The 288358-nt window shown below is 45.2% G+C and overlaps 1 non-coding gene across 1 annotated transcript; it reads right to left on the reverse strand.

Moving 5' to 3' along the window:
- Positions 1-1841: 1841 nt before the first annotated feature.
- On the reverse strand, positions 1842-2005 carry LOC138490632 (U1 spliceosomal RNA). The gene has a single exon (XR_011275568.1). It is a non-coding gene; the product is annotated as a U1 spliceosomal RNA (small nuclear RNA).
- Positions 2006-288358: the final 286353 nt, after the last annotated feature.

Below are 288358 nucleotides of genomic sequence, written 5' to 3' on the forward strand. Positions count from 1 at the left end.
CTCTTGGATTTCCTAAGCCCACAGCACAAATGTTGTAGCCTAATAACTTGAACGTGGGTCAAGACACCCAACACCACGCAATCAAACGAGAAACAGAAGTTAACAAAAGCCAAAATAGTGGCCACAGTGGGTTTTATAAAACATCTGGGCTAATTGACTCCATAATATGATACATTATGCCTGTTGAGGAGAACAACATGTTTTATTTTTTATGACATGCGTGTGGCCAGAGTCTTCCAGCTATGCAGTTCTGCAAATTAAAGGCAAGACTATTAACCAGTACACATGTCCTTATATGTTGACTCGCATAAGTGGGGAAGGCACCATTTCTTTCATGCTGCTTCTTTTCCAAACTATATATCAATTCCACTTTAAACCACTTGCATGGCAACGGTGATGAGTTACTTCACTATGCAGATAGTAGTGTTGACCAGTGTTGCAGAGTAAATATTCTTTAAAATACACAATCGGCATCCCATTTTACTAAAGAAAACTCCCCCTTGGGTACTATTCAAACTGGGTGATTTCTGTTTGCCACACGCAACGTTTTCTTTTGAACCAAACCCAGCACAGCTCATGCAGCTCCCATCTGAAAGCAGTTGGGTGGCTGCATGTGTGTGATCTTAGGGGAATTTATTTATTCATGCAATGTTTGTCGGCTACCTGTACATATAGTTATTTCTGCAATGTTTGTGGGATACAGGAATCTGACAAACATTGCATAAGTAAATAAACAAGTAACTGTATCCGACAAACATAGCACACGTAAATATTAATTAGGTCATGGCTGAGGCCCGGGTAGTGGCAGAGGACTATATCTTCCTCTGTTGACCCCTTGCATGGGGTCACCAGAGGAAGTTACAGTTTGCTATTACCGGCTGCAGGGAAGCCACTGGTGCAGCACAGATGAAGATAAACTGCACGAAAGCTACTCGGCAAGCTGTAGTGTTCTTCAGTAACCAGTGTGGAGTCCTGTTTGCATGCCTCCTCTTTCAGAACAATGCAAGATGGTGGACCCTCACTGAATGACCTTTCCAGGAGAAGGGTGCATTGGAGTGTAAAACCTGACACAGGAAAAGCAGATGTGCAGGAGTTTCGAGAATGAGCAGAAGTGATAGTTGAAGAAAGGAGAGGCTGGTAGAGGAGATGAGCATGGAAGCTGTGAAGTGGAGCAGATAGGAAGAGAAGAAGAGGAGAAAGTGGAGGCAAAATGTGCAGTGAAAAGAGCCGTTGAGGAACAGAAGGAGGAGAAGGCCAGAGGAGCGGAGGAACAGGAGGTCTGGAAGTATGAGCTGAAGTAGAGGAACAGAAAGGAGAGATCAAAGGAGGATTTGGAGTAATAGCAAGGGTAAAAAAGGAGTAGAGTAGCAGATACATGAAGAGGTGAAAGGAGGATCACAGAGGGCAGAGATGGGAGTAAGATATGATGCAGCAGGAGGAGCAGGGAATCAACACCATGTTGATAACATATTCTACTATTAAGTTGCATTGGCCCCACAACAGTTTTGCATTTTTCCTTTCCAACAAGCTGAATATCGGCATCGCTTTTGGGAATTCTCATGGGCCCACCAGCGAACCCCTGCGAAAGATTCAGCATGTGGGCATGCTTTGGCAGTGAATTGCGTGAGCATGCATTGGCAGTGCAGCGCGTGGGCATGCATTGGCAGTGCAGCGTGTGGGCATGCATTGGCAGTGCACCACGTGGGTATGCATTGGTAGGGCAGCGCGTGGCAAGCACTGGCAGTGCACTCAGAATCTCTGCCACACGACCCAGGGCTCTGTGTTCAACCAACCTGCAGGCCTTGTGCACACTTTACCTTTTCTTTCTTTCATCAATAAATCGAGGGAAAGCACAAACGCAGTCTGCCACTAACAAAAATAATGCAGTTGAGTATCCTGCATTTGGGGACATAGCAGGGGTCAGCAAATCCGATGTGCAATGGGTGAGCCTTACACTGGGAGATCTGCTTTTGTGATCACAGATTCTCCCCTGCCAGGTAAGTATGAGTTGCAAGCAAGAGGGAGGGCAGGGGTTGGGCCTGTTCTGTTCTGGAAGCCCCACTAAGCAAGGATGAGAAGGCAGGCCCTGACCCAGCCCCACACCCCCAGAAGCTCTGAGCATCTGCAGAGCTGCCTGTCCCACGTGTAGGGGGAAGCTCCGGCAAGTAGAGCCCAGCAGAAGAGCACAGTTCCTTTCTCCCATCAGGCCTTGCTCGGCCTGAGATTTGTATAAATCCAGGCCTGGCCACCAGCCAGCAGGCATAGATGGATAGCAGGATGGATTGAGCAGGCCTGTTGCAGTCTGCCCACGGGCCTGTTGGCTCCACATGGGCCCATGCCCCTCCTGAGTGGACTGGTCACCCCACTTAACAGGAGCATCTCAGGCGGGGTGCCTCATAGCCGGACACAGCAACGCTGTGAAGGCAAGGCCCGATGGGTGCACGGACGGGACCAGCGGCAGGCAGCTGGCATGCAGCCCCCCACCCTCAGGAGCTTCCTGGGGCTTCTTAAGGTTGGAGGGCTTGGAGACGAAAACAGAACCTGGCCAGGGCAGCTTCAAGAACAACATGAGCAGCTGATATCATATTTTTTACTTGGGTGTGGTTCTGGGGAACTTCTTACCTGGAACTACTTTGGAGGCTATTTAAACCACGCTCGAACAGCAGCACACGCTTAGCGTTATTCTGCATCCTGCAGCGTTACGCTCACCGTGCCTGCAAGTCAGCATCCAGTCTTCTGCCACGCCCGCCTCGAATCCAGAGCTCCTAGAAAAAGGGGAAAAAGGAAGAAAAGGTTAGATCACAGACATTATTTTAATTCCTTACCTGATTCGAGATCCAGCACGTCTCCGAGCCTGGAAAGGACATTATTCCAGCACGCGTTGCATCGCCAGCAGCAGCGCCGCATTATACTCACCAGTCCACAGCATCTTCCGACTCGGTGCTGCCTCCATCATTGTCTTCGTCGAACTCCAGCACGTAGGGGAAAACAAAAGAAACAACAAGGTGAGCCAAGAGAGTTGACAAATACAATCTATTACCACCATAGGCTTACCTCATTTACCACCGGAGGCATTACCCTTTAATACGCCTCATCTTCATATGCTGCACCTATAAAGGGAGAGAAAACAACAAGTTAAACTCATGCAACTTTTACCGGAGAGTGTTGGGTAATACAGACTCTTACCTGAACGCCATCAGCTGCCTCCAGGCAACATTCTTTTGAACCAGCTGCAATTCAGCAAGGGAATGGAACAAGAGTGAACATCGGACATATTGAACTCTTTGAACTTTATAAACCCCGGAGTCAATATTCCTCCAGAACTCCTCCAATACCTTCAAACCAGAGAAGTAACTGGTATCTACGCGCCCCTGCATGCCATGCAGGATGGAGAGCTCATCATTTAAAAACATAAGGTGAGGTTACTAAAAGGGGATATCGGAGGTGACAAGTGGGGAGAACGAGAACAGTGGGAGGGGGCCATCACTAAAATCCACGGGTGGCTAAATCCTTTTCTCCACTTGCAGGAGAATACTTCTACGGATCAGGCAGATGAGATTAGGCGGGCCAGTCCAGACAGTCATCTCACCACTACGCATCACGTTGGTGGAGACCGCAGCTGTCCGGGTCCGATCGACGCCCCTGTGGCAACCAGGTGAGCGTAACACAACCCTGCTATATACGTTTTAAAGCGTTGTTCTGCATATCATTATCCCGTTGCGCTCAATGACGGTAAAGCCGAGTTGTTCATTGTCAGAACTTCCCAATATCTGAACAAGCTACAAGAGAGATATAGTGTGTTTAAGATCTCCGACTGTATCATACCTGCTGTGTCGTCAGTTAAGACCCTTAGGGTTTAATTTGACTCCAACCTGTCCATGAAAAAACATATAGCACACCTAAGTTCAACCTGTATGTATACCATCAATCTGATAAAGCAGATTAGACCATATCTTTCTACTAATACTCTGGCTTTTCTGTCAGAAGACCGGGTCAACTCGAAAAATGACTACTGTAACAGCTTGTTGGCAGGCACTTCAAAAGCTAATCTTAACACCTTGGAGTTAATGCAAAATGGTGCAAGAATAGCGGTCTGTTAAAAGGCAGGATGGATCATGTCACGGAAACCAGAAAAACACTTCACTGGCTGTCGGTTCATCAAAGGATCTCACATAACATTTGAAAGTGAGCGTCCCCCCAAAACTTCAATAATAACTCCCCAATGAGAGTCAGTAATGGACATACCCCCAGAAGGGAATGAGACCAGGACCAAGTGCGGGTGAAGTTAGAAAGTTAAGTTTATCCAAAATCAGATAGGGCAAGCAGAGAACTCTGCAAACTCCAAGAGTGCTCTGTCAAACAATAGAAAGACATTCATATTTATTACAAAATAACGTCATCAATGAGGTATTCTATATGGGGCACATAAGTCGTTGGGATTGGGTGGCAAAAACTAGGCAGTATACAATGTATAAGGTTGCTGCTTTAGGAGTGGAGGAAGTCCACGTGGTGCCAGTGCAGGGTGTACAGATCAGCTGGGCTCTTTGGGTTGGAGCGCAGGGTCGTATGATGTCTTTAACTGCTACATTTTACCCTACTTGACATTTGCCCTTGTGGCCACACATGCTTCAACCGTCATCTATCTACTTTTAACACATAAGAGATACATTATTAGCCATCTGACCTGAACAATAAAAGTGAGACTACATAGGTCCAGATGGCAAACGTATTCATGAGATTATGTTTCACATTCCTCAGTCATTCCCTTACATTTCTTGAGACACTTATTTATGTCCTTGTTATCATGAGAGGAATATGTTGCTACACAGGGAGACATGGGTCTGGGGTGAGCTGGGGTGATACACTGCACAGGGGCCTGTGATGTTACTTCAAAAGGCATTGAGGTGAGGGTCTTGTTGCCCATATTTCTTTAGCTAGAGTCTGGGGTGCGCGGTAAATTCATATTTACATAATGAGTCAGGGGGCTGCGGGGAGGGTGCAGACTCAGCGGAAGGGTGAAAGGTTACATTTGTAGCATCAGAGGCATCAGTGAGAACAAGGGCCTTTAGCCATCAGACTGGCAAGAGGGGGGAGGATGGTGGGGGCTGGGTGCACGGCGCTTCAGGAGATGTGAGAGAAGGCCCTGGGGCTTGCTGCCGGGCTGCTTTGTGGGGTTGTAAATGAAACATTAGGATACGAGGAAGAACTAGGCCAGTGAGATTGCAGGTACATAGAATAATATGCGGGCTCTGAGTGTACCATGGGACATACATTTGCGTTTATCATGAGCATCATGTTACAAGATGAATTCTATCTACAATAGCCTTGTGGCATTATCATTTGCATTATAACAGTTAGGACCGTATGCTAGTTGAACATGTTTGTGAACATGCATATAATTGGAAACCAGTGAGTATCTGGATTGTGTACTTTGCATCATATCGAACAAGCAAATTAACATATCAAACATCAGTGCGAGTGTTTGGCAGAGTATCAGATTTGCCCAACAGTATGGGGTTTAGGCATATAACTAATAGCTTTTTGCACAGTAAAATAGTTATAGAACTTCTTGTTTCATTTCATAGAATCAGACCCTTCATACACAACTACAGGAGTGGATTTATAACCTTCACAGAGGGATTAGCGTTATGGGTGATCCAGAGTGGAACACAGGCGTGGGGTATGTATCTGTTACTTCAAAAGGAGAGCAAGGTTGTGGGGGGGGGTTATCCACAGTGTATGTCATACATGAGGGCTCTTCAAGGGGATGGGACATATTTGTGGAGATGAATTGTTTTCCACAACCCCAACTTTTGCCCAGTCATACACAGGTCAGCAATGAACTGCGGAGGAGAAAGATACAGTGTTTGTCTTGTAGCTTGTTCGCACCTAGTCTCACTAGGGAACAGGACTACTACAGGGACGCAGACGGGAGGAGGGTGAGGTAGACGACTGGCTCCCTGTGCGCGATCTCAAAGGGAGAGCTGCAGCTCTCTAGGCAACCTTTATCCATGAGGCTTGTGGCACCATGTACAAAATGGTATCTGGTTGTGGTACAAAATGGAGTCTGGAATCAGCTTTCTGGCAAATGTGTGCATACATATGAGTCGTCCCACAGCCGTCCCGCATCCCTAGCCACATGCGCATGCGTGGCCGGTGGACGAATCATAATCTGCTAATGGGTTGGAATGGAGAGGAGGGTGTCACAAGGACCCTTCCTCCCATACACATTCATAAACTTACTTATAAGTGTAGAGCTGCGAAAGCCCCAAGCTATTTCACTGACCGCCTGCACAATGCTCTTGTACCCAGATCATTAAGATCTGACGGAGAGAACAAGCTCCACCATCCCCACTTTAAACTTCAAAACTTTGGTGGAACAAGTTTTAACATGTCTCCAGACCATGCCTAATGTGCTCAGCTTTAAAAAGGCAATAAAAACATACATTTTTAACTCCAATGATTGATTGGTACCCGAAGTACTATTATGACTTCCTGGATTTTTAACACTGGTTTGCCGCCAGACTTTTCTTTGTTCACACTGTCTATTTGTTCTTGTTTGTGTCCACTGAGGCCCATGGGTGAGTTGCGCACAATAAGAAATAAATCATAATAATAATATCTATTTTCTCTGAAACTTTGTTATGTGTATTTTGTTCAACAATTCCAATCATGTGAGCATCCAGCTGGTACATCTTCTCTCTTTGAGCTTGCTTACCCATCCTGTGATGTCTGCTTTTAACACCTCTGTCTCCTCTAAACAGTCACTATTGATGCCTGCCGGACAATCTAACTTGGTAAAACAGGTTATGTGTGGAGAGGTTGAATTCCATGATGTCTAAACACAGATGATCCTCAATGCTTGAGAAACATACAGCCAAGTATTAGTTCTGAGAGCCTTACACTGAGAAAATGCCTCTACATATCAATCTGGTCCCACCCGCAAGTATAGACCAGCAACAAAATGCTGTGTAATCTCTTCTGACAAGAATATAACCAGCACTCCCAGACATGCAGCTGTGCCTTTTGGGGTCTTCAGCGAGATGCAACTGACTTTCTAGATAAGTGAAAACAGAGGATATGTATCTGGATTATCCCACCATATCTAACGTGAAATCTCTGGTGTGACACCCAAATACAATCTGCGAATCTCACAATTGAAAACAAATCCAATCTATAATATCGCGTTCTTTGTTTTGTTTTGTTGTGTTTCAATCATGATTTAGCTCCCAGAACCTTTCACTGATGAAAATATCCTTTACCAACAAGCTATGTTCAACCGTGGTTTTGCATGCAGCCCCACTGGGTCCTCCATGCTGTTGCTGCAATCTCAATCAGCAGTTTCTGCAGTTAACTGTTTTCATTTTCCAGGTTCTCTTATTTAAACAAATAGTTCCATTCAACATGTTTGTTTGTAATATAAATAAAACATGCCATTTTTGCAGAGGTTTTCAAAATTAGTTTTCTTGCATGTTGACTTGTGTTTTGGAAAGGTGTGTCTGACACATGCTTTTAAATTAATGGATGGACTTCGTTCACTCGATTGGTTTTCTGCTGTCATTATTCAACGCTCTGCTCCAATGCTCTGTGACAAAGTATCATGCAAGAGTATTGGAGGTGGGGAGAGTCGGTACCAGCTATCAAGACGAGGAAAGCAACTACCTGATGTCCGCCATGAAGGTCATAGAGGGGGGATTTCCCGATAGCCTCCCACCCAATCTCAGTCTGTATTTGGGACTCCTACTGCCCCATGTTGACATACAAAAGTTGAATATGAGCTGTTGGAATGTGGAGGCATGTGAACCTAAATCATGACCATAGTCCATAAGTCTGAAATAGAAATGTAGAAAACTTCCCTGCACTTGTGAACAGCTCACAAATTGGATCATGACCTACTGTTTACTGCAACAAGCTCAATACACTGAAGGTAGCGAGGGATAAGAAGATGTGTGTGGTTTGGGTACATGACACACAGGAGGAATAGGCCAGCCATTAGAGAATCCGGCAACCACCATGATAGGGTCCCCTGATTTTAAGATGTCAGTCCAAGTGTTTATGTCTTCAACCACTGGATCGCAAAATGGCAAGAACGACTACACAGGCTTAGGGCAGGAATAAGCACCACAGACCAAGCTGGGAACCTGACTAGTGAACCCCCAAAGGTGTCCCAAAATAACCGATTATCTGATTCATTATCCTGTGGCAGAGAAAATAAAAGGAGCACAAGTCTTGTGGAGGGGGTTTTGCGACAGTCAGAGAGGGGCAGTGGAGAGAAGGAGAACAGAAGAGAAGATAGCTGAGGGCCAGTTAGTAGGGTCAGATCAGCAGGAAGCAGAGTGAATGCAAACGTGAGAAAGGAAGGCAAGTGGAGGAGAACATAACGATGGATGAGGAAGGAAAGAAAGGATCAGAAGGGAGGAGGAAGTACAGAGAAAAGAAGACAGGAGGACGCAGGGAAGGGAGCAGGAGTGAAGGCATTGGATGCAAAGGGAGTTTTACCATCTTGAGGGCAGTCAAAAAAAATAACAGAGTTAAGGTTCTCAGAAACAACACAACATTGGCTACGAATGTTTAGTTAGTCCATGCAGCATGTTTCCTGATTTCTGTTAATGAAGGACATTCTTGCTCCATCCATTAAATTGTAAAAATCTTCTCACTCTCTCCCCCTCTAATTGCGAGTGGACACCACACATTATATCCAGACAGAAATGTCACTTCCAAAGGGTAACTTTTAAGGAATCAAATCTGTAGCAAAGTGAGGGCAATTGCTTTTCCAATTCTGTCACATATGGCAGAAGGAGGCCCCGACCACGGTCTTGATCTTCCAACATCTTTCACACATTTTATTTTTCAATTATCTATTAAATGTCATGTTATGGAATGTTATGTTGTTGGGATTTATACAGTGAACTGCACATCCTCAAGGTTACATTAGTGGGGAAAGAGGGGACATGTAAAATAGCTTTGCTGTTGTGTTGATGTGTACAGACCGCAGGTAACCATGTGTGAATGCCGGTTTCATGTTGTTATTTATCAAGAGCATTGGCACATTTGTGTGTGGGGGTAGTCTGTCTTGTCCATGATTCTAAGATTCATTGGCCAGGGCCGTGGTGTATAAGTTACTTGTAAAGGTGTACACTTTTGGTGTTTGAGGTTGGTTGTCAGGGTTACCTTGACATCTCAAAGTGAATGATTCACAGGTGGTGACTTATAAATCTCCTACAAGCAAATAATATTCAATTGCTACATGCAAGTGGCATAGCTGGTATGGATATAGTGTAGAGTGGAGAGGTTGAAAATGTTAATTAGGGGAGGTTAGTAAGAAGGCCTGTTGCACAACTTGGAGAATCCATCTGATGGCCATGGCACTGTCATGGAAGAGGTGCCTGTAGGCAATGTCACCTTACTGATGCCTTTGGATAAGGAACATTTGAGATGTCCAGTGGGAACCTTGAGTCAACTCATATCTCTTTGTTAACAGTGAGTGCAGCTGGTATTCAATTTGGGTTTGGGAACAGGGAACACAGGGTGTGGTGGAAGATAGAGAGGATGTAGTAATGGGGACTAAATAGACAGTGGGGTAGAACAGTTCTAGAGAGGAGATAAACATGGGGATTCTGTAGAGTGCAAAATATGGGTGGTGCACCTTAGAATACTAGGGGGACAAGGTAAAATGTAAGGTGATTTACATTGGGCATCAGACAGTAGAACATACAGTTGAGCACTGATTGTATTGGACATCACAGGGTTAAAGTCACAGTTGGACTCCAGGAAGCAAAGCCTCATTTTGGCAACATTACAGTGGGACACAGGAAGATCAATACCATGGGAAGTATGGGAGAAAATGCCTGAAGGCAGAATCCCAGTGGGACACCTGGCAGCAATATATTATACGGTAGAAAGTAGTATGATGACATGGTTAGAGAGGTGTTCAGGCAGCCAAGGCACAAATAGCAAGGCATAACATGTCCTATCAGGCCATGATAAATCATAGCAAATTAATACAAGTAATAGTAAAGCATGCACATTTCTAACATGGTATACTTGCCTGTCTGTATTGCTCTCTCGCTCTCCCTATCTGTTTGTTTCTCTATTTCTCTCTCTTTCTCTCTCTCTCTCTCTCTCTCTCTCTCTCTCTTTCTTTCTCTCTGGTGACTAAACTCGCCATGATAAGTGTAGTTCTGAAGGCTATGGGAGATATATACTTAAGGTTAAGAGAAAGAGGTGCTTGAGATGTGAAAAATCGAGGCTCTAACTTATCCTTGCTTAGTATCTTGTTTGTCACGTTGAGCACTGTGTGACATCTCACTGTAACAAGCTCAGGTGTGATGCTCACTGTGACGTTTGTCCAACAGTTAACACCCTTACATGAATGCATGGCGTATGCCAAGTGTTCAGGACAATAACAAGAATCCCTCTGGGGTTCTTTTACGAGTAAAATCCATTGTCTACAAAAGGGCTCAAATCCTTCTCCACACACCCATTCCCCCCACTCACCTAGTTTTAAAGATGCTCAATAACTTCAGTTTCCGAATGATGAACCCTAAAGGCGAATGAATGGCAGAGCACTTCATTCTGTGGCCGGCAGGAAATTGTTCAGTTTTAGATTTTGGCACATTTCCTTGTTTTGGGTGGACACAAAGTGAGGACCATAATCAATAGAATAGCCTAGGGAATTCCAGAGTGGGAAAACGCTTCAGAGATGAGGAATGTACAAGTTAATAAAGCAAAACAGTTTGTAGTTCCAAAGGCCTAGGAGGATGGGAAAGGAGTTTATGACCATCAACATATACCTTTTACCTCTATATTTCTGGGTGCAGGGACTGAAAACATCAGCATATATTCCTTTCGAGTGGCCATTGGACGTGTCTTTGAAATGAATGAGCCCTTTTTTGTGTAATAAGCTTGGTCACCTTAAAGGCAGGTCATCAATGGACCACCAGAGGTAATAATCCAGAATAAAACAACTGACAAAATTTGGTTAGTAAATTTGATAACTGACTAAATTTGGCCTAACCAGAATTCTCAAAAAATGTATCTCCACCCAGTTCCAAAAACCCATTGAAGTAAACTCAATCCATCCGGCTCAGACAACCACTAACCAAGGTACTGTTGCTCCACAATGTCTCGTGGACCTTTATCCCTTCTCAGTTCATAACAGCGGCCTCTGGCTACATGCACTGTCATGCTCGGGCTACTGTCTATACTACCTCCTAGTTCTCTGAACGTCCATTACTTCCAGCTCCGCCTTGCCCTCCAATTACACCTTGTAAGCGATATTCAATCAACACTACAGCTAAGTCAATGCCTAGTCTGGGATGCTGAGGAAAACCCTTATTGATGTATTTTTATGTCCAGTTCCGTACTCTGGATGACAACTCTTGTATAACATCCCCCTTTTAGAATCCCCCTGACCCTCCTGAGCCAAGAAGTAGGTTTGTTTTGCAAATTTAAAAGGTTTATTTGGACAATTCAACAATATATATCTATCACACTTTATAAATAAATTGATAACTGACATCACACTTCAGAATATGACCGTGATCAACAATGGATAATGTTACAGGGGTACACTGATTTGGTTACTTAGGAGTAGTGTAGAGGATGAGGTAGCTGAAAATGCTTGATGGTTTCAAGGAAATGCAAGGTGGAATAAAATGCAGTACAGAAATAACTTGTTATGATTTTAGCAAAAGGTAATATGATCACTTTTTCTTTTGACAATTCACTCCCCCCCTATGCAATACAAGAAATGGAAGGAGAGCACACAGTCTTCAAGAATCCCAACAAATCACACTTTATAATGCAATACACAGTTCCAGTTCCCCCAGCAAGCTTAGAGAAAACAGGGATGAGTTTTAAACACAGGCGAATTACTTTAATGTGGTTTGCAAGGAAGTGAAAAGGTGCTAAAATTGCTTTTAATTCCCTCTAGAGGTTCAGGGTGAGTGAGAGATGCTTGTTGGTATTAGTTCAGGCTCACTTTAGCAATGCTCTGTGAGTTATCACCAGGTTGCAAACGGATTTTTAACAAAGGAAAGAATGGAGCTGCTATTTTGACAAGTGGAGAAATTGAGCCAAAATCACAAATCGCGGTAAATTTCGCGAGTGCGTAAATCGCGATTGCGGAAAAAGTATAGGGAAAGTTAAACCACGTTCCTAGGACAAACTGTTCCGGAGATACAGGCGATTTAATAAAGGTAGATTTTCGGATTTAAAGTAAAACTCAAAATGACAGGTGACAGCTTGCAGCTTCAGAATTGACAGGTGACAGTTGTGCAGCTTTACAAATGACAGATGACACGATTTCTAGGAGGCTGTTCTGATTAGGTTAAAATAGTTTGGATTAGATTATTTTAACTAAGAGATTGGTTCTGCACAGTTCTGCTAGGTACTCACAATATAAATTTGAAATAGGCCTCGTCACGGATCTGGTCAACACTTCCGGCGGCGGTTCTCTCTGCTCGGCGGGTCAATCAGGCACCGGTTCTGCTCACAGCGATCCGGATCTCTGGTTCTGCTCACAGTGGTCTGGGTCTGGTCTGCGGTTCCGGCAAAAGTTCTTGGCACAGAATTCAAACAGCTCGCCCGGCTGTGGAATAGTTTGCAGATGATTTTAAGGATGCTGAGGCCTGCTGAGAAGAGTTCTCAGTTTGTGGGTTTAGGCCCTTGCTTTAAGTTCTGAAGTAAAGTTCTGGTCTTTGGAGATTGATGGATGTGAAGTCTGGAGTCTCCCGGCAGAGCGTCCCGCAGAAAATGGAATTGAATGTCTCTACCTGTCCCAGCAGTCTCTTTTTATGTGTTTTGGAAGTGGGTGTGTGCGTGGCATAACTGAGCCTGCCCCTCTCTACTTGTCATTGGCCCAATTCTCCCCTCTCCCATGATTGGGGAAAGGAAATGTCTTGTCATCATGATGAGGTCTGTTTATGGGTCAGAGGATCCTCCGATGGTCAATTTGCCCACAAATCTATATTTGATTCAAATACATATTTCCCAGGTACACAAGTGGTTGACATTACATGTACATATTACACCTTGCTTAAGGTAGTCTCTGTTCCGCCTCTGGCGTTTCTAGGAGCTTGCATTCAAAAATGGCTTATTTTCGATTTTAGTGGGTTGTGCAATATGGGATTTTCATCAAAAATTATACAAAGGTACATTTCCCTTCCACATATATCCCAGTAACTTTCCATGTCTCTAGCTTACATACATTGTCTACAATATTCATAATTAGCGGGGTTTTGCCCCAGAACATGGTACAAATTGGAGTTTGGACTCAAAGCGTGAGGGCATTTTTCAAACTAAGACTCTCAAAGTTGTACATTCCTGTCATTTGGTTACAATAAGTTATCACTGTTTCTATAAAATATATATTTGTTGCAATTCAACTCCCCAAAGTGTTTGGGTCTGCCTCCAGAAGTCTGGGTGGGTCAGTGATCACATGTCTCTCCTTGCTGGCAGAGGGCTGTTGACAGGAAACACTCAAAATTAACACACCCCATTCAACAGAAAGGGGCTATTGTCTCTCTCCTCCAGGCTGAAGGGGAAACCCCCTCCCTCTCACTCAGAAGGGTCATGTGATATCCTGCCTCCTGTCGTGAGTCTCTGGGGTGTTAAGAGTTATCAGCCTCTTGGCCTCTGGGAACAGCAGGTGGCTAAGATTCTCAATTAACCAACAAGCTTTGAAGTCCCTGCCCCTCTTGCAACTCCTAAATACAGTTTCCCTGTCAGAGTTTAGACCGCTAGCGCCGCCTTGGGGAACTTGTCGGTACTGCATCCATTTTTGAGTTGTCTTGAATTACTGCATTTCAATAGAGTGGTATTTTGCTTGATAGTATAGGACCCTTGCTTATCATTGTTTTGATGGCATCCTTACAGTAGAGTGGTGATATGGAACCCCCCACAAGAAGGTTGTATCTTTGGAGTGGTCTTGTGCCAACTGCGCAGTTCTCCTATTCTGGCGTGAATGTGGGCGGCGATAGCTCATCCCCACATCCACCCAGTCTATTGATTTAGTTTGCTCTGGGATAGAATAATGGGCGGCGACAGCTCATCCCCACATCTACCCAGTCTATTGATTCAACATGGGTCAAAACCCTTGACAGCCTATGTCTATGATTTGATTTGATTTGATTTGATTTGATTTGATTTATAAAGCGCAATAAACCAGGCCCAGGGTCAACCGGGCGCATACTCCTAAACATGTTACAAAGAAAACAGTAGTTACAGTGAGTTACGAAAATATACAGGATACATACATGTACCGGAGGGTACCATTGACAGCGTATAATACAGGAGCAGAGCAAAGAGAAAAAGTGTATACAGTCCTGAACCCCAAAGGAATCTGGACTGTGTCAAGGTCTCATGAGTCTTGGGAGAGCAGCCAAGTTTTAGCATTGTTCTTGAAGGAGTGGAATGATGGTTCAATTCTGATAGGTGTGGGCAGGGTGTTCCAGAGTTTGGAGGCAAGGACAGGGAAACTCACCCCACCGGCTTTTTGGAGTTTGCATCTAGGCACGATGAGGCTGTGAGTTTGGGCTGCTCTAGTGGGTCGAGTGGAAGTTTGGCGTGTGAAGCGAGCGGACAAGTAAGGTGGAGCGTTGTTGCTCAGACATTTGTGAGTCAGAGCTAGGGTTTTCAGGGCAATTCTATGTTTTACCGAGAGCCAACGTAAGTCCCATCTGACAGAGGAAATATGAGAGCGTCTCGGGATGTTTAAGGCTGCCCTTAAAGCATTATTTTGTACAGTTTGCAATTTATTAAGGTTAGACTGACTGGTTTCTAGGTAGAGAGCACTACAGTAGTCGATTTTGGCCATGACAAGAGTTCTGGCGAGTATACCCACCATATACTACTTTGCTTACAACTTACGACGGTACAACCGAACTGCTCAAACCTTTTCTGTCAATCTAGCCATTTCTGATTGCATACACAATTGTTCTTCATGCCCAGTCTCCTTAGTCCAGATTCCTCATCCGTACACTGCATACAGTCTAGAGCCTTGTTCTGTACCTGCTCATATTAGACCTACATTACATATGCCGAACGCTCCTCTCGGCACACAGCCCCCAGCATCGCAACCATCCACTAGGTAGAATACCCCCCATTGTTGGTTGCAAGTCATTGTTGCATTGCTGCATTATGCCGATTACTACTTCGCCATTCCTGATAGTGAACTGCATCCTGTCTTCAGCATTGGCCGGCGTGCATATTGCCATTTGAAAGCTGCATCTCGCCTGTGTGCATATTGCCATTTGGAGGTTGTATCTTGCCTGTTTGCATATTGCCATTTGAAAGTTGCATCTCACCTGTGTGTATATTGACATTTGGAGGTTGTATCTTGCCTGTTTGCATATTGCCATTTGAAAGTTGCATCTCACCTGTCTGTATATTGACATTTGGAGGTTGTAACTTGCCTGTGTGCATATCGCCATTTGGAAGTTGTGTCTTGCTCGTTTGCACATTGCCACGTGAAAGTTGCATCATGCCTGTGTGCATATTGCCATTTGAAAGTTGCATCTCGCCTGCTTGCACATTAACCTGCCCTTGGTATGCTCTACGTTGATTCTTTGTGGGTATTATCACGCTGTCATCTAACTAGATCTCCCGCACTTTGACAATCACCACACTTGACCTGCACCTTTCTGTTGCGCCCCTATGTGACTTGTGCGACCTTCCTGATGTTGTGTATTTGTAACCTAGCCCATGATTGTAGTCCTGCCTATGTTATATGAATGCCCGTTGACAGTGCCTGACACGCTGCACTAACTTCCATAGTTGCCTCACCCCTATCTGAGTTTTCACAACAGTGGGACTTACTTGGGCAGGCTAGCCCATGCTCATCGTCCATTCCTGGCAATATTAACGCACCATCTGCTTGTGCCCTACTTGCTACATCACCTGATAGATAGTTTCCCCTTGCGCATTGGAGTTACTCTTAACAACGTGGACATGCTGCCTCAGCTATCGGCAAGTACTATCCTACTCATCCTAGCCATCACGTGGACTTTAGCGAAGGCATATTGTGCAACACTCACCTGTACCTTCTGCATTCCTCGCAACATCCCCGGTGCATAGTCCACTATAATGCACCACAGCACATATCCATCACCCAATTCCTTCACATATACACATTCCTCCAACCCTTACATCAATTAACCTGCCCTGTGGCTCAAACACTTTGCAACCAAACCCACTCCTAACCAACCTTGCTCACTACCACTTAGGAATGCTAGACTCAGATCTAGACTGCCTCGCATTTCCTGTGCCCGAAGCCAACACACTAACACCCCCTGTGTCTCTACTCAGACCGCACCTAAACCATCCTCACCCACACCTAAAGAATTTAAAGGAGCCCTTATCAATGCCAGATCCCTCACTTCTCATGCCCTTGATATCTCTGACCTCATTACCACCCAGAACATTGATTTCATCGCTATCACAGAAACATGGCTACAAGCTGCTTATGGCCCGCTCTTGTCCCTCGCTATTCCTGATGGATACACTATCTTCAGAAATTACCGCCTATCCAACCTTTTCAAAGGTGGCGGCGTTGCCTTCATACATAAGGACAACATCAACATGAGACTGATCCCCAACATGCATTGTCGCTCAGCTGAATCACTATCAGTGAAACTTTCACTCTCACCTACCAATACAGCGTCACTACACCTCATTTAGAGGCCACCCGGTCCCCTCTCCTCCTTCGCAGAAGATATCATGTCTATCCTATCCAACAATACTAAGCCCAATTCACAAGTTTTGCTGCTAGGAGACCTGAATCTGGGATTGTCTGACCCTAAGGATTTCATGGCCACAGAAGTTGCAAGTATTGTGTCAAACCTAGGCTTTCAACAACGCAACCTTGAACCCTCACATAACAAAGGCAGAATGCTTGACGGGATCGCAGACTTGAACTGCAATACTACGATAAGTTCCAACTCAGCCTGTGCTTGGTCCGACCACCACATCATTATCTTACATCTACCAGCAACCATTCCTAGCACCAAACATACAACAGCCCCCTCCATTCCCACTAGGAATAAAAAGGATATCACTAGGGACAAGCTACTCCCCCTTATCCTACCCATTCTGAACAATTGTGCCACAACCCACAATGACCCTATGGTCTTAGTGGACACCTTCAACCGAACACTGTTCAAAGCCATTGACACCATAGCCCTGCTTAAACTTAGGAAAGCTAAACAATGATCTCACCTCAATTTGTGGTTCACTTCACAATTTAGAGCTCTGCGTAAAGAAAAACGCAAGGCAGAATCACACTGGAATAGTCTCCCTTGTGCTTCTAACAAAGATAACCTCTTCATCGCATCCCTTAACTACAAGGAAGCGATCATACAGGCTAAAAAAGAAACCTATAACCTGCGCATCTCGCAAGCTGAATCCAACACTTAGGAGTTATTCAAAATTCTCAAATGATTAGAATCCCCTTTGCCCATACTAGATACCTGTAACAAAGACAGCTCCTGGTGCAATAGCATCCAAAATGTTTTCCTTTCCAAAATAACCACCTTACAAGCCAAAATCAATGCCAAACAAAACTCCCTCCTATCTGAACCTCTTGCACCCAAAACTTCCACCACTTTCACCCAGCCTCCATTTAGCTTCCTCCCTCTCACTATCCCTGAGGTTGAAAATATGATCAGGAACCTCAAACCTTCCAACTGCCAAGGGGACTCCTGCCCGGCACCCATCATTAAGGAATCTGCCCATGACCTTACTCCCTTCATCACCACCTTCATCAATTCCTCCTTTCACTCTGGAATTGTTCCTAACAATCTGAAGGACACCTGGGTCATCCCTCTGCTGAAAAAGCCTACACTTGATCCGTCCATACCTACCAATTTCAGACCGATCACCAGGGTCCTGTTCCTCCTAAAAATATTAGATAGAGCGGCCTACCTCCAGATAAAGAAGTATTAAGACTAACAACTTACTTGGCACAAGACAATTTGGCTTCAGAGCCAGGCATGGGACAGAAACAGCCTTATTAGATCTGAAGACCGAAATAGAGGACTTAAACGATAATGGCGAACTAGCCCTACTACTACTCCTGGACCTCTCTGCAGCATTCGATCTGGTCAATCACCAAATCCTATGCCAACATTTGAAATCTGCTGCCCACTTTTCGGAAAATGCCACTAACTGGATCAGATCCTTCCTGGACAATAAACTCATAAGAGTATTCTCTCCCACTGCATCCGCAGACCCATCTCCGGTCCCTTGCGGCGTGCCTCAAGGGTCGTGCATATCCCCTACGCTCTACAATGTCTTTACCAAACCATTGTTCGATGTGCTTGACTATCTGGGTGTTACCTACACCAACTACGCGGATGACTCCCAGATACTCATCCCCATCACTGGTGATTACATTGCAGACGCCAAAGCATTGAACAACATAAACCAAATCGTCCAATCTTGGATGGCACATCACAAGCTCTGTCTCAATGATGACAAGACTGAGCTCCTCATCCTTGGCACCCAAGAAATACTCAGCAAGCTTGACCCATCCTTCAGTACTTTCAACATTGATGGTAACTCGATCAAAGTGTCCAAAGAGACCACAACTCTAGGCATCTACCTTGATTCCACACTGTCCCTAACTCGACAAACGAATGCAGTCGCCGCTGCTTCGGCCTACACTTGTAAGCTGATTACAGCCTGCCGCCCATTCCTCTCCACCCAGAACTGCATTACTCTCGCTGGGACGTTGGTTATGTCTAAACTTGATTACTGCAACGCACTTTATCAAGGAACCAACCAACGCAACCTCAACAAACTGCAGATCTCCCAAAATAATGTTATCAGAGCAGCCCTCAATATTCCTAGATCGGCGCACATCTCTAGCACTAGGAAGGGCTTACACTGGCTCTCTGTTGCCCAAAGAATTTCGCTCAAATCACTGACTCTACCCATAAATGTGTCAACAACCAGGCCCCTATCTACTTAACTTCCCGCTTCTCACAGTACATTCCCTCACGGACTCTAAGATCTGCCCAAGCTCAATCACTTACTATCCCCAAATACAACCTGCAGACTGCCGGAGGTGTCTGCTTCCCAGTCCTTCGTCCAAACTCTGGAACTCCGTACCATTGTCCATCAGAACTCTCCCATCTGCCACACTTTTCAAACACAAAGCCAAGCCCTGGCTATCCTCTACACCCCACCTACTACCAGCTTAAGCCATCTGCTCCACTACTACCGTACGACTGGCACTTTTATGCTTGAGATCTTATAATGTTGTGCCTATACCTGCATATCTGCCACTTTTTGTACCCCCTGCATATGATTTGCACCTGTGAACTTATCCTTTCCCTGTAACTGTATCAATGCCATTTTTGTACCCTGTGCCTTAAAATATGCGCCTGGTTGCCTTTGGGCCTAGCGCGCTATGCAAATAAATAAAATACAAATACAAATTGCCATGGTTTGCCACACGACTACGCACTCGTTTAAGTCCTCCTATTTCTATGCTAATGATAGGCAGATCTTACTAAATGTGTCAGGGGAAAAAGACCAGTTTTCTGATATCTTCAAAGTTCTTGCAAACATTAGATACTAGATAATCAGCAATTTCTGGACGCTCAGAGGATTCAAACCTGGTCATCTACCAAACCAAACTGAAAACATGTTTCCACCTCACACCTTCTTTGGTCCATCATTCCTCATCGTACCCTATGTACAAAATGTTGGCTTCCTGTGGGACACCAACATGAGCATGAACTTAAAGATCAGGGCTGTGGTAAATAAATCTTCCTTGAGCTGAACCTACCGCACATGATGCTCTCTTACTTTCAACAGGGAAAAGATACCATGGTAGTTTGAATCCTTGTAAACTGGAGGCTGGATTGTAGCAACAGACTTTATACAGGCCTTTCCTGTGACCATCTATTTCATTTTCAGTCTACAGAAGCAATACTCAATTTCAAACAACCTAAACGTGTTCAATGGCTCAATGTGGTGGTCACCATCAAGTTCAAGATGTTGTGCCTCACCTTTCAATGCATTCATGGTCTGAACCCCACTGTCTGCAACAACAGAACCACCACTACCAACCTTTAAGTATCCACTGGTTGTCAGTTGCTAACCTTCAAGTTTCTAAAGCAAAGGAGATACATGCTTCTTCATTGGTCTCCCTTAGTTATAGAACTCCTGATGCCACATCTTGGAGCCAGATCTGATATCTGCTTGCTTGTTCACCTCTGACAGAGTATTTATATTTTGACATATGTGACATATGTTGCCAATCATCTGCCCCCTGACCTGTCCTCCTTTCTTTTTGCTTTTCTATTCCCCTCCACTCATTTTACTTGCCCCTCATCCCCCACTTTAGGGGACCCCTATGTGTGTCATTATCTTGCCAGCTGGTGATGAAATAGACTTACACACAAAGAGAACATATAATGTAAAGGAGCAGACACCGTCCTTGCAATTGAAGCATATAGACAGTGACAGGGCCATTCTGCTGGACCTCTTGCACTCGAGATATGTCTGTCTTAGAGGTCTTTGCCTTTGGTTGGTAACTACAGCCTGGATGGGCACCTTATCACCCATTTGAGGAAGACGCCAGGGGTGCGTTTTTGCCTTGAAATGCACGGTTTCATTTTACAAAGGAACACAGTCCCAAGTTTGATCAGAACATGTAGGATTGTCAGGTAGTGTTTGGACTTGTTGATATAGGTTAGAGTTTGTTATGGGACTGCCATTTGTCATTCAGAATTAGTTCTCATAACACCAACCCAAATACAGGACACATGACCTGAACACGAAGTCAAAATCCACAACTACATAATATTGACAAACCTTGTTCTACACAGCCCATTGCAGGGTCAGTTGTAGTCGTTTTACTGATTCAGTTATTGATGCTGCCTTTGTTCACCTTTTTGCTGCTGTTTATCTGCACTCATTAGTTACTCTAGACTGGTATTTACACTTGACAACGTATGTGCTGCCATTTGAATAATGGGTATATGTGGCATGTTTCCTAGGTGGTATTCATGGGCTGGCGCAGGCACTGGTGTTCTGAGCAGAGGGTTACTGCTATGTTTAATGTGCCCAAACCGTTTGGTAATGCATGCACTACTAAAGCTTTGAGCACTTATGTAGCTATTCAGCAACACTTTCAGGAGTGTATGGTGATGTTTTACTATGATTTTGTGAACCCTGTTAGAAACTTAATTTTGCTGATTGCCTAAGAAAGGTCCAGCACTCATTTCTCCCAAGCTGAGTAGTTTAGTTCCTTCGTCTGCTTCACACGAGGAGCACATTAAATCATAATTTATTTTTCCCATGCTGCTGAGCTAATACACATGCAACAGAAGTGTCCGTTACTAGCAGCCACAGGAAAAGGTAAGTGCCCAATTAGTTCTTGCGCAAAGTGCAATCTTTCGTCCACATCGATAGTTTCGACAGCTGCGCTACCTCAGTGAAAATTGAATAAAACATTGAGGGAAGCCTTGTAGCCCCAGGGGAGACGGTAATGAAGTGACTTTTGGGGACCAGGACCTTTAATGGGCTGTTGTTTAATGTATTTTCCATGCCTATCTTCGGTGACGCCCAAAATCTGTACTGATGTTTGCGTTATGTGTTGTTTCTGTGAGTTGACCATGCTCGAGTGCACCTGGGGCCACATTACAGAAACTTTGCACTGATACAAGTACACATTCACACGGTATTAGCCACTAGGGCAACGTTATGCCCTAGTGAATAAAAGAATGGTTCCACATTAGAAAACCTTTGCACAATGAATATTTTGCAAGGCATTAGCACTAGGCCACAGTTTACCCATAGGCAAAACGACTATTCTTTCAATGCTTGTTAGCATCATGGAAAGGTTTGGCCTAGTGCTAACACAGAATGCTATTGGCACTAACACATTGGATGCCCTTGTGCAAAAATGCATTGAACGTATATGTTATTTTGAAATAGTGCAATATTTGCTCTAGTGCGAATACCATGCAAAATGTCACTAGTTATGGTGCAAAGGATTTCTAATATGGCCCATTGTTTTTGCACTCTGGCATACTTTGCCCTAGTGCTAATACTGTGCCAAATTACATTTTCACCAGTGGAAGGTTTTGGTGTTCTGGCCACTGCTATCTCATCTAAGAAGTGTGCATATAATTCCATGTCATGGGAAATAACCAGAATGTCAACCACATATTGAATAAATGGACACTGACAGGAGAGGCATGATATTGCTTGTGGAAAAACTCGTTGGAATACGGTGGGGGCATCCCAGAGTCCCTGCATTAGAATTTGGCAGAACAAATATTGCACTTTGCACCAGAAGGAGCTTATATTCATATTGTAGAGGATTACACCTTAATACTGCTACAACGCAGGTACAAGGTGTTAGCACTATGGCAATCACATGGTAATACATTGTGAGATGGCATAATTGCTTGGGAGCACTGAATCCAGGGACCAGATTACAGAAATGTTGCACTGGCACAAGTGCAATGTTTGCACAATATTAGCACTAGGGCAAAGTTTGCTCTATTTTGAAAAACACTGGCACACATTAAAAAAAAACATTGCACCTCAACAAGTGCAGTTTGGCATATTAAAAGCGCCGTGGAAAAATTGTCCTAGTGCAAAAAAGATGTATTTTCACTACAATTTTGCACCACAGCAATGTTTACACTAGTGCTAATAGGGAATGGTTTTAGCACTAGGGCAGTTTTTTCCATGGTACTTTTAATATGCCAAACTGCACTTGTCGAGGTGCAATGGTTTTTTAATGTGTCATAGTGTTTTTAAAAATAGGGCAATCATTGCCCTAGTGCTAATACAGTGCAACCTTTGCACTTGCACCATTGCAATGTTTCTGTAATCTGGCCCCAGGTCTATTCCTTTTTCACAGGCCATACTGGGACACTGAAGGGCACCTACAATCTGCCTCTTCCATGAGCCAGCTGCCAGTGCAAATGTACCACTACAGTAACGGCCTGAAAACTGTCTGGTGTGATGGGGAATAGTATATTTTGCTGAGTGGCCCCAGTATTAAAAACGTTCTCATGTCCCTGCCCAGAAATCTATTTGTGAGTGGTTAATGTTAATGTTAACATTGCACCGCGCACTGTTGCCACTTGTGTGGTCTCTTGATGCTCTGGCGGATCTGTAAAGGCAGGAGGGCTGGGTGTGTTAGTGGGATTGAGAGAGAGAAGAGCAAGAGAGGTTTGTTGTGCTGTTTTGGCAGCTTCATTTCGGAGTAACTGGTCACTGAGGTTTGGTGCGTTTTCATTTGATAGCCGTCATATGAAGTTGAGGTATGGATGTGCATGATTTGGTTTCATGTTGGGTGTTGTGAAGTGTGTGCTGTAGAGGTATGGTTGTGTTTAGTTCAGAGTTTTAGGGTGAGCATGCAGAATGGTGAGTTTTCCATATGGTTAGTTAGGAGCAACACATGTCCCACCCCAACAATCCACCTAAATTCGATACATTCCCCAGACCTAACAATCCACTTAAGTGCAATAACTGTCCTGCCCTAACAATCAACCTAAGTGCAATAAACGTCCTACCCTCAACAATCCACCTACGTGTACATTTCCTCCCCCCAAAAATCCACCTAAGTGCAATACATTTCCCAACTTCAACAATCCACCTAAATGCGATACATTTCCTATCCCCACTAATCAACCAACGTGTAATACATTTCCCAGCCTCAACAAACCACGTAAGTGCGATGTATTTCCTACCCCCAACAATCCGCCTAAGTGTGATACATTTCAAGCTAGATACAAAATATGGCTAACTTACACAATTAGGCTGGATGCATGTGGTTTAAGATATCAGGTAATAACAGTAGTGGGGTTTTACGAGAGTCAACGGAAATCATTTACAACCAAGTCTGGAGAATGTGTCAATAGTGAATGAAACCATTAGACAGCCTTCCTCCCAAAACTACTCACAGGAGGTTTGGAACATGGATGAAGTTGCAGACGTGGCTCAAGTATAGCCGGTCTCAAATTACTTGAACAGTCAACCATTCGCCATTCCTTGGATATGGATGAAACAAAAACAGAAAAGGACACTAAGTCCTAAAATCATAGTGCTATCTTGTCAACCTTAAAGAAAATTCCTGTTCTGTACCTCTTTTCAACTAATGATTTAGAGTATGTTTGCTACCTGCATGGGAACTGTACATATATAGCAGAAATGAACTTAAAAACAAGGCTAGGCACAAACGCTAATGCTGAGCTAAGAAATGTAGAGTTCGAGATTTCATCTGAACTTACCAGCAATAATGTCCAGGATCACAATCATAGGAAAGAGTCGAAAAGGAGAGGGGCAGAACAACAACCAGGCTGGCATTTCCCCAACATCAAGAACATCAAATACAAGGGCAACAATGGTAGCCCCAGGAGTGTCAAACTCGTTGAATGAGACAAAGACAAAGGGTTAATCTCTGTTACCGGACATTCTGAGTCAAGTTTTTCAGACGTTAGGGGTGACTGAGAATAATCTCTTGTGAATAGATATTTACGATTGTTAGGTTGGAACATGCGGGGTTCAAGTTCTTTTAAGACCAAAGCAACTAAAGAGGCATATTTGGCAGCTGCAACCTAATATTAATTCAAGAAACCTGGTTAATCCATTGTTTCAAGATGGATGGTTACTCTATAGTGGAGCAGTTAGCGATCCAGGGCAAGGGAGGGCGACATGCAGGAGGCCTCCTGATCACAATGCAGAATTCAATAGGTAACACATTTGAATTCATTCCACTTCTAACTCAAAGCGTGTTAGCTGTCAATGTAAGTATGAGAGGAGGTTTGTTAGTGGTGACCAATATTTACTGGAAACCCGCCTGCTCGAATGTAATACCTTTTTTTGGAGTCATGATCAGACTTGCTGTTGCGAGTAAAGATTACATATGGATCCGCAGGTGTAATACTGGCAGGAGATTTAAATTCACAATGTATAACTTTGCGATTGATGGGGTTGAAAACATCATACCAAAAGCCTGCAGTGGATGTTAGGAAATCGTTGACTTTTTTCTCAGACTGGAATCTTGAAATTGAGCAGAGTGAGTCGGCAGAGTGTTGTGGCTGACAGTGGATGCTCTGCTATGTTGCTCCTGAAAGCCGCAGGGAAATGTACCCAGAGAAATTCCATATGAAGCACGTCATGCGGAGTGAGTCAGCAGAGTGTTGTGGTGTTGAGGTGTTGAAGGGTAGAAGGGTGCACCCTACCGAGGAATCTATGACTCTTGGAGCGAGCCTGTGCAGCACCGGAGATGCCCGGCAAAGCCGAGACAAAAACTTGAATCCAAAACTCCATTAAGGGTAAGCCCTATGGAAAAACAGTTATACAAGCAGTCTCGCATTTGAGAAATAGCTCTGAAAACGAAGTGAGTTCACCGTGAGGGGGGCCGGGGGGAATGGAAAGTAAAGTAGCAGCGATCAATGCAAATAAATCACTCACTATTACCAACCAGGTAAAGGGGGAATGATGCATGATATGCCTCTGACAAATAAAGTGACTGGAGTCACTTTTAATAGCTCAAATCCCGACCTCGGCGAGATTGACAATAATTCCCTACTGGTCATGTATTACCTGCTACATGCCTGCAACAGGGGTGCGTGTGGAAGACATGCCAAATACTGCTGATGGGGGAGGATAATATCATTGATTACCAGATCCCGATCTCAGAGCATTCACCCCCGCCTGCAAGCATCTGGCCCCTGCAAAAAGAAAGCCAGTGTCTGTACATATCACCTGATCTATATCAAGCATCACAGCAAGAAGAATCAGATGCCACCATAACTAGTGGCTGCGACAATCTTGGTCAAACATGTAAAAAAGAAAAAGAAATATAGGTAGGTGTTGTGCACTTTGCAGTAAAACTATCACTGAAGTTGCGTGGCGCAATTCTTGAGGTTGTGCAAAACCAGGGCAATACCCTGATCTCTCTCGATGAAAGGCTGAAAGAGCTGACGAAAGCCAGTCCTCATGGTGAGTGTCGGAAACTGGAGTAAATGCCATCAAGCCTGGTCCAACGCACAGAATACAAGAAAACAGTGCAAGATGGTCCCATCAGAAGCCTCGATCTTAGCTTTAGCTGAAACCTCAATACACATAACAAAAAAAGAGAGAAGGCTAGAAAAGCAGGAAAACGCCCGCAATATAGCGGGCCAAAACGCTGACTCTGTATCTGTAGAAATCAAAGCCTTGTCACCAGAGCCACTGAATTCGACAGCTATCTCTCATGAAGTGTGTTACAAAAGGAAAGTAAATAGAAATACGGTAATAAAACAGAAGAGGCTTTTGAAAACAGCTGGCTCTCTGACTAGCTGGTTAGTGGATGACAGAAGACAGACAGGAGAGCCCGTGGTGAGCAGAGAAAACATTACCATAACAGTGGATCATGCAGTATGTGAATCCACACTGATGAAGCCCAGATACAGGGGTTGCTGTGGCAGAAAATAAGCCCCAGAGCCTAGAGGAAAATATCTTTACACTGGGGTGCAGACCATTGACTTTTACCGATAAAAGAACTAACAGATCGGACCTATTGACAGTTTGTAATAAGGCATTGGAATTGCAGGCGTTGTCTTCACTGGCTTTAGTTTCATGGAACCAGTGGTTTACAAAGGTGGAAGTTATGTACAGGTCCACTGTGTCACCACTGATGTGTCGACCTTAGTCAGATCTCATCGGGAATCAATCCCGAAGGCGGGTTACCTGGTAGATTGTCCATCACCCACCCCATCATGAAAAAAAGAATCCATAAAGGGATTGCCATTTCCTTGCAAAAAATGGGTCATTGCCCTTACTGTGTGAACATGACATCTTATCTTTGCAAGAGACTTGGTTATTAAAACCGATGCAGTTAGAGGGTTATATTGTGTTTCAGCGGTTGTCTAGCAAGGGCATTCAGGGCCGTCCGTTCGGCGGGCTGATTGTGGCCATAAGACAAAGTTTGGATTTGGAGAGTGTTAGGCTACTTGCTGAATCAGATCATGTGTTGGCCATTGAGGCGAGGATTGGAAGGGGGACCATGTGCTGTCCCATGCTTTTGGTAAACTTATATGTGCCCCCGTTAATACTAAATCTGGAGGAGTATGAGATACTCGATTCGGTGTGTGCTGAGTGGTTCCCAAAAAATTGAAATGAAACTGTAATACTAGGGGCGACTTAAAACTATGTTGTAGAGATCTCGACAAGTGTGGAGTATATAAGTTTGTGTACCAAGTTATTGAGATAAAACAGAGAGGAAATGCAAATGGGGTAAGCTGGGTAGTCTTTCTTGAGGAATGGGGGCTGATCATGGTAAATGGCAGAAAAAGGGTGACAGCCTTGGCAAAATTACCTGGGTCATGAGCAATAAAACATCTACCCTAGATCACCTGTTTGCCGGTAATGAGTGTGCAGTGAGGGTAGAATAACTACAGGTGCAAGGGACAACCTATAGTGATCACTCTCTATTTGTCCTAACCTTTAATATGGGTACTACCGGTTTAAAGTAAATCGGTGTTGGTGGGGTAAATTTAAACAAGGCTGGAAACCGGATAAGTCGGATGCAAAGAAATATTAGTAAGGCCGCGAGGGCCACAAAGTTTCTTTTATAAGTAGGAGCTACGCCAGTTCTCTATGTGTAGTGTATCTGTCATGGGTGATCGCTTGAGTTTGCTGGCATTCGAGAACGGGTCCCTGCCCCAAAGACAGCTCTTGGTACTTCCATAAAGGCATAAGAATGCATTTGTCAAGGAAGTACAGGAGGCAAACCGTAACCTAAGTAGTAACTTTAGAAAAGTACATAAGGCCGGCAGACCCCTAAGTGGCCGGCAGACCTCTAAGTAATATGGATGTTCTCATAAAAAGCACATGGCTGTCAAGAAGGAGAGAAACAAAAACCAAGCCCAGTGGCAGCAAATGATAGCAGTTATGTGCAGAAAAAGCACCAGAGAAATTTGGCAACAAATGACTGAAGCCAGGGGAGATGGTCAATGGGACTTGGTAAATCCTGTCCCGGCAGCTAAATGGATGTACATATCATCTAAATAGTAAATCCTAGTGTCAGTGGCCATCGAACATACTGAATTAGACCAATGGCCCTTGCAGGTTACATCTGAAGAAATATATACAGTAATTGTATCCCTTAAGGGATCACACGTGGCTGGGACAAATGGCCTGTCAAATGCTGTTCTCAAAGCAAACCCTGGCGAATGGTCCAAAATTCTGAACATCCTATTTAATAAGATCTGTAGAGAAGGGGTGACACCGGAAACCTGGCAACGAGCCATACTATTGTCAGTTTATAAAAAAGAAGAAAGTGAATCACCGGAAAACTCCAGACTACTCTCCCTACTGGATGCAGCCGGGAAGCTTTTTGCATCATTAGTTTTGGTCGAAATTGCAGAAGTGGGCCAAAAAATCAAATGTTCAATATATTACCCAAACAGGTTTTAGGCCGGGTCAAGCGCCACACACAATATTAGAATACTGGATTCTGTGATCCAAGAGGCTGCCGGGAAGGACAAACCAGTGTTATATTTAATATTTGTTGACTTCTCCGCCGCCTTTGACTCTGTGCATCGATTGAAGTTGTGGGAACAGTTGCATAGGGTGGGTTGCCCAAACTGGCTGTTGAACATTAATATTCATTTTCACACCAACACAAGGGTGTAGGTGAGGCTTGATGATTCGGGTACACTGACGGATGAGATGACAAACGGGGGGGGGGGTCACCACCCTGTGCTTGCCACCCTGTTGTTTAAGCTGTGTCTATCAGCTGTGTCTATCAGATCTTCCTAAATCGATTTAATCCGAGATGGGCTGTTCCGTGAAGGTCAGCTCTAATTTGTGAGGTGCGCCTGCGACACAGATGATCTGGTCCTTATGGATTGTACCATAAATGGCACAAAGGCCACGTTCGGGGTGTTGATGGCATATGTAGATAAAAATGATCTTGCTATAAACATGCAAAAAACTGAAATGATGGTTACAGAGGGTGGAAAAATCCATCGGATAAATTTAGGTTTTGAAGTATGAAAATTGGAACGAGTGAGCAGCTATATCTATCTAGGACTCGAGCTGTCAGCCAGTAGTAGTTATAATCCAGTTGTTGAAAGGGACACACAAAAAGACGGTCAATTAACTTATGCCATAAATAGATTTGCCAGGAAATCTGAAGGTTATACCTTGGAAGGGATCATCCAGTTGCATAAGCAGAGCTTCATGCCAGTCATTCTTTATGGATTTGAGGTGCTAGCCATGAGTAATCTCTCTTGGTTGGATGTTTTAGAAGGACTCTTTTGGAGAAAGATGTTAAGCCTTCCACCGGCGACCACTATGGCATACTTAAGGCTGGAATTGGGCATGCTATCTCTTAAGGTCCAAGCGATGATCCGCGGAGGTCTGTTGTATTTGAAGTCAGGGAGTGGCCCAACGTGTCCATTGTTGAGTATTTTGATCCAAAGTTGTGTTATGAACAAAAGGAGGGCTACAAGTAAATGTCATCGGAGGCTAAATGAGGAATGCTTTTGGTGAATTGACTGGATGCCCAACTTCCTAAAGGGCACCCAGTTCGAGACATTGAGAGGTATCTTCAAAGAAAAGATGGAAAAATGGGATTGGGTAAAATATATTGCTTTCCTTGAGCATTTAAAAAATGATACAAACCCCAACTAACCTGCAGACCTGTCAAATGTGCAAAAGTAGGGATATGCCAGAGAGAGCCAGGCATGTTTTGACCCAATGTCCAGAAGTGAGCACTTGATATATGTGTCTATTGGATGATTTTGTGAACCAATATTACACAATTAAAATGGATGCATTTTGAAGCTATTGCTTGAACACAGACATCGACTATGGTGTCAGGCAAAAACACGGCTCTTATAGCTGAGTTAGTGGAAAAGTTATCAGTGGAAAGTTATTTTATTGGTGCCAAATTTGGGTAGTACAAAACACAATATACATTGCACTCTCCTGTCTAAAAGCATTACGATGGATCATATTGTATACCTTAAAGTTGTAAAAGTGCATTTAAGCGAGTGAGTTTTTAAATATTGACATTTTAATATTTTTAATGTTTAAATGACAAATGATCAGTTATTGATGTGAAATGGTAAAACTGTGATGAAGTGAAGATCAAGCTATTTAACTATAAAGTACTGATTAGAGCTGATACATTTGTATGATGTTAAGTGTAGCAATGATAAATGAATAATTTTGCAAAAGTTCATAATTTGAACTAAAAACAAATACATTATTATTATTAGTAATTGCTAATGGGAATGTTCAGGGGGATATTTCACCAGTGTTAACTTTGAATAGGGGCTCAGCGGGCTCAATCATAGACACTCCCAAGAGTTATTTGCTAGGTGTAAAGCTTTTGGTTCATAGCTGGTGGTAACAGTCACCCTGATATGCTGTTTTTCCCGTAGAACATCAAGGGTGGAAATAGGACATTGCTTTGAACTGAGAGGGAATAATGGTAAAAACAGAATAGTAAAATTCAGAAAGGGAGGTGTCTCTTTGATTAACAACCTACCAAGAGCTGGTAATGATTTGACAGAGCTGGAGCTGAATAGAGCAAGCAACCCAAGCAATTTGTTTGATTTTCTGTGGGATCTTGACCCACCTGGTACTCATGGCTCCACAAAGGGTCAAACCCAGAAACATTCTTTTGAAGAGGAAACATGCTTCAGTAAAAGAGTCCTTAGTAAATACATTTTGGGTTTAAAATATGCAGCTGAAACACAGCAAGCATATCAATCTGAATTGAAGATCTTACGTAACAACTTTAAGCAGTGGTTTCTGTCACACAGATACGTCATGAACAGGATGGGGAATTAATGCTGAGAGCCCTGGTGAATAAAAACGCATGGAATTTTTGGTCACTAGTGAAACACTTGTGTATGAGCGCGATATAAATAAAATATATCATATCATAGTTAATCACCCCCAGGATTAACAGTGCTGCCTCCAAAGCAAAGTTATTACAGAGACAACTTGGTGTAATTATTTTGGTGCCATTTATAAGAGCCCTTCAACATCTGTATTTGAAAGTAGACTGCACATAGCTCAGAGGCTGGACCTGAGTAAAGGCATCATATCAGATCTAATTACAAGATATTTATCTTCCAGGGCAGCCGAATTGATTGGTTTGACCAACTCCATACTTAAATCAAACGTAGATATTTGGTCCCAAACCTTGCTGGCCCTGTTTAGTGAGGTCTTGAAGAGAGGATTTCTCCCAGAATCATGGAAATCTACTGGTATTATCTCTATCTACAAGAGAGGCAATCAGGCGGATCCGCCAACGACTGCCCGATCGCCCTCCTGCACGCAGATGGTAACATTTTTGCAGGAGTGGTTTTAGAAGCATTGTCTATAGATACAGATATTCTATCAAAGCAGCAAATAGGTTTTAGAAGGGGACTCTCTAACTCACCCAATGGTCTAGTAATGTCTATTGACTCAAATAATATATCTGCAAGGCCTTTGACACGATTAACATTGGACAAAGTTGGAGGTATGGGGTATGCCAGAATCCCTGCTAGCACTAATAGTGAGCTTGCATGAAGATTGTAACCTACGAGTAAGATTAAATGTCTTCCAAACAGAGGAAGGGTGAGGCAGGGGTGTATCAACGCCCACTTTACCTTGCTGACTTTTCAGAAGCATTAGGTCGACAATCATTTGTTAGCCCTAAGATTGGTCTCCAGCCCATACATTGTATTGCCTATGCAGACTATATAGTCCTTCTCGATTATACACCGATAAACCTACAGCAACCTTTGAACGCTCTTTGCGATTTGGCTATAAAAAATAATCTCCAAATAAATCCAGCTAAATCCAATATAACAACTTTCAAGAAGCCTCTGAAGTCCACCTCAAATTTCATATTGACTTTGTTAGATAAATTGGTGCCCCTAGCAAAAGAAGTCACTTATTTAGGTTTCAAGCTGAGTTCTTTTCCAACATTGGCTCAGTGTGAACTTGAAGTAGAGTATACATTGGTACAGTTTGTATGCCAAATGAAAATACTCCATAACACCTACTGTAAATGCTCAATATCTCCCTTGGTAAGACTGTAAACAATTAAGGTGGTTCCATTGTGACAATGGATATAAAATCCCAATCCCAAGTGATGAACTGGACTAGAATTGAAGGGAATATATGAGGAAAGCTCTGAGTCTCCCTCAGAGCCTCTCAACAGTGAGTCTGATGTATGAGTTATAATCTCTACAGAATTATATTGATTGGAAATGTATCTTGCTAAACAGATGTATAGTGGTGCCTCAGACAAACTCCCTGTACAAAGATATAGCTTTCCAGCTAAAAATGTGGTCTAGTCCAATCCTAGTTCATTTAGAGAAATATGTAATTAAAATCTTGCTACAGAGTGATTGAGTAGTGACTGACTTAGTTATGAACCTTTGGGTGTTAAGGTTGCTTTGGCTCGGTCGTTTTTTAAAGTTTCATTTTATGTTGCAGTAGAGATATTTTATCTGCGAGGGCATTTTTTACATTAGTGCACCATTGTTAATTTTTGATAGAATGGTCTGCTGTGGGGGCTGGTGATTCCAGCTTGCGGAGAATGGCAATCAGTCTCTAGAGTTTGATTGGGAATTCTGGATTCTTTGGTTATATACTTCACTTTTTGGCTTTAATGATTGCTTTCTTGTAGTTATTTGCTATTGTCTGAAAGAGGACTTTGTCAGCGGGTGTTGGTGACTTTAACCAACTACTTTCAGAAGACCTTTTGGTTGCTCGCAAGGTTTTGAGGTCCATGATGAGAACCATGGGTTGACGTGTGCTTTTGGTTTAGCTTTTTTGGATTTCAGCGGTGCTACTTTATGAATGTCCACTAGCATGACTTTATTATATTGGCTAACTAGAAATGACGGGTCGTCCTCAGGATAAGTAGTATTCAATATAGGTGATAAGAGGGGTAGCATGTTGTCGTGATTAATGTTTTTGGAGCTTCTGGATGGTATAGCATGTGAGGGTAGGGTATGTTTTCTAGCTTTAGATGTTAAAGTGGTACATTATGGTGTTACGGTCTGACCAAGGAGAAGGGGTGTTAGAAAGGATGTCCGTGGCACAATTGGTGTCAACAATCCAGTCTAAGGTGCGTCCTTTTTTATGAGTTGGGGAGCAGATACGATGTGTGATCCCTTGGGCTTTCATGGAATTGGCCAAGAGGCCTGCATGGGTATCAAGAGGATCGTTCAGGCCAAGGTTGAAGTCACCTAGGACAATGGATTTGGAGTGGGGTTTCATATTGTAGTCCAGGCGAGAGGTGATGTCATCTTTGAATGTGGGTGTAGGACCTGGAGGTCTGTAGACAATATGGAGGGTGAGGGTACAAGTATGCGTGAGTTAAATGTTCAGAGTGATCACTTCACCAGAGGTAAAGGGGAGTTTTCCTGATATTCTTATGTCAAGGGCATTTTTGGCTAGGAGAGCTATTCCACCTCCTTTGGCTGTTATTCTGTCCTTCCTATGAATTGACTATCCCTCTGGGATAGCTAGAGATAAGGAGGGGCCTGAGGCCGTATGGAGCCAGGTTTCTTTGACTGTGATAATTTCTAGGTCATTGGCTTTGATGAGGTCTGCTATGTTGAGAGAGTAATCTGGCGTTAATAAGGGCACCTTTCAAGTGTAAGGCCATGTCGATGTGGTCTGATTTCTTAATATAAGGATTAGAGTTCTCTGGACTTTTTGATCTGTCACCAAATGTAGGTGACATTTGGGGTGTTAGAGTAGAAGGAGTCAGCCTTGTAGGGGCTAGTGATCTGTGGATTTGCTGATGTAGTGTTGACTCAGAGACTGGGGTGTCACATGTCACAGGTTTCTGTGTACTATGGATAGCAGGTGAAGGGGCGTGGTATGCCATTGGGTGTGGTGTGTGCTGGTCCGAGATGAAAGACTAAATCTCCTTGTGGGTCCATCAATAGGATATGTGGAGGGAGTTGATACAGTAATTGGTATGTTGTGTGTCAGTGGTTTCTGTAGGCTATCGTTATCATCTTACTTCTACAGTAATCAATATCTGGCCCCAGAAAAAGTGAGGATTTTTAAAGTGAAGTTAAAAACAAGACCTGGTTCAACAGCAAAATCATCCTGTAGAGGAAGGTGAAAAGGTCCTGCGAACAATCATGGTGTATGGATCCGTTCCCTGAGATGGAAATTGCATACCAGCTGCCCACTTCAGTTTACAAAAAAGAGATCCTATAGGAAAAGAAGGATCATTACAATAACAGCATTGCAGGTGGCAAATCAGGAATTAGGGAACTGTTCTCCTTATTTGAAGAGCTGAAGGGTAGTAAATACTCTGATAGCAAGCATCAAAGGAGTGATGGCTGGTGTGACAATATTCAGCTTGAATTTTTCAGAAAAACTGAGTTGCGAAAACAGAACATTAGAACCCTTCAGTTAGTAATCCAGGATGCCCCCTTAATGCTATATGTGGAGGCTGGTAGTCCAGGTAATATGTATACTATCCCCCCAGGTTTGAACTTCAACACGTTACAGAAGATGATATTCAAAGGATCATTGCATATTTCACTCCTACATCATGAAAAGGAAATGCCTGCCCAGCAAGGATAATTATGGGGGCTATTTATTGTTGTGTTCCTATAAAAACGTGCACGTTCAATTCATCCTTTTCCTCCTCCAATGACCCTATGAACCTTAACGAGGTCTGTGTGACCCTCTTGCTTAAGAAGGTGACTCTTGACCCTGAGGTTGTGGGTAATTACTGTCCAATAACCAACGTCCCAGGATGGCTTACCTGCATTCAGTAACACATTGAAAACAATTGTTTGCTGGGACAACGTCAGTCGGGATTCTGGAAATTTCATTGAACCGACACTGCATTGATTTACCTAAGAGCAAATCTCACTGAAATCAAAGACAAACGTTGAACTGCTTTGCTATACTGTTAAAGAAGCTGTCTGAGCTTACAAGCTGCCCAGTCAGCCTGAAATCGGTCTGTTCTTGGTCCAAGACTCAGTAGGGTATCAACTGCAGAATTTAAGGCATCACCTGTCCCTGTGTCATGCAGTGTTCTGCAGGGCTCTTGTTTGTCCCTCATGCTTTTCAATCTAGGACACAGATAATATCCTGCAACACATTTATGCGGCAGATACCATATAAAAGGGGATAAATAGCAAAAGCATACTATTTGTTCATACATTTGCCCTTCATGCTTTATACCAGCCCCTATACCCATTATCACCCAGTAACTACTAGCTCCCATTCAAAATTCATCTTCACAATACGTTTTTCCACTAAATGCTCCTTTCATGTGCTTTCTACACCCACTCAATATATATTTTTCTAAGTACGATGTAAAAACCAGATTATAGAATTAAATGGTTTGGATTGCAAGGCATGCAATTGTGCCAGATTTTTCCTAAATTTTTGCATCTGAAAATTAGAGATCAGCCAGATGTCATAGTCATTCATTGTGGAGGTAATGATTTGGGAAATGTTAGAAGCATATCTCTGTCTTTGATCATAAAATTATAAAATTATAAACATTTAGAAAAACTCATGGAACTCTTCCCTCAGACCACTTTCATTTTTTCCAACATATCTCAGGGGAAGAAATGGAAGTGGATCATAACATTTAATTCCAAAAATTAGAAGTCACTGAGACATGTCCATGAAGTAGTTTCTGATTTCATTAGATGTCACAAACATATCTGGATATATCAAGGAAATGTACTCTTCCTTGAGAACATTAAATCAGCAATCCAACTTTGCTGAAAAACTACAATGTACCCAAAAACAGTCATTTTAAGGACTACCTGTTACACACATATAATAATATATAAATGTACAAAGAACATTTGTTTTTACTATTACTGTATAAACGTGATTATCCCGTGGCTACCAGCCCCAATCTTGAAAGCTATCCAGATTTTGTAAATCTAGTAATGCAACTGTCAGGAGGCATACCATAGATGGTTGGCCAACACTCAGACAGGGATGTGTTTTAGTCCCTAATTTGTTCTGCCTATTCATCAATGGAGTTATTGGTAAAATATTGATGAGGCCAACTGATGCACCCATTTTGGCGGTTGAAAAAGTTGTAATTCTTTTATTTACTGATGATGCTGCCTTACTCTCCATGACACTGATGGGTTTCTGCACACAGTTGAAGATTTTCAAAATATTCTGTAATGAAAATGGCCTAGCTATTAACACCTCAAGAAAACGAAATCCCTGAATGTTCAGGAAGCATAGGACCAAGAAATCTTTCAGACTTGGACTCAAGCTGAGAGATGGGCCGATAGAACAATTATGTTGGTACAATTAGCTGGGGATTAGAGCAAAAGATGATTGTACCTGAGGGGGACCAAATTGACTGTGCCACACTAACACTAGCCAGGTATAGTGGGGCAATATCAAGATTTACAATGGAGCATGGGGATGGTGCACTGAGTGTCACCCGGGAAATGTACAAAGGTCAAATTAGGCCAGCAGCCTTATACGGGTTTGAGCTATGGGGAATGAACAACACCGGACAACTCCAGATTGTAGAGCAGACATTCTTTAAATCTGCTTTGGGACTACCAGTTAATGCGCCAAACCTCCCAACCTTTTACAGAAATGAATTTGTACAACATTGGCTTCATATGTAGAGCAATGCCGGTATATTTTTGTGCCCGGTGTGGGCCAACCCCAACCTAGGTAAATACAGGGAGGCTTTTAGGGACCTATTGACCCAAGAGGGCAGTCAAAGCCTACCCTGGTATGTGGCAATTAAAGGTAAACTTCTAATTATGGGAAGGAGCAATTTCTGTCTCAATCCAGAATTAATTTCAGTGGCCTTTAAAGCTAAATTAAAATCTGCATATGTGGCAAGATGGGAAAGAGAAACCTCACTCAAAATGGTGCAGTCTGGTAGTTTAACCAGTTACTGGCGCCTAAAGGAATCTTATGGGTTTGAGCGGTATCTGGATGCAATGCAACCTATGCAAATGAAGGCACTTTATACGAAACTGCGAATGGGGATTCTCCCACTCGTGACCCTGAGAAATAAATGAAAAGAGAGCAACTAGCCAAACTGCCTTCATTGATCACATTTAATAGAAAGTGTGGCCCTTTTTATGCTCCTGTGACTGAGGGTTGTTATTATAAGGAAAACGTACATCTGTGTTTGACTGCTAAGGATCCATTGACCACACATTGCTTAGAGAACTTTGTGCTACGGACATGGAGGAGAAGACTGAAGGCCACTACACTCTAGGCCAACAGCATGTGTGAATTATGATCTGCTCAGTACCCAGTGTATGTACTTTTAAGATGACTAATGTGTATCAGTGCATTAATGTGATGCCAAAATGTGGTGGTGGATCATGTTCCAATTTTTAAAATCCTGCGTTTTCATGTTTTATAGCAGCTGTGTGTCTAAAAAGCATGCTAGGGGGCCACCACATGCTTATTGGGTCTTAATTAAAAAACATTGAATGGCAAAATATGAGGTTTTATGAAAAATGTATTCATGGTAGTATTGTCAAAATGTACACGCACATCCCTATGTTAAAGACACACATTTGTGGAAATTCGCATACAATTTGGAAACTGTGTTCATAGAGAAAAGGACAACATTCTGTAGAAAGCTAAGACAAAAGCCCACCACTGCAGCTGAGACAAGGTCCCACCGCTGCAGGGTTTTGAGGAATAGCTGCTACATAAAATATGGCATCTTTGTGTGTGGTTTGTATAAAGGTGGCCAATGTAGAAATGTACATTTAGTATGAAATCTGATTTTGAGACCAGTGGCTAAAGGGAGGTTTCTGAGGATTGTAAAGCAAACTATAAAATGTGACATCATCCGGCCTTGATCCAATCACTCAAATTGCAAGGCGGAGATGAAGTGTGGTCCTATGCCAGCTCACAGGGGCAAGCTTAGCTAAGCCGGCCCATACACCCCATTTGTGATGTCATTTTAAAGGATAAATAGAGACAGTTGACAACACATAGGGACTCACAGATTCACTCACTTTCCTGATTCCGGCAAAGCACTCTGATCCAGCATTCTACATCCAGCTTTAATATTATTCCAGATCCAGAGGCCAAGACTCTTGCCAGCAATAGATAACTATTGACTTCCAGCATGGCCCAAATCCTCAAATGTATTCTCTCCAACCAGTAAAGTGCAGTGTAGTGGGAGAAGTCCTTTTGAACCAATATCCTGACATTCTCGGGCTTGCCACCACTAGGCTTCCCTGAGGAACTCGCTATCCAGCGGAATAAAATACCCGAAGAATAGGAGGGCAGAAAAGTGCAGTGTAGTGGGAGAAGTCCTTTTGAACCAATATCCTGACATTCTCGGGCTTGCCACCACTAGGCTTCCCTGAGGAACTCGCTATCCAGCGGAATAAAATACCCGAAGAATAGGAGGGCAGATCTTGTGCAAATCCGGTAACCAGCCTAGCCGATCCAGTACCATGCCTGATGTGCTGTCTCTCCTAGACCAGACCCAATCCAATGACCAGAGCTGACGGTCCCATTAAAAAACGTATCCTGTGAGTATTAATAGGAAGAAGTGTGGCCCATAGTATATTTACTTTGTTTTATCCCTATGTCAAGCCCATCCTATCTTTCGTTCAGAACCAATATTGTTAGGAGTATCTTTGCATTGTTTTATCCCTATCTCAAACCCATCCTATCTTTCATACAGAACCAGTATTGTTAGAACTATCTTTGCGCTGACTCTTTTCTCATCTGAAGAAGTTGAGTTTCCTCAGTAGGCTGGTTACACTGATCACTTAACTGTAAGATTCTTCTGTGGTATTCGCTTTTTCATTGTCATCCTCTAGCGTAAGCAAACCCATTTGTCATTTTCAAAATTGCATTTCTGTTTTCCAGTCTCTCACCTATTTTACAAAAACAACCTTTACTAAAACCTCTATAACTCCCTCAGTTTTTATGATAGAAATGAAATTTCAACTCCTACTTGTACCTAACATCCATAGCTAGCCAAAGCACCCTGAGAAAACAGTAAGATGCTCTTGTTATAGCAAAAATCGTACAAGGAAATGTTTGGCACGATTTTAAAAATCTGAAAGGTTTACACTTATGAAATAGATCTAAACTGCTTCCAACTTGGACTTTAAGATTTCAGTTGTTTTCTGTTGACCAAATCATTGCTTGTGCTTGTGTGCAACTATTCAAAGCGGCTCCCATAGGAATTTATAACAATAAATGTTTTGACCATATTTGGTTTTTTTGCCCAGTCAATTCTAAAGACAATTTTAAAGCCATCCTGACAGCTGAAAAGTCAATTCTGTTTTTTTCTTGTGTTTATGGGGGAAGGTGTGACTGATATTCTGTTTGATTTGTGATATTCCTGAATACCTGCTCTCTCCTCCTATCTTTTTACATTGCCTATTGGGGGGTTGAGGGGTATTGCAGAGGGAACCTCTAACCATAGTGCTATCTGATCTGAACCAACAAAAAAGTATTATTTTCTGTGCTGCATCTGTTTTGCTCCTTACATATTCCTAGTGCATTAAAGATGTTCTTCAGTGTTCTGTCACCCCATTGGTGATTGTTGTTTACCCATTAAAACATATTGTGATTACATTTTAAATACATAAATAAATATTTACCTTTGCAAACTAGCCTGATTCCTGGTTCAGTGTGACCGTGGGGGTTCCAGGAGAAGGGTGTGATATGAGTGGTATATCATTCAGAATATTGAATTAATAGACAAAATTAAATAAGTGTTTCAGTTGTGCACTACATGCTGGGCTTTGACTTGGGTGTGTGCCAGATTGAAATCACTTACAGCTATGGTTGATGTACTAAAAAATGCTATTTTATGTTTTGCCACAAAATAGCCGAGTAGCCGCAGGAAAACCACACTTTAAACCACATTTACATGCATAATCTCACCCAGATAGATGCGGATATCGCACTTGCGGCTGTTTAGGCATGGTTATTACTGTGGTTAAGACATCAGTCAATGGGCATTGTGTGTTTTTGATGCATTCTGGTAACCACTGCTATAATGGGTTCTTTCTAGCTGTGGTTAACTTGCTGTGGTAGCAGAAAAAAATACAAATTAAAACAAGAAAATCTTTTTTATTGATTTCAATTAGTTGGAAATGTTTGATTGTGGTGTGAGCAGGGTTGATTGCTTGGGATATGTCATTTGAAACTTTGTTTCAGGTCAGCAGATTAGCTGTCCAGAACATGTCACACAGTTCTACCACCTCTTCACATGTGCAGCCAAAAATTAAATTAACAACTCTGTCCTGTTAATATTTTTCACCCTTTTGGATGGCGAGTTATGAGTCTTTTAAGAATTGTTCTTTTTTCATGGCAAGCAACAGATGGTCCGCCCCTTTTTGTCTCCCTGCAGTCCAGGGGCATCCCCGCCTTGTTTGTTCCTTCCAGGAGGCATTTACAACCACCTTCACACGTTCAAATTCCTGGGCTGAAGCTCTGTCATTGTTCCTTCTCTTTCCATAGACAAAAATCTAGGCTAAACAGCATTTAACACCTCTCTGTAAGTTTCTGCTGAGAGGAAGGTCCTCCTTCTGGGAGAAACCTGCTTTTCCAGTTCTTGTAGCTGAGCCATTAACTTTTTTAAAATTCAGCCAAAACCACATTTGTTGCATCAATCATAAATGCATTACTTTCTTAGCCTTATCTGTGGGATCAAAAACACAACTAAAATCTGTATTCCTTTTTGGCAACAATCCTTTTTATGTCTGCTAATCCAGAAGACTTTTAGTTTTAGGTCCCTTTAAAGTTTCATCAGTAACTCACCTGAAAGTTGTCATTCAGGTAGCCCCAGGTACTGCACCCAGATTTTGGCAGAGGCTGTCAGTTTTCAGACTTTGTATGTTTCACAATGCTTCATTAGATACATGAATTTTAGCACCAGGAAAGAGTTTGAATGTTGAGGAGGGTTGTGTGATAGGCATTTTGGTGTTTTTAGCAACAAAGCAGATGTCATTTGTAGGCACATTTTGGGGTTTCACTTGCAAAGTGCTGCTTCTCTCTCTGCACTCTGTTTGCTGGTCATGGAGCCCACTGGCATATTTTCTGCAGGGCGTGCTCTATTCCACCGCACATGGGTGGCCGGTTGTGCATCCCTCTCTTTGTGTGCTGAAGCACACCGTTTTTGTATGTTTTTGTAGGTTTTTGGTGAGCACAAGGGTTTTGCCACCATTGTTGTAGTTTCTTTCCCCATAACTGGCAGGGTGATGCCGCATAGCATAGCGGAGTGGGTCAATACATCCCACATAAGGCAAACCACAATCGATGTAAATGATGTCACCCCATTAACATTGTGAAAACCATCAAAATCATGCATTTTCAGGTCCTTTTTTTAATAAGCTCCTGCGTCCCACAACTATGGTTACGAAACCACCCCATCTGCAACTCAGCTCCTGATTGGTTTTGTCATAACCGTGCATAATCTACCACACCCACAGGAAACGTGCATGATGCTCTCATTGCCTTTTTGTCTTGCTTGTAGACATTTTTCTCTCCTATTAGCAAGAGCTTTTTGGGAAACAAAACCCCATTGTTCCTATCCCTTTTTACCTTCCCTTACTCCTTAATTATCTCCCTTTTCTTGTCAGGCGTAAGAACTTTGTAGTCTTTATTTTAGCTTTTCGGTTTCTTTTTTTAAACTTTGTCTTTTAGATGGCATTATGTTTTTGTCCAGTCTTCTTTCTTTACTGTATACATTTGCATCCTTGTCCTACATATACCATCATGTCAGGACACAGCAGTGACAGCAGCAATGACATACAGCAGGTCATCATTCCTCCATAATGTTGTGTGGTTCACCGCCACCTCACAGCCCCTGCAAGAAGTCATGCAGCATAATGATAGCCTCCGACACATGGAGGTACTTCCTGGTGCCGGGGCGCCAGAGCATAAAGGAGGTGCAATAGGTCTGTTGCACCTTCTGCCATAAGGTCCTGCAATGGGCACTGTCCAAATTGACATCCCAGAGCCTGGGCACCTCAACGCTCATCCAACATTGGGTGAGGGTCCACTGGGGTGAGTTGGATAAGCCCTACGAGCAGGCCCACTACATGCAGAAGGTGAAGGCCCATGAACTCCAGGCAGCATGATGTTTCACCAGTGCTGCATCCACCTCCTCCCCTGCCTCACCATCAACTTTGGCAACATCAACCTCCAGCGACATCCGGCAGGGCCACAGCTGCAGCATCTTCAACCAACGGGGCCATTGCAGCTGTACCACCTGCAACCCAACCTGCTGTCAATCGACTGACAGTAAACCTGAGCGAGCAGTTGATCTTGTGCCTCATATACCACAACAGGATTACTGCATGAGGTGCCACCCTAGATGAATGAGCAGTTGCTCTTTCAAACAACCAGCAACACTGCCACAGCTAGACATTTTTCTTTTTAACTGGCAATGTTTTCCCCCTTCTTTTAACACAAAAACCAAAAAATAACAAAATAAGAACAATCTCCAAAAATATATGTGCCCTAATTTAACCGCACGTTACATGTTCCAACCCTAACGTTCGCCCAATCCCAGTTCCACCCCTCCTCCTTCCACCCCAAAGGTTCTTGCCAGAACCACCCTTCAAGTAATAAAAAATAGAAAAAATACACACAAACTGTATAAAGGGATTAATAAACCATATATGATCCATTTCATACAGTATATAAAAGAAGAACTCTATGTATGCACTTCTTTACCGATAACCGTGGTTAAACAAGATGCACCAAAATACACCAATTTTTTAACCGTGGTTATTTTATCCAAACAGCACATGTGCATTTTTCAGCTTTTGAACACCTTAAATGTCTCCAGGTACACCCAGCTACCCTCTCTACACCCGAACACACCTTCCTCCCCTCCTCATAATGCCTCAACACTGCCTGTGAACATAACTCAATCTTTTGTATGATTTACTTACATTTCAAATATTTAATGCTGTACCTGTGCTTATATGGCCGTGGTTATAGACAAGATTATAGCAGCACATAACATACATTTCATTTTTGGGATTTTCATTATCTCTTGCATACAAGACTACAACATTTCACATGGTGTCCTCTTCTCCCTCCCAAACTCTAGCCTGATGTCATTTCATCCTTTTTCCTCCACCAAATGTCCTTTTTAAACTTTCTCTCGTTGGCTAGCCCTGACTATAGCTTCGTATAGTTACAGTTATAAGCGTGGCCATAGCAGTGAGTATTTTTAATTCTTTCGTGGTAATCTCATGATCTCCAGAATCCTAGGCTCCACAATTTCACATGGTGTCTCTTTTCCTCTCCCCACCTCTAGTCTGATATCATGTAATCCTTTTTTCTCCTTCAAATGGCATGTTGTGCACTTTTCGTTTTTGGCTTACCCCTCTTACTAACTGCCTATCTCTTGCATCAAAAAATGACTGAAAAGCCTTGCTGATGCATTGTGTAATACCTATAAAGCGATAATCTTGGAAGAAAGGGGCAACCCCTTTTCCGTCCAATATTTCAACAATTACTGGATGAAATTACCCGAGACTCGTCCCGAAATCGAAACAACACTTTGCGCCCAAGTAGTTTCGTACCTGGTCCAATACTGTGAAGACAGGATCATTTGATATTGCATGAGTGTTCAACACATTTTGCATTACTGAGATGATAAGGGAGACAATGTGCGTATCATTTTTACTCCCTAGACACTAATGCATCAATTTGGGTATAATAAGAAGAGCATAATTTGCCAATCATACAGATGTGTGTGAGGTGACCATTTCAGCAATAGCTGTCTCCAATATTCTTAAGCAGCATCATAAAACAATTTTTTTCTGATAAATATAATAAATGTATTATCAATTATCAACGGATACTGATTAAATGTCAGGGTATGTAGTCTTTGTTTTCTCTACACATTCCATGACTAAATAAAGAGAAAAGGAAGAAGCATTGTTAACTTCCTTTGCAAAATATCTTGCACAATATTTTTTTTCCGAGGCTTTATAACTAACTTTTGTTTTGCCTCTTATTGTTTATGGATTAATGTGGATTCTTGGTGTTTCACAGTTATAGTCTGGTTGGCTAATTCAGTTTCTATATTAGGATGTGGCCATCGCGTCTGCCTGTAAAAAGTAATAGTAAATAGGATGGCTTGTAATACATTTTCCAATTTCATATTTGATGAATACATATTCACCGATGGCAATATTACTTTACCGGGAAATTCTAGATCTAGATTTTGTATAATGTCTGGTATTTTGGACTTTTTTTGCTCTATGCAGGTTAAAGTCTAGCATATTTTGTCTTATGTACATTACGACAGTTACATGCATGTAGCTTTAATTGCTCATTTGAGTTGTGCAAATGTGATATATATTTATTTATCGAAATAAATAGTTTGACTTTTTGGAAATAATGCTTTGTTTCAAGCAGGTAATATAATTTGTTTCATATATGGTTCTTCTGATTCAACACAATAGGCCTCATTACGAATTTGCCGTTATAAATACAAAATTACTGGCATGTCAGTGCTGCCGTGTCCATGTAGCACTGCTGCCGAAGTCAACGGTAGATTCCGAGTCAGCATGCACGCATATTCCGGCATGCCGACCTCTAACGGCCCCAAAACCCCCTATACCGGCATCCTTGCTGATGCTGACTCCGACTCCGGCTCCGAGGACATCGTTGTTTCCAGTACCAGTATTACCATTACCAGAAATAACGTAATCGCCGGAACAGGAAATGTCCTGGGGCCCATTACAAAAACACAATCCATTGCAATCCTCAGTGCACAGGAGTGTGAGTGAAAAACTGAGCAGCTATCAACACCCAGAGACATGGCTGCAAGGCAACCTGCAGTCCGTCACCGCAAGCCAAGGTTCAGTGATCGTGAACTCAACATGCTTGCCGACACCCTGGTTGAGCACTCAGATTAAGTGTTTTGCACCGATCTGCGGCGGTAACATGCAAATTCATAAGAAGGCATTATGGGAGGAGGGCGCCCGTAAAGTTTTGCCGGTGGCAACAACACCCCGGACAGTGCGAGACTACAAGACGAGGTTTGTGCAGTTGCTGTCCCATGGGCCATTCACTATCAACCTGCCTTCTGGCAAATCCCATACAGCTGACACCAATATATTTAAATGTCATTAACTTGTTACCAATGAAAGTGGACTGTGCCTATACAGTGGGACTTTAGAAATTCACCTCATTAACATTTGTTATTTAGTGGTATTCACGGTATGCAGTATACATCTACAGGACTTAATGTAAACATCCATCTACATCGTACCACAGATGACGAGGTCACTCGTCGATTGGTAGTATGTGTGAGGGGTAAAGGGTTACCTAACAACATTACGGCTGGGTGGGTGTTTGCATGGATGATTGAAGCTTAATTGGGTGAGGCCGGCAGGTCTCAATCATCTATTGGTGGTAGTCAAGAATTGTTGCATTTTGCAAATTTGGAATTAACGCATTCTACTTGAAGGTGTCCCTTAAGGAGACATGACAAGCGTACTGACCTGCGGTGTACCTGTGGAATGTGAGTGCAGTCACAATTCATTTCAGTGTGGCAGATCTCTGGCTGACCATCAGGACTTGTGAATTTATTTTGCTGTGTTTTTGAATGTCATTCATTGTCACTTATATGTGGTTCATTCTGGTAAATGTGGTTTGTGTTTTCTAAAGGCCCAAATACATGTACTGATGTATGCACTGTATGTATTACATGCATGGCGGCATGGCTGGGAAGGCCTTGCACTTCAGCATGCTATTACTGTGTAGCACATTCCGTTACTTCTACACACTAGCAAGTTCAATGCACTCAGAATGCTGTGTATGGTCTTGTTCTGTTCTATGTCTAAGGTTTGTTATTGTGCAGGTTGCGGATGATGAGGTTCCTTGGTCTTATTCCTCATCTACCTTTGCCTTTTGTTGGCCTATCCAGCCTCTGTGCACTTCAATAGATGCTTGGTATTGGTTACAGGATATTGCAGATGGAGTGATGCTGGATTAATGCATGCAGTGTGCACATTCACTCTTCATGCATCTCATACTATGCCACATGGCCTTGTAGTCATTACTGCCCCCCAATTCAAAACTCCACATGGCCTTGTAGTCATTACTGCCCCCTGCCCCCCATTCAACACTCCACATTGCTGTGTAGTCATTGCTGCCCACCCCCAATTCAACACTCCACATGGCCTTGTAGTCATTTCTGGACCCCCAATTTAACACTCCATATGGCCTTCTAATCATTATTGCCCCCCATTCAACACTCCACAAGACCTTGTAGTTATTACTGCCCCCCCAATTCAACACTCCACATGGCATTGTAGTCATTACTGCCCCCCCAATTCAATCCTCTGCATGGCCTTGTAGTTATTACTGACCCCTCAACACTCCACATGGCCTTGTGGTTAGACTCACCCAGCAGCCAGGTACGATGTCCACCATGTTGTGCCATGTAGCGGGACAGCGTGGAGTTCTGCAGCACCATGGAGTCATGTGTGGAGCCAGGGAATCTTGCGCAGCAATGTGTGATTATTTTGCAGGCACCGCACACCATCTGTACATTGAGGGAATGGTACAGCTTCCTGCTGCGGAACACTACCTCCACAGCATGCTGGACAACCAGCTCCACATGTGTGCAGTCAACCACACCTAATACATTAGGCATGTCTGCAAGTGCATGCAATGCTATTCTGGTTTCATTCACCTCCTCCACAGTCTGTGGTAAGCTGATGTGGTTGCATACGTGGGACAGGAGTGCATCTAGCACCTGGGAGAGCACACAGGGGAAACACGGTTAGGAGATTACATGCAGCTGACCTACTGTGTGCTGATGAGTGCCTGTGGTAAGAAAGTGTAGCACTGACACTACCTTCAGCAAGGGGGTTGGCTGTCCAGATATTTATTAGGCTCACTTTGTCATCATGTATCAGGTCCACTATAGTGGTGATGGTGTCCCTGTCCAGCCCATACAGGGTGTGGATCTGAGCGGGGGTGAGATTGAATGGGGTGGCCCTTAGGCGAGGGATTGGTGGCTGCCTACAGAGTACAACTGGCTGCACATTGGGTATCTGCTGGGCCATCATGGCCCTTCTTCTCCTCCAGTGCCTCCGCTACATCCTCTGCCTCAATGCCTCCTCAATGAGTAGCTCTGCAGGCATGCCCTCCAGCTCCAGTACTGCTAGTGCTAATGGTAGCATTGTGGATTTGGAAGGGGTGTGGGGTGTGGGAGTGGCCCTTTTCTGCTGGGCCACAGGCCATTGCCTCCACCTGTGCTGATTGTGTGCACCTGTGGCAGGTTTCTACACACCAGAATCCTCTTAATGCCTGGTCTGCGATGCCGGTGTTTCCGGCATCATTGTACCCCTTATTAACGGCATGTACATGCTGGTGGTTGCGTGGTCATCCGCCTCTTAACGTGGACTTACTCACGCCATGCTGGTATCACTGACACGGCTGCCACGTGTCACCGCTGATACCAGCAATAGTGTGGCCAGGCACGGCGGGTCCCTGGCTATGCCTGTAATACCGGCATCGCGACTCGAAGTACACCAGTCCGGAAAAGGGTGCCGGTACATAATGAGGCCCAATGTCAGGTTTACTTGGAATATGCTAAAAAAAATCTCAATTGTTTTGTAAATATTCCATGCATACATTATTATAGATGCGGAAGGGCATTGATGGGGTCTGGGCTGATGCAGGTGGGCTAGTAATATTATAATAATGAGCTATAGTCCTCTACGGGTCTTTGTGACATGTTTACATTGCTCAATATAGATATCAAGGTTAGAAGCTTTCTGTTTAAAATTCCATGTATTAATACCTTCGCCTCAAAGGCTCTTAATACCTGAATATTCCGCTAATTATAGGCAAAGGCTCTGATTCTGCATAGTATGTGCAATGTATTGATTGTTTAAACGTGTCTCCCTGTATTGCTCATGGGAAATGGGGCACAATCTTCCCCAATCACAATGTTTGTTTTATTTTCAAAAGCAGTTGTTCATTCTCACTGATGTCCTGCTTCCCTACGTTGCATCAATGCTACCGTTATACGGCACTTATGTGCTATACTCCTAGCGCCATCACGTTTCAAGAGCTTTTTTAGAGTGCACATTGGGCAAACAGGTAGCTGATAACTTACTCTTTTATGAATGTTCCTTTTTAGTTTGGGGTATGACACCTATAAGCCAAAATGTGAGATAACATTCAATGTACAGTTAATTATACATTTCTGATTTAAACCAGTCTAAATTTGGTTACATAGATTTATAATGTTGTTTTATGTCCATGAGATTCATTTCTCTAGCCTACCTCATATTCCAATATGGCCACCATGGTGCACGTACGTGGGACAACGGCATAAGCCTTCGTCATGATGCATAACCTTGCATTACACTCTAGATGCCTGGCATTGTGCAAGGCGTCAGGCTGTTTAGAGAGGAAGAGCTGTGGAATTGTATGATAATGAAATGCAGACATGAAGCCTGCAAATGGACCCATCTGTCTTTATTCAAGGCCCCTTACAGCCCCCATGTTGCCCTTTATTTCAGGGTAATTTCGGACAGTGTTTGGTCCAATATCAACCTCTAAGAAGAATAATAGCAGTTTGCATAATAAGCTCCTCCGAACACTCACCGCCATTAGACCGAGTATTTTGATGTGACAAAATAGCTGCACATTATAAGAACTATTCAATCTATTCTGAACAGGGATGTAATGAATTTGTGGTTGATTGATATCATATGATATGATATGTCATGTATAACACGTGCCTGTACACTCGTGTTTCTAGGTGCGACAAGACAAGGGAGGGAAGACAAGACAAATGATCTTACTAGGCCTTGTGTCATTCAGATCATGCAAGTGGGAGGAAGGGGAAAGGGGAATGTGCCAGGGTGAAGGAAAGGGATTGGTTAGGATAGCAGAGGCAAGTCGATTTGGTTTGGTTGGTGCAGGTGAATGTGAAGGTGAAGATTCTTATTTATCAGAATTGGTAACGCCGAGCATCGAGGGAATCAGCGCGGTTCCTCGTTGCACGGATGGAATGTTGCTATTGATGAGCAACAACAGTGTATTATTATGTTAAGACAAGAAAATATAATGTGTTAAGGACAAAAGAACATAAATGAAATATATTTTAGATATTTTTCCAAATACGTATATCAGAACTGCAACAGTGGAGGGCAACATATCATTTTTGGTGTATGCATGTATTTTTGAGTGTGGGAAGGGGAAGTGTTTACCCAATACATTTTATTCCCTGGGTTCCTCCAATTTGTTGCTATTTATTCAAGCGTTACCATCAAACTTTGCACTCAAAGTGTCTGCCAGTGTTTTGTCATAGCAGTCTTCTGAGAGTTAATGACTTAATTTGAGTTATAAACCCATTATACATGCATTATGCCATCATATCATTACTGATGTAATAAAACATTCTTAACCAGGTCTGCCTTCAGCCACTCTATTTGTAAGCACTTAGCGTTTCCTTCACTGAAGTCCTGTTAAAAACAAGCATTGGACAAGCCAACAGTTTTGGCGTGTGTATACATATTAGGCTTTTTCTAGGCACTGCTGTTAGATGCCCTGGTACTCACACCATGTTCCACCTGCTACCATCAATAGCCAGTTAACACCACTACAGCAGTACCTGGTAAGTGCCTTACCGATCCTTAAATAAAAGACCAAACTGTTGGTGTTGCCAATGCTTGCTACATGTATGTATGAGTGAGTTGGAATTTGTCCCTGATAACTTGTGTGCTATTTACATTATTTTATGTGGATCAAAGGCTGCTGCCTTCCCTATCCAGGCAACTGGATGAAGAAATGGTAGAGGAATATGTGCTGGCGGAATCTGTTTTTTGCCATTGGCAATGGCAGATCATTTAAGGAAATCTGTGTCCAGTTTGACGATTATTTGCTGTGAAGTTATGAAAGTAGTGATAGTTTTACTTTGATCAATTTACATGAATTGTTGTGATACATTCGGCCGAGTCTCTAGGAATAAATGATAACGAATTATTTATTTTCTACCATTCATTATGCAAATGTAAACCATTTTCATAATAAACCATATCTGATTGATGTCCAAGTGTGTAAAACCCAGTGAAGGGAATATTTCAGCATTATAGGTAATGGCGTTACTATTACCGGGTATACATTTTGTTCCATTAGAAGAATATGTACAAATGAACCTTGGCAGGAAGTACTGATAATAGTGATCACTACCGTGCAGTATCTCTGTAGTCCCATTGGTGAGTTTTGGCAGTAGTCAGTTAATCACGTGGCACCTGTAGTGTGGGGACAGCCAGAACCATATCAAAAGCTTCTTCCTGCAGGTGGTGGCTTTCGCACAACCTCCGAGCACATCCTACCTGGACCAACCATGGTAGGGATGTGTTGTATTAATGTTCTACATTAGTACACTACAGCATGGACTCTGCCAGAAAGGTGGAAGGTCACAGATCTGGGGCTTGCAGGAGCAGAAATATGTTCTGCTGTGTTCCCTGCCCCTGACCTGCAGTATAGTGTCAACATTCCACTCTATAATGATGGGCAATGGGGGGTCACTTGAGATCTGCGCCTGCAGGATCCAGCGCATGGCTTCAGAGTTTACTTATCTTGTCTTAAACAGCTGTGTACCAAGGCACAGAAGCAAATTGGCACTGTTTTATACATACAATGCCAACAAAAACCACAAATGTCATTAATGATGCTTGTATGGTACTTAGTGGCATTCCTTACAAACCACCACTCATCTCACAAAACAATATTCCACAGGCTTCTGTCAGTAATACACCTTCTATGTATGGTTAAACAGCAGTTCTGTTACTTGGTGTCCATCTTTGGTAAAAGCATAGTTTTGCTTTGTACACCAAACAATTAAACAGTTCATGAAACTAACAAGATCTCTGTGAGAACGCAGACTCCTTGCATATCACACACTAACACATTAAGATAATGCCTTATGCTTACTATGCTAACTTGATAAAGTAAGTCCATGCCATACATGAGGCTTGTGTAATGCTGGCTTGCATTTCCCACCTAGCGATACTCACAGAGCAATACACTTTGCATTTCAAAGACGTATGTCAGCTATTCACATTCTCTGCATGGTTAGAAAATATAGACGAGAGAGATAAAACTCTCTATAGACAAGCTTGAAAAACATTGGCAGACACCACGTATTAATTTGCAAAGATCTACCCATAGCGAGTATGCACAACCAAATCTCAAAGGGAAACACATACATGGGTTGTTTTATACCACTAAAGGATAATAACATCCTGCAGTGAGTGAGGATTAAGCATTATTGACTACATTTTCCGTCAATAACGGTTAAATAACCATTATTAATTGACTTGTTTCAATAATGATTTAAATGTGCCAATTTAAAATATTTAAGCAATAATGCCATTCCATATAGGGCCTCATTTACAAAATGTTTAGTTCGGTGCAAAGTGACTTTCTGATTCACAGATCTGACTTTGAGCTCGCACTTCCCGCTTACCGCTCTGCATGAGCACGTTGCGTGGGAGGCACGGGAGGGCAAGCGCAAAGAATGGAAAGGGGATGGAACATGCTAAATTCTCATTAAACAAGGAACATGAAGAACAACAAACATGCCCCATCATGTGTAAGTTAACCCCATTCACAGAAGTGTAGCTTCTAGAACAGAAGTATATCGCAATTGTGTTGACTCCTAAGGAGAACGATCATCTCATGATCTTATTGCCACCCTGTTGCAAAGTAAAAAGCACAATGAAAGCTCACGCATAAAAGTGCAATGGAACCCCAATGAACATATGATTGCTACTATGATGTATGCTGCATTGCTAGCACTGATATTACTACATGGAAAGAGGAGGAGGAGGAGGGCCAGGATATTCCATCCACAAACAACATTATTTGGGATGACCCCTGAGGAGTTGCATGGAAGATATTGCGTCCCTCCCCATTTCATCCTATAGCTGGTCAGGGAATGGGAGAAGGGCATGGTGTAACCCACCATGTGCTCAAAGGCGGTGCCACCTCTTGTCAAAGTACTTACACCCTTACACTTTCTGACCACAGAATCATTAGAGCATACCACATCATTGTAGGTGGTATATCACAGCCCAAAAAATGAAGGTGGCTCCACCAAGTCTTGCGCTGCATCCTAGTACCTGTGCATAGGCATATTCGCATGCCATGCACACTGCAGGCAAGGCAGAGGTTCATAGTGGAGTACACATTCGGAGTACTCAAGGCATGCTTCCTCTGCCTTGACCACTCAGGTGGCCTATTTCTACATGCAACCCCCTTTAGTATGCAAAATCATTGTGGCATGTTGTGGGGTGCATGATATTCCTGCATGTTGTGGCATGGCAGTAGAGGTGCAGGAGTGCTTCCGCCCTCATCCAGAGGCACCACGCATTCCCTTAGCAGGCCCAAGTGCACAGACACAGTACACATGCAACCAGGTAGCAGAAGCTTACTTCACATGAACAACAACCCCTGCGGAATGCACACATTACAGCCACATCCCTGATGGCCTGCAATGATGCAATTGGGCTAATTCAGCTTGCCTGTAACAAGACCCTGAGACCGTGCCTCTTGGATTTTCAAACTGTGTGCTCCATGACATTAAAAGACACTGCCACCTCATTGTATCCTTGACATGAAGTGCACAAACCATGTACACATGCATGTCAAGTTGGAAGAAAATCGTCCATGTAGCATGCCCTGAAAACCTGATACTGCAAAGCTAGCACCCCTCCACAGGTGTTCCCCTGAGTCCCATGCATCAAGTGGAAACAAAATGTCTCACCTGGCTGCATCTTAAAGCAAAGTGCCTCAGCATCATTGCCGCGGATCACCACCACTCACTACTGGCATTTACGTGCACCATCAATAGTGAAAATCAACAGCTGCCTACCCACACCCTCCTCATGCATGTCTCTGATCCCCTAAACATGTCCCTTGTCCAATCATAAAGATGCACACCAAATCTCTCAGAAATCTGTCTAGCCACTCACAGGATACACACACAGAACAAATGGTGCAAGCTCACATACCCCTCACTATCAACAGTGCTTGATCATATAAAGTGGAACACAGAAGCAACATTGCAACATCACACATGAGACATGAGAAATACATTTAGACCTCTGACACTCACACATCACCAGCAATGCACTGCATACATCACACATCACCCACATGCATACTTGTCATCTGGATCATCCACCTACATTGATTGTGAGAGACAGGTGTTTTGCATCCCAATGCATCCTGGACAGGGTTAAACTGGGAACCAAAGGAGGCCCTGGAAATAATTCTCAAGGTGGCCCCATATCACAATTCTACAACAAGCCCAAGCCTTTCCCTATCAAAAAATGTGTAATAGCACACAAAAGAGGCCCATTGTGTAGAGGCCTACCAGGAAATGAACAGCCTTCCCCATAGGACAGTCCCCCGCTGATCATGGAGTTGCTACTTGACATGACACATGTACAGAGATGCATGCAAGGCTGACATGATAGGAGTGCAAATGTAATGCCACACAAAAAAGAAGCTACTGCATCAGCCCTCACCAAATACATGTGCACAGGAAACTCCCGGGGAGACTGATTTCAAGCAGCAAGTCATAGGGGTGGAACCAGAGACACAAAGCAAAGGCATAGTTTATCAAGTAGACAAGCGTACAAACAATTATGTAGAACTACTTACATTTTCAGAGAAAGTGATCATCAACCAATCAGCATATCACATTGATCATGCAAACCCTTTGTGTCCCAAATCGTGCCACTATCGGTATTCACATGTCACCAGCAATGAACAAGATTGAAATTTCACAAACTTACCTGGTGGTACAGCTGTTGTGCTGTGAATCCCTCACCACCTCCATCTAACACTGGGCCACCACATTGGTACTATGAGTGTCAGTTTAAAGAAGAGAAAATGTTGACTTGTGTGGAAAAGGGTGCTGGGGGGTCATCTCAGGGAGTAGATAACTAAAATTACATTGGACATTTGTTTGGACGAGGTAAAGGAGCCTGTCTAACAATGTTGAATGGAATGATCACCTGTATATGGGAGGCTGTAGCAGTCCAAAAGACCACACGAGTTGGCTCCATGGTGTATGGTCACATGTCCAGTCTCCCAGCTAGAACATGTGCCCAGTCCCATGAGCAGTTCACTCAGTGTCCTCAAGAACACAACGGTCTTGACATGAGTACCAGAAAATATAATAATACAGTCCACCTTAGAAGGGGGTACACAAAATAATACAGTCCAAGTTGGACAGGCTAAAAAAAAGAAAATAAATGGAAATCGGTCCACCCTTGTGGATGAGGGGGGGTGGGAGGATGAATAAAGGTAAACATCCCTGCCCCCTCCACAGGCTCATGGACAACAGGGTGCATGAAGAAGGGGTAGTGGTAGCAAGAAGATAAGGGCTTGTGGGGACATGGCCAATGGCATCACCTACATGGTTCAGTTGGCTATGGCCACTCTTGAGAAGGATGCATGCATGAGGGTCCCAATTGCTACAAGGTCCTGGTGATGGATGTCACGAATGGCCAAAGAGTCATTATGCATGCTGACCCTTGACTTCACCAACTGCATATTGAGAGATTGTCTCAAGGAATCCATCTTGTAGCGGTGGATGTCCCTTGTGGCAAACATTTCATTATGCAGAGATTGCATCAAGGAATCTGTGTCTTGATGGTGATATTCCCTTAAGGCAAACTGCATGCAGTCATTTAATCAGGGACTCCATGTCTTGACATTGGGATACAATTGAGGCCAAAATCAAAACATGCAGGGTTTCCCTCAAGTTGTTCATCTCCTGATGCTAGTAGTCCCTCCAGGCCAACCACTCATCATGCAGGCAATGTGTCAAAGCTGAACCATCATTACGAATCACTTGCCTCAGTTGGTGGATGTCCTCTCTCCTCTACTGCCTCAATAGGTGGAGTTCGGCAGTATGTGCAACATTTGAGGAGATGACATTTTCTGCCAGGTGATGAATGTCCCTGGCCATCTCCGGCAGGATCTTGTCCCGTTGGGCACTTACATGCAGCAACTCCTCCCACTCTGAGTGTCCGGGAGGCACATGTCCACCAAGTGTGTGGGGCCTACCAAACCGGGATGCCGAAGCACGGGCCCGTCATAGTGAGTCATTGGCTGGCAGTCTAAAACCCTCCGACTGACACGTGCCTCTGCTGCTGCCTCCATTATGGGCAAAGGCAATCTTGCAGACACTGAAACCACCATTGAAGCGTGCTTCCCACTGCCTGGCCCAATGTTTCCTGACTCACCTCTTCCGACTCTACAGCCTCAAGGAACTCAATGAGCTCCATGGCATTTGGATTACTCACTGGTGTACCCACCACCATGTCCCTCAGTATGCCCTCCACATCAGATTCAGCAGCATCAGTGAAGAGTTTGCAGGCCTGCTGATGATGGCCTACAACAGGAGGGGCTCATCACCAGGCACAGCACCCCGGGTTACACTGGTGGATGCTTGTGCCTCCTCCTCCTCATCAACTGCATCCTCACCTGCACATGGTCACACAACAATATTTATCCGTTTTCATACAGAATCAACAATCAGGGCCAAAATGCAAACACATTAAATATATTATGTTATAACAACTATAAGATCATGTCATTTCGAGTCATATTAAAAGCAACCTCTAAAACAGAAAATACTCAACAATAGAAATCAAACATATCATATTAAAGCAACCAATAGACACAGAACTACAACAAGAAACAAAAATTACAAAACACACAACCATCCCACACCCCGGCAATACAAAGCCACCCCTCAATCATCATCCACAATGTACCTCAGTGCCCATAACTCAAGATAAAGATCCTTGCAACCCTTATTTAACATCATCACCTTCTCATAACTGGACAGACCTTCATCTCCACCATCCAATCCTTCACATGTGGGTTCACATCTCCCCTTTTGTGACAACAAAACTACTTGAGCGGTTGACCTGGGGAACTCAATATTTAGCACATCCACACTATCCAAAACCTTTCTCCAGAAACCATGCACCCTTGAGTAGTTCCAAAAAATGTGCAACAAGGGACCCCTGTCTCCACCACAACTCCAACAAATATCATTATCCAACAGTCCCAAACCATTTATCCATACAGATGTCCAATAAAGTCACTCTAAAATCCTCTGCTGGATTAATCCAGTTTGGCCTGAATCTCATAATTTAGGTCATCTGACCAAACCTTCCACAGTTTATCCCAGGAATTCAAATGTGATTGTTCATAGGCATCATAGTAAGGAAAGTAGACATCATGCTCTGTGACGCATCAAAGATTTTGCAGAACTCCGGCTTAGCCTCCAGTTTAGCAGACTGCATCTCCCTATAATGCCCTAGCTCCCTTTTCCCCAATTGAAAACATCTGTCTAGGTTCCCAAAAACTCACCATTCTCCCTTCCCTTAGAATATCACCCACCCACAACACACCCCTTATGACCCAAGCATGCCAATTTTAGGTTTTATTCCTGATCTGGAGTGCCAGATTTTCCAAGCAACACATCATAACTCAGCCATAGACTCTGGTCATTTTCCACCAACCAGGCAACCAGAGTTGCTGAATAGCAGTAACATGAGGTAAATTCTTTGTTACATTTGGCAAGTTCCCCATTGAGTGCAAGTTACTCAAGGCATATAGCCTGCATGCGTCCCTTTCCATTCATATGTGAATTCGAATGCATACAGACTCAAAAGGGCCAGCCACACAGACATCACGCATTGAAATTGGGCATTCTGAAATGTGAAAGCCACAGGTGACTAACATTCAATGCTTTGTGCAATCATGTTGGTGCATTTTAGGCCCTGCATCAAGCCACAGATGTGAGGAATAGGCGACCATACATACAAACATGCATATATGAGAGTGGATGGTCTAACAGTAGTTGGATGGAGGGCAATGCTTAACTACCTCAACTATGCCTACCTGCAAAATGTGGAAGTATCAATGTTTCTCCCGCTGATCAAACCTGCATGCAGGCATTTGTGTTGCCAACATACCAATCACCCCCTTTGCCACATTGGCCAAAGCCAGATTTGTGGCTACCTATGATCCCATGCATCCTCAGTATGTGTGAGCGGAGTACAACAAGGCTATGACTAGTGTGCACTTGCATGACCACTCTAATTGACACTCCAAATGTGGAATGAACATCACTTAAACAGCTTTTAGCCAACCAATGCAACTTCTGTCTGGAACACACCCTCATGTGTCTTCTCAATGACATTGTCACTCTTCCATGTCCACTGGCCACCATGGATTTCTCTTTCATCATCCACTGCTTATTGTTATTCCATGTGATTCAAAATGTGTGTTGACAAAGCACTATCCACAAGAATGACACAGTGAGAGTTGCCAATGACGTGTCTTGCAGGCCATTGCCAAATATAGGTGCATTGGAATTGGTAAAGAATTCTGTATACCGTCATGTGTGCTGTAAGATCAATGTCAACCACAGAGGTCAATCATACACCTTCTAGGATGCACAACATATAATGGAAGTGACCATGGATGCATTACTGTAGTACTCATGGATGGGTGAGAAAGAATCCCAACCAACTGTACCAGACCATATGATAGCATATGATGTGTAGATGTAAGCATATATAACATGCACACATGGCACTCACCTGATGAGGTTGCATATGTCTCCATGCCTTCCATGCCAACCACCTGCTCACTGCTGTCGAGGCCACTGGTGACCTCTGTCCAGTAGCTTGGGCAGAGGCCATATTGATGCCGAGCTTCTCCTTGGTCTGTCCCATGAGGTGCCTCATTTTCTTGTGACCTCTTCCGCAGTGTACCTCTCCACCCCACAGGCATTGATGTGTTCTGTTACCTCCTGCCACATCTTCCACCGCTGAGTCACAAGAAGGGTACTGTCAGCCAAGGTTACATGTCGACCTGGTGTTCTTTGAGGTAATGAGTGAGGAATGTTAGCTCCTCATCCATAAAGCACCTCTCCTTTGCGGCCCCTTCTCCTTCACATGTGCCTCTTTGTGGGGTGTTGCCTGTTCCTGTTCTGCAGGCTGGTCCCTCCTGGCCCTGCTGGGCTTTGGTGGTACAGAGGCACCTCTAGGCTCACCACCTTTAGCAGGCGGACCCTTCTTCTGCCCTCTTCCCCATCCTCGTCCTTTCCCTCTCCATGGAGCCCTCCCACTCATGGTGCAAGCGGTGTTCACAGCAAGGTAACAGAGAATTCTGGTCCAAAATCCTTGTGTACCCCCTAAATATTGCTGCCTCTGTGCACATCAAGTAATCTGGGTTGTATCCCTTAAATATCAACTCCACCATGCACGCCACAAATATACATTATACCCCCTAAATGTCTCCACATACATAAGGGAGGGCATGTGTTGTACAGTGTTATGCACATAAGAGGGTTGCGTGCAGCATTGACATTTCTCACATAGGGCCCTTCCTCTGATTTTGTCACTCCTTGTGCGTGTAGTGTAGACACCTAGGTCTAACTATAGCTCCTGCCTTGTGCAATATCTCACCTCCTTATCTCAACATCTCCTGCTGCCTGGTAGTTTGTCACTGCCTGCTGAGCACTTCCATTGCCATGGAGTGCCTGGTATTCCTCCTTAGCCTGTTCTTTTTTAGCCCTCCTTTCAGGCCCTGTGACCACCTCATCTGCCATATAATGACTACCACACCTCAATAAGACCCACACAGCACTGCAGCATGTGTAGTCGGGTCCCAGCTTCACCCTAACATCCTCAAGTGCACCATTCCTGGAACGTCTTGTAGACATGTTTTTCATGAGTAGGGAAGGGACCATCGCAAGGGTGGGCATGGCAAGGGATGGTAGCATGATGCCATTCCCTGTGCTGCGGCATTGCATATTTGCTGTCTGTGTACGAGTGTATGTTGAGAATGTTGGGATTGTGTGTATGATGGTGGCGATGTGGGGAGACATTTGAAAATGTGAGGTATGTTTCATGATGATTTGTGTCCTCTATTGAGGATGGGGACTCATTGATTTAGGTATATGCCCACATTGTCCAACGAGCAGAGATGTTTGGGGTGTCTGTTGGCAGCTCATTCACCTCTGCCCATTCACTTCTCGAGGTTTCATTTTCTTGTACATTGTGTTGCTTCATGCTACCACAGATGTTTAGGTATCCCTTTGGCACTTGCTGGTCCATGTGGATGTGCTGACACATCCTAAGCAACTATAGATTATTGGTAATGAGAATGACAAGAAGGGATCTGGTCTCACTCTGATTCAATGGGCTACCCACCTCACATTTGGACAATGTGTCACCTGACATCAAGCCACCAAAGTGTAGCTGCAGTGACAGTATGACTGGATGTTGTTGTGCAGCTGTGTGTGCTTGAAAGGGAAGCCACGGAGGAGGGGACTGTCCTGGATTCCAGCTGATCATCTTGGAGGGCATGTCTGCCATGTGTACTTCATGGGAGACACAGGCCAGAGGAGTTGAGGTAGGTTAGTGCTCCACAGTGAACAGGGCCATGGTTGTGCAGGATGCAGGCAGGTTAGTGGGGGTACTGGGATTAGAGCAGACTTGTGGGTTCTGCCTTTATGCATGGGGATGTGGGGTTAGTGGGGTACTGGGACGAGGGACAACCTGCGGGTGCTGCCTTAATGTAGGGGGTTGGGACACAGGTTAGTGGGGATACTGGGACGAGGGCAGACGTGTGGGTGCAGACTTAATGTAGGGGGCTGAGGATTAAGTTAGTGGGGGTATTGGAATTAGGGTGGACTTGTGGGTGCTGCCTTAATATTGAGGGCTGGGGTGAAGGTTAGTGGGGATACCGGGACAAGTACTTGTTGGTTGCAGGAGAGGTGTGGAAGTAATGGTGATTGCTGGTCAGTATTCCTTGATTACTTGTTCACTGGTTCCAGTGCAAATTCTACAGCGCTATGTTCTGTTTGCCATGGGGGCGTGTCATTTTCTTTGCATGTTTCTGCGTGTATTTAGTTCCATGAATGAACTTCCAGCGCTGTTCAATTGGTCTGCGCAACATTCTTGCTTGTGCTAACTACTTACCACAGACTGAGATTTTTTCTTGTAATTTAGACCCATAGTGTGCACATATTTGTATAAAACACTGTATTTAAAATAGCGAGAGCTTGCACATGCCAGTACGATTGAAGACACTGGACCTGAAGCAAAAGGATTTCTTGTTTTCCTTTTACAGTGTCACAAAACCTCTCTAGAAGATAATGGACATCATTACGACCTCGACAGTAGCCATGCCGCTATTGGCGGCATGGCTGCCGCCGAAATCGCCTCCAGGTCCGGGTCCTCAGAATGAGGAATTACCGGGCCATTCCGAGTTCAGAAGGCCCTGTAATTCCTCCCTCCAAGGACCCGGACCCGGTCCTTCCCCATTCCCATTGCAGCCCCAATAGGGCTGAATGGGAATGGGAGAGGGCGCAAACAACGGTCCATTACGAGTTGACCCGTTGTTTGCTCCCTCTTCCCCTCGCAGGACCCGGTAAGCACACCTGGTTTGACCAGGAGTTGCTTCCTGGGTCCCGCGAGGGGACCTCGTAATGAGGCGGTACGGGGTAAACGGCGCTGGCACCTTTTACGGTGCCGTTTACCCCGTACCGCCTCATCACGAGGTCCCCTCGCGGGACCCAGGAAGCAACGCCTGGCCAAATATGTTTTATTTTTAAGGACATAATGAGAATGTTTATTTTTTTCAATGCTAACATCAGTACTGGGACTGCAAAGTAACATATGATTACCAATGTTCATTTCAGTCTGATGGTCAGGAAGTGGCTAACATATTCAGTGAAAGGTGGATTTCACACAACAAAGGACAGCTTGTTCATTTGTTAACATATCTGCAGTCAAGCAGCGACGAGGACTGTGCATCTGGGGTATGAGACGAGACACACCCAGTAAGAGACTGACTGAAGACTGAGAATGAAATGCAGTGAAGAGGGATATATTTAACACTTACTAAATCCTGAAATGCCATTCTGAATTGCATTTCTAGGCCAGAAAGAAATATAAAGCTAAATGAAAAGTTAGAGCACAAATCAAAGTACAGTTTCTAAACAAAGCACTGAGAGAGATACCTATTTGGATTTTATCTGTGCAGCCTTTAGGATTACGGTGCCATACTTATAGATATGGAAAGATATTCATTAGTTATGATTAGCATAAGCACACTCCATTCTCTTGCATAATGTAATAATAATGCATGTGGCGATTTAATTGCATACAGGATCAGGGCTGAGTTTGTAAAAATATAAGAGGAAGACCTTCAGATTGCAGTATTTGTTTAGCACAGGATGTGAAGGAAGCAGCTAGTACAGCATAGTGGTGAATTGTAGATCGTTGAGCAGAAACACGTGAAAGGGATCAAGCAAATGCATATACATGTGCATGTAAATGTACACAATACAAGGGTCCTAGCAATCAGAATGGAAAGAAAAAGTACCCTTAGAAAGCGAAACATCTTGATTTCTACTCTGCTCTTGGCTGACAGTATAGATGTTAATTAGATAATCCTCAAGTAAGAATGAGTAAACAAGCTCTTGTTCGTGGTCCCTCAGTATCTCTTAACAGTCAGATAAAACCATTTAAAGTATAACATACTGTCAGTAGAGTGCATAGTGTTTCAAGAGCAAGTGTTACCCTGAATCAAACACGCAAAAGACACCTCCATGCAGTGAAGGCAGGAAGGAGATGCAAGATAATACAACCATGGCTAAGCTAGAAGTTGAAGAGGAAGAAAACAGCGAAATTGCTGTAATTAAAGATTACTCAGCACGAAAATGGGACTAACACCAAGAAGAAACAGGTAGCACCCTTCTGGCAAATGACACAGCAAGTGCAGTAATCAACAGGGAAAATAAACAGATACAGAAGCCTTTTTATGGACAGCCGTTCAGTTAAAAATTACACCTGACATATTGAAATTAATACAACATGCATTGAAATGAGAAAGGCATGCATTGAGATGACTATAACATGTATTGCTATAACTATAACATGTATTGAAAGGAGTATGATGTATTGAAATGAGTATGACATACATTGAAATTCAACGAATAAGACGCATTGAAATTAATAGGACACACATTGACATTAATATGACACACATTGACGTGAGTATGACATGCAATGGAATGCATATGACACTGATTAAAATGATTATGACACAGATTGAAATGAATATGACACACATTGAAGTGAATATACTACGCATTGGAATGAGTAAGACATGCATTGAAATGAAAAGGACATGCATTCGAATTAATATGACACCCAATGAAATGAATATGACACACATTGAAGTAATTATAACATGCATTGGAATTAATAAGACATGCTTTGGAATTAATAGGACATGAATTTTAATGAATTATGAAACCCATTTAAATCAATATGACATGCAATGGAATGAATATGACACACATTTAAGTGAACATGCATTGAAATTAATTGGACACGCATTGCAATGAATATGACACCCATCGAAATTAATAGGATCCATGTTAAAGTGAATACAGCATGGATTGGGATGAATATGACACCTATTGAAATGAACATAACACACATTGAAGTGAATGTAACATGCATTGGAATTAATGTGGCACCAATTGAAATGAAAATGACAAACATTGAAGAGACTGTAACATGCATTGAAATGAATATTACAGCCATTGAATGAATATGACACCTATTGAAATTAATTTGACACACATTGAAGTGAATGAAACATGCATTGAAATGCATACAACATGCATTGGAATGAATGAAACATGCATTGAAATGAATAGGAAATGCAGTCTAATTAATAAGACACCAATTTAAATCAATATGAGACACACTGGAATTAATATGACACACAGTGAAGTGAATGCAGCATGAATTGTAATGAATATAACATGCATTGGAATTAATGATACATGCATTGAAATGAATATGACAACCATTGAAATGAATATGGCACACGTTGAAGTGAATGACATGCAATGGAGTGAATATAACACCCATTGAAATGAATATGACACACATTGAATTGAATATAACATGCATTGGAATTAATAAGACATGCTTGGGACTGAATGTGACATTCATTGAAATGAATATGACACCCATTGAAATGAATATGGCACACGTTGAAGTGAATACGATATACAATGGAGTGAATATGACTCCCATTGAAATTAATATGACACACATTGAAGTGAATGTAACATGCACTGAAATGAACATAACATGCATTGAAATGAATAAGACATGCATTGAAATTATTAGCACATGCATTGGAATAAATGTGACACCCATTGAAATGAATATGATACATGTTGAAGTGAATTTGGCATGCAATAGAATGATTATGAAACCCATTGACATTAATATAATACACGTTGAAGTGAATGTAATATGCATGGAAAAGAATAGGACATCATTGAAATAAATATGACACACATTGAAATGTATATGGACATGGAATAGAATGATTATGAAACCCATTGAAATGAATATGACACACATTAAAGTGAATGCAACATGCATTGAAATTAATTAGAATGAATAAGATATTACCTACACACCCTTCTTCCTCATCCCAGTACTTACCTTTGCGCATGTTCCATGCTCACAGGAACTCTTTTTCTTTTCTAGCTGGCCACCTGCTGCAAACATGCAAAAAAAATGCTTTGTGTCAGACAGCTATCACCTGCCCACAGAGGCATCTGACATCCTCGATGTGAGCACCTGGCACATGCTCCCTCTATCTACCCTCTCCACTCCGGTGCCTCGAGGTAATTGTACAACTCTGTGTTCTTGCAGGGCATAGAACCTGCAAGAACAGGCTATGCTTGAAAGCATGCACCCGTAAAATAACCCAATCAGTGACTACACCTGCTGCAGAAATCTGTGGTAACATGCTGTGGTATGAGGTGTGACCTTCCATACAGAGGCATCTCGCATCCTGGAGGCTGGACTTCAGTACCTGGTACAAACTGTCTACATCTACCCCACTTTGTTGGTGCCAGCTGGTACCGCTGGTGATCCCACAACTCTCTGAACCTGCAGGATATAACTCCTGCAAGAAAAGTTTATGCTTGATGACATGCATCAGTGAGATAATCCAGTGGGTGAACACACCTGCTGCTGAAATCTGACAAATTAGGCATGTCGCAAAGGCATCATCCTCCCCTACAGAAGAATCACAAATACACCCCATGTCCTGGATGTGAGTACCTTGCCCATGCTCCCTGAATCTAAACCTCTCCAATAGTGCCATCTAGGTGATCTGACAACTCACCACCCCCCAAGAACAGCCTATGCATGCAAAGGAGGAGTGGGTTAATGCATGTGCTGTACAATTCTGGGGACTGTGATGTGTGCAGTGGTGCAAGTGGAAAAAAGGAACTAATGGCACTCTCGCTGCACCCAAAAAGAAGGGAGTGGGATGGGTGGAAAGCTGGCAGAGGGGTTGGGGACCAGGATCACAAACCTTGGCTGAACAGCGAAGCGCCAATCTTCAAATGTGACCTCATAACTTCCAATCTTTACTCTGTACAAATAGTTAAGATTCCAAGGCCTGCAGTAATGATGTCCTATCGAGGTTACTTACAAAATACACAAATTGCATATTAAAGTCACATAACAACATGTAAATCCTTATAGCAACACGATAAGCAAAAAGATTATCATTGTGAGTTTCATTTTCACATCCCAAATGGTAAACCGTAAGTACCTGAATGCAAGACAACATCAACCTGAAAAATCTAATAAACTCAGATAGATATGGAGATTTGTTGTCAAGAACCTCCAGCTCCTTGTTATTCGTGATGTTGAAAACATTTTATTAGTGGCATAAAACAACTTTTATTTTTGGTTTTTGCATGTCATGATGGATATAAACAAATCTTTAAATCGGTGCTTTGTGTTGCTCACTTTAACAATAATCGATTTGCAAGGTAACTAGTGCTTTGTGAGCTCTTTGAGTTGGAAATGTTCCATCATGCATATGAAAGGCACTGCCACAGATAAACGAAATATGTTTCCAACCTGAGCACCTTAACAACCTGCGGAACCACGGACATTGTGTCTGTGTCTGCCTAGCTGCAACTTGGAAAACTGGCAGTGCTTGAATGTCTGGCCTGAGCTGATTCTATATTTGGCTCAGGAGTAGGGAGAAAGAGAAAGCACTCTGTAAAACGCAAACACACGAGCGGCCAAGGCCCAAGGATATCAGTAAACAAAACATCATGAACACAACAAAAGATACACCATCCAACCACACATGCTGCCAGCCATGTCAGGCTGAGGCAGCTGAGCCCAGAAAAGTTGTGCAAATAACAGAAAAAAACACATATACATAGTGTGCAGAGGCCCTATGTACAGATAAATCTAAATTCTTACCTCTAGGCCTGAAGAAAGAAGAGTGAGCAGCATTCACTGCAAGGCTTTGCAGCTTTTATTTCACTGCAATATGATTGATTGACTATATCATGTTTTTTTCAGCATGCGTTATACTCACAATTTGGAGCACCTTATCCATTCCAATGCATGCTGCATTCATTTCAATCTGTGTCATAAGAATTTCAACCCAGGTTGTATTCATTTCAATGATGGTGATATTCATTTCAATGCATGTCATATCCATTTAAATGCATGTTATGTTAATTTCAATCAGTGTTATAGTCATATCTATCGACGTTATATTAATTTCAGTGGGTATCAAATTTATTTCAATGCATGTCCTACTAATTTCAAAGCATGCTTACTGGTAATCGTCACAACTCCTAGTCCTACTCTTACCTTTGAATATGTCCGATGCTCAGTGGAACTCTTTTCTTTTCAAGCTGGCCTCCTCCGGCTGCCCCTCCCCTCCCAGGAGGTATAACCTCCCAACCAATGAGCCCAAGGCAGTAATCCAAAGCCTGGGCATGGGAACCTTCATCCAGCGGGCGGGAGGTAAGGGCAATCCGTACTGGGGTGAGGAAGAGTAGGACTAGAAGTAATGAAGATTACCGGTAAGTAATCTGAGCATTACCTCCACGTCCCTCTTCCTGATCCAAATAGTTACCTTTGAGTTGCATCAAAGCAAAAACAGGAAGGACGCCCATTCCCATAAAAAAAGACACATACACCATGGGTAATGTGAAACCCACCCAACAACAATTTATTCAAGGAACAGCAAAAAGCAAAAGGCAGGCCGACCACGACTTCTGCCCCCACCTCATCCAGACACGTCCTCCAGAACACCCACACCAAAGGAAGTAGGCTGGGGCCTCTCCACGTTGAGTTGGTAATGTTGAATGAATTTGTTGGGTGTAGCCCATGTGGCATCTCAGCAAATGTCCAACAAGGGTCCCCCCCGCAGGCGTGCCCACAAGGCAGCCTGCCCTTTCGTGGATTGACCCTGGACCCACCCTGCAGAACAGAGGTCTGCAGACTCATAGGCCTGCAGAATCAAAGATTTAATCGACAGGCTAATCGTTGGATTGGAAGCCCAGCGACCAAAGTCCCCAGCCCCACAGGTGACTAAGAGTGAGACGAAAAGACTCAGTTCAGGACAAATAATGTAAGACCGCCCACTTGACATCCAAACAATGTCAAGCCTCCTCCTCAGGAGAGAACAACAGAGGAAAGTGAACTGGGAGACTCCAGCCCTTTAAGACGAGGTTGCAAAGCCCTTGAGATGAATGGGGATGCAGAAGTTACTCAACATCAATAATCGAAACCACTCAGCTAGTTGGCAAAACGATAACTGTTTTAATATCAATTAAATAAAACAGGGAGTACAACGGACATCAACAGACGTCTCAGCGCATAACTTCTCAATGCAGCTTGAAAAAAAACATTCTTTTATAACACAAAATTGTCGTTGATGACGTCAACCTAAGTATTTACGGATGTCATCCTACGTGGCAAACTACAAACACCTAGTGGCTATGGTGATTGGTTCTAAAGGAACCTCTAAGTATACGATCCATACTAGTCTAAAAAAGTGAAGAAAAGTGATAGGTTTCTTAACATCAGGAGGGGCAACTAAGCCCTCCCTTCCAACAGATCACTATGAATATCACTTAATCCACAACGTCCCATTGGTTACACAAACTATCTGACCCTTAGGGCCTCATTACGACCCAGGCGGTAAGTTACCGCCTGGGTCGTACCTTTACCACCATGGCGTAAACTATGTTTACGCCATGGTGGTTGGCGGACTTACCGCCCCATTCCGAGGTTGGCGGGGCGGTAAGTCCCCAATCCCCATTTACCCTTCCCCATTCCCATTTTTGCCCCATAGGGCATAATGGGAGTGGGTAAGGCGTTAATTACGCCACCGTAAATTACGGTGGCGTAATTAACATCAAGTTCCCTTAGCGCCATGGATTTTAACACCTGCTAAAAGCAGGTGTTAAAACCTCCATGGCGCTAAGGGACCTCGGAATCAGGCGGTAAGGGTCGGCGCTGTTTACGCCGCCATAAACCCCTTACCGCCTGAGTCGTAATGAGGCCCTTAATCACATTGCCCCCTAAAATTGGTTGGCACTCTAACCTCCGCCAGTACTTTTCCACCTACGTAGTAGCATACACTCTGGTCTTCCAGGTGCTAGTGAGCTAGTCTTTAACCATAGATTCCCACCAATCAGCATATCATCTATCATCACCTCAGTGGTCTGCTGTCAATTAAGGCTTTGAACTTATCCTTGGGAGTGTTCTTTTGTTCTGAAGAATTCAGGGGAGTGAAGGCACATTCTGCCCTCCTGCGTAGGTGTGGTTGTCATGTTTGTCCAACTTCATCCTTCCACATGACTGAAGACCACAAAATCGAGCTCTAGTGCATTTAAAATACTATTTTCTAATAGACATCTGACATCTTCCTTGTGTTTGTCCATGTCTTCTGAACAGGAGTTTTGTTTTTTCACACAATTTGTAGCCATTGTCTGCTCACCCCATCCTGATAAGACCTTGACTTATTGGGGCTCATCCAGCCTCGCCTTTCTGAGTTTCACTCCTGTTAATTCATTCAATTGTTTTTAACTGTGACACACTGGAAACGAGGCCTTCCTTTTTTAGTCCCGCTGTGCTATAATACGTAGTAGAAACATCAATTCTTCATTTGCTCCTATATATGTATACATTGGCGCATGCCACAATCTATTCACTATAAAGCTAGCCTCAAAAATACTTTGTCTGCTTGTGTTTCTTGGCAATGTGCATGTATAAAATGACTTGATATCTTCATCATTTCTGTAACATAAGCTTTTTCATCTTGATCTTTATCTTTGATACTTTCTTGATGCCTTTTAGAATATCGACATTCTCTTGTCCCTGCATCTCTTCTATGACGTCACCATTCTTCTCATCCATTCAGCTGTCCTGTTTTTTCTGGAATTTCATTCAAATGGCCATTATACTGTCTCATATGCAAGAATGGTTTTCTCAATGGGAACCTTTTTTCCAGGATTCTCCTTGGTATCTGTATGTTCAATGGTTTTGCTTGTGTCTCACACTCTGGTTCCCAACATATAGGCAATATGGGCAAAGTGGTTGAGGTGGGGGTACTTGGCTCCTTCTCTACAAAAGAAAGATGGGAGAACCACCTCCTGAGACCAATAGAAGAAAGAGGCGATCTTTGACACAAATGAGGTGTCCCAGCGCAGCACCAATGCCTCCTCCAGGACCACCAGAAATGACAGCAAATGCAAGAGGTCCCCAATTTCCCCCAAAAACTGAGCCAAAGTGATGGCACTCAGGGAGGTAGTCTTCAGCGGCAACCACTTCAGCTCCACCTCCTCCAGGGGATCAAATGGAGGCTTCTGCAACATGGACAGGACTAAAGGAATGTCCCACAGGGGATGCCCAACTTGAACTACAGAATGAGAATCTGCTTCCCCTTTCAAGAGCTTCGAGACCAGAGATCTCCCTCCCGGCCAGAGGGGACCAGGAAACCCAGAAAGCCTGAATGGCCACCCAGTGAGAACAGAGAGAAGAGACCGCCAACTCCTTTTCCACCCCTTCATGAAGAAGGCCACTCTCCGGAGAACGGGGATACGGGGATACATCGACGAGATATTCATGATTTGGGAGGGATCGATGGAATCTTTGCTGGCGTTTGTGGAATGGCTCAATAAAGTGGACATAGACATCCATTTCACTTTTGAACACTCCACGTCGAGAATTGCATTCTTGGACTCTATTTTCACTGATGGAGGTGTCCTCCACACCGAATTACACAGAAAAGCGACTGAACGAAACACAACACTAAAATATGAGAGTCAACACCCGGCAAGTCTCTTGCGCAATTTGCCTATGTCGCAACTATACAGATATCAACAATTTTACAAAACATGCCCTTGTTTTGGAACATAGACTGCTGGAACGGGGTTACCCTAAAAGACTCATAAAACAATCCAGAAAAAGAGCCCGTTTTGCAAATAGAGAGGCCCTATTGTTACCCAAAGTTCAACTACAGAAAAAAAAAAGAACTAGTATGCGTATCTACTTTTTGTCAACATAGTGAAGCCATAAAAGGCATTATATTAAAAAATTGGCACATTTTAAATGCATCAGGAACTATGTTACCTAAACCTCTCTTTGCATTATAAAGAGTAAAAATCTAAAACAGAAGATCACAAGTGCCAGCAGAAGCAATCTCAAACCTACTATGATACGAGATCTTCATCAAAATCCGGTCCTCGGGCATTGTCCATGTACCACTTGTGTGGCTTGCAGATTTTCGAAAAAAACGACTTTGTTCTTCATGCAACAAAAAAATTGGGATCTCCGCACCTTTACAACTTGCAAAAGTAAAAATGTCATTTACGCAATCCGATGCCCATTTCAAAAAATGTACATTGGAAAAACGACCCGGGAAGTGAGTACACGGATTAACGAGCACTGCTCAAAAATAAAAACTCGTAACCTTAATGCTCCAATGGTGATCCATTATGTTGAGATGGGCCGCAAAGTAGATCAAATGGAATGGTTTTGTGTCGAAAAGGTTTTTGGTAATAATTCCACTCAAATCCTAAAAAACCTAGCCTACAAAGAAGAATTATGGATTTTCAATCTAAAAACATTGACGCAGGGGTTAAATGTAGGCACATAGTATTCCTTATTGATCCACTCCAAAATTTCTTTTGTAATTATACATTCAAAAGCTGATCACTTTTTCCATTCACGCAGCTCAATGTGAATACGTCATTCAGTATTCACGATTGACGGACGCACACGCTATGTAGACCAACAATCACGTGTCCCTTTAGGTCGTGTATTACCCTATCGATTTTCGTGGGATGCTATCCGCAGGCAAGTAGCTCTTTGGAGCCAGCTACAGACCTTCTTAGACCCTCTCTGTTATATGGACACTGTAAAGTACATCTATGTACCAATAAGGTACAAGTTATTTTGACATATTTCTGGCTAGGGCTTCTGATATAATTTCCTTTGAAACCCTCACAGATTGGAGCTTAAAATTCAACCATCTGCGATGCAGGATTGTTAACCAGAACATTGCCAATTTGCATGCCAGTGTTTTCTGTTCCATAGAAAATGTATACAACGGATTGATTCCTGTTACAGTTGGCAAGGTTGGTTTGCAAGTTGTCCCTTCAAAAGTTTTTTTCCAAACAATTGCATGTGGGCTCTGACTTCTTTCCGTTTGGTGTGTATCTAATTTTCCCTCACTCTTTGCCACATTAATGATCTGCACCAGCCTGGTCTAGGGACACTGATTCCTTATGGTAGCACTCCATGCATGACGCCCTGAGTTTAACCCCAATATATGTAGATATTGGTGGATTTTCAGCAGGACAATAGCAGAACATTTTAGGTCTGCAATTTAGCTTTGTGAAGTCATGTATTTGCATTTTCTTTTCTGCCTCCTTTCACTTGGCCTCTCTTTTCCACTTGATCTTAGTTTTGGATAGGGAACTGATGGGCCCAGATAATTGTTTTGTTTGTAGACAACTACCCTTTATCTCCTGATGAAGACGTACCAAACCATCGTTTACCCGTCAAAACCGGTTGAGAGAAACCTAGGATAAGGCCACTTGCGAAGTCTCTTTTTGGCCTATCCCGATTGCTGACCACCTCTTCTAAAATCTACTATGGCCATGCATTGTGTGTTGCTGTTGCTGACCACTTAAAAAAAACTATTGTGGCCTAGCACTATGTGTTGTTTTGCACAAAAACTTTTTGTATAACTATGAAATTGTGGATGAATTGTTATATGTGTTTTTAACTTGTACTTATTGATGAGTTGTATGAGTATTTGGATGGATGTTGTATGGATGTGGATAAATGTATCAATGATTTAATAGGATGATTTTTATCAAATGTTGATGTTTTTATAATATTCCTGCTATGTAAAATAAAAAATCGTTTGAGTGCAGATTAATTTGTGATTAAATTCACAGAGAAAAATGTATAAGGTAAAAATAAAATCCTTAATACGCTTTTTTGCAAATTGTTTCCTCTGGATTTCCTTTCTGAGAAGTATTATTACGGTAATACCCCAATCTAGAGAGTGGGGTCTCCTGTGCCTTTCAGTGACAGACACCCTCCGGGGAACACCAAGCTATACAATTAGCCCAATGGCGGTCATAGGACTTAAGTGTAGAGGACCGACACTCCCTCATCGACTGTCCCAGCCACCTCAGGAGAAAGTTCTAACGCCTGGAGACCCCTGCTCTCAGTTTTCTTACCCCTCACAGAGAGGTGAAAGGGGCATTGACCACCTGCAACAGAGACAGCATATGGGCAACAACTAAGGAGGAGCTAGCAGCATCTCCAGAAAGCCCGGAAACCATCCCCTCTGAGGCCAGTATGGGACCACCAGGATAAACACCCCCGGAAACAATCTGATTCTGCTGATGACCTTCAGAATCAGGGGAATTGGAGAAAATGCAACAAGAAACTCAGGGTGCCCGGCCAAGGAAAGAGCGCCCACCCCCCAGGTCCCATCCTCGAGCAAAACCGGGAAAGTTGAGAGTTGCAGGGGATGGCAAAGAGGTTCATCCAGGGATGCCTGAACCGCCAACACAGCTCCTGAAAAACCTTGGGATGAAGAGACATCTCCCCTGAGAGCAGAAACACCCTACTGAGCCAGTCCACAGTCACATTGCTCACCCCACCCCCCCAGATATGGACCAAGGTATGCCTTGACCAAGGTCCTGATGGACAAAACCAGATCCTCCAGGGACCCCGTAGCCCTGATGGTTGATGTAAGTGTGTGGGAGCGAGGACCGTTAGGCCCACCCCATGCATTCTGTACAGCTTGGACCATGTGCCTTCAATAGTGGGGAATTCCCCCATCGCCCTTATGTAATACCAGCGTCGGTTGGCATTTGCGTAGATGGGGCTGTTGTGCAGGACATGTGCCATCCATTTTTGTGCCCCCTCGACTCCATCTTTGTGATTAGGCCTCACTGCGATAATACAAAAAGGCTTCTCGCCTCTCAGCAGCACCGCGCACACCACACACACCGCGCACAGGGCCTCCACCCGTTTCCTCTGTGTCTGAAAGCTTCACAGCTCCATTCTCACACTTGAGCCGGAGGTAATTGCAACAAACACAAGTGTAACATCTCACTCTTCCTCTGTGATCACTGTCCCGTGTGTGAACCGGCTTGAGCCTGGCCCTGTAGCTCATCCATCTCCACAAACCTGCCCATGCCCCTTGACCCTTGCTATTGGAAAATTACTGCCAGAGTAACCCTGTGTCCCTGCACGGTATTCTCTTGATGTACCAGATATGCAGCCACGCCATGATGCCCACCCCAGCATGCCCTTAGCTAACATCAGACCGTTGTCACAGTATGTTGTCTCCCACTACTAACAAATGTCAACCTGCCTCAGCCTCTTTTATGAGTCCAGACCCTCGGCACAATCAATGTTATCATACTGGTCAAGACCCTTAACCTGGTACCCCATATAAAATCCCAAAAAGCGATGGTGTAAATACACAAATAAAATGTATGGGTTCACAATGATTTGCTCAAAGGAGTTGTGATGACTTTTATTTAATGCATGTTTTAAAAGGTGGTATTATGTTAGATTAGTTAGTGGCCACCCTGCCTCACAGCGACCTGACCCTCACCCCGCCCGGACACAGGCAGATGGACCTTGTGATGCTCGCCCTCCCACCAACTGGACAACCAACCCGGACGGAGCAACACCCAAGGGATTATATGCATCCATACTGCCAATCCAATCCTGCACTGGCCTAGCACCCTATGTTAGTTGCGTCATCTATGAAGATGTTTCACATTATATTGTCATGTACTTGTAATGTTTGCCAGCGCGCTCTCAGGCAGCAGAGTTCTCTGGATGCCAATGTTTGATAAACACTTCAAGCTCTCGCAACATGTCCTCTTAGCATTATTCCCTATTGGGGTGTGTCTTATATACTTTTATTGCATGTGGTAAGATGGGGAGGGCTCTTACATAAGCCAGAGACAAGGTGTTGTTTGTCCAATCCAGAACATCCTTCTCCTGGATCAAAGACCTGAAGACCACCAAAGCCCTTAGAACGGCCGCCAACTTCTTCCAATTGGAGAACTTCTCCTGGTCCTGAAGAGAACACCTTGCCTGATGAGAGAAGTCCAGGAGAGTCGCCCCGCAGCCCAGGCTGCTGGCATCAGTGGTTAGAATGAGCAACAAGCTCAGGGATAAGGGCACACCCCTCCAGAGATGGGACCGGACAAACCATCACCAGAGGGAATTCCAGGGGGAGACATCACTAGGATCAGACAGTTGAACTTAAGAGGTGTCAGTTTCCAATGGAACAGAAGATGACACCCCAACAGTCTCAAATCTAGACACGCCCAAGGGACCACAAAAATGCAGGAAACCATGTGTCCCTGGAGACATAACAATTCCCTGGCCGAAGCCCAATCCCTGTCAAAAACAGTCTGCATCAGACACTGGAGCCCGGGAAGCCCTGTACAGTGGGAGCAGAACCAGTCCCTCCATGGTGCAGAACTGTGCAATGATGAACTTTATAGTCTGAGAAGGGGACAAGTGAGATTTCAGAAGATTGAGCAAAAAAACCCACCTAAACATGTCCCGACAGATGGACCAACCTGGAGACAAGACCTGGCCTTTATCAATGAATCATGCAAGTAAGAGTACACCTGAACTCCAGACAGGGGTAAGGAAGGTTGGTGGCCACCGCGGGGGACCCGCAGGCTCCGATACCAGCTCCAACCAAATTACTGATGCTCAGAGCAGGGCACGGAATCCCTCGGCCCTAAGCCAGCAGAATGGCCAACTTCCAGAGGTCAATGGGGACACCTGCTTGCACTTGGCTACCAGACTCTATCTGCCGGAACCCACAGTGCCGCAGGGGTCCTAGCAGGTCTCCTGACACCTGGGCAACCTCCAAGCCCCACAGAAGAGTGAGAGGTCGCTAGCCACTGCCCCTCCTGCCCAGCACAGAGATGATTCACCGGTTCCGGCAGAACTGCTGGGGGTTGGTTGGTTGGGAGGTTATACCTGCTGGGAGGGGCCAGAGGAGGCCAGTTTGAAAAGAAAAACATTTCTATGAGCACAGAACATACTCAAACTTAAGTACTGGGACGAGGAAGAGGGGGGTGGAGATAATATCTTATTCCTTCTAATGCATGTTATGTTATGCATGTTACATTCACTTCAATGTGTGTCATATTCATTTCAATGGGTTTCATAATCATTCTATTGCATGCCCTATTCACTTCAACCTGTGTCATATTTACTTCAACGTGTGTCATATTTATTCCAATGCATGTCCTATTATTTTCGATGCATGTTACATTCACTTCCATGTGTGTCATTTTAATTTCAGTGTGTTTCATAATAATTGCATTACATGTCACATTCACTTCAACATATGTCATATTGATTTCAAAGGGTGTCATATTTATTCCAATGCATGTCCTATTCATTTCAATGCATGTCGTATTCATTAGGTTGCATGTTATATCAATTTCAATCCATGTTGCATTCACTTCAATGTGTGTCATATTCATTTCAATGGGTATCTTATTCACTCAATTTCATGTCGTTTTCACTTCAACGTGTGCCATATTAATTTCAATTGGCATAATATTGATTTCAATGCATGTCTCATTTATTCCAATGCATGTTATATTCATTCCAATGCATGCTACATTCACTTCAATGTGCGTCATATTCATTCCAATGGGTGTCGTATTCACTTCAACGTGTGTCATATTGAGTTCAATGGGTGTCATATTGATTTCACTGAATGTCATGCTAATTTAAAGGCATATCATATTCATTTCAATACATGACTTATTCAGTCCAATGCATGCTATATGCATTTCAATGCATGTTTCATTCACTTCAATGTGTGTAATATTCATTTCAATGGGTATCACATTCATTCCAATGCATGTATCATTCACAACAATTTGTGGCATATACATTTCAATGGGTGTCATATTCATTCCAATGCATGTTCTATTCATTTCAATGCATGTTTCCTCACTTCAATGTGTGTCACATTCATTCCAATGGGTGCCATATTCATTCCAATCCATGTCGTATTCACTTGAACGTAGGTCATATTCACTTCAACATGGGTCATATTCATTTCAATGGGTATCATATTCATATCAATGCATGTGTTATTCATTCCAATGCATGTTATAGTCTCTTCAATGGGTCTCATAATCATTCCATTGCATGTTGTATTCATTCCATTGCATGTCATATTGGTTTCATTGGGTTTCATATTAATTAAAATGAATGTCCTATTAATTTCAATGCATTTCTTATTCATTCCAATGCATGTTATAATCACCTCAATGTGTCATATTCACGTCAATGGGTGTCATATCCATTCCATTGCATGTCTTGTTCACTTCAATGTGTGCCATTTCATTTCAATGGGTGTCATGTTCATTCAATGCATGTCCTACACATGTCAATGCATGTCATATTCAATTCAATTTGTGTCCTGTTCATCCCATTGCATGTCGTGTTCACTTCAATGTGTGTCATTCATTTCAATGGGTGTCATATTCATTCCATTGCATGTCACATTCACTTCAACGTGTGCCATATTAATTTCAATGTGTGTCATATGCATTCCATTACTTGTCCTATTAATTTCATTGCATGTCGTATTCATTCCAATGCATGTTACATTCACTTCAATGTGTGTCATATTCATTTCAATGGGTGTCATCTGCATTCCATTGCATGTCCTATTAATTTCATTGCATGTCATATTCATTCCAATGCATGTTATATGCATTCCAATGCATGTTACATTCACTTCAATGTGTGTCATATTCATTTCAATGGGTGTCATATGCATTCCATTGCATGTCATAATCACTTCAATGTGTGTCATATTAATTTCAATGGGTGTCATTCATTTCAATGTGTGTCATATGCATTCCTGCATGTTGTACTCACTTCAATGTGTGTCATATTTATTTCAATGGGTGTACTATTCCTTTCAATGTGTCTTATTCATTGAATTTCAATGTATGTCATGCTCACTTCAATACATGTCATACTAATTTCAATACATGTTATAGTCATCTCAATACATGTTATAGTCATCAAATGCATGCCTGTATCATGTCAATACATGTTGTATTATTTTTAATGTGTCACATTTATAAAGGTGTAATTTTGACCTGAACAACTTCCCATACCTTCTGGGCTCCTTATGAGTACTTCAGAGTGTTTACTTAAATTTCTGTATACAATGTTTACTGTTACCAAATGTGGAGATTGAAGTTTCTCTGCAGTATTATACTTTTTTGTCCATTTCAGTGGCAAGAAGAGCAGATATCTGGAAACACTGTATTCTGCATTTTAGCAAACCTTTAGACATTATTTTTTAAACAAATATCAATCAATTTCCATGCTCATTTTGTAGATGGCAATGAATTCTGTACAGGAGCTGATCATACCGCAACAATACTACTTTTTTTATTTCAGTGAGAAATATGTCTTCTCTTACAATGAAATGCTTTTTGTCTTGCCTCCCTACACAATGTATACTTTCTCTCCTTTGTTCAGCATTAAAGTGGTCCTTATATCTGCCTTTTTCAACCTCTTCAATTGCTCGTTATACTTTATTGACATTCCTGGCCCATCCCAAACACCTATAGCATAATCAGCAGGCCGTATTCTATTGTGATCATGTAAGGGACAGGCCCCTTGCTTTTGCAAAAATACTTTGTTGACATTATTCAGTAGCATAACTAGATCTCTTACAGCTTCCATATACACATTTATTTTTATAGTGCACATTTGTTCTGTCATATGCCTTCTGATTTTGCCACATCTCTGTATGATGCTCTTTCACCCCTGTTCCCATACCTGCATATCGCCTGCATCTATTCTGCAGTACACACTTCAAATGCTTTTGAATCCTTCAGGACTAAAAAAAAAAATTCGGTCTCTTGCAAGCAATAATTCAAACAGATAAATGTCATGGCAGCAGGTTTTCTTCCTCTCAATGCATATTTCGAGGTAAGTGTAAAGCTCAATGACACCTTTGATCAGAGAGCTTCTTGCGCATCTCCTTCTTCAGTTTGTGATTTAATCTTTCAATCAGTCCCATTGCCTGTGGCTGAAACTACGTTATATTTTTGATCAGTGTGCATAACATTACATAACGTGTGTGCAAAGTTGACAGTAACCTTTTTAACATTATCTGATGTTATATTATCGGGAATGCCAAATTGACCAGTAACATAATTCATTAAGGGCCTGATTCACAAAACATTTCCTATGGGATTGCGCCATTATAAAAATACTTCTTTGAATCAGGCCCTTAATGTTTAACAACTTTTAACGAGGAACATATACTGGAGGAATCTATTATTAACACAGCATATTTGCACATATGGAGTGTCTTTGTTAATGGGCTCAGAAAATACATATGTAAATTCTGAAGTCTAACGGTCAGTTTTTCTTCTCAATTAAAGTGTATTTTCTATTCCTGATGCATCTTCCACGTTTCCTGTCAACCTTATAATTCTGTACTATTTCCTCTCAATCTATTTACATGCCTATGATAATGTGTGTTGTAACTTGTCACAACTCTTGCCCCTTTTGTCATGTGACTAAAATCCATGAGCCCACTGAAGAATGTCTTTCCTCATCTTCCAAGTAAGTTTTAACACTCACCTGTCATTCACATTCTTCCATAAAACGCCTGCGTTGGTGTCAAACTGATAGCACCATATAAGAGTATAGCTTTCCTACTGTGACACTCTCACAACTTACGATGTATTTGACATGTGAGCTAATTTCTGCAATGACATTTTCAAATAATTTAAAGAAATGTGGGGATGAGGGTGGAACTACTAGTTTATGATATTCTATTCAAGGTAACACCTGTTAATAGGCATCCCCCAGATGCCCGATCAGCACTCTACCGGGAAATACATGCAGCCACTATCTTTCTGATAATAACTACACCAGAACTGGGGATGCCTAATTGTAGTGACACCAAGTGGGTGGACAAGTTCAACAGAACCGGCAAGTTTGAGTCACACGTTTGCTCTGATACAGTGCTCAAATTTATAATGTCCTCCTCGTTGGCATCTATGCCATCAAAGGTTTGTTGACCTTGCTTATTTGTTGTTTCTCTCATGATCCTACCTTGTGACGGGGTAGTAAGAAATGTTAATTTCTCTGTTTCAATTTTTACTTTTAATGCCTGGTTGATTTTTTCTTGTCTTTTTTGTTAGCTTGTTTACCTCTTTCTTTTTTTTGTAACTTTCCTCTCATATAAAATATCATGAATTGGCTCACTAGCAGATGGTACAATAGAATTTGAACAAGATAACTCATCCATGTCAACAACAACAGCCAGAGTGGTGGCAGGTACAGCATTCACCTCTATATCAGCAGGCTCAAGATCTGTGAAGGTTTGTTTAGAATGAGTACCTTGTTAGCTAGAATGAGTACCTTTTTGGCTTGAATCTATAAGATTTGGTTCGACATGGGGGTCCTCATGGAAGCTAGGTTCTATTTCACAAATATCTTTTAATTTGTTGACAATGCAACGTAGATTACCACTTAGTTGTAATTGATTTTCTCTTCCATTATTTGAGTTTTCATTTTCAACATTTTGTTGTTGATTTCATTCAGCTCATTTGAGATCTGATCGAAATGGATGTTCTATCCTCTCACCGTCTCAACACATTTGTCCATCTTCTGATCTAAATATTTGTACATTTTGGTTAAACTAAAAATGCATGTGCTCAGCGCTGCCACAGAAGTGTCTAGCAATGTGTAATTTGGGATTTTTAAAACCAAAAGAGGGTCTCGGTGTAGGTCTTATGTAGGACATTTCAGATGGTGCTGTTGAGTTCATGATTTTGTTAGTCATTGGTATGGGAAGATTGGTCGAGACTGAGAGGTTTATATCATTCTGTTCTACCTCAGCCACAACCAGAGACATCATATGCTGTAGCTGAGTTTCTGGAACACAGCTATGTAAGTTTGGTAGATTATTAGTATCAGTGTTCTGAATTGGAGGCATGGTCACATTCAAACGCCCACGAGGAAATAGGGCTGTATTTATATTTGTATTTGTATTTGCATTTATTGATTTATAAAGCACCTTACACCATAGTGCTGTACAATGGAACAACATAATACATAAAACATAAACAATATAACGGTTGAAGCAATTACAATATGAATCAATCAACAAAACAGTGAGAAGGGCAATTAACTGTAGGGGATAGGGAGGAAATGGGAGTGGGACTGGATAGGGGGGTGGAGGAGAAGAGTAGGAGGAGGGAAGGGGAAGGGTGAGAGAGGGGAGGCAGGAGAGGGGGGAGATAGTCAGGGGGAAAGAATAAGGAGGGGGAAGCAGAAGGGGGAAGGGGTTTCAAGGAGGAGAATGGAGGAGGAGAGATTTAAGGGAAGTGCGGAATGAAGTGAAGGTGGGGGTACAACGGATAGCAAGAGGAATGGAGTTCCAGTGTAGAGGTGGTAGGAGTTGGAAGGAGCGGAAACGGGAGGAGGCACAAGGGGGCGGAGGTACAGTGAGAAGGAAATGGTCAGCGGACCGAAGGGAACGGGAGGGGGAGTAGAAGGAGAGAAGGGAGTAGAGATAAGGGGGGCGAGACCATGGAGAGATTTGAAGACAAGGCAGAGAAATTGAAATTTAAGTTGGGAGTGAAAAGGAAGTCAGCCAAGATAAGAGAGAGAGGTAGAGATGGAGTCACTGGAGGTAAGGAGATAGAGGGTGCGAACAGCAGAGTGGTAGATGGATTTAAGAGGGGCAAAATGAGAAGTAGGAAGTCCAAAGAGTAGGGAAGAGCAGTAGAAGAGGCGGGAGAAGACGAGGGAGGAGATTAAGAGTTTGGTAGCGTGGAAAGTGAGAGAGGGATAGATTTTGCGAATATTGAAGAGGTGGTAGCGACAGGTACGAGAAGTGAGGGAGATGTGTTGGGAGAAGGAGAGAGAGGAGTCAAAGAGAATGCCTAAATTACGAGCTTGAAGAGAGATCGGAAGATTGGAGGGAGGAAAGTGAATGAATGGGGAGGAGAGAGAGGGGGAAGAGAGTTAGAGGGAAAGAATACGACTTCAGTCTTGTCGGTGTTAAGAGAGAGAAAGCGGGAAGACATTCAGTTCTTAATGGCAGTAAGGCAGGAAGAGAGTTGTTGGTGAAGGTCAGATGAGAAGGAGGAGAAAGAGAGAAAGAGTTGAGTGTCGTCAGCATAGAAGTGGTGGGAGATGCCAAATGAGGAGATAACAGGAGCAATGAGGGAGGTGTAAAGAGAGAAGAGGAAAGGACCAAGTACCGAACCTTGAGGTACTCCGTATTCAAGAGGATAGGTAGGAGAGGACAGGCCACCCCAGGAGACAGTAAAGGAGTGGGAAGAGAGGTAAGAGGATAACCAGTTGAGAACAGAGCCTTTGAAGCCAAAGGAGGAAAGAGTGTGAAGGAGGAGGGGATGATCAACATTGTCAAAGGCTGCAGAGAGATCAAGGAGAATAAGGATAGAGGATTGTTTGGCATGGCAAACAGAAAGAAGGGAGTTAAGAATAGAGGTGAGAGCAGTTTCAGTGGATGTTTGGGACGGAAGCCTGATTGGTAGGGTAGTTGGAGAGAGGAATTAGTGACAAAGGATGAGAGTTGAGAGTAGGCAAGGCGCTCGAGAAGCTTGGAGAGGAATGGGAGAAGAGAGATAGGTCTGAAGTTAGAGGTGAGAAGTGGATCAGCAGAAGGTTTATTTAGAGTAGGGATGATCGTAGCATGCTTGAAAGCAGAGGGAAAGGTAGCTGAGGAGAGACAGATGTTGAAGAAGGAGGTGAGGCAGGGGACAAGAAGAGGGTAAAGGGGAAGGGGAAGGGAGAGGGTCAGTTGGGGCGGACGTGGGGTGGGGTTTGGATAGGAGGGTGGAAACTTCGGAAGGGGAGACGGGAAAGAAGATGGACATGCAGGATGAGGGAGGGGTGGGAGGAGAAGAAGGGAAATCTGAGGGGGTGTGAATTTTTTGCCAAAGGGTAAGAATCCTAGAGGAGAAGAAGTTAGCGAAATCAGAAGGAGAGAGTGAAGAATTGGAGGAGGGATCAGGAGTAGGACGAGAGAGAAGTCGAGAGAGAGTTTGGAAGATACGGCATGGGTGAATCACTTGAGATTGGAGTAGGTTAGAGTAGTAAGAGGATTTAGCTGAGGCAAGGCAAGAGTCATAGATAGTGTGGTAAGAGAAGTAAGAGGTTTGGTTAGAAAGTGAGGGAGTTTTGAGCCAGAGTCTCTCGAGACGTCTGAGAAGGCACCTCATAGAGAGGAGATGATGAGTGAGCCAAGGTTGAGAGGGTTTCCGGATTGGGCAGAAGTGAGAAATGGGGTAGAGTTGATCAAGGGAGGAGGAAATAGAAGAGGAAAGGGAGGATAGAGCATCATTCGCAGATAATGAGGAGAAGTCTTGGAGAGTTGGGAGAAAGGAAGAGCAAGTATCAATAAAGAGAGAGGGGTCAAAGTTGCGGAAATCACGCCGTGAGTAGATTGGAGGGGAGGGGTTAGGAGCGGAAGAGTGAGGGAGAGGAGAAAGGGAGAAATAGAGTAATGCATGATCAGAGAGATAGACAGGAAGGGTAGAGACAGGGGAAGGGAGGTAGGAAGAATTGAAGATGAGGTCAAGGGTGGAGCCAGAGGAGTGAGTAGGGGAGGAAGGAAGAGGGGAAAGGAGGTAGGAATCAAGGATAGAGAAGAGGGGAGAGGATTGAGGGGGAGAAGGTAGATGAAGATTAAAGTCGCCAAGCACTGACAGAGGAGAAGGGGAGGGAGAGATAAGTGAGAGGAGGTGATCCAGGTCTTCATAGAAGGAAGAAAGAGGACCAGGGGGACGATAGATGATCAGGAAAGAAATAGGGTGGGGAGAGGAGAAAGATTTGTAAAGGAATTCAAAGGAAGGGAAAATAGAGAGATGGAGAGGAGGGTGAGGAGATGAACTTGGGGTGGTAGAGGAGGCCAACGTCTCCGCCACAGCCAGTAGCGTGAGGGGTGTGAGAAAAGGAGGAGGAGGAGGTGGTTAAGGAAGCAGGGACAGAAGTGTTATGGGGGAGATCCAGGTTTCAGTTAAGCATAGGAAATGGAGGTTGAGAAAAAAGAATAGGTCAAGAACTGCTGCGGTTTTGTTGTAGATGTATCTGGCGTTCCAGAGTGCCATGTGATTTGTCACCTGCTCATCTCAAAGGCACGTGCGCTGGGGATTTACTTCTGATAGAGCACTAGTAAGGGAAGTTACACCAGTAGCTACCGCACTCGTGATAACACACAAAGCAGGTTTATTGCCAGTAATTTCTAAACATGAGTTTAAACCTTGACTATTTATAGATGGCATACATTTGTAGAACAGCATCATTTCTCTTGTCAGTTCGTTAAACAATCTTTTATAGGCTTTTCAATCTCATTCTGTACAACATTCTTCCGTATTAATACCTGGTAATACAACAGAGGAGCATCAGAACTGTAATTGGCATGTACCTCTAACAATGAAGTTGTCGCTCTATGGTACTGGGTGGAGAGGGGAAATCCGACACCAATGTTAGTAGCTTCCTGCACCACCTCTTTGGGTGCACGAATATTGCTTTGAGAATTAAGTTCTAATAATTCCTCGTCCCTTACATGTGCAGATGGTGTATCTGACTTATTTCCCAGCATTGTTATCATTTTTACACAATGTTCGCTGATGTACTATTTGGTGGTTTGGGTCCACATTTTTCTCAAGTCCACACCTTCTGATATCGAACATCTAGTGCTTTTAAGTTTCAGCATTTTTCGCATAGCATGGGCACCTGAGGCAGAAGAAGTCGTGTGAGGTGTAGCCAAAGAGGCCATACGCTGTGTAGCGCTAGTATCAATCCGGTCGCGTGAGCTTGTCGATTGAAGGTTGCCAGGCATGTCCGTTTTCAACGTGTACATACGTTGGGCAAATAAGGTCTTTTTTTCTTTTTTCCTCTAAATGGATATCTAAATTAATTCCTGAACAGCTGAACAGTCAGAACCCGGCAGGAAGCACTCTTGCTGGACGCACGTACGCCAGAAGTGCGTCACCTCTGCTTTTATGCTCAGAGGTGAGTGGGAGGCGCAATCACTAAGTAAAAGTAGAATATCAGATATTAAGGCACTAAATAAGTCCATATATGTCCATATATATGTAAAAATGTGGTCTATATTGCAATCCTACCACATATAATCAAGGCAGCAGTAAATCTCAATCCACGATCCAGCAGAGGGATTGGGATCAACAGATATGACAGTCAGCATTCGGCAGGAAGCACTCTTGCTGGATGTGCCCTTTTTATAAATAGGAATCACAATGGTGCATTTCTAGGCCTCTCGCAAGATTTGGCTGGCAATGATATTTTTGAAGAGGGCAGAGAGTATTTCTGACCACGTAGTTCGGTCAGTTTTGAAAATGATATTAGTCAGGCCATTTGGGCCAAAAGATCTTGGTTTTGATGATTTAGTAATCAAACCTTCTATCACTGCTCTCTCTATTTGGAGTTCCCATCTTGCTTCTCTCAATGTGGTGATCAATGAAATATTGGGTTCTTTCAATTTGTCTGTATAATACTTGACCCACATTTTTCAGTGATTGTTGTTGATTGTTGTTCACTTTGAAATTGCGTCTGATTATTTATGGTAGACTAGACGTTTCTCACATTAATTGGAAGTAGTGCTTGTAGCATAGTTTCGCCGCACCCCGCATTGCAGGCATATCTATGAGCTCTTCACCAGTTGTGATTTGTTTTATGAAGCTCCTTTATTTTTATTTTCTGACTACTTAGCGTGAGACCTTGACATTTTATCTCATAAACATTTTTAGTGAGGGCCTTTTTTATGTCTTTTCTTCCAAATTATGTGGGTGATTGTTTCCATATGAGGCGTCATTGGTTTAGGGGTTTCCAAATCCCACAAGAATTTGACAAAGCTACTGGACAATAAGAGATTCTGTCTTTCGCAATCAGGGCTGTCTGCTATCAGGTTTCCTAGCTTTCTATTCAATGTGGCACCTTGCGTGTTGAATCGCACCACTTGATTTCCTCTGAGATTGATTTGGAGCTTGGTTGAGTATACCTTTTTGTTAGGATCCTTTATTACACTGAAGGTTGCTTGCAGAGCACTGTGATAGCTATATTTCATTGGTTTTACGATGAAGTGCATACCGTTGTGAAAGAGGCATTCAGATATGGCTAAATAGTCGATTATTGAGGAGGTTCTCCCATTTGATCATATTTCCACAGGCGTCAGGTCACCTGCAATGTTTTCATTTAGAATTGCGAAGTTCCAATCTTGGAACATCATTTGCCCGAGTTCCCCATTGTGTTTACTTATGTGGAATTTGACTTTGTTCCTGCGGACTGTGGAGCATGGGGCATTTCGATCTCCTGCAACAATTATAAGATCTTTGTGGTTGGTTATTTTTGTGTCAGTAGGAATCATGTTTATTTCTTCGATAAATGAGTCTAGCTTTTTATTCACTGAGTTCCAGCATATATTTATCAAGGTTAAGCCAAGATGTCAGCTTTTCCTAGAGTAAATCCTCACCTACGTTGAGTTTCTGAAAGACCTCAGATAATAAGATTGTGTTTTTTTCTTTAACCCCATTACCGGAGCTGATTTCTTTTCTTTTAGCTGACTTTGTATGTAATATCATTCTTTTTAGATTTTTCAATTATTAGTGGTGGTTGGTGATCGTAGACTTCTACACCTACATTTTTCAGTTCATTTGTGCATGGTAGTAGAGCACGTGCTTCTTCTCTTGTTTTCAAAATCAGCTCCACTGTGTAGTATTTTTTTCACAAGGAAATGATATGCATTCAATGGCATTGCTCGAGTAAAGGTATAGATCGGGCACTTTATTTTATAGGATAGAATATTACTCTGATTCATGGCCTTTTGATCGGGCTGATTAATTTGTTGCAGCCACACTTCCGGGCTGCAAAAGGTCTGCTCATAGGCTTCGGATACTCTATGCTGCTTGTAACCTCTTGATTTTCTATATGCATATTTTGTTTCTCCTTGTCCAGAATCATTACGTTGGTTGAAGCTATTGAAAGCATCATGTTTTTTCCTCTGCTTCTTTTCTTTTTGATTGAGTTGTTTTGCATAAAACGGGAGCGATTATTAATGTTTTAGTATGTCTATAGTTTGAGAACCTGTACCTATTCTTGATTTACACTGTGAATTGTGGGGCTCCTTTTCTGTAAGAGTCTCTTTGACTTTGACTTCTTTTAGACATGTTTTCCTGCTATTATTTTGCATTTAGGTCCCTGATGATGATGTGTCAGATTTGTCATTCATTGCATTCATTTCAGCATGCTTATTTAATGCATTGAAAACATTGTTTTTTCCTGATGTTTTCTGTTGCTTGTGCTTCCACTATTCCACTATTATAACAGATTCTTTTTGATTGTATTTTATTTCTTTTACACATTTTGAGGTCACACGCTCTTGCGGGATGTAAATCAATTGATTTTGTGTCACATTTATTGGAAGCTTTTTGGTTTTATATTATCTAATCGGCTACTACGGCTAGTCGCAATAATTCCTTCAGAAGCAATTCGAATAGAGGGGTGTCGTCTGCATAAAAAGTCTCCATGTCTTTTCCCTCAGCACCTGATGTTACAGTTTGGCTGCCTTTTTTGTTTTTCTAATAACTCTGATTTAATTTCCTACCACATTTGAGTATAAGATGTTTTCAATACTATTACATCTGCTTTTACATCATTCAGGTTGACTGCGTGATCATTAGTAATCTGTTTTATGAAATCCACAGGTACTTGGTTTATGTGATCCAGTCTCCTGTTTAGACCAACAACAGAGGCTTCACATCCCCCCACTTCTTTTGAAAGCTCCATTAAGGTACCGGAATAGATATGCACCTCGCCTTTCAGAGATTCAAAAACATTCACAAGGGAGTATAAAACACAGTTTAAAGCAGTTATGGTTGGGTCTTGCAATTTCGGATGAACGTTGTTCATATTGCAATTGTGCTCAATATCCTTGTCTTGAGTGTGTTTTTTTATTTTTATTCTAGATTTGAATCCGTAGTTTAGGAGAAATTGAAAGCTCTGTGTGGTATTTGGGGGACTTAAGTCTACTGGCACATCGTTGCTGGAGGAGGGATTATGACAGAAATCAGGCTCCAGTTCCCTCAATAATGCTTCAGCTGAGGCTGCCGCGTGTATGGTGGGAACTTTTCTAATAGTGTCAGTTCAATTATACGGCTGTTGGTTGCAGGTCGTAAATGATATATTTTCTATTACACTCAAACTGCATGTTTGTTTCTTATGCGCTAGATTGTATATTGTTTATTCCATTGTTGTTGTTGAAAGGGTGTAGTCAATTGTTTGGTTATATTTTTTACTAAATGGCTGGGTGTTCTCACCAGATGAATGAAGACCGGAGCTGCTATTCGATTATTTTCCATGTTTGTACTGAGCACAGTTTGTTCAATCATTGTTGATTTCATGAGAATTATCACTTTTTATTTTTAGAGGACTTTTGGGAATTGCTGCAGGTGTTTCAAATTCTGGTGCTCTGAGGTCATCTTTATATATGGCGCTTCTCAGATTGTATATACTTGTCATATTCACTTTAGACAGTACAGTTATTATTCCTTGTAGTGATCACGATTCCTCTTTTTATTCTTTGCCATCTTGGTCAGCACGTTTTCAGATTTTCTGTTACTGAGTCAGTCAATGATCTGTTAGTCTCCATGCGTTGGTGAACAAATGGTTGTTTAGTTTAAACAAGTGCAAATGGCAAAAGCCCACAGTCACTTGTTTCTTACTTCTCTAACGCGACTTATAGAATGTCGGTGCTGTTTAGGGGGAGTACGGAAGGAGCATAGGTGGAAGCTCGTGTGGCAATAACATATTTGATTAATTTGATTGTGTGTAGTGAATACTGAGAGTTTGCTGACTTTTGTTATTTGTTTGTTTTTCATCATCCCATAATCCAAGGAGCAACTTTGATATTGGACCGCCTTGCCTCAGTCCTCCCACACCGCCAACACCAGCAACACTCAGTTCACTCCGCTTGCTCCGCTTCCGGAACGGGTTATGAGTGGTGGGCTCCTCCTCTTCTCCAGACAGCAATGGTAATGGTAAGCACACTCATGAGTAGGGTCCTGAAACAATAAGCAGAGGGGAGAGCAACCAGCAAAACTCAGGGGGTAATTACAAGTTTGGGGGTAGCCATGCTGCTACTAGTGGCATGGCTACCCCCTTACCGGCTACTGGGCCCGGGTTCCTCGAATGAGGAATTACCGGTCCATTCCAACCTTGGAGGACCTGGTAATTCCTCATTCAAGGAAACTGGACCCAGTACATCCCCATTCCCATTCGATCCCCCATACGGCTCAATGGGAATGGGGAGGGTGCTAACACAGGCCCGTTGTTAGCACCCTGGTCTGCTCGCGGGACCTGCTAAGGGCGCCTGGTAAAACCAGGCATCCTTACCGGGTCCCACGAGCAAACCTTGTGATGCGGCGGTAGGGGTTTAATGGGGCCGGCAGCTCTACCGGCCCTGTTAAACCACTACCACCAACCTTGTATTGACCCCCTAAGTCTTATAATATCGTACCTGTCCTTATGATTATAACTCAAAAGTGAATGTGTCTATTTTCAAAATCAATAATTTCTATCTGCCCTTCTAGACAGTGTAACCCACGTTCCAAAATGATAAAAAACCTGATCATACAAAATAAATACTGTATCTTATTCAACTGAACATGCTGTAATGCTGTTATATATGCAGACACAAGTGTGTGAAAAATCTTACCTGTCAGCTCCCATACCCACCCAAATGGTTGAGGCTGCAGGAAATATATTAGTGCATGAGAAAATGAATGTGCATGGCAGTAGAGGGGTGGAACATGAAAAGAGGGAATAACAAATATGGGGCCTGATTCACAGAAGCACTTTATTATGGCGCAATTTCATTGCAAAATGCACTGTGAATCAGGTCCATAGTGTTTTGTAGCATTTAGGGTAATGGATGTAGGCCCCAGCAGAGGGCAGGAGTTACACTGAAATATAGTAGCTGAAATATAATGCACAAGGATGTAAACGTAGGCCCTGGTCCCAGATGCGAGAAATACTGAAGCTCTGCCATTTTCGTAGTGAGGCCTGGTATGTTGCGGGTCCTGATGGAAGTAGCAGCATAGTATGTCACTGAGTTCTGGTATGTCATCCCAAGCCCCAGCTGGGAAACTGAGCAGAGAGGCCTGATAGATAACAATACAATTTTATCATGCTGTAGGCATGCAAAATCAGAAAGGAATGTGAATGGCCGAGCACAGGTAGGACTGTGCCTGTCCCGAACGACAAGCCCATGAGAGCATTAGCACCCCCAGAATGATTGCCATACCATTTGAACTACTAGATGACCACTAGCAGAGCACCTGAATCCATCACAATTGAGCTTATTAGTGTGATCCTTGGGTGGGCCAGGAGAGGCTCTGGGGAGGGGCAGCTGATAAGGTGGGCGCCAGGAATGAAGCATCATGTGATTTGCAATACGAGAAGCAAGAGGTATGTCAACAAATCTAGTCCCATGATGGGGGGCATCTGAATGTCTGGTATCAAGAGAAGTGCTCCATTATTCCAGAGGGCCAATTTGACCTAAGAGGTGTCCATTAAGCTCATGATAACAATTAGATGCACACCATGTGACTAGGCCTATGGGAGGGAGGGTAACATTCTCAGAGACCCACCAATAGGGTAGCGGGAACCCAAGGGAATTGATTAGCAGACCACGTGTTAGAGGGCAGGTGTAGATTTGAATGTGGCCAATCAGCTGAGGGAGTTTAGGGGACTTACTATATGTATAGGTGGTAGCTAATGAGAGTGGAGGATAAACACTTTATACTGTGTGCATCTCCAGTGACAATGGTTTGCCTTAAAATGGTGTGTTTGCTTTCATCTAACCAAGAGCGACTTGGTAGTCGGGTTCTGCGGCACCATCTGTTGCCTTTTTCCTTTTTGTATACAAAATAAATCTTGTTTTCCTTGCAAATAGGTGCACCAAGCTTTTTTCCTTGGAGGATTTTTTTTATGTGTCTGGTTGTCTGGAGATCTGCCCTACACGTCGTAATCCAAAATTACATGTTGACTTATCAGGGAGTGTTACAAGATCTTACCTGTCCTTCTAGTGAAACAAGTACACATTCAAGTGTATGGTGTAACACTAACAGCCCGAGAACAGGAGAATTGATGTGCACAGTGCATACTAAGTCTATTTAAAAATAATAATACAAAATGATTCTAATAAAAAAGTTCATGTGTCTATTATCAAAATCAGTAAATTGTACCTGTCCTTCTAGACAGTGTAACCCATGTTCCAACATGATTAAAATATAATAATACAAAATAAATACAGGATAATGTTCAAATGAACACCCAGTAATGCTGTCATATCTGCAGACAATCGTTTGTTGTGTATATCATATGTCTAATAGAGTGTTTGAAAAATGTTACCTGTTTCTGACAATGGCCTCCCAAAATTGGATCAATGATAGGCTTCAACAGGTGATACTGAAATCTATTTTAAAAATGGTTACAGAAAGAATATTCAAAATATTGCTCATCAGGAAGGATCCAGACTAAAGAAAAAATCTTATACAGATACATGCTCAACTATCCTTCTTATCTCCATCAGGAGAAGTGCTCTGCAAATTGTAGGCAGTACGTATTTGCAAAGAACTTTACCTCAAATGAGCCCACATTTAAGAAAAGTAAAAACGCCACGTCTACAAAGAAAGCAGCAAAAACCGTAACATCATTGCGTGCATGACATCATGACATCGACTTGTGCTCCGCTCTTATCATTCACATTATTAACAATGTGCTTCCACATATTCTGGATTAGTGTCAAAGGTTTTTCAAAAACACAATGCAAAGTCAACTCTTCCTTCATCCTAGTTAGGAATACTGTGTATAGTTGATCGATCCAGTATGACTCCCTTTGTTCTAGCTTTTTTTACTCTAGTGGATTGAATACTATACTTATGACCAACGGAACTGCTGCTTTATCAGAAGATGTTGTGTTACTTGTCAACAAAGAAGACCAGGCAGGCTCTTCTGGAGTAGATGATGGATGTAAACTCATTCTGTGTAAAAAGTTATTGTGATCGGTTAATTTGTGGTACAGCGTTGTGGCGAAGCCTGGTGCTGTGAGTGTAACTTGCACGTCTAAAAAAAAATCATGGGTTGCCAACTTCATTCGGAAACTGTAACCTGGTATCAATCGCATTGAGATAATCATTAAGATAATCAAGAAAGTTGTGCAATGCATCTCCACCACGATTCTAAATAAAAAAACATCATCTATACGTAGTAACGTAAGTACTTATTCCATACAGAATGATGTGTAATATAATCATGTCTTGATTCATTTTTAAAATGTTTCCATAAATGTCTTAATAACTCTGAAATTAGAAACCTTGTATTTAGATATGTTCAATTGCACTGATGTCCTTCTATCATAGAGCCTCATTCCGGCCTGGGCGCAAAGGGATACCGGGCACCATTAAGGACAACAGTGCGGTAATTCCTTTGTGCCATATTCTGATGTCCCTTAACGGCAACCGCTATGGATGCCTGGTTTTACCAGACGCCCTTAGCGGGAGCCGCTAAGGGACCAGAGAGCTAATAACGGTACCACAAGTTGTGGTACCATATTAGCTACTTCCCCGGTCCCGCAAAGGTCGGACTAGACTGGTAAGTCCTCATTGAACCAGGGCGGACTCCATACCGTTATTGGAGGCAGTCATGGCGCTAATAGCGCCATGACTGCCTCCAATCTCGGAATGAGGACCATAGAGTTTACTTTCCTTTTTCATATTCGATAAAAGGACAGCAGAAATATGACCATCATATTGATATTTTGACTTACATATAAACCTGGAGCCACAAGCTACAATACCAGGTTGGTGCATATATGCACTCACAGAAAGAAAAAAAAACATTTGAAAGTCGACAGCAACTTTTTGTGTTTAAAAAGTCTAGTGAATTCAGAACATGCATCGACTACATGGGAAACAATAAAGTAACTTCTGAACAATGTTATCCATTGCCCTGGTGCCGAGATTTACTGGACCAAGAAAGAGATACCAAAGTTATACCACAGTAAATCTCCAAGGAGCTTATCGCTTGGCTCGAGTAAGAACAGGTGAGGGATGGTAGACAACCATTGGAGCATGACATAAAAGGTGTTGATATACAGTATAAGAAGATCAAGGCAGTGTTAGAATGGTCATCCCTCAGATGGTTAAAGATGTGAAAGCCCTTTGAGCATTTCAAAAACCTGTGCAAAAGACTCCTCAATGTGGTGAACCTCATCACTAACATATTGTACAATGGAAAGAAATTACAATAATCATCGAACTTGAAGGAATCCTTTGCAGTTGTTTAAAATTTGGTTTACATGGGCACCATTACTAAGATATCCTAATGTGTCCACAGCATTTCTTGTAGTAATGGATGCCTCTGACAGTGTAGTGGATGTCACACATGCTCTATGAGACTTGAAAACTAGGATTGTACATCTAGCTGCTTATAATTCAAGATAACTCTCAACATGTGCACAATTCAAGGACCTTTGCTGAACCATAAACCCATGTAGCAGCACATGAATAATCTGAGAAGTCTATGCCATAACTAGTGGCTCAAATTATAGACACCACACATCTGGTTGAAATTCCTTAAGCAAAATATTACCTGTTTCAGGTTAATGAAAGTGATATTTAGGTCTAGACAACAGGACAATGTAATCCCACGACCTGTGTGATGAGCCACTTTTAAGCATGCAATGGTAGTCTGCACTGCTGGTGCCTATGCCTTGCTTGCTCTGTGATTCTGAGCGAAGCTTGCACAGCTGATACCTGTGCTACACCTGACATGGCAATCTTGAATTCTGTCTTGACTGTTAGCAGAGGGAAACGTAGACACGTGTTCAACAATAAATAATTCTGTGATTCTGTGGAGACAATATGGAAACTGACTTGACAAATGTTTGGAAGCAATTAAAACATGATATGCTAATTTGGAAGCTAACTGAGCATGGTAACCTTCGGTGGTTTAATGTATATTCTGGTTGCCAATTTTTACTTAATTGAATACATGTGAATTTATAATTGGAATATGGAAAACATCTTAACAAGCTTCAGTGTTCAATACAGTTTTATTAGATCAACGATGACATTTGAATGACAATATGTGCTTAAGTTTGGTGATTACAGCGTGTTAATACAATCTTGAAGTTGACATCACAGAGTTGAAAGGGGACTGACCTATTTATTGAAGCAATGTGAAACTGGCATTGCCATTTTCAAAGCCTAAAGTTGAAAGCGACATGATGACATGTGCCTGACAGGACCAATATCTGGAAGAGTGAACTACAAATAAGAGACAAGGTACTCAGCCAAAAACGTTTAGGAATATACTTACAAAATTAACAATAATGTCATGGGCTGGAATATTCTGATCAGGGCCATTCAAGCCTTCGTAATGTGTAAAACGAGTTCAGCTGGAATATATTCTGTGATATGGACATTCTGACAAGTATGGCTAAGCCTGTGTTCTATTTCATCTTTGAAAAGGGGCCAAATATCATGTGATTCCAGTCTTGACTCCCTACTCGTGAATTTGAATATAAATTTAATGAAACGTAAATATTGTGTGTAACGGGCTAACTATATTGTGTCATGTGGGAACGGGCGAGTTGTGTGCTCGAACCAACCAGCATGTCAGTTGTTACCATGACATTGGGCCTCATTACGAGGTAGGAGGTAGCCATGGTGCCATTAGCACCATGGCTACCCCCTTACCGCATTCTAGGTCCGGGTTCCTGAAATAGGGATTTACCAGGTGATTCCAACCTTGGAGGACCCAGTAAGTCCCCATTCCGGGAACCATTCCCCGGTAAGGGTGCCGATGCCCGTAATCCCTTACCTCCGAATTCCGAGGTCCCTTTGCGGGTCCTTCTTTACCGCCTGCTTTTAGCAGGAGTTAAGTACGGGACCCACAAAGGTACTTCGGAGGTAATTACGGTACCGTAATTTACAGTGCCGTAATTACCTCCTTCGCCATTCACATTGAGCCCTATGGGGCAGAAATGGGAATGGGGAAGGGCAAAAGGTGAATGGGGAATTACCGGTCCCTCCAACTCTGGAATGGACCGGTAATTACTCCATTCACCATACCGGATTTGGGACGGTTTCGGAGGCAACCATGGAGCTAATTACTCCATGGTTAGCTCCAAACCCGGAATGAGGCCCATAGCAACTTAAACACTTAGGGCCTCATTCCACGGAATGCAGTAAACCATGGTGCTATTAGCACCATGGTTACCACCGGTACCATACCGGTACACCATGCAGGAAAGGGGAATTACCACCCCATTCCAAGGTTGGCGGGGCGGTAATTTCCCCTTTCTCCATGGTCCTTCCCCATTCCCATTTTTGCCCAGAGGGCGCAATGAGAATCGGGAAGGAGCTAATTACGGTACCACAAATTGCGGTACTGTAATTAGCACCAAGGTCCCTTCGCGGGTCCCAACTTTAACGGCTGGTCTAAACCAGCCTTTATGGTCGGGTCCTGCAAAGGGACCTCGTAGTAAGGGGGTAAGGGTTTACCGGTACCGGTGCCCTTACCGGTACCGGTAAACCCTTACCACCTACCGTGTAATGAGGCCCTTAAACAGTTGATCTCTGAGAAATGTTTACTATAGCTACATATATGCACATACACTTACAGCAAATGTTATCAAATGCTTAATGTAGCATAACTCCTTTTTAATGTTTCACTGCCTTGGTGCAAAGGGTATTAGCAAGAACAGATCGCCACATATGTTTGCTTTGAATAAATAGGTGAGTCTGTTAATGCATCCATCGACAAATCATGCACTGTGTGTACCACTCATCATAAACATATAGATGCGATGGGCCATGAATCTACTGCATAGACCTTGAGCCCAAGGATTGCAGTCAAAGTTCTCTGCTAATAGAATATCACAGGCAGCTTTTATTACACTGCCTCGGGAAAAATGCACCTTGGGAAATGCTGATTCAGCGCTAGTAGCTCATCGCTAATAGCAGAATAGGCAAAAAGAATCTTGTATTCGCCCACATTGAAGAAATAGGCATTACTGGAGGTCATTTTAAATTGACCGGTGCTTACATTTTAACCACAATGTGCAGCCATGCGTAGAGTGTGATATCTCTAAGGGTGAAAGCAAATGTCTAAGGTAATGAAACCATCCCAAAAGTAATGGCGATTACGAACTAACACAGATAAAACTGTGTTATAAGGTAAGAAGGGTTTCTGCTAGAACACACTTTCTGCACTTTACTTATTTTCTTCTAACTTTTTTGTGTTGCCAATTTTAATAAGACATAAAAAAAGACATTAAACTGGTTTCATTTGCAATAAAAGTCATGTCATCTCATCAGCATTCCGTTTGTACTTGCATCACACTGGAAAAATCCTTGTCATTAGTCAGGATTCTTTTTAATTAACTATGCACTCGATGTGATGGTATCTTCCATTCCTTCTTTCTTCCTAATTTCCAGTGTTCAAAAGGCGTTTTTTTTAAGAAAGGTGAACTTATTTTTTTTATTGTGCCTTGAGGCATCCTCTATGGAAGTCACAGCTAGTAAAGTGGGAAATGCAATCACTTTCTTGGGTATGGTTATTCAGTAATACACATTTGAAATTCAGCTAGTGTGTGAAGAGCAGACACACTGGACTTAGATACAAAATTACAGCATGAGCGTATCCAATTGTCAATCCCTTCTGTGCTGTCGTGTATCTGCTCTAGGGTTTTGGAATGCAGTGGCGCACAGCCCTCTGCCTAGAAATTTACCATAACCCATGGCCATGCCTTCTGTCCATTTTGCAACCATACAACAAAATATTCATAGCCATGCCCTATAGCTATGACCCATATCCCAAATCCCCCTGCCCATAGGAAAAGGGCGAGCACTCTGCTGAGGCCCTTATCTCTATCACCCAGCCTGACTGTAGAGTCAGTTTACATATTGTCTCTACAGAATCACTGAATTATTTATTGTTGAACACATGTCTATGTTTCCCTCTGATAACTGTCAAGACAGAATTCAAGACTGCCATGTCAATAGTAGCTTCCCTCAGAATCAAAGAGCAAGTAAAGCTTTGGCACCAACAGTCCTCCTAATTAGTAACTAACCAGATCTGACAAGCCACAGCCTTTGACGTTAGTCGCGGGCCCTTGGTGCAACCCCTCTTTTTCCCTTCTCTTCTAATACTCCCTTTCTCATGACTGACACATCTGCAGCACTTTATCCCCAAGTTCTTCACTCCATCTTCAGTGAGCCTGGGTACTGGTGCAGCTGGCAGAGTGTGCTCATCTTGATCCAACAGCAGTCCTCCACCAATGTTCCCTTGGGGTGATTAAGGGATGGTAAGGGGACAGTGCATGACTCTGCCTCATGACACCTGCATTTACCTCACAACTGCTGAACTTTGATGAAAGTCTGCTTGCCCAACAAGGTCCAAATGAACTTTTCTGTCTTGAAGGAGTGGGATACCTCTTCCTATTAAAGGTAAAAGGCCAAAGTGGACTGTATAACAGCAAGCATACTTTAAGGGGTCCAACAGGTCCAACCCCTGTCAAGTGACAGCAATGTTGGTTTTATTGCAGCATACTCATTGTGCTCTGCTCTGCAGGAAGTGGAGGAGATAGGAAAAAAAGAGAAGCCCACAGAAAACCAAGCCAGAGGAACCCTTCCTCTAGTCCATTCGGCTCTGCCTGACTATTCAACCCCCACCCCGCCCCTTTCGAAGACTGCAGCTTCAAATGCCCTTTGTTATGCACCACCCTGGTGTGAGGCTGGCCCTGGGTGCTCCACATTGATGCATCTTTCCCAGAAGGTTTCCTACTGAGAGTTTCCTGATCTTGATACAGTGGTTACCTAACCTCCAGAAGGATGATCAAATGAGGCAGCTTTTCTGCCTATTATCTTGGTGGCTGCAGCAGAGAGAGACAGTTTGACTACACATCTAGATAGCCTGTTGATAGATGGTCTGAGGGGTGACAAGAATATGATACAAATCTGATGTGGCTTTAATGATTGTTTGTGCTATCGGTCAACATACTAAATTCAGGAATGGCACATTGTTAGAGATTGCCCTACCACATGACTGATGCGGTGCACAATTACTATTGTTTTGGATTAGAGGTGCAGATTTAATGGCAAGTCCAGTATGCAGTGACATTTGTGCAGCATTTCTTTTCAGTGTACTATGGCTACCATTAACCTTAGAAACTAAAAAGAATAACGGTAGAAATGTGTAATGTATGTGGATGATACAATACTAATGGATCATATGCCTATTGGACTCCGCCGCAGCCTTAATGTACTAACTCGCCATGCCAGGGAGAACAACTTGTTAATTAATTAATTAATCTTTCTAAACCTAAAATCATGGTGTTTGGAAATAGAGGAAACAAGTCAGACTCCTTAAGGTGGAAACTTAATGGTATAAAGCTTGAAGTCAGTATATTACACATATTTAGGGATCCCGATCAATGTGGCACCTAAGTTCTCATAATATGGGGACTAAATTATTCCCTGCATTCTAAAGAAAGTGTACCTTTTAAAAAGGTACATTGCTAGTGTGTGTGGAAATAATGTGGACGGTGCTATAAAAATGTATCAAAGTAGCATTGTCCCTGCCCTGCTACATGGAATGTAACTGCTCTCGGCCAGATATGTAACTTTTCTGGACAAGCTGGAAAGAAAAATCCTTAAATCTATGTTAAATTTCCCAAAAGGGACTCAGATAGAGGCAGTACGATGTCAGATGGACCTAGTTCTCTTAAGGCACATTGGTTATTAAAGCAATGCAAGCTGTATTGTTCTCTTGTGATTAGAACACAAGAGGACTATACCCCAATGGGTATAGAAACCTTGAATCCTTTTCTGAGCGGCTTATATAAGGAGGTATGGAAACACTGTGATGATATAAACTTCCCCTTAGAGCAGATATTAGAAATACCTGATTATGAGAGGCAGCTTAAGAAGAAGACCTGGGCATGGGACAGAGCCAAATGGATGCAAAAACTTTCCAAGAAAAAACAATATATGGAATATACCCAACAGGGGTTTGTTTTGTATAGTCCAGCTTCCTACTGCTGAAACCATGCAATGGGAAAATGAGAGAATATATCATCTTTCTTTGCCTAACTATTCTTCCTATATACAAATATATGGGTGGTTGGATAGGTGTCCCCTATGAAGATCATAGATGCAGTTTGTGTCAGAACTCTGTTGAATCCACCTGGCATATATTAACGCAATGCACCAGGGTAAAGTCACATTATGAAAAGGCTTATGCCTCTATGGTTACAGAGATTGGTAACATAGAAGGAAATCAATTTTGGAGCACCTTACATGTTGCAACCTCATCGACTATAACAGGTGCAGGTTCCTATGTATGGATTGAGGTGGTAAAACTGCTCTTGAACAGATAAGTAGAGAGTATACGAGCGGTTCATTATGTCTAGTGACACAATTCAATGTGCCCCCCTGTAATGGGAGATGGAATGAGATATTTTAAATTGTTTTAAATAGCCTATTTCCTGGATGAAATGTGATTTTCATGTTGTCTCTTTTAAAGATGGAAATGTATGTAGCAGATGTGTAGATTTTAATATTACTATATTGAATGATTGTCCCAAAACATTTCAATTGTTCTTGTATTAAAATGCGTGCTTAAGATTTTTATTTTTGTAATCAAATGCACAATAAATTAAAAAAAGAAATAAGTTAGAAAAAACATTATCAATACAGTAATAATGTACAGCAACATCAATTCATCAAAATCTTTGTAAAATATAAAATGCAGTTTATTATTTAACATTTTAAAATTGCATTCCTGAGACTTTTTTTGTAGCTTTTCCTATATGTAGGACCATATACGAGCCAGAGCCGATATTAAACATATTTGTTTTCCATTCCTACATTGTGACCACAAAACTCTGAAAAGAGTCCAATTGCACTCTGCACAAATGTATCAAAGACTATCATCCTGGCCTCAACAAGAGCTGAATAATCCAGTAACAAATGTTTCATTTTCTCTAGCTCTTCCTTGTTTTTCACAGTCACCAAATCTCTTGGGTTTCATGATACCCATTATCTGACCTTTAACCTCCATAGTTTCAAGTACATGTAATAGACATTCAAAAAAAAATCTGTCTCAGTGGTTTATCTGAAAAATGTCAACTGTATTTTTGTTCAGTCTATAAAGCGTTGTGCGAATCCTATATAGGGGTGGCTCTATTTTCAATTAGAAGCCCGTTGTTGAACCAGTCCCATCTTGTGTCACCTTCAACCTTTGAACCTGCTCTGTGCCACTGAAGAGGAGGAGTTGCAGGTCAGGAGACTGGTGCAGCAGAGCGCATGGCTCACTACACTTATGGAATGGAGTTTTCTGAAAGGAGGGTCTGTTTAACAGGCCAGCCTTTCGGAGACAGAATTACGTGCATCATTTTATTATTTAAAAAAAATCAAAAAGGCTAGGCTTTCACACCGTTACCAGATTACAATTCTAAATAGACATCACGTATGACATTATATCAATATACCTGGTAGAGCAGATCACGTTGTGAACTGAAAGGTACATTATGTAAAAATAAATCAGAGCTGCACTCTGATTAAATTGTAGTATATTGTGTGAACTGCATTGTTTTCTACTTCAATATAGCAGTACATTTCAACCATTGTATTCTGTCAGTCAAATACGACAGTGATGGATGAGTATTTATATACTAAAGGCGTTAGTCCATTTAATGTTTTTCAGTTCTCTGGCCTTAAACTGCTACCTTTTTTGTGAAGGCAACCTCTATCAAGTACACTTTACAAAGAATTTAGGGATACCGATCAATGTGGCACCTAAGCTTCTGCCTTCTCAATATATCAAGTTTGGTCTGTATGATTGTAGTCACATGCTAAGGTCCTCACTACAGTCTTTCAAAGCACACTGCTGTGTGAGTTTTGAGCAGCGCTAATGAGACTTTGTCTCAGTCCTGAAAAGTAAAATAAATCAGAGGTAACAGTTATAGTTTTCCAGATCCATTTGTTTTTCTTATCACAGCACATTAACTGTTCAACAAAGGATAAGGTTAGCCGTGACCATGTGAAAAAGTAATACTCATGTAAGATGTACTGTAAAGTGTAATATAGAGTAAATATGGTTACATTTTGTATGGACAACAGGATAGTACTTCAAAGGAAGGGAGGAAGGAAGGAAATACATATAATCTATGATACAATATCATATATTGCTTAAAGTTATAGGGCCTCATTACAGGTCGGGCAGTCCGGAAATAACAGTGGCGGTAAACCCGCTGCCACTGTTTATTCCGGACCGCCTGATCCCGAGCCCTGCAGGCAGGAGGTGGCGTTCGCGCCAGATCTGACCTGGTGGGTTTACCACCGTCCGCCTGCACAAGATGGTGCCAGTGTTTCCATGATCCCCATAGGACTCAATGGGAATGGGGATTTACACCATTCCGCCTCTGGAATTCCCGGGACACCGGGGTTGTAATTCTCCGGTAATTCTGGGAATCACAGAGGCGGAATGGTAATACAAGTCTGGCAGTAACCAGGCAGTTTTATCACCTCGGTTACCACCAGACTCGTAATGAGGCCCATAATCTTCCTAGTGTTTTTCAAATTATAGACAACTACATTTACAAAAGATAGTCTTTCATTATTATTTGAAGGTGTAAACTACTTGGTTGTTTTAATTCAAATATGGACAAAATACTGATGGCTATATACTTTTTTGGTTAGTATGCAATGACTGCGAAGCAGTAGAATATATTTATCTAGTGTTTTGAGATAGAGCAAACCCACTTTTTACTGTAACAGGTTGATACAGGTTGATACAATTGATGTCACTGATGATATCGCCTGCAATGACCTAGTTTCAGATGTTGTCATTGGTTATGGCATAAGTGATGCCAAATATGATGCCATCAGTGATCTACTCTGTGGTATTATGAGTGCCATCATGGGATGTTTAATGGGGGTTCAGAGTAAGGGTGGTAGAGCTTCCAACAATTGACAAATTTCACAGGTTTTGTAGCATTAAATCAGCGCTTCAAACTCACTTTTCATGTATTTTGTTTTGTGGAACTGTTTCTATTTAACTGGAAATAAACAAAGGTGTGTTAACCAAATTTCAAGGGTTTTGTTATACCATATACCTCCACCTATGCTACTACAGTTATGGAGTTCGAAATCCTTTATGTTGTGATTAGCGATACATCTATGATGCATTTTCAGTACTTATATGGTATGCAATACAGGATTTCCAGTTAATGATATTTATTTTACCTGAAGCTCCCACCATGTTAGGTTTTCTTCTCTCAAAGGGAAAGAAAGGAAAGAGAGCTGGGATTGTTAAGGGTTCACAAAGGCTAGAAAAGGAATTACCCATTCCAAATGGATGAGTGCTGAGCATGGATATTAACTAAAGATGATGGGCCTAATCCGTGAGGAAACCTGAGACAGATTATTCCTGTGGCAGATCTACTTTCCTACTGTAGGGTGAAAGAGAAAACAATGGGCTTGCTGACTGGGAATTCCCTGGAAAGACTTGAGGGTACAACCTGGCTCTGTACCTACAATAATATTTACAAGTATGACAAGTCCCCAGTGTAATTAAGTATAGGCCCTCTGTAACAGACTGGCAGTGACTTCCACTCAGACAGCTCATTCCGAATAGAATGCTTGAGCTCGTAAAGTGTGAAATGCACTTTGCTTATTCATTGTATTCAACTCCAAACCAGATTGTTTTTACATAGGAAAGAAACATTTCTGCACAGATAAAATGCAGTTCTCTGTAAATTCAAAGCCAAACAAATGAAACCCTGTAGGTTTTAACAGGTGTAGTCTGAAAGTAGATTTGTGGAAGGGTGCACTTTATCACATCTTGAGGAATGATTTATAATTGTTGACCTGTGGAAACCATAGTTATTTAAAAAGAGTTATTTGGGGGTGGGTGAAAAGAAGCAGAGCTGGTGCGGAGGTGGTGCAATCTCAGCAGTCTGTTTACCCTGTCTACTCTGATGAGAGCAGGAGCTGCATTCACTTCAAAAGCCCCACTTACAGCAGAGCGGGTGCAGAGCTGGTGCTGAGCTGGTGCAGTTTCAGAAGTCTGTTTACCCTGTCTACTCTGGTGAGAGGAGAAGCTGTATTCACTTTAAAAATCCCATTTTCCCTGGAGTGAGCGCTGAGCTGGTGCTGAGTTGGTGCAGTCTCAGCAGTCTGTTTACCCTGTCTACTGTGGTGAGAGGACGAGCTGCATATAGCTGCACATAGCTGAAGTGGCGCAGTCTACGTAGTCTCCAGCCGAATCCGCCACCCAGCGCTTTGGGAATGTCACCTGGCATCCTATCACCAGACAAAAGCTACGACAATTGAGTGTGGACATTTGTCTTACTGGAGTTGAAGAGGTAAGTGATTCACCCTTTCATTGCATTTCAAGAGCTGTCATTTTACAATGGTCTCCTATTGGCAACATTAACATCATCAGTGCTTCTAACATCCCTGAAATGCACACTGCCCCCAAACACATTGATGTGAATAGAACTCTTAGGTTTCCTCTACATATATCATCAATGGAATGCACTGTCACAAAAGGGAAACAGAAATATATACTGAAGAAGGAACCCCTTCAAAAAACTACTCCCAAGGGTAGTAAAATCTCTACCTTCATATTAAAGGGTATAAAGAGACAGAATATAGAAATACAAGGTAGAGAAAACATTCAGCAGCACCACACTCATAGGATTCCTATCACAACATATACATTTTATTAATAATCATCAAACAACATCATAAAATACGAATATATACTAAAACATGACTAAGAATAAAGTGCAAGTGACATCAAGCAAAATCCTCACAAATAAATTGTAACAATTCATTACTAGTATCTCAGTGTACTAGTGAAAATCTCCTATTTAAACATTGATGTAACACATAAAGGAGAGAAAATTTGGTCAATAGAGACCCAAATACACAAACCAGTAAGGCTAATTACTGGTGTTCTACCTCGACATGTTTCAGTGCATATGGTTTCATTACAAACTTTCTTCAGGAGGATGTTTTAATCCGCCACTTTCTCTTTACACTTCAATAATGCACATCAAGCTTTTCAAGATGTGCTTGAACTAGATGGCTGCTGCTGAAACAAATATAAAAACACACTGTAAGCCTAAACATTCACTAAAGGGTAGACAGATTCTGTATCGCACTAGTGAAAGAAGAAAAGAAGCATCTTTACCTAGTGTGGGAGTGGTAGTAGTACAGGAAGAAACTGGATTGAATTCCGTCTTCAAACAGGTAGTTCACCCATCAAGGGTTCAATTATCTGTATAGATACATATAAGTTGCATCAGACTACTATTAGAAGCCAGAAATAACTGTCAACCTCTAACGTGCACCAATGCCATAAAAAACTTTATTCATCTTTCCTGGACAGTGTGATATCGAAAGTATGGCCATTGTTACATGATTTTTAATTTTTAATTTTTAATGTTGCCTCCTTGGTTCACCCAAATGGTTGTTCTACTTAGAACAAAGCAAAACCAAAAGGCCAAACAGCTCAAGTATCATTCTCTAAGAGGAGCGTTGCATGGAGGAAAAAAGTACTAATTACCTCTGCACTTAAAAGTAGAAGTTCTGCAGCACGTTCGAATGGGTAGCAAAATCTCAGATCGCGTCATCATCCACTCGTGTTGGGCATATAAATTGGCTTCCAAACTCGGTCCAGAAAACGAAGGTCCACAAACCAAAGGCGTAGGACCTCTGCAAGAATGAGGGAAAGCAGTCTAAATAGTATTTAGCTGCAGGTGGAGGTGCCGAATCTCAGATGATTAATACTATAGGCTACACACGTACACAGCAAAACGGCGCACATCACGTCAGTTCTAACAATTCTAGTTACCTTAAATGGTATTTCTTATAAACGCATCTGGTGGGGACTGCGGCTGTAATGGCTCTGCAGGATTCTAATGTTCTGAGATAGCGCTGCAACTCACAATCATCTGGTTAGAAGCTGTACACACGTGCACTCTTCAAAAACTCCTGAGGGGCTAATGGGCTAGGGATGTGTGTCAACCAATAGGAGCCATTTTAAGGTGGAGAAAATTATAATACCAAAAGGGTCAAGACACAGGATCTTAGTCCCTTATTGATGTTTATTCTGAAAGGCAAAACTGCCAAGATAGCGCTCTGTAGTGGCGGAAAACAAAATCACACCTCTAAAGTCTCGCATGCACTGAAAAACGAACCAAGCACTCCTACACAGTAGGACTCTTTAAGAAATCCCCAAAAATACCAGATTGAAAACGGACTCACTCGAATTTCTGTGTGAGGGTGAAAAGACCGAATTTAAATGGAAGAATATTTAATAAAATGAGCAGACATAAGGTTTCAGTGCAAACTGGTCTCTAGTAGCAAACAACGCTATAGATATGCCCTCAATTAGTTAACTTTATGCCACTTAATGGCATCATTCAAACCGTGAAGATCACTACGTGTTTGAAAAATAGGTTGTTATTCTTTTTGTAAAAAATTACGATTTTGAACTACCAAATTATCAGCTTAGACCAAACGGAGAACTGTCCAACTGAAGCTTTCGAAACCATGTGATTTTTCAACAGAATGTTTAACCATCAGGGCTTGGAGTGTCTTATTCTTAAATCAACTCTCGTGTTTGTTAATCTGGATTTTAATTTTCTGATTGGTCTTACCGCTGTAATGGAGACCACAGGGACACGTAACCATGTTCACTACATGGTCAGTGTTGCAGTTAGAAAATGATTTCTGGGTCCACGCTTTATTCAGTCCCTGGTTAACTTCCTGTGATCTAGATGTCAATTTACAAACTACACACTGGCCAGATGGGTGGTGGCCCGTCACTGGTGGTAAACCCCATAGACTGGTAATGATGGTCTTCGGCACAATATGACTACGGAATCTGCTTTCGCCGACTCGATTTCCTATAGAGGTAGATTTTGTGTAGGCAAAAAGCAGAACGACTGGGTCAGATTTAGTGGTTTTTAGCACTCTCTATTGTTTGGAGATAATATTTCAAATGGCCAGACTCTGGTTAGTGAATGTGTTTACACACACTATTCTGTCTTCAAGCTGTTTTTTGGGTTTTTCATCCAACAGGGTGTGTCTGTTATTATTAAAAGCACGTTTTGCCACCTTTCTAATAAGTTTCTTAGGATAGCCTCTGTTTTGGAGTTTAGACTTCAGATGTTGGGCCTCCTTTTCATAAGATCCTTTGCATTTTAACCTCAAAAATTGGCCGTATGGAAAATGATCTCTCAGGTGTTTAATATGATGAGATTTATAGTGCAAAAGTGAGTTTTTCTCTTTATCTTTATGAAAAGGTTTAACACTGATTTTGCCATTTTCATGGTACAGAGTCAGGTCAAGGAAATTAGTTGCTTCTTTCTCTATGGTTTGAGTAAATTGAAGATGTCTGTTCAGGCTGTTAAGCCAATTCAAAAATTCTACTGGTGTCTCTTGTGTGCCTTCCCAAATGACCAACACATCGTCAATATAGCGTGACCACGCTTTGATATTATTGCTGAATGGATTAGCTGCGAACTGTTTCTCAAGAAATTCTACATAGAGGTTTGCCAAACTGGGGGCCATCGTGGAGATGGAATCGATCGATCAGGTACAACGTGTACAACTTGCCCTACCCCCAAACTCAACATTTTTCCCCCTGTCTTTGGGCTCATCTTTGATACTAGTCTGCTCAATTCCAACAACGATCCGCTTGCAGGCGTTTGAGCACACATGGCAAGGTTTAGAAGAAGCAAAAGAACATACCTCGAACAAGCGGGGAAGCCTGACCTGTGAAAGCGGGAGCAAGCCCCTTGGTGGATGGCTTGGAGGGGTTACTCAAAGAGGTGAGGGAGAGTGGTGAGTGGGCTGAAGACTTACGTTACACTGATCAAGTCAAAGAAATCGAGGATTCCAAGGTTTGGGTATGTTTGACCGTGTGGAAATTGCCTGCAGCAATTTGACCAAAAGATATTTCATTTACACGCATACCTGATTAGAACAAATGTGTATTTTATGCATGTAATATAATTGCAACTATTTATGTTTATGTGTTTGAAATTGTGTGCGGGAAAAAAAAATTAAAGAGTTTTCCTGCACACAATTTCAAACACATAAACATAATATTGTGCAATTATATTACCCACATAAATTATTATTTCTATGCCTCCCCCACCTCCATTGTTAAGGATGTGTGGGACACCCCCGCAACCCCATTTTGACCTACTTACATGAACATGAGGAGAGGGGACACCCCAGCAACCCCTGCACCTCATGTTCTGGTAAGTAGATAAGTGGTATTAGCCTATTTGACCTAAAACAAAAAAGGTGAATTTGGACCTGATGCAAAAAAAAGCCAATTTGGTCTATTAAAACATGGTCAATTTGGTCATTAGGTCAAATGTTTTAGGTCAAATAGGCTAATACCGGATTCCAAAAGTGAAAGTGAAATGAAGGGCTTGAGCGTGGAGTGTATTCCCTCTGCACATGTGCGTGTGTTATGGCAGGAACGTGTGCATCTTGAACAGGGCATGAATTACCCTTTAGACTCCAAGTCATTAGAGCAGGTATTTGCGAGTTCAAGCCCATTATTCATCACAGACAATCAAAAGAATCGGAAGTCATATTGCTCATACTCCCCTCAAGCACTTGAAACATATGAATCTCAGAGTGTACTAATGCCATGATCTGCACTTGCAGCAAGACTATCTTGCGACATAGCTGAGATTAAATCACGCGTTGCCACATATTCTAGGACAACCGATACTGGCAATAGTGATAATAAAATAATTGTCAAGTGATGCTGTGTCATCAGGAATAGAAGAGAGAGGAAAACATCTAATTGATCCAGAAATAACCATAGATCATTACCAAAATCAAAAAGAACAGCAAGATCCCAATGACAGTTGAAAGGGTGAAGACTCTTGAGATAAATGACTGCAATGGAGAGACAGAGATAGAGACAGACCAACTCAGTTGGAATACTCACCAAACCCTTGTGGACAAACACTAGGAAACAACTCCATATTTCAACATGATGGAAATAGCTGTCAAGTGAAGATAACTGTGGAAGTAATAAAACCACTGCAAAATGGCATCCTTCCCATTGTATGTAACGCCATGACTGCATTCATCAAATTCTATGAAGCAATTCAAGACACACTAGATGACAAGTTACAGGATTAAGAAGCTGAGACTTCTTTAATGTGCAAAATAGGCTCTGTGACTTAGCAAGGAGAGAGGAGTTGGATAACGTTGCCCTCATGACAGCAGTCTTGAAAAACTGCAAATGGATGCGTCAATTACGCATGATGTCAAGTTGTTGTCATCAACATCAGAAATTGACTGGACAACTTGAAATGAAGGAGCAACCTCATATACAGATTAAAGTCAACTTTGCATCTGAGACTTTATCCCAAGTGAACCACAACTAAGCTGGAAGACTACATGAAAATAAAGAGGACTGTGAGTGGGGCTGGATTGCCTCCACCCTGGCTAATCAGAGGGAGGACTGGAGCCAGAGAAAACATGACAAAGCTGCCTTGAGTATAGAATCCTGGAATTCCCGAGGCTTCTATCATCTCCTTAATAATAAAACTTTAGGCCTTGAAAAGTATGATATCATCTGTATACAGAAATCCTGGCTCAGACAGACTCCAAGTTGTGATGGATATACATGCTACCTGAATCCTGCAAAAAAAGGGCTGACTGGTCGTCCCTTTTCGGGTCTCCTTACACTCATCAAAGTTGAATCAGGACTTGTGGTAAGAGAGGTTAGGAACCCAAACCTCTTTTGTCAACTACTCATACTCAAGAGATCAACAGAGATTAAGGGGAAAGTTGCAAGCATTAATATTATTCAATGTATACCGAAGCCAGGAAATGTGCAAATTTAAGTTGTTTTTCTCCACGATCATGGAAGAATTTGAACATATGACCACAAAACACCAGAAGCCTTCCACAATAATATGTGGAGATTTAAATATGAAGTTACTTGGCATCCAAGGGGATGTCCTAGATAAACAATTATTGGGAAAAAAGGCTTATGAATGGATCGAAAGCATTGAAGTCCGGAATCTACATTTACTTATTGGACAAATAAAAGGGCATATACACAGACAATTTGCATGGTACAACGATCAAACAAACAGCCATTTTCATTATATATTTGTCTCTGAGAGTCGATTGGAAACAGTGGCACATTTTTGTATAACAAAGATGGTAACAAGTGATTCCAATCTCTTGAAATTAACATGTGCCAAGACTACGATGAAGGAGCTACAAAAAATAAACAATAGCATTGAAGTCATGCAAGAACATAATAGACTCAGAGTGAAAGCTAAGGATATTGAATGCATCACTAACTTACTGAGCAAAACTCAGGGAGATACAGCCAGGGCAGCAGAATGTGTATGGCTACTATCAAGCTTCAAAGAAACAATAAAAAGGTGTGAGAAACCCTTGTTCAAACCTGTCCACCTGTATAATACTCTAGTAGTGGAAGTCAAGAAAAAACTGTGGTGGGATATATGGGTTATTAGACAAAAACAAGACCCAGATATGATGGCTGCTCTGAAAGCCAGAAGACAGAAATACAATATCTGGCTTATAGCAACAATTCTCTTAGAGCACAACAAGATGCTGAAATAATAATGAGAACTATCACCAAGCAGAATACAAGACACCTATGGGAACTATTGAACAACAATGGAATATTCCAAGTATATTTACTTACCTGAAATGTGTCCGAGGAAAACTAGATAGCTCACTATTCAAATGTATATGCTAGTATAACGCAAGGTACCCAATGGGTAATAAATCAAACATCAGAGCAATGGAACATCAACCGGGATACTGTCGACATCGCAATGATGGCTGACAGGTTGAATGCGTCATGAGCAGCAGGCCCGGATGGTTTAACTAACTGTATATTGAAAAAAGCTGCAGACCTATGGGCCTAATTCATGACGATAATATTCAAGAGAATCATGTGATATAAAACAAAATCCATCTTCTTGGACTAATGCAATGATAGTCTCGATTTAAAATAAAGGAGAACGAGGGAACCATAAACATTATCGGCCAATAGCCCTATATGACGTCATAAGCAAAATATTCAGCTTGATTCTACTACGGGAGTTAACTACACGGGCCAAGGAAAGTGAATGTATAAATCCCTGTCAAGCATGGTTCATTAAGGGCTTTGGCACAACTTTAAATTGCTTCATTCTAAATATCCTAAAATTGAGGACCTTACAAAAAAGATCTAAGTACTTCCTTGCATTCATTGACTTTGAACAAGCCTTCGACAATGTGGACAGGGGCAGACTGTCGTCTAAACTAAAACAGTGGCACTGCCCGCCCGATCTGTTGGAGGCTATTGTGATGTTATACTCTGATACAACTATTCAGATAAGGTTGAAAAACCAGGGACACATCACAGCTGAAGTAAGAACGCATAGAGGATTAAAACAAGGCTGTCCTCTTGCGTCCATACTATTCAAGATATATCTATCAGACTTTTCTGAATCACAGAAATCTCTTGCAGGATTTCCCCCAGAATTAGCCAACCAACATATTGCGTGGGTTCTCTATGCAGATGACATGGTCATTATTGACCAGACACAAATTGGTGTGCAACAAAGACTTTGTGAGATATACTACGGCCAACAACCTAAGGATAAACATAAAAAAACCTGTGTTCTAGAATTGGGATCTATGCAGGGAAAACACAGATGAAGAAAGAACGCCTTTTATTGGCAAATTTGGGGTCAACAGCTGAATGAAGTTAGATCCATTGTCTATTTAGGCATTCTCTTCAACTGCAATATAAATGAGAACGAATGGTATGACATACTGTGCGTTAAAACAAGAAGCTTAGGTGCACAAGCCAAAGTCATCACCAATAAGTATGGAATGTATACACTGATCCCAGCGATCACATTGTATAAACATTCTATAAACAGAAGGTAGTTCCAGTGCTAACATACGGAGCAAAAGCACTATTAAAGCTGTCTTTGAAGACCTGGCCTGCATTGGAAGGCCTCTTCTGGAGAAACGTCTTGCGAATATCTAGGGGACTCCTGATCAGTATAATCAGATATGAACTGGGACTCCAGTCAATGGAATCGCAAGTTCTATGGAAATCCCTTTCCATACTAAGAAAATGCATATTAGAAGATTATTCTCCACCCTTCAAAATTTTAAAAACGGAAACAAATGGAAGAAGAGAACAGTTGTTGGATCTCTGGAAAGACAAATGCCTAATTTGGCTTAAGGAAATAGGAGCAACAAAGGATATGCAAAAAATTAATCCAGACATGGCCAAAAGAAAACTAAAAGACCATGGGCCTCATTACGACCCTGGCGGAGTGGGTTTACGCCAGCGGTATTCGCGGCGGACCCGTCCGCCCTACTACGAGTTCCCGTAGCGCCATGGAGCGTTTTCCGCCTGGTTTTTCCGGGCGGAGAAATCCATGGCGCTACGGGACCTTGTTGTTAATTACGCCACCGTATTTTACGGTGGCGTAATTAACGCCTTCCCCACTCCCATTATACCCTATGGGGCAAAAATGGGAATGGGGAAGGGTAAAATGGGGAATGGGGATTTACCGCCCCGCCAAGGTCGGAATGGGGCGGAAAATCCGCCAACCCCCATGGCGCTATCGGCAGCTTTCCGCCGTGCTCCATGGTGCATTTTGCACCACGATTTCCGCCAGGGTCGTAATGAGGGCCCATGATTGGATACAAACGCAAGTTAAGAAATCTGTTAATCGAATGTGCATTTTGGATATCCTTGAAAGAAGAGCCTTGAATGACTTGCCTTTATTTGAAACAGTTTCCATCAAGATATTATCGGGACATATTCATGTGATTTAGGCTCTATATATCACCGACAGGTGAAATTGTATTCCTCTGGAAAAAAACACCCACATGGTACTCCATGGTGCAGATTTTGCAAGAGAATTCAAGTTCATGAAACCTCTTAGGACTTATTGATTGGTTGCCCTGCATTGAGAAATTTGAGGACAATCTACCTGGGAAATGGTGTCAGTAGAATAACCTAATTATCTGCAGGTGAATGGTGGAACAGGATTGTGGGTGGTGCTGATGTGAGCTTAACCCTGGCAGCGATGAAGCTCATGGAGAAAACACTAGATAATGCTCAATTGGAATGTAACTGTTAGGCAATGAAAAGATTGCCAAATGTTACATGAATGCAAATAACTATTCTAATAGATGTAATGCATGGATGATGATTGAAAGTGATTATGTTTTTGATATTTAAAAGGTTTGCATAAACCATCTTAAATACAATTTAAAAAAATTAGCTATGCTGCTTCCATCCAGAGAAAATGATGTAGATTTGATGCCAGAGTAAATTGCATCAACTCCTCACTCATAACATCACAGAGTAAGGGGAGGACTTTGCACCAGTTGGAACCTTTCTGCTAATTAAAGTTGGAGGGGTATTTATTCCTTTATCAGAAAATCATAAACAAATATTCCTACGTCAATGTGTGATCCACTACATCGTGCTTTCTAAATTGATAGCACAGTATCCTCAAACACATGGCCTTAATGTAACCTACCAGAGGTTGTATTGTTATTTCAATGCATATGCTAGGAACCATAATACCATTTACTTGGGATAGCATTGCTAAGGGGGAATACCTGTTCAATGTAATTCCTATAACATGATGTTGATTTTCCATGTAACATTTCTCTAAAACTAATACCAGTCATGGATGTTCAAGAACATTACATATTTAAAATATATTTTTTTTACAAAGTTAGTTGAATTGTGGTTAAATGGAGCGAGTTCTATTACAGTGGCTGACAAGCAGCAATGTTGTCATACAATTGAGTGTTCTGCTTAGAGGTGGTATTGTATTACTTACTATTATACATATTTAGAAATATAATCATCTGATACATTGATTGAGTCTGTGTGTGTGTTTGCGTGTGTGTGTGTGTGAATGTTTTCCTAGTGAGAATTGCACAGGCAGGCTGATTCTTGTTCCTGTAAACCGGTTACAATGTATCAATATTTTATTGTGGTGACACCTCAAGCATAAATGTAAAAGGCTGCCTTTTTAGTGATTTTATTTGCATAAAAGAAAATTGTGATTCCTAAACAGGCTGTTTCTTCTCCCAGAATTGTCAGGTGGCTTTGTGTATTAGGGGTGTATTAGGGGTGTTAAGTTAGGGCTACCCACTTAGTGAGAAGCAGTTATAAAACACACAACATATTAACAATGCAAACATTCATGTTGACTTTGCACATAATCCTAGTAATACCATAATTTGAAAACATGTTCATGATGGCTGCAATAATGCATGCCATTACAGCCATGTAAGAACTCACTAGATTGGTGATCTGCAGAATGCCAGCTATGTCACATTTAGTAGACATATTCATCTTGGCTGTGCCAATGCATGCCAGTATTGGTGTTACTCCTACTCATGTTGGTGCCACTAGACTACACCAAATAGTCTCCACTCTTTACATGTACCATTGCATTCTTACGGGCTGTGCCCATATTTCCGGGATTACCACTTTTAGGAGACATGTCCATTTTGGCTGTACATATAGCATTGTTGCTTTGTAAAAACACTATCATGTTTGCTTTGCCCATAATTATGCTAATGCCACCGTGCCCATGCTGACTGCACCAATATATGACAGTATTCCATGTACAAATACACTTAGATTGGCTTTGTCCATAATGCAAGAACTGCCACTGTTTTTAGACATGCCCAAGGTGGCTATGCCAATATATGGAAGTATTGGCTATAATGAAATAAACTGTGTCATCTGCACTTGCACATTCTGAACACTCACAAGGCATCATAGGTTTGTCACCCTCCCCCCACTGTATTTAATATTTTGATGAATTTTAACTGTTTCTCATCCCGTGTCCCCTCCCTGTTGCCCTGTGGGGGCTTTGAAACAGTACTTACCTTTATGGGATACTACAACTCCCATAATTCCCCTCCTTTCTGTGTCAGCACAACTACTGAGATGAGGAAGAGGAAGACTGAGATTAGGAAGACTACCCCCAGTAATATGAAATGGTCCTGTCCTGGTAATGAGGCCAGGCAAGGTCAAGCACTCTGTCATAATCTCACACACCATAAACACATTTACAGCTAACCAGAGTATAAGAGGTGGAGCATAGAGGCACACAGTGAGTGAGTTGGAGCCCGAGAAGGCGCACAAGTAGAGAACAAAGCGCTGAGATGCTGAGGGCCTGAAAGGTGAAAACGTTGCAGAAAGCGTGGTGAGGGTGATGTGTCCCCAAGGAGCCAGTAGGGGGTTGCACGATGAAACAAACTCCAAATAGAAAGCTTGGTACAGGTACTCATTCCCACGGACATGCAAGAAGGCCTGGCAGTGTCAGAAGGGCAGCGGAGACGACCCTGAAGTCAACACAGCCAGTGATTTCCATGCATAAGGGAGTCTGGTTTGTGAAAGGTGCACAAATGAAATACAATGTTTCAAAGTGAGGACGCATATGGCGAAAGACACAATGAAGATGAAAGCTTATATTATCCATTGTTGAAATAGTGTGATCAGAAACAAAGTGAAGGCGTAGCCGCGTGTACGTTTACACGAGTAAAGAGAGACTTTTTCAGATTGTAGATTACAGAGGGCTCAAAGCGTGAGTGAACGTGAAATAAGAACTGTTATTTTTGTGGAATTAAGAAGATGGTTTGGGACTCATTATGGGAATTAAAAAAAGGGTCTGGGACCCGTAATGAGAATGAAGAAGATGGTTGGTGACCCACAATGTTAAGATTGTAAAAGACCTTGCTAAGGTCACAAAGAGGTGAAGATTGTGAAAGCACAAACTGTATAGAGGGCCTTAGTAAAAGTGTGATCCCGCACAGGGCCGAGCAAGATAATGCACATTTGCAAACGTCTCTGTTAATTAACTATGAAGTAAAGAGGGGCCAAGGGCACGTTTGTGTGAAATCATCGCTGGTACAGTGGTCCCGCACAGGGCTAGCGAATACTGTGTGATGACAAACGTCTCTGTCACGTAAATCATTGGAGGATTGTTGAACTGTTGGGTTAGGGAATCCCAGTGTGAAACCAGCATTGAACTGTTGGGGGAAGGGAAGCCCATTGTGAACCATTTTTTTGTTGAAGCCAAATCAAGCGAAGGAAGCCTGAGAAAACTGTGTTTTGAGAAATCAATACCAAAGCAGGCAAAGGAAGCCTGAGCGAACTGTATGCTGATGAACTGTGTGAATTCTGAGCTGGGCAAGGGAAGGCTGGAAAAATGGTGCCTCATTGAACTATGTGAACTAGTCACCCAAGCTCCTAATACACCTTTATTACAAAAGCTTGTGGAAGGAAATGTTATTTAACTCCATTGCCATCCTGAAATTATTTCACTCACTCTTTTGTTTTGACCTTACCCCATACACGTTATCATTGTAGAATTAAGTGAGGGCAGGATTAGGTTTGACATGGACACCTTTATTATTTTGACAGAATGACTTTGTCATCCTTTAGTTTAATGTGATGGTTGAGACTACTCCCATTATGGAGTTAGGGTCAGACAGGAAGTCTCTAACCGCTGTTTAAGTTAAATAAAGGTTTTCGAAACTGTTCACTTGTGTCTGTGTCTGCCTTCTGAAACGTTGGCTACCTCACAGCACATACAAAAAAGTAGTTTCATTCCCAAATCATCTTTTTTGAAGACAATTAAAACATGTTAAGTTGCAAACTATCTCGCTAGTTTTCATCTGTTGACTTTTTGGTGTGTCAAATACGTTTATTATTTTGTAGAATATCACATTTCCCTCACATCATATGAAGTATGTCTGTGTTTTATGATGTAAAACACCCAGGTTACTTTTTCACTTGATCTTTTGTTATGAGTTTAACACTTGAAATAAATCTTACAAGCCATTTTTTTAATCCTTTCTTGAAATTGCATTCTGGTATTTGTAGTCTTCATGAAAATAACACAACAGTGTACTCCTTCTGTTTAGCATATTTCTATAAGGATGCCTATATTCCTGGAGTACTTTAATGATGAACTTTTCAAGTCCTCTTTATAAAACATAGTATTGTTGAAACCCAAGCGTGGCGGTGAGGTGGGAGGGGGATTGGATACATTGGTTGTGATTATTTACCAGGTTCTTTGATATGGGAAGAGTGATTGCTGGATTGAAGGTGTTGATCTCCCTGGTCCACTGATGGATTTCAGACTACAGGCAGAAGTATATATGGGTACATAGCATCCACCCACTTTTCACAGAGTGGACGCCATTCCCCTTGGGTGTTTTTGAGGCCGGCATGCAAAGAGGCTTGTTTGGTCAAGTGTTTAGCCACCAGCATTTGAACCCAGGACCTCATGCTTTCAGGACACACACTTACCCACAAGACCACGTGAAATGTCTTTAAAGCAAATGCCATGTATTGGTATTTGGCTTTCCATGGAACATTTCAATATGGATGTTTGCATTTAAAAGATGTACACCTTTTATACTTTACAGGGAATGTTATAGAAAAATCTCTTTTATCTGGCTCTTTTTCAGGTATTGATAATCTTTTTTTCGAAAAACAAAGTTCATTTGTATTGCACATTTTCTTCAATTAGGAAATGCCACATGGACCAAATTTGTATATTTCACTTTAAGATATAGTCAGTTCATGTGTGTATGTTAAGGAACACCCCCCCCCACACCTTTTCTGGACTTGAACCCTATTGATAACTTTTGAAGACCTGCGGAATAGGCACTTTGCCCTGTCAGGCCCAGAGTAAATCCTCACCCATACATCCTTGGAACCTGCAGGAAACAGCACGCCATAGCTAATGGCCATACCTTTTGGCTCATTCAGTGCATGTTGAGCGGGTGGGGCAGGAGGCAATTACGATGACGAGGAAGAGCAGGAGAAGGAGTAATGAAGATTAAACACAAGTAATCTGAGAATCACTTCCATGTTCCTCTTCCTCATCCAAATACTTAACAATATATCACTCCAAACCTCTTGGCAGGTCCCCCAAGGCCCAGCCAAGAAGCCCTGGCTAGAGGATCCCTTCTTTTGGTTCCCCTCCAAGCCCAGAAGGGAGAGCGTAGTAATGGCACAAGACAGTCTAGCAGCCTTCCTGGGACCCTGACAAAGGCTGGAGTAATTTGAACTACAGCACGTCCAGATTATAGGGTGTTATACATATGTGGGGAGGGGTGGAACATAAACAAAAAACTGAATGGAAATAAAAGAAGGGCTCCTGGCAATTGATCTGGTTACCTCATACGTACTTTAACGAGGAAGAGGCAGATGGAGGTAGTGTAGATCACTGTGTGTTTTAAAAATAATAAAAGAATTTCTTTGACAGTCAAAATAATAATCTAAATTACAGGTACATTGCTAGTTTGGACAACATTGCCAAATGTATACACCATAAAAATAAAAGCAATCGTGAAACTGCTGCAAAAACGACAGTTAACCTCAGCAAAACAAAATCACCACTTGTATGCCCTGCATGCATAGTCAGATTGTGTTCTCAAACCAAATTTGCATAAAGACCAGTCACAAACAATATTTTTGCTATCTACAGCTGTGAAGGTACGTGCTCAAGCAAATTCTGGCTTAGCCACTGGACAAAATGGCAAATCAATTTATCTCACTAAGGCTTACCTGTCAAAATTACATGTGTCTACAAATAATTCAGATCACTCTGTCAACTACTTCAAAATAAGCCACCCTGCTGATATTGCCAAACACATCACATTAATAGCTAAAATGTATATTACAAAACCGTTTATTTGATACACATGGATATCAAAGACTAATTTTGTGACATCATTCTCTGTGAGGCAAATAGGGTGCTCCACACATCTATTGCCGCCCAGGGCCCGGCAAATCCTAGGGCCGACCCTGGTCCCGCCATATTGATTGGTAGACTACAAATACCAGAATGCAATATATTATTATTATGATTATGTATTTATGTATTAATTATGTTATAGTTCAATTCAGAACTTTTCATAAAATACATTAACATTAATTCCATACACAATATATATATATATATAATCACAATTGAACATATAAATAATCACAGTTAAATTGGTAATCCAACCCATAAAAAGAAGAAAAAAAAGGGATGATGATGATACTAATATAACACTAATTAAGATCAACACAATTTGTATGCTGAGCGCAGCTTTACACCCAAATTACAATTTTGCTTTCAGTGCATCATGAATTTCGTAGTAATATCCATTTAGTCTTACAAGTTCATAGGATCCTTGGGGTTTCCAAACAAGACCTCAATTTTCATCCAAACCTGATGAAGTGCCGCGTGTGTGGTTGTGGTGTCTGTGTTTAGGCAATAGTTCCAAAAGTCTGTGGATTTTATGCTCTCATACACATGGACTAGCTTTCGCAGGGAGGTCATATACAAGGGGCCCAATTGGGGACAGCCGTTGAAAACATGTCCTGCAGTCTCCAAGTAAGTGGGACAAAGGCAAATTCGACAGTAACTCTCTTCTGCAGCCAGTCCCCATCTAGCTCTCCAAATAGCCTGTGTTGGTAATAGATTACAGTGCATCATTTTGCACATTCGTCATATTCCTGGATGAGGGCACTGTACACAATACCGGTGGGGCCTTTCAAAAGTGTGAATCACAGTGTTCACAGCTGAGTAGCCTTTTAGTTTTGTTAAAGTGGAAGTAGTTGCAACACCAATCCCATTTATTTAGTTTCCTACAAAAGGCCCCATTTTCTGTGTTGAAATCATTGCAGAATTTTAAATCAGGGTGCCATTCCATTAGGTCAAATTGCTCATTGTTCAATTTAGTATAATTCGATCCTCCTACTAAAAGCTCTTTCTGTGAACTACAGCCCATCACTGCTAATAAAGGGCACCATAGTACTAGCAGGGATTATGTGTGTAGCACTCCTCTTCTTCTCAACGCCATGCCTGTCAGGGAGATCAAGCCTAATTCTAAACGCATGTATTCCATTGGCGTCGACTTAGGCAACCCCAATATGCTATGCCAGAAATGACCTTCCAGTCTGTTTAGCCAACTCAGGTCGAGCATTGCTAAGGCCTCCAGTCCATATAGCACCGAGGGACAACACCACTGTTTATACAGAGTGACTATCCCATCCAGGGAATAGTCCGCATTGTGATGGACAAATCTATGGCATAAAACACTTATAGGCCGATTCATGGAATAATTAGCGCAGCGCAAGTGACCAAAAACGTGCGATCCGCAGTGGAATAGCGAAAATCGCAGTGCAAGTGCGAAAATCGCACAAAAAGCAGCGCACATCGATTCATGGAAGGCGTGCGCGAGAAAACCATCAGATGTGCGCTAAAAAAGTGCGCGGCACACGTTGTCGCACAGGCCATCTAACGGCGTGCGCCAGGTCACAGCGAAAATCGCACAGGCCACAGCGAAAATCGCACATAGCGCAGCGCACACAACAAAAGTAGGCGGAACATGGGGCGTAACACTCGGAATGGGGAACAACTTGCCAAAATGTGGGCGTCACGGGGGAAGTACAGGGTGCAAGTGCGCGGAACGCCCACACGCTCGCCTACAGCACGTATTCATGGAATAGAATAGGGCAAAAAAGCGCACGGTCAAACCAGCGCACAGGCACAAACACGACCGCCACAAGAAAGCAGGCGGTAGCGACTCAGCGCCTGTAATAAATGTGCGCCAAAAGGTGCGCCAACAAATAGCACCTATATACAGCCATGATGAATGTCCTATACTGTGGCCCTCCAGGACAAATGACGTGCAAAGGGGTACCCACAAACACGGACACCCGCTGACTGAAAAATAACAAGTGCGTGTATTCCGGGATGCGCGGGAACTTTCACACGCGATTTGGCTGGGTACGTGGATCTCAGGGGTGCGCGGGAAGTCCCACACACAAATCGGCTGGGGACGTGGATCTCAGGGGTGCGCGGGAAGTTCCACACGCGATTTGGCGGGGTACGTGCGCGGGAATTCACACACGCGACTTGGCTGGGTACGTGGATCTCAGGGGTGCGCGGGAAGTCTCACACGCGATTTGGCAGGGTACGTGGATTTCAGGGGTGCGCGGAAAGTTCCACACTCGATTTGGCCGGGTACGTGCGCGGGAATTCACACACGCGATTTGGCTGGGTACGTGGATCTAAGGGGTGCGCGGGAAGTCTCACACGCGATTTGGCAGGGTACGTGGATTTCAGGGGTGCGCGGGAAGTTCCACACGCGATTTGGCCGGGTACGTGCGCGGGAATTCACACACGCGATTTGGCTGGTTACGTGGATCTCAGGGGTGCGCGGGAAGTCCCACACGCGATTTGGCTGGGTATGTGGATCTCAGGGGTGCGCGGGAAGTCTCACACGTGATTTGGCAGTGTACGTGGATTTCAGGGGTGCGCGGGAAGTTCCACACGCGATTTGGCTGGGTACGTGCGCGGGAATTTACACACGCGATTTGGCTGGGTACGCGGATCTCAGGGGTGCGCGGGAAGTCTCACACGCGATTTGGCAGGGTACGTGCGCGGGAATTCACACAGCCGACTTGGCTGGGTACGTGGATCTCAGGGGTGCGCGGGAAGTCCCACACGCGATTTGGCAGGGTACATGGATTTCAGGGGTGCGCGGGAAATTACACACGCGATTTGCCCGGGTACGTGCGCGGGAATTTACACACGCGATTTGGCTGGGTACGTGGATCTCAGGGGTGCGCGGGAAGTCCCACACGCGATTTGGCTGGGTACGTGGATCTCAGGGGTGCGCGGGAAGCCTCACACGCGATTTGGCAGGGTACGTGGATTTCAGGGGTGCGCGGGAAGTCCCACACGCGATTTGGCTGGGTACGTGGATCTCAGGGGTGCGCGGGAAGTCTCACACGCGATTTGGCAGGGTACGTGGATTTCAGGGGTGCGCGGGAAGTTCCACACGCGATTTGGCCAGGTACGTGCGTGGGAATTTACACACGCGATTTGGCTGGGTACGTGGATCTCAGGGGTGCGCGGGAAGTCTCACACGCGATTTGCAGGGTACGTGCGTGGGAATTCACACACGCGACTTGGCTGGGTACGTGGATCTCAGGGGTGCGCGGGAATTCCCACACGCGATTTGGCAGGGTACATGGATTTCAGGGGTGCGCAGGAAGTTACACATGCGATTTGGCCGGGTACGTGCGCAGGAATTTACACACGCGATTTGGCTGGGTACGTGGATCACAGGGGTGCGCGGGAAGTCTCACACGCGATTTGGCTGGGTACGTGTATTTCAGGGGTACGCGGGAAATTCTACACGTGATTTGGCTGTGTGCTCCCAGGTATTCCCTGTACACCCTCCACGGCCCCTGCAGGCAGCCGACACCACAGGGGACTACCCTGCACACCTGCTCATGTCACCCAGCACCCCCACCCCCCAGCAGTGCCGGGGCAGCCTCCACCAGGCCCCCACTCATGGCCCCTATCACCCCCACCCCCCAGCAGTGCAGGAGCAGCCTCCACCAGGCCCCCACTCATGTCTCCCACCACCCCCACCCCACAGCCACCATGGGCAGCCCCCACCAGGCCCCCACTCATGTCCCCCTGCACCCCCACCCCCCAGCAGTGCTGGGGCAGCACCACCAGGCCCCCACTCATGTCTCCCACCACCCCCACCCCCCAGCCACCATGGGCATCCCCCACCAGGCCCCCACTCATGTCTCCCACCCACCCCCAGCCACCATGGGCAGCCCCCACCAGGCCCCCACTCATGTCTCCCGCCACCCCCACCCCCCCAGCAGTGTGGGGCACCCTCCACCAGGCCACCACCCATGTCTCCCACCACCCCCACCCCCCCAGCCACCATGGGCGTCCCCCACTCATGTCTCCCACCACCCCCACCCCCCAGCAGTGCAGTGGCAGCACCACCAGGCGCCCACTCATGTCCAACTCATGTCTCCCACCACCCCCACCCCCCAGCCACCATGGGCATCCCCCACCAGACCCCCACTCATGTCCCCCTGCACCCCCACCCCCAAACATCCAGGGGCACCCTCCACCAGGCCCCCACTCATAGCCCCTATCACCCCCACCCCCCAGCATCCAGGGGCACCCTCCACCAGGCCTCCACTCATGTCCCCCTGCACCCCCACCCCCCAGCCACCATGGGCATCCCCCACCAGGCCCCAACTCATGTCTCCCACCACCCCCACCCCCCAGCAGTGCAGGGGCAGCACCACCAGGCCCCCACTCATGTCTCCCACCACCCCCACCCCCCCAGCAGTGTGGGGCACCCTCCACCAGGCCCCCACTCATGTCCAACTCATGTCTCCCACCGCCCCCACCCCCCCAGCCACCATGGGCATCCCCCACCAGGCCCCCACTCATGGCCCCTATCACCCCCACCCCCCAGCAGTGCAGGGGCAGCCTCCATCAGGCCCCCACTCATGTCTCCCACCACCCCCAGCCACCATGGGCATCCCCCACCAGGCCCCCACTCATGTCCCCCTGCACCCCCACCCCCCAGCATTCAGGGGCACCCTCCACCAGGCCCCCACTCATGTCCCCCTGCACCCCCACCCCCCAGCATCCAGGGGCACCCTCCACCAGGCCCCCACTCATGGCCCCTATCACCCCCACCCCCCAGCAGTGCAGGGGCAGCCTCCACCAGGCCCCCACCCATGTCTCCCACCACCCCCACCCCCCCAACAGTGTGGGGCACCCTCCACCAGGCCCCCACTCATGTCCCCCTGCACCCCCACCCCCCAGCCACCATGGGCATCCCCCACCAGGCCCCCACTCATTTCCCCCTGCACCCCCACCCCCCAGCATCCAGGGGCACCCTCCACCAGGCCCCCACTCATGGCCCCTATCACCCCCACCCCCCAGCAGTGCAGGGGCAGCCTCCACCAGGCCCCCACTCATGTCTCCCACCACCCCCACCCCCCAGCCACCATGGGCATCCCCCACCAGGCCCCCACTCATGTCTCCCACCCACCCCCACCCCCCAGCCACCATGGGCAGCCCCCACCAGGCCCCCACTCATGTCTCCCACCACCCCCACCCCCCCAGCAGTGTGGGGCACCCTCCACCAGGCCACCACCCATGTCTCCCACCCCCCCACGCCCCTGCCACCATGGGCACCCCCCACTCATGTCTCCCACCACCCCCACCCCCCAGCAGTGCAGGGGCAGCACCACCAGGCCCCCACTCACGTCCAACTCATGTCTCCCACCACCCCCACCCCCCCAGCCACCATGGGCATCCCCCACCAGGCCCCCACTCATGTCCCCCTGCACCCCCACCCCCCAGCATCCAGGGGCACCCTCCACCAGGCCCCCACTCATGGCCCCTATCACCCCCACCCCCCAGCATCCAGGGGCACCCTCCACCAGGCCCCCACTCATGTCCCCCTGCACCCCCACCCCCCAGCCACCATGGGTATCCCCCACCAGGCCCCCACTCATGTCTCCCACCACCCCCACCCCCCAGCAGTGCAGGGGCAGCACCACCAGGCCCCCACTCATGTCTCCCACCACCCCCACCCCCCCAGCCACCATGGGCATCCCCCACCAGGCCCCCACTCATGGCCCCTATCACCCCCACCCCCCAGCAGTGCAGGGGCACCCTCCACCAGGCCCCCACTCATGGCCCCTATCACCCCCACGACCCAACAGTGCAGGGGCAGCCTCCACCAGGCCCCCACTCATGGCCCCTATCACCCCACCCCCCAGCAGTGCAGGGGCAGCCTCCACCAGGCCCCCACTCATGGCCCCTATCACCCCCACCCCCCAGCAGTGCAGGGGCAGCCTCCACCAGGCCCCCACCCATGTCTCCCACCACTCCCACCCCCCAGCCACCATGGGCATCCCCCACCAGGCCCCCACTCATGTCCCCCTGCACCCCCACCCCCCAGCATCCAGGGGCACCCTCCACCAGGCCCCCACTCATGGCCCCTATCACCCCCACCCCCCAGCAGTGCATGGGGCAGCCTCCACCAGGCCCCAACTCATGTCTCCCACCACCCCCACCCCCCAGCCACCATGGGCATCCCCCACAAGGCCCCCACTCATGTCCCCCTGCACCCCCACCCCCCAGCATTCAGGGGCACCCTCCACCAGGCCCCCACTCATGTCCCCCTGCACCCCCACCCTCCAGCATCCAGGGGCACCCTCCACCAGGCCCCCCTCATGGCCCCTATCACCCCCACCCCCCAGCAGTGCAGGGGCAGCCTCCACCAGGCCCCCACCCATGTCTCCCACCACCCCCACCCCCCCAGCAGTGTGGGGCACCCTCCACCAGGCCCCCACTCATGTCTCCCACCACCCCCACCCCCCCAGCAGTGTGGGGCACCCTCCACCAGGCCCCCACCCATGTCTCCCACCACCCCACCCCCCAGCAGTGCAGGGGCAGCACCACCATGCCCCCACTCATGTCCAACTCATGTCTCCCACCACCCCCATTGTATTAAAAAAAATTGAATGCAAATGAAATGAAACAAACTACAATGGCAATGAAAAAAAGATAAGCTGCATGTCCGTCCAAAAAAATCAAAACTACAAATCCAAATCCAAAAAAATGTTGTTCAAAGTCACATTAAAAATAAAATCAATCCGAGAGAGAAAAATAAATGCAAAGACCATTGCTCCATGGAGAATAAATTAAAAAAAAATAAAACAATCCAATGAAGAACTATGTACAAAACATCCAAGGGTCCATGAGCACAACTGAACAAAGGAAACCTACAAAAAACCCTAACTAAAGTCCAACTATATACAAAAAGTGGAGCAGTGTCCGTCTACTCCAAATCATAAGAAGAAACAAAGGAAACCTAAAACTAAAGAACTATATACAAAGGCGGCGGGCAAGTCCAGCGGCTCACTCCGTGGTGTTCCGGGCCAGGGCATCATCAAACTCCTCGTCTATGTCCCGGAGGCGGTCCTGTTCCATGGCCCGAGGGTCCGCAGGGACGACGCCATCTGCTCCTCCAACCCCCTGCGGATTGCCTCGAGGCACTCAGCCCGCCTCAGGGCCCTCCGCATGGAGTTCTCCGCCCTGACCATCGTGAGCCGCGCCTCTTCCGCCCGCCGCCGCTCCGCACCTATCTGCTGGCCCAACCGCAGCCACACGGAAGACACTTCCTGTATTGTGCCGATGGTTTAATAGTGAATGTTGGGCATATGGATCGAAGCTACCATTAGGCGGCCACGGTGTTATCATTTTGTTATCCGTCCCCTGGGTCCATTCTATGCTATACTTAATCAGTTTCTCCCTATGGGGTGGCAGTGTTGTACATATGTGTTGTAGTGGGGTAGTGAGGGTGTTCCCCCACCCTCCCGATCCTGTCCCGTATGACATAGTAGCGCTCCACTTGTTACCCTTCCCCTATCTGGTAGTGGTTATCTCACTAGCAGTTTACAATATACAGCCTTATATCGTTACCTGGCCCCGTAAGTTTGGGGACTTGCGATAGTTCGCTAAGGAAAATTATAAAAATATAGTATTGTACATTTGTATATTTTCTTCTGTCTTTCTTTCTTTACACGACACCCTTACGGCCCCCTGCGGCCGAGGCGCACGTAGCCCCCTGTGGCTGCGTACCGCTTATGACGTTCTTATACAGTCGTCCTATTTTCACTTGCTCCTCCTCCTTCTTCTACACTTGCCGTGGCCGGCGTTCTCCGTGCGCAGCCACGTCCCCCGTTTCACCTTTCCCCGATCAACTCATTTAACGTTTATCTCCGTTTCCACTCCCTTACCACAGTTCTCTTCCCCACCACTCTCAAAAACGAAGATGCCTTGTGCTCGGGATATCCTATGAAAGCCCTACTGGTGACGTCACCGATCTCTTCGAGCTACTGGTAAGTTCTTCATATATTCTTTAAGTTCAAAATACACTTGCAATCTACCCCCGTTAACCTTACAGCTGTCTTCCTGTCACTCCTGGAACAAGGTAATCAATAATATAATCGGACTGCGCACGCTGCGTCGCCTCGCGTGTGATACGCCCCTCGACAGGAGGGCTTAACCAGCCAATTATCTTCCGTATTTGGCAACTAACTAGCTACCGCCTACAGGGAAACGTCATCTACCTATCGAGTTTCTTGCTCGAACAATAGGGATCCTCATCTACTCATTGATCAATAAATGCCAAATCGTAGGAAACCACACACACCCACCCTTACACGTAGTCGCGACCTAGGCCAATCAGTTTCTACGAGCGGCCGCACGTGATGTTTTCGTGCTCTGCCCCCCCCTCGCGTAACGTAGCCGACTGCTCTCGCACTTGTTCGGCTACCATTCATTCCATTGCCAACACTAAATTGCCGAACCTTCGCCGCGCACCTGTGCAACACCTCCCACCTCACGTATTTAATTCCTCCCCCCTCCCTCACAATCTCACATTGCTTGTTGTGCGTGGCATGCTCACCAAGTTCTCTTGATGCGGGGCCGTTCGACTGCGTGCACCCCTCCAAGCGGCTTGCCACCTCCCCTCGTCTGGACCACGTCTGGACACTCGCCAACCACGGGCGGGATACTTCTCAACCGGCTCCCGAGGGCCAATATCCGGATTGCGCTGTCCGGTCTTCTCGCAGCTCTGCGATGATCCTGTAGTCCTCAGAAGGGGGCAACGGCAGAGGGGGCCGCGCCGCCGGGCCTCCTCGCAACGGGAGTACCTGGAAAAAAGTAAAAATAAAAAAAGCGGATCTTAAACAGATCTCAGCAGTGCCTCCAACTTGTCGGAGGGAAATTCTGCCGGGGTCGGCCGGGCCGTCCGCAGACCTCTGGGCAGGGAGGCCCCAACTCCTCCCGTATATCCCAAAAGAGATAGAGTATGAGACACACGCAAGAAGCAAGGTGACTCTGCTGTTTATTAGACAAAAACGGCAGGGATGGGTCAAGGATCGTACGCGTCCGTCCTGACACACACACAATCGTGGGGCTCGCAGGCCCTTTTTACCTTAGTATGACGCGCTACTTGCGTCACCTTGGAAAGTTAGCAAAAAACCCATCGCCACTCTTAATTGGTTGCTCGAGTGGTAGGGTTAGTATAGCCGGTCAAGTGGCACAGCGAGTAGAGCGCTCGCTTTGACATCGGTGCAGAGTCTGCTAACGCAGGTTCGAATCCCGGCGGGGCCAAACTCAGCCTTTCATCCTTCCGAGGTCAATAAATGAGCACCACACACCGTGGGTAATAATAAGCAGCGCTCAGATACCTGAGGGTTCGTAGCGCTATATAAGTGCCAAATTATTATTATAGCATACGTATAGAGAACAGTGTTAGTGGTCAAGGGTTAGTCAGGTGATATATCTGGGTTGTCCCTACAATTAGATACATGAGAATTGTTACATGAAGACCCCTGATGATTGGTTAATGTTAATGGCGTCAGTGATAAGAGCCCCATGTTCTGATTGGTGCGCTCGCGAGCCTCCCAGTCTGGGACCATCGCTGTTCCCAGCTCTCGGTGCACCTGTATTGCAACAATGTTTCACTATGAGTATGTGTAACGCTCACCTGATTCTCGCAGAGGCGCCGGTCTTGACTGGGCGACTACCGTATCTTCAAAGGTGATGTGTAGCACCCGGTTGGCTCTTTGGGCTGGACCTCTGTGCACTGTATGCCTGACGTGTAGAGTAAGATGTCTGCAGATAGAAAATATGGGGTTAATGAACTGGGGTTATTGGGGTGTCCCTATCTCTTTCCTCTTCTCCTCTCCTGTAGACCCCCAAAGGTTAACGCTCTCACCTTAGGTAAGTGAATGCCGAGCTCTCCATCTGCCTCGGGGCAGGGTGCTGTAACCAGTTTCTTCACTGGATAGGTAGCGCAGGCCTCTTGACTTCAGAGGACTGCTGTCCGTCGTTTACTGCACGAACGGTAAGTTTCGAGTCATTCAAATGTCTTTAAAGTCTTTAGTAATGATGGCTCTTGTTTTGCAGGGTTCCGGCGATGGCGGATGACGGGCTGAAGTGAGTTGAAGATGGAGCCCGTGTGATGAATAGAAGCGCCTGGAAGCACGTAAGTAAGCGCTCGTTGCCTGCTTCACTATGCGCTCTAACTGTCTTTTTATTTTGCAGGTACGAGTTCGGAGCGGCTGCAGGGTGCCGGAATACCCACTGGATTAGATGTGGAAACGAGTAATGGCACGTGAGTATTAAAGTTCCCCAATGTCTTTAAACGCACCTTGTTTTGTCTTTCAGATGCGGGATGCAGCGCCGAAGGCCTCCGGAGCGTGCAAAGAGTTGGTAAACTTTTGTCTTTCAGATGCCGGAATGCAGTGTGAAGACCTCCGGAGCGCACGAAGAGTAGGTAAGCCTTTGCCTTTCAGATGCCGGAATGCTAACCTGTTCTTTCTTGTCTTTATAGGTGTTGCTGAAGACTGGATTCAGGATGGTAAGCCTTTGCCTTTCAGATGCCGGAATGCTAACCTGTTCTTTCTTGTCTTTATAGGTGTTGCTGAAGACTGGATTCAGGATGGTAAGCCTTTTTCCTTAGGCCCAGGACCGGATGCAGAAGACACGATGAGCGTTCTGCTGCAGAGGTTGCAGAATAACGCAAAGCAAGATTCATCCACCGGGTGTGGTTTAAATAGCCTCCTGTAGTGCTTAGGTGTCTCCTTCCACAGCCACGCCTAAGTAAGAAAAGAGTTCCTGGTAAGAAAAGAGTTCCTGCCTTCCAGAAGAGTTCCAGTGTTCTGAATCTAGGGAGTGGCTCCAGCCCCACCCAACAGGAAAAGTAGTTCCAAACAGAAGAGGATCAGAGGCTCAACTGGCAGGCAAGTAAGCAGCATGGTCTGCTGAAGGTAAGTCCACCCAAGCATTATGAGCCCGGCGCTTCCAGCACTGGGACTGGGCATATTTATGAGCCTGGTGCCACTGGCGCCAGGACTGGGTCCAAAAGGTCCCAATTGGGACTGGTTGGCACTCGGAACCTGGGTTATGGATCTGCTTCCAAGGGAGTTGGGAAAACCCTGACCTTTTGGAAGCAGAGATCATGACAGTATGTGCAGACAATGTGAGGACTTATTCATAAGCTGGAAGGCCGACTACTCCCACTGTCGCAGATGTCCATTGAGCCTTTTAATTGTATCTGCCTGTGTCTTGTAACGAGGGATCCAGGCGCCTTTTCTGGCCTTGGCATCCTGTCAGGTTCGGCTTGGTCACATGAGGTTGGACCGTGTTTGAGGCAGAATTCTGCACAATTAATATTGTTTTTCCACTGTGTGCCTGGTTTAATTTGCAGGTGTGACTTTGACGTTGGTGTGCGGCGTGCGAGGTTGCAACATCGTTCCCTTGATTGTCTGCTTTCGGAATGTGGGTTTGCAACATTGCGACCTTGGCTGTCTGCTTTCGCCGGGCTCATTCTGCAGGATCAGCAACCTGACTCTTGTTCTTTTAACGTCCATGGAAGCTCTTGCTTGCGGCCTACTTAGGCCTGGTGTATAGGTGGAACCGTTTGGTGTACAGGCGCTTTAGGTTATAGTATCATATTGTCTTATCCCCAGTATCGTGTCTTCGTTATATTTCTCATTATGGCACCTGGTTTTAGGAGAAGCGTAAGCAAGCTCTTTAGATGGGTTCATGATGCGTCTTGCGTTTCTGCATTTTGAGAGCCTATGTGGAAAATAATAAAGATGCACGTCCGTGAGTATGTCTGTCGCCTACGTCATAGCACTGAGTATATTCTTCGTGTAGATTGGTGCGGGAGTGTCCGGTGTGTATATTTGCACAGGTGTGCTGACCGTTGGCTAGGTTGTCATGGCATCTCTAACGACGTGTAGGTTTTAGTCTAGTTGATCCGTGCCGCAGGTGTCGGCATGGACAGGGCGGGCTGCTGGGCAGGCAGATGGACACATCCGTATGTTCCTGTACCAGGGTATTTGGTCGTCTGGTAGATGGGCAAACTCTTCTCGTGGCGGGTGCCTGGGCCGTTATCCTTTAGGCCAACCTCGAGAGGGGAAGGGCGGGAGCCTGGTCTTCCATTCTCCCACTTCAGCTATATCGGTGCAGAGTCCTTGGCATTGTGAAATTTTTCAAGAGAATAAACTTTAAAGAAAACACAGTACAACATTTATAAATATAAACACAGGATTACATGCACGTTAAAAATAGACAGCACCTAAAAAAGTGAACTACTTAACCTACCCTACTTGATCTCATTCACAACAGCAGCCCCTCACTTAATTTTATATTTACCTAGATTTTCTGGCGGTATTTCTGATTCATTTTGGCATGGAAATCTTCCCCAATCTTTCCGCCTGCCTCGCACATGGTCAATCTAGATAAGGACAGCTTCAGCATCAGACAGCTTGCCAGCACTGAATTCTGTCTGCCTAGCCAGCCCTCTGCTCCTTCATCTCCCAGTGCTCGTAGATGAATTAATGCTAGTCTGTCTCAAAACCCTATTTGTCAAACCCCTTTGTCACTAAAAGAAAACACCGCCCCTTAAGAAGATCATTCCACTGAAATGGCATGTGATTTCATTGTTGGAGAGCAAAAGATACATCTTACTTGCGCTTCCTGCCTTAATACAATGCCCTGTTTTCAGTAGTGCGGATCTTCACCTTTTTTTGTTTATCACCCAGCACAGATTCAGCCTGCACGATTAAATTCCCATTTCCAGAGCATCATGCATTTTCCAAATCTACATTCATCATGGACTAGTTTGCACTAAATGTTATTAAGGGATTCACTGACATGTTAACTGGGGTTAGATTACATTAGTATGTTAATTTATGTTAGTATTATATTCAGTGCAGCTCAGTTCATTGAAATATAATCCTGTAGCAAAGTGCAATTTCAAGCATGTGCTCTGCATCTATTTAATTCTGCCTGAGACTCACACTCTTGAGTCCAGTAATGAGTTCCACACCTTGGGCCACAGTTGCAGTTCAAACCCATGCTAACATGTGCATGCTGAAATGATGAACCTAACTGGGAATATTCAGAGCCCCTACTGCCACAATCTACATTGTGCCCGAGGCAAGAACATTTTCCCCTGTATGAACCACATCCAGTCTTGTTCTGTTATAGGGTTAATCCTAGGCTGCTCTTTTACGCATCTCACCAGTGTGTTTGCCACATTTTACGCATATATTTATTGCAAACTACTATCATCATATTTTGCCAGGCCCTGTTTAGGCCTTTAAATCTAAAGTGCTTGAGCCAATTCCTGTGGCAGCTGTTGTCCTTTTTTGATCCTTTCAGGGTGATTATCATCAGTGCATATATGGTTTTAATTTGACGCAATTGCTTTCTTAAATACGCTTTGGCCCTCCTAATTTCTGGGTTAAAGCTGTGGCGTTTCAGGCTACTGGAACAGCCCTTCAGCTGTCCCTTAACAATTCCCACAGCAGAAGTCATCCCATAAATCCAATCCTAAATATGATTGGCAGAAGCACTACATAATATACACGAGACTGCGCTAACTGCCCCTCTCAAGGCTAAACAAGCTTTTTGGATGTTTGAACCAGACCAACTAATGCAATTGCCTTCACTTCCACCTCACTCATACTTTGTGTATCTCTGTTGTCCTGCATCCCCCCAGCTCCGAGCACAAAAGGGCATGATCACTGCATAGGCTGTGAACTATTGTTAAAACAAGAGTGGCCTCTTGCAGGGCGTTGTTACCGCCCAAAAAATCGAGGGTGGCTGATTTTGAGCCCATTTGCCAGGTCAATTTCCCTCGGCAATCAGCAGCTGTTCTTCCATTCAGGAATACTAATTCCCATTCTGCAATGAATTCCAGCCCTGTTGTCCCTTTAGATCCTGCATAATAATTAGTAGGGGACACACACTGGTGAGTAGGAGCTGGGGTGAACTCCCGACAACAAGTGTGTAAATCTCCTCCAAGCAAAATGATCTCGCTCATAGGCGAGGCTCCCAAGTATCGATGATCATGTCTCTGTGATAACCTAATGATCAGCGGTCAGGCCCTAGCATGGCTGACTTCTTTCCTCTCTGATCTACCCTCCCATGTCAACTTGGATCCTTCCTCTCCTCTATCTCTGTCTCTACCTGTGGTGTTCCTCTGGGGTCTAACCTCTCTCCCTGGCTGTTCAACCAATACCTGGCACTTCTTTCCCACCACATTGCCACTCTCTGCCCCAACTTGCAGTGCGGATGACACTCAGCTCATTTTCAGGATACCTTCAGCCACCTCTTCTCCCTCTCTCATCTCTGACTGTCTGTCCATCATCCAGGAGTGGTATGCCGCCAATGATCTCTGCCTTAATGCAAGTAAGACCAAGATTCTCCTCATGGGCACACCCTCCTTTCCTTTCACTTTCCGGCCGGCCTCTCTTGGCCCGCTTCCTGCTCTCAGCTGTGAGGCAATAAACCTTGGGGTCATCTTCGACTCCACATTCTCCTTCTCTACACACATCTCTGACATCTCTAAGAAGTCAAACTACCAACTGCACCTCCTCAGAGGTATTCTTCCTTTTGTCTCCTTCCCCCAGAGGCTCATTGCCTCTAGAGCTCTAGTTCTCTCTAGGCTGGACTACTGCAATAGCCTCTTTTAAAATGTGCCTGCTTCTACTCTCAGCCCTCTGCAACTCAACCAGTACAGGACTGCGAGACTTGACCTTGGCCTCAAGCCCAGGGATCATATCTCTCCAGCACTGGAATCTCTGCATTGGCTCCCAGTGGCTGCAAGGATTAAGTTCAAGACCCTCTGCATTGTCCACAAGGCCTTCTGGGGCCTGTTCCCTCAATACCTCCAACTCTCTCTTTGTAAATACCTTTGTAAATACCTTTCTACTCGAGCTCTTCACTCCTCCAACTCCCTCAGGGTCAGTTGCTTCTCAACGCAGCAAGTTGGTGGTAGAGCTCTTTCTTCGGCTGTGGTCTCCCTCTGGAACAGCCTCCCTGCATGTCTGAAAATTGTGGAGAACCATCTCTGGTTCCGGAACCACCTCAAGACCTTCCTCTTTGCTTCTGCCTTTGCTCTTCCTCTCCGCTGCTGATTTCCTGTCTGATACTGCACTGGACACCTGGCTACCCTCTAATTTCGGGCCCAGGTACCTGCCTGCCCAGTTGCACACCCGCACAGCTTCCAGGCAACCCTTGAACTTGGGTCTTTATCTGTAACCCTACAGTCCTCCTACCTGTACTTTTGGACACCTGCTGTCTGCACATACCCTTGCACCTGCCACCTGTTGTTATTGTTTTTGTTATTGTTATTATTGTTATTGTTATTGTTGTTATTGTTTTGATCCCATGTACAGCACTGCCCCCCTTTCCCCTGGTACTTTTCCCCTCCCACTCCTCTGCACCTGCGCAATCTCAAAGTCACTTGGCCTAGTAAGATCGTTGTCTCTGTCCTCCTTCTGTCCTCCCTCTGTTCCCCCTTCCTTGCCTTGTTGCACCTTGAAACACTTATGTATAGGCACATTACAAATGCCATATAATGATAATAATAATGATTTGTTATTTATATAGCCCGCATATCATATCATATCATTTATAACGCGCCTGTACAGAAGAGTTTATATGTCACATTTATATCAAGTTACTCAGGCTTTAAGGAAAATTTACTTTGCTTCCATCACTTCCCTTCTCACAGACAAACTTAAAATTGCAGAACCTCAAAAACTTTATTGGTGGGGGGGCGTGGCCAGCAACGGAACGATGTGGACATGAGCTCCGGGCGCTCCGGCAGCCGCAGCAAACAGCCTGAATAAATAGCCTGCTACGAGTGGCAAATCCTCCAAAAATACATACCCTCCTGAAGGCAAGTGCCCCTGGCACACGCAGAGAAAGTTCCAGGCCGAAATGCACCGTTTTGAGCGAGTTCGGAGCGGCGGAAAGGAGGCGCCACGCTCGCGGCATCGCACGATCAAAATGGCCGCGCTCACCGGAGTGAAGTGGGATGGCGGGAAGGCGTTCTGAGGGAGAACGGCGACTATCCACCGCAAACCGCACAGCAAAACGCCCTGTACGCTACGCCTACATAAATCAACAATCTGCTGGGCGGCAGCCCCGTGTGGTCTGTAGGGAGGCTCTGGACGGCGAGGGCGAGAAACTTACCGCACGCCCCGCACGGCAGGGCCAGGGTCGGTGGAGAGGGGCCCGTGAACTGGCTGGGGAGGCAAACTGGTTGCCCACCAAACACTGCGGCGAACGAGGAGAAACGGCCCCGCCGAGTGGGGCATAGAGGACTGCCCCGGTGCCGAGACTGGTGGAAAGTATTGCCGCCACCCCTCTACAGCAGTCCGGACTGCGATACATATTGGCATTCGGCATGGGCAAAGACAAGTCCAGAAGATTGATATCCCAGAACAGGATCGATCAATTTACTACACCAACAGCTAACGGCTAGCCAGAACAAGAACATGACCAAACAGACGCCATGGCGGAAACAGAGGGCACGATCTCCCTAAAGGACATCATGGCGGCCATAGCCGACTCGCGCGCTTCCATGGAGCAGAAAATGGATGGCATCAGCATGGCCGTTTCCCTCCTGCGACACGACCTCCAGAAGCTGACATCGCGCACCGGCGAGGCAGAACAACGCATCTCTGGTGCGGAGGATGGAATAAGGAACATAGAACAGCAGTTGGCTAGAGTCACAACACGATTGAAAACCATGGAGGAGCGAGTGGATGAGAGCGAGGGCAGATCCAGGCGAAATAACGTAAGGATCCTGGGGCTGCCGGAGAAAGCGGAAGGCCCACATATGGAGCTATTTCTGGAACAGTGGCTTACAGACATGTTTGAAGACAATACGTTCTCCAATTTCTTTTCCATTGAACGAGCCAACCGAGTGCCGACGGGTCGTCCAATTCCGGGCGCCCCGCCTTGCACAGTGATCGCCAAACTTTTGAACTATCGTGATAGTGATGCGCTGATCCAGTTCGCAAGGGCGAAAGGCACCCTCACCTATAACGGATCCAAAATAGCATTCTTCCCAGATTACACCAGGGAAGTGCAAAAGGCTAGACAATCATTTGACCCATTAAAAAAACAACTACAATCCCTCAAAGTGAAATATGGCCTGATGTTCCCTGCCCAACTTAAAATCTACCATCGAGGCACAACAGTCCACTTCACCGACCCAGGAGAGCGAGGAGATGGGCGGAACAACACATTGATGGAGACTGGACGGCAACGAGGGGCAACAGACAGAGAAACAGAGCACCCCGCTCCCGACCGGGTCCTGAACCGCCAGATCAACAACTGCCTGCACCGGGAATTGCACCACAAATGCAGGGATAATAGCACCGACTCCCGGAAAAGATGCGAACAGAAACACTCGAGACCCGACTGTGCGGGGCCTAAGGTACTGTATAACAACCTTATACTGTACACGTTTACAGACTAGCCGCGAAGAGACACACAGCTAAGCGGCCAGCCCAGATGGAAGCCCCCCCCTTCCCCTGGTGTGACACCGCACCGGGACACGACCGGAGCCTACACAACCCCGAATAGTTTATTTGTTCATTTGTTAGCGGGCGCACTCAGCCACGGTTAGCTGAGGTTTGTTTAGTTGAATGTTCGGGCGACAGATGCTTCGAGTTAGAAGGAGTATAGGGTGGGGGATGGGAAGTTTGTTTAATAACGGTTTTTTTCAGAAAAGGGTCCAAAGTTCAAACCTAGAACGCTATGCCACAACACTATCAGCAAACGGCATGTGCACATTGTGCTATCAGCCGGTGATCAACCCGCACTCTTTACCAGATGGCCTCCACTAACACTGATGCCAGGACCCTACGACTCCTAACCTGGAATGTTAATGGGATGGGAGTTGGAATCAAGAGACGACTTATCACACAACTCCTAAATCGCCACACACCAGACATAGCCTTCCTAACTGCAACCCACTTAGCAGGTACTACATGTACCCTATTTAAACGCACCAACTACAGAATTGCAATACATGCTGGGTTCACCACAGGCTCCTGTGGGGTGCTTATCTTAATACACAAACGATTACCCCTGACCATGACACGGGTGACCCAAGATACTGGCGGCAGTTACACACTTATTACTGGTACACTATGGAACCAGACGATAGCCCTACTCGGGGTCTACTCGCCACCGACACTGCTCACCACCCTGCTACAGGACATTACACCTCTGATCTCGGGAGATAACTCAGACTTACTGATAATTGGGGGTGACTTCAACAAAGTCATGGAGGTGGGGATGGACCGCTCACACTTGAGAGGAAGAAACCCCACTGTTCGCACCAAATTAGCAGCGTTCACCACAGCCATGGGACTGCAGGACGTGTGGCGCGACCTACACCCAGACACAAGGGAATACTCCTTCCACTCGGGGGCACACGCCTCATTATCGTGATTAGACTACTTCTTTCTGCCCGGGCCGGAGGCTCACAGGGCCACAAAGGCAACTCTACTGCCGCGCGGCATATCAGATCACTCCCCCCTGCTAATCGAGCTTAACATGGCTAGACGACGTCCGCCCCCCTCCTGGCGCTTAAATAACTATTACTTAGGCCTCCCAGATTTTCTGGAGCAAATACAACGAACGACAAAAACTTACTTTGAGTTAAACACAGGATCAGTAGATGATCCGGAGACCCTGTGGGAGGCACTTAAACCGGTGCTGAGGGGTGAGATCTTAGCATGGTCCGCTGCACACCGAAAGAAACACCAACAGATATTGGTGGAAGCCGAAGCACAAGTGACCCAGACTGAACTCAACCACCTAGCACTAGACCAACCAGAAACAAATCGAGCACTAACACTTGCCCAAAAAAAACGTTTACAGAATGTTGCGTTAGACAACGCTAGGCAGGCACATATGACGACGAGAGCTAGAATATATGAGACCGGTGATAAAGCCGGCAAAATGCTGGCATGGCTAGAGAAACGTGAAATAGGCAGCGGCCAGGTCAGGGCGTTAAGATCAGAAGGAGCTGAACCCTTATGGACCGACCGTGACATAGCCGAGGGCTTCGCAGCCTACTATACAGAACTTTACAGGCCGCCCACATCGGCCATCAATAGATCGGTGCTAGATGACATAGCCCTCCCCACTCTAAGCGCTGAACAGCAGGCTCTACTTGAGAAAGATATCACAGAGGAGGAACTGATAGCGGCCATGTCGGAACTCCAGACGGGAAAGACACCAGGGCCAAATGGCTTCCCGATTGAGATGTGGCGTAAACTCGGTACAAATTAAATTGCCCCCCACCTACTGCAAATGTTCCTACAGTGCAAGGAGAGAGGACGCCTACCGGCGGACCTCCGGAAAGCCACATTAATAGTGATTCCTAAAGCAGACAAACCGCCAGACCTCTGTAGATCATATCGACCAATCTCACTTATCAATAGTGAGACCAAAATACTAGAGAAAGTACTGGCCAACCACTTACAAAAGGTCATCACAACACTAATTCACCCCAACCAGTGCGGATTTATGCCGAAACGGTCGACCCGCATGAACATTCATAGGCTACACACTGTAATAGAGAATGCGCACTCCACCCGAGGCCCCCTGGCTGTACTAGCGATTGACTTCGAAAAGGCTTTTGACTCGGTGTACTGGGAGGCAATTTGGGAAATAATGGGCCGGATGGGGTTTGGTCCCCAGTTTCTGAGCTGGGTGCAACTCCTATATGAATCCCCCGAGGCACAAATGAGAGTGAATGGGTGGCCATCGCACACCTTTAAGCTCGGGAAGGGAACTAGACAGGGATGTCCATTATCCGCCATGATATTTGCCCTGGCTGTGGAACCGCTAGCTGAGGCACTGAGAACGTCACCGGCCTGGTGTGGTATCCAGTGGGAAGATGGGCGTGAGGATAGGGTCTCCCTATACGCGGATGACTTGCTTCTTTACTTAAAAGACCCACACCAAGCCTGCTCCACGATTGTAGCCATACTGGACAGCTACAGAACTTTCAGCGGGCTAAGAGTAAACTGGCCCAAATCAATACTGTTCCCAATAGGCATCACAACTTTTATTCCACCAGCCAACTGTCCCTTCCGCCTAGAAACCGAGCAGTTTAAATACCTTGGCATAAAAATCACTAACGACCTGAGCAGGTACGTGGCCAATAATCTCCACCCGATAACGACCAGATTCATAGAAGATGCTAGACACTGGGTCTCCCTCCCATTGACCCTACTGGGAAGGGCAGCATTGTTTAAAATGATGGCTCTTCCACGCTTCCTATACATTCTACAAAATGCCCCACTACACATCCCGGTGAAAGAATTTAAAAAGATAGACAACACACTGAGGAAGCTCCTCTGGAATAACGGACATCCACGTATTGCGCTGGGTACTCTGCAACGCTCCATTTGGGAAGGAGGGATAGGGCTCCCCGCCTACAGTCCTACTACTGGGCTAGTCAAATGGCAGTGGTCAATGACTTGCTGCACGGGGACACTACGTTGCCACACAATAGACTGGGGAGTGCCAGTGAACGCGCTACACCTCAAACTGAATTCCTTTACAAAGCGATTTGTAACTCAGCCCCACAATCTATGCTATCACACATCGCCCGAGTATGGACAGACGCGCACAAGTTCCTGGGATGGGAGGGGAAGATCACTCCACTACAGCCTCTGTGGAACAACAGAAATCTACCCGAGGTAAACAAACTGCCGAGATGGCGTACATGGTTACAATGTGATATCAGTACGGTGGGTGATATCGTAGAAGGGGGCAAATTGGTGTCCTTTGAAACCCTAGAGTCCAGATTTCACCTCCCAGGCACTGAACGGTTCCAATATGCGCAGATGCAACATGCCCTACAAGCCCACCTCCCGGCACTTAAAGACATGGCCGAAAGCACTCCCCTCGAAAGAAACATAGTGGAGGCAAGCATAGAGGCCAAAGTAACGTCCACCATGTATAATGTCATCACTTACTTTGCCACCACTGAACGGACCAGCCTAAGGGGCAAATGGGAAAGAGACTTAGGATTCATACAGCCAGAGGACTGGGTGGGGGCCCTCATGTATCCTCGGGAGGTGGCCATTTCGGCCAGACTTAGACTTGTACAACTGAAAATTCTGCATAGAATTTACTACCCCAGGGTGGCATTATATCGTTGGGGGAAGACATCCGACCCGCACTTTCTCCGATGCAAGAGGGAGGAGGGAACCTTTTTTCACATACTATGGGACTGCAACCATATACGACAATACTGGCAAAAATGTTGCGATGAACTCTCATGGGTACTGGGAGAACAATACACAGAGACCCAAAGCTACTCCTGCTCGGGATAGAGGAGGAGGGAGAGGCATCTAAATATGAGAAGTTGCTTTTATCGACGGCCTCGGCAATTATTAAAAGGAACATTGCACAACTATGGGGTTCGGAAACTACGCCACAGTACGAGCAATGGGTGACGGACGTCAACATATGCATTGCGATGGATAGGAGAGTATATGCAGCCAGGCGATGCCCGAGGAAAGCAGATAAGATATGGAACAAATGGGAGGAAGCCCAGTGACTGCAACAACCTGAGCAATGGATGGTGGGGCACAATGTGAAATGTGCAAAAGTACTCTAATCTGGCATGTAGCGTGAGAAACAACGGACACTGCAAGACCCTTTTCTCCTTTTCTCCCTTTTCTTCTCTCTCTTCTTTTCTTTCATGTTTTCTTTTTACCTGACCAAGGACTGTTCCACTGGTCATACAGGTTGTATGTTTATAAGAAGAATGTATGTTTTATGATGTTAAATCGGAAAATACAGTAAAATGTGTTATCAAAAAAAAAAAACTTTATTGGTTCCCAGAATATCAAGCATGTTTTGATAAATGAAAACATATCTTGTGTAGTAAGCCTGTTTTGAAGTTTGCAGACTTCAATAGACCAATCATCCAACAAACAGATGCATTACATACTGATCTCGGGCTGTAGTGTCACAAGTGCATGATGGTATAGAACACCCTGTTCTTTACATTAGCAGGAAACTGTTTTCTTGAGTGAAGAATTATGCCACTCTGGAACTGGAAGCCCTAGCCATCAAATGGGCTATGACTTATTTGAAATACTATCTGACTGGTAGAAAGTTCTGCCTGGTGACTGATCATGCTCTCCTTAAATCGTTGAGTTCAAGAAAAGATACCAATCCCAGAGTTATGCACTGCTTTTAAGATGTGCAGCCCTATTTTTTTTCAGTAGAACATCGCAAAGGAAAAGAACAGGGTAATGTTGATTTCCTTTCATGATTCCCATTAGAGGCTGTGAAAACCAGTGACATGAGGGGAAGTGTATGTAATGAATCAGAGATGATCTTCCCAAAGAATCTGGCCTAGGACACTTTTCATATGGCCAGGGAAAGGCAGATGCTTCCTGATCCTGATACTGGGGGTGGTGTTCTGCAGGAGGATCACATGGAAGGGGACTCAGATCACAAGCATTGGGAGAACACCATTACTAACTTACCTATTGAACCCACAGCCCTAATGGCCTATTGAAATATTGAATCTTGCCATACAAAGGAGAATAAGAACCTTACAATAATGCCATAGGTACTGGGACGAGGAAGATTGGCTCAGAGGCACAGTACTGCAGTATACAGTCTAGTGTTTCTGATGACCTGCACCTGAGCAGGAATTTGATAATATAAATTCCCTTCAGTTGCAGATCAAGTGAAGCAGTTGGAGAAGTAGTGGCCTACAGCAGTTGGAGCAACCAAAGCTGAGGAGTGACACCGCTGGGGCCGCTGATGTGTTTGCAGCTGATAACGGAGCAGAGAGGGTCGTAGCAGGGGACTTTACATGTAGAGGTCACACAGTGGTTAGAGATGCTGCAACATGTTTTCCCATGAGAGAAAGAACCTTCCCCCACTCTCTGTCTTAATCCCTTGGCTTGTGTTCACCGGAGTACTCAGGAGTGAGGCAGACTACCCTTTCTGAAAGGCACAAGCTTTATTAATGAGAAATACTTGAATAAGAGACCTTACCAGCAGATAACTGGTATGATAGTAGAATATCCAAAAAGAGAAGCTGTCCTTGTGGAAATTGGCAAGGGGTAGAGGAGCATAACCTGCATCGTCGGTAGCAAATCAATCAGTGTAACACATAACATCAATGGATGGTACATTTTATGGAGGAAGTTGTGAATGTCAATATTGTTGAAAGTCAAAGGCTTTGTTGATGTTTAAAGTAAACCACATAAGATAATACTTGTAGTAGTGTAGGGAATGTAATCCTGGCAGGCAAGTATACAAGTAAAGGGATTGTTAGTAGTAGTCCTAGCAGGTTAGTGGACCAGGAAGAAGATATTGAAGTAGGGCACTGTGGTGAAAGGTTGTGGTAGAAAGAAAGGCCACCATCACGTGATAAAGGCATCCTGATGAAAACAGTGTTGTTTATAAAGATGAAGTGTGAAGTAATTGCCTTTTCAAGAGGAGAAGTTATATTGACATATTAACTGGACAGCAAAGCCAAAGACTTTTTGGTTTGATAAACAAGAGCTTGTGGACAACTTTATTCTGAAGAGTGATGAACCTTGTTTAATCTTAAACCAATCCAATTGCCAAGTCAAACCCTCAAGGAGGAAAGGACTTGGCTACTGAAAGGAACTTTGAGCTGCCCATAAAGCTGAGCTGTAATATTGAATAGAACTGCACTAACTGGAGCTTTTGTTCACGAAAATCCTGCTTGAAACTTAGGAAAGAGGGTCTGTTCCTAGTTACAAGAATACTTGGTATGAAAGCTGTATTTGAATAAAATAGTACATTTCTTGAAACTGAAAAGCCATCAGAATGCTTGTTGTACAAGTGTGAGAGACAGATACCTTTTGTTCTTAGAGTGTTTTCCCTTAGTCTTAGTTTTATAGGTATGCGAATCCACGTTAGGGAAAGTGTTGCGTTTATCAGGCCCTTATAAGTTAATAAAATGGCTACTTGGGAAAAACCTTTATCACGTTGTCCGCCACATTTTTCTGACCCCTCACATAACGTGAGTGCCATGTTTGAATGGTGCACTTACTCTTGCTATTCAATGTTTCTCTGCAGGCATACGTGCAAGGTGATGTTTTCTATCCTTCTAGTGATGTTTTATTGCTAATTGCACCACTCCAGCTATTATGACTCAGTGTCTTACGATGTTTAGCAAATCCATTACTCATCTGACTGTTTTTCTTTTGGTTTTATGTGCTTTTTGAAATCTTGTGTTAACCCAACATTCATTTCTGAATCAACATTTCACTCTTTGTGAGTGCAGATTGCGTGAATGTCATATCATAATATAGTACAAGAACCAGATCCAAAAATGAGTGCATTTACAAATTGATGAGCCATGATATTCATGCTTATCTTTTTTCATTTGTTTGATACAATGCGTTAGTGCATTAGCATGATCATGGATTTCTACATAATCTCAAAACGTGCATTTGTGCATTAGCCACATGTTTACAAACTGCTGAACATTATCAATGAAGTGCATCTCTGAATTAGCAAACTGCTAAACATTATCACTAAACTGCATCTTTGCATTAGCAACATGATTACAAGAAATGGAACATTTGTCAATAAAATGCATCCATGCATTAGCAGCATTGTTTCAGCCGGATACATTGTGCATGTGTCACCTGCTTAATCAGGCATCTTTGTGCATTGGCAGCATGAATGTCATTTGTTACAGTGCTCAAAATGTGCACATTTACAGGCATAGTCACTCAGTATTTCAACTGTGACTTTGTGTACAGTTTGTTCCTTTGTCTACTGGAATGCATCTGTACCCTAGTAACACAGATGTCAATTGATGTCAATTGATATGATATGATATGATATGATATGATATGATATGGCATTCATAATGCACCTATACACAAGTGTTTGTGTGATGAGGCAAGGGAGGGGGGACAGAGGGTAGACAAAGACAATGAGCTTACTAGGCCCAGTGACCTTGAGATCGCACAAGTGCAGTGTATGTTTACCATTGCGCTACCCCTTCCCTTTCCTAATTCAGTGTATTTGTGTGTGTTAATACATTTGTATGTGTTTACTGTTGCTGTGTCTGTGTGTGTTTTTTTTTTAAAAGCCCCCTCAGGAGTCCATGAACAGCGTGACTGTCCGGGATGTCCATAATCAAATGGAGGTGTCCTATGGACTCCGTGCCTGTCTGGACTATCCGTAATCAAGATCGAGGTACCCCCGAACAGCGTGCTTGTCAGACATGTCCGCAAAATCGGGACACAGACCCTGTCCTACAGACACCTGGGTGAATGCGCATCGAATCCTATGAGCCCTCTGAACACTGCACATGTCTGCAGATGTCCGTAAACTTGTGGCATACTTTAAATTAGTCAGGAGGTCCTGCCCCTGTCCTACGACACCTGGGCGCATGTACATCTGATCCCCTTTGCCCTGCGAACACTGTGCCTGTTTGGAACTGTCCGCTGCACACGTCATACTTTTAATTAATTTGGGGATCCCACCCCTGTCCTACGGACACCTGGACACATGCGCACATCGCATCCCGCGCAATATGTCCTGTGGATAGCCGTCCCATCCCCGAACGTTCACGACTTCACCATGAGACTGCACCCACGCTGAGCGTCGGTCCATATCCGCAGACACATTTCGGACCCCCGGATAACTAAAAAGTGCTTTTTTGACCCATCCACAGTGTTTTAAGCTGAAAACTCACCTTTGCAGATGTCCTAGACCATGCCCTGGTCGATCTAGAGACTTTTTACAAATTTATGAGCCCAACCTGAGGCTTGAAGTATCCGTGGAGCATGCGACTGTCCATGGAGAGGTCCCCTGCACCCCTATAAAAATCCACACCCCACTGCTGCTCCTCATTCTGTTTTTCTTCTGACCAGGACAGAGCACTGCTCCCGATTACTGGTTTGCTGGGATTGCTTTTCTGCTGTGCTGTGCAACGTTTGGTGCGCTGATCCAAATGCCAACCATGGCTGCTGATGCCTTCTCAGCACCATCACTACCACCACCACCTTTTGGATGGCCTGGGGAAGGGAACATGCATCGTGATGTAGAGTGGGATCAAGAAAAAGAGGAGGATGAGGTAGTGGAAGTCCCCACTACCTGCTGCAAACATGAGTCTTGGGTGTGGAGGATATTTACCACTGTTGGAGTGCACCAAGGCGCGTGCAGTCAAGGTTTGCTGCACTGTACTCAATTGCAGCAATCCTGGGCTGTACAGCTACGGGACCCCCTCTATCTGTCGACACCTGAGGTTGAACCACAAGGCAGCAGTTCAGAGGGTCGTCCCATTTGAAGGCGGTAGTAGGTTGAGTTCCTCTGCCACATCCTCTGCATCTGCGCCTGTCACCACAAGAGACACTCCTGTGGGGCATCGGATCTCTGACCAGGCCTCACAGGCCATACACAATGCAGCAGACCCTTACCTTTCAAGGGTCACTGTACTGTGTATGTACTTCAATGCGGCAGGGGGAGCAATTTCAAAGTGTTTTCGAGGCTACGGTCTGCGAGCATGAGAAACACTGCCCCCTACCTCCATGAGGCCCACCCAACATCTTCCTCTCTCCACCTGCCCATTCATCCCGGTGGTTGGTGCCCCTTCACTACCCTCCTTCCCTTCCTTCTGTGTCATGTACAAAAACACCCCAAGAATTATAAAATAACAAAAAACAGAGCCACTTTTCACAGTTTAAAAATGGACGTTTGGAAACATGTCCATGACTTTCCCAAATGCCTCCTTCATATGCACTGAGATTCCAGTAACATGGCCTAAACTGTTCCCTCTACTATGAACAATAATAATGGCTGATGATGGAGCGTCACCAAAGTGGCACAAAGGGGAAGCAAATCCACTCACTTCATTCAGCACACTCCGTACCACTGCACATCAACATGATCAAATCCAAGGTGTGCCGCCACCCCACAGTGCTCTTCATACACCTGGAACCAATGTATCCAGGTGTCACCCAAAATTCACACACTCTGCCTCCTGAAAGACACAGCAATAGCCACATGCACTCCTCTCAGCAAAGAGACCATCTGCACAGTCTCTCATTGCAAACCACACCCGGAAACCTTATTGGCCTATCCCCTGGACTTCACAGTCCCATTTCCATGCCTGCAATCCACAAAAGCCCCAGATGTGGCATATGCGCTCCATGGACTACTGCGGTGTCCACTGACATATCATCCAATGCAAGGGGGTTGGGACAGATATATAACCGAGGGTCGGAGATTTCCTCTGTGGTGGTGGCTCTGAAAAGAGAGTTAATGTTCTCATTGTGGAAATAGAACATCCCAGCACTACACAGAAATGCAGACATGCCTCTGTTTACAATACACCTTCCAGCATCTTGCTAAGGGCAGAGTACAATGGGGCTGTTCCTTACTGCTCTAGGTGTAATGTGTGAGGAAATCACCTTTACACTGCAAAAATGCAGCATCACTGCCTTCACCAAGTCCTTCAGTACACTGAGCAAACTTGCAGCACTGATGTAACCCAAATGCAGTGCACCACAATGCAGCACTACGACATCAGGAGTACTAAAAGTAGCCATATCTTTGCAAAGTGCAAGCACTCCTTGCAAATTGCAGCCAGGCATATCGCGCCACAAAGCCTCCACTCACAAGATTACCAGAAATGCATCTTCTCTCTGCATACCTCTGCAGATCAACGACAAAGGAATCCCCCACCATGAACACTCTGACTCACTGCATCTCTGCCATCTTCACTACACACAACAATGAACAAAGTAATACGCTCTCTCGCTATAAAGCACAACCTCAACACCTGATTGGCTAATCCCCATAGTCCCATTTCCATGCCAGCCATCCTGAGAAGACCCAGATTTGGCACACCCTGTCCGCGGACTACCGCAGTGTCCACAGACCCCACAGACTACAGGGGCCGCCGCCCTTCTTCCCTTTCCAGTTCAATGTTTGCAACACTCCCTCATTGGCTACTGTTAAACAGTCACACACCCATCCACCTATCACAGCCAATAACTCTAGAACCAACTCTGTCATCTCAGTTCATTCACTGCAGATGTACTGTTCAACACTCAGAGTGCAGGTCACCTGTGGTTCCCAAGCACCTGCATCAAAAAGTACTGTATAACTCTCCAACACGTTTACTTCCAGATTCATCCACATCTGCATTTAGCAACACAAAGTACAGGTATGCATATGTTTGTAAAGTACATTTTCAACCATTTTACAAATGCATGTAAACAGGGTTCCTGCCACTTACCCTGCATAACCTACACAATAATCATACTTTCATTTGTCCCATCGCCTGACATCAAGTGGCAGTAACTTACAATTCTGTGTGCTTTAAACGTTTTCTTTTAATGCCCACTTGCAAAACAGTGTCAAACCACATATTTTCATATATTCAATTTCATCAGCACTCTTTGTGATTTTAAAAAAAAAAGAAAAAGAAAACCACATTGGGAACATTTCCAGAGCATGTTCAAGTGCAAGATCCTATGTGAAACTGCAATATATTACCACGACATGCATGCTTGTCCATATCACCCATTCTAATTTGCAAACTCTTATTTTCTTCTACACAGCTTCAGTACAATACCCACAATGTAAACCGAAAACGAAAAGTGTGTGTATGTTACCAAATCATGCAAAGTACATAGATCGCAACATTAACAAAATGCACTGTGTGTACAACTACTCATTTCATTACCATTTGAAGGAAAACAAAAAAATGCTTGCGTACATTTGCAACAGTGCTATCTATACATTTTAATAAATAAATGCAAATGCAAAAGAATACTTGAAGCTTAGGTTACATAGTTTGGCAAATTACATATAGATACAAAAAAAAAGAAATATACAGAAAAAGGTACATATAAAGTTACATATAGGTACATAATATACAGAACAAAAGATACAGAATACTTGAAGCTAGTTACATAATCACTCAAATTGCATATAAAATACAAGACATACAGGAAAGGTACAGAGTAAATGGCAGTCCTATACATTAAGCAAGTACGGAGGCTGATGCAAGGTAAGTAAGTGGGATCAGGCAGTACATGTCAAGGGGGAAGGATAGTAGTGGTTCAGTGGGCAGTGGAGGAGGTATCTCAAGAATCGTTTGAGCGCAGCCAGTTCAGTGTATTAAGTCTGAAGCTGAGGAATGATTGGTTCTATCGAAGGGTGAGAGGTAGTGCATTCCAAGACTGTGCAGCTTTCACTGGAAAGCTCGATCCACCAGATTTATGTAGCTTGAATCTGGGGATGCTCAAACAGTGGGCACTGGTAGTTCTGGAGGGGCGGCAGGACGTTTTTCTAACAATTCTCTCTGTTAGGTAGCGGAGTGCTGCAATGTTTAGGCATTTGAAAGTGAGCGACACAGTTTTGAAAAGGACTCTGTCCTTTATTTTTAGCCAGCGATGTTCTCGTCTGAGCTCAGAGACATGTTCTTTATTGGGAATATTCAAGGCAGTTCTTAATACGTTGTTTTGTAGAATTTATATTTTATCTAGGATATATTTGTTAGCACCTAGATATAGGGCATTGCAGTAATCTAATTTAGATAGTATTAATGCATTTGCTAAGGTAATACAACTGGTCTTGGAAAGAAATGGCCTGCAGGCCCTAATTAGCTTCCAGGTGTTGGCGGATGATGAAGCTATGGAGTTTACTTGCTTGCCAAGGGTTAAGGTAACTTCTTTTGTTACCTTAATGGTGTTACCATCTATGTTGAAGGCAGAGTAGTTATTGTTAAGTTTTGTTAGGTTGGCAGCCGAGCCCAAGATCAGGATCTCTGTTTTATCATCATTCAGGCAGAGGCCATGGGATGCCATCCATACTGAATGAGGCCGTAGATTTTATTTCCCAAGGCTGAGTCTTTGCCATAATTGCCCAAAAGGGGAATGAGGATCTGGGTGTCATCTGCATAGTTAGTGTAGGTGACACCCATCCTATCCAATTTGTTAAACAGAGGCTTGGTAAATATGTTATACATGGTTGGTGATACACAAGAACCTTGTGGAACACTGCATGTGGTCAGGATGGGGTCTGCAGATTCCGAAGGGGAGAAAACTCTCATTGTTCTGTTGTTTAAGAATGATTGTACCCAGGTGATTGCATCTTTGGAAAAATGGGCAGCTGAGGCCAAATGTCTGCACAGCACTTCGTGCTCCGCCAGGTAGAAGGCAGCCGAGAGATCAAGGAGGAGAAGCATAGCAGTTTTTCCTTTGTCCTTGAGCTCATCAATTTGGGTTTTAAGGTCGATTAATGCTTTTTCCGTTCCATGTTGAGGTCTGAAGCCGGATTGGCGGGAGCCTAGTTGATGGTTAGTCTTGAGCTAGGATAGTATTTGCAGATATGCAACTTTATTGATTATTTTGAGATGGAAAGGCACCGTTGTGATCGGCCTGTAGTTGGTAGGGATAGCTGGATTTAGGGTTTGCTTTTTTATCAGTGGAAGAACCCATGATTCTTTCAGATTACTTGGGACAGTGTTGGTTGTGAAGGATGCATTCATTCATTTCGAAATGAATGGTGCGAGGACTCTTGCTGCATCTTTAATTATTTTGGCAAGACAGATGTCGCCTTTGCAGTTAGAAGGTTTTAAGGATGATATAATTTTTTACGCTTCTAGAATTGATACTTTAGAGAATTTGAAGGATTCTAGGTTACTTGCTGTTTTAGGAGAGGTGGTTGGCGGTGTATCAAGATTAGGCAGAGAGGCTTTTTTGTTTGCAATTTTGTTTTGTAGTAGTATTATTTTATTGGTGAGAGTATTTTATATGCTTGTGCACCATGGTTTGTCCTTAGGTGCGTCATCTGTGGGAGGAATAGGGGATTCCAGTAAAATACTTGCAACGCCCACACGCGCGCGAACAACGCGCATTCATGGAATCGAACGGAGCTCTACGGCAGGTGGAAAAATACACGCAAATTCCAGAAACACGTCCGCCACACCAAAGATGGCGTAAGCGTCACTGCGCACTAAAAACAATGCATAAAAAGTGTGCGCAAAAGCCAAGGCGCGTATACAGCTACAATGAATGTCCCATTTTTCGCAGCCGTGATCGTGGGGCACTGCAGGAGGAGGAAGATAGCCAGAGGATGCATTTCTTTTACCCAGGACCCACCTTTTTGGGATGCCTGATGACCAAGTCTATGCCAGGTATAGGTTTCCACCTCATATCATATTAGACCTGGTCACGGAGCGGGAAGATGACCTCACATCACCCACCTTGTGATCCCAAGCACTGAGCCCCTTGGAGAAGGTGCTCACTGTAATGCCTTTTTTGGCCACTGGGTCATTTCAGCGGACAACTGTCATTGTCAGGGGCATCTCACAGGCCACGCAGTCACGCTGCCTACACCAGGTGTTTGCTATCATGACTGCATGCCTTTCAGTCCGCAGGCACATATACATGCCCAGAACACCCGCAGAAAGGCAGGCCGTGGTCCAGGACTTTTACGGTGTAGCGCTCTTCCCGAAAGTGCTTGGTGCCATTGATTGCACCAATGTGGCTCTACGTCCACCTAGGGCCACAGAGCACATCTATCACAATTGCAAGCACTGGCATTCCATCAAGGTGCAGATTATATGTGATGCCAAGGGAATCATAACCTCTGTATATGCCAACTATCCTGGGTACACCCATGACAGTTTCATATTCAGAATGTCACCCCTACAGCTGGTCCTGGAAGCTGGGAGGCATGGCAACACATGCTCATTGGTGAGGACAAATGGCCCTGCCACTGGATGTATGACTCACACAGACAAAACATCACCACTGACAACACATCTCACCTCCACAGGGGACAGTGCCTACCCTCTGAACACCTACATGATGACGCCAATACGGAACCCCACCACACCACCTCAGGTAAGATACAACACAGCCCATATTGCAACTTGGGCCATAGTGGGGCGCACATTTGGAGTGCTAAAGTCAGGCTTCCGCTCCCTTTACCACTCTGGTGGCAAGCTACTATATGCATCACCAGTAGTGTGCAGGATCATTGTGGCAGCATGTGTCCTGCCCAACATTGCAACACAGCATAGCATACTGGTGGACATAGTGGTGCCCACACATCCCCAACCACATGCACGGTGGCTTCACATGGGAGTACCCAGCTTGTTGCACCATTTTTTACCTAAAATCCAAACCCTGCGGAGTGCACACATCACTGGAACATTTCAGGTGACAATCGATGATGACAAAGGGACAATCATCTGTCCTACCTTACCACCCTGAGAACCTGTCCTGGGAAGTGCCACATTGTCTGCATCCATTAGAACTTAAACCAACTCAATGTGGTGTGCACAAAGGTAGCACATGGAAGATGTAGCATGTCACTAACACCAAGGCAAAGTACACCTCTAAATGCCGGTATGTCACCTAAACCATCCCACACTCCTTGTCACCTGGTCGCCACACCTTGCCATGGCATGCAATGTCAAATGTGTAAATCAAATGGCCATCACTCAACTCTACTGTCACAAAGTACTCAACAATCAACGGAACCAGTTCATAAACAAGTCACTCTCACACATCAAACTATCAATGTACACAGGGACACCAATTGGGGAGTACAACATACCAGATACACAGGCCAGAATATTGACTATGTCTGACAGTGACAAATAATCATTGCAAAAGTGCCACCCTTCCATTATTTAGGGAGGCCCTGATAACTAAAGTGGGCAGCGAAGCACATACAGACCGAAGGCCAACAATAATACAGATAGGCAAGCCAATGCATGAAAATGGAACATGATCAAAGGATGGATCCCAATGTACAAACAAAAAGGGATGGCAACCATGCACTGGACATAAAATCATGAATCCCACTAGGGGTGTATACACAGGCCGGACTTGAGACTGTCCACAGATAGAAAGAATGCCCAATGCATCAGTGTAAGTTACTTTCACACGCTGCCCTCCTTGCAAGACCATGGAAAAGGGAAGCAGGAGTGGCATATCTGTCTGGACCCAAGGCACACACACCAACACAAGACAAGCCTCTCTGGGTCCAGCTGGAACCTACAGTGGATGCCCTTGGATGCCACACAAAGCAACCACACAAAGCAACACACTGGGCCACATTACGAGTTCTGCTCGCGAGGCCGCTCTTCATGCCTGGTCAGACCAGACTTGCATAGTGCACCCACTAGCAGAACAGGATGTTAGCAACATTCCCGTTACAAATGGGACCATTGTTACCATCCTCCCCATTCCCATTGAGCCCTATGGGGGCTCAAATGGGAATGGGGACGTACCGGGTCCGGGTCCAGTGAATGGGAATTACCAGGCACGCAAAGGTCGGAATGGCCCGGTTATTCCCATTTTTTTTCTGGTTGTGATACCCATGATGTAATGGATTTCTTTTATTTTTTATTTTCATTTGGGTATTCATTTAGGACATGGACCTCATTTTGGATTTTGCCCTTTTTTTGGGCGGCCACTGGTTTTTTCATTTGGAGAAGATTACTTTTTGTTTATTTTCATGCACAATTTATTTCTTTCATGGAGATGAGTATGATTTTAATACTGGTTTTTAATATATTTTCAGAACTTTTATCCAAGTGGTGTTTGGTTGCCCATTTTCTGAAACATTTGATGATGCATTGCTCTGTTATGTGTCCATTATGATGACCTATGTTGTTCATGTGTGTGCACACATGCCGGTATGTATCATGTTTGACATTCATTTGCATGGGGCATGGTCTGCTGTGCATGTGCAGTGTATGGGTGTTTGGGTGTAGTTTGAGTGGGCACTGTGTGTTGGCATTTGATTTCACATGTGCATCATGAATGTGTATTGGGCCTCTCTGTGTTTGTGAGGGGGTGGGTTGGGTGAGTGATGTGAGTGTGATATGTTAACTATTTTGGCACTGAATTTGGTTGATGCTTCACCAGCATGTGAAATCACTTGTGTATTTAGGGGGTTATTGGTTCAGGTGATGTGTGCTCAGTGATGCTCATGCCATGACACACCATTGCAATGTCTGTTTCTGTGACACATAGCTAGTATGCTTTGTGTTCTGTCACAGTGTAAGTGTTTGTACATGTGGATTCTTGACATTACTTTGTCACATAGCATGCTGGGCCTCACTTTGACATACACTTTTGTGATGTGAATGTTAGGATATGGTTGTAGTATGCAATTGCATGTGATCAGCTGGGACACAGAAGCTTGTCGGCCATGTTTGTGTTTTTATTGTTGTTTGCTGTATATTTTCTGAGGAGGAGGTTAATGGTGGGGTCACTACACAGCAAGCAAGTTCATGAACACACCATCATTGGAGTGAACCTGTGTCACTATGTCAGCATCCATCATGCAGGTGGTGTCCAGTATGGGGGGCCGGCCTGCAGGTTGCTGTCACGGGTGTTGGGGTGGGGGGGACAATGAGGTGGGGCCTGCTTGCATGTTGCATCACAGGTGTTGGGGGGTATGAGGCGGGGCCTGTCTGCAGGTTGCCGTCATGGGTGTTGGTGGGGACCATGAGGTGGTGCCTGCCTGCAGGTTGCTGTCATGGGTGTTGGGGGGGACCATGAGGCGGGGCCTGCCTGCAGGTTGCTGTCACAGGTGTTGGGGGTTGGGGAGGGCCATGAGGCAGGGCCTGGCTGCAGACTGCCCTCACAGGTATTGGGGGACCATGAGGCGGGCCTGCCTGTAAGTTGCCGTCACGGGTGTTGGGGGTGGGGGGGACCATGAGGCGGGGGATGGCTGCGGCCTGTGATGATGGGGGCTGGGGGTGCCCCATGTGGCGGGGGATGCCTGCGGCCTGTGGTGATATGTGCTGGGGGTGTCCCATGTGGTGGGGGATGCCTGCGGGGTGTGGTCCTGGGTGATGGGGCTGGGGGTCCCATGTGTTGTGGGCTGCCTGCGGGGTGTGGCCACAGGTGATGGGGGGTCGGTCGACCCCCAGCCAATTCACGTGGAAACTCAGTGCATAACCCGAACGCAGCCCAGCCAAATCGTGTGGAAACTCAGTGCTTACCCCGGATGCACCCCAGCCAAAACCCGTGGAAACTCAGCACGTACCTCAGACGCACCCCAGCCAATTCACGTGGAAACTCAGCACGTACCCCGGACGCACTCCAGCCAAATTGCGTTGAAACTCACTGTGTACCCCGTCCGTACCGAGTTTTCACGCAATTTGGCTGGGGGGGGGGCTGTATGCTGGACCAGGGATGGTGCGGGGGCTTGCGCTGTGTTAGGCATTTAGCTAGCTTTTTACTGCGCATGGGGCGTGTTGGGGTGTTACTGGCACTCCTTGATGTTCCTTGTGCCTCGGCTAGTGATGCCTTTGGAAATCCATGAATATGCGTGCTGCGCAATTGTTTCTTTGCGCCATGGCTAGCACATGTGTGGCGCACGCTCCTTCTCAGCTTGCAGCGCTTATGCCTTTTCTGCATTTGATTCCATGAATCAGGGCCTTTATCTCATCGGATTCCACTACAAATTAAGGAACATCATGAAACCTTGGCGGGTCCAGTGCTTCCAACTCAGTGTAGTTGCTACCAGGCAGTAAGACTTAGTGGTCAAGCCAATGTGCATGGCCCTAGGGAGTAAAAAATTGCGACGGCCAATCGCCAGCTGGATGTTCTCTAAGTCTTTGCTGGGCTAGTTTGTAGAATATATTATAGCCATTCATTACTACTGGTTCCATTAGCCAGTTTTCTTGTAGAAACCCTATTTCTAATTGAGTGATACAAGGAAAAGCAATGGGGTCAGCTTAATGGTTTGTGTACCCTGCAGACATTTTGCTTTTTGTACCCTGCAAAAATAGTTGTGTATTTTAACATTGGCTCTCAAAGATGTGACATACTAATCTCATACTTCCATTGATACAAAGCCGCCACCACAATTCAGGTCAAGGAAGATACAGTGAGATAGTCAACAATCAAAATATATTTTAAACAATGATGTAACTTCAACCAACTGGGTGTCCATCTTTACACTATGCAGTTCAACGCAATATCGGTATTACAACTACAAAACCAAATTAACCTTTAAATAAATGTCCCTGAATATATGAATCTCGCTATTGTAAGTCTTTCACTTTCAATCATAACAGTCTTAATATAATTATGTTGTATTCTAAGACATTTTAAACATTTCTCTTCTACATTGACTTTATAGACAACAAGATGATGCATGTGTGTTTAAATAATGTGATACATTTGATACACTTCATTTTCTCCAGTATCAGGAGAAGAATGGTATTGGAGAAAGTTATTTGATGTTTATTTAACAATACAGTGTACATTGCCAATCAACTTGACTCTCCTATGCAGGTATTAGGTAATGAATCTATGGGCTATTTATAGGCCACTTAATTGTAGACAATGGTCACCTCAATTGTATCCTGCAGGTTTATATTCAAAATTGTATCAGTGATTTATTTACCCTGTCCACATTTATAGTGAGTTCTCAGAATTCGTGGGTGCAGCTTTCTGTAGTCATGAATATGTGGCTTTCTCTAAACATGGATGTGTTTCTCTTAATGTAGATTCATGCACAGTTTAATGGGGAAAATATATGATGATGTTGGTCTCCTTGTATTTCTGGGCTGTAGTGGAACTATTCTCCAGTAACAGCTATTTAATGGAAGATGCTCTTTCCTCCCACATAACACCTGGTTCTGCCTGAGGTTTGCACTTGAAATAATTCTCAATAAAATCAAATAATTCTCTCAGCATGCAGTTTGTTGCACAAACATCTAATCAGAGGCTGTGACTATGGCTTTCCCTGGCTGGATTAAATGCATGATGTCGCTTAATATAGTAGTATTATGCATTTACACTACTGCTCATCATGACTCTACACTGGTTAAATCCACTACTTATATTTCAAATAACACATAACTTTCCTAAAGCAATTAAACTTTAAAATGGCAACAAAATGTATTCAGTTTTACATTTTGTTTTTCAGTAAAATTGGATTGGTCATTAAAGAGCAACAGCTGATTCAATAAAGATGGGGTAACCCAAGACATTGATGTACCAGCACCTGTCTCCTTGTTTTCAAATTGCATTCCCCACAATTCCCTTTCCTTTGACTCCCAGATATGCCCTGAGGAATATCTATGGGGACAATTTGAGATGTGTTTGGGTTTATAATGTACCTTCGTGATGCAGCATCTGTTTTCGGAGCATCAGTAAATCCTGTCTTCTGGGGGCTTAGGAAATCAATCTCCCACACACCGGCCACTCATCTCTCTGACTGGATTCCTGCTCTCAATTGACTGGTCTCCCATCTGCCTAAGGGCATACCTTCTATTCGCCAATCTCCAGGTTGCTCCCATTCTTATTCGTCTTCCCCCAATATTGCAAAAATTCTAATACTCTCTTTCCCAGTGTATGTCAATTTGTATAGCTCTCTAAATGGACTTCTGTCTTGCCAAAGAGGTGTGTTTCCCAGCCACATGCCAGCAAAGATGGTGAAGGAGGGATCTACACTTGTTAAAGAGAAACTCATTTCATTTTATTTTTAAAAGTTTTATTAATCTGCCATAGTTTAATTTAAACTTTTAACACATTTAACAAAGAAAATAAAACAAGCAACAATATATCATCATAAATATTCATAAATTTTTTATAATGAAAACATACTAAAAGACATAATGTGTCTCTGTCACTGTAAACTAACTGATTTCTTATTTGGCCATTTGGATTTCTAGTTTGAATATAGAGCAACAAATCTCCTGTTTGCCTCTTTCCAGATTGCCCTATCGCAGCCGAGATAACTATAGATTTTTCTCCCACAAGTGCAGCCCAACATTGATCTTCAGTAACATCATCTAAATGAACTACAAAGTTTCCATAATCTGTGGTAGCAATCAGTGAGGGAATCAAATGATCTTAATAAATGTCTGCTGCTTTCCACTTTGGCTTGGCATAATCGGCAGATGTTGTCTGTGTCTTCCATTTTTTTCCAATTTGCACAGTGCTCTCTAGTAGGTAGCATATTTAGCCTCAAAAAGATAATAACACGTTTTAATTCTAGAGAACATAGCTTAGTAAAGTAACTCTGTGGTTTGTACATAGGAAAACCTTGGTGGGAATGGTATCAATGTTATTTATCCTATCCCAAAGTCTTGCCTTCATTTTTAGTTTGTTGTCAAAGTTTGGGTCGGTTTTAATCATATTTCTATCTATGCCCACTTCTTCGACAAAGGTTTCTGTAGAATGTTTCTGATTTATTAAGAAGGCATTGTTGTTTACCAAGCTGGTGGTTTCCCCATATAATTTATACAGCTGATTTGAATATGAATGTGTTTGCCAAAGTTTCATACATAACATTGCCCTCTGTCTTTGCCAGGATGATCTTAATGACAGCACTCCAAATTCCAGCCTTAAGGCTTCCCCCGGAGTGGCATTTGGCAGATTCATGACTGTTCACAACATCTTCCCTTTTAGTCCATCTAGCCATTTCGTCATTCTTTGTGGTAGAGATTCTAATGCAATGATCCCTGTTATTATTGCCATCCGATAGATTTCCATGAGACCCTGAATGTTATATCCACCATGGTGGATTATATAATGACGTAAAGCCATCAACTTTTCCCAAGATTTCGCTTTTGTGTGAATTTTATAGTATTTCTCATCTGTATTGTTCTTCATTGGGAAACCCAAGACATATTTATCTACATTTTCCAGCCTTCCATCCTTTAGTTTGCACCTCTTTACTTTATATCTTTTACCACTTTTTCACAAGATCATGATTTTGGATTTTGATGTATTTATGGTCATGGCATTTCTATTGGCATAAGCAACTAATGCATCCAACGATCGCTGAAGGCCGAGCAGGGTTTAATCTAACAAGATAATATCATCCGCAGGGGACAGCCATGGCACATGTGTTCCATTTATTTTGGATGGGTAGTTATTTATTGAGTAGAATATCTGCTGTATATCGGCCGTATAAAGGTTGTGCAGTTTGGGTGAAAAAACACATCCTTGTTTCAGACCACAGTTTGTGTTAACATAGTTGACATGGTGGCCTGTCTAATTTAATAACACGTTCATGGAAGTATCTGTACAGAGTTGTTGTATGAAGTATAGAATAGATTGATTCATTCCCCAATCTGTTAAATTCTTCCATATTAATGGATGTGAGATTAGGTTAAAAGCCTTAGAGAAATCTATATAACAGCAATGTAGATTTGGTCTACTGCTTTTATCTGTTTCAGCGATAAGGCATTTAAGGGTTCATATATTGGTAAGTGAACTATGAGCTTTTCAGAATCCTGTTTGGAAAGGGCTTAGCAAGTTTTTTTTTCGCCCATATGGCAAGCGCTTTCAATACCGCTGTAGCAAATATCTTATAGCTAGTATCATTCACAGCCAGCAATCGGTAATTTTCAAGTTCAGACCTATCCCCTCTTTTAAAGACAGGTACCAATACCGATTTGTGGCAGCTGTTCGGTATTTTCCGTAGTGAATAATCAGCTGGTATAGTTTTGTTAGTATTGATGCCCATAATAGCAAATTTGCTTTCATATTAGGGATCCCATCTGGTCCCGGTTTGCGCACACTTTTTAATTTGACAATTATATGTTTCTATGTTGTCTTCTTTCATTTCTATTTTTGGTGCAGTCAGGTCTTCAAGTTTCACAAGATCCTGTTGGTCAGTGTGAGAGGGATTATAACATAAGTCCACAGTAATTGTTCTGCCATGTTCATTTCGAGATCAGATTTATGTTTATAGGAGTCTCACTTTTCCTGAAAGCATTGAAATGTGCCCAAAATGTCTGGATGTCATAAGATTTTAGCCATCCAAAGGCCAGTTGCCATGTAGACTGACAATTTGTGTTGTTGTACCCAATTTCTGTATTTTGTAGCTACATTTTTGAATTTAGTAATTTCTCCACCATAGGGATCGAAATGTTTCACATCACTGCTTTCTTTGCGACTCTCAGAATTTGTTTCTGATCTGCAATTAGCAGGTCGAAGAAAAGGTTTCCTTTGGTGCCATTTTTTTATTTCATTTTGTTGGTATATTCTATTTGACTTCTTTGTCTGCTCCAGATCAGTTGATTCAGATCCCAATTTACCAACAAACCATTTATCACAAGCTCATATACATTGTAGTTTAGGAGATCATTTTTGTAAGTTATATCCTTTACAGTCCATCGCAATTTAATTCCCTTGTATGTTTGTGGTGCTCCTGAAGAGTATATTTATGTTATTTGTTGGTTCTATTATAACAAGGTAATAGTTTATTGGATATACATATAGCAACAAGGCTTTGTATTACACTGAACATAAAATTTAAATTATCACAAAAGAAGAGTGCATATGCACATCCATCTAAAAACTGTAGGGGAGGACTGGTCCAAAAGACCCCCCTCGCCTACATCCCCTCCCCCGGTGAGGGCCATGGCTCGTCAGGCGTCCCCTCCTTACCACCAGGGCCCAGGTGGTGGATGGCTCACCTGCTGAGGACATCGCCCAAACCTATTGAATTTAGCTAGGCCTCAGAAACCATTTTGTCTAATAAAGATGGTGTGAGCCCAGCGCACTGCAGCGCGGCCCCCACCTCTTTGGAGAGTTTCAATTATCCCTGTGGCCGCAGATCCCTAGCAGATCCGCTGCAAGCCCATTCCCACGAAAAAGACAGACATGAGCTAGTGTAAGATACCAACACTGTAACATTTCACCTTCCGCAGTGTATCGCTGCTCCCAGCATGACCGCATGACCCAGCCAGCAGAGCCTGGGTGGAAAGAAAACTGAAAAATGGTCCTTTAATAAAAGCAAAAGTTCCCAAACACTAATAACAAAACTACCTGCGATGGAAGCATTCTCTCCACAACCCCTTTACTAAGAAACCTGTAAAATGTATAGATATGGCAGAATGTGTGTTCATATGGCATTAGCAATGAAGCACCCACACCACTGCAGTTATGTACAAATAGTAAAAGCGTCCCGGGGGGTTATTTGTTATGCGTATCATTGAAAAGATTACACCCCACGGTCCCACGCCATAACCGAACTAATGCTGCTAGAGTGCAGAAAAAGACAAATGCAACCATATTGTGGGCTCATGTAAATGGTGCACGAAAATGCACCCTTCATGTGTGTATGTCCAAGCCCCTTATGAGCCACTACTGTCACGTATAGTGGCGAGTCGTTTCTATGCACTCCACCAACCTCACTACTACCTCACTTACTGAGAATATATATGCATATAACAAAATGTTTTAGTTGTTAAAACACAGTGTACTAATAATGTGCTCAGACTGGCTATGTTTGAGAAGCATTAGCAATGTCAGAATGTGAGCTTCGGAATGACTAAATTAGTGTTGTATATTATTTGAATGTTTATGATGCTTTCACCTAAAATCGGCAACACATAAGGAAGATACCTTTGTGAGTATATGCAAGGCCATTCCCCCTCCCTCTCAGCGAAGCCTGCCAGACGAGAGAGCAGATGCCCGCGCCGCGCGGCTCCACCTCCCCCAACTCGGTTGGAGCCGCTTCAAAGATTTGTAGTTCCCTCTGCAGCACCCAAGGCCACGGCCCGCCACCTGTGTTATTTACAGCCCAGCAGTAAACCTCCGCCTGAAAACACAAATCCAGAGGCGCCCTCTCTTAAGCCCCATGACCCAAAGGATCACCTTAGGTTAATGGCCCCTGTAAAATTAGGACACCCAATATTATGGCAACATTACAGCAACACATTCATAATGACTTCTAACAAGACAGGATGACATTTACTGCCTGTCCCATGCCCTGAGACCCAGCCCCACGACCTATGGTACCCGGTCAACAGGACACTGGTAACCATGTACTGATGAATCGCCATCAAACCTCTCTCGAGGTGCATTCCTCCTGTGTTGCGTTAACCTGTAGAATAACCCATTGGAAGATTTACTAAAGAAGATAATATTGCAAATGACTGAATGACTGCGGTGTGCATGGCCTAGGGCAAAGAAGCCAGGAAAAGACATTCATCTCTGACACTGGCCACAGTGGCACAACGACACCGCCCGGATGAACCCAGCTGACCCGCCAGGTCCAGCCCAACCCACGAGGCTGACCAGTGACGTCCTCCAGCCGCGGCCAATCACATCACAGCAGCACCTATAGCTAGTCGTCGCCACCCAATCCCACTGAATTTGTGCCCCCTATAGTGTGTAGGTTCTGATGACGTTTTTTGTAAATATATACGCCTGTCTTTGCTATTGTCAGACAGAGCGCTCTCGGAGTTTGCAGAGTTCTTTGCATGCCCTATTCTGACTTATATAAACTCCCATTAAGCTCACCCGCACTTTGTCTTGGCCTTATTCCCATCCTGGGAGAGTCCATCATTGTCTCTCATTGCAGGGAGGATCGTGCTGGTTAGGGACGCTTGCCTTGTAATAATCCAGAAACACTGGGCTTATTACAAACAATTAAAAATTTCAACAACATGGATATAAAACCGTACAATATGATATATTAAGTTAATGTCATTTCCTTGCATAAAAACTGGCCATAAAAAGGGTATTTCATTCATCATAATAGCATTATTATATGCTTTAAAAAACGTCTTACGAAGTAATATAAGAGATTCACATTCAATAAGAAAATGAAAAACAGTCTCGATCACTAAATTGCCACATAACCGACAAAAGGTATGACAGTACAAAAGTTGCCGGCTCCATCGATTAGGCGATAGAGCCACCGTTACATTGAATTTAATTAGTAGGTAGAATCGAAAAATATGTGGACTCGGGTAGGCTATAATATAGAGAGGAGGTGAAGTTCTAGAAATTCTCTCACTACAAAAATCAAGAGTAGATTGCATATTCCCAATATGGAGCATGTTATCCATGAATGCAGCAATACGTAACTTGTTTTTTAGCGATTGTTTTACATCACCGACTGTAAAGGTGGCACTACCTTCATACAGCCAATGCGTATGAGTCAATTTTAACATACCGATTGTCCCCATAGGGATCACATCATCGAGACCCAAGAAGGCCTTCATATAAGGATCAATAATGGTACCCGTGGTCACAGTAAGCAAACGCTCAAATAGCAAAACACATTGAGCGATGTAAACATTCCAAATGCCTCTAATATTAAATTCAAGATACAAGTATTGTACACTTATGCACTGGGGGAGACGAAACAATTTCCTAAGAATTTTTGCTTCAAAAATTATGATTTGTTTCTTGTAATGATGACCCCAGATAGCGATAGCATAAGATAGTATAGCTAAAATCTTTGCATTGTAAATGGAAAAAACAGCGGAAGTACAAAAACCGCTGTTCCGTCCGATAAAAGCACTAAGTGCACATACTGATAAATTGCATTTCTGTTTTAGATCAGCCCAATGAGGGTCCCATTTCATTTTATCATCACAAATGAGGCCTAGGTATTTATATGAGGTTACTTGTTCCATTGGTTTAGCAAGTAGAGTCCATACACATTTTTTTGGGTCGTAGTTTCTTAGAGAAGACCATAATTTTGCTTTTTGCAATGTTTATTGTAAGACCATTGGCTGCTGAATATGTGACCAAGACATCTAGCATTAGTTGCAACCCAGCAGGCGTATAATCTAAAAGAACAAGGTCATCTGCGTAGGCCAACCAACCTATGGTGACGTTCTTAATTTTAATGGGGTTAGCAGCATGGATGGTAAATGCTTCGCACATGTCAGATAGATAGAGGTTAAATAGTTTGGCGGCAATCATGCACCCCTGTTTGACGGTGCAAGATGTTAATATAGGTTTGGGAGTTTTCCCAGTGCATTTAAATGGACTCGAACAGATGTATCTTTGTGAAGAAGCATTAACATATGAAGTAGGCAGGGCACAATCCCCAGGCATCGAGTTTCCGCCACAGCCGATTTCTATACACAGTATCGAATGCGGCAGAAAAATCGATAAATGCACAGTGGACATCTAATTTATGACGTTGCCAAGAGTGTTCAATGGCAAATAATGAGCAGATTGTTTGATGTGCTCGATTTGTCTCTGAAACCTATTTGGTTCTGGGGCAAGATCTTATTATCAGATATCCATTTATTCAGTTCATGAAGAAGAATTTTAGTGAACATTTTCGAGGTTGAATCAAGCATGGCTAGCATATGGAAATTTGATGGCACATCCCAAGCGCCGTTTTTATGGACAGTCAGAATATTACTGGACCGCCAAGAAGGCGGGAGGGTTCCATGATTACCAATATGTGTGAAATGAATATGTAAAGCAGCACCCCAGAGCAGGGGGTCGCTTTTAATAACCAAATTACAGATGCCATCAGGGCCGGCAGCACAAGATGGTTTCAATTTTCAATGATTGTGATGATGTCAAGGACGCTCGCAGTGCATACCCACAGGACGTCAGGAATTGGAAGGACATAATTGGCCGCTTCGACCCGACCAAGTGTTAATTTAACATGGGATGCCTATGCATTCTCATTGATACAGTTGAGAGTCAAGTCACGTTTTTTATTTTTCGAAAGTAATTGCCATATGCCATTTCCGTCGCCAGTCAGAGCAAGACGAGCAAGTTTCTGCCACAATTGGAGCTTGATTTGTTTTTTATGGGATTTTAACCACGATTTGTAAGAGCGTTTAAGTGACCTAATCTGGGCCGCTGTCATTGACACTGCAGGGTACGTGCACTGTTGATCAATAATAAGTTTGATAGCGTGCCGCAGGTCTCTTTTGGCTTTTTGAATTAATTTATTTTTGCCACTTCTTACAGGCAAGGACAGATTAGCTCTTTCAAATATAGTTTTATAAGTTTGTTGCACGAGGGCCTTGCCTTGTATTTCAACCATAGTTGCAGCAAAATTATTGATCATATCAACCTTATACTCATTATCAGATCCACAGAGACTAATACATTGTGGAAGGAGTAGCAGTGCCTTAGAATTAGCTTCAGAGATGTTATGCTTTGCCCTCAAAATATAATTCAGGCCCTGATTAAGTGATAGCTGCCCATTCAGATCGTAACTAGTAGAAGAGATATCTTTGTGTTTAGTATCAAAGAGGAGACATAAGGGCAGATGGTCACTCTCATCACGACTCACTATGCCCATGTCAACAATATATTACATGCCATGATGATTAGAAAAGATATAGTCAATCGTGGAGGCAGAGTGACCCGCGATTCGTGTGGGAGCAAGATGGGGATCATTGGGTGTAAGGCCATTGAGGCGTACCATGTTGTATAGTTGTAGGATTTTACGCCATTTGTTACCTTGGATATGTGTGTTTGATAGCTTCCGAGTTAGTGACATCAGAAGATAAATAATCAGAAATATTCAAATCACCAATCCTGGCATTAAAATCACCAAGCAACCATATAGGAAGGAGATCGGAGTACTGCTTTAGTATAGATTCCACAATCTGAGTGTTTGCAGATGTTAGCGACATCTTTGGTGGAGCATAAACATTGATGATGAGAATATTAATTGCCTTATAAGATAGCTGGGCAATTAAAACTTTATGGGTGGATTGAGGTAGTTTAGCTATTGACCATGGAGTCTGAACAGATATAAGGAGCCCACCCTTGTGACGACCTAAATGGCCTTTCGTAGCTACTTCATGAACCGTGCATCTATCGTCAATTTGAAGTTCAGCTGTAACCCAGGTTTCTTGTAGAGTCACAATAGAAAACATATCGATATTACTTAGTAGACCATCAGTGTGAGAAATATGGGAAAATCCACAGGTGTTCCATGAGAGAAGTAGACCAAGATAGCCTGGTCAGTTATGGGTGCTCGAAAAATGTTCTTTAAATGATAGAGGCAACCATTGCCATTATCCCTCAGCTACATCTTTCTGTGAGCACTTGCTAGCCGAATTCAATGAGACAGAAACAGGGCAAGGGGGCATTGAATTGGGCATCAGAGCGACCTTCTTATTAGTAATTGGCGTAATAGCAGAAGGAGTGATTAGCGGTCTTTTGATAATTGGAATGTGCACTCTTTGAGCTATGTAACCAAGATGAGGAAGATTATCTTCAAACTCCATGATGTAATTAAGAGTAGCATCAGAGTGGAAACAAATGTTGGAGGTATAATGATTAGTAAGTTCAATGTGATGAACTAATCGAATGTCGTTCGACTTGATTACACGTAGGGGGACAATTGCATTGAATAGCTTCAATATGGCCGATCTATTGAGTGGAAGTTGCGGTGAGTCAATGGGGATTTGAGTTAATTGGAGAGCCTCCATGGTTTTTAACTTGTTAATAGGCGGGGGCTAGGACAAGGGGTAGTAGAACCTAGAATCCATTCCTTGTGTATAGTCTTTTGCAGATTTACGATTGGTTTGGCAATAGTGATTTTCTTCGTTTTGGTTTGATGAATCTTCGAAGGTACAGCATTTTAATATTGGACAGCAATAGTAGCAATGGTGGCAGCAGGAAGTACACCAGAGCGTCCAAGGGGGGATATGATCACAGTAGGTTCAATATAGGGACAAGCAGTATGGGGGGCCAGGGACTGATTGAAAATGTTTGATGGCACTCGCAATGAAATGCGTTTACTGCGCCGAGACAATGTGTTCCCATACATGAAAGCATGATGTACCCTTTTAGAAATCCTAGATTTCGACTTTGATAATGGTGGCCCAGATATTTGGGAGGCTACATTTCTGGTAATTTTTTTTACATGGTGAATGGAAGGTACCGCGACTGGATGTTTTCTCGGACCACAAGCCCCCTCGCATTTTTTTCTGAGGCTAGTATGAATTAGTAGAGATTGAATATCAAGTTTAGATTCTAAAAGAGTACATTTTGACAGTAGTTGCGAAAGGAGATTTTCGAGTACATCAAATTTATCATCAGAGGACAGACTTTGGACATTAATACTGACATCGGTTTTGGGGCCAGGGTCGGTGATGAAGCTCTGGGTTGAGCTCCTAACAGAGGGCTGTGGAAGATTTGAGGACGATTTAAACATAAGAGTTAGTGGTATACACGGCTCTTTGGTTAGAGGACTGATTACATTCATCAATAACGTGATTGACTGAACAGAGGCGGACATTTTTGTTATAACAGTAGGATCAATTTTGGAAGGAGGGGTGAAATACAAGGGAGTACTAATAGGCTCACTAATCGAACCATCAAGTGCTTGACCAAGTTATTCTAGTTCTATCTCTTCAAGTTGAGAGGTGGAAAGGTCAATCAGTTTCGAGGTAAGCGAGGCGGGAAGCACAGAGGATAAAACAACTAATGGGACAGGAAGAGGCTGAGCAAGAAGCAAGGTAGAGGAATCGGCTAGTGGGACAAGGGGAATTTGGGCAATGTTCCTCGGGTACTCGACACAAGCTGGCAGGGTGGGTATACATGGGAAAAGATGGTCATAATAAACAACATTTTTGACAGCAGCAGATATTGCATTGGAGAGGTCTACTGTAGTAGATATGGTGGATTCCTGCTTATCAGGCAGAATCCCACCCAACACATATTTTATTAGTTTAGAGCTCACGCAACCAAGTTCATTAGCAATTACTGATATCAGATCATTAGAAAATTCAGCAATTAACATCTCGTTACTATCTCGATGGACACACATAGCAACAGGGTGGGTAATAGATAGAGGAAAATTAGCAGTAATTGGGTTGGCAGTAGAGAGCTGTTTAGTAGGGCGAGTAATCACCTTTGGAATGCATATGCTTCTATTGCGCAGGGGTGGACTGGCCTATAGGGAACTCTGGAGATTTCCCGGCGGGCCTCTGCACCCTGGGCCTCTTTTGTGTGGTATTTCCAAATTTTCCCATAGGAAAAGCATTGAGCTTGCTGAAAATGTGTCATATGGGGCCACTTTGAAAATTATTTCCAGGGCCTCTTTTGGTCCTCAGTAATTATTTCCAGGGCCTCTTTTAGTTCCCAGTCCAGCCCTGCTATTGCGCAATGTCTTGTGCATTTCCAACTCTTTAAGGTGAGCAGCCATTGCACTAGCTCTATAGGAAAATACAGTATCTGGCAAACACAAGTTCTTAACTCAGTTCTTAGTCAGGGTGCGTAGAAAGAACCACAACTAAGCCCTTATTGTAAACTCAGAAGACTAAACGAAGCAAATCACAAACACGCTAGATAAAAAAATGAGAAAAACAGCTAAACTATATACAATCTGCAAAATGTTGTGAAATGTTACACAAAACAATGATTGTTAAAAAATGCGGGTAAAGCTACCGTTAAGCTAACATGGCGCTGCAAATAAAACAACCAAAGACAAGCTATGGGGAAATAACAGTAACAGTAACAGTATAAAGAGTAGCAGCAGGAAGTGGCTAGAAGCACACAGGGCACACAGGGCACACAGGGCACAGCATTACTACAATGACCAAAAAGAAATGGCATAAACAGGGCTTATGACATAAACGCTGTACTTACAACGGCATCGGCATCGATATTAGTGTTAAGAGTGCACACGTATAAACACAGAGGCTGCTGATAGACAGAGGGCATACAGGGCTGTCGCGCTGTTCAGCTGCGAGCAGCGAACAGCCGAATAGCCACTTAGAGCTACTTGGATCACGCGCGCAGGAGCGCGTGAAAGCCCGTTTTTGAAATTTAATCAGGCAGGGGGGCATGGCCAACACTAAGATAAATATAAAAACAGTAGATTAAAGGTCTATAAAATGCTAATATAGCAATAAATTAATTTAGAAGCAACAAGGAGGCCTTTAAGGTCCCCATGTAGTCCACAATAATCCATGGGGTTCCGGAGAGTGAAAAAGAGACACGTACCAGGATCCACTTGCAGAGAGTCTCAGCCCGAACAGCCACTTAGAGCTACTTGGAGTGCGTACACAGGAGCGCGTGAGAGCCTGTTTTTGAAACGTAATCAGGCGGGGGGCTGTGGCCAACACAGGATCCACTTGCAGGGTGTCTCAGTCCGAACAGCCACTTAGAGCTACTTGGAGCGTGCGCACAGGAGCACACGAGAGCCCGTTTTTTAAATGTAATCAGTCAGGGGGGCGTGGCCAACACAGGATCCACTTGCAGAGAGTCTCAGAGAATATCAGCCCGAACAGCCGCTTAGAGCTACTTGGAGCTTTTAATATTTATTTTCCAACGTTTTATTTGTATACTTTAATTCCTGTATAAAATATCTGTGAATAATTGAAACGTATATTTCCAGATTTCCTGATTCTGCAAGTCGGTAACACGTTTAGAAATGTTCATGAACATTGTGCAATCATATTTGGCAATTGATGTTTTTGCCCTTTATGGGCAATTCAAAACATGGTGAGGTATATTTTCTGTTATATTTTCTGATAGAAGTTACTCTTATCTACAAACCTTCTAAATCTGGAGTCGATCTGAGTTTATGTAATGATGCACTTATCAAATTAGCGATTATACTTTTTAATGCGGGATTTCCTCATGTAAATTAATTTTTACCTGAATGCTCCATTTTGTATGGTGCATGTATATTAAAAAATATGTAGTTTTGTATGCTCGATAAAAATGGTATGGACTTCCTATGTCAATTCCCAGCAGATGTTTATGCAATGTGCCTTTCCCTTGACTTCTTGAGCGAATGTAGATTTTATGATGTACTTTGACTTTTGATGGATGATGAAACCCATTTGAAGCTGATCACTTTAACCCATTACTGGCTTCTGGCATGACCATAGTGGAGATGATCTTCAGTTTTTTAAGGCAATTTGCGTGGTCTTCTCTATGTGTTATTGTTTTACATTCCTAAAATGGATAGGCCCAGTAATGTAAATACACAGAGTGTTTATGGTTCCCTGTTCAACATGCAAGAACTCCCCCTTCAAATCACAGAGTCAAACAGATTACTCTACATCTATAATGCTAAGATTCAAAGTGAAAATATACATGTTAGAACAAAATGGAACTCTAATGTTGATTCCAGTCCTACTTTTCATTATATTGTTTCAGGTAAAAATGAACTTGTGCAGTTATAGAAGAATATACAGATTTTTCTGAACATAAGGCTGTACCAGGCCTTCTTACCATTTTGTTTTAAACTCAAAGTGCATAATAAAGACAGTACTTTCCAACTGCAGCTTTCTATGTCACACATTGAAATTTAGATTTTCTGTGCTTGACATTGTAGGCTCAAGAAATCACACATGCCTGAGAGAGGCTTTACCAATGCTAATCTGCATACTTCAAAACACATATTAAAGCTGAGCATTAAATCAGAAATACATTTCCAGCACACTTTCTGTGGTTTGTTTATCCTCGGGAACTGAATGCATTCCAATAAATGGCACAGTTATTGTTAGTTCTTGAGCTGGTCTTGTTAGTTTTACATAAATAAAGCTTCTGTTCAAATAATGTCTCTAGCATCAATAGGGCAATGTTAAATTCATGTTTTGGTACTGCGATCTATAGAAATTCAAATTAATATAGTTCTCATTTCCTTCAGATCTGCTAAGGAAGTCTTTGACTATTGTGGAAACATATACACATTGTGGGACAGTTAAAACATGCACGTGTACATCTATTTCAATTTTGCTTGATTCCAGGATCATCCTCTTGACATAACAGTAAGCAAGAGGCCAGGAGTTCCAATAAGCTATATAATCAGGGACTCATATCTCTCTTTCTCATTTGGGATGGCCTTTTTTCCCCAATTAATTTTGTTTTATGCCTTCTTTTTGATGTAAAATCGTCCACTGTCTGGGATAGTTCCATGACAACAGCTAACATTTTCTTGAAGTAAAAACACAGGTTGTAAGGCTTGTGAGTGGACACATGTTGTAGGTGGCTAATCCCCAATCATAATTAATGTTGTTGGAGGCAGTTTTCTGATGTACTACTCTTACAGATCTGTTACCAGGATAGTCAATTTGATATTCAACTTAAAGATCCATCCTATAGTTAAATGATTACAATTTGTCTTATAGATTCTATGACCTCAAAGCAGCAGTCAAATCCCTGTAAAGAAAGAGGTCAAATCCCCTTGCCATAAAAGCTTCTGTTTCATGCAGGATGGCATAAACACAAAGTTTGAATGTATATGTACAATAACGAAATCCAATCTCTCTGCAGGGAAATACCACCTGTGCTATATCAGAAGTATTGACCAACAGTTGTTTAGGAATAAATACAAAGTTATCAAACAGTATACTATGATTCAAGTAAATCATGTGCTGGTCATCGAAAAGCACCTCAGCACCCAGGCAGCAAGTCCACAATCCTCATGTTCTCATTTAGTTCTTGCCTATTCTGATTTGGGGCATGTCCCTGTGGTGCCATACCAATTACTCAAAGTTACCTTAGGATATAAATCACGAAGGCAGAATGACCCAGTACCACGATCATTCTCTGGCACAGAGTCCCACAGTAATGGGAAGTCAATGTCCTCATTACTAGTAGGCACCTCATGCATTATATGATTTTGATGAACCATGAGTGTCAAAACTTTCACCACTGCCGTTTTTTTAATGGAGGATTTCTGGTTCATTTTTATGTGTGTAGTCAACTTCTTCATGTTCGGCTTTGGCTTTGACGTTGCAGCAGAACAGTCTTCTATCTGTAATGAACAAAGGAGATTCCGAGATAATCGATTTGTATATCTAGGCGTATTTTTCATGTACTTAAGTTTCTTGCCATTAGTAGCTTTTTTATTTTGCTGGGTTACTGGCAGAGGTGAAGATTGGTTTCATAAAGACACAGTTACATTGGGAAGGTTTGGTGTTGCACTTCACCTGTCTTCATCCCATTTACAGGACATGGATGGAGATTTTGAGAAGTGAGTGGCAATGAAGTCCTAGCCATACGCTCCACACTGGATACCTAAACTTCCGGAGTGATATTCATATTTTGTTGTCTGCTGATTTCATCAGGCCTGGTTACAGTTACCACATTTGTTTTAAAAGACCTTACCAAATCAGAGTGGAGTCTGAACTGTTCTCTGATGTTATCATACAACCTTAGCTAAGATTGTAAAACTAGGTTATGAGCTGTCACTGAAGAGGATCCCAGGGGGAAATCAGCTGAGTGTTTAAATGGCGGATGGCCTGGAGCATAGAATAAAAACAAAGTATCTATGACCTGCTTGTTAACAAAGCAATCTGCTTCATCCAGGGCAGATGGTACCACACCACCACCTTAAGTTCATTTGCACTTGTACCCTCCTCGCCCTGATGGAACGTTTGCATCCCAAGTGTGCTGTGATTATGTTTGGAGCAATCCTAGAACTGGGGCTCAGTGGTGATGATAATATGCAGTAAATAAGTGATGTGCTTACCAAAAATAGATTAGTCTCAAGGGGCCATCCGCACACCTGTGGCGCCGCCCGATGACGGGCGCACGCGGCGGCGTGACGTATCACGCCGCCGCAGTTTGTACAAATAAAGGGGGCGTTCCCGGCCGCGGTAGAGCGACCGGGAAGCCCGAACTGGAAGGACTGGTGCCCGTGTGAGTCCTTGGGTGAGGGGGCTTACGGGACCGCGTGGGGGCTCTGACCCGCCCCCAACAGTGGCGACGAGTGATGAGGGAGACCCGGGCCCGGCGGTGAAATTGTTTATTCCGAATTTTTGAATGGAAGCGGAACGAAGCATCGCTTCGCTTCATGCCGAGTCGTGGGACGCACACGCGGCCGGCGGCCATTTTGTCTTGTAGGCCGTGAAACTTCACAAGGCTCCGGTTTGGAGCGGGAGTACATCACGGGCCTAATTTTTGGAAAAATTGGAAGTGGGAGTTATGACCTGTATGCCCATGCTGGTTTTGTGCATTTTTACACAATTTTGGGACTCTTACGTCGTGTGAAAGCCAGGAGAAGGACCAACATCACAGGGCCTGTACAGGCCCATCCAGTGCCTAGGCTCAATTTTTGGAAACCCCAGGCCTATATGGACTTTGACAAGGGGAATTCACTGCTTTCTCTTTGTCTCCTTCATCATCAAAGCGCTGTGGTTTCTTCGCTGGCTCCTTCATCATCAGGTTTGGCTGCATGTTGTGCCTCCATTGGTGCCCTGCCTAGAAACCTCCCTCAAGTTGGGTGCCTGGAGAGGAAGAAGTTTGAGTTGCGGCCCTCAGGACAGTAGATAGGGGGTGCCTGTGCGCTCAAACCCATGGGTGACTCTGATGATTCGGACAGTGGTGGTGCAGCTGCGTCACGTCCCCGCGATCGTGGCCAGGCTGCTGCTCAACAACAGGCTGTCCTTCCACCGGTGATCCAGGCCCCTGCAGGACTGCTTCCTGGACAACCAGGGCTTCCCATTATGGCCCAAGCACGCGCACCTGCGGCCCATGCCGCCCTTCAGCCCATTCCTGAGTTCGATGCATCGGGCCCACCCTCGAGCATGGGGCCCCGATGGAGAAGATGGGTGAGTCGCCTCGACATGTATTTCAGGGCTGCTCAGGTGACGGATGACGACAGCCGGATTGCCACCATGCTATACTCGGCCGGACCGGCAGTCCAGGAAATATTTGAATCACTTACTCCCATCAATAACTCCTACGATGCGGCCAAGGCGGCGCTCCTCACGCATTTCCTCCCCCTTGCGAACGTGGACTATGAGAGGTTCGTTATGCTTTCGTCTAAGCAGAAGGCAGAGGAAACACTGGACACTTTCTACGGTCGCTTACGCCGCCTCTCCCTCGGATGTGCATGGGGAGACGCAGACGACATGATGCGCACGATGCTGATCCAGGCATGCTCCTCTGGCAAGCTCAGGAGGCAGGTCCTGAGAGAGCCAGGCATCACGCTGCCCCGCATACTGGAGCTGGGCAGATGCCATGAGGTAGCGGAGGCCCGAGCCAGCAAGATGGAAGCAGGGTCTCGGTCGGGGAGGCCTGAGGAAGTGTGTGTGGTGTGGCGAGGTGGCCGAGGTGTGAGACGCCCAGGTGGAGGACCCCGAGACAGGGCAGGAAGGAGTGGGGAGTCGTGCCAGAAGTGCGGGTATGACCTCCCCCACATGACAGAGTGCCCTGCGGTCGGAAAAACCTGCGGGAGGTGTGGGCTGGCCGATCACTTCTCGCGGGTATGTCGTGCGGCCATGCCAGTGATGGTGCCGAGGGGTCAGGCACGGTTGTGGACTCCGCGCCAGAACCAACCGCCCAGTGTAGCCCAGGTGGAGCAGGGTGAGGTCGAGCCCCAGGCGGAAGGAGCTGAGGAGGAAGACAAAGAGAACGTTTTTTTTGTCTCCAGCGTAGAAACGCTCAAAAGGAAAAGCAGGAGACAGCCAAGATGTGTAGTGGAGATCAACCACTCCCCAGTCCCGGTGCTCGTGGACACTGGTGCTTCCGTCAATGTGATGGCCAGAGGACATTTTGACTCTCTGAAACCCCTCCCGGGCCTGGCCACACCGAGAGCCCGCATATTTGCGTTTGGGGGCCAGGAACCGATACCGCTGGACGGTGCCTTCGTGGCTGACGTGGAACATGATGGCTCACACATTAAGGCTCGATTCTACGTGACCCCGGTGAGCAGTAATACCTTGCTCAGCTGTGCAGCTGCAGAGGCATTAGGGATCGTGAGCTTTGCCTACTCCGTCCACCTTGAGGATATACATGACCTCCTGGACAAGTACGCTGCCCTCTTCAACGGCATTGGAAAGATGACGGGGGAACCCATTCGACTACACATCGATGAGTCGGTGCAACCCATCGCACTGAAACACCGGCGAGTACCCTTTCACTTAAGGGGGCTGGTGGATAAGGAACTGGACAAGCTGGTGAGCCTGGATATCATCGAGAAAGTGGAAGGCCCAACCCCTTGGGTGTCCCCGATCGTGGTGGCCAGAAAGCCCAAGCAACCTGACTCAGTGCGCATATGCGTGGACATGAGGCTCCCGAACAAAGCGATCAGAAGGGAGCGGCATCTGACACCGACGATTGATGACATCATTGCGGATGTTCAAGGGGCTCGATTTTTCTCCAAGCTGGACCTCCGAGCTGGCTATCACCAGGTCGTCCTTCATCCTGACTCCCGGTACATAACGACTTTCACCACCCACCGGGGTCTGTATCGATATAAGCGGTTGAGCTTCGGGGTGTCGTCTGCCGCTGAAGTGTTCCAAAATATCATCAGGGGCGCCCTAGCAGACCTGGAGGGCGTCCTTAACATTAGCGACGACATCCTGGTGTTCGCCAAAACTGAGGTGGATCACATGAGGAGGCTGGGAAAGACCTTAGAACGACTCCAATCTCTGGGCCTCACCCTTCACCGGAAAAAATGTGAATTCATGCGCTCCTCCATCGAGTTTTTCGGATTCATCTTCAAGGAGGGGGGGGTGTCGCCAGACCCGAAAAAGGTCCAGGACATCAATGCGGCGAAAGCCCCCGAGTCGGTGACCGACGTGAGGAGTTTCCTGGGGATGGTAACTTACTGTGGGCGGTTCATCCAGAACTTGGCGTCGAGATCTGAGCCACTCCGGGCGCTGACCAAGAAAGAATCACCATGGCAGTGGGGCCCCCTTGAACAAGCCGCTTTCGAGGACATTAAGGGTGCCCTCACAGCGAAGGACACGATGGCATTCTTCGACCCAGCATTAGAATCTGAAATCGTGGTCGATGCAAGTCCTTTCGGGTTGGGAGCAGTGCTGACGCAGGTGGACCGCAATGGGAGTGTTCGACCTATAGCATATGCTAGCAAGGCCCTCACTGAGACTGAACAGAGGTACTCCCAGATCGAGCGGGAGGCCTTGGCGGTGCTGTGGGGCTGCAGGCACTTCCGGCTCTACGTCCTGGGACGCCCGGTGACGGTGGTTACTGACCACAAACCACTGCTTCCGATCCTGGTGGGCTCCTCTTCGAAACCACCGGCGAGAATCGAGAGGTGGATGCTCGTCCTCCTGGAATATTCTGTTACCCTGGTGTACAGGCCCGGGGCCAACAATGCCGCGGACTATCTATCTCGTCACCCGGGAGTGTGCGGGGGAGAGGGATATGACACCTGCGGAGAGGAAGCAGACAGTCATGTTCGCATGGTGGTGGAAGCGGCAACACCAAACGCGATGTCCCTAGAGGAGTTGGAGGCTGCGGCAGCTGAGGACGAGTGCTTTCGAATTCTAAAAGACTCAATGCACAGTGGGTCGTGGAAGTCCATCCTCGAAGCAGGGGCCGGACGCACGCAAGAAGCCAAAACAGTATTGGAGCAGCTGTGGAAGGTAAAGGAGGAGCTGTCGTTCTCGGACTCTGGGCTGCTGCTCCGGGGTGACAGGATTGTTGTCCCACAGGCAAAGGTGGCGGAGGTGATCCATCTCGCCCACCATGGACATCAGGGCGCCGCCAAGACCAAGGCGCGGCTCCGCTCAAAGGTCTGGTTTCCAGAGTTAGAGAAAAGGGTGGATGACTTTGTGGCGGCCTGCGTATGGTGTCAGGCGGCCTCCCCTCTGCAACGTGAACCTGCCATTGAGGCCATGCCCCGAGGCACGAGGCCGTGGGAGATCGTCCACGCCGACTTTGGCTCAACATCAGTGGGTACCCATTTCCTGGTGCTAGTCGATGAATACTCGAGATACCCCGAAGTGGAGTTCGTTGACTCAGTGGCCTTTGAGCATGTGGTGGTAGCGATGGAGAAAATGTTTGCGGCCCATGGTTTTCCCCACACCCTATGCTCCGACAATGGATCGCCCTTCCAAAGTGAGCGATTCTCCGAGCTGCTGGAGAGCTGCGGAATACAACACCGGAAGATATCCCCCCTGTGGCCTCGAGCGAACGGGGATGCAGAGAGACTGATGCGGACCCTAAACAAAACCTTCCGGATTGCTCAAGGGCAGGGCCAATCTTTACAACGGGCCCTCTATCAGTTCCTTCGGGTGTACCGCACCACCCCACATGCAGCCACGGGAGTGGCTCCGGCAGAGGTGTTATTCAAGAGATGCCCCCGGGGGCTGCTGCCGGAAGTTGGGGAGAAAGAACCGGGGGTCATCGATAATGAGCGGGTAGAGGCTCAAAGGCGAGTCCGAATTGAACAAGAAAACCTGCGCCGGGGTCTCCGCCCTCAGAGACTTGAACTAGGGGATGAGGTCCTCATCCGTAATCGACACCCCCACGGGAAGCTATCACTCCCCTATGAACCGGAGCCCCTGGATGTAGTGGCGGTGAAGGGGTCCATGGTGACGGCCTCGGATGGACGATCAGCTGTCACCCGAAACGTGAGCTTCTTCAAGAAGCTGGGTGATCCACGAACTGACACCCCACCTGAACCGGATCCACCAGACACGCCGGCTGACGGAGGCCTCTATGAAGCGGCGCCCGAATCCCCCTTCCGGGGAGAGGCGGTGGAAGGACGTCACGTGCCGGAGGTAGGCAGGAGGTACCCCCAGAGGGCTGGGCGAGGGAAACCTGCCTACCTCAGCGAATATGTCGTGGGACAAATGGCTAGTGAACTGGGGTGAGCAGATCTGGGTGGATGACATTAAAGGGTTTTTTTTCTTTGGGTGTGCAGTAGCGTTTAAAGTAGATGTGTGATTTCTGGTTAATAAAGTTAATGTTATTGCGTTCTGTTGTTCCTCCCGGAAAAGGAGGAGTGTGGCGCCGCCCGATGACGGGCGCACGCGACGGCGTGACGTATCACGCCGCCGCAGTTTGTATAAATAAAGGGGGCGTTCCCGGCCGCGGTAGAGCGACCGGGAAGCCCGAACTGGAAGGACTGGTGCCCGTGTGAGTCCTTGGGTGAGGGGGCTTACGGGACCGCGTGGGGGCTCTGACCCGCCCCCAACAACACCCAAGCACGCAAGTGCAGTCATCTGCATTTGGCTGAACTTCTCCATACAGCGCTAGACCTTGCACTCTGTGACAAAAGAAAACCTTTAACCATCTCCACGTCCACACATCCTCTCCTCAGAAGGCCCTCCCACAGGATAAACGCAATCAAAGTTTTGAGTCAACTGTGTCAAATGTTCTAGACAAGTGAAGGTTGCAGCCAACTGCACTTAGCTGCACTTTTCCGTGATGCACCACACGCACGCGCACACGCACACACACACGCATAATCGCTGTCAAACGGTTGATGCATGTGAATGTGAAGATGAAGTATGTTTTCACATGATAGACAAAAGTATACGGACTATATGGAATTCCATTTTTAGTGCACACTGAAACTGGAAAAGAATCAAATTCTTAATCAAAATCAGATTACTGAAAATGTGGCTCTTTAAACTCAGACTACACGTAATAGTAATTAGACACATCTACGGATATTCTTGCAAGTTTACCAGATTTGCGTTATTAAATACCAAAATACAAGGCCCTGGATTAGCAGTGTTCCTTGATTTAATTCATATTTTAATAATGTTGGTAACATAACACGAGAGCGTCTCACATATTTATCGTTCCGCGAGGGATTCTCTGCAACATGAGTTTAATTCTCGTTATGAAGTTTGGGATTAGGAACTCAATTTGACTGTCTCTCCAGAGAACCCGAGTCCGACTACTTTTATTATACCCGAGCTACGAGCGGATCTCAGACGACCATTTATGCATTGGAAAAATATGATTTCATTTCAACGAGACCCCAGAGACTCCTAATAAAGTGGGCCTGAAAGCGCGCAGACTGCAACTGTGTAGCAGATATATTAAATCCGAGCATATGGAGACAACTTCTGCATAGCTGCAGCACACACGGTAACAAGCCTGAAAGCATACGAGATGGTCCCACGCCGCCTTCATTCTCACAGGGGCATAGCAAACAACTGTTGTGTTGAAGTCTGGCCTTGCGGTACCTTTTCCTGACTGAAATATAGGTCACAACACTAAGCAATATCATATGATGAGCGCTTAATTAATTAATGTCACCAGTGTTTAAAGACCCATAATAACACGGATGTAATTACTGAAATTCACTAACTCAGTCACCATTTCAGAATGCACTCAAAAGTGTATGTTATTGGCCTCATTCCAAATATTCTGACATTAGCTTCAGTGGACAGCATTGATCAGTTTGTTAACCTTCACACTTTATTTTATTGTATTGTATCACAAGATCTAATAGATTTACAGACCCCAGCATGGCCTTTTCCTTCCATAACTTATTGACCTCACCTTGGACTTGGGCAATAACCTAACGGTAGTTATTACCCTATGACAATGCCGCCTATCATGTTTTATGACTACAACACCTATGCATATAAGCATAACAAATTCGCAATGAAGTGACATATGAACATTGTTAACATTATTAGAGTGCTGTGAATAAAGTTTTGACACATCACCATATTGCGGTGGGGGGAAAAACACAGGCCCCTCGTCCATATGAGGGCCTTCCCCCCACAGTGATACATGAGGGACAATGGCGGTGAGTGGATGTGGGTATGCTTGGTGCTAGCTCTAGTACATGGTTTTTGTGTGTGGGATGGTGATATGGTGCCATCAGTACAGTCAGTACAGTGGTGTTTGATCTTGGGAGGGTCGGGGGGACACTCCAGTCTGGAACAAAGCCTGTGTAAGCATGCTATGCCCAAGCAGGGTACCATGTGCACTTCCAGAAGGTTCAAGGTCAAGACTGCGGGCGGATTGCTGGTGTGCGTGAAGTTAGGGAGGTGCAGACACAATATAAAGGGGCGGGAGGAAGGCATGGGGAGTTTGAGCAGTGCTGTGGAGGGTGCCCTGGGCATTGTGGAGACGATCAGTGAGGTTGATTGATAGGTCACATAGTCTGTGTGGCCTGTAGGCGCGGTGTGGGTAAGGCTGAGTGGTACTTGAAGGTGTTTTGTGGCTTCTGTAGGTAGTGAGTTGTTGAGCAATCCAAGCCAATGAGGGCAGGAAGGGGGGATGTGACGCTGGGAGGGGCTAGTGGGAGAAAGATTTTCTTAACTGATAGGCTAAGCATCAGGGGTGTGCGGTTCAGGTGGGTGCTTAGGTGGGTATAGGGCTGATGGGCTAGGTCCGGAGGTGTAATCTTGATGGCCTGAGGACTAGGTTTATCATTAGCACCGGCATGGGGCGGAGAATATGGCATTGCAGGTATCAGAGCCATATAACACATTGCATAGGAAAAGAGAATATGTCATTGCAATCATCAAGAGCATACAAAACATTGGCATCAGGCGTGGGGGCAGAAAATATGGCATTGCAAGCATCAGGAGCATACCGCCAATTGGCATCAGGCATGGTGGCAGAAAATATGGCATTGCACACATCGGGGGCATGCATCACATTAGCATCAGACGTGGGGGCAGAAAAGATGGCATTGCATCAGCGGCATATAACACATTGGCATCAGGCATGGTGGCTGATTATATGGCATTGCAAGCATTAGGGGCATACATTACATCATCACCAGGTGTGGTGTTGCAGGCAAAATGCAAGAAGTGTGTTTTAGAACCCAGCAATGGGGCTGAAGTCAATTTGTGAGCATCTTGGAGGCCGAAATTGTCTGAAGAGAGGATAGGGTTTTGGTGGGATGCAACATCTGGGTGGAGAGACCAGTGGGTATAGTTTACACGGTTGACGTGTTAAGCGCCGTAGCAGGCAGGATGGTGGGAGCAAAGTTTTTTGGGGCTTGAGGCTCAGCATGGGTGAAAAAGTACTGGTTCACCCTAGCCAGGTGGCTGGGCCATGAAGTAGCGGGGGAATGTGACCAAAGCTGTGGGATGCGCACATTCAATTTGAAGCAGGAATCCCAGTCGGTGGCAGCAAGAGGCAACTGGGATCATGCCACTGGGATCAGGCATGAAATGTGTTTGAGTGGGGGCCCTGACAATGGAGAGCACCTTTGTAGTATGATGGGGTTATTCTTAAGGGGTGAATGATCAGTAGAGGTTGCAATGTGCCTCTAACCTCAATGCTAGATGAGTAGGGTGATGAGTTTGTCACAAGACATGAGTGCTGGTCGTTCACAGCGGATAGCAGTGAAGTGCTGATCACGGTCTTGATGGCTTCGCTGACAGCCCGGGCAGACAGGGAGAGACAGGGGCTTTACACCTAGGCCTTAGTACACGGCCCGGCTTTGCCTCCCGGCCTCGCAATTTGATGCTAGTGGCAGCCAATCGGAGGTCAGCTTGTAATCTTGTAGTTGCTTTGTGCTTCCAGTCATGGCAACCAGGCTAGAAAAGGTGACTGCCATTTTATCAGTGGTTTTTAATTCTCTTGTTGTAGGTGCTTGATATGCTGGTGTCTGTGCCTCAATGGAAGAAGTCACACCATGCTCACACAGAGTGTGAATGGGAGAAACAGGGGCCTTACATCTGGCCATTAGTACAGGGCATGGCTTCACCTCCAGAAGTATAAGAGTAGACACACTGCAAGACTTCCAGGCCTTCCATTCACCACAAGAGAATCATGCCAATCAATCACCTCATAAATATACTGATGAAAGTTGTTAAGTGCCCATTCATCTTTGCTGTTATCCAATCACAAGAGATCAGGTGTGAGTTTGGAAATGTCACAGTGGTGCAGCTGGAGAAAGCTCCTAAAAGGTTGTAGGTGAAAGGGTCGACTGCAAAAGGACCGAAAAAAGTTGCATTTTTTAAAAAAAATATTATTATTTTTGCTCCTCCCCCAAACAACCGTTTTTGGGGTAAAAAACACTTTTTTTTCCTATTCGGAAGCAAAAAAAACATTAAAAAAAGGCATTCAACCTTTTTTTTGGTCCTTTTAACTCGAAACTATTGTAATTTGAATCAATGTATTTGACCCTTTGACTGGACACCCCCCTAAAAGACCTTACCAGCCGACCTGCCTGAACTCTCGGCCATCATGGACTATCCGTCCCAGCCCAATTGAAACACTGAACTCTACCACAGCTGCAATTTGCAGCTGAGGGAGTACTCCAGGGCTGGCCTGAAATGACAAAGTTTCCCTTTGACAATTCTATTCCCCAGCACACATGTTCAATGTGACATGCAAGGCCAGGGGGGATTTTCGCTTCCCCAGCCTTACATGCCCATTGGGGATGCAGGATGTGGAACTGCACATTTGTATGTTGAAGGGGGCACTCCTATCATAGATGGCCAGTAAACATGTATCAGCTTTTTTTAATTATGTGACTAGACTGGAATTTTGGGACAGACAGTCTAGCCCTTTCATACTTGGCATAATATTTTATTTTCCTCCCCATCTATGATAAATCAAGCAAGTTATGTGTTTTTAGTATCCCAGCAGCGGGTCAGTGGACCTACTATCCAAATGGTACCCCCAGAACTCACATTTTGAGCCGCCTCAGAAACATGAGGCAGCTATCTTCCCTGCTTCCTTGGCCTTTACCAGTTCCGGGATCACTGAATGTTCCTAGCACTTCCCCCTTAGCGGCAATGGCTGCCATAAAAAGAGAGAAGGGACTATATTTTGTTCCCTTTTCCCTTATCCATGGTGGCCATCTTGTTTTGCAATTATTTTAAGTTGAGAAACTTCAAACTTAACATTTCTCCACTTTAAAAACTATTAGTATCCCAGAAAGGCATTCCAGATGCTAATTGCATTAAACCCATCTGGGAATTTCATGGTCTGATAATACCCTGGGGTGAATGTCAACCCCCCGTTGGGGTTCATAGCTTAATTAAATGGCTAGACTGGCATTTGGGGTAGCCAGTCTATCCATTTCTGACTGTGGCATGACATTTTATTCTGGGCATCTTTGATAAATCAAGTATGTTAAGTGTTTTTAAGTGGCTACAATGAAATTTTGGTGCAGCCCGTCCAGCTATTTCTTACTGTGACATGGCATTTTTTACTAGCCATCTTTGATAAGCAACAATGATGTGTTTAGGCGGGCATTTTGTTTTCATGTTTCAGAGCGCTTTGAAGAATTGTGCAGGCTTGCCTCGTATTGCCCTTGGAGGGGGTTGTGTAGTTAAGCCAACATATTGCACTTGACAAAATTGTGTAGATCAGCCCAGGTACTGCACATAGAGGAACTGTGTAGGTTAGCCCTGTGTGGCACTTGGAGGAGCTGTATAGGTTAGCCCTTGTGGTGAACTTAAATGAATTTCATAGCTAACCGCATGTAGAATGAAGCCACTAATCTAAATGAACTCTAGAGGTTTTAGAATGTGGAGGACGTTGGAATGAGGCAATGAACTTAAACCAATCACATTCCATGCGTATAGAACTCTAGTGGAAGGCACAGCCACCATCCTGCAACTTCTCACATAAGTATGCAGCTTCCTTTCATGACAGTATGTTTGAACTGTAGCTACCCACATAATGACTACCCTCTTGCATACTCCCTTCAGACTTCCTCCATAGATTACCTCTCTACACCCATCCGCATGCCTTTTAGACAGGGTGGCTACATGGGACTTAGCCAACCCCTCTTATCTTTGTATTGGCTATAATGCACACACACACATACCAGCACAGCCTCAAATTTCCCATACCTTGGATTTAGGTCTCTATGAGGGTGTTCACCCTGCAGGGCGTTGTGACCATACCTATGGTGAAAGGCTCTATACAAATGCGGAATCATGAGGATATTGTTTCATGGCATTTTTAAAGTCAACAGAAGTATGCTGCTGCATGGGAATATTTGCATACATTGGTAGAATCAGCATAGTAACATTAGTGTCATTATATGGAAGGAAAATATGAGTATGTTGTTATATGGGAATGCTTGCATATATTGGTGCAGCCAGCATGGAAATGATGGGCACAGCCAGCATGAAAAGGTTTTTATATTGACATATGTTTTGTGGGACAAATGCGTCATGAGAATCCATTGGGATGTGCACAGTTGGTGACTTCAATCTATTGTATTTTGAGATTGGAGGTACCCTACAAAACCAATTCCAAACTGTGTGGCTTGTTACAAAATTTGTCATAGAAAGTGTGCTATATAATGCACCATGTTAACCCATTGTTCTAAATATTTTCTCGGGGAAGTGTCCATGCTTCGTTGGTTCGGGCTTTCTAGCGACTCTCGGTCTCTTTGGCATATTTGTGCAAAATATTTATGCCCTCCAGCAAAAAAAAATCACCAGCCTGTTTTTCACTCTGCATTTATCAAAAGACTTTAATAGATATGATATGCTATTAATAATGTGCTTAATACCCAGAGATTTCTAAGCGCGGATCCGGGGATAAAACCTGTGTTGCTCTGTGTCGCCTTGCTTCTAAGAGGGAGTTGTCCCTCACCTATCCTCCGAGACTGATGTGTAGTGTACAACACTCATAATTGACATTCTTTATTCAGTCTTGAACCGTATCCTTAATTATCTGCCTCATCAATCCAGCTGCACTATTAACCGTTCATTTTTTTCCTGCTATTGTTTATTTCTGGCACCAATTCTTTTAGAGATAGACATCAAGTTAATGGCAGAAATAGCAGCATATTGAGTGATCCGAAAAACATCCTTCCAACCTCTTTAAGTATAGCTATCAAAGATTGTCTATATTACAAAATAAAAAAGAACCTGCCTTCTTGTGTGATGTCTCTTAGTTTATAGTTCAGGCTCAAGCGTTCTCATATCCCTTTCTTTTTTGGTATGATTACTAGCCCAGCCAACTTTCTCAAAGCCCGATCACAGTCCATGCCAGAGTTGTTTCACTTCAACCACTGTGACAAGAAAGCTCCTCAGATCATAGCATAGTAATAAGTGGTGTGCAAACATGAAGTCACATAAACAGATCCAAGCAAGTGCTTACCCTATTCTGGGGTGTGCAGTTAACAGGCCTTGTGAGACTGTCCCAATGGCTTCTGCTGTGTGCTGATGAGCAGAGACCCATGTTTAAAAGAAGAGATGACATCGAAAGTCATAAAAAACACACAAGGTCTGTAAGGTTATTTAGCGTGTTACAACACAGAGTACAGCACTACTACACAGGATCAATGTGTTGCATGATTTTTTTTTTATGCAGTACCACTGCATGGGTTTGGTGCATTGCTATGATGCAATTGTTTCAAGCTATGTGTTGCCAGTGTAACATGGACATATAAGTGAGGGCAGGTTATTCAGTCAAAAATGATTTTTACATATAAAATGCAAATCATTTTTTTTCACAGTTAAAAGCACACATTTGTACATTCAAAATCTGCACTATTTTTCACCTGAAATGCCTATGTTGCAAGAGACACATTGGAAAATTAATAAACTAACCTCATTAACAACTAACCTGATCATAACCCACTAATAATAATGTGTTCTTCAGTGCAACATGAATGGAAAATGACAGGCTCTGAAAGTCATTATTTAAATTGACATTCAGTTTTTTTTTTTTTTGCTCTGCTGTTCTGTCCACAGTAACTGCAGGAAGCAAAGACCTCAAATAAGCAGGAAATCAGTTTGGTTACAGTTGCAACTGTATAAGCCAAGCCATTGTGTGCAGAGGGTGGTTAGGGCATGATAGAATTTTATTGGTTAGGATCCTTTGGTAGGAGGTAACCAGAGTTTTCTTGTATAATCTCGAGGAAGGAGCTAGGGAGAGACATCTTGACACAGCTCGAAGAAGGACTGGGTTTATAACTGGGGATGCCTGATTCATAAAGCAGATTCAACTTGGTGGCAGAGACTGGGATTTCCAGTCAACAAGTCCCAGTTTGAGTGACAGCAAATGCTTGTCCTTGCTGGGTGAAGCCCTGCAGAAGGCGAACAGCCAAAGAAGTTACATGCTGAATAAGCCTGGTAATTATCTTGCTGAACTGTGGGGGCTGAGTGTATGCGGAAACATTCAATCAGTGTAGGACTGGAGATTCCTGTGCTTTACCCACGTGTTTAATGTTGCAAATTGGATTCTTGTTCTCCGCCACTCTCTTCTCAGTATGTCACAAATAATGCTGTTACTGTGCTATTTCATTTATTTCTGTAAAGAGTGAGATCGTGTTTAAATGCAACTTTTATAATACACAAAAATATCTGAAAGCAGACGGGTGGTGTGTTTTACATTTAACAATACAGTGCTGATGATATGGGGAGATGTTTAGACAGTGCAATTGTCATTTTTAAGGTAGCTAAAAATAAGCTTTGGCTGCAGCTGTGTGCACAATGTCATTCAGTATGAGCAATTATAACTAACTGTGTGTGTTATAGCCTTTTGCTGAAGGTACATGAGTCAGCAAAAATAGAGACCCGGGACATAGTTCACTACTGTATATAAGTTAAAAAAAAAAAGTTTGAAAAATACCACATGATAGCTCGCTGCCGTAGATAAGACAGCGAGAAATTGCCCATGGTGGCACACTAAAAATGAAAATGTGGTGTTCCTGAAATGCAAGCCTGAGGTCTCTAGTGATTACATGAAAAATCTAAACAAAAATAAGGGGTTCTGGATATTGTGGCCACAAATAAACCAAAGGAATTATGCTCACCACCATACCAACCAACCACACAAACCAACCACGCATACCAACCGTGCATACCATCTAAATAGGTCTGTGTGCTGAAATAATGCCTATCCACTGTGTTATTGTTGTACATTGCCCAATCTGAATGTAGGGAGTGATCGTTACTAAATTATTATTTTTGGCGGTAAGAAAATACCGCCAGGTCCCAAATCTACACAAAATACCCAACAGTTCCTAGAGACTCCCACAGCTGTATTTGCTCTGTCGGAAAGACTACCCAGACTGCTTGTGCTGTTGCAATAACTCACTCCAAAGATCCTTTTTTTCGATCGGAAAAAATATATTGGTTGACCCCCATTTCCAAAACAATAGATCAATATTCATGGAGAAATATTTAGATATAACATTTGTACCCCAGGTCAGGGCAGTCAAAATATATACGTTGATTTCCTAGGTCTTTGTTACAAGAGAAACAACCATATCTCACTGATGGTGGCCAATGGCACAGAAATGCTTCTAGGGTTGCTGTTAACACTTTTGCTCAGAGGAGAGTTTTCTGGAAATTAAATGTGCTCTGCCTTTACAGCTTTATGAGACTGATGGCATTTTATTTATTTATTTTATTTGTTAGGCACCTGTACAACAAAATAGTGTTTCAAGGCACCACAAGGTTCAATGGGGAGGGAACCAGGGGAAGAAACTACAAATGTCAAAAATGGCAAAAGACATAAAAAATCAATCGTGGTCCTACTAGGCCTTGTGGCATTCGGACATGCAAGTGATGTGAGAAGAAGTACAGGGAGGGAGGTGGTGGGTGGGGGTGGAGGGAAGAGAGTAATGTATGGGAAAGTACTAGTGAGAGCCCAGGAGATAAGTGCAGAGGGTGCCAAGGGAGGAACTTCTGGCTAAGTGCTAAGGCGGCAGCAGTTCCACGGGTGGGATGCACAGCCACCCAGTAGCGGGCCCACAAGGGCAGTGCTGTGGCAGGGGAGGGAAATGGTATTGACTGGGCAACAACCTGGTACCTGTAGGATTCATAAATGTCCAGGCCTCCAGTCTCAGTGGCAGTGGGGTGATTAACAGGGAAGGGAAGAGTGAAAGAGGTAGTGAAAAGCTACGTTTTGAGAGGTTTCCGGAACTAAAGGAGGTCTGGCTCAAGGCTGAGAGTGGCAGGGAGGCTGTTTCAAAGAGAGGCAGAGGAGAGAGAGCTGCCCATCACTCTCTGCTTGGAGAAGCATTTGACACATTGAGCTTCTACGGAAAGGTGAGGAAAGGGAGAATGCTTCTAAGGAGGTGAAGCTGGAAGTGGGCCCTTATTGGTGATTTGGGGTTGTTTTACTGCGGTGAAAATGTTTGAGGGAGAAACGACCAAAGATTATTTGTTCTCCCCTAAACATTTCTGATGTGCCCAAACCCCTACTCACACCCCCACCTACACCCCTACCCACACCCCAATACACTACAACCACCCCGCCCACGCCGCACCTCCTTACTTACCTTGCATTCCGTCTCGCTGTATCCCTGCAATGTCCATTCCCTTTCACTTCCGTGATCAGGAACCGGCACCGCAGGGTCCTTTCCATTTTTTTTTCTTTGGGTCAGCTACGGGAGTGTCCCCCGCAGCCCCCGCTCACTACACTGCATGAGCAAAGTGTTGCACACCCCCGCAGCCTCCGCAGCCTTTTCTTTTTGTTTGGTAGTGGGACTGCAGGACAGCTGAAGACACCCCTGCAACACCAGCTCACAAAATAGTGAGCAAGGGTGTGGGGAACATCCCTACAGCCCCCAGCACCTAATGTGTGACCCGGTAGAACTTTTCAGCCATTTGAAAATCGGTCAAATCACACATTCGGCATTCTTTTGTGGTCATTTTGGCCTAAACGTTCTTGGCAATGTCCAAGATGTGAGGGGCGAAGGAGAGAGAGCAGTCGAAGGTGACCCTGAGTTTTCCAGAGGGTCCCAGGAAGGTGGCCAGAGAGTAGGAGGGAAACAGGGTGCAGGTGTCCCAATAAGAAGGATCTCCATTTTACTAGCATTAAGATAGAGGTCATAGGCCTCTCGGCATGCCTGAATAGTGGTCATAAAGTCGGGGATGATAGAGGGGGAGGAGGAGATAAAAGTTTTAATGAAAGCTGTGTGTCATATGTATAAAACTGGAAATGAGGAGAGAAGGGGAGCAAGATGGGCAAAATAGATATTGAAGAGCCATGGCAGAGAGTGAAGTGGTGGAGGAGAAAGGGCCCCGCTGAAAACTGGGAAGGGCAGTTGGTAAGGAAGGAGCTCAGACAATCCAGTGTCCGGTCTGTGAAGCCAAGGGTATCACAGAGTGGTTTTATGAGGATAGAATGGTTGACCATGTCAAAGGCAGAGGAGAGATCGAGGAAGATGAGCACAGCAGGTGAGTTAGAGTCAAGGTTTGCAAGCATGTCTTCACAGGTGTTCAGGAGAGCAGTTTCTATGCCTCTGGATGCAGAATCCAGATTGGTGGTCATGGAGATCACCAATGATTTCAGTATGAAGGAGTAGTTGGGGGAGAACCAATTTATCCAGAAGATTACGCAGGAAGGGGGGGGTGGAGATAGGGTGATAGTTAGCCAGGCAGGAAGGGTCAGCAGATGTTATTTTTTAGGAGAGGGAGTACAGGGAGTGCTTGAGGGACAGAGGGAAAGAACCAGTGGCAACTAGAAGAAGAGTAGGGGAGCACCTGTTAGGAAGAGACCTTCATGGAGTGGACAACTTTAGAGACCTGTTAAGTGACTTCAATTCAGCAATCCCACTAAGTCAGTGCCTCGTCTGGGACGCCCAAGGGAAGCCCTTATTTTGTATATTTTTATGACAAGTTATAATCTGGATGATAAACCCTTATATAACACCCCTCTCTTTGAATCCCCCTGACCTCACTGAGCCAAGAAGTAGGTTTGCTTTGCAATTTAAAAGGTTTACTGAGAAAGTAAACAATATATGTATATATGTATATATATATATCACACTTTTATGAATAAATTAATATTTGATAGCACACTTAGGCATATGACAGTCATCAACAATGGATGATGTTACACTAGCACACTGATTTAATTACTTAGGAGTTAGTATAGGGAGGATGAGGTAGCTGAGAATACTTTTATGATTTTAAGGAAATGCAATGATGAATAAAAATGCAGTACAGAAATAAACTAATAGGGTTTCACAAGAGATAATATGTTCAGTTTTCCCTTTGTGGCAATTCACTCCCCCCTATGCAATATAAGGAGATGGAAGTAAAGCACACAGTTTTCAGAAATACAATCACAAGACAATACGAATTTCAGTTCCCCCCTAGCAAGCTTAGAGAAACAGGGATGGTTTTAAACACGGGCAAAAGTACTTTTAAATGTGGTATGCAAAGAAGGGAAAAATATGCTAAAAATTATTTGAATTCCCTGTAGGAGGTTCAGGGTAGGTGATAGCTATTAAGATTAGTTCAAGTTACACTGGCAATGATTCAGGAATGATTATTAGAGGGAAAACGGATTTCAGCAGTTGCGAGCAAAAGAGGGCTATTTTTGACAGGAGATAATTTTTCAATTCGCGGCTATTTAGTTGCATGCGTCGAGCGCGATTACGGAATAAGTATAAGGAATAGAGAGTTAGGCATAGCAGAAAGCTTAGAATCTTAGCTTTAAAATGAAAGTTGAATCTCGTTCCTAGAACGTACGGATGAAAAGATACGGACGATTTTGTGAAGGTAGTTTCTCGAAATTAAAGTAAACTTCAGAATGACAAAATGACACTTTTACAGCTTTGAAATGACAGAATGAACACACGATTCCTATGATGCAGTTCTGGACAGGTTAAAATGGTTTGAATCAGATTATTCTAGACTAAGAGATTGGTTCTGGCACAGTTCTAGCTGAGTACTCACACTATAAATTTGAAATAGGCAGTCAAGGTCTGGTCAGGTTTGGACTGGACTCCTGGCGGGTGGTTCTGAAGTCACAGCTCTCTGGGTAAGCTCTGCTCTGCTGGTCTGGTCTGGCACTCGGCACTGCACGGCGGTCTGGATCTCTGGTTCTGCTGGTCTGGATCAAGTGGATTCTGGATACAGCACTGCTTTCTGGGTACTGGCACAGGGTTCTAGCCAGAATCAAACAGCTCACCCCAGCTGTTTGAATAATTTGCAAAGGTTTTTGAGACCTGATGAAAAAGGATTCAGCTGGTGGTTCAGGCCTCTCTGCTACAAGTTCTGAAATCTGGATTCTAAGTTCTGGAGATGGTCCTTCTGGATATTGTCTAGTCCGGCAAAGCGCTTCGCAAGAAAGGGGAAAGTGAAGTCTCTACCTGGGTTTCAGTGTTCCTTTTATGTCTTTTGAAAATGGGTGTGTGCGTGGGCATAACTAAGCCTGCCCCTCACAACTTATCATTGGCCAAGCTCTCCTCTCTCCCTTGATTGGGGGAAGGAATGGAGTGTCATCAGGCATCAATTTTATGGCATACAGAAAGAACACTCCCCTTGTCAATTTGCACACAAATCTATTTTTGATCCAAATACATATTTATCTATGTACCATTTTTCTAATATTATATGTCCAGTTAACCTATTTTCTGTAGCACCAAACCATCCGATCTCTGTCTTTGTAAGATGTCGTGTCCACCTATGACAGAATTCTGCCCTTTTCATCAAGAACACAACCTCTAAACTTTTCCAGAATTTACACAAACATGCACAAGGAATATGGGCATCAGATGATAAAGTGTCAGATTTTTAACATACAGACATTCGGAGTAATACCTTATTTTCCGCCACTACCCCCAGAACATACCACAGAGTCCTAACACCTCTTAAAATGTGCACAGAAAAATCACAAGAAAAATGATATTAATTATATAATTTTGACAAGTCCGTACTATGAATTATCTATCTTTTTTAAAATTATGCTCTGGCCCAGAGGGGTGTGGTTTCCCAAAGCACATAGTGGAATTTCTGGTTTGCCCACTTCCTCCAACTCAGGTTGCTCACAGAGGCACTGCTCCTCCCAGTTTCTTCCAAGAGGAAGCCATTTACGACCCCCCTAATTTAACATTTGCCTGAGCCAAGGAAAGCTCATTGTTCTGTTTCCCTGCTCCCAGGTGCTCCTCCCTGATTCAATCAGAGAGGTGTAATCTCCTTTTGGTGGGAACAGCAGAAGGCAGCCAGGCCTGCAAATGCAGTTGCTGGGCAAGTTTCAACTCCTGTCGGGGGTAGTTACCGGGCAGAATTCAATCTCTTCAAGCCAGGCTTCAGCTAAATGTCACTTTTGTTCCAGTTTTCTTCATTCAAATTAAACGTACAATTTTTACACATGCAGCTAGAACGCTGATTCTAGGTTCAAAACTATGACCTTTAAACAGTTGCAACCTATGTGACACTGAAATGTAGGTCACTCATTTATTTTAAACATGTCGATTTTAGTGGTTTTAAATCCAATTTCAGTTAAGCTGCTGACATCCACAGCTCAGCTTGTTTTGTTATAAACATTGTTTTGGGCTCTTCATCTTTCCAGATTTTGTATGCACACAAGACTACATTTTGCCAAATGTCTGCTGGTGTTCAGTGAGATTTTTGAATATCTTGCAATGTTTAAAATAGGCATTTTTAGCTTGCATTTCAGAGAAACAAAGGTGATTTCAAAGCGCTTTTTGAGCTAACAGGCACTGCTGTTTTTCCTTTGGCTCCACGTTTCACTCATGGCGCTTTTGCCCCATCACGCTTGCACTGGTGGGTGGCAGGTTAGGCAACCATTTTGGTGTGCGCAAAAACTGCACGGTTTTCATGGATTCTGGCGCAATGTGGGCTTTTCGGCCATCTTGGATTTTCGAAGCCCAGAGCACCAAATGTTGTAGCCTAATAATTCAAACGTGGGTCAAGACACCCGACAAGCCTCCCCCCGCCCGACTGCACTTTGATTTCGAGTCGAGGGGGAGTCGGGTGCAAAGGATGTTTTGATCCATGCGCTGGGATGTCTGCATCATCTTCTTCCAATTCCGTAGATGGCAAAGTTCAGCATCTTTTCCTCCATCAGGGTGGATCGATCGGTTCTCCTCGCCGGTCCTGATGGGAGTATTGGGCGGTACTGCGGGCCCTTCGGATCTCTGCTCCCGGTCCCCGGATCGTCCTCCTTGGCAGGTCGCCAGGTTTTCTCTGTCCTAGGACAACAAAGCAAAGCGGCAATACCTATTCGTAGACATTTCTCCCCCACTATCGATATAGTGGGGCGGCATATACATTTTATAAATCAAGAGACATTTGCATTCTCAATTTAAAAAAAACAATATATAATCAGGAGACATTCGCATTCAAGAATCATAATATTTTAGAGACTATATGTGGGATATTTTAGGGTTGGAACTGAATTACTCTGGAGCGGCCCCCTCTGGTATTGCAGAGGACTCCTCCAGTTGCTGCAGCGTGTGCCTGGGATGGCAACACTTAAACTGATTTATATGGACCCACTTGTCTTCCCCTTCCGCCAAACTACCTTTGGGGAAGCAGATCTTGTAAGCGACTTGGGAGATCTAGTCTACAATTTCAAAAAGTCCCTTCCATGTAGGCAAACATTTCCGCTGTTTGGCCTGGTTCTTTTGGAAATTGTATAGATAGACCCGGTCTCCCACATTGTATTCTTTCATGGTATTCTTCAGGTCATAGTGAGTTTTCATACTCTCGGCTGCTCTTTCTAGATTCTGCTGAGCATAGGCAAAGGCATGTTGGAGGTGGTTCCTTAAATTCTCAACGTATTTGTGAGTTGTGGAGGCATTTATTAATATCTGCTCTTGGGTCCTTTAGAGCAAATGCTGGGGAAGCACCATTTTGCGTCCAGTCATCAGCTCAAATGGTGACATTTTAGTTGCAGATGAAGGGGTAGATCTGAAGGCCATTAGGACCAGAGGTAATCGGATAACTTGGCCCAGAATCTGCCACAATGTTTTTTAACATGCTCACAATGGTTCTGTTGTATCTCTCTACTGCACCAGAAGAGGCTGGCTGGTAAGCAATATGTAGCTTCCTTTTAACCCCCAGTATCTCCCACATCTTAGACATTACTTCGCTGGTGAAGTGGCTACCTCTGTCTGACTCAATCCTTTGGGGTAGACCAAAACGCGAAAAGATGTGGTTGATCATCAGGGCAGCTGCTGTTTCTTCCTTGCAGTTTGGGGCCAGGAGACATTCCACCCATTTAGTAGATAAGCATGTCACTCTCAACATGTACCTATTTCCCCTAGAGGAGCGAATCACGGGGCCTATGAAGTCGACTTGCAAATCTGACCATGGCAGTGTCATCCCCCTCTTTTGGAGAGGCGCACGGTGTGTGAGGGATGTTGGCTGAAATTGTGCACACACAAGACACCCCTTCAAGTGTGGCTAGTATGCAACCTCTCTTAAGATCTCAAGTGCTGTATGAAACCCCCTATGACCGGCTGTGGCCGCATCATGGGCGTGACTTAACATAAGGTTTTGGAATGAGGTAGGAACCTCCCACTGATCATGGCCAGCATAGGATTTCCTTACCAACAAACCATCTTGGTTTCTGAACATTTTTGGAAATGACATCAACACTCTAAGGTCCTCTTTCCCATTGTAATCGGTATCCGTCAGGGGAAGGTTTTCAGGGTCCTCAATGTGTTGGTAAAACTTACCAATTATTGGATCCCCCGTCTGAGCCGTAATCAAATCAGCATCTGGGGTCTCCTTACTCCATTGTGCAGTTGAAAGATCATTGTGAGCATTTGTCTGGGACCTAGTGATAGCAGTGACCTGGATTTCCCCCAACAGGGACTCAATCTCTATAAGATCCCCTTGGATGGCCCCGGTTTTGGCCAGCTGATCAGCTAAGTCATTTCCAGTTTTGTCTGGTCCCTCTACTTTGGAATGACCCTTGAACTTTTTCCAATAGATGGTCATCCCATTCACGGTGACCAGATCATCAATGTTTTGAATTAACTTCCCATGTTTCAAGGGTTTGTTATCAGCACATAACATGCCTCTGGTTTTCCAATTAACCAGGTGTCCACGAACCCGTTCCGTACATAATCTGAATCTGTGATTATGACCAGTTTGTGGAGTTGATGTTGGACAGCAGTGAGGATGGCTTGATACACAGCCATCAATTCTGCCACCTGACTACTTTGGGGACCAATTTTGTATCCAGCGGAGGGTTCTTGGGACTCATTCACCCATGCATTCCCTACGCCGGCCACAAGTTATTTTTCCCCGTTGTTGCCAACATGTTAAGAGCATCCATCCACATAGACAGTGGGCATTCCCTCACACTTGTCTCCTTCAAAGACTTTGTGTGGGGAATTAAGGTATGTCTCCATGTTGTCCTTGATTTTAGACTTTCGTCCTCGAGCCTTTTTCTCTGGCACAATCATGCAAGTCAGCCAGACCTTGCGCGAGGGTACTCTTCTTGTTTTGGCCATATCTGACCTCTACAGGAAAGCCTTGCATTGACAGAATCCAGGAAGTAATTTGGGAATTACTCACATTTCCGGCTCGGATTCTGTCACTTTGGAGGTATTGCAGAGGCTGGTGTGGAGTATCCACGATGATGTGTTCCCCCTGGATAAACAGGCGGTAATTCTTCAATTGCCAGGAGTGCCTTCTCACAATCGTTGAATTTTTCCTCCACAGAGGATAAAGTTTTGCTCGCATAGGAGATTACTTTATTGACCTTGTCATGCTTTTGATATAATACTGCAGTCAAGCATGTATTAGAGAACCCTGTCTCCAAGAAAAACTCCTTGTTTCTGACAAGGTAAGCTAGGCAGGGCGCTTGTGATAGGCTTCTTTTGAGCTGTCTTACTGCCTCAGATTGTTCTGGACCCCATTCCCACTTGACCCCCCCTTCAAGAGAAGAATCAGGGGTCTGGTGATCTCTGCGTAGCCCTCAATGAACTTTCTTCTGTAATTAGTCAGTCCAAGGAGGCTCCTTAGTTCCCACAGAGTTGTGGGGTCTTTCAGTTTCTGGAGTGCTTCCAATTTCTTTTCCTGGGGACAGAGACCCTGAGGAGTAATCTCATGCCCCAACAAATTAACAAAGGTTCTACACCACTGTGCTTTCTGAAAGGAAAGTTTTGCTCCAGCGGCCCTCAACTGGGTCAGAACATAACGGATCTCTGCTATATGTTCCCCCACAGTTGAACTTTTGTTGAGGACATCATCTACATAAGCCAGGTTACCCCTCGCACCCAGGTCGGGCATGGCCTTGTGTAGGAAAATGTTGAACTCATTGTCGGAGTTGAGGTATCCGAACGGAGTCCGGTTCCATGTGTACTGCTCGCTCCCAAAGGTAAAAGCCAGTTTGTATTGGTCCTCCCTACTGACAGGCAAGGTCCAGTATCCATTGGTCAGGTCTATAGCAGTGAATACCTGTGACCCCTGGATCTGGGCCAGCCCTTGGTCAATGTAGGGAAGAGGCCATCAGGAAGTATGGACCCATTTGTTGAGCTCCCTACGGTCGGTGCAGAGGCTCCACTGGCCGTTTGGCTTCAATATTCCAAGCACCGGATTATTGAAGGTGCTGTGTACTGGACGGATTATTCCCCGGGACTCAAGGTTATTAATTATTTCAGTAAGGTACTCCATTGATGCGAGAGGCAAGCAATATTGCTTCACAAACACTGGAGTCATGCCAGGGTCCGTGGGAATTGTTGTTGTGTGGATGTCGGTGCGATCACATTCATATGAGTCTACCGCAAAGAGATCTTGGAAATCCAAGAAAACTTGTTTCAACTTTTGCTTCTGTTCTAGAGTCACACAGTTATCAGCTAGGTTGACTCTCTCTTCCACCATCTGCCTGAAGCCTGGAAAGACTTCTGGTTTTGCTATCTCAGCGGCCTCCTCCAGCTGGGTGGAGAAGTCCCTGGTCAGAGTGCTGATTTGGACTGGAGGCTTCAGGTGGGAAAGGCAGCCCTAACGGACCTCGAAAATCACCTCATCCCTCCTGAAGTCACAAGTCACATCTTCCTTACCATAAGGGCAGGAAGTGTACACCAGGAAGTTCCCCTCATGCCGGGTAAAGATCCTGTCTGGTGTTGTATTGTCATCACTGTCACTGTCAAAACAGTCCTTGGGGATTGGTCCTAACAGTTCATTTCCTAAATCAATGGAGAAATGTCGGTCATCAACCGTCATTCCAATAATGGTGTCTGCGGCTAGAGTGATACTCTTGAAGTCGCTGTTATCCACCTCTATTGGAATGGTGTCATGTTCTATGTTGACTAATGGTGTTGGGTTTACCCCCAACCCTTGCTGTTGGAGAGAAGCATTTAGATGAATATAAGCATCAGGGTTTTTCAATTTTTGTCCTCTTTTAACTTTCACTTCCAGGGAGACTTGTCGGGTCCTTTCTGGGATGGTGGCTTCCTCATTAATCTGAATTTCAACTGCATAAGGTAGCAATTGAGCTGACCTAAATGCTTTTTCTGGATCTCAAAGCCCATGGGATTATCCGCTAATCGGGACCAAGCTTTGAAGTTTATTAGGTCCAAACTAATGGCAAAGCGATTGAGAATGTCACTGCCTAAGTAAAAGCCTGCAGTGACATCTCACACGACCCAACAATTATGGACTATGCTCTTGTTGCCAATGGAGATTTTGAGCATATACCTTCTTGGCAGGAGATGTTTAGAATTGGGAGTTTCCAGATCCATTTCCCATTTGTCTATCACTTTGAATGTGGGAATGGCTGGATCTTTTGGGAGTTGGTAGAACATGGCTTCGCTGATAAAGCTCTTACCGTTGTTCACACACACTCGGGCGAGAACAGAGTCCTTCCCTTCATTTAACTGAACGGGGATGAACAACTGCTCTCCAATTTGCTGAATATCAGCCACGCTCTGAGCTGATTTCACATATTTCTGGGCTATTGGAGTTGGAATGTCTGATTGTGGATTAGCAATGAATTTCAGAGTGTTTCCTTCCAGTGTGGAATACCACCTTAAACTGGAAGGAAGGTTGATTTTCAGAAATAGAGAGGACCCCCCATCACCAGTCTGTTGTCCTACTGCTATTACTGTCACGTCTGGAATTTGGTTATTCTGGAAGTGGAATTCTACTTGGTCAGATTTTTGTTCAACCATGTGGCAGGTGCCGTTTAAACTAACATGGTTGACACTCTGTTTTAATTTTATTGGTCGGCTAGTCTGGGTCCAGAGGACCTTGTTTCTGCAATCTATTAGGGGTGACAACCTTCTCAGGAGGTCATTCCCTAGTAAACAAGGGGTGCCCTCTGGAGTCACTACTATGACCGGGTGTTTCACCTTGTGTCGCCCAATTTTAATGTCAAAATCTGCAGTCCCCTCGACGGGAATTTCCTTCCCGTCAAAGTTCTGAAGTTCTCCAGGAAGAGAGGTGAGAGGAATTCGGTAATTCTCCCCCCTTCCTGCATTTAGTTCATCAAAGGCCCTCTTGGACAAAAGGGTAGCTTGGGATCTAGTGTCCACCAGCGCCAAAATTGTACCCTGCCCCTGTATTTGTACCGGGGCATAGTATCTTCCCTCCTTCTCCTCAAGGGGGCACAAATAATGCACATTTTTGGACAACTGGTGGGCTAATTGTTTGGTTTTGGACATTGATAGAGAACAGATTTGGGCACAGTTCGGCAGGGAGTTTTGGGAATCTGAAAGAAAAAGTTGGCCATTGGAGATTGATGCGATGTTGGGTTCCCCTGGTTCCAGTTCTGGGCCGCCCCCCTTTTTTGGAGGCAGTCACCAGAATGGGTTTGAACTAGGGGTTTTCGGTATTGTTGGTTTTGGGAAAGAATGATGGGTGGCGACAGCTCAATCCCCACATCTACCCAGTCTATGGATGCGGTTTTCAGTTCCCCTGGTTCCGGTTCTGGGCCGCCCCCCCCTTTTTGGAGGCAGTCACCAGGATGGGTTTGAACCAGGGGTTTTCGGTATAGTTGGTTCTGGGATAGAATGATGGGCGGCGACAGCTCAATCCCCACATCTAGCCAGTCTATGGATGCGGTTTTGGGTTCCCCTGGTTCCGGTTCTGGGCTGCACACCCCTTTTTGGAGGCAGTCACCAGGATGGGTTTGAACCAGGGGTTTTCGGTATTGTTGGTTCTGGGATAGAATGATGGGCGGCGACAGCTCAATCCCCACATCTACCCAGTATATGAATGTGGTTTTGGGTTCCCCTGGTTCCGGTTCTGGGCCGCCCCCTCCTTTTTGGAGCCAGTCACCAGGATGGGTTTGAACCTGGAGTTTCCGGTATTGTGGGTTCTGGGATAGAATGATGGGTGGCGACAGCTCAATCCCCACATCTACCCTGTCTGGGCTGGAATCCCTTGGGACCCATTTTTCCTTGGGGGGAGTTCCCCCATCTCTGAAGGAGAAGATCCTTTTCCCAGGATCCTCTGAGGATCCCTCTCCCTCAAATTGGAAGACCTGTACCTCCTCCACAAAATGGGTCTGTTTGGGTCCTTTGTTTCTCCTACCTCCTCTCTGCTCCTTGGGTGGCAGACATTCAGGGGTAGGAGATTTTGTTTCCAGTTCCTGGGTTTCCAGGGGTTGTTTACAAGTGGGGAAGGAAGCTTCCTCCAAGGCTTTACACCCCACTTCCCCTTGTGCCTCCTCCCTGGGAACCGGTGGGTTATCGGGGTGCTGCCCCTGTCATTGTTCTGGAGCACCAGGTCCAGAGTTTGGGGCATTCTGCGCTGGCATGCTCATCTGAGGGTTCGGTTGCGCCCTCAGCATGTGACCCAGATCCAATGCCATATTTTGAACCTGGCACTCTAACTGGGAAACCCGCTTAGGCTGATACGGAGTACTATTTTCTCCCCTGGGCTGATCCCGGGAAGGGTAGCTATCCCTTCTCTGGTAGTACCCTGGGTTAGGAAGATTTGGGTACCCCTCCACCCTTGGCCTCCCCTCTCCTGGATTAGGTGTTCTGGGCTCAGGAAATTGGGGAAAGAAGGATGGATGATTTTGGGGCTGGAAGTTGGGTGGATACCTGGGGAAAAAGTTCTGCCCAGGGTTTGGTGAATTTCTGCCCTCCTGTGGGAAGTTAGGAGGGAAGTTCCCTGGGTTTGGTGCCTGGTTGGATTCCCCCCCTTGGGCTGGAGGGGTCCACACATACCCCAGGATGGGCCGGTTTCGCTTGTAGCGGGGACTTACATAGTCAGGGGAGAGAGGGACCCCATTTGTGGGACTACCTCCTTGACTCCCTGTCTGTGACTGGCCTGAGGACCTTCTGGGCTGAGAATTATTAGGTGCATCCAGGTTTTTAGGCCCCCCCATCTCCAAATCTAAAATGGGGGCAACCTTTACCTCTGCCACCTTGGCAGCAGCAGGGGTGCTGGTCGATTTGGGGCTTTTCTGAGCGTTATTTTTATTTTCTATGGGCTTCTGCACCTCATAGATCCGGGTAGCCTGTTTAATAACCCAGTCTAGTGACCTTTTCTCATGAAAATCTCTCACTAGCTGGGTCATGATGTATTTGGGCACGGCATGAAAAAACGTATTTAAGAACTCTTTACTGTCCGTGCGCACCCTTCTGGTAGTCTGCGCAAAGGCATGCTTCAATTCCTGCACACATTCTTGTGAGGCCTGATCCTCCCCACATTGCAAATTGTAGGCTGCCTTGTGGGCCTCTTGGGGATTCTGGTGAGCAGAAAAATGTTTCAAGATGGCCGCCCTATATGTGGACCATCTTGAATGGTTTTGGTCCTCCAGCCCCGCAAAGAAACTGGAGTATCCCCGGGAAAATGTCCACTTTACATATTGAATGCAGCTACTGCTGTCTTTCAAATGGAAAGTCTCCATCATTTGCTCATAAAGCTCCAATTGTCCCCAAACAGAATACTTGGCGTTCTTGTGATAAGGGGTGATGACACTCCTTATTGCCTTAATATGTTTTAAGGGGTCCTTAAGCAAGGCCCTTTTTGCCTTATTGGCCTTTTTGGTTCGGGTAACCCTGGTCCATTCATCCTCTGACTCAGAAGTACTGCTCCCAGAGGTGCCTGTCTGATCTTCCAGGTTTTCCCAGATTCTGCGAGCCTGGGAATGGCTGGCAGAATGTGGGGACCTGGTCTCCTTTGTCCTGTGACGTTCAGAGGAGTCTTCAGATTCCTCCTTGCTACCAGGATTTGAAGAGTACCCCCCACTGACCTAACTGGGCAGAGGTTTTCAGGATGCCCTTAGTGGGCCTACTCTCCTGGGGTTCGCCACTAAATTGTACTGTACTTAGGTGCCCACACCCGGATGCCCGCCCATCCATTCCTGGGTGGTACTGGCCTATGAGCCCCATACCTTTGGCTGGATAGTAATCTGCCATCCCTGTGGCCCTGTGCTCATGTGTGCCAGGGGACATGAGGGTGGCAGAGTCCAGGGACTGCGAGAGATGAAGGCCTCTGGTACTAGGGCTCCCGAGGTTATGCTCAGGTGTTTCCCTTTCCCAGCGAACTTCATCTCTGTCAGCCCCTGCTCCCTGTTGCAATGCAAGAGCCTGCGCTTTCAGTTCCTCAGTTAAGGCCTTACTAGACTCTATTAGTCTCTCCTGCATGGCTACCTGTTGCTGGAGCCTATCATTGTGCTGACAGAGAGCCTAATTTTCTCTCTGGGCCTCCTGGTTGGTCCTGGAGTACTGGGCCAGTCTTTGCTGCAGGAGGGTTACCTCCTGAGTGCCATCCCTACTGGCCTGCTCCTTTCTTGCCAGAGCCTCATCCACGCTCCTGGTGTGCTCTAACATGTTCTGATGCTCTTTTTGGAGGTCACCCAGTCCCTGGAGGGCCAAGTGATTTTCTTCAATTTTTTCTTTTAATCGGCAGACTTCCTGGCCTAAGGTGTCCCTTTCCTGACTAAGACCCTGCATCTGTGCTGCCAGGTCGTCCCTCTGCCTTTGAAAGGCACCAGCTTTCTGGCGTTCTTGATTAAACTCTGCCTGGGTATCCAGGTCTTTCAAAATCAGTTTATTGCTCTCTGCCTTTTCCCTATCTAGATGACTTTGCAGGGTGGCTTCCTGCTCTGTGCATGCCCTGTTAAATTCTAGTTGTTGCTGTAGCTTTTTCTGGCTCTGCAGTAGGGAGTCCAAACCTTCTTGGTACTCCTTCTGCAAGGCAGGAAATCTGGTATCCTGGTCAGACTTTCCTGTTGGAGGATACCCATATCCTCTTTTATTTTAATGATATACTGCCTACTATAATTTTCTGGCTCCTCTGCAGCCTCTGCTCAGAAGAGGCCAGGTCAGATTGGGCCTTCTCGAATGCCATCAGTTGCCTATTTGCCAGATCTTGGCCTTCAGCACATTTGTCCTGTATGGCTCCCATATATAAATATAAATATGCCGCTATCCTGACAATCTTATCGTGCTCATCTTTGGCTTTAGGGGCCATATATAGTTCACTCAGGGCCACATGTAATGGACCCTGATCTCTCCATGTGTCTGACCCTGTTTCAGTGATCTGGGGTGCGATTGCCTGCAACCAGACCGCCTGGTCGTGATGAGCCCACTCACCTCTCACAAAAAGCTTATGTAAGAGGTGTTCTCTGGGTATTTTGATATCTACCAAGGTCGTCATTCCGGAAATTGATTTCCTTCCTAACTTACAGAAGTATGTATTTTATTTTGCAAAACAGACCGTTTCCTTAGAGCGTTCCTTTGAGCGGTGTTTTTACAGTGTAACACGGCGTGGTGATCCAACAGGTTTTATGTATCCTGTCAGTTAGCACACTGTATTAATCTGCACAAGTGATAGATCTAATCCAGAATCCCCGGCTCGAGCCCCCAATCTGCTAAGTAACTTCAATTCAGCAATCCCACTAAGTCAGTGCCTCGTCTGGGACGCCCAAGGGAAGCCCTTATTTATATATTTTTATGACCAGTTATAATCTGGATGATAAACCCTTATATAACGCCCCTCTCTTTGAATCCCCCTGACCTCACTGAGCCAAGAAGTAGGTTTGTTTTGCAATTTAAAAGGTTTATTGAGAAAGTAAACAATTTATATATATCACACTTTTATTAATAAATCAATATTTAATAGCCCACTTAGGCATATGACAGTCATCAACAATGGATGATGTTACACTAGCACACTGATTTAATTACTTAGGAGTTAGTATAGGGAGGATAAGGAAGCTGAGAATACTTTTATGATTTCAAGGAAATGCAATGATGAATAAAAATGCAGTACAGAAATAAACTGATAGGGTTTCACAAGAGATAATATGTTCACTTTTCCCCTTGTGGCAATTCACTCCCCCCTATGCAATATAAGGAGATGGAAGTAAAGCACACAGTCTTCAGAAATACAATCATAAGACAATACGAATTTCAGTTCCCCCTAGCAAGTTTAGAGAAACAGGGATGGTTTTAAACACGGGCAAAAGTGCATTTAAATGTGGTATGCAAAGAAGGGAGAAATATGCTAAAAATTATTTGAATTCCCTGTAGGAGGTTCAGGGTAGGTGATAGCTATTAAGATTAGTTCAAGTCACACTGGCAATGATTCAGGAATGATTGTCAGAGGGAAAATGGATTTCAGCAGCTGCGAGCAAAAGACGGCTATTTTTGACAGGAGCTAATTTTTCAATTCGCAGCAATTGAGTCGCCTGCGTCGAGCGCAATTACGGAATAACTATAAGGAATAGAAAGTCTGTTTTAGGCTTATGAGAAAGCTTAGAATCTTAGCTTTAAAATACTGATCAAAAGATACGGATGATTTTGTGGAGGTAGTTTCTCGAAATTAAAGTAAACGTCAGAATGACAAAATGACACTTTTACAGCTTTGAAATGACAGAATGAACACACAATTCCTATGATGCAGTTCTGGACAGGTTAAAATGGTATGAATCAGATTATTTTAGACTAAGAGATTGGTTCTGTCACAGTTCTAGCTGAGTACTCACACTATAAATTTGAAATAGGCCGTCAAGTTCTGGTCAGGTTTGGACTGGACTCCTGGCGGGTGGTTCTGAAGTCACAGCTCTCTGGGTCAGCTCTGCTCTGCTGGTCTGGCACTCGGCACTGTGCGGTGGTCTGGATCTCTTGTTCTGCTGGTCTGGATCAAGTGGATTCTGGATACAGCACTGCTTTCTGGGTACTGGCACAGGGTTCTAGCCAGAATCAAACAGCTCAGCCCAGCTGTTTGAATAATTTGCAAAAGATTTTGAGACCTGATGAAAAAGGATTCAGCTGGTGGTTCAGGCCTCTCTGCTACAAGTTCTGAAATCTGGATTCTAAGTTCTGGAGATGGTCCTTCTGGATATTGTCTAGTCCGGCAAAGCGCTTCGCAAGAAAGGGGAAAGTGAAGTCTCTACCTGGGTTTCAGTGTTCCTTTTATGTCTTTTGAAAATGGGTGTCTGCGTGGGCATAACTAAGCCTGCCCCTCACAACTTATCATTGGCCAAGCTCTCCTCTCTCCCTTGATTGGGGGAAGGAATGGAGTGTCATCAGGAAGATGAACACTCCCCTTGTCAATTGCACACAAATCTATTTTTGATCCAAATACATATTTATCTATGTACCATTTTTCTAATATTGTATGTGCAGTTAACATTTTCTGTAGCACCAAAGCATTTGATCCCTGTCTTTGTAAGATGTTGTGTCCACTTATGACAGAATTCTGCCCTTTTCATCAAGAACCACAACCTCTAAACTTTTCCAGAATTTACACAAACATGCACAAGGAATATGGGCATCAGATGATAAAGTGTCAGATTTCTAACATACAGACATTCAGAGTAATACCTTATTTTCCGCTACTACCCCCCAGAATATACCAGAGAGTCCTAACACCTCTTAAAATGTGCACAGAAAAATCACAAGAATAATGATATTAATTATATACTTTTGACAAGTCTGTACTATGAATTATCCATCTTTTTTAAAATTATGCTCTGGCCCAGAGGGGTGTGGTTTCCCAAAGCACATGGTGGAATTTCTGGTTTGTCCACTTCCTCGAACTCAGGTTGCTCACAGAGGCACTGCTCCTCCCAGTTTCTTCCAAGAGGAAGCCATTTAAGACCCCACCTGATTTAACATTTGCCTGAGCCAAGGAAAGCTCATTGTTCTGTTTCCCTGCTCCCAGGTGCTCCTCCCCTGATTCAATCAGAGAGGTGTAATCTCCTTTTGGTGGGAACAGCAGAAGGCAGCCAGGCCTGCAAATGCAGTTGCTGGGCATGTTTCAACTCCTGTTAGGGGTAGTTGCCGGGCAGAATTCAATCTCTTCAAGCCAGGCTTCATAAATGTCACTTTTGTTCCAGTTTTCTTCATTCAAATCAAACTTACAATTTTTACACATGCAGCTACAACGCTGATTCTAAGTTCAAAACTATGACCTTTAAACAGTTGCAACCTATGTGACACTCAAAAGTAGGTCACTCATTTATTTTAAACATTTCGATTTTAGTGGTTTTAAATCCAATTTCAGTTAAGCTGCTGACATCCACAGCTCAGTCAGCTTTGTTATAAACATTGTTTTGGGCTCTTCATCTTTCCAGATTTTGTATGCACACAAGACTACATTCTGCCAAATGTCTGCTGGTGTTCAGTGAGATTTTGAATATCTTGCAATGTTTAAAATAGGCATTTTTAGCTTGCATTTCAGAGAAACAAAGGTGATTTCAAAGCACTTTTTGAGCTAACAGGCACTGCTGTTTTTCCTTTGGCACCACGTTTCACTCATGGCGCTTTTGGCCCATCACGCTCGCACCGGTGGGTGGCAGGTTAGGCGACCATTTTGGTGTGCGCAAAAACTGCACGGTTTTCCTGGATTCTGGCGCAATGTGGGCTTTTCGGCCATCTTGGATTTTCTAAGCCCACAGCACCAAATGTTGTAGCCCAATAATTCAAATGTGGGTCAAGACACCTGACAGACCTCATCAGGCGCTATTGGTGATTTCCCTGCAGATTTTGAAAAGTTGAGCCATGTTGTTAGTGGCATCAGAGATGTGGCCTTGGAATTGGGCCCTCTTCTTGCAGAAGATAGAAGAATGCTATTGTCTTTGGAGTAGGAGACAGACCAGTTTGTCAGAGGATGAATCCATGGTCTGCCACTTCCATTTGGCAACTCTTGCACTTTTGTTTCAGGTATGCTACATCAGAGTCGTACTAGCTATTGCATTTGGTGATAGGTTTCAAGTGTTTCCTCATGACAGGTGCAAGGATATCAAGGGTGTTTGTGATAGAGAGGTGCAGATTAGTGAGGACAGAATCAGAAAGAGAGTCAGAAGCAGGGATGGAGGAATGAAGGTGGCAGCAAAAGCAGCAACTTTCACTCACTTCATCAGTCAAATGACAGTGAAAGAGACTGACAGTTCTGGGGCAGCTCAGTCAGAGGACCAAGGGGCCACAAGTGGGAGGAGAGAAGAGAGTGGTCAGACCAGGAAAGGGGGGGGTTGGTGACCGAGTTAGAGACTGGGATGTCTCTATAGATGAAGGCATCAAGTTTGTTTCCGACCAACTGAGTCGGACCGGAGGGGAGAATAGTGAGAGAGAGTCACAGAGAGCTGGCTGGCTCAGGAGAGTCATGGTGGATGCTATAACATTTGTGAAATGACATAAGTATTTGCCCTTTTTGGTTCACAACAGTGATCAGTTGACCATTTGTTTGTTTGTTTTTTTAACATGCTGTGTTTTAACAGATTCTTTTGAATTAAAATGTGTTTTATCTGTATGATTATGAGTGTGATTCTCAATAAGCTAACTTTAATAATTACTAGCTTTCACTAAGGTTTCCCCCTTGTGCGTCCAGAAGGGAGGGGTAGCCTGGTTTCTATTTCTCTTTCTTTCTCATATTGACCTTGCTTTCTAGAACCAAGCCCCCCGTCAATAAAAAAGAAAACAACCATCCTTATGTTTTCCTCCAGTTAATGAGAGAGGGCAGGAGCCTATCAAGGAGGAGGAAAAGAGGTTGAGAACATTGGGCCATGATGGGCCATTGTGATAGACATTAATGATGCACCTAGAGGATGAGAAGGTTAAAACACTTGGCATGACTTAAGAAGCATCCCTGACCGCGGATGTTCAAGCCATGTATGTTAGTAAAAATTGTGTCTGCTACATCAGATTGCTCAAAGAAATTAGACCCCTGCTCAGTGAAAAAAAAAACTACACGACAATAGCTAGAGCCACCATCTTATTGCGTCCAGACTATGGAAACACGCTCCTTGCAAGCGCCAGTAAACAAAGTATGCACAAATTCCAACTGATCCAAAATAACACGATTAGAACATTCAAACAAAAAGCAAGAACTGAACACATCAGTGAAGCCAGATGTGACCTCCACTGGTTGACAATGGTAGCCTGCATACAATTTAAGTCATTGTGCCTGACACACAAGTGTTTGTACGGCAAAGCACCAGCCTTCCTGAAATCTAAAATCCCCTTCCATAACCCTCCCAGGCCACTAGGATCAGAAGCCAAGGGATTAATAACTGGCATGAAGCACAAAAAAGAACACTGCATGGGTAGAGCATTCCCTAACCGCGCAGCAGTCAGCTGGAACAAACTTCCGACCAGCCTTAGGCTGGAGACTAATCATTCTTCCTTTCGGAAGAACCTTAAAACTTTTCTCTTTAAGTAAACCATAGTGAGAGAACACCTCTCTGGCCTTGAAACACCTGAATAACTCTGGTATATGTATTTGTCCTGTGATCACTGTCCACCTACTGTCTGTCCTTGTCTTTCTGTCTGTGCCTCGATGCCCGCGGGCGGTCGGCGCAATACAAATAAATAAATAAAAAATAAAAAATAAAAGTATGCCAAGAGTACTTCCCATCGAGTACAACCATTAATGGGTGAGGAGGAGAAAGAGAAGTGAGTAGAAACAGCAGCAAGAACAAACACTGTGCATGTTTAGGTTACATGTAATGCAGGGACTAAAAGTAATGAAAAGGCTTCATGAGTTAAATGAAGAGGGGAGAAAGTTAAAAGGTTCCAATGGTGGAGGGCACTGGAAGGGTGGGGAGGGGTTGTACCAGTCAGGAGTGTAGACTGTCAGCCTGCAATGAGTCAAGGTGTTCAAGGAACAGGCAGGCAGAAGCAGCATGTTACAGGCAGCAGGCATGGGCTGTGCAAGAAGGTGGCCCAAAGCAAGTCAGGACATAATGCAGCCCTGCTTTGTGAGCATGAGGGGTGTTGCAGAGGTTGCTTGAGGTGATAGTGGGGCGTGAGTTATCAGGGCATCAGCGGTGCCCCAGGCAGCAATCCTACCTCATTGGCTGCCTAGGGGGGTGGGAGAGGATAGGCATCACAGGCATGGTATGTTTTTTTAATGTATGCTTCATTTATATGTTCATTCTGGTTCCCTTTTTCAACCCGTTTACACATCTCCATAAATAAGGGGGTGTTGCTGCACTTTTTGATATGCATCCTTAATACAGAAATGGAAAGCACATTAAAATATGTAGAAAACATACATTCCTCGTGCCTCTACAGATCAGGTGAAGTATCACAAGAAAAAACCACCCCACATAATAGGTTAAATGGTTTATTATCGAGATTTCAGCAAGGGGGCTCACTAAGGGTCATCCGTCTCTCTTTCTTCTCCTCCATGCTTTATCTCCCTAGACCAGGTATTCATAAACCCCAAAAGTGTCCCTATAGATCGGTAACGCCTACTACATAAATATACCTTTCTGGTTGTGATGGCCTAAAGGCAAACATGTTCTCTCTAATTGACTGCCTCGGGGAGTCCCTAGGTGGATCCTATCCCGAGGTCCCACAAAAATCTCAACAGTCTTATCAACTGGGTTAAGTGCCTTCCAAATACCTAGTCTCCACATGTCCGTTCTTTTGATGCCCTTGTAATCCTTGTACTGTGCTTGCTTCTGTCCGCGTTCCCTTTCTCCAACTCTACCCATTACTATTCCTCCCTCTGTCTCTCCCCTCTTTCCCTCATACTCCCAATTCTGTTCCTCTTATGTTCCTCTCTCTCGACTGCTTACCTGCTCCCTCGGGTCTCACTCTCTGCTACACTCACCTCCTACTACTCTCTACTTCACTCTCTTCCCCACTGTCTTCTACTACATTCACCCCTCTACTCTCTACTCCGCCCATTATTCTCCACTCTTCTCACTCAGATTACACTGCACTTTACTATGTCCACTTTCTAACACACTGCTCTCTTCCACCTCTTCTCCAAAATCACATTCATTTCAGTCGTTCAGTCACACTTCTCAAACACTATCACACTGTGCTGCTCTTCCTCTATATAGTCTCTTGTTCATCCTTCTCCTCTCTTGACCTTACCCAAACTACCCACACTGCCCATGTCCCATTAGCCCTTGTTATCCTCCCCCTGCCCTTGACTTCCTGCATCAGCTGTTTCCCCAGAACAAACTCTGGATTTCCTTTCCCCGGGGGCTAGTTTCCAATCACTAAAGCATATATAATGGTCCTCAAGCACAGCCCCCTTTTCACCCACAGGTTTGCCGGCTTTTTTAAATGTCCGTCTGATGAAAATAAAGTCAGCTCTGGATGTTGTGTTCCTCTTAATTTAAAATACCTGCATTGCTGGTGGGAGGTGGACGGTGCTTCCCATCCATTCCACTTGCCACCACCCCTCTCTACGGTGTCTGGGTCTCCACCGCTAGGCATGCTCGTATGCATACTCAGGTGAAAAAAGAGAAAGATTACTGGTGAGCATGGTGCGCAACAGGTATGGAGCAAGGTCCCTGGTACTTGATATATTCATCCCGGCACATGCAGAAGGGACAACCACAGGAGCCCCCCAATCTCCCACATCCCTAGACTGGATTGGGAAATTCCATGTTGGGCATCCAGCACCAGGCTGAGAGGGATCCCCATTGTGTGGGAATTCTGTGTTCATTTGTTAATTCATAATTTGTATTGAAAGTGTAATTTTTTGTCAGGTTGCAAGAGCCAGTTACTGTTGTTCTCTGTATTAAGGAAACAACCAGAAGCAAGCCATTAGTCATTTTGCTTTCTTTGAGGGTAACTGGCAGGAATATTTCAGGCCTATTGCAATAAATGTATACTTTCTTTGCTTTGAACACATCCAGGAAAAGGTCTGACTTATTCAACCCAATGATTACGGCAACATTTCATCGGCATGACATTGGACCTCATTATAAGGCTGGCGCTCCCATAATGAAGGGGGCTGGTACGGGACCAGCCCCCTTCATTCCGGGAGCGCCGATTACGAGCTTCCCATCGCGGGACCCGGATTGCACGCCACGTAAAACCAGGCGTGCTTTCCGGGTCCTGCGAGGGGAAGAGGGAGGCAATAACGGGCCCTAAGGGTGCTCAAATGGGAATGGGGATGGGTTCCTGCAAGGAGGAATTACCGGGTCCTCCTATGTCGAAGTAACCCGGTAAGTCCCCATTGCAAGAACCTGTTAAAGGAGCCCGGAACGGAGGCAGGCAGCCATGGAGCTAATAGCTCCATGGCTACCTTCATCCTCGTAATGAGGCCCATTGTCATGATTTTACCAAAAATCTGTCGCCCAAGTCTCTTAAAGGTTTGGTCGAACCCAAATCACCTGCATACAGTAAAAAGTCAAGTGATATGGGTTTGGACCAAATTTTGTTTAGCCCAGGCTTACTCTAAAGTAGCGTTGGGGGGGTGCGTGAGTATGGTACAGGAAGTTCAAAAGGTAAATAATCATGCATTGTATCAATGAGGTCAGTTCATATGTTACTACTCTGCAAGTTTAAATAAATGGTAATAACATTGGGAAATAATTGTCGAATGATGTTGACTTGTACAATTTCCAACATATTTATTACATATATGCTTCATTAGTGCAACCACATTGGCTGCAAAATAAAAAGGGAGTGATAGCTTGCTTACATTTTGTGAAATTGCACACACATAAATATAGGCTTCAGTATACGCTATTTGGTATATCTTAGTATAAATTCAACAAAACAAAGTTAACAGGTAAATGGAAGATGAGATAGGTTAATAACATAGTTTGCTCTAGCCTTCGACAAGGGTCATCAGCGTGCCCTCCACGCCAGCTGTCGAGGCTACATTTGAAGACATGGCTGACCCTAAGCAGTCCTCCTAACAACGCTTAAAGCCAGTCTTTTCCTGCTGATAATATTCAGCACATTCCTTAAACAGAGGATCCACTTGCAAATGAGGGCAAAGACCAGCTCTCTAATGGGCCAATTTACTGAATCTCTACACGATTCAGAAAGTGTAGAATCATCTAATTACTTGGCTGCTGTCAACCTGACGGTGACATTTGTTAATGAACAGGTCTCTCTAGACGTGGCTAAATTAGTGATCCTATCAGGTGAGACATTATATGAGCACGCCATATGAAAACGGATATGAATAATGCCACTTTCCCTCGCTACAGGGAAACACTACTGCATGGGGCTGAGGGGGTTAGCAGAACACAATGCACACCCATCAGTTTGTTCCGGATTATTTCCAGTCCGTGCGGGAGAGAGCATGGGATTCTGTGCAAGTGGAAGACTGCATGCAATGTTCAGGCCGTCTGAGGCCACCAAGCTAATCACGTTTCACAATTTCCAGGCATGACTAGGAGAGAGAATTGCGACTGATTGTTGCAATGTGTCCTGGAAGTGTAGGTCAGAGCAACTTTTTGTCCTACCATGGCTGATACCACACATAAACCCATAACGATTAAATTAAACGTTTATCGTGTAGCAGTCAGGGGGTACCTACAAATGTTTCATAAAGAAGTTGCTCACTGGGAGAGCTATTACCTGTCTCCTTGCAGATGTAACATTTAAGAGAAATATCTTTTGTTTGCAAACACCATCTTTATCATCATTTGTGTTGCCCCCCCTGCACCTTCCTCGCCCCCCCGCAGTTTTCACTATTATGATTACTTGAGATAAAGCGGATGACGTTTTAGCAGATGGAGATTCCATGGTGCCAATGTACCATTACATTCAAAAATCCACATTCTTCAAATGATGAAAACTGCACTGGAGGAACTTTTCGGTGGTATCACTGTGAGACCCCTACAACCAGTTTCAGTTACAATTTAAGAGGTGTCGCATTGGTGTGTGAAAAAACAGAGACCAAGCGTTCCCCTACTCCGTTTGTCAATAAGGAAGTACATGTTTTTAACACACCTTATTACTGCGCCACAGCTTTATGTAAATAAGTTCAACATTGCCATATGTTGGTGATCCAATTAGGTTTATTGTTGGCCCTTTCTGATTACACGTGTTTCGGCATTATCTATGCCTTTTTCAAATCAGGGCATATGTGTAATCCTTCGCCGTTTTTCATATTTGCGCTGACGCGAGATGCAAGAAACAGACAATTTCAGATGGGATTCAACCCTGTACTATTCCAACTATTCTGCTACCATGCAAATATGAAAAACGTTGAAGGATTACAAATATGCCCTGATTTGAAAAAGGCATAGACAATGCTGAAACACATATAATATACATAAAGCTGTGGCGCAGTAATAGGGTGTGTTAAAAACACGTGCTTCCTTAGTCTTCAAATGATGGCATCATCTCAGTGTAATGAATGGGGGGGTCATACACATTCTGCTTCATTATGGGACTATAGAGGGGATGAGTGCGTAGAGGGGATTAGTGCGTAGAGGGGATGAGGACCTAGAGGGGATGAGGGCGTAGAGAGGATGAGGGCATAGAGGGGACCAGGCGTAGAGTGGACCAGGGCATAGAGGGGACAAGTGAGTAGTAGGGACGGGTGAGCAGAGGCGATGGGTGCGTAGAGGGGATGAGCGCGCAGAGGGGATGAGTGCGTACGGTGGTATTGCGTAAATGCAGTGTGTGTGTAGAGAGGATAAGTGTGTAAAATAGGTGAATGCTTAGTACATGTGAGGGCATAAACCGGATGAATACCGGACCGAACGAGGGCTTGGATTGAACGAGTGCCCAGAGGCAACCGCAATGCACGAATGGAGTAGAGCGGACTGGAATGTATGGGCAGTCTGGGATACGTGAGCAGAGGCGATGAGTGCGTAAAGGGGATGAGCGCGCAGAGGGGATGAGCACGCGGAGGGGATGAGTGCGTAGAGGGGATATGTGCGTAAATGTGGTGTGTGCATAGAGAGGATAAGTGCGTAAAACAGCTAAATGCTTAGTACATTTGAGGGCATAAAGCGGATGAATACCGGACTGAACGAGTGCCTGGAGCGAACGCGTGCCCAGAGGCAACCGGAATGCACGAATGGAGTAGAGCGGACCGGAATGTATGGGCAGTCTGGTATGCATAGAGTGGATAGGAGTGCATGGAACGGACTGGAGCACATAGAATATGTGTGACGTACATAGTATGGTTTGGAATGCAGAGAATGTCTGAACGGGCAGATAACCCATCATATCTCACCACCACGAATACTCTCTCCTTACATCACCACTCAACTAGAACACAGAGATACTATGACACCATTCAGTATAACTGTTCTCATAAAAACATTCGCCGCTCACTCTACATCATTCTAAATAATCACCGCGGGTTAAACCCCCCCCAGCCAGGCGTTCTCCTCAGGCATAACACAGCCACATCCGGTCTGGATAAATCCTGCCAGAACGAACACATACTCCTGACCTCTCAATCATCACACCTACCGCTAGAAAGCAGCTATTACACGGATACCGCACGAGCTGCATACATACAAGGAGCTCACACGCGCCTTTTTAACTCTATCTACTCTCTCTACTGACCTGAACTTCGGTTGCCAAGGGTGTTTAACCTACCAGCGCCTTCAGACCATACCAATGGTATATAAGGCACTATATAAATGCAAAATAACAATAACAATAACAATAACAATCTTATGGATTTTGTAACACGGTGCAAAGGGACTTTGCACTGTCAACAAATATCCTGATTCACTGAGCGGTGCCAAGTCTATTTTTGCAGTGCAAAGACACTGAAATATGAGAAGCAACGAAAGATACGAAAACCATTGCACTGACATTGTAGCTCCACCACATGGAAAAATGGGATGTTAGAGAGCATTCGATTGCTCCGGTGAAGGCACCACTACTCTTTTTCAATATCATTTGGTGTTGCTCTTTGGGACTTGCTCGTGGCCTGATGGATCGAGACTCGGCCCATAATGAGAAGAGGGTCGCTGTGCGTGCCTCACCTCAGAGCGAAGTGGCTCAATGGACACTGCTGCCTCAGTGTCTGGAACCCTGTAGAAAATCTCCAGTAGCTGCGACACTGTGTTGAAGCATGCTAAGCTTGTATTCCCACATGCAATACTAACACTTGGAAGGACAATTGAATTGCCATGATATGTGACTCCATGAGTACTATGGGGAGTTCTGTGGCAGTTTAGGATCGATCTGGCCCCCTTTTGCCCCATCAAGCCTGCACATTAGAAGAATCTTCAATATGTATATAAAGTTCGAATTAATAATGAAAGTCATGTGCACTGTACTGTGCTTCTGCTGGGTTTGGTGGTGTTTGTGGCACTGTTTTCTACAGCAGAGACCTTGATCTTTGTTGGATCCTGCTGTAGTGCGGAGGCTTTACGAACTACCTGCCTCCTCCACATACTTCTTACTGGACTGTTTGGATAGGCTGCTCCTACTCCCTGCTGCTCCTGTTCCCAGACTGATATAGCAGGTGGGAGTGTCTAGAGATTGGCCATTGACCTATTGCAGTGTTCATTCTGGTACCCAGACTTTCTATATCCCAACATAAGATTGAATATGTGGCCGAGTGTCGGAGGCAGAGACTCACATAGGCCATGCTGAGAACTCTGCAGCTCACCTTGAAGCGAGAGTGAAACGCTTGGAAAAAGACGTGAAGATGGTGCAGGAAAAAGCAATGACCTGGAGTCCAGTGCATGTGGTAGTAATATACGTATTGTTGGTCTGCCTGAGGTGGCAGCGGAGGGACTGTGGAAGTTTCCAGGAAAAACTATTGTCACAAATCCTGGGTCATCCTGTCTTTTCTGATCAGTTCTTGAGTGAGAGAGCACATCGGTCGATTGGCCACAGACCTGCCCCTGGACACCCACCCCACACAGTTATTGCCAAGGTATATAATTTTAGGGACAAGGTCCTGATGCTAACGTCTGCCAGAGAGAAGGAGGAGCTATGCTTTGAAAATTCTAACATCGCTATGTATCCTGACTTCAGTGTTGCAGTTCAAAATGCTAGAAACACTTTTATTATGTAACGCGCTGCTGACGGAGAAAAATCTGAAGTATCAAATGCTTTTCCCAGCTAGACTGAAAGTTATCCAGGGGGACACATTGCATTTTTGTATATCCCCATAAAGCGCCTCAAACTATTTGGTCTCAATGTGAACTTCCCTTGTACTTTAGCTGCTCTCTTTGTAATAATTATTTAAGGATGCATTAGTTCTGAACAATATGATATGATACGTATAATGCGCTTAATACCTAGAGGTTTCTAAGCATGAACCCGGGGATCGAACCTGTGTTGCTCCGTGTCGTCTTGCTTTCAAGGTGAGCACATTGCCCCTGAGCTATCCTCCCGAGACAATACTCATTGTTAGCAGCCACTGCTGTTGAGCTCTACATGGTGAATCGTTCTCTGGGTGGGCTTTTCTAGGACACGTCTCCCTCCCCCACATAGTGAGGTAGGATATTTATATTGGCTAATTTGGTTGAGGATTTATTATTATTTTTTTTTTAAATGTTGTTTCACTTGAATAACGGGGGGATTATTGGATATTACAATGAAGGTTCGGGATGTTCCAGGGAGGGTGGTGGGAGGGAGCTGGGTTGTTGGTATAGGGGAATGTGTTGGTTACCATTAAAGTGTTACTGGAACAATGGTATTTAGATGTATAACAAGTCAGCATATATTTACTGAACTGGTTTCTATTCGGATATTGTATGCCTGGTATTCTACCGGAGACAGTGTGATCTACCAATATGGTGTCTAATCAGAGGTGTTGCTAGGGGGGCTAAGGGGGCTATAGCCCCTGATCTTTTGGTTGTAGCCCCAGATAGAATCTCAGGAGCTACAGCCAAAAGGCTAGCTAGCCCCGCGTCCCAACAGTTCCCACATCAGAGTAGCCCCGGGTCTTTTTCAGGCCTAGCAACACCCCTGTGTCTAATGATATGTCTGTGAGTCTCAATCTCATTCTTTTAACTTGGAATGTGAGGGCATTAAACAATATTATTAAACAGCGCAAAATTATAGCATACCTTGAAAGACATACGGTCTCCATAATGATGCTAGAAGAGATGCAGTTTACTTCGGGAGATGTGAACAATTCTGGAAATCCAAGGTTTATTTGAAATGGCACTCCACATATCCAACTTATTCACGGGGTTATGATACTTATACATACTGGATGTTATCTTTCAACCTAAAGTAGTACTTAACCATGAGGACAGGTGTATTATTCTTGCTGGCTGCATCTCTGGGCACCGCATTGTCTTTGTTAATTTAAAAATACCTCAGTACATTTCACAAGTGTATAGATTATGCTGTGTTTGTTGCAGGTGAAATGAACAAGGTAACTGATCACACGTTAGACTGATCCACCGACAGGGCCAGGCCCCTGAGTGCTGCTGCAAGAGCAGTATTACCCCTCAGCGATAAATGTACCCTTTTGTGTGTGTGGCGGAGGAAACACGTGACAGCGCGGGATTACTTGTTCTACTCAACAGTTCATCATTTTCCAAATATATGGGGATTTGGGTGAAACACTGTGATATTCTACCGTGCACACTTTATGGTGAAGACATTGGCAATTTAAACACCACTCGCTGCACGATGTGGCATTTCTTTCTGAACTCCAAATTGAAATGCTGAGGTTTATTGATATTAACAGGGGCTCGGCAGCTGAGGTGGCAAAGCTCTGTGACACATACAAGATATATTTAAGAGGAGTCTATATTTCTAAGGAAAATGGATTGCTCAGGACGGTCCCTTGACAGGACAGAGCAGGCAATAAAAACGTGAACTGAAATATATGAAAAGTCACTCCAGCGAGCTACTGGCAACAATCAAATATGAGCTGTATAAACTGGATGAGTTCCAGGATGATGCTAACAGGGAGATGTGCTTCCTTGGGTGCAGAGTTTCAGCCATACTGTACGGAGAGAGGGATAGATCCTGGGCACTTCGAGCTGAGAAGCCACGATTTCAGGTACTGGAGATAGAGGAAAATGGAGTGGTATTTAGAGTATTTAGTGGTATTTAGATAATAAAGGCATTTGATAGATTTTACTCAGCCTTATATAGTAAACCTGAGGATATTCCTAGTGATGGAATATCACTATCTTGAAAAGATTGAGCTGCCCGGGTAGTCATGGGACATCCCAAGCTGTTGAATGTTTCTATTTCAGCAGCTGAAGTTATAAGAGCTATCATGGACCTCGCTAACGGTAAGGCACCAGGCCTGATGGTGTCGCCATAGAGTATTATAGAGTATTATAAAGAATTTGCAGCCACACTGGCCCCATTGTTTATAGAAGTATATCAGTATGCCCTGCACAAGCAGATATTACCCCCTATAGTTAGAGGAGCTGTCTTTATATTGATATCAAAGCTGGTTGCATGGGTGCTTCATACAGACCACTTTCGCTGCTAAATATTGATAATAAAATATTGGAGAAACTGTTCGCAAATAGACTTTCTCCTCTCGTGGGTAGGGTTGCTTGGCCAGATCAACGTGGGTTTATACCAGGAAGATCCACTCAATATACCCAGTGTCGTTTATTTGCAGGACTGTCTTAGATAGCCCCATGTGTTCCAAGTAGTGCCACCGAGAAAGCGTTTTGATTCCCTGAGATAGCCTTTCATAGTTACCATTTTGCAACGCATGGGACCTGGTTCTTATTTGATTTTGTTGATCAAGCTGATGTATATTAAACCTGTGGCCAAGCTTCTGGTCAATGGAGAGACATCAGCCCCCTTTGAACTCTATAGAGGCACACAGCAAGGTTGCCCCCTTTCGCCTCTGCTATTTGTGATAGCCATTAAGGCTATTGCAAGTCTACTTCGTAAAAACATATTCATAGAGGTCTTGCCTTTTATATGTATAAGGTTCTAGTCTCAATATACACAGACTGCCTCTTATTGTGCACTTCGCATCCTGCCCATAATATTGATTCCATTGTCAAAGTTGTTACGAAGTATAGGGGAAAGTCTGGATTTAAGACTATTAGGGCAACATCGGAATTGTTTCCGCTAACCCCCATCTCATATTTTGACCAATTGGGAGTTCAAATGGTGTCCAAAAGGTGTTAGATGTTAGGGCGTGTATGTCTCTGTGCATGTGCTTAAACTGCTTCAAGACAGCTACCTTGCAGTAGTTGACATCACAGAAGCTAAGTTAGTGCGCTGGAGCAGACTGCCCCTTTCTCTTATTGTCTGTATTTCGATCATTAGGATGGTAGTACTTCCCAGGTTTTTATAGATCTTTTTAAATGTACGGATTAGACTGCCCAAGTCGTTCTTTGATAAAATATGCTCTATGTTGACTAGGTTTATTTGGGCAGGACGACAGGCTAAAGTGGCTTTGGCAAATCATACACTCCCCTCTGAAGAGGGCAGACTAGTGGTCTTTGATGTGTATTACTTACACCACACGGAGCTATGGGTCAGACACCATATATCACATACAAAATTAAATATTAATCATGCTGCACTTACTGTGGTGTGCTCAATTTACAGGCAGTCAGACCAATCTGAGCCCAAACCGCTGGAGGGGGAATTCTACAGGATAGGTGGACTGAACTGTACATTTGCGCTCAGAGTGTGTAGGAGCTGGGTGCAATCGGTATTAGGAGAGTTGGTGATTGGTGTAGGGAAGGTGAGTTTATCCCAGCTGAGGTGTTTAGAGGTATGGGAGGTACAGCACTTAAGTTGCAGAGGAATTATTGTAGGGTCAAGGGCGGAATTTGGGCCCTGATGGGTACATTCCCACACTTACCACAATCCTCAAGTATGCTGCAACTTCTTGTTACCCAAGACCAATTGCAACACACTGTGTGTCTAGGATTTACTGCATGTTTCAGGAATGGTGAAAGGGCACAGTTCAGAACGCCCATAGGAGATGGGAAAACTCACTTTGCAATAGCATTGAAGATGCTGACTGGAAATATATATGTCAATAAACTAGGAAAGTATCAAGGAACTACAAACATAAACTGTTTCATTTTAAATGTATACACCAAGCATATATTATAACAAATGAATCAAAAGGTTTGACCTAACCTCCATGGGAGCATGGCTGCGGTGCAAATGGCAAGACGCACATTTTCTGCATATGGCCTAGAACTGTCCAGGGGTGGCCTCATACTGGTTGGACGTTCAGAAAACCTTTGGTGAAATTACTAACTGGGATGTACCATGTTCTCCCCAAATATTCTTGCTGGGCGCCACTCTCAGGTTTTTGAAATGTGACTGCAGACTTCTGCCGATATTTCTTCTAATCAGCGAATGCCATGTGGCCATGACATGGTGGTTCCAATGTGCATCTAAGGTGGACGAATGGCTGAGGATCTTGCCTGGTGTAATGAACAGGAGGATAAGTAGAGGGAACTGGTGTCCCCATTGGCACACCCAATGCACAACTGGTCTCCATCACTCTGAATCCTCTTCGATCCACACAACATCCACATCCACCAATATGCAGATGACAGGAAGATCTACATCAAAATATCCTCCATCGAAGACATCCACAGGCTCATGGACTGACTCACATTGATCCAGCCCTCGACTTCCAGTGCTTACCTGAATTTTAACCCCTCCACAAATGAATTCCTAATACTGGCCAACAATAATGAACACCCTGATCTCCATACCTCGCTCTCTACTATGAAACGCAAGGGCTTCAGACCCGAGCTGGCCACCTGCGGCAAGTCTCTTTGGTCCAGAAAATCAAGCCCTTCATCTCAGAGAATAACTTCAGCTCTACTTTCTAAGCAATGGTGCTATCCCACCTGGATGGTGCCAATGCCTTTTGTAAAGGCGTTCTGGTGATTAACCAGGCACCCCTGGCAGCAGCACGACTCCACAAAGGACTCTGCAAATTACACCACATCACCCTGACCCTCATCAAACAGCACTGGCTCCCTCTGCTAGCCTGTATCATCTTACAATCCTGCTGCATCATCTACGAGGCTGTCAACCTGAAGTGCCCAAGCTACCTCACTGAGAAACAAAGCATCTCTGGAGGACTACCCTCCACCAGAATTAAGGACATTTGCAGACTTTAACTCTGGTGGAGCATGAAGGAAACAGGACTTCTCTGAATATGCTCCAATACTCTGAAACCTCCTCCACATCAGACTTGCCCTGTCACTTCTAAAGTTCACCAAATGGCTCATTACCTTCCGCTTCAAGAATCAGTCCCTCCCTAACACCTACGTCCACAAACCCTAGACTCCCCACCACACCTGAGACTTAGTGATCTACATCCCCTGTCTTCTCTCCTGGTTGCTTGAAGATCCATTGCTGCCAATTGCCCATCCTCACCCTCCCCGGTTAACTCACCACTCCCCTTTATTTCTCTGCTTCCCTCACTGTCTTCTTCCCCCTACGATTGCAAAGCACTCTGTCGTTTCTGTGAGGCTAGGTCTGCGCTCAATAAATACCATAATAATACTTTTTTTAAAAATGGTCTTTTTCCTTCTGCGTGTCTGCTTACCTGCTGTAGCCCCCTGTGACATGAGGCGTGGCTTTGCCAGACTGTACACCTACCCGATTTTGTCTGCTGCGTAACTGTATACCTGATGTAGCCCCCGTAGCATGAGTCATGGCTTTGCCAGACTCTACACCTACCTGATTTTGTTTTGTGCGTACCTGTATACATGTTGTAGTACCCGTACTATGAGGCGTGGCTCTGCCAGATTATGCTTTTCCAGAACCTTCTCTATGTTGTAACTTGTATGAGTGGCATTGCACCTTGCAGAATGTTCACTTCACTTCTATGTAACTAGCACCCTGAAGCCTGAGAGTTTGGTGCGCTGCTATAAATGTAAAAATAAATACAAATAACTAATAATGCTCTCCAATTTGACCTAGGTATTTTTCCTTGGTCAAATGTGTTCATGAAATAGCTTATGTTCTAACGGGGCTACCTTTTCACACCGGAATGCTGCAGGGCTCTTAACGTTGATGCGATTCAAGAAAGATTGAGTTTCTAATACCTGGGCACCTACAATTAAAATAGATCTCAATTTCTAATGCTATGATTGTGAAGCATTTTCTGAACATACATGTATTGAGCTCTTTTCAGAATATGATGGGACATAGGGCATGTTACAGTTCTGTGGAGAGAGAGTGACTGCCCTTTGTAGAACCTCCTGAGAAAGACCCTGAGAAATACTGAAGCTTCTCTGCTCTTTAAGAATTTACAGGCAGGAATTTTCTTTTTAGCGGGAGTGTGTCATCCTCGTGATTAAGGTATTATTTTTCAGAATAAATCATTTTAGGGAATGTAGGTGAAAAGGGCTTGTAGGTGAGGCAGGCCTCTTGCATATGCACTAAGCTTCTATAAGGGGATTCTGAATCATGAACCAGACAAAAGTGGTGCATGCCTAATACAGTTTTTCTGGTAGGGCTCCTAGAATGTCATTGACATGATCTAATCTGACCATTACAAGAGCCTCATCCATTGCACAGAAGTTTGAAATGAAAATAAGGTTTTGAATGTTGCACAGCAAAGGATAACACAAGGCATAGGTAATTACTCAGTGTTCAGCCTAGTAATATATCATTAGTGTCAAGGGTTGGATACATTACATATCTGTAATCTGGATTTCTAAGAACTTGAGTTAAGAAGACATAGGTTAAAAACATATTTTCAGGGTTATGATTCACATAGTTATGAATTCTATATATTTACTTGTAGTCAAGTAGGCAGATGATGTCTTATTCTACTGTGAGTTTCAGTTATGTTCATGTATTATTAGACGTGGATAGTTATTTTCATATCTCTTATTTCACCCAGAGGCCACACATGTATCTATATTTGTAAAAGTCCAAATTTGTTAGTGGGTTTGTGGCTTGGCGAAGCGTTGTTCCTTATACAATTCCTCACCGTTTCACCAATCTGCACCAAATGTTGCATGGTTACATGTTAGGACCCTCAGGACATTACTGGCTACACCATATTTGGACACCCCACCACTTTCCCTGGATTTCAGCACCTTCAGACATGAGAAGATTGCCTGAAATCAGCGAAACATCAATGTGGTTGTAGAACAACCCGTCTCGACATGTGAAACAAAACTCAAAGTTTTTAGGCCCTAGGAAGCACTGTTTCTGAAATGCTCACACTGAAACTAACTGCATCACGCCAGGGTGAGGCGACATGTGGGGAGAGAGCACAGAAGGTCCCAGTATGCAGCATCACACCAACTCTCGCCTCTGTTATGCGGCTTCACTTCAACACTACAGCTAAGTAATGCCTAGTCTGGGATGCTGAGGGAAACCCTTATTGATATATTTTTAGGTCCAGTTCATGTACTCTGGATGACAACCCTTATATAACACCCCTCTCTTAGAATCCCCCTGACCCCACTGAGCCAAGAAGTAGGTCTGTTTTGCAAATTTAAAAGGTTTATTTGAGAAATATAACAATATATATCTATCACACTTTTATAATAAATGAATATTGGATATCACACTATGGATAATGTTCTACTGGTAAACTGATTTGGTTACTTAGAAGTAGTATAGAGGATGAGGTAGCTGAAATGCTTTATGGTTTCAAGGAAATGCAAGGTGGAATAAATGCAGTGCAGAAAATAAACTGATATGGTTTCACAAGAGATAATATGTTCACTTTTCCCTTGGTGGCAATTCACCCCCCCCCCTATATGCAATGCAAGGAGATGGAAGTAACACACACAGTCTTCAGGAATATAATCAAATACAATACGGAATTCAGTCCCCCCCCAGCAAGCTTAGACAACAGGTATGCTTTTTAAAACATGGGCAAGAGTGCTTTGTAATGTGGTGGCAAGGAAGTGAAAAATGCTAAAATTGCTTTTAATTCCCAATAGGAGGTTCAGGGTGAGTGGTGGACAGTTCAGGTCAGCCCTAACAATGGTTCAGGGATGGTTATTAGGTTGCAAATGAATTTTAGCAGTTAAGGCAAAAGCGGCTATCTTTTTACAGATGACGAAATCAGGCCAAATCGCAAATCGCAGTAAATTTTGCGAGGCCGTAAATCGCGATTGCGGTAAAAGTATAAGGAGTAGGAAGTCGGTTCTAGGTTCGTTGGAAAGCCTAGAAAAATGAAAGTTAAATTTCGTTCCTAGCCCAAACGGTTCAAGAGATACGGATGATTTAATAAAGGTAGATTTTCGGATTTAAAGGAAAACTCAAAATGACAGGTGACAGCTTGCAGCTGCAGAATTGACAGGTGACAGTTGTGCTGCTTTAAAAATGACAGATGACACGATTTCTAGGAGGCTGTTCGAATTAGGTTGAAATAGTTTGGATTAGATTATTTTAACTAAGAGATTGGGTTCTGCACAGTTCTGGTGGGTACTCACTCCTAATTTTGAAATTAATGGACCTCGTCACGGATCTGGTCAACTGAACTGGACTTCGGGCGGTTCTGCTCACAGCGTCTGGGTCAGCTCTGCTCTGCTGGTCTAGCCTCTCTGGATACAGCGGCCTCTGGTTCTGGATACTGCTCTGCTTTCCGGTCCGGATCAAGTGGATTCTGGATGCAACATTGCTTTCTGGGTACTAGCAAAAGTTCTTGGCAAAGAATTCAAACAGCTCGCCCGGCTGTTGAATAATTTGGTTAGGTTTGCTGGATTCTGAAGGCCTGCTGAGAATACTTTTGCTTGCAGTGGGTCTTCTAGTTTCAAGTTCTGTAGTCTATTGGTCTCTGGTTCTGGTCTCTGTCTGGATGGGATGTCGGCCGTCAAAATGCTCCGCAGAAATGGAACATGAATGTCTCTACCTGTCCCAGCAGTCTCTTTTTATGTGTTTTGGAAGTGGGTGTGTGCGTGGCATAACTGAGCCTGCCCCTCTCTACTTGTCATTGACCCAATTCTCCCCTCTCCCATGATTGGGGAAGGAAATGGATTGTCACCATGATGAGGTCTGTTTATGGGTCAGAGGATCCTCCCCTGTTCAATTTGCCCACAAATCTATATTTGATTCAAATACATATTTCCCAGATACACAATTTGTTGAAATTACATTTACACATTATTTATTCCTTATGGTCCATGCTTGTCCGCCTCTTCTCTTCCTGGGGGCTTGCATTAAAAAATGACAACATTTTGCACTTTTTGACTGGTTTACCAATATCGGACATTTACCAAAAATTACACACATGTGCGCAAGGAGTATGGACATTCATTGATGAAGTGTCAGATTTTTAATGTGCAGACATTTGGAGTAAGACCCTATTTTCCGCTAGCAACCCCCCAGAATACACCACAGGGTCCTAACACCTCTGAAAACGTGCACAGAAAAATCACAAGAATAATGATATTACTTATATAATTCTGACAAGTCCGTACTATGAATTATCCATCTTTTTAACTTATGCCCTGGTCAAAAAGGGGTGTGGCTTCCCACATCACATGGTGGAATAACTGGTTTATCCACTTCCCCCAAGCTCAGCTGGCTCTCACAGGCACTTCTCCTCCCACTTTCCCAAGAGGAAGCCACTTTACGCCCCCCCCCAATATAACATTTGCCTGAGTCCAGGACAAGGCTTTGTTCAATCTCCTGCAGGTGCCCCTCCCCTAATCTAATCAGAGAGGTGTCATCTCCTTTTGGTGGGGAAGCAGGAGGCAGCCAGGCCTGGGAATGCAGTTTGATCAAGTTTCAACTCCTATCGGGGGTTGTTGTCAGGCAGGATTCAGCTAAATGTCACTTCAGTTCCCAGTTTAAATCAAAACTTACAATTTTTACTTGTACATTAAATAATTACTTCCTTCAAGTCATTTCAGAATATAGTTTTACATTGTATCCACCTCTTAGCAAGTCTTTCCTCGGCCTGGTTTTGGTTCCTCTGTTCAGTTTTACACAAAAGTCTGGTGGTTTTAAAACGCCGGCTTTCTGATAGTGGTGAGTACGGGCGTTGCATCCATTTTTGGGATCTGTCTTGAATTACTGCATTTCAATAGAGTGGTCTTTTGCTTGATAGTATAGGACCCTTGCTTAACATTGTTTTGATGGCATTCTTACACTAGAGTGGTGATGTGGAACCCCCCACAAGAAGGTTGTAACTTTGGAGTGGTCTTGTGCCAACTGCGCAGTTCTCTTGGATTCTGGCGTGAATGTGGGCGGTGACAGCTCATCCCCACATCCACCCAGTCTATTGATTTAGTTTGTTCTGGGATAGAATAATGGGCTGCCACAGCTCATCCCCACATCTACCCAGTCTAAGGATTCAACATGGATCACAACCCTTGACAAACCCCCCTGCCCGACTGCGCTTTGATTCGAGTCGAGGGGAAGTCGGGTGCCACGGATGTTCTGAGCCCTGTGCTGGTATGTCCGCATTATCTTCTTCCAATTCTGTAGATGTCACAGTTCAGCATCTTTTCCTCCACCCAGTTGGATCGATCGGTTCTCCTCGCCAGTCCTGATGGGAATATTGGGCTGTACCCTGGGCGTCTCTGGTCTTTGCTCCCGGTCCCCGGTCGTCCTCCTTGGCCAGTCTCCAGGTTTTCTTTCTCCTAGGACGACAAAGGAAAGCGGCAATACCTATTCATAGACATTTCTCCCCCACTATTGATATAGTGGGGCGACATATACATTTTATACATTAATAGACATAGCATTCCAATTTTGAAAAACAAGATATAATTCAGAGACAGTGGCTTACAAGCGTCATAATATTTTAGAGACTATATGTGGGATATTTTAGGGTTGGAACTGAATTAATCTGGAGCGGTCCCCTCTGGGATTCCAGTGGATTCCTCCAGTTGTTGCAGAGTGTGCCCGGGATGGCAACACTTTAGCTGATTTATATGTACCCACTTGTCTTCCCCTTCAGCCAAACTGCCTTTGGGGATGCGGATCTTGTATGCAACAGGCGAGATTTTGTCTATAATTTCAAACGGTCCCTTCCATGTAGGCAAACATTTTCGCTGTTTGGCCTGGTTCCTTTGGAAATTGTATAGATAGACCCGGTCCCCCACAGTATATTCCTTCCTGGTGGTCTTCAGGTCGTAGTGAGTTTTCATGCTATCAGCTTATCTTTCTAGATTCCGCTGAGCATAGGCAAAAGCATGCTGAAGGTGTTTCCTTAAATTCTCCACATACTCATGAGTTGTGGAGGCATTTATCAGTGTCTGCTCTTGGGTCCTGTAGAGCAGATGCTGGGGAAGCACCATCTTGTGTCCAGTCATCAACTCAAATGATGACGGGGTAGATCTGATGGCCATTAGGACCAGAGGTAGTCTGATATCCCAACTTGGCTCAGAATCTGCCACAAACCTTTTTAAGATGCTCACAATGGTTCGGTTGTATCTCTCCACTGCTCCAGAAGAAGCTGGCCTGTAAGCAATATGTAGCTTCCTTTTAACCCCCAGTATCTCCCACATCTTTGTCATTACTTCACTGGTGAAATGGCTACCTCTGTCTGACTCAATCCTTTGAGGTAGCCCAAAATGGGAAAAGATGTGGTTAATCATCAGGGCAGCTGCTCTGTCTGCCTTGCAGTTTGGGGCCGGGAGACATTCCACCCACTTGGTAAACAAGCATGTAACGGTCAACATGTACTTGTTTCCTCTAGACGAGCGAATTACAGGGCCTACAAAGTCGATTTGCAAATCTGACCATGGCAGTGTCATCCCCCTCTTTTGGAGAGGTGCACGGTGTGTGAGGGATGATGGCTGAAATTGTGCACACACAAGACACCCCTTCAAGTATTGGTCGAGGTCCTGCCCCATGTGTGACCAGTATGCAACCTCTCTTAAGATTTCCAGTGTTGTGTGAAACCCCCTATGACCGGCAGTGGCCGCATCATGGGCGTGACTTAACATCAGGCTTCAGAATGAGGTAGGGACCACCCACTGATCATGGCCAGCTTGGGATTTCCTTACCAACAAACCGTCTTGGATTTGGAACCTTTTTGGACATTTTATCAACACTCTTAGGTCCTCTTTCCCAATATTAATCGGTATCCGTCAGGGGAAAGTTCTCAGGGTCCTCAATGTGTTGGTAAAACTTACCAATTATTGGATCCCCCTTCTGAGCTGTAATCAAATCAGCATCAGGGGACACCTTACTCCATTGTGCAGTTGAAAGATCATTGTGAGCATTGGTCTGGGACCTAGTGATGTCTGTGACCTGGATTTCCCACAACAGGGACTCTATTTCTATTAGATCCCCTTGGATGGCGCCGGTTTTGGCCAGCTGATCAGCTAAGTCATTTCCAGTTTTGTCTGGTCCCTCTACTTTGGAATGACCCTTGATCTTTTTCCAGTAGATGGTCATCCCATTCGATCTGACCAGATCATCAATATTTTGGATTAACTTCCCATGTTTCAGGGGTTTGTTATTAGCACATAACATGCCTCTGGTTTTCCATTTGACCAGGTGCTCCACGAACCCGTTCCGTACATAATCCGAATCTGTGATTATGACCAGTTCGTGGAGTTGATGTTGGACAGCAGTGAGGATGGCCTGATGCACAGCCATCAATTCTGCCACCTGACTTCTTCGGGGACCAATTTTGTATCCAGCGGAGGGTTCTGGGGACTCATTCACCCATGCATTCCCTACGCTGGCCACCAGTTCTTTCTCCCCGTTGTTGTCAACATGGTACGAGCATCCAGCCACATAGACAGTGGGCATTCCCTCACACTTGTCTTCTTCAAAGACTTTGTGTGGGGAATTGAGGTATGCCTCCCTGTTGTCCTTGATTTTTCGACTTCCGTCCTCAGGACAGTTTTCTCTGGCACAATCATGCAAGTCAGCCAGGCCTTGCGCGAGGGGACTCTTCTTGTTTTGGCCATATCTGACATCTACAGGAAAGCCTTGCATTGACAGAATCCAGGAAGTAATTCGGGAATTACTCACATTTCCTGCCCGGATTCTGTCACTTTGGAGAATTGCAGAGGCTGGTGTGGAGTCTCCACTATGATGTGTTCCCCCTGGATAAACGGGCGGTAATTCTTCAATGCCCACACCGTTGCCAGGAGTGCCTTCTCACAATCATTGAATTTTTCTTCCACAGAGGATAAAGTTTTGCTCGCATAGGAGATTACTTTATTGACCTTGTCATGCTTTTGGTATAATACTGCCGTCAAGCACGTATTAAAGAACCCTGTCTCCAGGAAGAACTCCTTGTTTCTGACAGGGTACGCTAGGTAAGGCGCTTGGGAGAGGCTTCTCTAGAGTGGTCTTACTGCCTCGGATTGTTCTGGACCCCATTCCTACTTGATCTCCCCCTTCAGGAGATGAATCAGGGGTCTAGTGATCTCTGCGTAGCCCTCAATGAACTTTCTGCTGTAATTAGTCAGTCCAAGGAGGCTCCTTAGTTCCCGCAGAGTTGTGGGATCCTTCAGTTTCTGGAGTGCTTCCACTTTCTTTTCCTGGGGACAGAGACCCTGAGGAGTAATCTCATGCCCCAAGAGATTAACACGGGTTCTACACCACTGTGCTTTCTGAAAGGAAAGTTTTGATCCGGCGGCCCTCAACTGCGTCAGAACATAACAGATCTCCGCCATGTGTGCCTCCACAGATGTACTTTTGATGAGGACATCATCTACATAAGCCAGGTTACCCCTCGCACCCAGGTCGGGCATGGCCTTATGTAAGAAAATGTTGAATTCATTGCCGGAGTTGAGGTATCCGAAGGGAGTCTGGGTCCAGGTGTACTGCTGACCCCCAAAGGTAAAAGCCAGATTGTATTGGTCCTCCCTACTGACAGGCACGGTCCAGTATCCATTGGTCAGGTCTATTGCAGTGAATACTTGTGACCCTTGAATCTGGGCCAGCCCTTGGTCAATGTAGGGCAGAGGCCATCAGGAAGTATGGACCCGTTTGTTGAGCTCCCTAAGGTCAGCGCAGAGTCTCCACTGGCCGTTTGGCTTTAATATTCCCAGCACCGGATTATTGAAGGTGCTGTGTACTGGACGGATTATTCTCTGGGACTCAAGGTTCTTAATTATTTCAGTAAGGGACTCCATGGATGCGAGAGGCAAATGATATTGCTTCACAAACACTGGAGTCATTCCAGGGTCCATGGGAATTATTTTGGTGTGGATGTCGGTGCGACCACAGTCATATGAGTCTACCGCAAAGAGATCTTGGAAATCCAAGAAAACTTGTTTCAACTTTTGCTTCTGTTCCAGAGTCACGCAGGCATCTGCTAGGTTGGCCCTCTCTTCCACCATCTGCCTGAAGCCTGGAAAGACTTCTGGCTTGGCTATCTCAGCGGCCTCCTCCAGCTGGGTGGAGAAGTCCCTGGTCAGAGTGCTAATTTGGACTGGAGGCCTCAGGTGGGAAAGGCAGCCTTCATGGACCTGAAAAATCACCTCTTCCCTCCTGAAATCACAAGTCACATCTTCCTTACCATAAGGGCAAGAAGTGTACACCAGGAAGTTCCCCCCATGCCAGGTGAAAATCCTGTCTGATGTTGTGTTGTAATCACTGTCACTGTCAAAACAGTCCTTGGGGATTGGTCCTAACAGTTCATTTCCTAGATCAATGGAAAAATGTTGGTCATCAACCGCCATTCCAATAATGGTGCCTGCGGCTAGCGTAATACTCTTTAAGTCGCTGTTATCCACCTCTATTGGAATGGTGTCATTTTCTATATTGACTAGTGGAGTTGGGTTTACCCCCAAACCTTGCTGTTGGAGAGAAGCATTTAGATGTATATAAGCATCAGGGGTTTTCAATTTTTTGTCCTCTTTTAACCTTGACTTACAGGGAGAATTGTCAGGTCCTTTCTGGGATGGTGACTTCCTCTTTAAGCTGAATTTCAACTGCATAAGGTAGCAAATGAGCTGACCTAAATGCTTTTTCTTGATCATCAAAGCCCATGGGATTATCCGCTAATCGGGACCTAGCTTTGAAGTTTATTAGGTCCAAACTAATGGCAAAGCGATTGAGAATGTCACCGCCTAAGTAAAAGGCAGCAGTGACGTCTTGCACGACCCAACAATTATGAACTATGCTCTTGTTGCTAATGGAGATTTTGAGCATACACCTGCTTGGCAGGAGATGTTTCGAATTAGGTGCTTCCAGATCCATTTCCCATTTGTCTATCAGTTTGAATGTGGGGATGGCTGGATCTTTTGGGACTTGGCGGAACATGGCTTCTATAATGAAGCTCTTATCATTGTTCACACACACTCGAGCGAGAACAGAGTCCTTCCCATCATTTAACTGAACAGGGATGAACAACTGCTCTCCAATTTGCTGAATATAAGCCAGGCTCTGAGCTGATTTCAAATTTTTCTGGACTATAGGAGTGGGAGTGTCTGATTGTGGATTGGTAAAGAATTTCAGAGTGTTTCCTTCCAGTGTGGAATACCACCTTAAACTGGAAGGAAGGTTGATTTTCAGAAATAGAGAGGACCCCCCATCACCAGTCTGTTGTCCTACTGCTATTACTGTCACGTCTGGAATTTGGTTGTTCTGGAAGTGAAATTCTACTTGGTCAGATTTTTGTTCAACCATGTGACAGGTGCCATTTAAACTAACATGGTTGACACTCTGTTTTAATTTTATTGGTCGGCTAGTCTGGGTCCAGAGGACCTTGTTTACGCAATCTATTAGGGGTGACAACCTTCTCAGGAGGTCATTCCCTAGTAAACAAGGAGTGCCCCCTGGAGTCACTACTATGAACGGGTGTTTCACCTTGTGTCGCCCAATTTTAATGTCCAAGTCTGCAGTCCCTTCGACGGGAATTTCCTTCCCGTCAAAGTTCTGCAGTTGTCCAGGAAGAGAGGTGAGAGGAATACAGTAATTCTCCCCCCTTCCTGCATTTAGTTCATCAAAGGCCCTTTTGGACAGAAGGGTAGCTTGGGATCCAGTGTCCACCATTGCCAAAATTGTACCCTGCCCCTGTACTTGTACCGGGGCATAGTACCTTCCCTCCTTCTCCTCAAGGGGGCACAGATAATGCACATTTTTGGACAACTGGTGGGCTAACTTTCTGGTTTTGGACATTGCTAGCGAAGATATTTGGGCAGAATTCTGTGGAGAGCCTGGGGAATCTGAAAGAAAAATTTGGCAACTGGAAATGGTTTTGGGTTCTGGGCCGCTCCCTCCTTTTTGGAGGCAGTCATCAGGATGGGTTTGAACCAAGGGATTTTGGTATTGTCGGTTCTGGGATGAGATGATGGGCGGCTGTAGCTCAGTCTCCACATCTCCCCAGTCTGAATTGGCATCCCTTGGGACCCATGTTTCCTTGGGAGGAGTTCCCCCATCTCTGAAGGAGAAGATCCTTTTCCCAGGATCTTCTGAGGATCCCTCTCCCTCAAATTGGAAGAACTGTACCTCCTCCATAAAGTGGGTCTGTTTGGGTCCTTTGTTTCTCCTACCCCCCCTCTGCTCCTTGGGAGGCAGGCTTTCAGGGGCAGGAAATTTTGTTTCCGGTTCCTGGTTTTCCAGGGGCTGTTTACAAGTTGAGAAGGAAGCTTCATCCAAAACTTTACACCCCCCTTCCCCCCTTGTGCCTCCTCCCTGGGAACCGGTGGGTTATCGGGGTGCTGCCCCCGTCATTGTTCTGGAGCACCAGGTCCAGAGTTTGGGGCATTCTGCGGTGGCATGCTCATCTGAGGGTTCTGTTGAGCCCTCAGTATGTGACCCAGATCTCGTGCCATATTTTGGACCTGGCGCTCAAGTTGTGAAACCCGCTCAGGCTGATACGGGGCTCTATTTTCTCCCCTGGGCTGATCCCGGGAAGGGTAGCTATCCCTTCTCTGGTAATTCCCCGGATTGGGAAGATTTGGGTACCCCTCCATCCTTGGCCTCCCCTCTCCCGGATTAGGTTGTCTGGACTCAGGGAATTGGGGAGAGAAGGATGGATGATTTTGGGGCTGGACATTGGGTGGATACCTGGGGAAAAAGTTCTGCCCAGGATTTGGTGAATTTCTGCCCTCCTGGGGGAAGTTAGGAGGGAAGTTCCCTGGGTCAGGTGCTTGGCTGGATCCCCCCCCTTGGGCTGGAGGAGTCCACACATAACCCAGGATTGGTCGGTTTCCCTTGTAGCGGGGACTTACATAGTCAGGGGAACGGTGGACCCCATTTGTGGGACTACCTCCTCGACTCCCTGTCTGTGACTGGCCCGAGGGCCTTCTGTGCTGTGAATTATTTGGTGCAGGCAGGTTTTTAGGCCCCCCATCTCCAAATCCAAAACGGGGCAACCTTTACCTCCGCCACCTTGGCAGCAGCAGGGGTGCTGTTGGTTTTGGGGTTTTTCTGCACATTATTTTTATTTTCGATGGGCTTCTGCACCTCATAGATCCGGGTAGCCTGTTCAATGACCCAGTCTAAAGATCTTTTCTCATGAAAATCTCTCACGAGCTGGGTCATTATGTATTTGGGTAAGGCATGGAAAAACGTATTGATAAATTCTCTGCTTTCCGTGCGCACCCTTCTGGTGGTCTGCGCCAAAGCACGCTTTAATTCTTGCACAAACTCTTGTGGGGCCTGATCCTCCCCACATTGCAAATTGTAGGCTGCCTTGCGAGCCTCTTGAGGATTTCTGTGCACAGAAAAATGTTTCAAGATGGCCGCCCTGTATGTGGACCACCTTGAATGGTTTTGATCCTCCATCCCTGCAAAGAAACTGGAGTATTCTGGTGAGAAGGTCCATTTGACGTACTGGATGCAGCTACTGCTTTCCTTCAAATGGAAAGTCTCCATCATTTGCTCATAGAGCTCCAAGTGTTCCCAAACAGAATAGTTGGCGTTCTTATGATAAGGCGTGATGACACTCCTTATAGCCTTTATTTGTTTCAATGGGTCCTTAAGCAAGGCCCTTTTTGCCTTATTGGCCTTTTTGGTTCGGGTAACCCTGGTCCGTTCATCCTCTGACTTAGAAGCACTGCTCCCAGAGGTGCCCGTCTGATCTTCCAGGTTTTCCCGAATTCTTCGAGCCTGGGAATGGCTGGCAGAATGTGGGGACCTGGTCATCTGTGTCCTGTAATGCTCAGAGGAGTCTTCAGATCCCTCCTTGCTGCCAGGATTTGATGGGTACCCCCCCACTGACCTATCTGGGCAGAGGTTTTCAGGATGCCCTTAATGGGCCTACTCTCCTGGGGTTCCCGACTAAATTGCACTGTGCTTGGGTGCCCATACCCAGATGCCCGCCCATCCATTCCTGGGAGGTACTGGCCTATGAGCCCCATACTTCTAGCTGGATAGTAATCTGCCATCCCCGTGGCCCTGGGCTCATGTGCGCCAGGGGACATGGGGGTGGCAGAGTCCAGGGACTGGGAGAGATGAAGACCTCTGGTACTAGGGCTCCTGAGGTCATGCTCAGGAGTTTCTCTTTCCCAGCGAACCTCATCTCTATCCGCCCCTGCTCCCTGTTGCAATGCAAGAGCCTGCGCTTTCAGTTCCTCCGTTAAGGCCTTACTAGACTCTATCAGTCTCTCCTGCATCGCTACCTGTTGCTGGAGCCTATCATTGTGCTGGCAGAGAGCCTCATTCTCTCTCTGTGCCTCCTGATTGGTCCTGGAGTACTGGGCCAGTCTTTGCTGCAGGAGGGTTACCTCCTGAGCTGTGTCCCTATTGGCCTGCCCCTTTCTTGCCAGAGCATCCTCCACCCTCCTGGTGTGCTCTAACAAGTTCTGGTGTTCTTTTTGGAGGTTACCCAGTCCCTGGAGGGCCAGGTGATTTTCTTCCATTTTCTTTTTTAAGTGGCAGACTTCCTGGCCTAAGGTATCCCTTCCCTGACTAAGAGCCTGCATCTGTGCCGCCAGGTCGTCCCTTTACCTTTGGAAGGCACCAGCTTTCTGGTGCTCCTGGTCAAACTCTGCCTGGGTATCCAGGTCTTTCAAAATCAGTTTATTGCTCTCTGCCTCTTCCCTATCTAGGTGGCTTTGCAGGGTGACTACCTGCTCAGCACATGCCCTATTGAAGTCTAACTGTTGCTCCAGCGTTTTCTGGCTCTGCAGTAGGGAGTCCAAACCTTCTTGGTACTCCTTCTGCAAGGCCAATAATCTGGTATCCTGGTCCGCCTTTTCCTGTTGCAGCACATCCATATCCTCCTTTATTTTAGTGATGTACTGTCTGCTGTCCTTTTCTGACTCCTGGCTCCTGAGCAGCCTCTGCTCAGAAGAGTCCAGTTCAGATTGGGCCTTCTCTAACGCCATCTGTTGCCTATTTGCCAGATCTTGGCCTTCAGCACATTTGGCCTGCATGGCTCCCATATATAGGTACAAATATGCCGCTATCCTGGCAATCTTATTATGTTCATCTTTGGCTTTAGGTGCCATATATAGTTCACTCAGGGCCACATGTAGGGGACCCTGATCTCTCCATGTTTCTGACCCTGTTTCAGTGACCTGTTGTGCAATTGCCTGCAACCAGACCGTTTGGTCCTGATGAGTCCACTCACCTCTCACAAATAGCTTATGTAAGAAGTGCTCTCTGGCTATTTTGATGTCTACCAGTGTCGTCATTCTGGAATTTGAGTTCCTTCCTGACTTACAGAAGTTTGTATTTTATTTTTGCAAAACAGACCGTTTCCTTAGAGCGTTCCTTTGAGGAGTGCTTTACAGCGTAACAAAGCGTGGTGATCCGACCGGATGTATGTCTCCTGTCAGTTAGCACACTGTATTAATCTGCACAAGTGATAGATCTAACCCAGAATCTCCGGCTACGAGCCCCCACTCTGTTAAGCGGCTTCACTTCAACACTACAGCTAAGTCAATGCCTAGTCTGGGATGCTGAGGGAAATCCTTATTGATATATTTTTAGGTCCACTTCATGTACTCTGGATGACAACACTTATGTAACACCCCTCTCTTAGAATGCCCCTAACCCCACTGAGCCAAGAAGTAGGTCTGTTTTGCAAATTTAAAAGGTTTATTTGAGAAATATAACAATATATATCTATCACACTTTTATAATAAATTATTATTGGATATCACACTTAAAATATGACAGTGATCAACAATGGATAATGTTCTACTGGTAAACTGATTTGGTTACTTAGAAGTAGTATAGAGGATGAGGTAGCTGAAATGCTTTATGCTTTCAAGGAAATGCAAGGTGGAATAAATGCAGTACAGAAAATAAACTGATATGGTTTCACAAGAGATAATATGTTCACTTTTCCCCTGGTGGCAATTCACCACCCCCTATATGCAATGCAAGGAGTTGGAAGTAACACACACAGTCTTCAGGAATATAATCAAATACAATACGGAATTCAGTTCCCCCCCAGCAAGCTTAGACAACAGGTATGCTTTTTAAAACACGGGCAAGAGTGCTTTGTAATGTGGTGGCAAGGAAGTGAAAAATGCTAAAATTGCTTTTAATTCCCGATAGGAGGTTCAGGGTGAGGGGTGGACGCTTTAAATCAGTTCAGGTCAGCCCTAACAATGGTTCAGGGATGGTTATTAGGTTGCAAACAAATTTTAGCAGTTCAGGCAAAAGCGGCTATCTTTTTACAGATGACGAAATCAGGCCAAATCGCAAATCGCGGTAAATTTTGCGAATACGTAAATCGCGATTGCGGTAAATGTATAAGGAGTAGGAAGTGAGCTTTAAAATGAAAGTTAAATTTGTTCCTAGCCCAAACGGTTCAAGAGATACGGACGATTTAATAAAGGTAGATTTTCGGATTTAATGTAAAACTCAAAATGACAGGTGACAGCTTACAGCTGCAGAATTGACGGGTGACAGTTGTGCAGCTTTAAAAATGACAGATGACACGATTTCTAGGAGGCTGTTCTAATTAGGTTAAAATAGTTTGGATTAAATTGGGTTCTGCACAGTTCTGGTGGATACTCACTCCTAATTTTGAAATGAATGGGCCTTGTCACGGATCTGGTCAACTGGACTTCAGACGGTTCTGCTCACAGCATCTGGGTCAGCTCTGCTCTGCTGGTCTAGCCTCTCTGGATACAGCGGCCTCTGGTTCTGGATACTGCTCTACTTTGCGGTCTGGATCAAGTGGATTCTGGATGCAACACTGCTTTCTGGGTACTGGCAAAAGTTCTTGGCAAAGAATTCAAACAGCTCGCCCGGCTGCTGAATAGTTTGGTTAGGTTTGCTGGATTCTGAAGGCCTGCTGAGAATACTTTTGCTTGCAGTGGGCCTTCTAGGTTCTGTAGTCTATGGGTCTCTGGTTCTGGTCTCTGTCTGGATGGGATGTCGGCCGTCAAAATGCTCCGCAGAAATGGAAAATGAATGTCTCTACCTGTCCCAGCAGTCTCTTTTTATGTGTTTTGGAAGTGGGTGTGTGCGTGGCATAACTGAGCCTGCCCCTCTCTACTTGTCATTGGCCCAATTCTCCCCTCTCCCATGATTGGGGGAAGGAAATGGATTGTCATCATGATGAGGTCTGTTTATGGGTCAGAGGATTCTCCCCTGGTCAATTTGCCCACAAATCTATATTTGATTCAAATACATATTTCCCAGATACACAATTTGTTGAAATTACATGTACACATTATATATTCCTTATGGTCCATGCTTGTCCGCCTCTGATCTTCCTGGGGGCTTGCATTCAAAAATGACAACATTTTGCGCTTTTTGACTGGTTTACCAATATCGGACATTTACCAAAAATTACACACATGTGCGCAAGGAGTATGGACATTCATTGATGAAGTGTCAGATTTTTAACATGCAGATATTTGGAGTAAGACCCTATTTTCCGCTAGCAACCCCCCAGAAAACACCACAGGGTCCTGACACCTCTTAAAACGTGCACAGAAAAATCACAAGAATAATGATATTACTTATATAATTTTGACAAGTCCGTACTATGAATTATCCATCTTTTTTAACTTATGCCCTGGTCAAAAAGGGGTGCGGCTTCCCACATCACATGGTGGAATAACTGGTTTATCCACTTCCCCCAAGCTCAGCTGGCTCTCACAGGCACTTCTCCTCCCACTTCTCCCAAGAGGAAGCCACTTTATGGCCCCCCCAATATAACATTTGCCTGAGTGGAGGACAAGGCTTTGTACAACCTCCTGCAGGTGCCCCTCCCCTAATCTAATCAGAGAGGTGTCATCTCCTTTTGGTGGGGAAGCAGGAGGCAGCCAGGCCTGGGAATGCAGTTTGATCAAGTTTCAACTCCTGTCAGGGGTTGTTGTCAGGCAGAATTCAGCTAAATGTCACTTTAGTTCCCAGTTTAAATCACAACTTACAATTTTTACATGTACATTAAATAATGACTTCCTTCAAGTCATTTCAGAATATAGTTTTACATTGTATCCACCTCTTAGCAAGTCTTTCCTTGGCCTGGTTTGGGTTCCTCTGTTCAGTTTTACACAAACGTCTGGTGGTTTTAAAACCCTGGCTTTCTGATAGTGGTGAGTACCGGTATTGCATCCATTTTTGGGATCTGTCTTGAATTACTGCATTTCAATAGAGTGGTCTTTTGCTTGATAGTATAGGACCCTTGCTTAACATTGTTTTGATGGCATTCTTAAAGTAGAGTGGTGATGTGGAACCCCCCACAAGAAGGTTGTATCTTTGGAGTGGTCTTGTGCCAACTGCGCAGTTCTCCTGGATTCTGGCGTGAATGTGGGCGGCGACAGCTCATCCCCACATCCACCCAGTCTATTGATTTAGTTTGTTCTGGGATAGAATAATGGGCGGCGACAGCTCATCCCCACATCTACCCAGTCTAAGGATTCAACATGGGTCACAACCCTTGACACATCCTGCCAACGTCTGCTCCGGGCTATGTTAGCCAGCAACACGCGCCTATTCTCAGTGCAGTTTGCTTCAGAGTGCAAAGCACATCAATCGACAAGCGAATCAGAACAACGACCTGCAGGATCATTGATTTTCAAAATTGATGTGAGTGTTGTCATGTCTGTCCAGAAAACCCATTTGGAGAACGGGTACATTTTGCTTGTCTGGGGAATGGAGCAATACGTGGAGACACCTTACAAGTATTGTACTGGGGGAGAATAAATACAAATTTTTCATGAGACATTTATAGTCCTGAGTGAAATGAGTTAACCATTTCAGATTGATTTTCTCGACATGAAGGTAGTATTCACAAACATGTTAAACAGTCACATAGTCAACTGGACGAGGGGAATTGAACACATGCATTTCCCAGATGTGTGTCTGGTTAAGATTCAGGGCACATTATCTACCAATTATGCATGCTATATAATCTGTGCTAAAGACTCAGTGGTACTCCCCGTGCACATCAGCTCCTGTTTGGGTGCATTTCCATAGACCACTTGATGATTTCCACTACGAAGCCAAGGCCAGTAATGGGATGGCGAATATAATGAATTCTGCAATAAATAAAATGTGCTCAAGGGTTGAAAGCATCACATTATGTTATGTCACTGGGGCAATACATAAGTGCACATATATAGATTAAGGACAACCAACATTAGTCATTTGTAAATGAAGGTAGGCGGTACGGTCAGCTGCGCTCAGTAAGTGACCACAATGGATGAAATGCTAGAGTGGAAACAGAGAAATTGAGGGACAGAGGCAAGTTAGCCGTAAGGTGAAAATGTTAGCTAGAATGCTGATGTGAGGTAGGGTAAGAGGGTAACTTGGAGCTGAGGAGGTAGGCTTTTAGTTTGGTTTTGAACAAATCCATGTGGACTGTTTCTCGGAAGTCCGGGGGAAGAGAATTTCTTACAAGTGGACTAAGATAGAAAAAAAGCGGGGGAGGTGAGGAGCCACAATAGTAATGGAGGAGGCAGAAAGGAGATTACGAGAAGGCTTGTAGAGTTGGACAGAGTAGGATAGATATGATGGTGCCTTACTGTGGATCGATTTGTGAACATGGAGAAGAAATTTAAATCTGTTGTTGTTCTTCAGAAAGGAGGAGAGCTAAGAGGTTGGAATTAAATACAGATGGAGTGGGAGTAGTTCTCGGAGAGAGAGTAAGAGCATTTCAGAGTAAGGGAGCAGGGAGAGGAAGAGAGTGGAAACAAGAGGGAACAGAAGAGGCATGAGAGGTGGTAAGGAGATGACTGAGGATGATCGTAGGGAGGGAGGGGGAAAGTAGGGAGTGAGATGGGCCAATGGGTAGGGTAGGGCAGGGCTGTGTAAAGATTAGAATTAGGTATTACTTTGCCCTCTGTCTCATAGATAACCAGTCTAACTGATGATGGGCTGGGAATGGGGAGGCGAAGCGGGGAAGGTTGAAGAGTGTACGAACAGCAACAGTGAGTACTTTGTCAAGAGTTGAAAAAAGCATAGTTGGGAAGGTCATAGAGTAGAATTGCACAGTAGTCAGATCCAGAGAGTACTAAAGTGAAGATTAGGGACTTAGAAGTGTTGAAGAGAAAACAAAAATTTATTATTTGTCTGATGTTGATGATATTAAGTCTGGCCTGAGTAGCATAATTGGAGACAAAGAGCGAGAAGTTGTGAGAAGGTCGAATGAAGATAACACCATGGTTGTGAGCATAAGCAGAGTAGGGAATGTAGTCAGGAGAGAAGAATAGAAAAGAGGGACAGGAAGGGATAGCCTGTTTGGATGGGAAGTAGAGAACTTCAGTCTTAGTGGATTTGAGCATCAGCAAGTGGGATGCCATCCATTATTTGATGGCCGAAAGACAGACATTTTTGACTGTAGCTGGTCAGATAATGATGGAAAGAAGATCTGATTATCGTCAGTAAATAGCTGATAAGGGAAGCCATAGGAGGAGATCAAGGTACCAAGAGTATAGGTATGGAGAGTGAAGAGAAGGGGACCCCTGCTGACCCTTGAAGAACACCAACAGTAAAGGGAGTGAAAAATGAGGTATGGCTGTTCCAGGACACCTGGAAGTGTCTGAGGGTGGATATGAAACAAACCAAGAGCAGGCCTTGTCCCTGATGTCTAGGAGAGATAGTGCTGAGAGAAGGTCAGAATGATTAATGGAATCGAAGGCAGCAGAGAGGTTGAGAAGAATCATAATATATGAACAGTTAACATGTTGAGCAGAAGAGATGTAGTTGCTGGCATTGAGTAGAGCTGACTCAGTAGAGTGCAGAGATCCAAAGCCAGATTGAAGAGGATTCAAGACATTGTGTGCAAGTCAATGAACTCAGTGAGTCAGTTGAAAACTTCATGCTCTAGGATTTTGGAATAGTGAGGCAGAAGAGAGACACCATGAAAGTTGGCAGAACAGCTAGGATCTAGGCCAGATTTCTTAAGGATAGGTATGACAGTAGCCAACATGTTTGATGATGGAAAAGTAGCACTATAAAGAGAGGAGTTTAAGAGGGAAGTAAGATATGGAACTACACTGGGAGCTATGCATTTCACTATGTGGGCACATGAAGGGTTAGCCCTGAGGACAAGGTAATGAATCTCAGCAGGGTTAGTGGGGGCAAAGGAAGACATTGTCACAGGAGAGGAGGGTAAAGGTGGTGGCAAACAGTGAGCATGTGGGGGGATAGAATGTAATTTGCAAGGGTATTGAATGTTGGAAATTGATTATGCAAAGTTAAGAGCTAGATTGTTATAGTAAGATGGCTTCGCTGGTTAAAGGCTCATTGCTGTGATCTGTATTTGATCTGCAGGTGACAAGTTTGAATCCCAGCAAGGCCAACTCAGCCTTTCATCCTTCAAAGGTTGATAAATGAGTATGTGTCATATCACTCACAAAACTTGATGCTAATTGAGATCCTCCATTTTACTCTCAATAACAATATATTAATTTTCAATAACCAATTGTATTGTCAAAAACAGGGACCATCTAACAACACTTTGGGCCTCATTACGACCCTGGCGATAAGGGATTACCGTACCCGTACCGGTAATCCCTTAGCGCCTGATTATGAGGTCCCTTTGCAGGTTCCCACCTTAACGGCTGGTTTTACCAGCCGTTAAGGAATGGACCCGCAAAAGGACCTTGGTGCTATTTACGGTACCACAATTTGCGGTACCGTAATTACGGCCTTCCCCATTCCCATTATGCCCTATGGGGCAAAAATGGGAATGGGGAAGGGCCATGGAGGAAGGGGGAATTACCGCCCCGCCAACCTTGTAATGGGGTGGTAATTCCCCCTTTCTCCATGGCGGAGTCGGTAAGTTACCGGCATGGACCATGGTGCTGTAAGCACCATGGTTTTCCGCCTGGGTCATAATGACGCCCTTTAACTCACTACAGAACATACATGTGATGTAATGGATCCCTTCTTAAATTGCACATGTTGCATTAATAGGCTCATGGGAAATCTGGTGCCCTCTCAAGAGATCAATAATAACGTCTTATCAATTCCCAAAGCTCTCAAGCAAATGAACCTATATGAGAGTTGCATAAATAAGAGAGCACACCCATTCCATACTCTCATATGATTACAACCCAAAACTGCTGCCATCATAATTATAGAGACCCATTTCCTGCAAAGTTGTTTGTTTACCATTAGACCTCAAAGAAAATATGAAAAATCCTGGTGTGGGCTGTCCGCTAAATTAATCTTTAACTATCTTGGTCAATTGCTTTCCAAAAAAATCTAAAATAATTTGGCAAGAAGTAGTTGACTTCAAGAAAAGAGGCTCAAGTATATCTGGACGAGCACAACACATACTAAAAGTGTTGACCCTAACAATAAGGATAACATGCTTGAACAACACACAATCTACCTACTATATTCAAGAGATATCATGGTAGACCAAATGTGTCAAACAAAAAAATCATATTTAATTTAATTTAATTTCATGTAGTTATTGTATAATTCCTTTTGCCATGGGTATGGCCCCAAGGTGCTGTCCGAAGTATGGGAGCAGTAGGAGGTTCTGGAATGTGCGTGCATAATGGCCATTAAAGGTTATGAGGGCTTGGAAGAGTCCCTGATAGCTCCCCATGTCTAATTCGCATGACTATGGGGGAGAGATGTACACTAGGGAAATAAGCTGAAGGAGGGTGTGTAAGAGGATAGTTAGTTATGTTTGTAGTTACAGTTCTAATTATTTGTGGTGAAAGTTAGTTACATTGTTATGGCAACAGTGTTGTGCAAAGTGACATTCGAGGTGTATGTGAAAGCAGATGTGTTCAGGAGTGTGGCCACGCCTTTGGCTAATTACAAAAGCATGGAGTGTGAGAGGAAAAATGCATTGGTTATAATCAAATGAAAGCGTGCAATTGGTACATTTGCCAACATTCTAAAACATTTGGCTTCATAAATTATGAAGATATATTCTGCATGCTTCCAGCTATCATTAAGGGGCTACATTCAAGACCCAACTTAACCGTAAAGGTAACATTCTAACAACACCTGCATTCCCTGTAGTGGAACACATTCTACAATCACCTAGAATTCATAACATGGTCACCCTCAAAGACTCGACTAAGTTCAGCACCCTAGTCAACTACACAACCCTTCCAAGTGCTATACAATGGCTATCACAACACATCCTCTGGTGCAAAGGCTACAATCTGTGCAATACATTGGTTAAACTCACAAAATCCTGCGAGAGCAACACCCAGGCTGCCCACCTGAATTAATCCAAGTGCAGCACAATGGCCAACCGCACACGTCTTCTAAGTGTATTATGTTGGCTACCCTGATGGATATTCACAGGGTAGAAAGCCTTGGTTGCACTTACAAATAATCTAAGAGCAAATGAAAAAGCCAACACGTTGGACACCCTCAGAAATGCCTTAAGTGGAAAACATTGTCAACCCCACCACAATCCATCTAAGTGCCAAACAACGTCTGCCCTCAGAAATACATCTATCAGGCTATATAAGGAGTGCAGCAGGTATTCTACACAATGCTCTGATTTGAAGGTAGTAATGAAGAAGTGGAATTGAGCACAGTAACGGCTGTGCTTACCGTCTGTACTACCTTACCTTAGTTGTTGCTGTAGGGTGCTGTGTCAGGTGTCCATGGGTGAAAAAAATCAGGTCTCCCACCCATTGACCCTTTAAATTACCGCCCTATCGTGAATTCCCCATTCTTATTGAAGATCCTCGATAGGTTTACGTATACGCAAGTGCTTGATCATCTGAGATCTGTTAAGATTCTGAATAAGAGACAATCCAGCTTTAGGGAAAAGCACGGGACAGAGACAGCTATGCTGAACTCAAAGTCCAGACTCCTACGGCACTTGGACCAGGGCAATACCAGTATGCTGATGTTGTTGGATCTGTCCGCTGCCTTTGACCTGGTGGATCATACTGTTCTGGTCACCAGGTTGAGGGCGCTGGCAGATTTGCAACATCGGCAGCCTGTTGGGTCAAATCGTTCCTCGAAGGACACAAGTGGAGAGTAAGCAGTGATTTAGCAGATGCTAATGCCAAGGAACTGTCCCAAGGAGACCCATAAAGAGCTTGTCTCTCACCTATATTCTACAACATTTTTAAGGGGCTATTTCTGGACTTCCTGGATTTTAATGGCATTGAATTTACGAATTATGCCGATGACACCCAACCTGTTAGCCCCCTTACCGGTGTCTTCCTAGAAGATGAAACAAACATTAATAGGATTTACCATTTTATCCAAAACTGGATGTGTGCCAATGGTCTGCCATTAAATACGAGTACAACCAAACTAATACTCATGGGGATTGAACCGAAAATGTGTAAACTAGAAAGCCAGTATACTCAACTCCTGATCAGAGACTGTATCATAGAGATTCAAAAGAAGGTAAAGACGCTGGGGGTATACCTGGACTGCAACCTTAAAATGAAGATGCAGGTTAGCAGTCTTGTGGCCTCGTCAGTCAGCATATTACATAAAACTTCTGTCCAATGCCTGACTTTTCTTATCAAGAACTAGGAGGGAAATTTTAGCAAGGGCTTTGATAAACTCTAGAATAGATTACTGCCACAGTCTTCTGATCGGCTTACCTAACTGTGAGATGAATAGATTGCAAGTGGTGCAAAACAACACAGTCAGAGTTGTGTTGGAATGTAGGAGATCAGATCATATTTCCGAGGCTAGAAGAGTTTTACATTGGCTCCCAATTACGGAAATAATTCTCTTCCAGTTATTGATGATCTCATTCAATTGTATGAAAAATTCTGGCCATGGCTATCTCAAGGACGAGTTTGTGCCTAAGGCTTGTAAATACAGCCTAAGATCAAACAACTGCTCCCTGCTAACTACTCCCACATACAGGCTATCACAGGTTAAAACTGGAGCATTTTATTCAGCGGTGCCTATCTCCTGGAATGGCCTGCCCATAAACCTCTAGCAGAGTATTCAGAAAGGGCCTGCAAACCCTCCTGTTTCACTTAATGCCTCTGCCTATACCTGGAACCCTCTAATATCCTGCCCTCTACCTTTTGTCACTGGTTTATAGCTGTTGTTGTGTCTGGTCAGCGCCCTTAAGACTCTGGGTCAGTGGCTGTGCTATATAAATAATAAATAAATGATCAGTAAGCAGGGATGGGAGCTGCCCAAGAAGGGAGCTGCCCGTTGTCTCAGGCCCTTAGCTGGCTGTCCAGGCAAGGCTGCCCTGGGTGTTGCTTATAATCATACTAGCTAGTTCCAGGTAGCCAAAGAGGGGAAAGGTGTGGGGTGGGGAGATGGGGTGGAGGAATCAAGGGAAGGAAGATGGTCACAGTGAATACACACAGCATCGCAAAGCTAAATATGCAGCATGTGTAGGGGATTAACTTACCACGAGGTGAAATTCTCACATGGAACTGGGCAAAGGCAGATATTGTGCTTGCAGGGACTGGAAAGAAAAACAGACATGCGCATACAGCAGAGAGAAAAACAACTTCTTATATCATTATAGCTGGCATCTTGTGTGAAAGTCTGCCATCTTAAAATCCACTCATGGGTTCTCACCATGGAAGCTCCCTGAAATGTAGTGTGGCGGCCGGAAGTCATCACCCATGGGCAATAGCCACAAAACGACATAAAAACAATAGCCAACTATGAACAGGCAAAGCTCATCACCTGTGAACCAAGAACTGGCTTTGCATACTGCTGTAGTGGTACTAACTTGTGATCGATGCTAGCAACTGTAAAATGGCACAAGTTCCTGGGCATATAATAGCAAATGCCTAATGCTTATATACAAGCCAAACAGTTGGTTTTGCCAATGCTTGTTTTTAACCGGACTTCAGTGAAGGACACACACAGCCAAATAACTCCTTTCCTTCAAGAAATAGAGCACATCCAAAGTAAATACTTTGGAACTGAAGTGGGATTAGAAAATTCAGTAACTCCAGAAAACATTAGCAAAAACCACACAAACAGCAACCTCTTAACAAACACATACAAAAAAGAAATAGCCAAGTTTTCTACAGAGATAATTTTTAGTAGGCATTCTGTTCTGTCTGTTCAGAAAAAAAGAAAGTTTGGGTTTGAAAGTTCTGGAATGTATGTGCATCTGTTGTAGATGGGTGTGTGGGTGTGATTGTAGAGATGAAGAGAGGGCTGTGTGATTGTGTAGTGGGATGATAGGTTTAGTTGGGAAGGTTGTAAGAGTACAAGTCTGTGGAGGTGTGAGGCGCTTGGGTTAGTGAGTAATGGACTGGTGGTGTGATTGAATAAGTAGCGACATGATGTTTTGAGGAAAACAGTGGTTGTTTTAATGGTGGTGTTTAGATGGGAATATAAAGAAGGTGAACGTTGCAATATAATGAGTAAGAGTGAAAAAATGTTGTTGATTCAAAAAGAATACTCTAGGCTAATATATAGTAAAAGTACATTGTTATAATTAAATAAATGCAAATGCTATATTAATTTGCTTACTTTGTAGTATGTAAAGGGTGTTTTTTTTCTATGGGTGTCTTCGGCAATATTTGTTTCTGTAATTGTAAAAGAAATTGAGCGGGTATATGTGTTAATGGTGAAGTACTCCTAGTAAGCAAGGTTGTTATTTATGAAGGTAGGAGGAGTTGTTGGGGAAAAAGAGTTAATAAAGTTGTGCTATAGTGTATGAAAGCATGTTAACTATGTTGTTAAAACAATTGGAGTATTGGTAGTGCTGCTTGGCACATTAGGAGGAACAGGGTAAAGATGGGTGTGAGAAAAAGGTGCAAATCTAGGTTGTTGTGTACTGTTGATTTTAATAGCAAAAGTGCTGTGTTTGTGGTGTAATGTATTTGGAATATTTTGCAGTATTTTAAAGAATATGAAACTGTGGCCAAATGGTAACACAATGGTGTTTTGTTGTTGCAGCAGTGTTTGGTTTCTTATAGTACAGGTTGGCAAAGAAGAGTACTTTACATGTAAGTTGAATTTTGCATATGGATACTTTGGTGGTACACAAATGTTCTGTCAACATATTAAACTCCCTCACACCAATTGCCAATTAAAATGTTGTACTCCACTTTTCAATCAGCTTTTCCTTTCTTTTAGAATAAAAAGTACACACGTGCTGCTTTAAATGCACACATGCATTTTATAACTTTCATGAAAATGCTCCTAAAAATAAACATTTTTAATTGCACAGTATTGTAAGTAACTGCCACTTGATGTGAGCAGGTGCTGAATACTGCAATACATGGCATTTGCTAGAGTGGTTAAAAAGAGAATATGCTTATTGAGAAGCTTATTACAAGGTAAGTGGCAGGCACTCTGTATAAATACATTGGCAAAAGAGAGAAAAATACTTTATAAAATATAATCATACCTGTACTATGTCTTCTTAGATGCAGATGTTGTTGAATTTGAGAGTAGAAATCTTGGAATCTTTCACAATAGTTTCTGATGCAGGTGTCTGTGATTAACAGGAGATACGTACTCATAGAGTTTAAGAATACTTCTGAAGTGTTGAACTAAGATGACAGGGTTAGGTGTATTGTTTTTGGATGTGATTGGTGGATGGATGTGTGACAGTTTGAAAGCAGCCAATGAGGGATTGTTTCAAACAAGAAAGTCGGACCTGCATGGTTGCAGTTTGCCATTAAGGATTTCTTGAAAAGCCTAATGGAACTGTTTCCAACTATGTAGATTAGTTTTTCTGCAATTAAACCCAGGAAAATATTGAGATATTCAAATACCTTCAATCTATACATGGTAAAAGCTAGGAAACATGTTAATAAAGATGTCTGTGCAGCATGTCTGTCCAACATGATATTTTCAATCTCAAAAGATGCCATCCCTGAGGCATACAAGAATGCTTCAGAGATGGCATCTTTTGAGAATGAAAATATCATGTTGGATGGTGTAAATATTTTTTGGAGCGATGGAATGCTTTTTAATGATTTTGGTAATCAAATGTTTCTTTTTAATGTTATACATATTTGAAAATGGTCATATGAACAACTTGCATGGGAAAATGTGGAGTGTATAGTAAAGCATACTAGCATAGAAAAACAAAAAAGCTGTTTTAAGAGCCCCGATTGTAGAATACATTTTTTAAACTTGATTCTAAATCTCTGGACCCACTTTAATTGCCCAGGCTGTCTGCGGACACTGCACGTGCCATCCTCCTCTTTTAATTATTCCAGGCATAGAAAGGGGACTGCAGACAGTCGTGGTTATACACTGACATCAACAGATCTGCCAAACAGGTTTCCTGGGTGTGGTGCACAGGAAGAGAGGGTAGCAGGATTTTATTTGGTGAGTGCTCTGAAGATGGCTATGGCTATGTCTTTGAGGAAGCAGAGTGCATGGATCTTGGGAGACTATTGGATCCATTGGCTGAAGGTGTATTATGAGCTCTGTGGATTGTCTGAGAATCTTTCATTTGATGAGTTTCAAGTTGCATGGTATGGAGTTCGAGAAATGAAGTGGGCAGAATTCCTCCCATTTTGTGAGAATATGGTTCACTTGAAGCATCCGGATATCATTGTAGTTCACTGTGGAGGCAACAGTTTGGGCTAAGTTACCGGAATATCATTACAGTTTGCAATGAAGGATACATTTGGAAAGTTGATGGCAGTGGGGGTCATTCCGAGGTTGGAGGTAAGGAAGTGCCGATGCCAGTAATCCCTTACCTCCGTATTCTGAGGTCCCTTTGCGGGTCCTTCGTTACCTCCTGCTTTTAGCAGGAGTTAAGTACGGGACCCGCAAAGGTACCTCAGAGGTAATTACGGTACCGTAATTTACGGTGCCGTAATTACCTCCTTCCCCATTCCCATTGAGCCCTATGGGGCAGAAATGGGAATGGGGAAGGGCAAAAGGTGAATGGGGAATTACCGGTCCCTCCAACCCTGGAATGGACCGGTAATTACTCCATTCACCATGCCGGATTTGGGAGGGTTTCGGAGGCAACCATGGAGCTAATTACTCCATGGTTATCTCCAAACCCGGAATGAGGCATAGTGTTTCCACATTCGAAAATATTTTTTTCTCGGATAGCTCAGAGACAAATGTGGATGTGTTCAAATTTATTTTGTCCACAAATTGAGAAAGCAAGATGCAATGTGAACAAAGTTGTATGTGCCTTTTTTTGCGGGATGTTGGCGTGACATCTTTTCATAATGAAAATATCAAATTTCATTTTGTCAACTTTTATTGAAGAGAGAGCTTGCATCTGCAACTGATATGGGAAATCAGATTTTTCTTGAAAATGTTCAGAATGCATTCCAGCAGTTTCCGTGAATACATAAAAATATGGATTGAAGTATTCTTAAGAAGTTGAATTAAACAAAAAGGAAAAAGAGAAAACAAAATAGAAGTGTTTTTTTCAAAGTTAGAAAAACTAATTAAGTTCTGTAGAATATTTGTTAATTTAGTACATGCAACCAAATAATCAAAAACATATGTAAAATTCAAAAAGAGAATAAAAGGTTCTTTTAAGAGTCTCAATTTTTTTAAACGAAAAACAATTCAAATGATTTTAATTCCCCCAACGCATGCCTGGAATTCTCTAGATGTCTGAACACATTTGCACTGTCTGTGGACTATGCAGGCTGCAAAAGGGTCCTGTGATTTTATTTCCTCAGTTCTATTTTTTAACTGTGAAAGGTGGCTCCTAAAGGAACTGTTTTTTTTAGTTTTTTTTTTACAGAAGGTACAAATTAAGGTGGGGTGGGAGAGGGCAGGATGGGAGGGGAAGGGGCACCAACCACAGAGACAAAGGGGCAGATGGACAGAGCAAGATGTTGGGTGGGCTGTAAAATTAAGGTAGGTGGCAGTGTTTCTCATGCTCCTTGACTGCAGCCTCGAAAGCACTTCAGAATTGCTCCCCCATGCAGATTGGAGCTTTACAGTACAAACATAGTATTCTGACCATCAAAAATGAAGGGTCAACACTGTTCTGAAAGACCTGCGAAGTCGCCTCCACGATCCTCTGGAGTATTTTGTGTGGTGGCAGGAGCGGTCAAGGAAGATGGGGTAGGGGCCACCGGTTCCCTGTCATTTCATCGACTGTAGGAAATTTTATGTTTTTTTAGTATTCTTTACTGAAAAAAGTCATTGAAATTGTTTATTTTTTATTTTTGGGGGGTTCCCCAAGCCTCCCATCGCCTATTATTTGTTTAACTATTCACTACCTCATCACCCCTTATATAGACATTCCCAACCCCCATATATTTCAGTTAGTTTTTTCTGTTAAGAATACTCGTAAAAAAAGACATCAAAATTCTGACCGTCGATGAAAGGATGCTATACCAACCTGTTTCTCCTGGGAAAAGAACTGCCTTTCTCAGAGCACCCAAATGGTTGGATCTGGTGTGGCGGTGCATGGATGTGGTCCGATAGGATTACAGCCCAGGATTTCTGCGACTGAGTACGTCCCCGCACTCAGTGCATCTGACCTTGGCCGCCTGAGCCTTTGCTACACCCTCGATGGTGGTGAGAAACCACCACACCTAGGACTTACTTTGAACAATGGAAGTAGGTCCTTCCTCTACCTCATATTGCTCTTCCTCTTCATCCTCATCTGCATCTCCCCGCCTGTTCCACTTTCCAGGCCCTCCAGATGTTGATGGTGGTGGTGGTGGGGGTGGCTGCAGAGGTGGAATGGCCATAGCAGATGCTATTGGAGCAGATAATAAAGTCTACAAAACATATCTGGACCGCCAGAATGAAAATAACCAAAAGTAATGGTTGGGTCCCTTCAGAGGAACCGCCACGGACCTCACGACTGTCCGTGGACTACCAAGTCGAAAATAGGCCTTGGAAAGTGGTAAAAAGTTGACAGATCAACTACGAATGACTCTAGGAGGTCTGGAAGGGTAAACCTCCAACTTGAAACACCCTAAAGTAGACGTAAATGCAGTTTTAAACCGTCCGTACAGCACGGACCCCATTCATGGGCTGGACATCGTGCAGAATGGTTGCAGTCACATGATGATGTCCTCGGATGTCCAGGGCACTGACGTGTGTCCGCGGACACAGTTCAGAAAGAGCCAGAGGGCGCATGCGCATGGATATCTCTCAAACGAGCATGCTGCCCCTAGACTAATTACAAGTGTGTCATGTGGGAATGGACATGCCCATACAAAGTGCATTTAAACTTTGGGAATTTGTTGTGAGTGATTGGTGGGGGGAATGGGGACAGGTACAAGAAGGACAGTTGAACTGGAGACTCCTAGCCCTTTCAGATGAGTAGCAATACCCTTGAGATGGATGGGGATGCAGCTTTTAATCAAACATCAATAATTCAGACGACACAAATAGTTTGGCAAAAAGTTCATCTGTTTTAATGTAATTAAGTAAAACAGGGAGTACAACGAACATCAGCAATCGCTCGATAGTAAACTCTCAATTAATTTAAGAAAAAACATAATTTTTATAGACCAAATGTGTCACTACTGACGTGTAGACCTGCGTCATTACCAATGTCATCCGACGTGACAAGTTTCTAAAACCTATCGGGAAGCCGGAATGGCTCTAAGTGAACTACTAAGTATAGGCGTAAAATCTGTATAGAGAAACAGAGAGAAATAATTGGATAATCAACAACAGGTGGGGCAACTAAGCCGTCCATTCAAAATGGCCGCTATGATCGTCACTAAATGTATCACGTCCCATTGGTTACACAACTATAGGACCCCCAACTACGTGGACCTCTACAATTGGCTGGCTACTAACCTGCATCAATAACTTTCCCCCTACATGAGCAGCATGCAGACTGAACAACCAGGTGCAGGTGAGCTTGTCTTGATACCAGCTTCCCACCAATTAAAAGTATACTCCATCATCACCTCAACGGTTCAGTGTCAATTAGTTGGCCTTGATTTTGTACTGTTCTCTGGGTTTTTTAAGGAGTATGGGTACTGTCTGGCTTCCGTGCATAGGTGTGATCTCCTCATGCGTCCAACTTTCTTTCATCACGTGACTGGACACCATGAATTTAACCTTTTTTGTGTATTTAACTGTATTTTCCAATAGTCCTCTGATGTTTTTGTTTATTCTTGACCTTCTCGAACAGAAGCTTCGGTACTTTAATGTTAATTTTGTCTAATGTCAGCCAATTTTACTTCTGATAAGACCTTGGCTCTTTGGCTCTTCCATCTCCTTAGCTGAAATACATTCTGTTTAACTCAATTGCTTTTGTAACTGTGACACTGAATTCAAGGCCTTTCTTGTTCAAGACTGCTATATATGTAGTGGAACCTTACCTTCATTTTTTATTCAATCCGTATGTATCTATGAGGTATATATGTATATGTTGATGCTTGCCTCAATATATTTACTATAATCATTTGGCTAGTTTCATGATTGCTTTGCTGCTTGAGTTTCATTGCATCTGTACATGTTTAAAGTAATTAAGTTTCTTCATCAGGTTTGTGGCATAAGTTTCTTCATCTTGATCCCAAAATGTAACTTATCCTTAGTACTTCTTCATTCTTCATAAATCGTCTGCCTCTCAGGTCTGATTATTTTCTATGTATGGAATCAATTCGGTTTCGTATGACATCACCATTCATCCTGGTCATTCAGTTTCTTTGTTTCATCAGGAATTGCATTCAAATGGCCATTATATTGTCTAAAAAGTTTTAAAAAGTTGGAGTAGGGCCATGTAATACAGTTCTCTATGTTGTGGAGATTTAAATGATACCTTTATACGATTAATTAGACTGGGTTTGGTGATTTTCACTAGACTTGCTTCACACGTTCAGGCTGAATTTTTGTCAGTTGTCTCATTTGGTGTGACATTGTTTTTGTAGGTGTATTTTTTGACAATGTCATACAGACACATGTTTTCCAAAGCAGTACATATGTTTGGGTAGTGTGTGTCAATTAAATAGTTTTTGGCCTTTGGGTCCCTTGTGGATATGGTTTCTATTTCTTGGTAGGATTTTAGTACTCTTTTTCGGGATGAAACTTGACCAAGGTTAAGCCAGACAATGTGTTCAGGTTTGTTCTATAAGACTGTTCCTGTTAAATGGTCTGCAGCTTTGTAGCACCTGCATTCTCTATTGGAGAGCATTTCTATACCAAAGCTGATAGTATTTTGTCAGATGCTATCCCAGAGGTTTTTTTAGCTCTGTTTTCTCAGCTTTGGTGAGATATGCTGTGAAATATCTTGCAAATTTAGTAGAATAGTCTACAATGTATTTTATGTCTATGTTTGCATTTCACAAGAGGGTGATAATTGCATTGTAATCATCGATGTACTTGGATGCTTCGTACATTTTAATGTTGCATGTGTTTTAGGGGATTTGTCTTTTACGCTGTGTCTAACAGAAGGCATTCATCTGTTTACTTGTCCCTTTGTGCAAAATGGTCTTTTGAAGCTAAAGCGATATTGGGTACAGAATTTGCCTTTGTTTTTTTTTTTATCTAGGTAATCTATATCGGCAGTATTTGCCACACTTGTGTTTTTGGAAGCGTAAGGTTCGTGTATGTAGGTCACTATCTGTGGTTTCTGAAGGGATGTCTCAGGTAATGTATTTTTCAATAAAACTGTAAAACAGTGGCGTCACTATCAAGGCCAAACTTAGGAGCATCTTTTATCCTCAAAAGCATGTGGATTTTTGGTGCTCCTCGGGATTGATATTCTTTTCTCCAAAAGAAGTGTTGCACTTCTCCGAGCGGAGGGGTCGTTTTTATTGCAGATAAATTTCAGCATGGCAATGAAGCAATGGTGGAAGTATACATTGACAGGGTCAAGAGAATAACGTTCTCCTGGTGTTTTTATATCTATTCCATCTTTATTTTGGTTTACAATAGTCGTACAAGTCATCCCATGCGTACCCTGCACACATTAAAGTAACAAACCATGTGTTTAGGCCTAGGTTCCTTGGCATACAATGTACATCAATGTGTCGTCGGCACCAGTATTATTGTGTACCAAGCATGTTTTCCAAACGATTTATGATGCTTGACTGCAAAACTTCATCTTTGTCTTTTATCTTTTGAAGCAGTTGGGTAGCGGACATGTTTAAAAATGTAGAACCTGTTTTTAATGTGTGTGTACTCCATAACATAGAGTTGCTAGTTCACGTTTGAAGAGGAGGTGGAAAATGTATTCAACATTTTGTTAGAATCTGGGGTCTTCAGAATACATCCTTAAAGAGTGATATTTTGATGCACTAATTTGTGTGGACCTTTCATTATATCTACCTCCTTTATCTGTAGGTAAGAGTAATGGACTCCGTTTTCCCTTTCCCAACAGCCATTTCCTTGGACATTTTTTTGTTTGTTTTCTGTTCCGAAACACTGCAGCGTTTCGGAACAGAAAAGAATGCTATTAGTACCCCGGTCTTGCGGGCCGGGGTACTAATAGCAGTATGCCCCTCACCGCGGGGCATTACCGAGTCAGCTAATGCCCCGGGGCCTTCACTATAACTATGGGCCTCAGGGTATTACCTGACTCAGTGATGCCCCCGCGGCTTGGGGCATATTGCTTAAATATGGTCTATGCACAATATTCTGTATAACAGAATGCTGTGTTGCTAACATTTCGATGTGGTGAAGGTGCTTTTGCAGGTAGTTCCCGAAAATCAGGCTAATGAATGTCCTTACAGACCAGTGTGGCTGCACACTGGACAGAAGTCCATGCTTTTTAAAGTTTTGATTCCACTTGTGTCTAGTAGTTTCACATAGTGAATGAGGAATTATCAGAGAGATTTTTAGGATTGTTGGCGTTTGTTACACATTCAGCTGCATGTCCATTTGTATACTGCACAGTTGGTTTGGGTGAAAGGAGCATTTGGTTTAAAAATTGTTGGGGACGTTTTTTCTATAAGGGTTTCTTTTGCCATAATAGTTTCTTCTACCATTTCATACCGACAACCATTAAAGTCTAAGGCTATTGTTTTTTGTTCTTATTTATAAGCTTCTTCATTGAAATGTGCTTTTATGCTGTTTGTGTGAATCCATTATCCATCAAATAAGCTTGAAAAGGTCTTTATGTTGATACTGCACATGTTTAGAAGTACTTTTTCTAATTTATTTATTCATTTAGTTAGTGGTTTCTTTCTGTTTAAAATCAAAACACACAAAGTTCTCTTTAGTAGAAAAGTGCTGTCAATTAGAGCTTGCAGAATTACTCTTCTGGAGTAGTTTTGAAAGGAATATTGTGACTTTTCAGCAGTTTTCATAAGATTGTGAAGAACTCTACAGAGAAACATTTTTTGTAACATACATTTTTGAATTGCTTTACTGTGACTAAGTTAACACTGGTCGATACAGTGTTAGGTTCATTAGTAGGTATGGTTTTCTTTGTACATGTTTTTTAGTTTTTGCAAGAGGGGCCTTACCTTTTTTAGATGTGGCTGGATTTGTTTTGACGAGAGGGGTTATTAGCTCTTTTGTTTTAATGTTTTCTAGAAATAGTTTTAGAGGTGGATGACTATATGGTTTGGCTTTATTCGTATATGCTCTTTTTTCCTTTCTTTTCTATGGAGTTGTTTTTTAGTAGGCATTTTGTTGCTTCTCTTGGGAAAAAGAGAAAGTTTGTGTTTAAACATTGTCAAATGTATATGCATCTACTGTGTAATTGGGTGTGTGGGTGTGAATGAGAGATTTATTCAGTGCTGTTTGATTGTGAGGTGGTATATGGGGTGTGGTTGGGAAGGATGTGAGAGTAAGGGTCTGCAGAGATGTGATGGTGTTGGATTGGTGAGAAGGGAGTGGTGGTGTAATTGAATCAGTAGGGACGTTGTGCTGTTTTCAGGAAAACAATGGGTGTTGCAATGGTGGTGTTTACTTGGGAAAAGGAAGAGTTTGAATGGTGCAGTATAATGAGTAAGAGTGAAAGAAATGATGGTTCAAAAAGAGCAGTCTGTTGTTATATATAGCAGAACTGATCTGTTGTAATTACATATATTTACATGGTATATTAATGTACTTACTTTGTAGGATGTGAAAGGTATTCTTTTTTCGTTCTTGTCTCTGTGGCAATGTGCTAGTTCCCTGTAATTGTTAAAGAAAGTTACTGGGGATATGTGTAATGGTGAAATACTTTTAGTAAGCAAGGTTGTTATTTATGAAGATGGGAGGACGTATTGGGAAAAAACTGTTAATGAAATTGCTAGATGTTTCAATGTTTTTTTTTTAGGAGCATTTTCATGAACGTTAAAAGAAGCTCTGTGTGTAACATTTTGTAAAAGAGAAGAACGGTTGATGGAAAAGATTTGTAGTACACTTTTAAATGGCAGGTGGTGTGTGGACGTTTGAGATGTTAGAAGTATATGCATACTTGCCAACATGATGCATTCTAATCTGTAGGAGTTTATTTTTTATTTGCGTTCTGGGACTTGTAGTTGCACTTTTCCATTTGAAAGTAGGAGTACAAGTCCAAGATTTTAGAGAATTGATTAGGACTGTATAAGCATCTAAAGATTGGAATGGGTTATGATAGGAAGTATACATGTGCTGTCAATATAGTAAACTGCCACACATTGAGTTCCAATTAAAATTATCTACAAATCTATTGTGTGTGATTTTACTCTCTTTAAGCAAAAAGTGACACAGTGGGCCTCATTACGAGTAGGGTGGTAAGGGATACTGGGCACCGTTAAGGAGACCGGTACCGGTAATCCCTTACCGCCCTAATACAAGTTCCCTTAGCGGGTCCCTCCTTCAACACCTAGTTTTACCAGGCGTTATTGACGGGACCCGCTAAGGGACTTCAGAGCTAATAACGGTACCGCAAATTGCGGTACCGTTATTAGCTACTTCCCCATTCCCATTGAGCCCTATGGGGGCTGAAATGGGAATGGGGAATGGTTTTTTTAATGGGGACTTACCGGTCCTGCAAAAGTCGGCATTGAACGAGACTGGTGCTGGTACCGTTATTGGAGGCAGTCATGGCACAAATAGCGCCATGACTACCTCCAATCTCGGAATGAGGCCCAGTGCAGCTATAAATGTACATTTGCATTTTTTTAACTTTCATCAATTTACTTCCAAAGATAAATATTTTAAAATGCACAGCATTTTATATGTTTATGTGATATGCATGTCACATTTTCAATCTTGAAGTACAGTACTGTTTTTATTCTTTGCGTTCTGGGACTTGTAGTTTGAGGTTTATAATGGGAAAAGTGGAATTGGAAGTGACAGAATCAAAAGGAAAAAATGAAGACTTAATAAGCACCTATAGATTGGAATGGGTGTTGTTGGGATGTATGCATGTACTGCCAACATATTAAACTGGCAGACACTAAGTGCCACTTAAAAACGGTCTACCAAGTTTATTTTATCTGCTTTTCCTTTCTTTTATGGAAAAGTCACACAGTATTGCTATTAATGCACATACGCATTGTTTAACTTCATTACAATGCTTCTAAGAAGAAAACGTTTGAAACACTGTGCTTTCTAATTGTTTGCTGCTTCATGTGAGTAGGTGGTGAATGTTGCAATGCCTGTTATTTGATAGAGTGAATAAAAAGAGAACCTGCTTATTGAGAAGCTTATTAAACAGTTGAAGAAAATATTTTTTTAAAGATAAGCATACCTTTACTATGTCTTGTTAGATGCAGATCTTTTTGAATCTGTAAATAGAAATCTTAAACAGTTTTACAGTAGTTTTTGATGTAGATGCTTTTGATAACCGGAGATATGTATTCTCAGAGGTCAAGTATACATCTGAAGTGTTGAACTGAGATGACAGGGTTTTTGGATGCGATTGGCGGATGGATATGTGACCCTTTGAAAGTAGCCAATGAGCGAGTGTTGACAACATAAAAGTGGAAAGGGTAGCAGGACTGCCCCTGTGCTACAGTGTTCATGGATACCATGGCAGTTCACAGACTGCGCATTCTACATCCGGGTCTTGTGAGGATGACGTGGCAGGAGTTTTGTTTGCAGGAGTTGTGAGAGCACTGAAAATGGCTATGGCTATGTGTTTGAGAAGGCAGAGTTTGTGGATTTTGGGGGACTCTTTAATTCAGTTTTTGAAGGTGTATGCTGAAAATCATGGTATCTTTGGAAGTATTGGATTGGCAGAAGTGGACGTTCTGTGGCATGTAGTTGTGGCTTAAACTGGGCATGCTTGTTTTCATTTTGTGAGAGTCTGGCCCACTTTAAATGTCCAGTCTTTGGGCCTCATTACACGGAAGGCGGTAATGGTTAACGGCCACCGTTAATGGCAACAGTGACCGTTAACCATTACCGCCTTACTATGAGGTCCCTTAGCGGGTTGGTGCTTTAACGCCTGCTTTTTGCAGGCGTTAAAAACCAACCCGCTAAGGGACCTCGGAGCTAATTACGGCACCGCAAAATTGCGGTGCCGTAATTAGCGCCTTCCCCATTCCCATAGAGCCCTATGGGGCAGAAATGGGAATGGGGAAGGGCAATGGCGGAAGGGGGATTTACCGCCCCACCAACCTTGGAATGGGGCAGTAAATCCCCTTTCCGCCAAGGCGGTGCCGGTATTTTACCTGCATGAGCCATGGCGCTAATAGCGCCATGGCTCACCGCCTTCCGTGTAATGAGGCCCTTTGTAATTGTGAATTGTGGAGGGGGCAGTTTGGGGAATGTGACTCCAGTGTATTTGCCGATTGCCCTGAAGGATTTCCTTAAACACCCAATGGAACTGTTTCCTACTGCCAAGATCATTTCTTTCCGAAATAAATCATAGACAAACATGGAGATATCCAACAAACTATTTCAATCAAGGTAACTTGTCAATAAAGCTGTGTCTGTTTTTTTATATGCTTTTTTTATATGCTGCAGCAATGTCATCTTTTGAGAATTTATATATATATATATAATAAAGTCATGTTTTTTGTGGGTTTTTATGTGGGGTTGATCTTGGGGACGTAACTCCTCATGACCAGAGAAGCCTGTGTCATAAACTTTGCATGGAATATTCTTTATTTCATTGCAGAATAAACACAACTATTTCTAGCTTGATAGGTCATCCTGCTCCCGAGCTAATTAATTGTTTCATTTTTCAGCATTACATTTTGTGGGGTTTCGCGGACATCTACAGGTCATTTGTAGAAAGCGTTCATCATCACACTGTCTGTGCTGAATTGGTCTGACTTTTTTTGTTTTCTTATTTTTTTTAGAAGAGATTTGTTTCTTTACATTGATTTGTTTTGCAATACATTCGATATATGTTAATTTCACTAACGAATTGAACAGCACATTTTTATTTACCTCCAATTTAAATTCTCACATGAATATCATATTTGTATACTTACTCTGATTATTTGCAGTGTGTGTTTAGGAGCAAAAATCACCACCTCTGCTAACAACACTACAATGATGAGAATCAGCACCCAAATATGACATTTATGTGAGAGGTTGAATCAGCAATAAATAAAAATGTGTGGTTAAATTAATTAGTGAAATTAACAAGTATCCCGTGAGGCAAACATACATATTTGTTCATCTTTTTCAGTGGAATCTGAAAAAAAATCTGAGAATGGCCATCCCGGCGAAGCTGGGTACTTAACTTAGCGCCAATATAATGTCTGATGGTGTGAATTTTTTTGTGAAGATGGAGTTCATTTCACAGATATGATATGGCATTTATAAAGCTCCTATACACAAGTGTTGCCAGAAAATGCCAGAAATGCAATTTTCCTTTACAATGTTAGGAATGCATTGAAAATTTTCCTGGAAGACAATTGTAAATACATGCACAAGAAGGGAAACAAGAGTTAATAACCCCCCAAGAAAAAGTTATTTTCAGAGCCACCGCCACAGAATAAATAACTGAAATTGAGTTTACACTGCCACCAAGCCCTTTGATTGGCAGCAACGTCCACGGACACCTTGGTAGTCCGCGGACAGCATGTGCCACATTCAGGTCTTTTGAGGATCCCTGGCATGGAAAGGGAACTGTGGGGATCAGCCAAAGAGGTTTCCTCAGTGTGGTGTACAGGAGGAGAGGGTAGTAGGAGTTGTGTTAGCAGGAGTTGTGAGTGCACTGCCAATGGCTATGGCTATGTGTTTGAGAAGGAAGAGTGTGTTGATTTTGGGGGACTCTTTGGTCCATTGGTTGAAGGTCTATGCAGAGCAGTGTGGATTGGTGGATAATCTTGAATTCCATGAATGTGAAGTTTAGTGGTATGGAGTATGAGGGATTATGTGGGTGGACTTGCTCCCATTTTGTACAAATATGGTGCAATTGAAACATCCAAATATTATTATTCTTCATTGTGGAGGAAACAGTGTGGGTTATGTGACTGTAATTGCATTGCTGTTTGCAGTGAAGGAGACTTTGGAAAAGCTGAAGGAAATGTCCCCAAATTCGAAAATAATTTTTTCTCGCATTGCTCAGCGTCAGATGTGGATGCATTTGAGTTTATTTGGTGTGTAAATGGAAAAAGCAAGGCGCAACCTCAATAAAGCTGTGTGTGCCTTCCTACGAGATGTTGGCATGACATCTTTTCATAATGAGAACATAAAATGTGATATTGATAAAAAATTTCGGAGAGATGGATTCCATCTAACTGATGTGGATAATCAGATTTTTCTGGAAAGCATTGATTTGTAGCAGTTTTTGTGAAAATGAGAAGAAATAATCAAATTCAGTAAAATGTTTCTTAGGTCAGTTTATAAAACCAAAATTTAAAAAAATATATAAAAGGCAAAAACATAAAAAAAGTTTTTTTTAAGAGCCAACATGTTTGAAGAAAAAACAATTAAAATGATTTCTATTCTCCCACCCCACGTCTGGAATTGAGTAGATGTCCGCGAAGTGTCAGCCTTTCTGCAGACTATGCAGTCTCCACAGGGGCCTGTGACTTTTTTTTCACTTCTATCTTTATAACTGTGAAAGGTGGCTCCTAAAGGAACATTTTTTTTGTGTCTTGCCTTTTTTGCAGAAGAGGCAAGGTAGGGGAGGGAAGGGAGGCAAAGGGCACCAACCACAGGTATGAAACGGCAGGTCGAGAGAGGAAGATGTTGGGTGGGCCTTAGTCAGGTAGGTGACAGTGTTTCTCATGCTCCCTGACCACAGACTCAAAAACACTCTGAAACTGCTCCCCCTACAGATCAGTGCTTCACAGTACAAATATAGCATTGTGACACTCGAAAGGTAAGGGTCAGCAGCGTGCTCTATGGCATGTAAGGCTGGTATCCTTTGCCCCAAAGAAGTATCATTTGTGGTGACAGGAGCAGTTGAAGAAGATGGGGTAGAGGGCATCAACCTCCTTTCCCCTGAGAAAGGTACTGCCTTACTCAGTGCCCCCGGGTGGTTGGGCTTGGTGTGGCACTGCATAGAGGTGGTCCCGTAGGTGTAAAAGCCTGGTTTTCTGTGACTGAGTACAACTTTGCACCTAGTGCATTAAGCCTTGGAAACCTGAGCCTTTGGTACAACACGTACAGTGCTGAAAAATCACCACACCGAGGACTAACTCTTGTGCTGGAGATGGGGACTTTCACTACCTCATCTTCTTCTTCTTCTTGATACTACTCTTCTGTATCACAGTGTCTGTTCCCCTCTCCTGGTTCTGCAAGATGCTCTCCCCTGGATAGTCAGATTGAGAATCAGGAATAGTAATGGGTGGGTGCCTTCAAAGGAACAGTCCGCGGACAGTCGTGCTGTCTGCAAACATCTGAGTTGCAAAAAGGCCTTGGGAAGTTGTAAAAAGTTGCAAGATGAACTAAGAATGGGTCTGGGAGCTGTGGAAGGGTACCATGTCTACTTGAAACACCCTAGATTAGCTGAATATGCATCTTTAAACTGTCAGCGGAGCACAGACAATGTTCGCAAACAGGCCATAATGCCGCACGGGTGCGGGCATATAATGACGTCCTGGGACATTTGCGGTCCTGACAGCTGTCCTCAGACACCCTTTCTGTGGGAATCGCAGGGCACATGTGCTGGGTGCCCATAGAATAGGCGCAGTGTCCGCAGACTAATTAAAAGTGCGCCATGTGAGAACGGTCATGTTCCTCTCCATTTTGGGTCCGCACACCATAGTGTCCGTTGACTCATAACTGGTGTTTAAAAAAAAACACACATAAAAATGCACAACAAATTTATAGTATAAAAAATACATTTATTCACAAAAGGGATGTGTTATCGGAGTGGGCAACATAAATAGGAGAATTCAAAATGTCTCTACAATAATGATGAGGGAAGGTTTCATCAAAGCGTCTTTGATTACAATTTTCAGAATTTAATGGAGATGATTGTTCGGGACAATGGGGACTGGAGCAAGAAAGAGAGTGATAGAGAACATTCATGATTTGATTATGTACACTTGTAAATAGGGCTTCTCTTTGTGATTCTTGGTATTGTGTGTTATTAAAATGGGGGGTGGTTTCTTCATGAAAACTATGTACTGTAAGAAAACCAGAAGTTATTATTTTAGTAAGGTCTGTACAAATTACATTATTTGTTAACATTAAAATGTGTATTGTGTACCATTAGAGATATTGGGCCTCATTCTGAGTTGGGCGGTAAGGGTTAACGGTCACTGTTAATGATGCCGCTGCCGTTAAACCCTTACCGCCCAATTCCGAGGTTCCTTAACGGGAACCCCAAAGGACGTGTGGTCTGACCGCACGTCCTTTGCGGGTCCCGCTAAGGGACCAGGGCGCTAATAACGGGCCCGCTATTTGCGGGCCCATAATTAGCACCTTCCCCATTCCCATTGAGCCCTATGGGGGCTCAATGGGAATGGGGAATGGTCTACAAATGGGGATTTATCGGGTCCTCCAAGGTCGGAATGATCCAGTAAATCCCCATTCTGTCAGACCGGACCCGGGTTTGGAGGCAGCCATGGTGCTAATAGCGCCATGGCTGCCTCCAAACTCATAATGACACCCATTATCATCTCTCATTTATTCTTTTGGAAAGTTTTCTTCCCACCACTCAAGTGTTTGCCATTTATGTGAGAAAACAAAGTGCTTTTGTCTTTTAACACATGTTTGTATAATGAATGCTAATAATAGAGAAATACATGTAATGCACTTACTATTTAGTGAGAATTTTTTCTCCAATAAGCACCTGGTGTTTGTCAATCTGTATGCAGAGCTCTACTGAGGAGGTTATATGAAGTGTACAGTTATGGTTTCTGATTGGTGCATTCCATTGTAATGTGTGTTAAATGAAAAAATAATGAGTATTTTGTTAAGTAATTCTATGTACAAAAAGGTATATTTGCGTGTCACAAAGATTAGTAATGATGTTATGTACATGTGTGCGTTGGTTGGAGGGTACAACTTTTTTGGGTCTTCCCTACAATTCTGGCCTTTGTGAATGCCGTCTGACGTACGCAGACTACATATTTGTTGCAGATTAAGGGTGCACTATTAAAAACCTATTAAATTCACCAAAAAAACTTTGTTAAAGGGATGTTATGGTTAAGTTGCACTAATAAAAACCTATGAAATTTACTGAGAAAACTTTGTTAAAGGGATGTTATGGTTAAGTTTGCACTAAAGAAAAAAATCTATGAAATGCAGTGAAAAAATGTTGTTAAAGTGACGTTATGCTTACAAGTAAAACTGAAAAACCCTTGAAAATCACTAGTTATGGTACGCTAAGAATACATAACACCACCAACTCCATGCACTGCTAAGACTAACACCCAGGACATCAAAGATGACATCACACATGGCTTTGATGACATCCCTGATGATTTGACATTTGAAATTAATTTTGATAAAAAGCCTTGAAAAGGGTGTGTGTTTATAATGTTAGTAACAAGATGTCAAGGGTGATCAGGATACCAATCATGAATTACTTAATGTATTTAAGAATGTATTCATCCGAACAAAACATCATACTGGAGTGTTGTTGTTAATGCAGGAACCTAAACATACATACACTTTGACAATGACTTCAGCATGCACTGAAGAAGCAGAACATTTTTAATCTGGTAATTTTGGATAGCAAAATTGTGAATGAGAGCTTTGGGTAATGATGAACATGGAATACATAGTTAATAGCTAAAAACTAATAATTCAAGACTTACTACATACTTGTGTTACTATAAACAATACATATGATGACCCACAATGCATGTAAATCTGACGCACATACAGGGAACCTTTAGTAACGAGTAAATAAACAACACCACCAAAATATTACAGTGACATTAGACTTCATAATAAAGTACACAAATTAATTATGTGTTTGACTTTTGGTTATTTTCCCTTGAATGTGCACCATGAACTGAGGCCAAATGCTAAGGTAAGGGCCTTAACAACATAGAACAAGGTTACATTCTACATATGTAACACCGTTTGATTTTTAAAATTGTCTCTATCATTGAACAAAACCACGTGGCCTAGATATGAGTTAACAAAAATAAGTAGCCCAGATATGTGATGTCATTGGTGATGTCATCAATGACATTTTTGATGTCATCTTTGATGTCCTGGGTGTTAGACTTAGCAGTTCACGGACGTGGTGAGAGTTGTGGTTGCTTAGCTTACCATAACTGGTGAATTTCAATGGTTTTTCTGTTTTACTTGTAACCATAATGTCTCTACCAAAGTTTGGTTATTGAATTTCATGGGTTTTTGTTAGTGCAACTTAACCATGGCATTCCTTTACCAAAGGTTTTTCAGTGAATATATAAATATATAAAATACTGTTCTATGTTATGTTCAGAACAGCAAAGGTGCATTGCTTCTATGTGTTCACAGACATAGGTGCATTGCACTGTTCTACATTGTGTCTCCATCTAGGTGACCCACACAAAGTTCCATGGCACTGCTCTGCATTGGATTCTGCTTCTGGATATTCTCAGACATAAGTGCATCACATTCCTCTATATTATCTGCCCCAACTAGGTGTACTCTAACATAAGTTCATTGCACCTTTTGAGATCGTATTCCATGGGGGTGTCTCCAACAGGGACCGGCAGATAAATACATAATCCTATGAGCAATGGTTGCAGTGACATGATGATGCCCTCGGACGTCCAGGGCCCTGACGTGTGTCCGCGGACACAGTTCAGGTAGAGCCGGAGCGCGCATGCGCATGGATGTCTCTCAAACGAGCATGCTGCCCACAGACTAATTACAAGTGTGTCATGTGGGAATGGACATGCCCATACACAGTGCATTTAAACTTTGGGAATTTGTTGTGAGTGATTGGTGGGGGTAATGGGGACAGGTACAAGAAGGACAGTTGAACTGGAGAATCCCAGCCCTTTAATATGAGTAGCAATACCCTTGAGATGGATGGGGATGCAGCTTTTAATCAAACATCAATAATTCAGACGACACAAATAGCTTGGCAAAAAGTTCATCTGTTTTAATGTAATTAAGTAAAACAGGGAGTAAAACAAACATCAGTAATCGCTCAATACTCAACTCTCAATTCATTTAAGAAAAAACATAGTTTTTATAGACCAAATGTGTCACTACTGACGTGTAGACCTGCCTCATTTCTAATGTCATCCTACGTGGCAAGTTTCTAAAACCTATCAGGAAGCGGGAATGGCTCTAAGTGAACTACTAAGTATAGGCGTAATAACTGTATAGAGTGACAGAGAGAATAATTGGATAATCAACAGGTGAGGAAACTAAGCCCTCCCTTCAAAATGGCCGCTATGATCGTCACTAAGGGGGTAATTCATAGAATCCAGCGCACAAGTGGCGCACGCGGCTGGCGCACAGTGTGCGCGTGTGAATCCCTGCGCCAGCCACTTGCGCTAAAATCCAATTCCGTGCACAGCGTATTCATGGATTCCAGCCACCAAAACCAGCCGTGGCGCACAGTGGCGCAGCGACCCTGCAGCAGCGCCAGTTACGCCCCCAAGAACGCCTCTCGCGCAGGGAAAAGCCATCAATATACCCAATACAGCGCAAAGGGCTGCGCTAACCCTGTACCAGCACAGCAAGCGGGGTACGTGTATCACTGGGGTGCACGGGAAGTACCTCACGCGATTCCATCAGGGTACGTGTATTTCGGGGTGCGCGTGAAGTTCCACACGCAATATCAGCAGGGTATGTGTATTTCAGGGTGCATGGGAAGTTACACACACGATTTCAGCAGGGTACGTGTATTTCAGGGGTGTGCGTGAAGTTCCACATGCGATATCAGCAGGGTACGTGTATTTCAGGGTGCAGGGGAAGTTACACACGCGATTACAGCAGGGTACGTGTATTCCAGGGGTGCGCGGGAAGTTCCACACGCGATTCCATCAGGGTACGTGTATTTCAGGGGTGCGCAGGAAATTCCACACACGATTGGGCCCGTGCGAGCAGGGTACGCGTATCTCAGGGGTGCGCGGGAAGTTCCACACGCTATTCCATCAGGGTACGTGTATTTCAGGGTGCGGGGGAATTCTCACACGCGAAATCAGCAGGGTACGTGTATACCATGGGTGCGCAGGAAGTTCCACACGCGATTCCATCAGGGTACGTGTATTTCGGGGTGCGCGTGAAGTTCCACACGCAATATCAGCAGGGTACGTGTATTTCAGGGTGCAGGGGAAGTTACACACGCGATTACAGCAGGGTACGTGTATTCCAGGGGTGTGTGGGAAGTTCCACACGCGATTCCATCAGGGTACGTGTATTTCGGGGTGCGCGTGAAGTTCCACACGCAATATCAGCAGGGTACGTGTATTTCAGGGTGCAGGGGAAGTTACACACGCGATTTACGCAGGGTACGTGTATTTCAGGGGTGCGCGTGAAGTTCCACACGCGATATCAGCAGGGTACGTGTATTTCAGGGTGCAGGGGAAGTTACACACGCGATTACAGCAGGGTCGTGTATTCCAGGGGTGCGCGGGAAGTTCCACACGCGATTCCATCAGGGTACGTGTATTTCAGGGGTGCGCGGGAATTTCCACACGCGATTAGGCCCGTGCGAGCAGGGTACGCGTATCTCAGGGGTGCGCGGGAAGTTCCACACGCGATTCCATCAGGGTATGTGTATTTCAGGGTGCGGGGGAAGTCTCACATGCAAAATCAGCAGGGTACGTGTATTCCAGGGGTGCGCGGGAAGTTCCACACGCGATTCCATCAGGGTACGTGTATTTCAGGGGTGCGCGTGAAGTTCCACACGCGATATCAGCAGGGTCCGTGTATTTCAGGGTGCAGGGGAAGTTACACACGCGATTACAGTAGGGTACGTGTATTCCAGGGGTGCGCATGAAGTTCCACACGCGATTTCAGCAGGGTACGTGTATTTCAGGGGTGCGCGTGAAGTTCCACACGCGATTTCAGCAGGGTACGTGTATTTCAGGGGTGCACGGGGAGCACCACACGTGAATTGCACATGTGGGTCCTCCCAGGTGTTCCCTCTACACCCTCCACGGCCCCTGCAGTTGGCTCACACCACAGGGGCCTACCCTGCACATGTCCTGCAGGCCCCCACCCATGTCTCCCACCACCCCAACCCCCAGCCACCAGGGGCAGCCTCCACCAGGCCCCCACCCATATCTCCCAGCACCCCCACCCCCCAGCCACCAGGGGCCGGCCTCCACCAGGCCCCCACCCATGTCTCCCAGCACCCCCACCCCCCAGCAGTGCAGGGGCACCCACCACCAGGCCCCCACCCATGTCTCCCACCACCCCCACCCCCAGCCACCAGGGGCAGCCTCCACCAGGCCCCCACCCATGTCTCCCAGCACCCCCACCCCCCAGCCACCAGGGGCAGCCTCCACCAGGCCCCCACCCATATCTCCCAGCACCCCCACCCCCCAGCACTGTGGGGCAACTGCCAGCAGGCCCCCACCCATGTCCAACTCATGTTCCCCACCCCCCCCCACCACCCCCCAGCACTGTGGGGCACCTGCCAGCAGGCCCCCACCCATGTCTCCCAGCACCCCCACCCCCCAGCACTGTGGGGCACCTGCCAGCAGGCCCCCACCCATGTCCAACTCATGTTCCCCACCCCCCCACCCCCCAGCACTGTGGGGCACCTGCCAGCAGGCCCCCACCCATGTCCAACTCATGTTCCCCACCCCCCCCACCCCCCAGCACTGTGGGGCACCTGCCAGCAGGCCCCCACCCATGTCCAACACATGTTCCCCACCCCCTCACCCCCCAGCACTGTGGGGCACCTGCCCCCAAGCCCCCACCCATGTCTCCCACCACCCCCACCCCCCGGCAGTGCAGGGGCACCCACCACCAGGCCCCCACCCATGTCTCCCACCACCCCCACCCTCACAGTCACCAGGGGCAGCCTCCACCAGGCCCCCACCCATGTCTCCCACCACCCCCACCCCCCCAGTCACCAGGGGCAGCCTCCACCAGGCCCCCACCCATGTCTCCCAGCAACCCCACCCCCCAGCAGTGCAGGGGCACCTGCCAGCAGGCCCCCACCCATGTCCAACTCATGTTCCCCACCACCCCCACCCCGGAGCACTGTGGGGCACCTGCCACCAGGCCCCCACCCATGTCTCCCATCACCCCCACCCCCCCAGTCACCAGGGGCAGCCTCCACCAATCCCCCACCCATGTCTTCCACCACCCCCACCCCCCAGCAGTGCAGGGGCACCCACCACCAGGCCCCCACCCATGTCTCCCACCATCCCCACCCCCCAGCCACCAGGGGCAGCCTCCACCAGGCCCCCACCCATGTCTCCCACCACACCACCCCCCAGCACTGTGGGGCACCTGCCAGCAGGCCCCCACCCATGTCGCCCACCACCCCCACCCCCCCAGTCACCAGGGTCAGCCTCCACCAGGCCCCCACCCATGTCTCCCACCACCCCCACCCCCCCCAGTCACCAGGGGCAGCCTCCACCAGGCCCCCACCCATGTCTCCCAGCACCCCCACCCCCCAGCACTGTGGGGCACCTGCCAGCAGGCCCCCACCCATGTCCAACTCATGTTCCCCACCACCCCCACACCCCAGCACTGTGGGGCACCTGCCAGCAGGCCCCCACCCATGTCCAACTCATGTTCCCCACCACCCCCAGCACTGTGGGGCTCCTGCCACCAGGCCCCCACCCATGTCTCCCACCACCCCCACCCCCCCAGTCACCAGGGGCAGCCTCCACCAGGCCTCCACCCATGTTTCCCAGCACCCCCACCCCCCAGCACTGTGGGGCACCTGCCAGCAGGCCCCCATCCATGTGCAACTCATGTTCCCCAGCCAACATGTCATCACAATCTAGATCCCTGGTCCCTATGGTCAGCCTCCAAATGCAAAACACCCACCCGAGTATTGCATCCACCCACTCATAATTTGCAATTACATCACAGAACACCAATTGCAAGTTCCGAAACAAACACATTTCCCTCACATACACCCAATGGGTGTCAGTGAATCTCAAAACACATATCATGAAATGCAAGAAACCAATGAGATACCACACATTGAAGTGCACCAAAAAAAATATGTATTAAAGGAAACATAAATAGAATAAAAAATGAAGAAACAGAAACGAGAATGTACAAAAATGAAAAGAAGCATGTCCGTTAAAAAAAGCAAATCCAAAAATAAAATTCCAAAGTAAAGTTGTCCAAAGTCAATGTCCGCAAACCAAAATCCAATGGGAAATAAAAAAGAAAGCCATTGCTCCATGGTTAAAAAGTAAAAAAAAAATACAATCCAACTGTGAACTATGTACATGGGAACAAGCGAGGGTCCATTATCCCAACAAAATAAAGGAAACCTATCTAACTACACTAACTAATAAAATAAACTATATACAAAAATGAGGCCAATGTCCGAAAGGTCCAAATAAAATAAAAACAAAAATGAAACCAACACTACCTACATAACTATGTACAAGGGCAGCAGGCTAGTTTCACGGCTCACTTGTGGATGTCCCGGGCCAGGGCATCATCAATCTCCTCCTCAATGTCCCGGAGGCGGTCCTCCTCCATGGCCCCGAGGGTCCGCAGGGCCGTTGACGTCTCCACCTCCAAACCCCTGCGGATTGCCTCGAGGCACTCGGCCCGCCTCAGGGCCCTCCGCATGGAGTTCTCCGCCCTGACCATTGTGAGCCGTGCCTCTTCCGCCCGCTGCCGCTCCGCATCTATGGCGTGGCCCAACCGCTGCCACACGGAAGACACTCCCTGTCCTGGGTCCTCCTGCCCTCCGGCCGATGCCTGCCCCTCCGATGTTGAAGGCCCCAAGCCTTCATGGCTCCCACCACGTTGCTGCTGCTGCTGTGCCTCTGCCCGTGCACTGCCTCCTGCTGCCTGCACATCCTTCGCTGGCTGGGGTGCAGTCGTTGATGTGGCCACCCCTGCTGGACGTCCGACTCCCGACTGTGGCAGGGATGCCTCCTCCACCAGCCTGGCCGCACCGTCAGAGGCAGCTCCACAGGGCAACCAGGTGACTGATGGGTGGGAAGATGGCACAGAGGACGACTGGCGCGTAGGGGGTCCAGTTGAGGAGGGGGTCGGAGCAAGCCCCATCAGACGGAGGAATCCGGCCTGGGTGACCTGTCCCAGCAGGCTGACGTGGTCAACGAGCCATTTGAGATGACTTGCAGTCTCTTCATGAAAAGACTGCAGGTCACCTCGCATGGCCCGTTGACGCAACGCCACACCAGCCAGGTCAGGCTCAACCCGGACGTGGATAGCCACGTCCGCAGGCAGAGGAAGGCCAGTTGACGTGAGCTCATCCCCTGCCTGAAAACGGGTCTGGACGTAGGCATCCCTGCTGGTGCAAGATGATGCAGTGACAGGATCAGGGACAGGATTGCACACAGGCACCTCCGCGGTGGCCTGTGCTGCCTCCTGTCCCTGGTCCTGCACTGCACCACTAGCACCAGTGGGATCCCCACCTCCAGACCCCGTGTCTGGTGCTTGCATGGCCTCCTCCTCCACCAAACCCCCCACCAACCTGGATGACTCTGTGCCATCTTCCCCTGTTGGGCCCTGTGGGGTCCCAGCTGCCCCTTCTGCTGCCGAGGAGTCTAACTCCAACCTCCGCCTCTTGGACCTCCCCCCGGAAGCTGCGGCCTGGGACGCGGCACCGGACTCCTCACTCCCCGACGAGATGACAACATGGGAGTGGAGCCGGGCCTTGCGTCTCTGGCTGGCGGTGGGATCCCCGCCGCTGTGCTCCACAACACCTTCTCCGCCTTCTTCATCAGTTGACGCTGCAGACAGGGAGAAACAAAACACAGGCATCAGGGCACTGTACAATGGACACATACACACATGACAGTTGTACATGAGTGGCATTGGCAAACATCAGACATGTCATCACAATCCCCAACACACATGTCATTACAACTCGCACACATGAGCCATACCACAGCCATATCACAACTGCCACCACCATCCATACACATACAACAGCATGAGCAGCCAAAGGTGAGCCAGACATCACATGCAACACAGGAAGTGCACCACACATGTACACACACCACCACACTTGCATGCATGTTTACACCTCTGCCAAGTGTCGCAGTGTTCAAACGGGCATCCATGTCACATCTGCCAATCAGGCTTCCACATACCGCTGTCACATGCATCCATGTTGCATCACTGTTGCACCCTTGTCAAATACACACACATGCACATGTACACAGTGCTGATACATGCAGCCAAAAACAACATACATGCGTGACATCACGGACATGTCTACTTACATACACATTCATCCAAACATGTATGCCCAGAGAACTGCATTTGGCATGCAAGCCTAGACACACAAGCACCATCCATGTCTCACACATTACAGCCTTCGCATGTGTCAGCCCCACAGCCCTGTACACCCCACCCATACTCGACCCCATACAAACAGATGTGCAACCTGCACACTACTGAATAATCACCACACGCACTGCTCACAATCAGGATGCATGTACACTCACCGCTCGACTCTAGACGGGTCTGCTTCTCAAGGACCTGGATGTGGAGCGCTGGGGATATGCGTTCCAGGACCCTAATCTGTTCTTCCGACAAGTGGCCCCGGCGCCCCTTGGCATCCGCTGCCTTCAAGAGGCGCCAGGCCTTGTTCAGGGTCCTGGACCTGAAGTCCTCCCAGCGCTTCTTGACATGTTGTAAGTCGCGGACTGCCACCCCCTCCGCGTTGATGGCAGTCACAATTTCAGTCCAGATCCGAGTCCATCCTTCCTTGTCGGCGCGGGAACTTCCGAAGAGGGCATCATACTGCCCCAGGACTTGCTCCACCAGGACACCAACTTCGGTGGCACTGAAGCTGGTGCCCCTCTGCCTCTCTGGCCGGGGGTTGTCAGCGGTCCCATATGATGTTTTCCCCGACATGACAACCCCAGAGGCAGGAGTGAGTGGGCAACTGGGTCCTGGGGCTGGGCTGTGGAGCGATGGAATCCCAGTCGGGAGTCTTTGGTTCCAGCAGGGGTGGTCACAGCAACAGCACCCCTGGCTGATGTGCAGGCAGCAAATGGCAGGGCACGTGGGCAGCAGGCAGTCAGGCAGCAGCAGATGGCAGGTGGGAGCGTGCTCGGGGCTCTGGGGGGCAGTAGTTCGGCCTTCTGGGTAGGAGCGTGGTCTTCCGTGTGCTTACGCGTGGCCAGCTTGATACAGAGTTATTTGGCACGTGAAAAATCTGCACGTCAGCGTGTAATTCGAGGAAAGGCCCTTAGCGCGTAAGCGCGTCTGCACGCATACGCATTTTCATTGGACAGAAGGCCCCTCAAGCGCAAGCGCCCCTGTGACGTGACGCATACAGACGTGCATGGGCATTTCAGCGTGTGTGAAAAACTGCACGTCCGCGTGTAATACGAGGAAAGGGCCCATGCGCGTAAGCGCGCGTGGAAAACTGCACGTCCGCGTGTAATACTAGGAAAGGCCCTTAGCGCGTATGCACGGCAGCACTCATATGCGATTTCATTGGACCAAAGGCCCTTAGCACGTGAGCGCGCGTGAAATAATGCACGTCCGCATGTAATACGAGGAAAGGGCCCATGCGCGTAAGTGACGTGACGCGCGTGTGCGTTTCCCTCAGCACGGGTTAATGGTGAGCGGGCCCAGCAGTTCGCTGTACGTGCCTTTCGTGGAGACCGACGTTTGTTGCTGCTTCCTGTTGTTTCACGCGCCATCACAACTTCACAGCTATCAAGGACGTATCTCTTCTTTTGGCGGGGGTATTGGCTACGCGTGTTTTTCTGCATTGCGCTAGTCAGACGGTGAGTCGCACACGCTCTTTTTCCCACTGCGGGTCCCCCTGTGTATCACACCCATTTTCGATGTCATAGTAGCCTGCGTGTCCCACGCGTACGCATTATTCGTGTTACTGGGTGCCATCGCGTACTGCGGGAGGTTGAATCCACGCACGTAGGCTGCAGGGTTGCGTGCACGGTTTTTCTGCAGTTTTGGGGTGCCTGAGCGTTGCGTGACCCGTCACCACATCACCGGGGTCACATACAGCCTTGCAGGTGCAGGGGGCCTGTTAACATCTTGCTTCCCACCCCCTTCACCCCAATTGCCCAGGTCAATTGTGGTGTACACCTCCCATTGGCACCACTCCATCTGTGCCAGCACTATTACATCTGTGCCATGGTTGGGAGGCCACCAAACGTGAGGGGCGCCTCAGCTGGGCGTACTCCTCGTGGCGGGCGTGTTCGGGGACGTGTCCGTGGTGACCAGGGAGTAGGGGGACTCCAGGGTGTCCAGGGCAGCCACAGAGGGGGAAGAGGCAGGGGTGCGCCACTTGAGCACAATGTTGTGCCATGTGTCGGTGCAGCCATGCCACCACCCCCTGCGGTTCCGGGGGATGCAGCTCCTGCATCTGGCACTGGCACCCATATGACCCGGCAGTCCGTTCCATCGACTGCCACGGGCCCAAGGGTAGTGGTAGCTGCAGGTGCAGCTGTGGACACCGCCACCCAGGCTCAGGGTCTGCCAGCGCAGGCTGCGTTGGCACTTGAAGAGCCCTTGGTAGATCTCTAACATGCCAGGGGGGAAACCATAGGGGCAGGCCGGGCTGCTCAGACCAAGACACGTGTCCCTGGGGCAGTCATGTCATCTGCTGCCCCGAACGGCCGGGTGTTGGCAAGTGCAGGGGCAGATGCACCCAACAGCACCCCAGTTGTGAGACTGCCAACCAGGACCGTTGCGGTCAATGACCCTGCCACAGCTGAGGTTGCTGCGCAGGGTCCATTAGTGGGCACCCAGCTGCCACTGACACAAGTCAGGCCTTTGGTCATCCCTCCACCTGCCACTCTCTTGGCTCAATCCACCGAACCCACTGGCCATACTGGTCAGGGCGGCCTTAGCCAGCCAGGGTCTGCGCCACAGTCCAAGAGGAGGAAGGTTGCACCTGCAGCACAGACTGGGACCCCACACACACCCACGACCTCCTGCACGTCGAGGAAGAAGCCTTTCTGTAAGCAGGAACTGGACTTCCTCGTGGACTACGTGCGGGGCCACAGCCGTGACATGCTAGTGGGTGCCAATAGTCAGACCACGGCTGCCCAACGTGACACCCACTGGAAGCATGTTGCGGAACATGTCAGTTCATTCGGCCATGAGGTGGCAGGGCGCAGGAGTGCAAAAAGCGTTGGAATGACATCAAGCGCAGCACTAAGGCCAAGCGTGCCTCAAATTACAACTTGACTCTGGTGACTGGCGGTGGGCCTGCACCAGAGGAGGAAGAACTCACTCCGCATGAGGCTCTCGTTGCGGAGTTCATACCACCTGAATTGGTCGAAGGAGTGGGAGAGAAGCTGGACTTTGATGCTCAGTCCAGTGAGTGTTGATGCGTGTTTGTTGAGGATGTGTGTGTTTCACTTGTGGGATGTGTTGTGCATGATTGCTGCTACATGTGACATGTACATGGTTCTGATGTGTAAGTAATGCAATGCTACCGTCATGCATGTCTCCTCTGCCTGCATGCGGGACTCCATGTAGTCATGCTCCCTTGCCCCTCCTCCGCCACTCTGCACCCCAGTTCCACCTTTGCACTGGTCTGCTTCAATCTTGCCAATGTGTACTTTCTTGTTCATGTGTCCTGTGTAGATGCTAACTTCCAGCGTAGAATCTGCCAGACATATGCCGTGTGGTACAGCCTTAGTACTCGATGCAGGGTATCTCACTTGTACTGTGCATGGGTCAGATGTCCCGCAGGGACATGAGTGCCCATTCATGCTCCATGTGCATTGCACGCATGCCCCTATGTGTCCTTGACTGGATGATCACTGTAATATAAGTCCTTGGTTACATAATTTGCCTGCCATCTCATCAGCCTTCCCATGTCAACTGTGGCTCAGTCCTGCATTGCACACATGTTTAGGCTCTGACAATATGTGTGGCTCACAGGCCTTAGCCTGTTCAATGGCCAATGACTCTGTCCAACTCTTGTTGTGTCTTCTTCACACGTGGGCGGCCTCCGGAGTTTCCATCATGTGTCCTGCCCACTGTCCCAGCATCATTTGCAGTGTTGTAATTTGAATCACATTAAGCTGTTGATGCCAGTCAACACTGCCTGTCAATACACAGGTGTATGTTCAGCCTTTGATACCATGCTAGGCATCCCTGCTTTGGTACTGGGGTGGAGGGGTGCTTGGCTTCTAGACATGGTACACATTGAATGCACAATGCACGTGATGTCTGAATTTGACATTGCACTGCCTTCACATTTCCTGGCACACACCATGTAGTGCTTGTACATGTAGGTAGTGAGTGGCGTACACATTTTCTGCACTGCATAGACCCACTTCCATGGAAACTGCCACCTTTCAACAGGTCTGATCACAGAAGCTATTCAAAGTACACCCAGCATGCATGCCAGGTCATATGTTGTGTGTCACATGTCTGCCGGATGCCTTTGCTGTCGGTGTGTGTGTGTGTCGTGTGCTTCTGACATGTGTATTGACCTTTTTCTCTCTATTTTTCAGGTGATGACGCAATGGAGGCAGAGGATGGTGTTGTCATGCCAGACACAGGGTTGGTAACACCACATCAACCCAGCACTAGTGGGGGTCGTGGGGTGGTAGGCCATGAAAACCCCCAAGTGCTGCAGTCCATCTTGTCTCTAGCTGCCTATGAGTCCAGCCTTGATGACGACTCTGACGTCCATGTTGAGTTGGATGAGCATCAAGTCCATGTGTCAGGGGTGAGTGATTCTGATGTGGACACTCCTCTGTCTGCGACACCTGCACTGAGGGATCAGACAGTCTTGGTTCCTCCGCCCGTGGTGGATCGGGATGCAGGGTCACCCTCCACACCAGTCACTGATGTGCCTGGGACATCACGTCGACGGGGGCATGTAGTCGTGCAGCCGCAGGCGGTGCCAACACAGCGAGGACCCCCGGTCCTTTGGTCCCGCAGGGGTCAAGCCCGGCAACGCGGTCGCCGCACGCAACCGCTGTATACTGAGTGGGAGCAAGATATGACTGCCAATTCCAAACGGCAGGGGGCAGCAATGGAGAACATCTCTGAGAGCATGGAGCGTGTGGCCCGATCTGTGCTCCCCACTGCTAGGCAGGTGCTTCTCCAGCAGCAGGCGGCACGGTCCACGGCCCGCTCGCTCAGGCTGGGCATGGCGGCCTCAGACAGGGCACGCCAGGCTGAAATGTCGTCTCTGCATCAAGCAATTGCTGCTCACGCAGAGGCGCACATGATTGCCCTGAGGGAGGAGTATGCTTCCCTCAGATCCACTCTGGGTGTCCTTATGATGTCCCAGAGGCAGCAGGCAGAGGAGAGGTTTGCACAGCTTGAGCGTACCATCTCGGCTGAGCTGCAGGCTTGCCGGGAGGTGCAGCGGTTGTCCAGCCAGGCCTTGCAGGACGAACTCTGTGTTACACGAGCTACCTTGCAAGAGGAAGCACGTGTATCACGGGAGGTTCTGCATGCAGACCTACGTCACATCGCCACACAGAACCAGGCTCACCTGTCCGGCAGACTTGCTGCCGACGAAGGGCAAGCTGCGGCTAGACGTGGCCAGGCTACTGTGCCACGTCCTCCTTTTCAGGATGAACCAGACTCGGACGACCATCTATCTCCCACATAGGTCGTGCTGTGCAGGCGTTGAGCCCATGGAGGATTTTTTTTTTGGCTCAGCATCATCGCATGTGGATGTTGAGCAGCACCCTGTACCTCCCCCTCCTGGGTGCCTCCCCTCCCCCCCGGGTCGTATGTGGCCATTTTTGATTTTTCTTTTAGTTTAGTTAGTTAAGTTTCTGTTTGATAGTTAGTTTAAATAGGTAATGTAGGCTTTCCATAGTTAGTGTAATTAGTTAATAGTTGATTTAGTTTAAAATTGCTAGTCTATTGTGCTTTCATGTGACGGTGCGGTGCTTTGTGGCTTTTGAAGGCATCCACTGTCTGTTCCAGCTGGGCCCTTCATGGTTGTCTTGTGTATGTGTTTGCTGCTTGGGTTCCTTGACTCACATATGCCACTCCTGCCTCCCTTATCCATGGGCTCGCAAGGATGGTTCGGTGTTACAGCATTTTACACAAGGGCTTTGGACTGTCATATCTGTGGCATGTCTGGTGCTGTGTGACTTGTGTTGCCACCCCTAGTGGGGATGATTTAGGTGTCATTGTCCACTGTTCAGCTTTTGCTAGATGGGGTGTGTCATGATTAATGTGGACATTGATTGCTATGCATTGTGTAGTATGTTTCATATCTTTCCTGTACATGTGCTTGTTGCAATTCATGCTGTAGATAGTGTTCCACACTTTGGAGGTGAAAGACGGACTGATGGTGTGATTTGTGATGTGACTGTCTGACATGGTCAAGTAATGAGATGCCTGATGAGACACACACAGATGACTTTGAAGCATTAATCATGTGTTTCATGCCCTTTCTGCAGGGGGATGAGCCTCCAGAGCACCTTTGCCAGCAGACATGGCCCATTGGACGACGGAATTCTGGACCCGTTTGTTGGTGCCCACATGCACATGTGTGCACAAGCAGAGGCACAGTGATTGCAGACCCACATCCTAGAACTGCTGACATGTTCCAAGGAACTCCAGGCAAGGTGAGCATCACAGGGGGGCCACGACACAGCAAAGCTTGCACCAGGCGAGTTGCACATGCAGGCTTAGTCACAGCACTGAGGTTGAGTTTAATGTTAATGTTAATGTTAATGTTAATGTTAAAGGTCATTTGTACCGCGCACTATCACCACCGGAGTGGTCCCCTGGCGCTCTGGCGGCTCTGAAAGAGGGAGGGAGGGGTGGGTTAGTGGGTGGAGGCTGGAAAAGTGCAAGACGAATATTGGTGTTGAAGCACACAATGCAGCTCAGATGTGTTTGTGGACTGATGGCTGTTGATAGTAGGGTTGTCTGGGACACTTGCAGGGGCAGTGGCACATACCCTCCGGTACACCAAGGTCCATTGAGGCACTTGTATGAACCATGTAGCCTTCCGAGACATGGAAAGGGGCAGCTCACAGGGACATACAGCAAGGGACATACTTGGGTGCAGTGCATGTCTTTTCCACGTACTTCATGATAAATGCACTGCCAACTTTGTTTCGGTCATGGTGGTACGCAACTTGCTCTGTAGTCATGGCTTGCTATATGGGTCTGTCTGCTTACCCAGGGAACATTGCATGTTGTGTGAATTGTGACACATTGGTGTTCCATTTGCCACACACCCACCAGCGGCTGCCTTACTGCATTGACTGCGTATGACCCGTCACAGGGGTGATGTTATATATGGGTATGAAGCATCAACCACAGATTGTCTGTTTGTAGAGTAGATTGTTGATATGGGGCATGTTTGGTGTTGTGTTTTTGTGTAATTGGCACGTACAGGTTGTTGACTGTGGCTCTCTTTGCAGCATTGCAGTGCTCCTGTAACCGGACCTGAGAGTGCACAGGCAGGAGGCCAGCACTCAAAACCAGAGCTAAGTGTCTTGTTTTTCTTACAAACTGCTCTGCATAGGCTTGCTGGGGAGTGTACTGATGCATGGATGTATGTGTGGTTCAATTTGGTATGTTTTTTTCTCCCTAATCACCCGTGATCCTATGCAATTTTGAAACCTGTACCCTCTACCCGGTGTTCCTGCTTCCCGTGCCTATCCAAGCAATGTTCCCTGACCCTCTTTCCCCACTGTGGTTGCGGATGCCTGTGTAAGCCCCGAACTTGCAGGCGCCAAAACCCTAGAGGGGGTGGTTGGTTCATACCACTCCTGAGCCTGGACTACAGAAGGCCATGACAATGATTTCCAAGTTTGTTTGGATTGTGTATGTGTTCATGCAGGTTGTACATTTACGTGCATTCCCTAGTTTCATTTGTCATTCCTCCTCCCCTCTCCTGCCACTCATTCCAGTCATCCAGTGTGTCAACACCTGTCCCGACTGCATATCCCTGAACCTCATTCCCCACCAGGGTCTCAGGGGCCTGTGTGAGTTTGACCTTGCAGGCACCCGGGACATGGTGGGGGTGGTTGTTTCGTGACACTCCCGCACCTGTACAGGGGACCTGTGACAGTACACATCCATTCATGGTGCATCATCTTATGTCAAGTACCACACATGTCTCACATCCTGTCGTGACATTGTTTTGCTGTGCTACCTTGATTGTTGCATCATTGTGGTAGTACTTGGCCTTTGTGAGGTACTGCTACGTCAAGTCATCTACTGGAGGGTGTTCGGGTTCGTTTTTATGCCTTGGATTTTGTGATTTTGGAAATGAGTGTGGATTCTGAGGGTTCAGGCATCTTTTTACACACAAGGTGGGAGATGGTGACGAAGGGTAAAGGTGATCCTGTGGCCAGGTGGAATTGAGGTTTGGAGGCTCCATGACCCAGGTGCAGTTGTTCAGTGGGTCATGGTCATTTGTGAGGGAGGGGGGGTTGTTGTTGATAGTTGCCTTGCCCTGCAGTGTGATGGGAACTCTGACATAGTAATGGTGGTATCCTATGTACATGTTGTGTTCTGCTGATCAATGCCTGTTCATGTGTTGTGTTTTCCTTTCAGGTGTGAGGGGATAGTTGTGGTTTGACATGCTGGGGTGTACACATGGTGGATGTTCACATGTGATGTGTAGGGAACACTGATGGTCACTTGAGTGCACATGTATATGTGGAGTGCATTTCCTTGCAGAACCACACACTTGCACTCTGATGCACTACATGTACTCCCACCCTTGCATATCCACGTGTACACTGTTTGCCTTCTGGTGCCCACTGTGTCCCGGCAGCACATGTTCTGTGACCGATCATGGATCCAGTACATGCCTAATTTGATGTTTGACGTGGTCTGTCACTTAGATGTGATGCTCAGGGTGTGCATCACACACAATGGCTGTTCACTGTGCTGTGCGCTGAGCAGTGTGATGCAGGAGTAGGACACTGCACACATGAGCTGCAGTGTTGATTTTGCAATGCATAATGTGCATGTAGACAGGCATTCATTGTGATGTTACGTCTACGACTGTTGTAATGCATTTGGAAATGACTTATTTTGGGTGGGAGATTTTGTTGGTCTGTCATTTCATCTGATTCCGGGTCAGGCAGCAGTGTCCGATGCCACTGTACATTTAGGACATGGCAATGTGTACCTTATCGTTACTGCATTGGTGTATGGGTATTGCGTGCCATGTCATGTTGATGTTTGGGAGGGTTTGAGTGACATGTCAGTGATGTCCATGGCCTGTTTTGCAGGTGTGTGTGATGCACACCTTGCATGTCCGGGTCATCCGCTTCTCAGAGCAACTAGCTGGGGGTAGATTTCTCTCCGCAGCAGGGCCCTCCCCCTGGAACAGACTTCCGGCCTGACTTGAACTTGAGGGGAATCATCTCCCGTTCTGGAAGCACCTCAAGACCTTCCTCTTTGCTTCTGCTTACTGTCTGCCTCTCCCTTGCAGAATTCTCCACTGGAACTGCACAGGAGCTGCAACTGGGCCACTCTCACCGACCTCGGTCCCTGGCCCAGCCACTCTCCACTTGCACTGCCTCCCTGGCAACCCCTGCACTGCAGTACTGTCTCTCTATCCCTACAGACCTCCCTTCCCAGCACTTGTCTGCACTTACCTTTGTAGTTGCCACCAGGCGACCTATGTATTATTTTTTTGGGCTACTTCCCCTGTACTGGACTCCCTCCCACCCTTCCCCTTCCACTTTTCCCATTCCCCTTTTCCCATTCCCCCTACCCCTGCACTTGCACAATCTCAATGACACCTGGCCTAGTAGTACCGTTCTCTGTGTTCCCTTGTTCCCCCCTTCGTGCCTCATTGCGCCTTGGAATACTTGTGTATGGCCCATATCATGTCATATGTCATATGTGTGCCTTTTGGTCACACAGGATAGCTTGTGTTTAAGTAGCTAGGGATGAAGACGATGTGGCACTTCCATGGCAACTATCTCAGGGTGGTAGGGTTGTGACAGTTAACTGTCTCTTTTTCATCATCGATTGTCACCTGGTATGTGCCAGGCCTGTGTGCACTCCGCAAGGGTGGGAGTTTAGGTGAAAAATGTGGCCACAAGCTGGGTCCGGGCTTCCTCGCCTCGTGCCCTGTCCCCTCCCATGGGCAGCACCTGTGCCTGTGGTTGGGGATGTGGGGGCACCACCATGTCCACCGGGACGCCCTGCCGTGTTGCAACATTGTGCAGGACACATGCTGCCACAATGATCCTGCACACTACTGGTGGTGCATAGAGTAGTTGCCCACCAGAGCGGTCAAGGGAGCGGAAACGTGACTTGAGCACTCCGAATGTGCGCTCCACTATGCCCCTGGTTGCAATATGGGCGGCATTGTATCTTACCTGGGGTGGTGTGGTGGGGTTCCGGATTGGCATCATCATGTGGTTGCTCAGAGGGTAGGCACTGTCCCCTGGGGAGGTGATAATACTTGAGATTATTAGGGTTTGGATATTTGTCTGTGTGACTTGCATGCATGTGCAAGGGCATTTGTACTCACCTAGGAGCCATGTGTCGCCATGCTGCCCAGCTTCCAGGGCCCGGCTCAGGACGGACATTCTGTATATGAAACTGTCATGGGTGGAGCCAGGGTAGTTTGCATAGACAGAGGTGATGATTCCCTTTGCATCACATACCACCTGTACATTGATGGAATGCCAGTGCTTGCGGTTTCGGTAGATGTGCTCAATGGCCCTAGGTGGACGTAGGGCCACATGGGTGCAATCTATGGCACCGAGCACTTTGGGGAAGTGTGCCACCCTGAATAAATCCAGGACAACGGCCTGCCTTTCTGCGGGTGTTCTGGGCATGTATATGTGCCTGCGGACTGAGGGGCGCGCTGTCATGATTGCCAGTACCTGGTGTAGGCAGCGTGACTGCGTGGCCTGTGAGACCCCCCCCACTATGGCAGTGGTCCGCTGAAATGACCCAGTGGCCAAAAAATGCAGGACATTGAGCAGCTTCTCCAAGGGGCTCAATGCTTGGGAGCAAAGGGTGGGGGATGTGAGGTCATCTTTCCACTCCGTGACCAGGTCTAGGATGATATGGGCTGGAAACCTATACCTGCCATAGACCTGGTCGTCAGGCATCCCAAAAAGGCTTGTCCGTGGTGCGAAAATGCGTGCCCTGGCTATTCTCCTCCTCCTGCGGTGTCCCACGATCAGTGCAGCGACAAATGGGGCATTCATCGTAGCTGTATATACGCGTTTGTTGTTTGCTTGCACTTTTATGCTGTGCGCGGGGATGCTTCCGGCCTGCCTTTGTGTGGCAGACGCGTTGACCCTGTGCACGGCTTTTGCCGTGCGCGGGTTTCCCGTATTCGGATACGGTCCGAGTGTCATCGCGTGTGATCGGAGGGGAGTGAGCGTACACGCAACTGGCCTGGGTACGTGTGTTTCGGGGTGCACGGGAAGTTCCACACGCGATTAGCCTGGGTACGTGTGTTCCGGGGTGCCAGGAACTTTCACACGCGATTGGTGGAAATCCACGTGTGTTCTGTCATCACGTGCAATGAGGGAAACACCTGCGCGCGTCACGTCACAGACACGCTCACGCGCTAAGGGCCTTTGGTCCAATGAAATCGCATATGCGTGCTGCCGTGCATACGCGCTAAGGGCCTTTCCTCGTATTACACGCGGACGTGCAGTTTTCCACGCGCGCTTACGTGCACTGGCCCTTTCCTCGTATTACACGCGGACGTGCAGTTTTTCACGCGCGCTGAAATGCCCATGCACATCTGTACGCGTCACATCACACGGGCGCTTGCGCTTGAGGGGCCTTCTGTCCAATGAAAATGCATATGCGTGCAGATGCGCTTACGCGATAAGGGCCTTTCCTCGAATTACACGCTGACGTGCAGATTTTTCACTTGCCAAATCACTCCGTATCAAGCTGGCCACGCGTAAGCACACGGAAGACCACGCTCCTGCCCAGAAGGCCAAACTACTGCCCCCCAGAGCCCCGAGCATGCTCCCACCTGCCATCTGCTGCTGCCTGACTGCCTGCTGCCCACGTGCCCTGCAATTTGCTGCCTGCACATCATCCAGGGGTGCTGTTGCTGTGACCACCCCTGCTGGAACCGAAGACTCCCGATTGGGATTCCATCGCTCCACAGCCCAGCTCCAGGACCCAGTTGCCCACCCACTCCTGCCTCTGGGGTTGTCATGTCGGGGCAAACACCATCTGGGACCACTGACAACCCCCGGCCAGAGAGGCAGAGGGGCACCAGCTTCAGTGCCACCGAAGTTGGTGCCTGGTGGGGCAAGTCCTGGGGCAGTATGATGCCCTCTTCGGAAGTTCCCGCGCCGACAAGGAAGGACGGACTCGGATCTGGACTGACATCGTGACTGCCATCAACGCAGTGGGGGTGGCAGTCCGCGACTTACAACATATCAAGAAGTGCTGGGAGGACTTCAGGTCCAGGACCCTGAACAAGGCCCGGCGCCTCTTGAAGGCAGCGGCTGCCAAGGTGCGCCGGGGCCATTTGTCGGAAGAACAGATGAGGGTCCTGGAACGCATATCCCCAGCGCTCCATGTCCAGGTCCTAGAGAAGCAGACCCGTCTGGAGTCGAGTGGTGAGTGTACATGCATCCTGATTGTGAGCAGTGCGTGTGGTGATTATTCAGTAGTGTGCAGGTTGCACATCTGTTTGTATGGGGTCGAGTATGGGTGGGGGTGTACAGGGCCGTGGGGCTGACACATGCGGGGGCTGTAATGTGTGAGACATGGATGGTGCTTGTGTGTGTAGGCTTGCATGCCAAATGCAGTTGTGTGGGCACACATGTTTGGATGAATGTGTATATAAGTAGACATGTCCGTGATGTCACGCATGTATGTTGTTTTTGGCTGCATGTATCAGCACTGTGTACATGTGCATGTGTGTGTATTTGACAAGAGTGCAACAGTGATGCAACATGGATGCATGTGACAGCGGTATGTGGAAGCCTGATTGGCAGATGTGACATGGATGCCCGTCTGAACAGTGCGACACTTGGCAGAGGTGTACACATGCATGCAAGTGTGGTGGTGTGTGTACATGTGTGGTGCACTTCCTGTGTTGCATGTGATGTCTGGCTCACCTTTGGCTGCTCATGCTGTTGTATGTGTATGGATGGTGGTGGCAGTTGCGATATGGCTGTGGTATAGCTCATGTGTGCGAGTTGTAATGACATGTGTGTTGGGGATTGTGATGACATGTCTGAGGTTTGCCAATGCCACTCATGTACAACTGTCATGTGTGTATGTGTCCATTGTACAGTGCCCTGATGCCTGTGTTTTGTTTCTCCCTGTCTGCAGCGTCAACTGATGAAGAGGGCAGAGAAGGTGCTGTGGAGCACAGCGGCGGGGATCCCACCGCCAGTCGGAGACGCAAGGCCCGGCTCCCCTCCCATGTTGTCATCTCGTCGGGGAGTGAGAAGTCCGGTGCTGCGTCCCAGGCCGCAGCTGCCGGGGGAAGGTCCAAGAGGCGGAGGTTGGAGTTGGACTCCTCGGCAGCAGAAGGGGCAGCTGGGACCCCACAGGGCCCAACAGGGGAAGATGGCACAGAGTCATCCAGGTTGGTGGGGGGTTTGGTGGAGGAGGAGGCCGTGCAAGCACCAGAGGTGGGGTCTGGAGGTGGGGATCCGACTGGTGCTAGTGGTGCAGTGCAGGACCAGGGACAGGAGGCAGCACAGGCCGCCGCGGAGGTGCCTGTGTGCAATCCTGTCCCTGATCCTGTCCCTGCATCATCTTGCACGAGCAGGGATGCCTACGTCCAGACCCATTTTCAGGCAGGGGATGAGCTCACGTCAACTGGCCTTCCTCTGCCTGCGGACGTGGCTATCCAGGTCCGGGGTGAGCCTGTCCTGGCTGGTGTTGCGTTGCGTCAACGGGCCATGCGAGGTGACCTGCAGTCTTTTCATGAAGAGACTGCACGTCATCTTGAATGGCTCGTTGACCACGTCAGCCTGCTGGGACAGGTCACCTAGGCCGGATTCCTCCGTCTGATGGGGCTTGCTCCGACCCCCTCCTCAACTGGACCCCCTACGCGCCAGTCGTCCTCTGTGCCATCTTGCCACCCATCAGTCACCTGCGTGCCCTGTGGAGCTGCCTCTGACGGTGCGGCCAGGCTGGTGGAGGAGGCATTCCTGCCACAGTCGGGAGTCGGACGTCCAGCAGGGGTGGCCACATCAACGACTGCACCCCAGCCGGCGGAGGATGTGCAGGCAGCAGGAGGCAGTGCACGGGCAGAGGCACAGCAGCAGCAGCAACGTGGTGGGAGCCATGAAGGCTCGGGCCTTCAACATCGGAGGGGCAGGCATCGGCCGGAGGGCAGGAGGACCCAGGACAGAGAGTGTCTTCCGTGTGGCAGCGGTTGGGCCACGCCATAGTTGCGGAGCGGCAGCGGGCGGAAGAGGCACGGCTCACAATGGTCAGGGCGGAGAACTCCATGCGGAGGGCCCTGAGGCGGGCCGAGTGCCTCGAGGCAATCCGCAGGGGTTTGAGGTGGAGACGTTGATGGCCCTGCGGACCCTCGGGGCCATGGAGGAGGACCGCCTCCGGGACATTGAGGAGGAGTTCGATGATGCCCTGGCCCGGGACATCCACAAGTGAGCCGTGAAACTAGCCCGCTGCCCTTGTACATAGTTATGTAGGTAGTGTTAGGTTTCATTTTTGTTTTTATTTTATTTGGACCTTTCGGACATTGGCCACATTTTTGTATATAGTTTATTTTATTAGTTAGTGTAGTTCGATAGGTTTCCTTTATTTTGTTGGGATAATGGACCCTGGCTTGTTCCCATGTACATAGTTCACAGTTGGATTGTATTTTTGTTTCACTTTTTAACCATGGAGCAATGGCTTTCTTTTTTATTTCCCATTGGATTTTGTTTTGTGGACATTGACTTTGGACAACATTACTTTGGAATTTTATTTTTGGTTTTGCTTTTTTTAACGGACATGCTTCTTTTCATTTTTGTACATTCACGTTTCTGTTTCTTCATTTTTTATTCTATTTATGTTTCCTTTAATACATATTTTTTTTGGTGAACTTCAATGTGTGGTATCTCATTGGTTTCTTGCATTTCATGATATGTGTTTTGAGATTCACTGACACCCATTGGGTGTATGTGAGGGAAATGTGTTTGTTTCGGAACTTGCAATTGGTGTTCTGTGATGTAATTGCAAATTATGAGTGGGTGGATGCAATACTTGGAGGCTGACCATAGGGACCAGGGATCTAGATTGTGATGACATGTTGGCTGGGGAACATGAGTTGGACATGGGTGGGGGCCTGCTGGCAGGTGCCCCACAGTGCTGGGGGGTGGGGGTGCTGAGAGACATGGGTGGGGGCCTGGTGGTGGGTGCCCCTGGTGGCTGGGGGGTGGGGGTGGTGGGAGACATGGGTGGGGGCCTGGTAGAGGCTGCTCCTGCACTGCTGGGGGGTGGGGGTGGTGGGAGACATGGGTGGGGGCCTGCTGGCAGGTGCCCCACAGTGCTGGGGTGTGGGGGTGGTGGGGAACATGAGTTGGACATGGGTGGGGGCCTGATGGCAGGTGCCCCACAGTGCTGGGGGGTGCGGGTGGTGGGAGACATGGGTGGGGGCCTGGTGGAGGCTGCCCCTGGTGACTGGGGGGTGGGGGTGGTGGGAGACATGGGTGGGGGCCCGGTGGAGGCTGCCCCTGGTGACTGTGGGGTGGGGTTGGTGGGAGACATGGGTGGGGGCCTGGTGGAGGCTGCCCCTGCACTGCTGGGGGGTGGGGGTGGTGGGAGACATGGGTGGGGGCCTGGTGGTGGGTGCCCCTGGTGGCTGGGGGGTGGGGGTGGTGGGAGACATGGGTGGGGGCCTGGTGGAGGCTGCCCCTGGTGGCTGGGGGTGGGGGTGGTGGGGAACATGAGTTGGACATGGGTGGGGGCCTTCTGGCAGGTGCCCCACAGTGCTGGGGGATGGGGGTGCTGGGAGACATGGGTGGGGGCCTGGTGGAGGCTGCCCCTGGTTGCCGGGGGGTGGGGGTGGTGTGGAACATGAGTTTAACATGGGTGGGGGCCTGCTGGCAGGTGCCCCACAGTGCTGGAGGGTGGGGGTGGTGGGAGACATGGGTGGGGGCCTGGTGGAGGCTGCCCCTGGTGACTAGGGGGTGGGGGTGGTGGGAGACATGGGTGGGGGCCTGGTGGAGGCTGCCCCTGGTGGCTGGGGGGTGGGGGTGGTGGGAGACATGGGTGGGGGCCTGGTGGAGGCTGCCCCTGGTGGCTGGGGGGTGGGGGTGGTGGGAGACATGGGTGGGGGCCTGGTGGAGGCTGCCCCTGCACTGCTGGGGGGTGGGGGTGGTGGGAGACATGGGTGGGGGCCTGGTGGTGGGTTCCCCTGGTGGCTGGGGGTGGGGGTGGTGGGAGACATGGGTGGGGGCCTGGTGGAGGCTGCCCCTGGTAGCTGGGGGGTGGGGGTGGTGGGGAACATGAGTTGGACATGGGTGGGGGCCTGCTGGCAGGTGCCCCACAGTGCTGGAGGGTGGGGGTGGTGGGATACATGGGTGGGGGCCTGGTGGAGGCTGCCCCTGGTGACTGGGGGGTGGGGGTGGTGGGAGACATGGGTGGGGGCCTGGTGGAGGCTGCCCCTGGTGGCTGGGGGGTGGGGGTGGTGGGAGACATGGGTGGGGGCCTGGTGGAGGCTGCCCCTGGTGGCTGGGGGGTGGGGGTGGTGGGAGACATGGGTGGGGGCCTGGTGGAGGCTGCCCCTGCACTGCTGGGGGGTGGGGGTGGTGGGAGACATGGGTGGGGGGCTGGTGGTGGGTGCCCCTGGTGGCTGGGGGTGGGGGTGGTGGGAGACATGAGTGGGGGCCTGGTGGAGGCTGCCCCTGTTGGCTGGGGGGTGGGGGTGGTGGGGAACATGAGTTGGACATGGGTGGGGGCCTGCTGGCAGGTGCCCCACATTGCTGGGGGGTGGGGGTGGTGGGAGACATGGGTGGGGGCCTGATGGATGCTGCCCCTGGTGGCTGGGGGGTGGGGGTGCTGGGAGACATGGGTGGGGGCCTGCTGGCAGGTGCCCCACAGTGCTGGGGGTGGGGGTGGTGGGAGACATGGGTGGGGGCCTGGTGGAGGCTGCCCCTGGTGGCTGGGGGGGTGGGGGTGCTGGGAGACATGGTTGGTGGCCTGCTGGCAGGTGCCCCACAGTGCTGGGGGGTGGGGTGGTGGGGAACATGAGTTGGACATGGGTGGGAGCCTGCTGGCAGGTGCCCCACAGTGCTGGGGGTGGGGGTGGTGGGGAACATGAGTTGGACATGGGTGGGGGCCTGCTGGCAGGTGCCCCACAGTGCTGGGGGGTGGGGGTGCTGGGAGACATGGGTGGGGGCCTGGTGGAGGCTGCCCCTGGTGGCTGGGGGGTGGGGGTGGTGGGGAACATGAGTTGGACATGGGTGGGGGCCTGCTGGCAGGTGCCCCACAGTGCTGGAGGGTGGGGGTGGTGGGAGACATGGGTGGGGGTCTGGTGGAGGCTGCCCCTGGTGGCTGGGGGGTGGGGGTGGTGGGAGACATGGGTGGGGGCCTGGTGGAGGCTGCCCCTGGTGGCTGGGGGGTGGGGGTGGTGGGAGACATGGGTGGGGGCCTGGTGGAGGCTGCCCCTGGTGGCTGGGGGGTGGGGGTGGTGGGAGACATGGGTGGGGGCCTGGTGGAGGCTGCCTCTGGTGGCTGGAGGGTGGGGGTGGTAGGAGACATGGGTGGGGGCCTGGTGGAGGCTGCCCCTGGTGGCTGGGGGGTGGGGGTGGTGGGGATCATGAGCTGGACATGGGTGGGGGCCTGCTGGCAGGTGCCCCACAGTGCTGGGGGGTGGGGGTGGTGGGGAACATGAGTTGGACATGGGTGGGGGCCTGCTGGCAGGTGCCCCACAGTGCTGGGGCATGGGGGTGGTGGGGAACATGAGTTGGACATGGGTGGGGGCCTTCTGGCAGGTGCCCCAAAGTGTTGGGGGGTGGGGGTGCTGGGAGACATGGGTGGGGGCCTGGTGGAGGCTGCCCCTGGTGGCTGGGGGTTGAGGGTGGTGGGGAACATGAGTTGGACATGGGTGGGGGCCTGCTGGCAGGTGCCCCACAGTGCTGGGCGGTGGGGGTGGTGGGAGACATGGGTGGGGGCCTGGTGGAGGCTGCCCCTGGTGACTGGGGGGTGGGGGTGGTGGGAGAAATGGGTGGGGGCCTGGTGGAGGCTGCCCCTGGTGGCTGGGGGGTGGGGTGGTGGGAGACATGGGTGTGGGCCTGTTGGAGGCTGCCCCTGGTGGCTGGGGGGTGGGGGTGGTGAGCGACATAGGTGGGGGCCTGGTGGAGGCTGCCCCTGCACTGCTGGGGGGTGGGGGTCGTGGGAGACATGGGTGGGGGCCTGGTGGAGGGTGCCCCTGGTGGCTGGGGGTGCAGGGGGACATGCGTTGGTGGGCAGTAGTGCAAGTTGACATGTGGGTTGGCTGGTGGGCATGGCCATGATGGATGGGGTGCCTGCATGACATGTGCTGGGTAGGCCCCTGTGGTGTGAGCCACCTGCAGGGGCCGTGGAGGGTGTAGAGGGAACACCTGGGAGGACCCACACGTGCAATTCATGTGTGCTGCTCCCCGCGCACCCCTGTAATACACGTACCCTGATGATATCGCATTGGAACTTCCCGCGCACCCCTGTAATACACGTTCCCTGATGGAATTGCGTGTGGAACTTCCCGCGCACCCCTGGAATACACGTACCCTGCTGATGTTGCGTGGGATACTTCCTCCGCACCCCGAAATACACGTACCCTGATGAGATCGCGTGTGTGACTTCCCGCGCACCCCAGAAATACACGTACCCAGCTCAATCGTGTGTGTAACTTCCCACGCACCCCCGAAATACACGTACCCCGCTCAATTGCATGTGTAACTTCCCGTGCACCCCCGAAATACATGTACCCCGCTCAATCGCGTGTGTAACTTCCCGCGCACCCCGAAATACACGTACCCCGCTCAATCGCGTGTGTAACTTCCCGCGCACCCCTAAAATACACGTACCTCGCTCAATCGCGTGTGTAACTTCCCGCGCACCTCCGAAATACACGTACCCCGCTCAATCGCGTATTTAACTTCCCGCGCACCCCCAATATACACGTACCCTGCTCAATCGCGTGTGTAACTTCCTGCGCACCCCCGAAATACACGTACCCCGCTCAATCACGTATATAACTTCCCGCGCACCCCCGATATACACGTACCCCGCTCAATCGTGTGTGTAACTTCCTGCGCGCCCCCGAAATACACGTACCCGCTCGATCGCGTGTGTTGCTTCCCTCACACCCCCGCAATACACGTGCCCCGCTCGCACAGGCCCAATTGCTGTATGTTGCCACTTTTGTGATGCGCTGGGACTCTACCGCCTGCCTTCGTGTGGCGGACGTGTTTCAGCTTGTGCGTGTCTTTGGCTGTGCGTGGCTTTGCCCTATTCGATTCCATGAATACGTGTGGTTCGAGTGCGTGTGGGCGTTCCGTCTGCTTCCCTGCAGTACATCCCCAGTTACGCCCTTATTTTCGCGCGTTGTTCCCCATTCCGCGTGTTACGCCCCGTGTCCCGCCCACTTTCTGGTGTATGCGCAGAGGTTGTGCGCTTTCACTGTGCGCGTCGCGCACGCCTTTCGGGATGTTGCAGTGACTTGTGCGCCATGCACGGTTTTGGCGCACATCCCGAGGTGAACACGCGCAGGGACTTCCATGAATCGCACACGTGTGCCTGTTTTTTTCCGCTTGCGCCTGCTTGCGCGAAGATTTTCGGCGCACATTTGTTCCATGAATCGGCCCCTAAATGTATGACATCCCATTGACTGCACAACTATAGGAATAGGACCCCCAACTACGTGGCCCTCTACAATTGGCTGGCTACTAACCTGCATCAATAACTTTGACACTAACCATGACAAAACTGTACCAATTGCTCCATTGACATTGGCGTAGGTTTAGTCAATGGAGCAATTGGTACAGTTGTTGGCTTCCAAACATATCCACATGACAGCATTGTTCAGTTTGTCAACATCCACTTTGACAAACCTGCAGAAGTTAAAACAATTTTCAGCACAATAGCATGTTTCCTTCTTTTCAAAGACATGTACATACTCAATTCTATCTATCTCTTGCATATGCTGTCACTATTCACAACGCACAAGGTCTAACCCTAAAGCAAGCATTGATTAACATTGGTAGCACAGTCTTTAAAGAAGGTATGAGTTACATAGCACTTTCATGTCTGTGTACACTAAATGGTCTGTTCCTAGTTAACTTAGATGCAAACAAAATCAACATGACATTCCTTGCATCCTGGTAAACCCTTACCACCTTACTACGAGGTCCCTTTGCAGGACTCCATTGACAAACCTACGCCAGGGTTGCGTTTTCCAATTACTCTTCAGTTTAGACACAAAGTTATTTTTTTCTCCATTCCAGCTGTGTTCGAGCTACATTTTTGTAAGCTATTTTATTGTGTTTTTACTTGCTGACACATAAGAAGTGTCATGCCGTGCACTTCTAATTTGTCTGTGGAGCTGATATGCAGTATGGGTTGCATTTCTTTTTTAATCATTGTCTCATTCAATTGAGTACAGCTTGCAAGGGTTGGCATTAAGGACATGCATTTTAGATTTTGTTGATGTAATTGTTCCTTGACATCAGGAGCAGATGTGCTTCATCCTTATAGCTCATGGATCAGTCTACCAATAAAGATGGATTTTGAATCTTTAGTAAGTAGACCAGTTTTATTGCTTTTTAAAATGTTGGCATAGGTGAGGTCTGCAGATTAACATATGTTTTGAGTTAGTTCTTTGTATTGAAAATGTTGCCAGAGATTTACATTTCTAGTGCTGCCAAGAGTATTGTTTCTGTCCTACTGTTTTGAAATATAGGTTGACCTTTTGCTGGTGTTAACTGTAGGAGTTCTCCGAAAACAATAACATGTTTTCCTTCTAACAGTTCTTTGCAGTTGGTTTTTAGGACTTCTTGCATTCTGAGATGAAGTAAAGCCAACACGAGCTTGGAAACCATGCTTACTTCACCTATCAGAAGCACTTTCATTTTTTCAGTAGCAGCTTCTGCTCATATTTTGTAGTATTCTAATTTATTTGATGTTTTACAGGGTGGAGCAGTAGGCGGTGTAAAGTTACACCTCCTATGTTGTAGGCAGCTAAACCTGTGGGAGCTGTTACTACAGCCGAAAGGTTGTTGTTAAGTTTTCTAGAAATGTGCAGATTATTTTAATTAAGTACTGACATCTGCATCAAAAACTAGCACTGACAAGTCTTCCTCATATTGTTTATATTGATGCATGATATTTTCTACATCAGTCAAGGCTATTACCCTTCATTTAGAATGAGTGGTTCTCCAAGTGGTTCTTGATTCCTGTAAGTGGAGGCTGACTGACCTTAGGAGTGTCTTTATCGAGTTGAGCTTCAATTTCTTCCTCTTAATTGTCCAACATTTCTTTGTATTGTTTGAAATGGCCATTTGTTATACTGCTTTTATTTGCAATCCATAGTCACCAAATATACTTCTTCTTTTCTCAGAGGTTTAAAAAGTTGGAGTAGTGCCATGTAATACAGTTCTCTATGTTGTGGAGATTTAAATGATACCTTTATACGATTAATTAGACTGGGTTTGGTGATTTTCACTAGGCTTGCTTCACACGTTCAGACTGAATATTTGTCAGTTGTCTCATTTGGTGTGACATTGGTTTTGTAGGTGTATTTTTTGACAATGTCATACAGACACATGTTTTCCAAAGCAGTACTTATGTTTGGGTAGTGTGTGTCAATTAAATTGTTTTTGGCTTTTGGGTCCTTGTGTATATGGTTTCTATTTCTTGGTAGGATTTTAGTACTCTTTTTCGGGATGAAACTTGACCAAAGTTAAGCCAGACAATGTGTTGAGGTTTGCTCTATAAGACTGTGGGCCTCATTCCGAGTATGGCGGTAAGGGATAGCGGCCACCGCTAACGAGAGCGGTGGCCTTAATCCCTTACCGCCATACTCCGAGTTCCCTTAGCGCCATGGTGGTTTTAACACCTGCTTTTAGCAGGCGTTAAAAACCATGGCGCTAAGGGACCTTGATGTTAATTACGCCACCGTAATTTACGGTGGCGTAATTGACGCCTTCCCCACTCCCATTATGCCCTATGGGGCAAGAATGGGAATGGGGAAGGGTAAATGGGGATTGGGGAATTACTGCCCCGCCAACCTTGGAATGGGGCGGTAATTCCGCCAACCACCAAGGTGCTGCCGGTCCGGGTACGGCGTCAACCAAGGCGTTAATAGCGCCATTGGTTAGCGCCATACTCGGAATGAGGCCCTGTATCTGTTAAATGATCTGCAGCTTTGTAGCACCTGCATTCTCTATTGGAGAGCATTTCTATACCAAAGCTGATAGTATTTTTTCAG

This window comes from Ambystoma mexicanum, chromosome 9, assembly GCF_040938575.1.
Source record: "Ambystoma mexicanum isolate Mex_15411 chromosome 9, UKY_AmexF1_1, whole genome shotgun sequence".
Classification (NCBI taxonomy): domain Eukaryota; kingdom Metazoa; phylum Chordata; class Amphibia; order Caudata; family Ambystomatidae; genus Ambystoma; species Ambystoma mexicanum.